This window comes from Scyliorhinus canicula, chromosome 7 (assembly GCF_902713615.1).
Source record: "Scyliorhinus canicula chromosome 7, sScyCan1.1, whole genome shotgun sequence".
Lineage (NCBI taxonomy): Eukaryota > Metazoa > Chordata > Chondrichthyes > Carcharhiniformes > Scyliorhinidae > Scyliorhinus > Scyliorhinus canicula.
The window spans coordinates 32,904,210-33,192,567 of record NC_052152.1 but is presented as its reverse complement, the minus strand read 5'-3'; the positions used below and the strand labels follow the sequence as shown (position 1 = coordinate 33,192,567).

General features: G+C 48.3%; 1 protein-coding gene across 1 annotated transcript; it reads left to right on the top strand.

The window, feature by feature from the left end:
- The first annotated feature begins 61,202 nt into the window (after positions 1-61,202).
- Positions 61,203-208,252, top strand: htr1fa (5-hydroxytryptamine (serotonin) receptor 1Fa). Its single transcript, XM_038801712.1, has 3 exons — positions 61,203-61,283; positions 183,502-183,666; positions 206,203-208,252. The coding sequence occupies exon 3, from the start codon at positions 206,245-206,247 to the stop codon at positions 207,355-207,357; it is 1,113 nt and encodes a 370-aa protein (XP_038657640.1). The 5' UTR covers positions 61,203-61,283; positions 183,502-183,666; positions 206,203-206,244; the 3' UTR covers positions 207,358-208,252.
- Positions 208,253-288,358: the final 80,106 nt, after the last annotated feature.

Sequence of the window (288,358 nt, the reverse complement as noted above, 5' to 3'; positions counted from 1 at the left end):
ATGCAGGAAGTCGGAAGGTAGCAAAACAGGGACAGAAACAAAAGGCAGTAAGGGGGAAAGTGAAAGGCAGTGGAGCCATAGTCAAAAATCAAAAAAGGTGACAGTACAAGGTACAGTGACTGAAGGAAACTCAGTGAATAGGCCCAGTAATACTAAAAGGAATAAAACGAGAAGTAAAACATAAATGGTAAGCGACACGGCAGGTTGTTCCATGAAGATATGGGTTCAACGACAAAGAAAATTACGAGAAAAGTTAAGAGGAAATATAACTTAGGAGAGGTTACTGATCGAGGTGTTAAGATTCAAAACAGAGGTATAAAAGCCAACATAAGTGTACTTTACCTGAATGCTCGTAGTATTCAGAATAAGGTAAATGAGTTGATGGCGCAAATCATTGTGAATGACTATGATTTAGTGGCCATTACTGAAACATAGTTAAAGGATGGTCACGACTGGTAGTTAAATATCCAAGGGAATCAAACTATTCGGAAGGACAGAGTGGATGGTAAGGGAGGTGGTGTAGCTCTGTTATTTAAGGATGACATCCGGGCAATAGTAAGGGATTACATCGGTGCTATGGAGGATAAGGTTGAATCCATTTGGGTGGAAATCAGGAATAGTAAGGTGAAAAAGTCACTGATAGGAGTAGTCTATAGGCCACCAAATAGTAACATTATGGTGGGGCAGGCAATAAACAAAGAAATAACTGATGCATGTAGAAATGGTACAGCAGTTATCATGGGGGATTTTAATCTACATGTCGATTTGTTTGACCAGGTCGGTCAAGGCAGCCTTGAGGAGGAGTTTATAGCATGTATCCGCAATAGTTTCTGAGAACAGTTTGTAATGGAACCAACGAGGGAACAAGCGGTCCTAGATCTGGTCCTGTGTAATGAAACAGGATTGATTAATGATCTCATAGTTAGGGATCCTCTCGGAAGGAGCGATCACAATATGGTGGAATTTATACAGATGGAGGGTGAGAAGGTAAAATCAAACACTAGTGTTTTGTGCTTAAACAAAGGAGATTACAATGGGATGAGTGAAGAGTGAGCAAAGGTAGACTGGGAGCAAAGACTTTATGGTGAAACAGTTGAGGAACAGTGGAGAACCTTCCAAGCGATTTTTCAACAGTGCTCAGCAAAGGTATATACCCACAAAAAGGAAGGACGGTAGAAAGAGGGAAAATCGACCGTGGATATCTAAGGAAATAAGGGAGAATATAAAATTGAAGGAAAAAGCATACAAAGTGGCAAAGGTTAGTGGGAGACGAGAGGACTGGGAAATCTTTAGGGGGCAACAGAAAGCTACTAAAAAAGCTATAAAGAAGAGTAAAATAGATTATGAGAGTAAACTTGCTCAGAATATAAAAACAGATAGTAAATGTTTCTACAAATATATAAAACAAAAAAGAGTGGCTAAGGTAAATACTGGTCCTTTAGAGGATGGGAAGGGAGATTTAATAATGGGAGATGAGGAAATGGCTGAACTGAACAAGTTTTTTGGGTCGGTCTTCACAGTGGAAGACACAAATAACATGGCAGTGACTGATAGAAATTAGGCTATGATAAGTGAGGACCTTGAGATGATTGTTATCACTAAGGAGGTAGGGATGGGCAAGCTAATGGGTCTAAAAGTAGACAAGTCTCCTGGCCCTGATGGAATGCATCCCAGAGTGCTAAAAGAGATGGCCAGGGAAATTGCAAATGCACTAGTGATAATTTACCAAAATTCACTAGACTCTGGGGTGGTCCCGGCGGATTGGAAATTAGCAAATGTGACACCACTGTTTAAAAAAGGAGGTAGGCAGAAAGCGGGTAATTATAGGCCAGTGAGCTTAACTTCGGTAGTAGGGAAGATGCTGGAATCTATCATCAAAGACGAAATAGCGAGGCATCTGGATGGAAATTGTCCCATTGGGCAGACGCAGCATGGGTTCATAAAGGGCAGGTCGTGCCTAACTAATTTAGTGGAATGTTTTGAGGACATTACCAGAGCGGTAGATAATGGGGAACCAATGGATGTGGTATATCTGGATTTCCAGAAAGCTTTTGACAAGGTACCACACAAAAGGTTGCTGCATAAGATAAAGATGCATGGCATTAAGGGTAAAGTAGTAGCATGGATAGAGGATTGGTTAATTAATAGAAAGTAAAGAGTGGGGATTAATGTGTGTTTCTCTGGTTGGCAATCAGTAGCTAGTGGTGTCCCTCAGGGATCAGTGTTGGGCTCAAAATTGTTCACAATTTACATAGATGATTTGGAGTTGGGGACCAAGGGCAATGTGTCCAAGTTTGCAGACAACACTAAGATGAGTGGTAAAGCAAAATGTGCAGAGGACACCGGAAGTCTGCAGAGGGATTTGGATAGGTTAAGTGAATGGGCTCGGATCTGGCAGATGGAATACAATGTTGACAAATGTGAGGTTATCCATTTTGGTAGGAATAACAGCAAAAGGGATTATTATTTAAATGATAAAATATTAAAACCTGCTGCTGTGCAGAGAGACCTGGGTGCGCTTGTGCATGAGTCGCAAAAAGTTGGTTTACAGGTGCAACAGGTGATTAAGAAAGCGAATGGAATTTTGTCCTTCATTGCTAGAGGGATGGAGTTTAAGACTAGCGAGGTAATGCTGCAATTGTATAAGGTGTCAGTGAGGCCACACCTGGAGTATTGTGTTCAGTTTTGGTCTCCTTCCCTGAAAAAGGACGTACTGGCACTGGAGGGTGTGCAGAGGATATTCACTAGGTTAATCCCAGATCTGAAGGGGTTGGATTACGAGGAGAGGTTGAGTAGACTGGGATTGTACTCATTGGAATTGAGACAGATGAGGGGGGATCTTATAGAAACATATAAAATTATGAAGGGAATAGGTAGGATAGATGCGGGCAGGTTGTTTCCACTGGCGAGTGAAAGCAGAACTAGGGGGCATAACCTCAAAATAAGGGGAAGTAGATTTAGGACTGAGTTTAGGAGGAACTTCTTCACCCAAAGGGTTGTGAATCTATGGAATTCCTTGCCCAGTGAAGCAGTTGAGGCTCCTTCATTACATGTTTTTAAGATAAGGATAGATAGTTTTTTGAAGAATAAAGGGATTAAGAGTTATGGTGTTCGGGCCGGAAAGTGGAGCTGAGTCCACAAAAGATCAGCCATGATCTCATTGAATGGCGGAGCAGGCTCGAGGGGCCAGGTGGCCTACTCCTGCTCCTAGTTCTTATGTTCTTATGTTCTTAAGACTAATTTCAAAATAAAATTCAACTGTTGACAATGCACAGATGGGAAGTTGCGTTAAACATGGTGCCTGTCACTTGTGCAAGAACCAGCAGGCAAGATAACTTCAAGTTTGAATATTGTGATTTGCCCTGGGGTTGCCATTATATAAAAGGAAAATAAACTTTGACAGCTGTTATCAGGATAAGTAGACAATAACATAAGTGAAAGGAAAAGCAGCAAGAAATTCTGCTTCCTCCAATCACACTTCAGGGAATATCATGTTGGGTTTATTACGTGACAATTCACAAATACATAAAGCCTGATGCTTACATAACCTCATAAATGAAATGAAACAGAATATCATCAACTGTACATAAAGTTCAGGCTAGCCCAGAGGATGTGCACATGAAGATAACAGAAATGGATGGCAGGAAATGAAGGGCTATCGCTTCAATGGTGTTGGTGTTGGGGGTGGATTTTTTAATACTCAATGGCCCCATGCCATGTGGAAATGTGTTGCCGGCAGTATGCAGCCCTTCTGCTGTCTGTTGATCAGCACAATTGCAGCGTACAGCCCAGTGCTAAATGTACTGCTGGCTGGCTGCTAACCCAGCAAGGGGCTTAGGTGCATGCATGGCTCGCCTGCACGGTAGCATTGTGGTTAGCACAATTGCTTCACAGCTTCAGGGTCCCAGGTTCGATTCCCGGCTTGGGTCACTGTCTGTGCGGAGTCTGCACGTTCTCCCCGTGTGTGCGTGGGTTTCCTCCGGGTGCTCTGGTTTCTTCCCACAGTCCAAAGATGTGCAAGTTAGGTGGATTGGCCATGCTAAATTGTCCTTAGTGTCCAAAATTGCCCTTAGTGTTGGGTGGGGTTCCTGGGTAATTGGGATGGGGTGGAGGTGTGGGCTTGGGTAGGGTGTTCTTTCCAAGAGCCAGTGCAGACTCGATGGGCCGAATGGCCTCCTTCTGCACTGTAAATTCTATGAAAATTCTATGATTCTTAAAAGCCTGAACCTTTTAAACAGGAGATGCTTCTGTCGACAGCTGCTGGTCGATCTCTCTCATAAAGTGTTTCAGAGAAGAATAAGAGTACTAGTGGAGCAGGAGACTAGACAAAGGACTTCCAGGTTCTCTGATGCAGAGCTGGAGATCTAAAGTCCATCATGTGCAAAGGAGGAAAGAGGTCACGTCTCTGCAGGCGACCGGGAGTCCTCTAGATAAGCACTGCAAAGGGAATGGAGCTCGATCCATAGTGGATCATACGAACAGTGTGGCATCGAGCACATGGTTGCACGAAAAGTTCACCCACTCCACAAATGTGGCCAAGGTCAGTGAATGCAGTTTTGGCCCACTACACGGCTAACCTCGCACACTGCTCAATTCACCACATCCCCATTACTCATCTCTCAGCAAGCTCTTGCAATCAGAATTCATGCCTAACATTGAAATGCTCCTCAATGCACTCCAACAATTGTCTGCAAGCCTGACACCCACATCCCAAAGCTTCCTTATGCTTCCAGCTGTTCAGGTATGACAGGCACATCACCCAAGCACATTGCTAACACACTCATGGACATACCCCTCCCTCTCTTGCAGGCTAAGGTTGCACATAACAGGAGAGAGCAGTAGAGAACCAAAGGGTGACAGGCACACCCATATTGCTTGAGCCCCTTAGAGTAAACATGGCTCAAATTGTTAGGCAGGCAGTAACTGAGGCCATTGAAAATGGTGTTGCTAAGATCATCTGGAATGATGGTATGTACCTATCTTGTGTCCTTTTTCAAATCCCCCCTTTACACTCATCTCGCTATCTGCCATTGTGTGCAAGCTTCAGATAGTATGACGTGTCCCTCTTGTTTTCCACCAAATCCCCCACTCTCCTCACCAGGTGCTCCCCTTCATATTTAGAGGGGGTGCTTCTGCCAGGCCTCGGGAGTCAGCGGGGGATGACGGAGGGTGACCAGGGGGTGAGCCATCAGGTCAGGGTGACCCCCCCTCACACGGAACTAGGTTGTCCAGGCACAGACCACCATTGGTGCAGCCAGCAAGTCGGCCAACTAGCTGCGCACCCCACTGACCGCCTACTGTGTCTCCTGGTTCTGCAGAGTGCCACTGGCCATATGGGTATCCCCATTCCCACCACCCCCGCACCCCATCCCCCACATCCAACCGCACCAATCCCCCTCCCAACCCCCCAACTGGCTGCCTCCCCAAGCGCAGCCCCTGCAGGAGAGCCCGGATGGGGCCGCTAAGTCTACCACTGCCATGGGTAGCGCCAGCCACTGGTACAGGGATGGGCGCCAGGGCCAGAGGCCCCCAAAATGCCAGGTACTGATGGGGCTAGGGACGTGGTGGGCAGGGTGCCGGGGTAATGTTGGGGATGGGTGTGGGGATGGGGGAGGTCTATGGGGAAATGCGGGGGCAGGGACCCCAGTGCAGACTGGGGCCACTGTGTAGCCCGGTGGACCAGGTTGGAGGCGGAGGTACACACCATGTGAACATGTCTGACCTGCATCTCCTGCAAACAATGGACTTTGGAATTTACCCAGGAATGGTGGCCTTCATCCTAGTTGCCACAGTCCTGCAGGGTGCACTGAGGCTGTACGAGCTGGAGCTGCCGAGGGGGACCCTTCAGCAATGGTGCCCATCCCAGAGGAACAGGAGCCAGCCAGTGAGGATGCAGAGCCAAACATCCGACAGTCTGAGGAGGAGGAGGTGGGAAGAAGGCAGTGCATGAGGCCTCAAACGTACCGGCAGTGTCTGTCATTTGAGGTCCTACTGTACCGGGCATGCCGTGTTTAGCACAGGGCTAAATCGCTGGCTTTGAAAGCAGACTAAAGCAGGCCAGCAGCACAGTTCAATTCCCGTAACAGCCTCCCTGAACAGGCGCCGGAATGTGGCGACTAGGGGCTTTTCACAGTAACTTCATTTGAAGCCTACTTGTGACAAGAAGTGATTTTCATTTCATTTACTTTCGTTTCGAAGACTCTGGCTGAGCAGGGGGACAGTGCGACATATCTGCCAGATCATGGTGCACTTGGGCACAGCGGGGAATGCGGAAGGTGACAATCGCCTGAAAATTTACGCCACCATCTCCTTCCAGGCGTCGACTGGGGACCTGTCTGGAATCTCACAGAACTCAGTGCATCCGGACCGCAGACCGCATCCGGTCTGTCACGGAGACCCTATATGCCTGATCGCCACAATACATCAAATTCACTGATGACAAAGCCCACCAGGATGCCCGGGCAGTGGCGTTGGCCACCATCATTGAGATGTCCAAGGTCCAGGAGGTGATCGACGGTATGCATGTCGCCCGACGAGCACCAGCCCATGACAGACCAGTCTTCACAAACTGAAAGGGATTTCACTCGATGAACCTGCAGCTGGTGCGTGACCATGTGATGTGCATCATGTACGTCTGAGCCTGATACCCGAGCAGTGTGCACGTCACCTTCATCCTGGCACACTTGACTGTTCCTGACGTCTTTGAAGGGGTTGGCTCCTGGGCGACAGGGGTTATCCACTGCGGCTGTGGCTGATGACCACCTAGAGGCCACAGACCAACACAGAGACCCACTACAACAACGCCCATGCCATGACAGAGGTGTGATCAAGTGGTGCTTCGGCGTCCTGAAGTTGCAGTGCCAGGACTACTCCGGAGGGGCCTTCCAGCATAGTGCTGGGAGGGTCTCCCACATGGTGGTGACCTGCTGTGTCTTCCACAACATCGCACAGGAGAGGGGTAACATGCTGGAGGAGGGTGAACTCCATTCCTCGTCCAACAAGGAGGTTGCGGGAGAGGGTGAAGATGGGCATGACATGGGGCCTGGGCAGGACCGGGAGGCGCGTGCAGAATGCTCTAATCACTTCCAGGTTCACCGAATGGAGGGAGGATGGGGGCACTGGCCAGGGGACAGACATTCCATCCCAAACCCCCCCCCCCCCCCCCCCCCCCCCCCCGCCAACCCCCTTCGTGATTCCTACCTGCCTCACCATGTGGTGCGTGCCCGGAATTGACAGTAATAGTGCGTCTGGTCCATGGGATGGCAGATGATGACAACCCACTCTGGGATGAGCTCTGGTGCTCCGCATCATTCTACAATGTCTGACTCCTGCCCACGGTAGCACTTCTTACCATCCATCTGCATGATCCCTGCATGCAAGCTGGCCATTTCATCACACGCCCCGTCAAATCCTTGGGGTGGTGGAAGTGGGGGTGGCGGGGCTGGAGGTGGGGGAGGGAGATTTGGGTGGGACACTGGAGCGGAGAGCTGTGAGTGCGGGCTGAACTGGAGTCCCTGCGCCAAGTCCACCTCCAACATCTGCGGCCAGCCCAGACCATCCCATCTCACTCCTCCCCAGGTGTGAACAGGTGTTTAATGTGAATAAGTGAACATAAATATACAGCTTTGTTCCCTGGCCCCTATCGCTATACTGTGTCCTGCACCCATTCCAACTTAACTTGTGTCTACCTTTTTGGGCTTACGGGCCCTAATGCTACACCTAGGTGGACTCCAGGCGGTTCACCGGGAGTGGAGGCGGCCTGCTGTGATTACAACCCTGTGACCTGGGCCCTCATTGGTGGCTGTCTTCAGCGGTGACTGGGCCTGGATGGACCCAGCTGCTGCTCGGGCGTCCCAGGTGGCGTGATTCCACCTTGTTCTGCTTGCTGCCCACCAGATTAGCAAGGGACAGGAGTGGGGACGGGGGTGGGGAAGTCCGCGACGCTGTGCTCTTCTGGCACCTCCCCTCCGGGAGTCACCGGCATGGGCCCCATCCCCTCTTCCCTTGGGGTGCGAGCGGAGCTATACCCTGAGGCTGCCCTGCTACCTGGCTAGCAAGCCCTGGAGTCCCACTCCTGCCCTGATCAGGGTCTTGATGCTCGCAGCCATGGAGCACAGGGAGTGGACCACCTTCCTCTGGGACTGTGGCATATCACGCTGCAGCTGTGCCACCACCTTCTCGGTCTGTGCCTCATCAGCCAGTGACTGCTCTACCTCCCTCTGGGTCTGTGCCACGTCGGCCAGTGCCCGGGCAATGCCGCTGATGCCCTAAGCCATGACCCACTGTGACCGGGCCACATTCTGGAACGCAGCTGCAATATCCAGGTGACACTGGTACATAGCTACCTGTGACAGCGCAGCCCTGTTCTGGGCCTCGCCAACGCCCGCACAGAGTGCCCAGGCCTTGGACATCCTGACCCATGGCTGAAACCTTCGCCCCAAAGTCTCCACCACGAACGTCACTGGTGCGGTGTTGGTCTTGGTGGCACACATGGTCGGCACCACCTCCTGCTGCTGCACGTGGTGGAACTCCTACAACTTCACCTACAGGGCCTGGGTGGTTGCCAACACCCCCTCATGCAGTCCCTGGTGTGGTGAACCACTGTACACCTGTATTAAGGGATGTAAGGTAGGACCTGTATTACAGGTTCGCCGGTAGCCCCTGCCTGCTGGCTCCGCCCAGTAGGAGGAGTATAAATATGCATGTCCTCCATTGATCTGCCATTTCGCCAGCTGCAACAGTAGGCCACGCATCTGACTGCAATAAAGCCACAGTTGTACCCAATCTTAGTCTTTGTGCAATTGATCGTGCATCACCTGGTTCCGTGATTGCACCTCCACTATCGATAGGAACGCCCTTTACAGAAGCCCGAAACCCAGCAGACGACAGGCCCCTGGGGTCGTGCCAGCCTCCTACCATCCGCCCACTCAGAGGCTCTTACCTCCACTTGATGTACATGATACATGTGTGGTCCGCACCAGATAGTGCCCCAGGAGCCTCTTCACTAAATTGCCCAACCGCAGTGAGTGTCTCTGGGCTGGTGAAGGGTGTTGGAGAGAGCTGTATCGGTACGTCAGTGTTGTCCCTGGACTGGTGCTCCGTGGTGTCTCGGACTGCAGGTCGAGGGCTCCCGTCGGTGTCCATTTTGTCCTCCTCCGCCTCACTCATCTCCTCCTGGGATTGTGGTTGTGGTTGGGGGCGGGGTCACCAGAAGGGCCCGCCTCATTGCCAGGTGATCCTGCAAGACACAAGACACGATGCACGATTGGGCCATGGATCGGGGTGGCGGGTGGTGGCGGAGGAGGCAGTATGCAGGGATTTTGGGGGGATATGGAGATGATAGGGTGGTGCTGGTGGAGGAGGAATGTGTGAGGTGTTTGTAGATGGTGTGGGTGGTGGAGGGGGCAGTGTGAGGGTGGTGGAGGGGTGGTGATGGGTGATGGGGGTGGTGACACATATGCCATGAGGAACCGCAACTCAGCGGGGTCACACTTGCTCGCCCGATGCTGACCTCTGCCTCGGTGACCACACTTTCCCGGGGCCCACCAATCAGATCCAGTGCCCACTGCTCAGCTGCAGGCCCGCCGGTCCCCCTCCAGTTCTCTCCCTCTCTTGGCGGCTGTGCCCGATGTCTCCTGGGTTGGGGAGACAGAAAACGCAGAATGTGTCAGACATTCGGACGCATGCAGCACAGGGGTTGGGTAACTGGTGGCCTTCATGATAAGGGCACCCAGCCATGGCGGTCGGTGTGAGTGCTGGCAGGTGGTGCAGGGTGGCAGTTTTGTCACCACCCCCCCCCCCCCGGTTGGGGGAGGGAGGGGTGGGATGGCGAGTGTGTGGGTCGAGGGTTAGTGCCAGGGGCACAGTGCTGCCTACTCACCCTGGCCACCCTGAGGAAGTTGTGCATGAGGTTGCCCATGGCGCTCATGACCTTTCCCACCTCCGCCCAGGCCCGCTGCACAGTGGAGGGTGGCAAACTCCTCCCCACCCCTCCTCCTCCATGGCGTCCAACACGATCTTGAGTTCAGTGTCTGTGAACCGCGGTGCCACTCTCCTTGCTGCCATTTTGTTGGCTGGGATGGTGTGTGTGGTGGATGGCGTGCTTATATGTGGCTGCAGCTTGCCAGCCCCTCAAGCACCAATCCAGACTTCGCCGAATCAGCCACCAATTTTCATTAGAATTAGTCGTGTTCCACATGGAGCCGGTGCTAGCCCATTAACGGTTGGTGAATTGCTCTGGGAACGGCGCTAATTTTGCTGTCATAGAACACCACCAATTCACTCCCGGTGTCAATACTTAGGGGCTGGATTCTTCTGGCCCGCCCTCTGCAAGAACACCATGGGCGAGATGCAGGCAATGGAGAAGTCCATTGATCTTGGGCAGGATTCTCCATTTGCCGGGCGAATGCGGGTGGAGAATTCCACCCTGAGTTTCTGAAACTGAGAATTCCGCCATTTGTATTACCATGTCCATAGAGACCAATAATTTCAAAAAGAAAAAAAATTCAAAATACAGTTGATGACTGAAAGGATTTCACATTTAAAAATTTTAGTGACACAATCTCAAACCTGTTTACTAAACAATATTTTTGTCGGCAACTTAGACTTTAAACTACAGAGGTAGAGCTATCCCTCTTTACTTTAAAGGAACCAGAAAAACCCACTTCACAATATACACGTTTATACAGTGTCCCTGAGATAGTCATTCAATTTGTCCGGGCACAGTCCAAAGTGATTTCTAGATTCCAAGGGTTAACGTCTGGCCTTTTCCTTCCCAAGTCTGGTAACTTTTTAAGCCCAGAACTCTCTCATGGTGAGGGTTTTTCCTGAACATTCTTCTGCCAGAACAAGCGAGGCAAATCTTTCAGCCCTGTTTCAAATCCTCATGAATTTGGTCTTTCCAATTCAAATGGGAGCTCTCACCCACATTCTTATGCAGTGAACCATAAAGACATATTTATGCCTCTAGCTGATCAATCTGTCCCAGATACTCGCAGATTACATCTGTCTGTTCATTTTCAGGAACATCTGAGAAAACCTACCCCCTTCCCTTTTCAAAATCCATCTCCATGGAAACATGAAGCACATGGGCCTTGTAAACAGATAGAAATGCTGATTTGCTATCCTTCAAACCTCAACTCTCTTTTATCATGGAAGTAAGTGAACAGTTTGAAGTATAACTGTTTGCAACTTATTTTCTCAACACCTTCCAAGGAGGACTTTGGTGGCGAGTAATCTAACCACTATAAACATCAACTCTGCTCCCATTGTTTCCAGGTGTGAATATAGCAGAAAGGCAGTAACAGCACATGGTGAGTCACTGGGTATGAGTGGGCTCCAACCAGCCCAGGGTGAAAGAATAACTTGTGGTTCAGCTCCCAAGGGGTGAGGTTGCAGAGGGTTGTGCTGCCGAGGACTCAGATGAGGACTTTGATGGAATACAGGAAAAGGCTATTGGCATACATTCAACAATGATTGGCGCATTGGCAAACCCGCCACAAAACCTGTTGGCACTGTCAAGGAGCATCTTGCTGTTTGGCTCCAATTTGGCACAGGGACCTTGAACAGAGCTTGTAGCTCATCCTTTCCAGCGTGCAACTGGTGGCCAACTCCACAATAGCACTTGCAGTGGCAGCTCAGATGCAGCATGTGTTGGCCATGTCTCACCTTCCAGCACTGGCAGAGGCCACTCAAGTCTCAGTGCCATGGTGGAAGCTCAGACTTAGTCATGCGATCTCAACCAATTGCCATGCAAGCTTAAACTGCAGCTCATGACTGTAGTTGGCAGTGTTCAAAGGGCCTTGCTGCCACTCACAGCAGCCCAGCATACTGTGCACTCGGTTTGCTGAGGCATCACGCCAGGACAGTGGCAATGGCACTGACGAGCTCAAACCTGTCTTCATCTTTTGCTGTGGCAGCTTATGTACTCCCACCATTGGTCATTCCCCCAGTGCCCCTGTTGAGGCCCATCAGCCAGGCCAGACTGCTGCTACCCATGCTCAGCTGGTGCAGTCTGAAGATGGAACTTTGAAGTGCAAAGCTGCTCAAGGGCATCCTGCGAGGCCATCTGCAGTATCCCCTAGTGAAAGTCAACAGCTTTCTACCAGTAATGCTGCAATCACTGAGGTAGTACTGTGTAGGAGCACTAGGCAAAGGCACTGCAAGACAGGCACTAAGGAAATGCATTTGGGTACTTAGTTCAGTTTTGTATACATTATTGGAAGGATTCTTTCATTAAATTTTCATAGAATTGTTTTTCTGGTATATTTGATTTCAGGATTTTGGTGAAGAGAATATTGGGATGATAAGTAGCAATGGGATGCATGGACAGGGGAACATCTAAGTGAACAGAGGCCATTTGATGATAATGTTGCCAATAGAAACTGGCTGGGAACAATTCAGGGTGAGAATAATTTCTTTTGGCGAGGGCAAACTTCAATGGGGCGAGAATGGATCTGGTCCAGATAAATTGGAATCAAAGATTAAAAGACAAAACTGGTAACTAAACAATGGGTTGCCTTTAAAGAGGAGGTAGTTCGAATATAGTCACGGTACATTCTCATGAGGGAGAAAAGTCGCAAAATGTTGGTTTTACAGGTGCAACGGGCGATTAAGAAGGCAAATGGAGTTTTGTCCTTCATTGCTAGAGGGATGGAGTTTAAGACTAGGAAGGTTATGCTGCAACTGTATAAGGTGTTAGTGAGGCCAAACCTGGAGTATTGTGTTCAGTTTTGGTCTCCTTACCTGAGAAAGGATGTACTGGCGCTGGAGGGTGTGCAGAGGAGATTCACTAAATTAATCCTAGAGTTGAGGGGGTTGGATTATGAGGAGAGGTTGAGTAGACTGGGACTGTACTCATTGGAATTGAGAAGGATGCGGCAGGGGGATCTTATATAAATATATAAAATTATGATGGGAACAGATAGGATAGATGCGGGCAGGTTGTTTCCACTGGCGGGTGAAAGCAGAACTAGGGGGCATAGCCTCAAAATAAGGGGAAGTAGATTTAGGACTGAGCTTAGGAGGAACTTCTTCACCCAAAGGGTTGTGAATCTATGGAATTCCCTGCCCAGTGAAGCAGTTGAGGCGCCTTCATTGAATGTTGTCAAGATAATGATAGTTTTTTGAAGAATAAAGGGATTAAGGGTTATGATGTTTGGGCGGGAAAGTGGAGCTGAGTCCACAAAAGATCAGCCATGATCTCATTGAATGGCAAAGCAGGCTCGAAGGGCCAGGTGGCCTACTCCTGCTCCTAGTTCTTATGTTCTTATCTTATGCTCTTATTTTGGTTGGAAGAATATGGAGAGGTAATATAAAATAAAGAGTACAATTCTACAGTGGGTGCAAGAGCTGAGGGACTTGGTAGATCTAGATGCAAACTCATTGAAAGTTGCAGGGCAGGTTGAGACAGTGGTTAATGATGCATTCAGGATTCTGGAACATAGAGTAAGTACAGGAGCAAGGAAGTTATGTTAAAAACTTGGATAAAACACTGGTTCAGTCCATCCATCCATTTATGGTTACCACATTTTAGGCAGGATGTGAAACATTATTGAGGGTGCAGGAGGTATTCACAAGAATGGTTCCACAGGGATGAGGAGCTGACGTTATGAAGGTAGATTGGGGAAGCTGGAGAGAACAGAAGGTTGAGATGAGATTTGACAGATAGTCAAAATCATGAGGCAGCTGAAAACAATAGATAAGGAGAAACTGTTCCCACTGGCGGAAGGATCTAGAACCAGAGGACACTGATTTAAGGGAGTTGGCAAAAGAATATGAATAACATTTTTTTTTTCTCAACGGGTGCTTAGGGTCTGGAATGCGCTGTGCAAGGTTATGGCAGAGGCAAATTCAATCATGGCTTTCAAAAGAGAGCTGGATAATTATCTGAGGACGAGAGATCTGCAGGGTTACAGGGAAAAGGCAGGCAAGTAACATGAGGTGAGTTGCTCCAGACATTATAGGTTGAATAGCCTTCTTTTGGACGAATTTCTCCTCTCTGAGGGTAGTGAATCTGTGGAATTATTTACTGCAGAGGGCTGTAAGGATGGGTCATTAAGTATGTTCAAGACTGAGATAGACAGATGTTTAATCAGTAAGTGAATCGAGGGTTATGGGAATAATGCTGGAAAGTGGAGTTGAGCATTAATACATCAGATCATAGAATCATAGAATTTACAGTGCAGAAGGAGGCCATTTGGTCCATCGAGTCTGCACCGGCTGTTACAAAGAGCACCCTACGCAAGCCCACGTATCTACTCTATCCCCGTAACCCAGTAACCCCACTAATTTAGCATGGCCAATCCACTTAAACCGCACAACTTTGGACTGTGGGAGGAAACCGGAGCACCCGGAGGAAACCCACACAGACACGTGGAGAACGTGCAGACTCCGTACAGACAGTGACCCAGCCGGGAATCAAACCTGGGACCCTGGAGCTGTGAAGCAATTGTGCTAATCACTATGCTACCGTGCTGCCCAACAGCACGGTAGCATAGTGGTTAGACCAGTAATGGTCTAATTGAATGCCGGAGCAGCCAACTTCTGCTTTTGCATATTACAGTTTTATAGTCTTTTGTGCTGGAGTCATTCTAGGTGGGAAATTGTGGAATAGTGGTGATGTGGGATGATTTTAGAGGAATTGAAGTCTGAATAGGTGCTCATGAACAGTCTATCAGGAGGGTCGGGATCCCAGAAGCCTTGGCCCTTCCTCTCCGTCCTCCTCTTTCTCTTCCTCCACCTGAGATCTTCATCAATATCCTGGCATGGGCTGCACCCGTGTGAGAATCAGACTGTGCAGCACTCAGCAGAGCTGACACGGTAATCCTTGTTAGCAAGCAGCCAGTCTTTGGTTAATGATGGCTCAGATATGGTGGGAAAGGCTGAATGACACAGAATAAAACCATGCTGGCTCCCCCCAGGAGATTATGCATTCACCGACATAATACTTGGTGTGGTCGTGGGGGCCGGTTTAGTTCAGGTGACTGGACAGTTGGTTCATGAAGCAAAGCATGGGTTCATTTCCTGTACCAGCTGGAGATGTTCATGGAGGCCCCCCTTTCTCTTTTTAAACGTTTTTCCAATTAAGGGGTAATTTAGCGTGGTCAATCCACCTACCCTGCACTTCTTTGGGTTGTGAAGGTGAGACCCATGCAGACACGGGGAGAATGTGCAAACTCCACACAGAGTGACCCAGGGCTGGGATCGAACCTGGTTCCTCAGCGCCATTAGGCAGCAGTGCTAACCACGGTGCCACCGTGCCTTCCTTGCTCCGCTTTCTCAATCTTGCCCTTCACCTGATGTGTGGTGATCCTCAGGTTAAATCACCACCAATCAGCTCTCCCCCTCAATGGGGAAAGCAGCCTATGCTCATCTGACTTTGCTTGTTAATTGTAGCTGCCTCAGACACTGCTCATGACTGAGACAGAATCGGAGAATTACTCTCTGAATAGCCTTCTGTTTATAGACTTCCTCCTCCACCTTCTGTTCTCCATCTCTGTGTAGAGTTGCAGCCTGAAAGGGATGTTAACTATAGTTCCCATGAGAGTAGGCTTTCTGCTGACAGACTTTCAACATCCACTGAACTCCATGGAAAAGTCTAGTGCCACTCTTTCCTGCCTCCAACAACTTGAATTCCTCCAACAGCCCACACTTTAATTCTGATGTGGCAATAGAAAGTAAAAAGCAGCACCTCTGAAAGTCCTTAAACAACGCTAGCATGCATCATACACGCAGCCGAGTGTATGTTCATCCGAGAGTTGTTCAGCTGCTTAAGAGAAAGCGTGAACATGACCTGCAAGCTCCAAAATGGAAGCTCGGGGCTAAGTCAGCATTAGATGGCATCATGATCCGCCCACATTATGGGCATGATTCTCCCAATGGGAGACTAAGTGCCGACGGCTGAGTGAAAACCGGAAGGTTTCACTCCGGCGTCGGAGGCCGCTCCTTGACCCCTATTCCCCCACCCCCAGGGGGCTACGAGTGGCGCCGCATCAATTTTGCACGCCGGGCCTTGGCGCCCGCATCAAAGCGGCGCCGCATAAATGACGCGGCCGGCGGCGCTTAAATGACAACACCCGCTCATGCGCAGATTGGCCGGCGCCAACCCGTGCATGCGCTGTTGCCGTCCTCCCCGCGGAGGAGTGATCTTATGGGGCGGCGGAGGAAAAAGAGTGCGTCCTTTAGAGATGCCGGCCCGCCATCAGCGGGCACCGATCGCGGGCCAGACCCCTCCTGAGCACCCCCCTGGTGCTCGATTCTCCCTCCCCCCCCCCCCCCCCCCACAGGCCGCACATGCAGAGTTCGCGCGCTATTCACGCCGGCAGCGACCAGGTGTGGATGGCGCCGGCGTGAACCGGTCGGATTGGGCAGGCCGCTCTGCCCATCCGGGCCGGAGAATTGACACTCGACCGTTAGAAACGGCGAGCGGCGATTCTCCTAGCAGCCTGTCGTAAAACTCGGCACGCCGTTTTGGGGGGGGGGGTGGGAGAATCGCGTGCGGGTGCCAGGGCGGCATGGCGGGAATCGACCGGAACTCCCGCGATTCTCCCACCCGGCGTGGGGGTCAGAGAATCGCGCCCTGTATTCTTCCAGTGCCTGCATAGCATGTCCATGCTATCACCCTTCTAATCATGATGTGGCATCTAGGCTGCAAAGGGAGTGGGTTGGCTGCCTGTTTTGGTCTCTGGGCTCCCATAGTACTGACACCAGTAGTGCTACGGAGCACAATTATGTGGCTCTTCGAGAGGTTTTACCGTTTATTTTAGCGTGGCGTAATTCTGTGGTCTGAGATGCTGCCGCAGGTTCAACTTTAACAGGAACTCTTCTGGCCCTTGTGATTCATCACTATTTGCTTCCACAGAGATATCAATTATGTCAATAAGAAGTCGATCAGGTACTTCAGTGCTTACAGATCCAAATACCTGTGCTGTGGTGAATGTGATTCACACCGGATTATAATCTGTATATACATGTGTCTATATTGTAAGTACAGTTGCACTACCTGTACTCCAGGGGGAGTAGCTCTGAGAATGCTCGAGTTTTATGGGGCTTCTCCCTTGGCTCTGCCCAGGACTCCTCCCCCGGAAGCTGCTGTATAAAGATCAGTGCCACATGGTCAGCCGGCCAGTTCACCGAAAGTTCAATGGCTCATAGGCTGGCTCTGTTGTGAGTATATTAAAACAGCTATTCTAATCCTACAAGCACGTGTCCGTAGAATTGTTGGTTCCAACGTGTACTAATCAGCTTTGAGCATAAACAGATTGCAAAGAACCAGCCAAAGTCCAGATTTATCATACGAATAATCATCTGAATTTTAAGATGAAGAAAATCAATCTATTGAACAAACAGTCCCATTATGTCCCATGTGAGTCTTGAAAACAGAGGCCTCACATCAACACCACGATTAGTATCACAGCTGAGCAGTAGAATATGTTACTACTGCTCTGTATTGTCAAATATTTTCAGGTCACATTCCGCCTCCTGAATCTGACAGAACATGATAGAACATCAAACAAAGTCAGATGCATTTAATTAAACAACCTATTGAATCCAAAACTGTTATTGTGAACACTTAATAGCTTAGTAGATAAATTGGCACTGTAGTCTGATTCATCACTATTTGCTTCCACAGAGACATCAGTTATGTCAATAAGAAGTCGATCAGGTACTTCGGTGCTTACAGATCCAAATACCTTTTGTGATGGCAACACTGACTGCCGAAGGTCTCTCTATCCCTCAAGTAATCCACATGTTCCCGAACAATCTGTTCCTCCATGTTTACTGGGTACGGCAGTAGTCCAGTCTCAGAGACAATAATTCCAGGGAACTAACTTGATCCGCTACCAAAGTTTCATATTATGACACCATGCCATATTATGTACTTAGCATGGGTTTTTTCATTGTTACAGTGATGATGGCTCATTGATAAGATCTTGAAGCTTGTGAGTCCAAACATAAACACTTTAATTGATCAGCTTTAACCATGTATGGTTCCAAATATAGTCTTGCATGGAGCACTTCCATACAGCTATCTCCGGGGACAAAAGAGAAAGATTTAAGCAATCGGTACCAGGGCAGACTCCCCGGCGCCAGTGGAGACTAAAACAAAGGCAGGCCAATGGTCACCTAGGGCCTGCCCAGTGATCAAGCAGCGACCCCTTTATTGGAGAGCATCAATACAAATGATTGGGACATGGTCCAATTAATTGGGGCCAAGTTCAAGGCCCTCCCAGAAGTGCGCGAAACCCTTTGGAGTATAAAGAGGAATCCCCAAAGACAGATCGCTCTCTTCTTCTTAACCTTCATCTTGGCCTTGGCTCTCAGGGATGAGAGGCCCGCCAAGCACCAGCCAAGTAAGTCTAAGGTCAACGCACGCTATGAGATAGGCGCTCCTAGCTACTGTTCTATACCAGTTCGAAGCCAGCAGTCTCAGAAACGGACAACGGCCATTGTTCCTCTGACTGAGTGGGCACCCAAAGCTAAGTATAGGCTTTTAGTAGTAGTTGTAGTTTAGTGAGTAGAGTTTGTGCATGAGTAATAATTGACTGTGTGTGTAAATAAATGTGCATTGATTTCAAACTTACTAACTGGTGTATCGAGTCTTTGATCAGTATTCAGCTTTGAACCTTGTGGTGGTATCAGAAAGATACCTGGCGACTCTTGAGCAAAGGTAATTAAAACAGAGCAAATTAAGGAAAGCATAACGAGCAACAAGTTCCTAGTTTCATTTGATGTCTTTAATTTCTGCATTTCTTCTGCAGGACATACATATTTCACAAATGGTACCTTCATTTCTACTTGTCTTAACTCCAACTGTACCGTTTTGGCTTCACTGTTGGTCAAGTCTTTCTCTGACAAATTATTGACTTGCATCAATTCTGCAATTCTCTCATTGCCCTTCTTTTGATCATTTATTATCTTTCATTGCCTTCCTTCTGGGGTCTTTGGTTGCACTCCTTTTGGGATCTTTCCTTGCTTTCCTTCTGGGGTCTTTCATTGGCCTCCTTTTGGGCTCATTCATTGCTATCTTTCTGGGATCTGTCATTGCCTCCTCTGAGGTCTTCTGGTTGCATCTTCCTTGAGGTCTTTGTTGTTTATGGACCTTTTATGTTGCAAGTTTCCCTCTGTCTGGAGTTTTCTCCAATTTTCTTGTCCATTGCTGTTAGTTTCTGCTTGTGATTGCCACATTAAATTCATTGCCACGTTAATGCATTACTACTGTAAAAGTGTCATTTTTTTTAGCTGCTGCGGGTTTTCTCACTGTAGTTTTCCCCAGGCTTTCGGAGCCTTGGCGCAGACCTGGCTGCTGCTTTCTTCGTGAACTTTATTTTTTACTTTTAAAACCTGTCTTCCATTAGTGGAAAGCTCTTCTGGCAATCTCTGCAGCTTATTTGCCCCTCCTGGCCATTTGGAGGACACATTTCCCTCCTGCTTTTGATGCGCCTGTTTCTTCTCTTGATTTCACTGCAAGATCCCACACTCTCGAAGTCCTAGGAGCTATTTCTAAAACCCTTTAACTTCTTTGTTTTAAACAGGTTAGGGGCTTCTCTTCTCTGTTTAGTGCAGCCATTGCTGTTCAGACCCCCGCCCCTCCAACACCCGGCAATCTCTTCACATTACTGCACTTCTGGATGTGGTATTGTGTGAAGCAAATAATGGCATTTCTTCTTCAGTCACTTAAATAACTGGGGCGGGATTCTCTAATAATGAAGAAAGTCCAGAGTGATTCTCCTGCCTGAAGGGGGCGACCCGGAGTAGTCCTCGCAGCTCCGGCTATCCATACAAGGCCCTGCACTTCCAGTTGGGAGCCCGTGCATGCGCACGGCGGCGGCCTGCGTTGGCCGCTCCACACGATATGGCGGACCCACATCGCGGACCGGCACCAAAAAGATAGGCCCCCCTGAGATTGTGTGCACCCGCGGATCAGCGGTGGCCCCCAATCGATAGCCTGGCCATCCGTGAGGTGCCCCCGGTGAAGGACCCCCCACCCGCCTCCCACATGGCGACATCAGACTGACTCCGCAGCCGTCACTGGCCGTTCCTGACAGGCAAAACGTGGTTAGAACCACGCCGTTAGGAACTCGGCCAGTTGGAGAATTGCTCTGTCAATGCCCCCCGACCCGCACCGCGTAGATTGCGCACGCACGATTTGCAGCGAGTCTCCGGGGACCGGAGAATCACGGGAGCGCCGTCGGTTGGATCTCGGGTTTAACGCCCATTCTCCTCCCCTGCGCCGATCACGATTTCAGCACGGAGGCTCGGAGAATCCCATCCCTGCTCGCTTCGCTCTCCTCTGGGGCGGGATTCTGCCATAATCGGCAGGGCGGGCAACTCCGGCGGGAAGGAGTGCCGTGAATCACTCCAGCGTCGGCCACCCCAAAGGTGCGGAATCCTCCGCACCTTCAGGGGCTAAGCCGGTGCCGGAGTGGTTTGCGCCCTGCCGGCCAGCAGGGAAGGGCCTTGGCGCCACACCAATCGGCGCCGAAGGGCCTCCGCCGGCCGGCGAGAGTTGCCACTTGTGCTGGTGGCATCCCAGCACATGTGCAGGGGGGAGGGGGTCATCTCCGTGTCAGCCATGGCGGAGGAATAGCAGCCGAGGTGGAGGAATATAGTGCCTCCACGGCGCAGGCCCGCCCGCGAATCGATTGTGGGCCAGGGCACCGTGGGGTCACCTCCCAGGGCCAGACCCCCACCCGCGGATCCCAGAGGCCGCCCGCGCCACCAGGTCCCGCCGGTAAGGACCTACTCTAATTTACACCGGCAGGTCCAGCAAAAAAAACGGGCAGCCACTCGGCCCATCACTAGCTGAAGAATCGCCGGAGGGGGCTGCTGCCAGTGGCCGCCGACTGCCGCGATTCCTGCATCCGCCAAATCTCCGGCGCCGGAGAATTTGGCAGCTGGCGGAGGTGGAATTCATGCCATTTCCCCCCCCCCCGGCGATTCTCCGACCCGGCATAGGGGTCGGTGAATTCTGCCCCAGGTCTTTCCTTCAATAAAAATACTCTGCAGCTACTCCTTGCCTCTTTTTAACTTAAGTTCCACTTTCCCCGAACTCAAAATCACAACTCTTACTTCTGAGGGTTATTTTCTTTGCCTATTTTTTAATATATTTTTCCAACCCTCTGACTGCATCGGCCAATCGAGGCCCACTCCTCGTCCACCCCCCAGGACCTGGAAACATCTCAGCATCTCAAGTGGGCCCATTTATTTCTTCAGACACTGATTAAATGGGGCGGCACGGGCACAGGGTTAGCCCTGCTGTCTCACAGCCACCAGGAACCCAGGTTCGATTCTGACCTTGCCTTGGCCGACTGTCTGTATGGAGCTTACATGTCCTCCCCGTGTCTGTGCGGGTTTCTTCCAACTACTCCGGTTTCCTCCCACCGACTGCCCTCGTGGAGCCCACCAGCCACCCCAGTTCCCTGCATCACTTTTTCTTCGATGATCACTCACTAATGAGTTTGATTGTCCACCTAAGAAACTCAGTGTTGCTGGTCACATCGGTTTCCTCTCGGTAGACACCTGGCAGAGGACATCTTTGAATGTGGGTATGCCGTTGCACATCCGCAGACACATGGGGCGGAATTCTCTGTCCTGCCAGCCTCATTTTCTGGAGCAGCACACCCCTGGCAGCCGCGGGATCCTCCTTTCTGGCTTGCCCCCTCTCCCCCGCCCTCACAAGGGCTACCACCCACTCTCAGTTCCAATTGGTCCCTCAACACAGTTGACACTCTTCTGCTGTGTTGCCCTTAAAGAGACAATCACCACAGAAACTATACTAAATCACTGTCTTCAGGTGAAAATAGTTCAAATAGTGTGGATGAAACAGAAACCTCTTATTACAATTTTTTGTTAAAAAAATGTGTCAAACAGGTATGTCATTTAAAAGGCGTTATGTGGACTATTCTGTTGCAGAGTGGCAATTCTGTCAAGTGTGATACTATAAGTGGAGACATATCATTTAGAGAAAATTTTATACATTCCATGGGCTGGATTCTCCGATTTGAAGACTAAGTGCTGACGCCGGCGTGGGAACAGTGGTGGTTTACGGCAGAAAAAATGGCGCAAAAGCTGCACCGATCCTCCGTCTGGTGGGGGGCTAGCAGGCACGCAGCGTAAAGCCCCCGGTTTTATCTGCGGATGCAGCCAGAGAATTACCGTGTTCGTGGCCGTACATGCGCATGGCGGCGGCCTGCAGCAACCACGCCGCGCAACATGTCACTGGCCGCGTGCGGACCTGGCCTGCCACATACTGTATCCTAGTAACACCCCTCGCCACCGCCCACCTGTGCCCCCAGCCCCCACCAAAGCTCCCCCCGTCTGTGGCGCTGCTGGACTCAGTCCGCAACCGCCATGCCAGGTTCACAAAAACAATGTAGGGTGAGTGACCCACGCCGTCGGGAACTTGGCACATTGGAGCACTCAGGTGACATCCTGAGGCCGTCCATATGGCGTGCGATCTGCTCCCCGAGTACGCCATTTTCGAGGGAGCAGAGCATCACAAAAACACTGCCGCCCCCGATTCCGCCGCACACGGGGATTCTCCTGCCGATCGCCGAACGTGATTTTGGCGTCGGCGACCAGAGAATCCCGCCCCATTTGTCTGTACCCAAATTTATTTTTCATGGCAAGTTTGAGGTGCATGATACAGAATGCATCAATGTTGAATCCATAGAATCCCTACAGTACAGAAGGTAGCCATTCAGCCCATCAAGTCTGCACCGACTCTCCAAAACAGCACTCGACCTCGGCCCATTCCCCCCCTATCCCCGTAATCCCCGCGCATTGATCGTGGCCAATCCACCTAACTTACACATCTTTGGACACTGGGAGGAACACGGAGTACCTGGAGGAAACCCATATGGAGAATGTGCAAACTCCACACTGACAGTCACCCAAGGCTGGCATTGAACCTGGGTCCTTGGCATTGTGAGGCAGCAATGTTAACCACCCTGCCACTGAGCTGCCCTTATGATTAGAATGAGTAGAGGAGATGCCTGAAGGCAGCAGGATAACTAGTTAAGGTGGTTAAGAAGGCATACAATAATCTTTATTGTCACAAGTAGGCTTACATTAACACTGCAATGAAGTTACTCTGAAAAGCCCCAAGTCGCCACGTTCCGGCGCCTGTTCTAGTACACAAGGAAAATTCAGGATATCCAAATTACCCAACAGCACGTCTTTCAGCACTTGTGGGAGGAAACCGGAGCACCCGGAGGAAACCCCCACAGACACAGGGAGAATGTACAGACTCTGCACATACCCAAGCCGGAAATCGAACCTGGGACCCCGGCGCTGTGAAGCAACAGTGCTAACCACTGTGCTGCCGTGCCGCCCATGTGATACTTGCCCTTATTAGCTGAGGCATAGAATATAGGAGCAGGGAGGTTCTGATGGCGCTGTTACAACACTTTTAGGCCCCAGCTGGAGTAATTTGTGCAGTTCTGGTGGCCAAACTAGAGAGGGTGCAGAGGAGATTCACCAGGATGTTGCTTAGGCTGGAGTGTTTTAACTATGAGGAGAGACTAGATAGGCTGAGCTTGCTTTCCTTAGAGCAGAGAAAGCTGAGAATGGACATGATCGAGGTGCACAAAGTTATGAGGGACACAGATAGGATAGGCAGGAAGTAACTTTTCTCCTTAGTAGCAAGTTCAATAACCAGGGGCCATATATTTAAGGTAAGGAGCAGGAGATTTAGAGGGGATGTGAGGAAAAGCTTTTTCACCCAGAGAGTGGAGGGAATCTGGAACTCACTGCCTCAAAGGGTGCTAAAGGCGGGAACCCTCACAACATTTCAGAAGCATTTAGATGAGCATTTCATAATATACAAAGCTATGGATTAAGTGCTGAAAAATGGAATTAGAATAGACTGACGCTTGATGGCCAGTGCCAATATGATGGGCCGAAGAACGTCTTTTTTTGTGTGCAATAAACCTCTATGACTCGATGATAAGGAAAATTAAAAAGTAATGGTTAAATCATACCAAGTTTCAGTTTTCAAATATTGGAGCAGGGAATAAAATACAAGGAAAAGTTTCAATATTCAGAAATAGGATAGACAGATAGTTGACGAGGGAGATAATTTGACATGGAAAGGAATTTAGCGGTCCTGGGAAAGAATGTCAGATTTGAAGAATTACATGGAAATTTCAACACCAAACTAGTCCATTTTGTTGTTTCTCCAGCACATGAGCAATAGTTCTAATGCCACCTATCTGTGTCCCCTTACCTCCCTATCCTTCAAACACCACCCTTCCTGTTCCTAAATGTTGACATGGCCTCCACTTCATTCCAAAGCCGCAGAACACAATGTCTAAAAATGTTGCTCCAATTCCCTGTTTGACATGTCTTACATTTAAGATCCGTGACCTGCAGTTTAGATAATACAGCCAATGGAAACGGCCTGTTTCTATCTACTTTATACTTCCTAATCATATCAATCAAGTCACCTACATGTTAAATCTTGTTTTCAGCACAAGCTCACTTGCAATCTTCATTGAGAGAGAAGGCAATAATACCCCCGCAGAACGATGGTTCATTATTGCTGACATTTAACAAGTTAGCAAAGGTGATGATGTTCTTTTCAAATGCAATTGATTGCTCGTAGAGGCTGCTTTGAATACCACAAAAACAAACATTTGCTTATTGCTTCATTTTTACATAGGAGCACAATGGATAAACATGAACAAGGAAGGTTGGATAATCATGAGTATAATTTGTCTTCAGGTGAAACAACTAGAGATTAAGTCACAAAGTAATGAGTCAGTTCCGTAGGTTGTGGGAATTCACTGGCGCGGACTTTATGGCCTGATATTACTGGGGGAGGGGGGGTGGGTTGCGGGCGAGGCTGAAGTTGGCAAGGTCGGGGATGTAGAAGTCCCACTGACCTTAATGTCGACATATTGCGGCATCACCTCCTGCTAGGTAGCTTGTCAGTAAACAGCACGGCTGGCTGGTTGGAAGCAATTATAAAAGCAGGAGGCCAAAAAACTAACCTGGCATTGAAGAAGGGTGCTCCAGTCAGTAATATTAAAGCTGGGAGGTTGTGTGTCGGGGTGGGGGGAGGGGGGCGGGGTTTGAAGACATCAAATGGAAGTCAAAAGAATTCAACATTAGAATGCTTGGGGAAAATACAGGAACAGGAGCTGTCCAATCAGCTCCTCAATCCTGCCATTTAATGAGATCAAGGCAGCTATCAATCCATTATTCATGGTTTGGTATTATTTATTTAGCCGGTACCTACTGCTTACTCATCGGTGTGAGTTCTTTACCTCTGCCACGTTTTCATGAAGAAGTGATCACTAAATTCCCTCCTGAATGGTCTGGCTCTATTGGCAAGATTTTTTTTCCTGTTATTCCTGCATGGGTGTTGGGTATCACTGGCAACTGCAACATTTGTCACTCTTGAACTGAGTGACTTGCTGGGCCAATAGAACAGTTAAGATTCAGCCACATTGGTTGATCACAACCACATGTAAACCAGACTGGGGAAAGAAAACAAGTTTTCTCTCACAAAATGGGATGGCAGCGAGAGCCATTTCTTTTGCAACATTTGATAGTTCCGCAGTCACCGTTAGAGAGACCGGATTTATAGTCCGGGTTTTTATAAATTGAATTCAAATTCCACCAGCTGCTGTCGAATCTGTGTCCCCAGAGACCTCTGGAATGCCAGTCCAGTGAGGTTGCCACTCTGCCACTATGCCACCATCTCCTTCTTTTAGATTCCTCTCCCAACGTCTCTATCTATCAATTTATTTCGAAACCCTATAAACCACAATCAAATCACATCTTCACTTATGTATTTGAGGGAGCACGCCTAGTTTATGTAATCTCTCTTCGCAGTCTACCTATGAGTTCCAGTAACTATCCTGGTGAATCTGTGTTGCTCTCCTCCCAAGGTTAATTTATTCTTTCTGAGGTGTGGCGCCCGGAACTGTATGCGGTACACCTATAGCGGGATTCTCCAGCAGCATCCGCCCAGCGACAGGAGAATCCCGCTCGAGGTCAATGGAGTTCTCCATTCTACGCAGCTCACCTGTGGTGTTCTTGTGGTGGGCGGGGTGGAGAATCCAGCCCCTAGGCTTTGTATACATGTAACAAGACATCAGCTTCATTTTACTCAAGTCCTCTAGTTACGAAGGCTAACACCCCATTTACCCTTTTTGTTTGAATCAAGAGAGTTTTGGAAAGTCATGGCTGAAGCATCTGCAATTTAAAAGCTGAGGTGTAATTAGGTTGTACTGTTCTCTTGGGGCCTCTGCTGGTATGCAGAGGTGGAAACAATCAGACCCTTTGGATTTATTGGTCTTCAATGCCATTATTATTTTTAAACGCTGTTTCCTGCCAATGTCAACTTTACTTAGTTGCAGTTCTTGAACTGTCAGGTGCAGTATCTTCTAATTCGACTGTGAGGACTGGCACAAAGTAATTACTCAACAGATCTGTCAAGTCCTTATTTCCGTGTGCAATGTTATCCTCACCTATTTTGAAAAGGCCCACATTTCCCTTAACTACCCTTTCTTCTTATATAATCACAAGAGTTGTTGTGTTCGATTGTTCTGTGTTTGGCTATGTCTGGTAACTGTTCTATCTCTCTGTACTTGATTGGTTAAGCCTGGGTGATGACTCACAGCTAAAGTAAAGAAATGCTTTGAAGGTGTTCAAGCTGAGAGAAGCATGATGCAGACCTTTTGTGACTGCAGAGAAATTTTAAAACTGATGCGCTCTCAATTGCACTTAAAGACTCAAATCGATACAAGAGAGGCTTTATTACAGTGACATGTTTATCCTTCAACTGCAGCTGGTAGAATGGCAGCTCAGGATATCTCATACATATTTATACGGCTCCCTGTGGGCGGAGCTAGCCGGCAGGGGCTACCGGCAAACCTGTAATACAGATACTGCTGTACATCCCCTAATATAGGCACACACACAATTACACAGTGGTGGATCACCACATTCAACCCCTGTTAAAAATGAGTCTGGCGGAGGTGACAGGGAACTACATACGTAATCCGTGAATTATTTACAGAGGGGAGGGGAAAAGAAAATTAAGTGTCCATCTTGCAACCCGGTGCCCATCAGAGGTTAAGTCTGACCGGTGGTCTGACGGTTCGTTGAGAGCAACGCAGCAGTGGTGGCAATGTCTGTACAGGCGGTGTCGGTGTCGACAGCGTCGGTGCTGGCGGTGTTGGTGCTGGCCAGTGGCTGGATGACTCCGGGAGCTTGCCGAAATCTTCCATGTCCTCAAGTGTGGGCAGGGGAAAGAGGGATGGACCTGGTGGGGCTGATGCTGGGAGCGCCGGGGGAGGGGAGGGTGGCGCATGGGTGGGGAGGTGTGTGGGAGTGGGATCGGCACCCGAGGGAGCCAGGTCCCTGAGCGAGACCGTATCCTGGCGGCCGTCGGGGAACTCCACGTAGGCATACTGGGGTTTGGGTGGAGCAGGCGTACCCTGTCCACGAAAGGGTCCGCATTGTGGAGTCTGACATGCCACGCAGTAGGACCGGCCCTGGAGCTGCGAGCCAAGTCGGGAGGGACACCCCGGATGTAGACTTCCTAGAGAAGGTAAAAACACGTTCATGTGGCGTGTTAGTCGTGGCAGTGCACAGTAGAGACCGGATGGAGTTCAATGCATCCAGGAGGACCTGTTGCCAGCGAGCGGCTGGGAGGTTTCTGGACCGTAGGGCCAGCTGGACGGCCCTCCAAACCGTCCCGTTCTCCCTCTCTACCTGCCCGTTTCCCCGGGGGTTGTAGCTGGTCGTCCTGCTGGAGGCAATACCCCTGCTGAGCAGGAACTGACGCAGCTCATCGCTCATGAATGAGGATCCCCTGACACTGTGGATATAGTCGGGGAAACCGAACAGAGCGAATATGGAATCGAGGGCCTTGATGACGGTGGCAGACGTCATATCCGGGCATGGGATGGCGAAGGGGAACCTAGAGAATTCATCGGCCATACTAAGGATATACGTGTTGCGGTCGGTGGAGGGGAGGGGCCATTTGAAATCCACGCTGAGGCATTCAAAGGGTCGGGACACTTTCACCAGGCGCGCGCGGTCTGGCCGGTAGAAGTGCGGCTTGCACTCCGCACAGACCTGGCAGTCTCTGGTACTCAATCTGTCCGTACTTCTTCGACGGAGTAGGGCAGATTGCGGGATTTGACTAGGTGGTACAACCGAGTGACCCCCGGATGGCAAAGGCTCTCATGCAAGGCACGGAGTTGGTCCACTTGTGCGCTGGCACATGTACCACACGAGAGGGCGTCTGGGGGCTCGTTGAGCTTGTCGAGGTGATACAAGATCTCGTAATTATGGATGGAGAGCTCGATTCTCCACCGCAAGATTTTATTGTTTTTGATCTTGCCCCACTGCGTGTTGTTAAACATGAAGGCTACCTACCGTTGGTCAGTGAGAAGAGTGAATCTCCTGCCGGCCAGGTATGCCTCCAGTGCCGCACCGCTTCAACAATTGCCTGGGCCTCCTTTTCAACAGACGAATGACGAATTACGGAGGGTGCGGGAAAAGAATGCCACGGGTCTGCCTGCCTGGTTTAGAGTAGCGGCAAGGGCGACATCTGAAGCGTCGCTCTCTACTTGAAAAGGCAGTGTCTCGTCTATTGCGTGCATCCCGGCCTTGGCTATGTCTGAGCGAATACGGGCGAAGACCTGTTGTGCCTCGGCCGTGAGGGGAAATTGAGTGGACAGTATCAGTGGGCGGGCCTTGTCCACGTATTGAGGGACCCACTGGGCGTAGTAGGAGAAGAACCCCAGGCAGCGTTTGACAGCCTTGGGGCAGTGGGGAAGGGGGAGCTCCATGAGGGGGCGCATGCGGTCGGGATCGGGACCCAGGAGTCCATTTTGGACTACGTAGCCGAGGATGGCTAAGCGGTTTGTGCTGAATACGCACTTCATCTTGTTATGTGAGGTTGAGGAGAGAAATTTGGCAATTTTGGCGTCATAGTCCTGCTGGTCATGGCCGCAGATGGTGACATTGTCTAAGTACGGAAACGTGGCCCGCAGTCCGTACCGGTCAACCATTCGGTCCATTTCTCTTTGAAATACCGAGACCCCGTTAGTGACGCCAAAGGGAACCCTTAGAAATTGATAGAGGTGACCGTCCGCCTCGAAGGCAGTGTATGGACGGTCCGATTTATGGATGGGGAGCTGGTGGTACGCGGATTTCGGGTCAATCGTTGAGAAGACCCGGTACTATGCAATCTGATTGACCATATCAGATATGCGAGGGAGGGGGTACGCATCGAGCTGCGTGTACCGATTGATGGTCTGGCTGTAGTCCACAACCACCCCCACTTGGGCTCTCCAGGGACTGTTGCTGGCCTCGATAATAACCTCCCGAAGCAGCCGCTGGACTTCGGACCTGAAATAGGTCTTGTCCTGGGCGCTGTACCGTCTGCTCCTGGTGGCGACGGGCTTGCAATCTGCAGTCAGATTGGCAAAGAGGGAGGGAGGGTCAGCCAAGAGGGTCGTGAGGCCGCAAACGGTGAGTGGGGGTAGGGGCCCGCCGAATTTGAGGGTGAGGCTCTGGAGGTTACATTGGAAATCCAGGCCCAGTAATAGTGTAGCACAGAGGTTGGGGAGAACGTACAGGCGGAAACCGCTGAATTCAACGCCTTGCACGGTGAGGTTGACCAGACAGAAACCCCGCATCAGGACAGAGTGGGATCTGGAAGCCAGGGAGATCCGCTGGTTGGCGGGATGGACCGCGAGGGAGCACCGCCTTACCGTGACCGGATGGATGAAGCTATTGGTTCCCCCGGAGTCTAGGAGGCTAGGAGGCAGTCGGTCGCGTGGCCGTTGATGAGCACCGTCGTCGAAGCGGTAGCCAGGTTGTGAGGACGGGACTGGTCGAGCGTCATGGAGGCGAGCAGCGGGCGATCGTCCGAGGAGTCTGACGAGGAGCGGCAGCGATCCGGGTCCTGCGGTCCAGTCTGAAGGGGAGACAAAATGCCGGCGTCCGAACTACCTGTGGGGGAGAAGATGGCGGCGCCCATGCAGCGCACGTTGCGGGCGCGGGGCAAGATGGCGACGCACATGGTGCGCACGTTGTGGGGGCAGGGCAAGATGGTGGTGCCCACTGGCCGCACATGGACCTGGGGGGAGGATGGCGGCGCCCATGGCGTGCACGTTGTGGGGACGGTACAAGATGGCGGCGCCCATGGGCCGCACATGGACCTGGGGGGGAAGATGGCGGCGCTCACTGGTCGCACGTGGCCCCGGGAGCAGAGGATGGCGGCGTCCATTGCACGATCAGCTGAGGGAAGGGAGAGTGGTCGGGCGCGATAGCGGCAACGGCGCGGGCCTGACACACCGCTGCAAAATGGCCTTTCTTGCCGCAGGATTTACAGGTCGCGGCGCGGGCCGGGCAGCGCTGGCAGGGGTGCTTCTGTTGGCCACAGAAGTAGCAGCGGGGACCCCCAGAGTGCACGGTGTGGCGAGCAGTGCAGGCATATTACGCGGAAGCGGCCCAGTCGGGGGGATCGGATGCGGGGACCACGAGGGGTAGGATGGGTGGGCAGCACGGTGAGTGGGGTAGGACTGTACATTATGAGAAGCGACCGTCATGGAGAACACTAAGGCTTTGTCGCCGTTAGGTCGAGCGCGGCCCCTTCCAGCAGTTGTTGCCGGATGTGGTCCGATGCAATCCCCGTCACAAATGCATCACGCAAGAGGAGATTGGAATGTTCCGTGGCCATGACAGCCTGACAGTCACAGTCCCGTACTAGAGGGATAAGGACCCACCAGAAGTCTTCAATCGACTCACCAGGTAGTTGTACGCGAGTGGCGAGTACATGCCTCGCAAACAGAGTGTTTGTCTTCTGGACGTAATTTTCTTTAATGAGTTCCATGGCACGTGCGTAATTCGGCACGTCCTGTATCAGCATAAACACGCTGGATCTCAACCTTGAGTAGAGGAGTTGAATTTTCTGAGCTTCCGACGGTGCGGGATCCGCTGAGGTGATGTAGGCCTCGAAGCAAGCCAGCCAGTGATTAAAGTCTTTTCTGGCGTTTGGCAAGCGATCGCTGCAAGCGATCGGGTTTTATCCTGATGTCCATGATGCGGAAAATCTCACGGTAATAAATTGATGAGCTATCAATTGCACTTAAAGACTCGAATCGGTACAAGAGAGGCTTTATTACAGTGAGATGTTTATCCTTTGACTGCAGTAGGTAGAATGGCAGCTCAGGAGATCTCATACATATTTATACAGCTCCCTGTGGGCAGAGGTAGCCGGCAGGGGCTACCGGCAAACCTGTAATACAGGTACTGCTGTACATCCCCTAATACAGGCACAAACATATTTACACAGTGGTGGATCACCACAAAAACACTATAAGTTGACCTGTTGCTCATGAATCTGGGATCTTCTCTGCATTCCTTTGAGATGTAAAATATACTACCAAGAGGCAAATATACACTAAAAACATTTTGTCTGAAATCTTTATAATCCTGCAATTGTCTCTTGTATTCCTTTTTTATGCCCATTTTTGTCTTCCTTTGCTGTGGAGAGGCAGGCAATTGGAGGGCTGGGAATACATTTAAGATGGAACTAGTTGTAGGGAGGAGGTAGGAGAATTGGGGGAGGTTGAACACTTCCTTGAATGGTTTGGGGGGTAGGATTGGGGTTGGTGGGGAGGCGGGGGGGGGGGGGGGGGGGGGGCATTCCTGTTCGTCCTGATGCACAAGGAGTGCTGGAAGAGTTATTCCTCCTGGGGTGTCAGTAACGGTGGCTTTGATTTATGTGTCAGCCTTGACATTTCCCATTTCCCTCTCACGAAACATTAAATTTCGGTCGGGGCCAAATGATGTAATCAGGTTGTGACTTTATGTTATTTAGGATTGCTGGCATTTTTCAGGAGCCTTATCTCTGGCCTGAATAAACCGAATAAGATCGGATTGCTCAATTTTGTATATTCAACTGCTCGGAGGAGGGAAATACTGGACCAGTAGTTAACATTGGGACATTAGTGTCGAAATGAAGAACACATTTGTCCCAAGTTCTTCCCTCTGCTAATGCACTTGATTTTCGATAGCACCTGGAATTCTGAAGGGATTTTTTCTTGGCATACTATGTGACGCTGGTGGACGAGCAGAGGCTCTAAGAAAACAGTACAACCCAATTACTCCTGTTCTGCATTACCTTGGGATCAGTGTAGTGGGTGGTTCCACCAAGATTTCCCGAACCCGACTGTCCATTTCTGGAAAATGCTAATTTGGTCGCTGTACTGATCAACAGACCTAAAAAGACAAGTAATTTTTTTTTCAAAAACAACATTTAGCACATTTATATTGGCGGAGGAGTCAGCTGTTATTACGAGAGCAAATGATTTTTAAAATAAACACCAAGAGCTGGAATAATTTCTAATACTGAAACATCATAAACTTCAATCATCATAAATTCGCTGTCGCTTCTTGACACTTACTTCACACAAGAGTTGCGCATTTAAATTCTTATTATCGGCAAGTGGCAACGATGATGAGACAAAAATCAATGGGTTTAAAATGCTCTGTCAATCTCGCAGCTTCCTGTTTACTGTACTTGATTTTTTTTTGCACTTGAAGCAGTCTGCGCTGGAAGATCATTAAGAGTCTTATGAGTTATTGAGTTATTTTATTCCCATTAAAACCACATGTCAGCTGACTGGCAATTTTTTTTTAAAAGTCTGATGCATTTGTGATAACAATTCCCATTATGAAGCAACAAATACCCCCGTTGTTCAAAATTGAAAAAAAAATGGCTAATATTGCAAATAAAGAGAGAAATGTGTTCTTCAAAATTGGTACAAATGCATGTTTTCTCCTTTGGAACAACAAGGGGTCAAGGTATTTCTCTGGTTAGTAACAATTTTAGATCAATAGATGTGAACAAAAAGGACTGTAAAATTGGGAGGAAATCATAGAATCCCTTCAGTTCAGAAGGAGGCCATTCGGCATCTCGGGTCTGCACCAACCTTTCGAAAGACCACCCAATTCCCAATTCCCCTCCCTATTCCCAATCCCCCGCCCTAGTCCTGCAACTCCACCCTAAGTGGCAATTTATCATGGCCATTCCACCTAACCTGCACACCTTTGGACTGTGGGAGGAAACTGGAGCGCCCGGATGAAACCCGCGCAGTCACGGGGAGAAAACGCAAACTCCACAGTCACCCAAGGCAGGAATTGAACCCGGGTCCCTGGTGCTGTGAGGCAGCAGTGCTAACCACTGTGCCACCATTTCCCCGCCACCCCCCCCACCCCCCTCCCCCCCCAGCTGACAGTCTGTATGTAGTGTGCCATTGCATTCCAACTCCTCCAAAAAATAACAAAAACAGATATTGCAGATGTGCTGGGTTCCCAAAAACTGACACCCAAGGAGTGTAAAAAATAATGGCTTTATTCACTCGCTGAGCAGGTACTCCATTCTTGCACTCCGCCTGCGCTCTGGGCAGAATTCCCCCGGTCCTGTCACATGACCTCCTATGTAACCAGGTCATCATGTGACCACAGGTCTATATATTCTCCGCTTATGTTGGAGTGGCCGGTGGTACTGAGATGTAACAGTGTGCGCGAACATTAATTGTTTACAAGCCATTATGTTACATACAGACTGACCAGGTTAACAAGACATAACTATTTCCGTAAGGTGAGACCTGAATTGAGCTGTTGCAGCTGGCACATAGTCCATCACGTCCCCTTCCCCCCGCCCCACCCTACCCTACTCCCGATTTGTTGTGTGAAGAATAAAGACGAAGGCTAGTTGTGGACCAATTATTTACATAGTCTTGGAACCCTGGGCGGAATCGCAAAATGCAATTGGGCGGAGAAAGACGTGTGAGCTGAAAATCGTGGCCAGCGCCAGGCAGCCAACGGAATGCCATGCTTCGGTGCCTCAACAGTGGCAATAATCCATTCTGCTCCGCACGTACAGTAAACGCCATTGGCATATCATTAATGGACCGGGCCCAGTATTCTCCTGGGCCTCTATGATGCTTCGCCTCTGCCCACTGTGGTTCTTGTTATATTGAGTAACACGAGTGCACCCACCCCACCAACCCCGTACCCCATCCACCCCTCCAACTGACCAACCACAGCTACCCCCACCCTATATCTGGATGCCACCCTGTTTGCAGGGCAGCCCACCCACACAGTAGCCCTGACAGGAGGATGCTGGACAGAGGCTGCAGAGTGTATTGCTGGTATGGGTAGGGCGAGCCACTGGTCCCCCTTTGGTGCCAGACACCGATGGGGGCCAGGGGTGCGGTGGGGAGGGCAGAGTGCCAGGGGTGGATCAGGGATGGGCAAGGAGGACATGCGGGGTCAGGAGCTGCAGTGCAGGCTGCGGCCAACCTGTAGTCCATTGGATCTGGTTGGACATGGGGTATGCACTGTGCTAACGTGTCTGCCTTTCATCCCGTGCAGACAATGAACTTCGGAACCCAACCAGGAGTGGTGGCCTGCTGTCTGGCCACCACAGCCCTGGGGGCGCACTGAGGTTGTACAGGCAGCAGCTGCTCAGGAAGGGCCCTGCAGCAGCGGAGCTTGCACCAGAGGAGCAGGAGCCAACTGATGAGGATGGAGAGCTGGCCACCGAACAGGCCAAGGAGGAGGTGGGAAGGAGGCACCACATTAGGTCTTGTGCGTACTGGCGGCGCCTTTCATTTAAGGACCTGCCAGACCGGACGTGTCGTCGAAGACACCGGCTGAGCAGGGGACCGTATGCCATATCAGTAGTATCAGGGCACACATGGAACTGCAGGGTTCTGGTGAAGGACACCCACTCCGGGGCCCTTAACATTTACGCCAGGGGGTCCTTCCGGGCGCCGAGTGCGGACCTGTCTTGGATATCGCAGACCTCAGTGCACATCTGTGCTGTCATGGAAGCCCTATACATCTCATAGGCAAAATATATCAAATTCAATGTGGACCAGGCCCACCAGGATGGCCAGTCAGGGGAGTTCGCTGCCATCGCTGGGATACCCCAGGTCCAGGGGGTGATCAATTGGATGCATGTCCCCCTAGGAGCACCATGACGGGCCGGTCTTCACAAACCAAAACAGGTCACACTCGATGACTGTGCAGCTGTTGTGTAACCATCAGCTGCGCATCATACACGTCTGTACCTGATAACCGGGCAGGGAGCACTTCATCCTGGTACACTCGACAGTATGACACCTTCGAGGTGCACCCCGGGGTGAGGGGTTGGTTCCTGCGTGACAGGGTTTATTCGCTACGGTCGTGGCTGATGATATATATCCGGAGGCCACAGGCCAATGTGGAGACCTGCTACAATGACGTCCATGCTATGACCAGGAACAGTACATCGGCATACTGAAGAAGCAGTTCAGGTGCCTGGACACTCTGGAGGGGACCTCCATGGCAGCGCTAGGAGAGTCTCCCGCAGTGTGGGGGCCTGTTGCGTCCTCCTCAAAATTGCGCAGCAGAGGGGGGGATGTGCTGTAGGAGGGGGATGAACGCCAGGCTTCAACCAATGAGGAGAATGCGACAGAGGGCCAGCATGGGCAGGGTATGGATCCGAGGCAGGCACGGGAGGCCGCACAACATTTGCGCCAGGGCTGCTGAGCATGGGACTCTCTAATCACCTCCAGGTCCATCGACTAGGGTCCTAGCCGGCGGCACGAACATCCCATCCCATCCACACAGACCCTTCCATCAACTGGGCACCCCTCCATGACCACCTTTCCTGCACCCGCCTCACCGCAAACCGTGATTCCTACCTATGGGGTGCAGGCCCTGGGTTGGCAGTAACAGCGGACTTGGTCCATCGGATGGAGGATGATGCTCCTCATCGTTCGACAACGTCTAACTCCTGCCCACGATAGCACTTTCTACTTTCCACCTGGGTGAGCCCTGCATGCGAGCTGGCCATTCCATTGCACAGTCCCATCGAACCTTTGGGATGGCGGAGGTGGGGGAATGGGGGGGAGGGGCGCAGTACCGGGGCGATATGCGCTGTCCAACCTGGCGGCCCACCCCGTGCCCACTTCCAACATCTGTGCATCTCCCACCCCAGTGCGCATCCCCCCACACCCTTCTGAAAGAACACCGAAGCAGACTGGAAATTATATGCATGGGTGTTTATTTTGAAAATAACAGGTGAACATCTCTTTAAGGGTGTGTGCCCTTGCCCCTGTGTGTTGCACCCGTGCCAAATTTCTGGTCTTATGAGCCCGAATGCTATGTCTAGATAGATCCCCAGGTACTACACCAGGGGTCAAGGTGGCTTGCTGCGATTTCCACCCTGTGACATGGGTCGCATTTCTGACAAATGTGACATTTGGCAGCCATCCTCTGGATTGACTGGCCTGGACGAACCCAGTAATCGGTCAGGTGTCCCAGGTGGCGTGGTGCCACCCTGTTCTGCCCACTCACCATCGGATGCACCAATGACAGGAGGAGATAGTCCGAGGCGCTCTGGTATTCCAGCACCTAACCTGTGGGAGTCACCGGCATGGGACCCATCACCTCCTCCTTCCTCGGGGTGCCCGGTGGCCCCCGGCTACTCCTTGGGATGGAGATGCAACCGTGAACACCTGGGGCTCCCCCACCACCTGGCACTGCCAGTCCTGGATGCCAGCTCCCGTCCCAAACAGGGTCTCAATGCTTTTGGCCATGGAGGACAGGGAGTGGACCACCTCCCTCTGAGACTGTGCTACATCACAGAGTGACTCTGCTACCTGCCTCTGCGATTGGGCCACCTCCCTCTGTGACTGGCTCAGGTCAGCCAGCGCCCGGGCATTGTCGTCGACGCCCTCAGCCATAATCCGTTGTGACTGGGCCAAGCTTGGGAGCGTCGCTGCAATGTCCAAGAGGCTCTGCGACAGGGCAGCCTTGTCACATGCCTCAGCCACAGGCCACACAGATTTTCCAGGCCTTGGACATCCTGACCCACAGCCGACACCTTCACCCCCAAGGACTCCACCACTGATTCCACATGTGCTGTGTTAGCCTCGTTGGCATGCATGTTCAGCATTGCCTCCTGCCCCTATAGGTATTTGTAGCTGCAGATGCTGGATGGTTGCTGACAACCCCTCATGTTGTCCCGAGTTCTGTGTGTGCAATTTCATTATCCATGGGACTGCGCTTTCCAGAAGCCCGAACCCCAACTGGATGGCAGCTAGTCTCTGCGGTCGGGCTGCCCTCCAACTGTCCAGGCCCTCGGGTATTCCTACCTCCACCTGATGTACCACTGCACATGATTGGTGCACACCAGCTGGTGCCCCTGGAGCCTCTTCACTAAAGAGCCCAACCATGGTGAATGTCTCTGGGATTGTGGAGAATGTTGGAGATAGCTATGACGGGAATACTATCATCCCCGGACTTCAGCTCTGTGGTGTGTCAGGTGTGCCTGGAGTTTGGGGCAGGGGAAATCAGAAGGGCGCCTCATCGCCAGATGAAACTGCAAGACATGACGCAAGATTGGATCGCGGGTTGGGGTAGTATGGGGGAGGTGGGGTATTGTGGGGGTGGTGGGGTGGTGTGGGGAGGTGTGGTGGTGTGGCGGAGGTTGGGTGGTGTGGGGGTAGTGGGTGGTGTGGCGGAGGTGGGGTAGTGTGGGGGAGGTGGGGGAGGTGGCGTAGTGTGGGGGAGGTGGGTGGTGTGGGGGAGGTGGGGTGGTGTGGGGGAGGTGGGATGGTGTGGGGGAGGTGGGCTGGTGTGGGGGAGGTGGGGTGGTGTGGGGGAGGTGGGGTAGTGTGGGGAAGGTGGGGTGGTGTGGGGGAGGTGGGGGTGGTGTGGGTGGGATGATGGGGTGGTGTGAGGGAGGTGGGTAGAGTGAGGGAGGTGGGGTGGTGTGGGGGAGGTGGGTGATGTGGGGGAGGTGGGGTAGTGTGGGGGTGGTGGGTCGTGTGGGGGATGTGGGGTGGTGTGGGGGAGGTGGGGTGGTTTGGGGGAGGTGGGGTGGTGTGGGGGAGATGGGGTGGTGTGGGGGGAGGTGGGTGGTGTGGGGGAGGTGGTGTGGTGTGGGGGAGGTGGGGGTGGTGTGGGGGAGATGGGGTAGTGTGGGGAGGTGGGGTGGTGAGGGGGAGGTGGGCTGGTGTAGGGGAGGTGGGGTTTAGTGGGGTAGGAGGGGGGGTGTAGGGGAGGTGGAGTGGTGTGGGGGAGGTGGGGTTTAGTGGGGGAGGTGGGGTGGTGTGGGGGAGGTGGGGTTTAGTGGGGGAGGTGGGGTGGTGTGGGGGAGACAGGGCGTTGTGGGGGAAGTGGGTGGTGTAGGGGAGATGGGGTGGTGTAGGGGAGGTGGGGTGGTGTGCGGGAGGTGGGGTGGTGTGGGGGAAGTGGGGTGGTGTGGGGGACGTGGGGTGATGTGGGGGAGGTGGGGTGATGTGGGGGAGATGCTGTGGGGTGGGGGAGGTGGGGTGGTGTGGGGGAGGTGGTGTGGGGGAGGTGGTGTGGTGTGGGGGAGGTGGGGTGGTGTGGGGGAAGTGGGGGGTGTGGGGGAGGTGGGGTGGTGTGGGGGAGGTGGGGTGATGTGGGGGAGGTGGGGTGGTGTGGGGGAGGTGGGGTGGTGTGGGGGAGGTGGGGTGATGTGGGAGAGACGGGATGGGGTGGGGGAGGTGGTGTGGTGTGGGGGAGGTGGGGTGGTGTGGGCAAGGTGGGGTGTTGTGGGGGAGGTGGTGTGGTGTGGGGAGGAGGGGTGGTGTGGAAGAGGTGGGGTGTGGGGTGGTGTGGGGGAGATGGGGTGGTGTGGGGGAGATGGGATGGTGTGGGGGAGGTGGGTGGTGTGGGGGAGGTGGTGGAGGTGGGGTGGTGTGGTGGAGGTGGGGTGGTGTGGTGGAGGTGGGTGGTGTGGGGGAGGGGGGTGGTGTGGGGGAGGTGGTGTGGTTTCGGGGAGGTGGGGTGGTGTGAGGGAGGTGGGGTGGTGTGGGGAGATGGGGTGGTGTGGGGGAGGTGGGTGGTGTTGGGGAGGTGGTGGAGGTGGGGTGGTGTGGTGGAGGTGGGTGGTGTGGGGGAGGGGGGTGGTGTGGGGGAGGTGGTGTGGTGTGGGGGAGGTGGGGTGGTGTGGGGGAGGTGGGGTGGTGTGGGGGAGATGGGGTGGTGTGGGGGAGGTGGGTGGTGTGGGGGAGGTGGTGGAGGTGGGGTGGTGTGGGGGAGGGGGGGTGGTGTGGGGGAGGTGGTGCGGTGTGGGGGAGGTGGGGTGGTGTGAGGGAGGTGGGGTGGTGTGGGGGAGATGGGGTGGTGTGGGGGAGGTGGGGTGGTGTGGGGGAGGGGGGTGGTGTGGGGGAGGTGGGGTGGTGTGGGGGAGGTGGGGTGGTGTGGGGGAGATGGGGTGGTGTGGGGGAGGTGGGTGGTGTGGGGGAGGTGGTGGAGGTGGGGTGGTGTGGTTGAGGTTGGGTGGTGTGGTGGAGGTGGGTGGTGTGGGGGAGGGGGGTGGTGTGGGGGAGGTGGTGTGGTGTGGGGGAGGTGGGGTGGTATGAGGGAGGTGGGGTGGTGTGGGGGAGATGGGGTGGTGTGGGGGAGGTGGGTGGTGTGGGGGAGGTGGGGGAGGTGGGGTGGTTAGGTGGAGGTGGGTGGTGTGGGGGAGATGGGGTGGTGTGGGGGAGGTCGGTGGTGTGGGGGAGGTGGTGGAGGTGGGGTGGTGTGGTGGAGGTGGGTGGTGTGGGGGAGGGGGGTGGTGTGGGGGAGGTGGTGTGGTGTTTGGGATGTGGTGTGGAGTGGGGAGGTGGGGTGGTCTGCGGGAGGTGAGGTGGTATGAGGGAGGTGGGGTGGTGTGGGGGAGGTGGGGTGGTGTGGGGGAGGTGGGGTGGTGTGGGGGAGGTGGTATGGTGTGGGGGAGGTGGGGTGGGGTGGGGTAGGTGGGCTGGTGTGGGGGAGGTGGGGTGGTGTGGTGTGGAGTAGTGGAGGTGGGTGGTGTGGGGTAGTGTGGGGGAGTTGGGGTGGAGTGGTGTGGTATGGGAGATGTGGGGTTTAGTGGGGGAGGTGGGGTGGTGTAGGGGAGGTGGGGTGTTGTGTGGCAGGTGTGGGGGAGGTAGGGTGGTGTGGGGGAGTTGGGGTGGTGTGGTGTGAGGGAGGTGGGGTGGTGTGGGGTGGGGGAGGTGGGGTGGTGTGGGGGAGGTTGGGCGGTGTGCCGGAGGAGGGCTGGTGTGGGGGAGGTGGGGTTTAGTGGGAAGGTGGGGTGATGTAGGGGAGGTGGGGTGGTCTGGGGGAGGTGGTGTGGTGTTGGGGACGTGGGGTGGTCTGCGGGAGGTGGGTGGTGTGAGGGAGGTTGGGTGGTCTGGGGGAGGTGGGGTGGTGTGAGGGAGGTGGGGTGGTCTGGAGGATGTGGGGTGGTGTGTGGGAGGTGGATGTTGTGGGGGAGGTGGGTGGTGTGGGGGAGGTGGGGTGGTGTGGTGGAGGTGGGTGGTGTGGGGGAGGTGGGGTGGTGTGGGGAGGTGGGGTGGTGTGGGGGAGGTGGGGTGGTGTGCTGTGGTGTGGGGGAGGTGGGGTGGTGTGGGGGAGGTGGGGTGGTGTGGTGTGGTGTGAAGGAGGTGGGGTGGAGTGGTGTGGGGGAGTTGCGGTGGTGTAGCGGAGGTGGGCTGGTGTGGGGGAGGTGGGGTGGTGTGGGGGAGGTGGGGTGGTATGGCGGAGGTGGGCTGGTGTGGGGGAGGTGGGGTGGTGTGGGGGAGGTGGGGTTTAGTGGGGGAGGTGGGGTGGTGTAGGGGAGGTGGGGTAGTCTGGGCGAGGTGGGGTGGTGTGGGGGAGGTGGGGTGGTCTGCGGGAGGTGTGGTGGTGTGAGGGAGGTGGGGTGGTGTGGGGGAGGTGGGGTTGTCTGGGGAGGTGGGGTGGTGTGAGGGAGGTGGGGTGGTGTGGGGGAGGTGGGGTGGTGTGGGGGAGGTGGGGTGGTGTGTGGGAGGTGGGGTGGTGTGTGGGAGGTGGGGTGGTGTGGGGGAGGTGGGGTGGCGTGGGGGAGGTGGGGTGGCGTGGGGGAGGTGGGCTCATGTGGGGGAGGTGGGGTGGGGTGGGGGAGGTGGGGTGGCGTGGGGGAGGTGGGGGGTGGGGGGAGGTGGAGTTTAGTGGGGGAGGTGGTATTGTGTGGGGGAGGAGGGGTTGTGTGGTGTGGTGTGGGGGAGGTGGGGTGGTGTGGGGGAGGTGATATGGTGTGGGAGAGGTGGGGTTGTATGGTGTGCCGTGGGGGAGGTGGGGTGGTGTGGGGGAGGTGGGGTGGCGTGGGGGAGGTGGAGAGTGGTGTGGGGGAGGTGGGATGGTGTTGGGTTGGTCTGCAAAGAGTTGCTCCATGAATTGTTGGAAGACCTTGCTGCCGGTGGAGATCCCATTGCGCATCCAAATAAAACAATATCTGCATACTGGAGACATGAATGTACTGAGTCTTGAGGATTCTTCATCCAGCGGGATCTGCCAGAACCCACATTTCACATCCAGGATGCTGGGGACATTGGTACTGGGCATGTCAGCTATCAGCTGTTCCACTGTCTCCATAGGGTGATGAAGTCTGAGCAGTGCCATGTTTAAGTGGACTGGGTCAATGCAAATCCTGACCGGACCATCTTTCTTTACTGCAGACACCATTGCTGAAACCCTTTCTGTGACCTTGTCTATGGGAGTTATGACGTCCAGTGTTGTCATCCGACGCAGCTCATTAACTACTTTCTGCTTCATAGCTAAGACCACCCACTCTTGGAGCATAGACTCTTGGTGGTAGCGAGTCATTTAGTCTCATGTGGGCCATTACAGGTAGCTTACCAGTGACATCGCAGTTGAACATATCATTATACTCTGTCATTTCTGGGGCTTGGTGTTCCAGAGCATGCACCTCTGGACCAAGGTGGATGAGCCTCAGTGTGATACTGTCCTGAAGACCCGACAGTGGCCTTACATTTTGGTCGGCTATGTGAAACTTGAAGCTGTCCTGCGTGCAAGGGAGTCACACCTTCTCTTCCGATGGTTTGCCACAGGGTTTACCAGTGTATTAGAGACTGGTGCTGCATATGGGTCATGTTCCTGTAGCAGTAAAAGGTAAAGCCGCCACAGTCCCAGGTGACCATAGGCTGCTTTCCCGTTTGAGGGGGAGAGCTGACTGGTGGTGATTTAACCTTAGGGTCACCCACACCTCAGACAAGGGGCAAGGTTGAGAAGGCGAGTATTTAATCAATAACGATGGATAACGACTGGGCAATACATTCCGCTTTGTTCCAATATCTATATTTACCTTCAGCTTTGTGTTGTTGCAAATCGCGTTCAGGGTGGCGAAGATCTCAAACTTTTCTGTGACGGTGTCGGCACTCTCACAGTCGTGTGTTGCTGTGGCTCAGTTCCGATTCATTCACTTTGCCGAAGTTCCTAACCTTGGAGGGATGAACGGCTGCAGTCACAGGAAAACTGCTGTGATTTCCATCTGCAGCATTTTGGGAAGTGATTTCACTTTCCATATTAGTTGCAGCATTTAGCACATGCCAAACATGCTGCTCTGTTCTGGGGGTGATGCCCACAGTAACTGGGGCAGAACATTCATTGTACCGCTAAAACTTTAGTTTCCCGTCTAAACACCTTGCTGCTTTTTCCAGACAGTTCATTCCGCATGCAGCACGTTTGTTGTGTTAAATCTTTCTTCACCGCTGCTGCTTGTCGACCAGGTCACTGTGGACCCCACAGATTATTTGATCACTGACTAGGGCACCAAATGCACATTTCTTCGCTGGAAATTTCTATTTTTAAAATGTTTTTATTCAAGTCTTTCAATTTTCCCAAATATTACACAAACAATTTTAATTTTTACAAAACCACCAATGCAACACAAAAGAAAAAAACACTAAATAGAACACAAACCCACCCACCCCAAACCCAAAACGAGACCCAATAGCTCACAAGTTTGGGACAGGACCAGAACATGTGCCCCCGGAATACCGCTGACACTTATCATCCATCTCCAGGAAAAGAATGCTCATCTTCACCTTGGTCATATGTGCCCTAACTTTAAGCTGTATCAAGGCCAACCTCGCACACAAGGATGTGGAGGTCACCGAAAGGCCTCAGTCCACACCTCCTGATCTACTATGGATCCCAGCTCTCCGTCCCACCTCGCTTTCACCCCATTCACCGGGCCTACTTCCTCTGACAGGATCCCCTCATAGAAGCCAGGTGTGCAACCCTCCTCCAACCCCACAAGTGAAAATATCCTTTCCATAAAAGACATCGGTAACGCCACAGGGAATGTCAAAAAGCCTTCCATAAAAAATTACAAACCTGGTGGTCCCTAAACGAATTTGGTCCTAAGAGCCCGTAGTTCACTGTCAATTCCTTTAAGCTGGCAAATTGCTCCTCCAAAAGCATTTTCCCAATCTCTCCAGTCCCTTCCTTCCCCACTCTCCAACACAGCGCCAGCCTCACCAGTTCGAGCTGGTGGTTGGTACAAATCGGGACCAACTTCGACAAAGACCCGAGCATAAAATGTTGCCTGAACTGTCTCCATATTCTCAAAGTGGATACAACCAGCTTCAAGAAGACTACCATCATTCCGGTGCCAAAGAAGAACCAGGGAACATGTCTTAATGACTATCGTCCGGTGGCCTTGACATCGATCATTATGAAGTGCTTCGAGAGGTTCGTCATGAGACACACCAGCTCCATACTTCCAGAATTCCTTGATGCACTGCAATTTGCATATCACACAACCGGTCCACAGCAGATGCTATCTCCCTGGCCCAACACTCATCCTGGGAGCATTCCGACAACAAGGACTCCTAGGTCAGACCCCTATTCATTGACTATAGCTCCGCCTTCAGTGCCATAATCCCAGCCAAGCTCATATCAAAATTCCAAAACCTAGGACTTGGCTCCTCCCTCTGCAACTGGATCCTCGACTTCCTGACCCATAGACCACAATCATTTTGGAAATGCCTCGCTGAGCAACATGAAGGTCTTTCAAAACTAAAGGTTGGTCTGTCGCAGGTACGACGATTTTTGTGCCACAAAGGAAGACCCGTCTTCGATGGGCAGTCCCGACACTTTGATCGAAAAAGCCTTCAACTCCATTGGAGGCTGTCGCCATGGTCCATCAGATAAAACCAAATATCCCATCTTAGCTAACACCGGGATCATGCTGTGTCCAATTGTGGATGCAAATAGCCATCATTGGCAAGACGTTGATGAACTTGAGGACTGCCATGATCTTGTGGGCTGTGGGCGTAACCACTGAGACAACAGGCAACGGGAGTCTACTTAACCCGTCGGCATTCGCAATCGACGCGCCTGGACGATGTTCAAATGAGCATTGTTATGCAGCTAATTGTAGAGCCCAACTCTGGAAGCAGGCTGACACAATTGGCGGAACACCTTATCCTCGCCAAAGAGGCCAAGCAGCAGTTTACGATCCGATATGATGAAAAAATGATGGCTCTATACGTATTGGTGGAAGCATTTAACTCCGTAGACCAGATCTTCTTTTTCTTTTTCAATATGGACACAATGGCATTCAGCATCCATTAACATCCTGGAGGCAAAAGCTATTGGGCGGTCCTGGTCGTCACCCTTGCTGTGGGAAAGGACAATGCTAATTCCATATGGCGATGCGTCACACATCAAATAAAGTGGTTTCATGGCATCAAAATGAGTGAGGACTTTGGATGAAACCAATGTCCAATTTTCCAAATGAAATGTAATCCCTTGGTCAGCACCCCAAACCAAGGGTCGGTTCTTCTGCAGAAGAAATGGAAGGGGGGCCAGGATTGTTGCCCAAGAACAATGTGGGCGGGATTCTCTGACCCCCCCCTGCCGGGTCGGAGAATCGCCGGGGGGTGCAGTGTGAATCCCGCCCCCGTCGGCCGCTGAATTCTCCGGCACCGGAGGTTCGGCGGGGCCTGGAATCGCGCCACGCCGGTCGGCGGCCGCACGCAGCAGCCCCCCCTCCAGCGATTCTCCAGCCCACGATGGGCCCAAGTCCCGCGGTTCTTTGCCAGTCCTGTCAGCGTAAATTAGATGAGGTCCCTTACCGGCGGGACCTGGCGGCACAGGTGGGCTCCGGGGTCCTGGAGGGGGGCGCGGGGCGATCTGGCCCCGGGGGGAGCCCTCATGGTGGCCTGGCCAGTGATCGGGGCCCATCGATCCACGGACGGGCCTGGATTCTTTGCCAGTCCCACCAGCGTAAATTAGACAAGGTCCCTTACCAGCGGGACCTGGCGGCGTGGGCCGGCTCCGGGGTCCTGGGGGGGCGCGGGGCGATCTGACCCGGGATTGCCCCCCACAGTGGCCTGGCCCACGATCAGGGCCCACCAATCCATGGGCTGGCCTGTGCCGTAGGGACACTCTTTTCCTATGCATCGGCCGTGTCAGCCTCCGTGATGGCCGACGCGTAGCTGAACCCCACCCCTGCGCATGTGGGGGATGAAGTCAGCAGCCGCTGACACTCCCGCGCCGGCCAGCGCAGTCCCTGGGCAGGATTCTCTGATCCCCCCGGCGAGATTCGGCGGGGACGGGAATCGTGCTGCGCAGGTCGGCTGCTGCTCGCAGCGGCACCCCACAGCAATTCTCCGACCTGCGTTGGGCCGAAGTCCCGCTGGTTCTTTGCCAGTCCTGTCAGCGTAAATTAGATGAGGTCCCTTACCGGCAGGACCTGGCGGCACGGGTGGGCTCCGGGGTCCTGGAGGGAGACGCGGGGCGATCTGGCCCCGGGGGGAGCCCTCATGGTGGCCTGGCCAGTGATCAGGGCCCATCGATCCGAGGGCGGGCCTGTGCCGTGGGGGTACTCTTTTCTTACTCGCCGGCCATGTGGTCCTCCGCGATGGCCGACGCGTAGGTGAACCCCCCCCGCGCATGCGCGGGGATGACTTCAGCAGCCGCTGACGCTCCTGCGCATGCGCCGACTCGCGCCGGCCGGCGGAATCCGTTCAGCCCCGGCTGGCGTGGCGCCAAAGGCCTTCCACGCCAGCCGGCGGGGTGCAAACCACTCCTAGCCCCTGAAGGTGCGGTGTGCATTTTCAGTTATGTTGCAATCCATGAAAAAGTATCACAAAACTTCTGACAAATTGGTTCTACAACTCAACTGTAGGGTCAAAACCTTCCAGTTGACCAAACAAAGGCACAGTAAAGCTGTACCTTCGTATCAGGTGATGCAATAGCACGGAGAGATGGCGTGGGTGGAAGAGTAGAATGTCGACAGTTTCAGTTTATCTTTGTCATCAGTTTAATAAAGGCAAACGGAGTCAGAGTGTTGGTAACAAGATATTTATTTTAAACGTACTATGTACAAAAGAAGCCCGGTCACACCATATTAGGACTTTGTCTCTGTCAGCCGGTTCCTAGCTGGCTGATCTTATATACACATGGTATTAGCCCAGTAGTTAGCGGCGGACTTTATACTCCTCAAGCCACACGGGGAAAACAATCAAGCCAGCCCCACATGCTCCATGCAGGTTATTATGCTACCCTAGAGTAAACGTTATAAACTGGGGAAAAAAAACAAGAATTCCTTTTCCTCCAGATACATGAACCACCACGGATCTGCCCTCTCCATACATCTCCTCCATAAAGGTTAATAACGCCTTCGCCATCCCCAAAGGAGCCAACGACTTTGGTTTTGAGTGGGACAACTTGGGTTCCAGCACACAGTATAAATCACCCCCATGATCAGCTGGGTTGTGCCCAAATTCGGAATGGAGGCCAACTTCCTTATAAATGCAACATCAGGGCAGCACGGTGGCCTAGTGGTTAGCACAACCGCCTCACGGCGCTGAGGTCCCAGGTTCGATCCCGGCTCTGGGTCACTGTCCGTGTGGAGTTTGCACGTTCTCCCCGTGTCTGCGTGGGTTTCGCCCCCCACAACCCAAAAATGTGCAGAGTAGGTGGATTGGCCACGTTAAATTGCCCCTTAATTGGAAAAAATAATTGGCTAATCTAAATTTTAAAAAATAAATAAATAAATAAATGCAACATCATCCCAATTTGGGGCATATACATTTACCAGTACAAGCAACTTACCTGCCAATCACCCAGTAACAATCACATACCTGCCCCCCAGGTCTGCCATGGCCTTGCCTGCCAAAAAGCAAACCCGCTTGTCAACCAGAATCACCACCCTGGGCTCTACTGTCAAAACCTGAATGAAATACCTGGCTCACCCACCCCTTCCAGAGTCTGGCCTGGTCCCTCACCCATAAATGAGTCTCTTGCAAAAACACCACATCGGCCCTCAAATTCTTCAAGTAAGGTTAAACTCTCAATCTTTTCACTGGGGCCGCCAGCTCCCACACGTGCCATGTGACCAACCTGACTGGGGGTTTCTCACCCCTTCCCCTCAACCCGGAGTCAGTCATTTCCACCATGAAGGATTATCCCACACCTACGCCAAATACATACGTCCAAGACCCACCCGAGATGGCTGCCAAACCCACACAAATGATGAGACAAAGAAAAAACCTTAGTCACCATCAGAGCGCCATTCCTCTACCGTGCACCCCCCTCCCTCAACCACTCTCCCCCCATGAATCTGCTGATCGTCTCCCAGAAAACAATGCTCCCTCCTCGCCAACCCCATCCCCCCACCAAACAAACATTTGCGAAGATTTTCAACGTTTCCATGTGTGATTGTTTCGATTCATCAAATCTTTGATGACTTCATGAAAGGCACTTATAAAATGCAATTCTTTATTTTCAGCAGGAAAGTAAAGGCTGACTCGGTGCAGACTTTGACCTTCAATCTGATTTTTAGCCAGATATCAGTAAATAATGTGCAAACGAAACAATTACACTGCTACTTCACAAACTGTGAGCATGAGTTGCTAAAAGAGAGTGATGTTACCAGACTAATTATCCTTAATATAATAACTGGTAATTACCATGTGTGACAGCTAACAGATTCCAATGACTTCCCTGTGGTACCTTTCTAATCACAGTGATAAAAGTAAGAATATCAAGTGTTTCATTTATTTGTATGTTTACATTTATTTTCCTGGGTTGATCTGACAAATTATTAACTGTATTAATTCATATGCAAAGCAAGAATCATACTGTTGCTGAATGGAGGCATAAATAATCATCCAACTTCATTAGGACGCCCTTTTAACCCTTTCACCATTGGGAACAGAGCAGAGGATTGTGTAAAAGTGAATGGCTCCACTTCCCACTCTTGTTGATCTGCAATTTTACCACCACTCGTTTTTGGGGAAGATCAGGCTGCCATCAAGCTCCGGTGAGAACATCATTACTGTTTGCTAATTGAGCTCACAGGGGAACCTGATAGAATTTTGGCCAACTCCTGAGTGAGGTGGCCACCTTGGCAGGTGGAAGCCTGCAAGGGATGTTGGGATGGCCAAGGGTTTTAGAGGGAATGGTTTCAAGAGAGCAGGAGGTGGACCCGGTGGACACAATGAGCACTGAGGGGGGGTATGGGGGATACCAGAGAAATGCGAGAAAGATGAAAAAAAAAAATTAAATCCCAGCTTCGGCTTGTCAAGTACCTGGTCGTTGCTTTAAATACTTATTTCCAAGCTCTGATTTTCTCACCAAATGAATGATATTCTCCATTTCTCCCTGTTTCAAAATCTGAATTTGCTGCCCTCGGCTAGTAACACACACATATTTCTTGAGGGTGGTTGTAATCTCAGTTGGCTTGTATTCAAATCCTACTCAGCCATCTGCAGATGTCATTTTTCTTCACTATAATTGTTTGCAGAACTTGCCCTGTGCCCTCCCAGTTTACCTTGCTGCCAGTGGATCTAGGCAGCCAGGTTCTCATCCTCCCCTGCTGGCAAGCTACAGCTTTTTGTCAGGAGTATCTGAACAGCCAACAGGACCTGCCAGGCTTCAGATTCACATTCCTGCGTGGGATTGCCACCCACTCCTGCCGGCTTCCTGACAGCAACTAAAATCGTCCCTATTATTTCTGCTAATCATTTACAGACATATTTGCTTCTGGCTGTTCATGCAGCCTCTTATTTTGAGGATTTATTATCTCTAGCAACAAGTGTTAGGAGCCTGTGTGCGTTTTTGTTGCTAAGATTAAGACTATCCATTTAATTCCCTGCCGCAGCCCTTTCTTTCCTTTGCATTTCAAGCTAAACTTCCCCAAAGTAATCCTCTATTTTAGCCTCATTTTCCTCTAGTTTTTAAAAAAATGATATCACCTCTTGCCTCTCCAAGCTCATTTTGTCCTTGCGGCCCACCTCCTGCTCTCTCTACCCTTTCTCACTGACCTGCTGAGCACCTAAATTTCCTTCCTTCCCCCATGCTATTGTATATATTGTCCCTCATAAATCTGCCCATCATCGCCACTTTCTCTGAAAAATAACCCTTGACCCCTCGAGCCTTGCAAACTCCTGCCCTATCCACAATCTCCTTTTGCTCTCCAAAGCCCCTGGATGGATCATTGCCTCACAAATCTGAGCGCCCCCTCCTTTCCCACAACTCCACGTTCCAACCTATCCAGTAAGGTTCCTGCCCCTTCCACAGTTCTGAAATGGCACTAATCCAGATCCTAAATGACAATGATTATGATGCACTATCTCCCGATATCCTTCTCAACATTCTGCAGCCTTTGGCAGGGTTGACTGCACCATTTTCCTCCATTGCTTTTCCTCTGTTGATGAGTAGGGTGGCACTGCCCTCACCTGGTTCCACTTTTACCTAGCCAGTTGTAGGCAAAGCATTTCGAGCAAAGGCTTCCCAGGCCCTCATATTTTTGAAAAACCTAACCCAATTGCTATTGAAACTCACATGTGAATGGAAAGCATATCCTGTCCAATAAGGACAGACAGAGACACGCAGGAGAAGTTTTCTAATTACACCGACTTCTAAGCTTAAAATTGTCTTATTCAATCAGTAAGGCAAATGCGACCTTTGACACAGCAATATGAAAGGTTTGGCTTTCATGTTGGACTCCTTTCTCAGAGCTGCTTCTGCTCTGTAATCATAACTTCGTCAGAAGTGCAATTTAAGTCCCATTTATGCACAAGAAATAGAAGCAGGTGTAAACCATATGACCCAACAAACCTCCTCCGCCATTCAGCACGACTGATTTGGGGCTGCAACTCTATATTCCCGCTTGTTTCCCACTTCCCTTAATTCCCTGAGAGAACAAAAATCTGTTAATCTGTTTATCCTGGCCTTTAATGTATTCAATGGTGGAGCATCCATAACCTTCTGGAATAGACAATGCCAAGATTCACAACCCATTCAGTAAAGTCATTTCTCCTTGTCGCAGTCTTTATCCTGTGCATGTGCCCTCATGTTTTAGATTCCTGACCAGCAGAAACAATGGGGGAGATTTTCCACCCATTTTCGGTAGGTGGGAAGGTTGGTGACGGCGGAAATCCAACGGATGTCCATTGGTACTGTCCCCACCCCCTGCCAGTGATGTTGTGGGATTCCGGCCACGAAAGGTCAGGAACCCCATTCCCATACATTTAAATATCATTAGCAAGCATTTCCGTTGTACCAAACCCCTACGTAAGGGGTTCCACCCTCCCCCCTCTCAAACTGCTGGCACGTTGCTGCATTGGCAGAGTTTGCAACAAATCTGAACAAATGGGGACTTGACAAATGCCCCCCGCAAGGGGCACACGAATAGGTAACGCCCCCAGTGGGGGAGAAGGACTGCCCAAGCAGTACTCACGCTGCCCCCAGGGGCATCTCTTTGGGATGTTCCCGAGGGGGTTTCCTTGTGTGTGTGTGTGTGGGGGGGGGGGGTACCTATGTACGTGTCTCTATCTCAGTGTCTACCCGCAAAAAAACCTGTTAGAATTTTGCAGGTCTCAATGAGATTGCCTCTTATTCTTCTAAACTCCAGAGAATATATGAACGGGTGGAAACATGTAAACAGGTTTCCTGCTGTACCTCCAGTGAAGTTATGGCAGCAAAATGGGAGCAACTCTGAGGAAATCCTTGACCTGGTCAATCCAATTCATAGAATAGAATTTATAGAATCCCTACAGTGCAGAAGGAGGCCCATTGAGTCTGCACCGACCCTCTGAAAGATCACCCATCTCGGCCCACTCCCCCACTTTATTGCCGTGATCCTGCAACCTCAATTAACCTTTGGACAATAAGGAGCAATTTAACATGGCCAATCCACCTAACTTGCACATCTTTAGACTGTGGGAGGAAACCGGAGCACCGGAAGAAACCCATGCAGACACGGGGAGAAATTTCAAACTCCACACAGACGGTTGCCCAAGGACGGAATTGAACCCTGGTCCCTGGTGCTGCGAGACAAGCAGTTCTAACCACTGAGCCACTGTGCTACCCATTCAATCATAGCCGAAGAAACCACCCCAGCTTGATCCAAATCATTCAAATGCAGTGCATCAATAAGAAAGCTAAACATGAGGGGATGCTTTACTGGTGAAGTACCAGATCAAAGGTCAGGATTCACCAAATAATCTTTGATTAGTCAATTTATTACTCAGAAGGAAGAAATATGGACACAGAATTAAGAATTGGGATTTTGCTTGAAGAGTTGAACCTAATTTTCTGATCACCAAACCTATGATGGCTGAGTGCTGTGGTAATGGAAGGAAATATGACTTTATCATATAGCCGTGCTACTGTTGGCAATCTGTGCATAATCACATGCCATCTAACAGGTCACATTGATATTTTTGATGATAGTGATGACCACAAACAAATCCACATGAATTAATATCCAAACTTTGCAGTTCAAAAAGTCACCCAACGAATTCAATTTTCTTTTTTACAAAGCAAAACATGCTAATAGGCTGGGACACAAAAGAAGCTGTTTCTCACATACATAACCGGGCAACACAAAGGGCATTTATTCCCGCAGCTGGGAGGAAAAAACATCTCCCCCATTGTTAAATCATTTTAAGGAATTCATAGAGGCATGGGAATGAGGTGCAACAACCACTCATATCAATAATATAACTGAAAGTATATACTCGTTAAGAAAGGCTGAACAGGCTGAGACTCTCTTTGAAACATAGAACATAGAAATACAGTGCAGAAAGAGGCTATTTGGCCCATAGAGTCTGCACCAACCCACTTAAGCCCTCTCTTCCACCCTATCCCCGTAACCCAATAATCCCTCATAATCTTTTTTTTTGGTCACTAAGGGCAATTTATCATGGCCAATCCATCTAACCTGCACGTCCTTGGACTGTGGGAGGAAACCAGAGCACTGGAGCAAACCCATGCAGACACGGGGAGAAAGTGCAGACTCCGCACAGACAGTGACCCTGGGAACCTGGGACCCTGGCGCTGTGAAGTCACAGTGCTATCCACTTGTGCTACCATGCACTGAGAAGATTGAAGAGTGACCTGATAGAGCTTTATTAAATTATGAAGGGAATTTGTAAGGAGCGATAGAGAAATGTTTCCTCTTAAGGGGGAGACCAAACGTAGAAGCCAAAACCATACAATATCGACCATCTCGTCTTAAGAGGAGTCAATTAATGTGGTGCTTAAATATTTGTTATGGAGGCCATGTGGATGCATAAGGTTTGGGAGGTGGGGGAGGGAATTTCTGATCTCTGGCCTCACTTAGGACTGACTTTTTTTTAAAAATGAATTCTGCAACTGCAGATTCTGAACTTGGAATTGTAAAACCTCTCCTGCAGCCTTCTTCATCCATCAAGTTAAGCTAAGAGGCCTGTAATTTCCGGATTCAAGTCTCATTGCTTTTTGAATATCAGATTTGCATTATCTATCTCCAGCCCTCAGGCACAGCCCATGTACTTTGAAACGTTACATGTATTAACCAGAATTCTTGTTATTTCCATTCATTTCCTTGAGGACCCTGGGGTGCATTGTTTCTGCAACTTATCCACACTGATCATTCACGAAGATTGAAGCGAAGATTTATTTTAGTATTTCCAATTGGCCCATACTATTTAGTCTAGTTTTGCATCAAATGATCAAGTTGATCTTTTGAATTTTGCATGTGATCTGCGCAGGCTTGGAGGGCCAAAGGGCCTGTTCTTGTGCTGTATTGTTCTTTGTTCTTAGGTTGCAAATCAACCACAATCTCACTGAATAACAGAACGAGACCAAGGGACAGAACGGCCTGCACTGGTTTCTTCGTTTCTTACCTTCCTATATCAGTGCCTTACTAAACTAAAATGTACTTGAATCCTATTAAGAATTATACTATTGAGCCATTGATCAACAAGGATCCCAGTAGTTCAGCAAGGATAGGGGCGATAGAGGGGTGGAACTTGGTGCAAGCAAAGACACAAGCAGTCGAGTTTTGAATGACCTCAAATAGGATACATTGTGGGAAGCCACCCAAGAGTGCATTATAAATACAAGTCTACAGGTAACAAGGGATGAAGGTTTCTGCAGCAAATGAGCTGAGACAGGGGCAGAGTTGGCCATGTTGCAGAGGTCGAAGTAGGTGGTCTCAATGATGGAGCTTAGATATGCAGTTGGGAGCTCATATCAGCATCAAATATGACTCTACATTTGCAAGCAGTATGGTTCAGCCTCAGAGAGTTACCAGGGTGCAGGATGGAGTCAGTAACGAGGGAACAGACAGTCTGACCAAAGATAATGGGCCCAATTTTAACCTAGGCAAAAAATATCCATATTTAATCAGAGGACGTTCCTGCTAATGCAATACTGAATGTCAAACAAGCAATCTGATCATTACTGAGAGTAGAGGAGTTGAGAGAGTTAATGTGAGGTAGAGCTGGATGTCATCAGTGCATGTGTGAAAATTGATGCTGTGTTTTTGGATGATTTTGCTGAGGGGATGCATGTAATTAATAAATAGGTGAAGTCATAGAAACATAGGAAACAGGAGCAGGAGGAGTCCATTTGGCCCCTTAAGCCCGCTCTCTCATTCATTATAGTCATGGCTGATCATCCAACTCAATAGCCTCTTCCCGCCTTCCGGGTTCCCATATCTTTTGATCCCTTTAATGCCAAGAGCTATATCTGACTCGTTCTTGAAAACATACAATGTTATGGCCTCAACTGAGGGGCTGTTTAGCACACTGGGCTAAATCGCTGGCTTTGAAAGCAGACCAAGCAGGCTAACAGCACGGTTTGATTCCCGTAACAGCCTCCCTGAACAGGCGCCGGAATGTGGCGACTAGGGGCTTTTCACAGTAACTTCATTTGAAGCCTACTCGTGACAATAAGCGGTTTTCTTTTCATTTTCAACTACTTCCTGTGTTAGCGAATTCCACAGCCCTAAGGAATTTCTCCTCATCTCAGCCCTGATTTGTCCACCCTGTATCCTCAGACTGTGACCCCTGGTTCTGGATACCCCCACCAGTTCTGTTAAAATTTTATAGGTTTCTATGAGATCCCTCCTCATTCTTCTGTACTCCAGCAATATAATTTGAACCGACTCAATCTCTCCTCGTATGTCAGTCCTGCCATCCCAGGGATCAGTCTGGTAAACCTTTGCTGCACTCCCTCTATTGCAAGAACATCCTTCCTCAGATAAGGAGACCAGAACTGCACACAATGTTCCAGGTGTGGTCTCATCAGGGCCCAGTATAACTGCAGCAAGACATCTCTGCTCCTGTACTCGAATCCTCTTGCTATGAAGGCCAACATACCATTTGCCTTCTTTACTGCCTGCTGCATCTGCATGCTTACCTTCAATGACTGGTGTACAAGGACTTGCAAGGCTTGTTGCACATTCCTCTCTCTTAATTTAGAGCCATTCAGATAATAATCTACCTTCCTGATTTTGCTGCCACAGTGGATAACCTCACATTTACCCACAATATACTCACCTAACTTGTTCAAATCACACTTGAAGTTAAAACTCACCACTATTCTTAGAATTCCCCCTATACCAAAAAAGGGTCGATATTCTAAATGGTGAACCGGGATTCTCACTCCCTGACTCCGATGCAGGCTTCAGTGGGTGCTATTCAGGTCAAACTATGTTTTCAAGTTATCCCCGATATAACCCATACCTTCACCGAAGAATTTTACCTACTTACCCCTTAGTAGCATCGATGTCCTGGGTCCTGCATTGCAAAGTAAGTAAAGTAGGCTAATAACCACTGTTTCAGGTTAAAACGTTTAAGTTATTTTATTTTTATTTTTTTTTAAAAGCTGCAAACACTTTCTTTACAGAAAGGTAAAAAGGTCTTGCTTCTGGATCCTTCTGGTTGGTTGAAGGGACCTTCAGGCCCAACTTGAAAATCAATCTTCTTTTTAAAATCTGGTCTTCTTTAGATGTATATGATGGTGAACTCGGTTGCTGTGTCCTATCCTTCCCATCTACCGAGCTGTGAGAGCTGGCTCTGCTGGCTGTCCCCTTTCTTCGGGTTTATATTCTCTTTCGAACAGTTATTAAGTTTTAACTACTTTATTGTAAATTAGCTTATTTCACTTTGATTGCAAAAGTATCTTTGATCTAAACATTCTAATACAACTAAGTATTCATTTTGGGCATAACCTCACCTCTCAGATCTGATTACATTGTCCTTTGTGATGTTCAAAGTTACTTTGTGATATTTTAAAAATGCTTTGGTTTCAATAGGTGTTACTTTTAATTCCTGTCTATCAATAGTTTAATTTTTCAATTGTCCCCAGCTCATAACTTTGCCTTTGATTTTGACTTTAAATTATGTTTCTCATAGACAGGTTGTCTCCAATTTTCTTTCATTTACTTGATGTTACAGTAGTAGAATTTCACACTTAGAATTGACACCAAATTCAACTGAATATCATCCATCCTTTCCAGCTGTTTACTAAGTGAGTTAATTTCAATGAAGGTGTGAAACCTTTGCTTTTAACTTTATGCTAAAATTTCACTTGGTTATGACTTGAAAGACCTGCCTGTTTTAAACATTTGTCACTTAATTCAATTGAAACCTTCATCCATGCGTTTCCAGATGCTTTCTAAGATAGTTACATTCAATGAATGTGTGAGCCATTGTTTTAGCTTAATACGTGAATCCTGTGTGTTTGCTAAGCCTGCTTGTAAGAAAGAATCTGCATTTTATAATCTTCCTCTTTGCAGCTGCTAGTAACCTTTTGTGGGATCTTTCCCTGTATCCTCTCATGTTTCTCTCAGACCAGATATTGCCAGACTTCCATGTTTCAAATGACACATTTTTCCGTATTTTCAATTGCACACTGAAGGATCTCTACATACTCCTCACAGCTCACCCTCCCAGCCAGCTTTGAGTCAACTGCAAATTTGGAGATATTACATTTAGTTCCCTCATCTAAATTATTAATATATATTGTGAATAGCTAGGGTCCCAACACTGACTCCTGTGGTACCCCACTAGTCACTGCCTGCGATTCCATAAAGGACCTGGGGCAGGACTCACCATTCCCCGACACTGATTTCATAATCGACGATTAGGCAGAGAATTCCTTTTGATGCCCAAATCGAGGGCGGCACCGGTTTGACGCTGGTTTTGTATCCTCTGCCCACTCCAAAATGGCGTTATCGTGTTGCACACCGCACGCCATTAGAACGATGACGGAGCATCACCTGAAGGCCCGCCCCCGATGCTCCGGCCCTGATGGGCCGAGTTTCTGACTGCATGGTTCACTTGTGGTCTTAGCAGTCGGGAAACCGGCATAGCGGCTGCAGACTGTGTCAGTCAGTGTTCGACAGTCTGATTCATGCAGCCCAAGGGGTAGATAGCTGGTAGCCTCAGTGGCCAGAACATCCGACCGTGGTAGCCGGTATGGGTACCAGCATGTGGTGCAGGGTGGCGATTCGCCTGAGGAGGTTGTGCAGTTTTTTGCGGCTCTGCTGGCCGGGCCAGATGGTGTTGCCCACCGCCCTGACCGTCACTGTCACCTGCACCCAGGCACGGCTTTCGGTGGCAGCTGGCAGCCTCCTGCCCGAGCTCGGGTACAGGGTCATCCTCTTCTCCTCCACTGCATCCAGGAGGGTCTCCAGCTCGGCATCCACGAACTTTGGTGCCGCTCTCTTCGATGCCATCTGTTTGGCTGGGATGGTGTGTATGGGGAGTGAAGTGTGAATATGTGGCTGTAGCTGGTCAGCCTCCTGAGTGTCAATCATGAAACTGGCGAATCCAGCACGGTTTCTCATTGGAATCGATTGTGTTCCACATGGCGCCGGTGCTAGCCCCTCAACAGTAGCGGTCCAAGTGCAGTGCCAGCTTTGCTGTCGTGAAAGTCCATGAATTCTGCATTGGCGTCAACACTTAGGGCTAGATTCTGCAATTTTGAGGCTATGTTCGGAGCATGTGTCTAGTCGTACGACCAAAAAGGTCAGCGCCTCTCCCACATCGATGCTCCGCCCAGTGGGGGACTAGCAGCCACTCCACGTAAAGCCCCCCATTTTACTTGCATATACGGATGGAGAATTGTGGGTCCATGGCCGCACATGCGGACGGCGGCAGCCTGCAGCAGTCACACCATACAACATGGCGCCGGCAGCGTGCGGATCCGGCCTGCCAAGTAGTGCACCCCTGTAACTCCCCTCACCACTCCCGGACCACACCCCACCAGTCCCCCCAGCCCCCACCGAAGCATCCCTGCCAGCGGAACGACTCCCCCCCCCCTCCCAATTGTGGCTGTGCTGGACACAGTCCGCAGCCGCCAGGCGGGGTCCCCAGAAACTGTGAGAACATGCGCACACCACGCTGCCAGGAAGTTGGCCCATTGGGGCGGAGCATTGGGGAGGGACTTAGATGACTTTCTGAGGCCATCCCAATGGTGTGCCGTGTACTCAGCCATTTTTGAGGGGGAGGAGCATCCGAAAAACGCGCTGCCTCCAATTGAGGTGTAAAAATGGATTCTCCGGCCAATCGACAAGAGCGATTCCGGTGTTGGCAATCGGAGAATCCAGCTCTTATTTTTAGAAACGGAGAATCCAGTTCCCGCTGTCTCTCCACGTCACATAACGTCACTATAAAATAATTGCTGCTGCTTTTATGTCTATTTCTTCCCATCTACTTAATTCTTTCTGGAACATTTTGTTGGCTTCATAATTTACTTTTAGTCATTTTAGAGCCTAATGTTTGAACATTGAACTGTAGATAATGATTCGAATCAAAGTGTTCACCCACTTCCAGATCCCTCACCATTTTTCTGCTTGTTGGGCAGTCACATAGGGGCTGGTTTAGCTCACGCGGCTAAATCGCTGGCTTTTAAAGCAGACCAAGCAGGCCAGCAGCACGGTTCAATTCCCGTACCAGCCTCCGCGGACAGGCGCCGGAATGTGGCGACTAGGGGCATTTCACAGTAACTTCATTGAAGCCTACTCGTGACAATAAGCGATTTTCATTTCATTTTTCATTTCACATAAACTGTCCAATGCAACATTGGCTCTTGCGTTATGTTGTGTTAAAACCGAAACAGAAAATGCTGGAAAATCTCAGCGGGTCTGGCAGCATCTCCGGAGAGAGAAGAACATAAGAACATAAGAACTAGGAGCAGGAGTAGGCCATCTGGCCCCTCGAGCCTGCTCCGCCATTCAATTAGATCATGGCTGATCTTTTGTGGACTCAGCTCCAGTTTCCGGCCCGAACACCATAACCCTTAATTCCTTTATTCTTCAAAAAACTATCCATCTTTACCTTAAAAACATGTAATGAAGGAGCCTCAACTGCTTCACTGGGCAAGGAATTCCATAGATTCACAACCCTTTGGGTGAAGAAGTTCCTCCTAAACTCAGTCCTAAATCTACTTCCCCTTATTTTGAGGCTATGCCCCCTAGTTCTGCTGTCACCCGCCAGTGGAAACAACCTGCCCGCATCTATCCTATCTATTCCCTTCATAATTTTAAATGTTTCTATAAGATCCCCCCTCATCCTTCTAAATTCCAACGAGTACAGTCCCAGTCTACTCAACCTCTCCTCATAATCCAACCCCTTCAGCTCTGGGATTAACCTAGTGCACCTCTGCACACCCTCCAGCGCCAGTACGTCCTTTCTCAAGTAAGGAGACCAAAACTGAACACAATACTCCAGGTGTGGCCGCACTAACACCTTATACAATTGCAACATAACCTCCCTAGTCTTAAACTCCACCCCTCTAGCAATGAAGGACAAAATTCCATTTGCCTTCTTAATCACCTGTTGCACTTGTAAACCAACCTTCTGTGACTCATGCACGAGCACACCCAAGTCTCTCTGAACAGCGGCATGCTTTAATATTTTATCGTTTAAATAATAATCCCGTTTGCTGTTATTCCTACCAAAATGGATAACCTCACATTTGTCAACATTGTATTCCATCTGCCAGACCCTAGCCCATTCACTTAACCTATCCAAATCCCTCTGCAGACTTCCAGTATCCTCTGCACTTTTCGCTTTACCACTCATCTTAGTGTCATCCGCAGAGTCTGGCATCTGCACCTAGCTCTGGCGAAGAGTCATATTGGACTCGAAATGTTGTCGCCCTTCTCTCTCCACAGATGCTTTTGAGATTGTCCAGGATTTTGTTTCAGATTCCAGCATCCACAGCCATTTGTTTTTATGTTGTGTTAAAAGAAGGGAAGGTTCTGGCACTTTCACCTCTTTCTGCTTTGGTTACCTGTATTTTACCCATTTTGTCTGTGGAGTATTGAAACCTTCCACTATGTTTCATTGGGGCTCACTCTTGTTACCATCCGTGCACCTTGAACTGACAGTTGCCATTTGCTTTCCTGTCGCCCCCTTCTCTGAACTGTTGGCTTGTCCGTCCACCCCCCCCCCCCCCCCATTCCTGTGCAATGAAATGTGCCGTTGACAGCCGGCAGTCACCCACCAATATTGTTATCCGTCCCCACTCAAAGCGACACGTTTTTATTTGCAAGACACGCTTTGCCTTCATGGTACCGTCTGCTTTCAGCGTCGTTTCCAATGTCGTGGGATTATGCTGCGTTGTCTGATCTGGCAAACGATTAAAATCTCAATTTCAGCAGAGGTGTTAACCCTCAAGGCTGTAACCCCATCGGGTAAAATCCACAGATAAAGAACGTGGCACCATTTCAGGAGCCTCACTGCACTCAATGCAAGAGTCCCACTGTTTCCAGTGTAACATTGGACCCCGAAAATCACTCTCGTGTCCAGTGCTGAACGCATCGCTATCGAATTGGCCTGTCATCTTCGCCGTCTGCATAATGGATATAGGAAGTTGATGCCTTGCATTAAGCTTGTGTATCCTATAATGCAATATTATTTTCAGAGTTTGAAACTACCTTCGATCCCTTTCTACGTCTTAATTGCATTTGTATCCATTACTTTTCCTCTGACCACTGATAGGGATCAGCTCATGTCTATTCCCATCCTCCAGTACATTTCCAAAGCAGTTTACTATTTCCACACCTCGTGCATTGCAAAAGGGGCCATTCGTCCCAACTAGCCTATTCGATGCTAATGCTCCAAAGAACCGTCCTTTGCTCAATCGTCTCCAGAATCATTTCCACTTGTAAATAGACAGACTGGAAATAATCGTTTAACACGGAAGTTAGAGCAGATTTCAGAGGGCGATCGTTGTGAGCATTGTTTCATATCTCTCAGATAACCCAAACAAAGCCCAACTCAGTATTGAGCTTAGCTCTCTCTCCTGCTTGTAAATCACTGACCTTTAAGGTATTTTTCCCCTTATTCATTTATGCCGAATAATCCTCTAACAACCACTTATAGGAGGAGAATGTTGTCTCTCAGAGGTCGTAGTGATATTTCAAGTACATTATTACTGATAACACGAGCACGGGGTTGGCACAAGGAAATATTTGAACATGTTTTCATTTTAACCAGCTACATTTTCATGAAATGTCCAAAGCTGCGTTCTGTCGCTGCCATGGAAACTGTACAGAGCAGGACTGCTTACAAATAAAGGGAGAAGAGAAGGGGGGTTAACATGGCACAAAGTATAACTCAAGAGGGAATGAGACGACGATAGTGAGTGGCGCGCGCGATTGACTTTTGGGAAGCGCGCAGTGTGACCCACTGAACAGGAAGAATTTCGGTGGATCAAGTCAGTAAATACAATTTGCGTTGGAAATGATTTAAAGTTTGGTCAGAGGGACCCTGAAATATCTTTCCACGTGAAAAATCACCTCACAAAAAATGTGTGCGTCTGTAAAGTGGAGGGACTAATTTAAGAGATTGCAGCTAATAAAGATAAGCAGCCCACACTGTATGTGTGTGTGTGTGTGTGTGTGAATGTCTCTCAATCCCGTCAACCGTGAAAGAAAAACGCACCTCGTCACATTTGGCGCGCCGACTTCTCGGTCTCGTGTCAGTACAAATGGGTGATAATGCAATAGCTCCGACGGTGACTTGTCAGTCAAGTCGGTATTGTGCTTGGTGGCTTTGCGCCTGCTCCCGGCGCCAGGGGCGTACAGCGGCAGTCAGCAGTCAGCAGCACTGTCACACAGACCAGGTTTGCACCCTCTCCGTTTGATGCAGCAACTCAAGGACGGCCAATCTCCTCACAGTGAACAAGTATGATCATTTCAGCCTCTGCTTCCATATGTGTGTTTATACATATTCAGTGGAGTTTAATATTTATATTGAAAGAGAGTGTGTGTGTGTTTGTGTGTGTGAGAAGATGGTCTTTCCAGCAGATGGGATTTTTGAATGTCTAAAATAATTAAGTGGAAAGGTCTGAGATTCTTCTTTTTCCTGATGATGTGAAGCAGGTACACCTGTCGGCGTCTGTGTCTGTATTCAATGGATGGCTGTGTCTCCCTCGCCGTCCGGTAGTTTCTTTGATCACTGCAAAAGTTCTCTCAGTATGTCAGCGTCATTTGGCTGCATTTGTGCAAACAGCAATAATTTTGTATCATTTGCGGGGTCGTGCTCGCTTGCGTGAAACATTCGGGAAAAGAAAGCGACCTACAAAGGTGAGGCTTTGCAAGGCGCAGTTGGGTTTCCAATTCATCCAATTCCAATTTTATCAAGTCTGCATTTGAGAAAGGGACAGAGATTATGCTGAGCGTTCGTGCGCGCGAGGACCAGGCACTGATCACCAGAGCACTTCCACTTTCGCACTGTCTCTGCTCCAAGTTCCTCCTTGTTTTACAAACCATGCAATGTCAATGCGGCTTTAGTCTACTTTTCACTCACAGATCTTATTTTATTCAATAGTCGATTATCCCGTCTGCCACGAGAGGATACTTGTAGGTGACAGAATCAGCCTACTTTTGAAATATAAGTCATGTAAACGCTGTTTGGTTGGTCATTGTTGAAAAGGGAAATGGCTGATCGTATTAATGGTGTTAAGCTAGGAGCATTTTTCTTATTTTGCATGGTCTTTATCCATCAAATATTTGACTCGATTCTTCCTTGAAAAGTCCTTCCTTCTTAATGTACCTTTTGAAATTGACAATGCTATCGAGGGTGAACTATAACCCCAGAGGAAACAAGCAGCAACTCATAATGGGGGCTTCATCTTTTAATATAGACAGGGGAACCAATTTATCAATCACCTTTTTGATCTTCCCTGATTTAACCTGTCAGGCTTTCTTTTTACTTTGCGAATTTAGCTATGCATTTCTTCCCGTTAACGTGTCTTCCTAGGATTCTTCTAGCACTGCCGAGGCAAAGGAATGTTTAACCCAGTTACCACTAGGTCACAGTAAACTCGGCGTGGTTTGACGCTGTGATGTTTGGAGTATTAAAAAGTAGGCTTGTTGCAATATTGTTAGCGGGACAGGCGATTGCTCAGAAACTACTTTTATTTTCAATTGCGCCCGGTGCTGTTTATACCACATTGTAGAGCCGGGCGAGCATATTGTAGAGTAGATGCAGAAATTCTCCAACTAATGGAACTGGAAAAAGCAATTTCACACTCTGTCTGCAGAGGAGCACTGAGTGGACCTTGTGAATATATATTACGGATAAAGGTGCCATTCCACAATCTTAACTCGACAGGACGATGAGCTCAATCATTGTCTCCTGAGATGCATCTCAGAACCATGCTTAATCTGTGGATTAAAACAATGAATTTCACTTTGAGCAAGTGATCTTGTAGGGTCAGTCAATTCTCTCAAACGGACATGTCCCCCTGTCCCCCAGGCAGCACCTGTCTGATGAAAGTGGATACTGAGGGGGGAGAGACAGTGGGAGATATTCAGGGTTTATTTGGCTCCAACTCCAATACAAAGGAAGAATAAGCAATTTGATCATTTTGGTGATTTTTGCTCAAACAAAGCAGCAACATGACATTGTTTCCAAATTTGTAGCTCTAATAAACAGTATGCTTTTAACCAAGCTGTGCATCATGATACAGGGGTTGGTTCTTCACCAAAGTATCTCACCAGAGGCTATATGTTACTGGTGTAAAATAAACTCTCACAAGCAATTCTGAGAGCCATCCCCATCAATGAATAGGTTCACGGGTGAAATTGAGAATCCTGTGGAGTTGGTATGTGTGGGAATTTCACTATGGGTTTATGAGTGATGTGACTACTTGTGACAAATCCTACCATTTTATACACTTGCCACATGTTTTCTCTGTCTGAACACCAGAGATAGCAATTTCTGAGCGAATCTCGTGGTGACAAGTACTTTACATAGAATTACATACAGCACATCATAGACCAGTCAGCTTGTCTAGTCTGTGCTGGTGTTTGTACATCCTCCAATTCCGTCTGTCTCCACCCTGCCTGGTTAACGTTGTTCCAATGAGTTTAGATACTGCAATGTCTCTTGGGGTTGTATTATTGTTAAAGGTTATTTTTTATTCATAAATTTGTGGTCTGCTGGATGGAACACAGTTCATTGTCGTGGGGTAAAATGAATGCACTCAAACCTTTCTGATGTGCTTTAGTGCTTAAAAGGCTGCATCAGGATAACAGGGCCATGCGATTTTCTGTACCTTTCACTTCCATTTATTCTTCATTAGATGTGAGAATGAACCCTTGTGGTTACCATGGATGATTATCACTTCGGTATTCTTCGTTGGAACATTATTTTACTGGATAAATAAATTATGAGAAACACAAATTCTGCATGAACCTGTCCGTTCTCAATCATTGAGCTGATAGTGATAATTGATTATTTGGCTGATGGGGAATGGTTTCCTGTTTAGTCATACATAATAATTAATAAAAATACACTCAGTGAAAATAAACCCACTCTGCTGGGAATATAGAAACACACACACACAAAGAATTCAATTGCATTTAGTTGTCACATATCAAATTAGTTTCGTTGGGGTGATAGTCAATGTTGGTGGGGGGAGGGGGGGAGCGAGATATTATTTCTTTGTAAACTCAAACTTCTTTCAAACTGATGAAATAAAAGCAAAATACTGTGGATGCTGGAAATCAGAAATAAAAACAGAGAATGCTGGTAAATCTCAGCAGGTCTGGCAGCATCTGTGAAGAGAGACAGAGAGCTAATATTTCAAGCCCGGCATGACTCTTCGTCAGACTCTAAACATTAACAGTCTTGTAGCCAGGTATTTCCTTTCATACACTGAACAATCTGAGGGCAGCACAGTAGCATAGTGGTTAGCACAGTTGCCTCACAGCTCTAGGGTCCCAGGTTCAATTTCCGACTTGGGTCACTGTCTGTGCGGAGTCTGCGCATTCTCCCCGTGTGTGTGTGGGTTTCCTCCGGGTGCTCCGGTTTCCTCCCACAGTCCAAAGATGTGCAGGTTCGGTGGATTGGCCATGCTAAATTGCCCTTGGTGTTCAAAAAAGGAGGTTGGATGGGGTTACTGGGTTATGGAGAGGGTGAAGGTGTGGACTTGGATAGGGTGTTCTTTCCAAGGACCGGTGCAGACTCAATGGGCCGAATGGCCCCCTAACGCACTGTAAAATCTATGAATCTATGAACCTAGCAGGTGTCCTATAGCATTGCTCATAATAGGTCAGATGATGTGCTGTTTATATTGGTGTGTTTGCTACTATATTGTATTAAGGGGAAGCTGCGTTTGAAGTGTCCTCTCCATTTAAGGCCAATAGGTCTAATGATTGTAGACTCAGGATGTTAATTATTATCGCTGAGGCAGGTTTGCACATTCTTTTAAATTTCTAGCAGTTGGTCAGAAGAAATCATAACATTTCTGCCTTCTCTTGCCGATCTAATATTGCACTTTGAAATGTGTGTTTCAGAAGTATGTTGCGTGCATACTGGAATAAGCAGAAACATGTATCCATGCTTCAGAAGGTCAAATAAAAAATACCTTTTGTGTGTGTAGCGTGACTTTGTCCTGTCCTCTGACCCATACAGTGGGTGGAATTTTGACATGATAATTCCAGCCAAACAACAGAATTCATAGTGGATTGAGACCCATTGGAATCTGTAGCAGGCTTTGCCATGGCTCAGTTAGGTCAGTATTGCTGAACTGAACATAGATTCCTGAAGGTACAGCCAAGTATAAAACGGAGAGGAGGCCTGGGAAGGTTGCTTCCTTGGTCTATCACTCTCAACTGAAGGTTCTTGTGTGACCGCTGAAGGATTATTTTCTTTCCCAAGAGGGAGGAAGAGGTCAGCATCTAAACCCAAGCAAGTTACCAAAGAAGTCAGCAGCTGGAGCTTCCTGGCTCCAACTGAGAGGCAGTGCCCCAAGAGGTTACTGGACATCAGGAGAGCAGGAAAAGCGATTGGTGTTCCACATAATGACTATCCCAGAACTCTCCTGGGCAGCCGAACTCAGAACTGTCTGCTCTGTGACTCTGTGTGGTGTCTGTACGTTCTCCCCTTGTCTGCGTGGGTTTCCTCCGGGTGCTCCGGTTTCCACCCACAGTTTAAACATGTGTAGGTTAGGTGCATTGGCTATGCTAAATTGTCCCTTAGTGTCCAAAGATGTGCAGATTAGGTGGGGTTGTGGATATAGGGTGGGAAGTGGAATGAAGTAGGGTGCTCATTCAGAATGCAGACTCAATGGGCCAAATGGCCTCCTTCTGCACTGTCAGGATTCTATGAAACTCTATTAAACTCACCATTCAGCTCCACACATTCCTCTCTTTCCAGGCACCTCCGTGTCTACTTTCATGCTATGAGAGCCTGAACTTTCTGAGGCACTGCTACTCACATACGTTGAGAGTGCTGATCCTCTCTGCCTGCAATAAACTACCTCCTCTGAGCTGGATCTCCATGTCCATCCCCTGCCCTGTGAATCAAAATGGAAATGAGGAGAAAGCAGCTAGAGTTGCTGCTGCCATAACTTCTGTTGCTCCGCATCAGAGATCCATACATGCAGAAGTCATTGCCGTGGTCCCAAGGGACTTGGGAGTCCTTGTACATAATTCTCTTAAGGTTAACGTGCAGTTTCAGTCGGCAGTTAGGAAGGCAAATGCAATGTTAGCATTCATGTCGAGAGGGTTAGAATACAAGAGTAGTGATGTACTTCTGGGGCTGTATAAGGCTCTGGTCAGACCCCATTTGGAATATTGCGAGCAGTTTTGGGCCCCGTATCTGAGGAAGGATGTGCTGGCCTTGGAAAGGGTCCAGAAGAGGTTCACAAGAATGATCCCGGGACTGAAGAGATTGTCAGATGCGGAAAGGTTGAGGACTCTGGGTCTGCACTTGTTGGAGTTTAGAAGGACGAGAGGGATCTTATTGAAACTTACAGGATACTGCGAGGCCTGGATAGAGTGGACGTGGAGAGGATGTTTCCACTTGTAGGAAAAACTAGAACCAGAGGAAACAATCTCAGACTAAAGGGACGATTCTTTAAAACAGAGATGAGGAGGAATTTGTTCAGCCAGAGGGTGGTGAATCTGTGGAACTCTTTGCCACAGAAGACTGTGGAGGCCAATTCACTGAGTGTCTTTAAGACAGAGATAGATAGGTTCTTGATTAATAAGAGGATCAGGGGTTATGGGAAGAAGGCAGGAGAATGGGGATGAGAAAAATATCAGCCATGATTGAATGGCGGAGCAAATGCGATGGGCCGAGTGGCCTAATTCTTATGCTATGCCTTATGATCTTATAGTCCTATGCTGGGCTGGTTTAGCACAGTTGGCTGGACAGCTGGTTTGTGATGCAGAGTGAGGCCAACATCGCGGGCTCAATTCCCGTTACTGGCTGAGGTTATCCATGAAGGCTCTGACTTCTCACTCTTTCTCCTTGCCTGAGGTGTGGTGATCCTCAGGTTAAATTCTCACCAGTCAGCTCTCCCCCTCAAAGGGAACAGCAGCCTGTGGTCATCTGGGATTATGTTGATTTTACTTTACTTTGTTGTCATGCTGTGTTTAGGGCTGACTGCAGTGAAATGCAGCTGCAAGTGGGTGAAGTGCAAGGCAGGTGAACAGGCACCTAACATGGTAACCAAGCAGTGACAGCACTTTCTGAGAAGGAGTTCTATGTGCAACAGCCTGGGCAGGGCCACAGCTCTTCAGTTTCACTGAATAGGCACGCACCACTGTACACGCACCTTTGTTGACTTGGGTGAGTTGCTGACACCTCAGGAAATAGGTGCACTGGCTGCAAAAGTCAGAATGCATGGTTAAAACACCAGGATATCCTCTGGACCGAGGTTCCCCGTCCCCTTGCAAACCTGCTCGGATGAAACCAGGAAGTGGCCGGTACGATGTTGAGTTCCCGAACTGGTATCACATTTTGGGAATCCAACATCGTGCACACACCTGAACTGGCTCCCCTTCACAGTTACGATACTGCCCAGTGTCTCAGAATAGTCAGCGTCATCTCAGGAGTGCATTGGTAATGCCAACGCCCACCTTTGCGTCTCTCAGGGGATTACATAATTAGTATGAATGGGTTAATGGTATGAAAATCGCTTATTGTCACGAGTAGGCTTCAAATGAAGTTACTGTGAAAAGCCCCTAGTCGCCACATTCCGGCGCCTGTCCGGGGAGGCTGGTACGGGAATCGAACCGTGCTGCTGGCCTGCTTGGTCTGCTTTAAAAGCCAGCGATTTAGCCGAGTGAGCTAAACCAGTCGTGCAGGGCTGGCCTGATGGACCAGATCATCTTTTCTCATCCTTTATTTGCATTTATGCATGTTCAGTCAATCTTGATTACAAGTGACCTCCAGAGATTGTTCACATAGATTGAAGCAGAGCAATGAGGCACCGAGAAAATACTCCAGTTTTCATGATTTTGCTTTCTCGTCACGTTGATGTTGCATTGTTCAGTTTGAGAGTCAGAAGGTCTGTATTTTAGCAAAACCTGCACTTGGGCTGTCTGGTCTCAGTTTTTAATCTGTTGCTGCTGAATTATTCCAAGTACAGATGTTTTGCCGAGCCCTGGCTCCTGTTTGGTGTTAGGCAAAAGCTGGAAATCCGAACTGGGACCTACATATACAAATAATGTGCTTAGTGTATAACAGAAGAAAGTTAAGTCCACTTCCACTTTAGAAATGTAGCTCCTTATATGTAACCAATTGGCTCTTTTCAATAGCCTATATAGGATTGCTTAAGTTCTAAACATGTATTATGAACCCATCGGTAGCTGATGCATGTGCAGACTATTGTTAATATTATTCTTCAGTACAACTTATAACAACAGCTGTTATCTCCTGCTGCTACTCCTGCCAGGAAATCTGCTGTCAAGGTATGTCATGCTGGTTTGCCTTGCGCCATCCTCACACATTCAGTGTAGTTCATCTACAACCACTCTGTGACATCCATCATCCAGCAAGCCTAGGCCTCTTCCTGATGTGCTCCACCTTGGCCTCCAGTGGAGATCACCAAAGCTTTTCAGCTCTACTCAATTGGCCGAAATACTGACATTTTCATTTCTGGATGTCACTCTTTAGAGTTCTTTTTTGTTCTTGTAATTTCAAGCCCCTCTTTGTATGTCTAATGGTCTGTATATGGAATTTTAAGCACACACCTTAGCATCCACATTTCAAAAATCTCGATTCTCTTCCACAGATCTTTATTTATTGTCCAGGCTTCTGAGGCATACAGGAAGCTGGATAGAATGTAGCATCTAAGCTTTTTCTTCTCCTTATTACAAGCTTGAGTTTTCTTGTTGTTGACACATTCTTCATCTTTATGAAATTACTTCTGGCTAGCCCTATCTTTCTTCTAACTTCTGCTTCACAAGGGCGGCACAGTGGCATAGTGGTTAGCACTGCTGCCTCACAGTGCGAGGGACCCAGATTCAATTCCGGCATCGGGTGACTGTCTGTGTGGAGTTTGTATGTTCTCCCCGTGTCTGCGTGGGTTTCCTCCGGGTGCTCCGGTTTCCTCCCACAGTCCAAAGATGTGCAGGTTCGGTGGATTGGCCCATGATAAATTGCCCCTTATAGTTTGCTGCTGCCTTTTTCTGCTTCTACAGCCTGGAGTGAGGCAAAGAACATAAGAACTAGGAGCAGGAGTAGGCCATCTGGCCCCTCGAGCCTGCTCCGCCATTCAATGAGATCATGGCTGATCTTTTGTGGGCTCAGCTCCACTTTCCGGCCCTTAATCCCTTTATTCTTCAAAAAACTACCTATCTTAATCTTAAAAACATTTAATGAAGGAGCCTCTACTACTTCACTGGGCAAGGAATTCCATAGATTCACAACCCTTTGGGTGAAGATGCTCCTCCTAAACTCAGTCCTAAATCTACTTCCCCATATTTTGAGGCTATGCCCTCTAGTTCTGCTTTCACCTGCCAGTGGAAACAACCTGCCCGCATCTATCGTATCTTCATAATTTTATATGTTTCTATAAGATCCCCCCTCATCCTTCTAAATTCCAATGAGTACAGTCCCAGTCTACTCAACCTCTCCTCGTAATCCAACCCCTTCAACTCTGGGATTAACCTAGTGAATCTCCTCTGCACACCCTCCAGTGCCAGTGTGTTCCTTCTCAAGTAAGGAGACCAAAACTGAACACAATACTCTAGGTGTGGCCTCACTAACACCTTATACAATTGCAGCATAACCTCCCTAGTCTTAAACTCCATCCCTCTAGCAATGAAGGAGAAAATTCCATTTGCCTTCTTAATCACCTGTTGCTCCTGAAAACCCATTTTGTGACTCATGCACTCTGCACAGCAGCATGTTTTAATATTTTATCATTTAAATAATAATCCCGTTTGCTGTTATTCCTACCAAAATGGATAACCTCACATTTGTCAACATTGTATTCCATCTGCCAGACCCTAGCCCATTCACTTAACCTATCCAAATCCCTCTGCAGACTTCCAGTATCCTCTGCACTTTTCACTTTACCACTCATCTTAGTGTCATCTGCAAACATGGACACATTGCCCTTGGTCCCCAACTCCAAATTATCTATGTAAATTGTGAACAATTGTGGGCCCAACACGGATCCCTGAGGGACACCACTAGCTACTGATTGCCAACCAGAGAAACTCCCATTAATCCCCACTCTTTGCTTTCTATTAATTAACCAATCCTCTATCCATGCTACTACTTTACCCTTAATGCCATGCATCTTTATCTTATGCAGCAACCTTTTGTGTGGCACCTTGTCAAAGGCTTTCTGGAAATCCAGATATACCACATCCATTGGCTTCCCGTTATCTACTGCACTGGTAATGTCCTCAAAAATTCCACTAAATTAGTTAGGCACGACCTGCCCTTTATGAATCCATGCTGCGTCTGCCCAATGGGACAATTTCTATCCAGATGCCTCGCTATTTCTGCCTTGATGATAGATTCCAGCATCTTCCCGACTACCGAAGTTAAGCTCACTGGCCTATAATTACCCGTGTTCTGCCTACCTCCTTTTTAAAACAGTGGTGTCACAATTGCTAATTTCCAATCCGCCGGGACCACCCCAGAGTCTACTGAATTTTGGTAAATTATCAGTGCAAACAGGCCCGCTGCTGGTCTGCAGAAAGTGGAGTGGTGTCTCCCCATCCCTCTGTTCAGTGTGGCTTTTCAAGACTGTTTCTGTTGAAGGAACCTGCTGCTGGAACCTGCCAGAGGGAGAGAGGGGGGGATGCCGGGCTACCATTGTTGACATTCGGCCGCTGTGCCTAATTGCTGCCACCTCTTTGCTACTGTTGCCTGAAGTGTGGGAGGAAGGAAGGGAAGCAGTGGCTGTTTTAACTAAGTGACTTACTGCAAATCAAGGACTGGGGAGTGAAGATGACCGGATGTCGGGACTGCAGGAGGAGGAGGGTAGCAGCTCACTTGGTCTGGACACCTTGGAGATCGTATTGGGATGCCTTGCGAACTGTTGGTGACTTTTTGTGTTCAAGGTTACATGCTGCTCCTGATTTGAGATCAGCATGAACTGTTTTTACATCAGCATGAATTGCAGAGACCGTTCCCTCAAAGGTAATCCCGTCCACTCCTACACCATACCCAGTACATCCCCCATCACCCATGGCACCTTCCCATGCAATTGCAGAAGGTGTAACACTTGCCCTTTTACCTCTTCCATGCTAACATCCCAGGCACAAAACACTCATTCCAGGTTGAGCAGCGTTTCACTCGCATCTCTTCCAATTTGGTCGATTGCATTTGCTGCTCCCAACGTGCTCTCCGCTATATCGGAGAGACCAAACGCAGACTGGGTGATCGTTTTGCTGAGCACCTTCAATCTGTGTGCATTCAGGACCCTGACCTTCCCGTTGCTTGCCATTTTAACACAAGACCCTGCTCCCATGCCCACATGTGTCCTTGGCCTGTTGCAATGTTTCAGAGAAGCTCAACGCAAACTGGAGGAACAACATCTCATCTTCCAGTTAGGCACGCTACAGCCTTCCAGTCTCAACATCGAATTCAACAACTTCAGATAATTAGCTCTCCACCACCTCGACCCATTTGTTTTCATCCCATTTCATTTTAACTGTATTTTACCATTTTTTTCTCTCCTGCCTTTCTTCATATATATTTACCCCCTATCTTATCCATGTCTCCTTACCCTTTTTCCCCTTTCCTGCCCCCTTCCCCTCCCCCCACATCTACATCTGTCACAGTTTACCCTCGCATGTTAGTTTCTCTGCAGTTTAGCCTTTCACAACTTTTGTTCTATCTGGGAGCTGCCATTAGCACTCTTTCCCCTTGCTTTCTGTTGCTATTAGCACCCTGTTTCCCTGGGTTTCTGTGGCTATGATTCATCTTTCATTCTCACTCCATAGTATAAATGTTTCCCACTCCCTCTGTCTTTTGCTTTGACAAAGAATCATCGGACTCGAAACATTGGCTCTTTTCTCTCCCTACAGCTGCTGACAGACCTCCTGAGATTTCCAGCATTTTCTATTTGGTTTCAGATTCTAGCATCCGCAGTAATTTTCTTTTATGAACTGTTGGTGTTGGTTTGGGTTGTTATTTGCTGTATTTTATGCTCAGTGGTTGTATGGGCGGTGAGTATGAGGGATTGGTGCGGGGACCCTGATGCGAGGGCATTCTAAGTGTAAAGCATACAGAGTGCGAGGGCATTCCGAGTGCGAGGGCATTCCGAGTGCGAGGGCATTCCGAGTGTGAGGCATACCGAGTGCGAGGGCATTCCGAGTGTGAGCCATACTGAGTGTGAGGCATACCGAGTGTGAGGCATACCGAGTGTGAGGACACACCGAGTGTGAGGCATACCGAGTGTGAGGCATACCGAGTGTGAGGCATACCGAGTGCGAGGACACACCGAGTGTGAGGCATACCGAGTGTGAGGGCACACCGAGTGTGAGGACATACCGAGTGTGAGGCACACCGAGTGTGAGGACACACCGAGTGTGAGGCACATCGAGTGCGAGGGCATACCGAGTGTGAGGACATACCGAGTGTGAGGCATACCGAGTGTGAGGCAAACCGAGTGTGAGGGCACACCGAGTGTGAGGCATACCGAGTGTGAGGCACACCGAGTGCGAGGGCATACCGAGTGTGAGGCATACCGAGTGTGAGGCACACCGAGTGTGAGGCATACCGAGTGTGAGGCATACCGAGTTGAGGCATACCGAGTGCGAGGGCACACCGAGTGTGAGGGCATACCGAGTATGAGGCAAACCGAGTGTGAGGCACACCGAGTGCGAGGGCATACCGAGTGTGAGGGCACACCGAGTATGAGGCAAACCGAGTGCGAGGACACACCGAGTGGGAGGGCATACCGAGTGCGAGGGCATACCGAGTGTGAGGACACACCGAGTGGGAGGGCATTCCGAGTGTGAGGGCATTCTGAGTGTGAGGGCATACCGAGTGCAAGGACATACCGAGTGTGAGGACACACCGAGTGCGAGGGCATACCGAGTGTGAGGGCACACCGAGTGTGAGGCATACCGAGTGTGAGGCATACCGAGTGTGAGGGCATACCGAGTGCGAGGGCATACCGAGTGTGAGGGCACACCGAGTGTGAGGCATACCGAGTGTGAGGCATACCGAGTGCGAGGGCATACCGAGTGTGAGGCATACCGAGTGTGAGGCATACCGAGTGCGAGGGCATACCGAGTGTGAGGGCATACAGAGTGTGAGGCATACCGAGTGTGAGGCATACCGAGTGCCAGGACATACCGAGTGCGAGGACACACCGAGTGTGAGGCATACCGAGTGTGAGGGCACACCGAGTGTGAGGCAAACCGAGTGTGAGGACACACCGAGTGCGAGGGCATTCCGAGTGCAAGGGCATTCCGAGTGCGAGGGCATTCCGAGTGCGAGGGCATTCCGAGTGTGAGGCATACCGAGTGCGAGGGCATTCCGAGTGTGAGGCATACTGAGTGTGAGGCATACCGAGTGTGAGGCATACCGAGTGTGAGGACACACCGAGTGTGAGGCATACCGAGTGTGAGGCATACCGAGTGTGAGGCATACCGAGTGCGAGGACACACCGAGTGTGAGGCATACCGAGTGTGAGGGCACACCGAGTGTGAGGACATACCGAGTGTGAGGCACACCGAGTGTGAGGACACACCGAGTGTGAGGCACATCGAGTGCGAGGGCATTCCGAGTGCAAGGGCATTCCGAGTGCGAGGGCATTCCGAGTGCGAGGGCATTCCGAGTGTGAGGCATACCGAGTGCGAGGGCATTCCGAGTGTGAGGCATACTGAGTGTGAGGCATACCGAGTGTGAGGCATACCGAGTGTGAGGACACACCGAGTGTGAGGCATACCGAGTGTGAGGCATACCGAGTGTGAGGCATACCGAGTGCGAGGACACACCGAGTGTGAGGCATACCGAGTGTGAGGGCACACCGAGTGTGAGGACATACCGAGTGTGAGGCACACCGAGTGTGAGGACACACCGAGTGTGAGGCACATCGAGTGCGAGGGCATACCGAGTGTGAGGACATACCGAGTGTGAGGCATACCGAGTGTGAGGCAAACCGAGTGTGAGGGCACACCGAGTGTGAGGCATACCGAGTGTGAGGCACACCGAGTGCGAGGGCATACCGAGTGTGAGGCATACCGAGTGTGAGGCACACCGAGTGTGAGGCATACCGAGTGTGAGGCATACCGAGTTGAGGCATACCGAGTGCGAGGGCACACCGAGTGTGAGGGCATACCGAGTATGAGGCAAACCGAGTGTGAGGCACACCGAGTGCGAGGGCATACCGAGTGTGAGGGCACACCGAGTATGAGGCAAACCGAGTGCGAGGACACACCGAGTGGGAGGGCATACCGAGTGCGAGGGCATACCGAGTGTGAGGACACACCGAGTGGGAGGGCATTCCGAGTGTGAGGGCATTCTGAGTGTGAGGGCATACCGAGTGCAAGGACATACCGAGTGTGAGGACACACCGAGTGCGAGGGCATACCGAGTGCGAGGACACACCGAGTGTGAGGCATACCGAGTGTGAGGGCACACCGAGTGTGAGGCAAACCGAGTGTGAGGACACACCGAGTGCGAGGGCATACCGAGTGCGAGGGCATACCGAGTGTGAGGGCACACCGAGTGTGAGGGCATACCGAGTGTGAGGGCATACCGAGTGTGAGGCATACCGAGTGTGAGGCATACCGAGTGCGAGGACACACCGAGTGTGAGGCATACCGAGTGTGAGGGCACACCGAGTGTGAGGACATACCGAGTGTGTGGCACACCAAGTGTGAGGACACACCGAGTGTGAGGCACATCGAGTGCGAGGGCATACCGAGTGTGAGGACATACCGAGTGTGAGGCATACCGAGTGTGAGGAAAACCGAGTGTGAGGGCACACCGAGTGTGAGGCATACCGAGTGTGAGGCACACCGAGTGCGAGGGCATACCGAGTGTGAGGCATACCGAGTGTGAGGCACACCGAGTGTGAGGCACACCGAGTGTGAGGCATACCGAGTTGAGGCATACCGAGTGCGAGGGCACACCGAGTGTGAGGGCATACCGAGTATGAGGCAAACCGAGTGTGAGGCACACCGAGTGCGAGGGCATACCGAGTGTGAGGGCACACCGAGTATGAGGCAAACCGAGTGTGAGGCACACCGAGTGCGAGGGCATACCGAGTGCGAGGGCATACCGAGTGTGAGGACACACCGAGTGGGAGGGCATACCGAGTGCGAGGGCATACCGAGTGTGAGGACATACCGAGTGGGAGGGCATTCCGAGTGTGAGGGCACTCTGAGTGTGAGGGCATACCGAGTGCAAGGACATACCGAGTGTGAGGACACACCGAGTGCGAGGGCATACCGAGTGTGAGGGCACACCGAGTGTGAGGCATACCGAGTGCAAGGACATACCGAGTGTGAGGACACACCGAGTGTGAGGACACACCGAGTGCGAGGGCATACCGAGTGTGAGGCATACCGAGTGTGAGGCATACCGAGTGTGAGGGCATACCGAGTGCGAGGGCACACCGAGTGTGAGGGCACACCGAGTGTGAGGCATACCGAGTGTGAGGCATACCGAGTGCGAGGGCATACCGAGTGTGAGGGCATACCGAGTGTGAGGCATACCGAGTGTGAGGCATACCGAGTGCCAGGACATACCGAGTGTGAGGACACACCGAGTGTGAGGCATACCGAGTGTGAGGGCACACCGAGTGTGAGGCAAACCGAGTGTGAGGACACACCGAGTGCGAGGGCATACCGAGTGCGAGGGCATACCGAGTGTGAGGGCACACCGAGTGTGAGGGCATACCGAGTGTGAGGGCATACCGAGTGTGAGGCATACCGAGTGTGAGGCATACCGAGTGTGAGGCATACCGAGTGCCAGGACATACCGAGTGTGAGGGCACACCGAGTGTGAGGCATACCGAGTGTGAGGCATACCGAGTGTGAGGCATACCGAGTGTGAGGGCATACCGAGTGTGAGGGCATACCGAGTGTGAGGCATACCGAGTGTGAGGACACACCGAGTGTTAGACATACCGAGTGTGAGTGATACCGAGTGCGAGGGCATACCGAGTGTGAGGCAAACCGAGTGTGAGGCAAACCGAGTGTGAGGCAAACCGAGTGTGAGGACACACCGAGTGGGAGGGCATACCGAGTGTGAGATATACCGAGTGTGAGGCATACCGAGTGTGAGGCAAACCGAGTGTGAGGCAAACCGAGTGTGAGGACACACCGAGTGGGAGGGCATACCGAGTGTGAGATATACCGAGTGTGAGGCATACCGAGTGTTAGACATACCGAGTGTAAGGCATACCGAGTGTGAGGGCACACCGAGTGCGAGGGCACACTGAGTGTGAGGCATACCGAGTGTGAGGCATACCGAGTGTGAGGGCACACCGAGTGTGAGGCATACCGAGTGTGAGGGCACACCGAGTGTGAGGCATACCGAGTGTGAGGCATACCGAGTGTGAGGCATACCGAGTGCGAGGGCATACCGAGTGCGAGGGCACACCGAGTGTGAGGCATACCGAGTGTGAGGCATACCGAGTGTCAGGGCATACCGAGTGTGAGGGCACACCGAGTGTGAGGCAAACCGAGTGTGAGGCATACCGAGTGTAAGGCAAACCGAGTGTGAGGCACACCGAGTGTGAGGTAAACCGAGTGTGAGGTAAACCGAGTGTGAGGCAAACCGAGTGTGAGGCACACCGAGTGTGAGGCATACCGAGTGCGAGGGCACACCGAGTGTGAGGGCACACTGAGTGTGAGGCATACCGAGTGTGAGGCATACCGAGTGCCAGGACATACCGAGTGTGAGGGCACACTGAGTGTGAGGGCACACTGAGTGTGAGGCATACCGAGTGTGAGATATACCGAGTGCAAAAGCATACCGAGTGTGAGGGCACACCGAGTGTGAGGCATACCGAGTGTGAGGGCACACCGAGTGTGAGGCATACCGAGTGTGAGGGGACACCGAGTGTGAGGCATACCGAGTGTGAGGCACACCGAGTGCGAGGCATACCGAGTGCGAGGGCATACCGAGTGTGAGGGCACACCGAGTGTGAGGGGACACCGAGTGTGAGGCATACCGAGTGTGAGGCACACCGAGTGCGAGGCATACCGAGTGCGAGGGCATACCGAGTGCGAGGGCACACCGAGTGTGAGGGCACACCGAGTTTGAGGCATACCGAGTGTGAGGGCATACCGAGTGTGAGGCACACCGAGTGTGAGGGCATACCGAGTGTGAGGGCACACCGAGTGTGAGTCATACCGAGTGCAAGGTGCGACATCATGCCAAGTGTGAGGGCAGACCAAGGGCGAGATGAGCATCCTGCCCAGTGCAAGGACTTACCCAGTGCGAGGGCCCTGTTTACTGAGTACATGTGTATTATGTCTATATTTTCTTCGTGTAAATACAATGTTGTGGTTTTCCATTTCTCCGGATCTTTTGTAGTATATCAGTGCCAGTGTGGACAGCATGGCACCATTTTCATGTGCTTTTATGATTCTCGTAGTACGAGGACTGTTCATGAACCAGCTTTCGTCTGTTTCCTGGTAAGGGTGAAATGCTTGTGATGTTCGCTGTATTTTTTCTTCTTACGGTTTTCTGTTGTTTTGTATTTTGTCTCTTTTATACTCAGGGATTGTTAATAAACTAAAATATTTCCAATGGAGTAACCAATTGTCTCTTCTCATTAGGATCTGTGCAGGTTACAATGTTAGCACAACTGGTGTACTTGCTTAGATGTGCAGACCTGTGGAGAGATTTTCTTTCAAGAGCAGATTCAATACATTTCTGCTCAATCTAACAGCATTTGGCAAAACTTCTGTTCAGTTTAAAATCTTTCTGTTGTCATCTGAGACTACCTTTAAGAAATGAGTGTTTGGGCAGCACGGTGGCACAGTGGTTAGCATTGCTGCCTACAGCGCTGAGGACCCGGGTTCGAATCTTGGCCCTGGGTCACTGTCTGTGTGGAATTTGCACGTTCTCCCCGTGTCTGCGTGGGTTTCGCCCCCACAACCCAAAGATCTGCAGGATAGGTGGATTGGCCACTCTAAATTGCCCCTTAATTGGAAAAAATAATTGGGTACTCTAAATTTAAAAGAAAGAAATGGGTGTTTAAGAAATGTACCTTTAAGAAATAGGTGTTTATCAGTGATTTCAGAGAGTGGGTGGAGCTGGGCTGTCTGTCAGAGCTGAAGCCAGACCAAGCAGGTGTACTGCTGTTCTCTCTGCCATCAAAAGACTATCTCTTGATCATTTGGTGAATTCTGAATTATAAATGTTCTCAGTCGTGAATGTAAGCCTAATGTGCTTCTGATGAAAGGTATTTCTTCTGTCTTCTGGATGTCGTTTGGGAAGCTTAAATGATTACTTAGTGTTGTATTCTTTGGGGGTTGTATTTGAATTAATGGTTGCTAAAATGTTCACTGTATGTTTTAAAAAGGGTAACTTGAGCTCATAGAATAAACATTGTTTTGCTTTAAAATATACTTTTCCATTTCTGCTGTACAACACCTGCAGAGTGGGCCGTGTGCTCCCCATACCACAATCTATTAAAAGTTGTCGGTCAGGTGAACTCCATGATACACTTTGGGGTTCTTTAAACCCTGTCCCATAACACTGTCATGGCAAACTGAAGTCCTATGGCAAATGACTAAACTACAGACAGACCTGGCTCCTCCCATTAATTACACCATCTGTATCCCACTACGATATCACATGACCTGATTAGCTCGGACAAAAGATAACCTTTCATAACTGATCGATTCTCCAGGGAATCTGCAACGATCATAACAATATTTCATTAGCTTTTTATCTGTGAGTAAGTGTCCGGAATGAATCATGATCTCATCTTTTACAAATTCTTATTTACAACTTTAGCAGACACTCAATCTGGATACCTTAACCTGGATTATTTAATAATTTAATATAAAATATAGCATATAAAATATAATATTAGTAAGTTTGCGGACAACACAATTGCGGATAACGATGAGAACTGTCAGAGGATACAGCAGGATTTAGATCATTTACACTTGGGCGGAGAGATGGCAGATGGAGTTTAATCCAGACAAATGTGAGGTAATGCATTTTGAAAGGTCTAATACAGGTAGGGAATATACAGTGAATGGTAGAACCCGCAAGAGTATTGTCAGTCAGAGAGACCTTGGTGTACAGGTCCACAGGTCACTGAAAGGGGAAACACAGGTGGAGAAGATAGTCAAGAAGGCATACGGCATGCTTGCCTTCATTGGCTGGGGCATTGAGTATAAAAATTGGAAAGTCATGTAGCAGCTGTATAGAACCTTAGTTTGGCCACACTTGGAGTAGTGTTCAGTTCTGGTTGCCACACTACCAGAAGAATATGGAGGCTTTAGAGAGGGTGAAGAAGAGATTTACCAGGATGTTGCCTGGTATGGAGGGCATTACCTATGAGGAGAGGTTGAATAAACTTGGTTTGTTTTCACTGGAACGAAGGAGGTTGAGGGGCGACCTGATAGAAGTCTACAAAATTATGAGGGGCATAGACAGAGTGGATAGTCAGAGACTTTGTCCCAGGGTAGAGGGGTCAATTACTAGGGGGCATAGGTTTAAGGTGCAAGGGACAAGATTTAGAGGAGATGTACGAGGCAAGTTTTTTACACAGTGGGTAGTGAGTGCCTGGAACTCGCTGCCGGAGGAGGTGGTGGAAGCAGGGACGATAGTGACGTTTAAGAGGCATCTTGACAAATACATAAAAGGATGGGAATAGAGGGATACGGACTCCGGAAGTGTAGAAGATTTTAGTTTAGACGGGCAGCATGGTCAGCACAGGCTTGGAGGGCCGAAGGGCCTGTTCCTGTGCTGTACTTTTCTTTGTTCTTTGTTCTTTATAACAGTTTCTACATATATGAGAACGACAAATTTCAATGGGAATGAAATTGTTCCCATTGTAAATTTGCATTAGTACCTCTATCCTGATGAATGCAAGATGAAAAGCTTTGACAGCATGTCTCTATTTTGCAACAATACTCAAGTTCTGTACTACCAAGTGACCTCCTCTGATTGTCCAGCTTCTAGCCTGATGCTCATTATTTAGCCCTAATATAGGCTCTGGGTCAATTTCTCATCTGCACTGTCAATATCAAATTTCAGCAACACATTGATTAGCTTTGAGTGATAAACATAAATTAAACACTTGTTTCCTGGTCTATGAAGCGAGCCTAAATGCTACTTCTAGATACTTATCAAAGATTGTTTTTGGGTTAAATATTCCCTCTCTTGTTCTTACTTCAGGCCTAAATCTAGATCGCGTTTCACCAATTTCTGCTTCCAATTGTTTATTATTTCCCTCTATTGTGAGTTTCAAGACCACTTTAATTAGATGACTCATTAAGCTTCTAGTTTTAAAATGATTGCACTTCATTGCTTTGATCAGATCACATTCGTTAGCAAACCACAATAATATGGAATATAGAGCTAACCAGCATTCTCTAAACTGTTCTGCATGTTCGATCATCTGCTCTTTCATGTATAGACAGTTAGATGTGGTACAATAATGCCCAATTAGTAAAATGTGACTTATCTGTGCCAGTTTATCAACAGATACATTAATAGGAACTTGGAAATGAGGTGTCAACGTTCAAGGCGTCACTGGAGTGTTGCTGATGAATTAACCTATTTGTGCATAATTAGACTGCTGACACCAGAAGGAGGCAACTTGTCCAGTGATGTATTTACTGCTCTCCTCGGAGGTTGAGCTTGGCGACACTGTCATGCCAGTCTCGAAGCTTCAATCAAATGAATGCAACCTGCAGTGCTGGTCGTCAGCTAAACAGAGGGCACTTTTTTAAATGGATGTGCAACCTCCCAAATGGGCAATGGCACTCCAGAGCCAGAAGAAGATGAGAAATGACAGTGTTTTGCAGCTAATTTTTAAGGAAAGAATTGTGAGGAATACTCCTTATTACAAATAATAATGTAAATAAAACAAAGAGCAAGAAGAGAACTCAAATAGTGAAAGTTGGAATTATTCTTTTTTATTTACTGTGTGTATTAATAACGCGGTGAAAAGGGTACTCAATATATTTTCAAAGAACATTAGGATGTTCATTAGGATTTATTTCAGGGTCTGTTTAAAACAATAGTTGGCCCAGGGATTGCAATTCACTGGAGTTATTGGCAGTTAGGATACTGGCGGACAATTAATAGCTGATTTTAAGTGTGTTTCAATATAATTTACCTTCATAAAATTTCTACTTGATAAGTTCTCCTCTATTTCTGAGCGTTATAGGATTTTTATGGTCATCATTGAAAGTGCAGGGAGAAGCAAAAGTAAAAATGGAATACGAGTCAAAAAGCAAACGGCTATGTTCCCAATAGTGGACAATTACAATGGAATCCTCATAGAAATAGAGAGCATGTTGTCTGCTTAGAATCTTGTTTTAGGAACCATGTATTCTGAGGATATCAAAAAGCTGGAAATTAAATATAAACACAAATAGAAGAAAGCAGCACAGTGGCACAGTGGTTAGCACTGCTGTCTCATGGTGCCAGAGTCCTGGGTTCGATTCCCACCTTGGGTGACTGTTTGGAGTTTGCATGTTCTCCCCATGTCTGCATGGATTTCCTCCAGGTGCTCCAGTTCCCTCTCACAGTCCAGAGGTGTGCAGGATAGGTGAACTGTCTACGATCAATTGCCCCTTAGTATCTAAAGGTTAGGTGGGGATATGAGGTTGCCAGAGGATGAGCCTGGATGGAGTGCTCTTTCAGAGGATCGGTGCAGATTCAATGGGCCAAATGGCCTCCGTGTGCACTGTAGGGATTCTATGAAAGTAAAAATATTGTGAATGACAGACCATGGGCGGGATTCTCTGACCGGGTCGGAGAATTGCCGGGGGGGGGGGGGGGGGGGGGGGGGGGGTGGCGTGAATCTCGCCCCGCTGCTCCGACGCCGGCTGCAGAATTCTCCAGCGCCGGTTTTTGGGCTGGGGTGGGGATCATGCCGTGCCAATCGGGGGCCATTGGCAGCGTTCCCCCGGCAATTCTCCAGGCCCCGATGCGCCGAGCAGCTGCCCATTTTCGGCTTGTAGGCCTGCTAGATGAGTCCTCGGGGGGGCACAGGGGGATCGGGCCTTGGGGGGGGCCCCCATAGTGGCCTGGCCCACGATCAGGACACACCGATCTGCGGGCGGGCCTGTGCCATGGGGCACTCGTTCCTTCCATACTGGCCTCTGTAGGGCTCCGCTATGACTGGCGTGGAGAAGAACCCCCCTGCGCATGCGCAGGAACATGCCGGCCAATCTGCGCATGCGTGGAACCACGGCGGCAGTTCTGCGCATGCGCCAACTCGCGCTGGCCCTTTGGCACCGGTTGGCGTGGCGCCAACCTCTCCGGCACTGGCCTAGCCCCCGGAAGTGCGGAGTTGTTCATGCTGCTTTTGACGCCGGTGTCGGGCCATCCGGCCAGTTGCAGGGGAAAATCCCGCCCCACATTATGAAGTAAGAATCTTGGAATGCTTTAGAATGATATTATATTCTAATGGTGTTATATTGTTTAATACATTTATTGTATTACTATAAAAACTAAATTCACTTCCTTATTAAAATACATGTTGGCAAATACATGCCCAACAATGAAACTTGTCAAGGCATGGTTTCATACAGTAAAGGAAGATATCATCCCTGACTCACTGTCATTTCTGAGTTCAAATTCTGCTCCAGTATCTTGAACATATGATCTAGGCTGTCATTCCAATGTAGTACTGAGGGATTATCACACTAGCAGAGGTAGTATCTTTTGGATGAGAGACAAAACGGAGGGTCTGAGTGGATGATAAAGAACCCACGGTGCTTCAAAGAAGAGCTGGATCTTCTCCCCATGACCTGGCCAGCATTCATCCTTCAATTTACACGATCGGCAGGGATTATCTGGTTGTATCTCTCCTTGTTGTTTGTGGCAACATTCTCAGTGAACTTTAGCTGGTGCACTCAGTGGCATCATTTACCTTGCTGGGGTCAGCTCAGTTTGGGGACTGGATTTACTTGGGGGTTCTGGTCCCTTCCAGAAGGATGCATGGTCCCTTCACCAATGATGGAGAAGATCCAAACACACTTATTGCATAGAAATATATAATTATTTCTTGTGACTTTGCCAGGACTGGAAGATCCCATCATTTGGAGGGCCAAGTCCGAATTTATCCCGCAATATTCTGGACATCCACTGATTTGCTCTTTCCTAATCCCATTTCACTATTCCGCTCCAGTCTGCTGCACCAAAATCAGAAACTGTGCAAAAGAGCCCCTGGCAATTCTGATCTTGTTGCTATTATCCTTCCAAAAAAGCCAATTACTCCTTTCTTTAAACCAATGTGTTTGAACTCTGACACATTCTGCCACTGCCAGCAATATCCTCAAGTTTTCCAGCATCTTTGCTCTCATCACAAGCGCACGGCCCCAGATAATCACTGGTGCATTAGATAATTGGCACATGCTTCTGAGATCTTCATGATGCCTCCCATGACCCTGCTCTTTCTCAATAGTAGCCAACAATCATAAATAATAGCTGACTAATCTTAACATTTGACACATGGTATATTTATATCTGTTTCATCAAAAGAAATTTGATGATGAATTTCAAAAGATTTAAAATAAATACTTAGCAGTACAATCTTCTTGCTATCTGGTTTGGGATGGATGTGAGAAAGTGGTGTACATATTGTATTATATGTATCTGGTGCAGTAATGGTTTAAAAGCCTGAGCTAGGGTGTGAATATATATATTCTGCAGTAATACTTTTACAATCCTGATTTAAAGACAGACAGACTTTGTGTCTGCAAAAGGTGCAATTAAGGTAAAAGTGACATTATAAATTTTCAGGCTATGTTTATGTTTACATCCCATTATGTATAATGGGATTTTGTTATGATTTCTGGGAATTCCCTGAGCAACCTAAGTAGGTAGGGCATGGGATTTGAGTGGAATAAAGATGATGCAAGCAATGCGAAGAGCCAAATCTGTAGCAAGAAGGGTTTTCGTTCAGTTTCCTGGAAGTTATGAGCCGGAAAACAGCTTTTGGAGAAGGCGTCAGATTCAGCATTAATGTAACAGAAAGATTTTGCGGGTTGTTTATGAAAATTATCTCTTTCTCTCTCCAATCAGTCTTTGAAAAAGCTCTATCCAGAGATTGGCAAGTAGTCCTGTGTTTTCGAACTTTATTTAAAAGTGGTTTTTAACCTGTGATGGGATTTCCTTGATTGGAGATCGAGAAAGTAGAAGTTAAAGTGTTTCCTTTTATTGTTAAGCATTGTTTACCTGGTAATTGAAAGCTATATTTCTGGTAGTTTAATACTGTATTCATAATTAAGTTTGTTTTAATACATCATCGGCGGGATGCTCCGCCCCACTGCGCCACATTTCTGCCTCACCCCGCCAGCGCAATGTTCCATTACGCCAGCGGGTCAATAGGGTTTCCCATTGTGGGGCAGCCGGAAAAGCGGAGCATCCCGCCGGCCGAGAATCCCGCCCAACATCCTTATCTTGTGTGTGGAATCACTCCTGGAGCAAAGTATCCTTTCCTCACAGCCTTGAGCAGCACGGTAGCATAGTGGTTAGCACTATGACTTCAAAGCGCCAGGGTCCCAAGTTCGATTCCCGGCTGCGTGGGTTTCCTCCGGGTGCTCCGGTTTCTTCCCACAAGTCCCGAAAGACGTGTTTGTTAGGTAACTTGGACGTTCTGAATTCTCCCTCTGTGTACCTGAACAGGTGCCGGAATGTGGCAACTAGGGCTTTTTCACAGTAACGTCATTGCAGTGTTAATGTAAGCCTACATGTGACAATAAAGATTATTATATTTTACAAATGAAAAGAATAATGTGGTAGGTGTTCCTCTCCAGTATCCTAACCATTGTTGGGGTCTGGTCTGGGATCATAATAAGTTAGACCCCAACATGAGCACTGCATTTAATTCTGGCCACTGTAATTCAGGAAGGATTTGATCCCTCTATGGAAGATGCAGAAGAGATTTACGAGGATATTCAGTAACTGAACTGGACCAGCCATATAATAATGAGGGTCCATGAGCTCAGAGGCTGGGAATTCTGCAATGAGTAACTGACGTCCTGATTCTACAAAGCTTGACCACAATCCACAGGACAGACGTCAGGGGCGCGATTCTCCGCAAATCCAGCTCCATCCCGGGATCCGATTCTCCCCCCGGGCGGGGCTAGTATCGGGGCCGGGGGAATCACGGCGATGCGGAGTTAGCGAACGTCGCTAACTCCGCCCGCCAAGATCATGGCGGCTGACACGCATGATGACGTCATCACGCAGACGCGTCAAACCCGCACATGCGCGGGCCGTCATGCCCCTCAGCCGCCCCGCGGACTGATCCTGCGGGGCTGCGGAAGAACAAATAGTGCGCAGATATCGGACCAGCTGCCCGCGATCGGTGGCCACCGATCACAGGCCCATGCCACCCTTGGCACGGCCATGCAGCCAATCGGTGCCATGGTTGTCCGGGACGGGCACTTTGCGGCTGTTTTCACGAACGCTGAAAGCAGGTGTGATCGCGGCCGTGAAAACGGCCGTAAACTCCGCGGTATTCGGCCCACCGGCCTGCAGAGAATCGTTGTTCGGCGTAAAAAACGGCGAGCATCGATTCGTGTCGGAGGGCGGCCGGGGGGGGGGGGGAGAATAGTAGCGGGAGGCCGTGAAAATTGTCGGGATGGCCCTCCCGCTATTCTCCGACCCGTCGTGGGCAGCGGAGAATCGCGCCCCAGGAGTGTGATGGTATATTCTCCACTTGCCTGGATGAGTGCAGCTCCAACAACACTCAGGAAGCTTGACACTGTGCAGGACAAAGCAGCCGGCTTCATTGGCACTCCCTCCACCATGCCCCAAAGTGGCAGCAGTGTGTACGATCTACAAGATACACTGCAGGAGAGGCAGCACGATGGCACAGTGGGTCTGCTGCCTCATGATGCCGATCCCGACCCCTTGTCACTGTCTGTGTGGAGTTTGCACATTCTCCCCGTGTCTGCGTGGATCTCACCCCCATAACTCAAAAAGATATACAGGGTAGGTGGATTAGCCACGCTAAATTGCCCTTAATTGGAAAAAAAAGGAATTGGTACTCTGAAGTTATTTTTTTTAAAAGACACACTGCAGGAACTCACCAAGGCTCCAGAGACACCACCTTCCATGGCCTCTCCTACTATAAGGACAAGGGTAGCAGATACATGGGAACACCATGACCTGCAAGTTCCTCTCCAAATCACACACCACCCTGACTTGGAACTACATCACTGTTCCTTCACTGTAACTGGGTCCAAATCCTGGAACTCCCTCCCTTACAGCATGGTGGGTGCACCTAAACCACATAGACTACAGTGATTCAAGAAGGCAGCTCACCACCACCTTCTGAAGGGCAATTAGGATTGAACAATAAAAACGGTGGCCTGGCCAGTGCCCCCCATACCCCATGAAGGAATTTTAAAAATATTGCCAGGAATATAACATTTTAGCTGTGAGGTAACATTGCACAGGCTGGGTTTGTTTTCCTTCGAACAACAGAGAATGACAGCGAGATGTAATTGACCTTTATACAATTATGAGAGGCTTAGGCAGAGTAGGTAAAAGATCTATTTCCAGAGAGGTCAATAACTGGGGAACATAGATTTCAAATAATTGATGGAAGAGTTGGAGGTGCATTGAGGAGGAATATTTTCACCCAGAGGGTGGTGCGGGAGTGGAACTCACTGTCTAAAAGATTGGTAGAGGCAGAAACACTCATTACATTTGCAGCAACGCCCAGATATGCTCTTAAGATGCTGTAACCCACAGGGCTCGGGCCAACAGCTGGAAAGTGGGGTTAAACCGGATAACTCATTATTGCCCAGCACAGCACAATGTGCCAAATGGCATGCTTGTGTGTTGTAAATCTTTTTATGTTTCTAGTTGTAATTCTAACTCGTTTTGAAGATCTTGTAATATGTTGGGATTTGTTGGGAGCAGTGAAGCTCACAGAGATAAAAGCAAAAGTAATAAACACAATTGCCTGTCTAATTCATTTGTGTTATGCACTTCACTCATGTTGAAGCTATTCTATTAAATCATGGCTTTGTGGGTAATACCTTTCATTTGAGTTGGAAGATTGTGGCTCAAGTCCCACTTTCTGAATTTATAGGAACATAGGAATTAGGAGCAGATGTAGGCAAGTCAGCCCTTCAAACCTACTCCGCCATTCAATCAGATCATTGCTGATCTCTTCCTGGTCTCAAATCTAACCCCCTACTTGTTCCCCATATCCCTTTAACCCATTTTTAAAATCATAATATATCTATCTCCTTCTTGAAACCATTTAATAACTCATTCCACCGCACTATAGGGCAGCATGTTCCACACATTCACTACCCTCTGCGAGAAGTAGTTCCTCCTCATCTCAGTTCTTAATCTACCGCCTCTCAACCTATATCTGTGACCTTCCATTCTAGATTGTCCTACAACGGGGAACATTTGGTCTGCGTTTACTTTATCAATCCCTTTTATATACCTCGACCCTCTCATCCTTCTAAACTCCAGTGAGTATAATCCCACACTGTTTAATCTCTTTAATGAATTTATGCACAATATCTAGGCTGATTCTCCAATGCAGTATTGAGGGACTGGTGCATTGTCAACTGAGCTGCCTTTTGGGAAAGATGTAAAATTGAGACAGAGATCCCATGGCAGGACACAGAGAAGAGCAAGTGAACTGTCCCAGAAATCCTAAACAAATTTTACCTTCTAAACAACAGCTGAAAGGTGGCAAAGGCTCGCTGGAAATGGGCCAGAAAACTGAGGGCAACCCCACATCACCCATTTGTGGGGTCCGTGTCTGCATTTTGGGCCCATCCTGTATCGGGCTGCATCCTGTACCTTTAAAAGATAGGGCTCCAATTTCACAAGCTGCCAGCCAATTGGAGAGAAGGCAGTGATCATTGCTGGAAGTGCACAGAGATGTGAGGACTCACCGATGGACATGGTTGCCCACAAAGATGGCGAATGGACTCTGGAATGCCAGGACCAGTCAGGTCAGCCATCGTGATGGGGGGTGGTGTTAGGGGGGAGTGTTGGTGAAAGCAGAAGCATGTTGCCACAGGCTGGGGAGCCCTCAATGGACCACTGAGTTTTCAGGTACCCCACCCGCCCCTTCTACCTGCAGTGAGTTCGCAAAAAATCCACCAGAGTTCACCAGGCAGGTTCCCTATGTGGTGGAGGGCCCAATCTTCGCTGTTAAAATGTCACCAGAGGCCTGAAGAGACTTTTAATTGATCACTTAAGTGGCACAATTGATATCTGGCCAGGATCGGCTGTCTTCCATGTTCCTTGCTGCTGGCAAAACAGGAAGGCAGTGGGAATTCCATTCCCTGCCTTCCCTCCTGATTTTATAGGCACCCCCACCATGCTTACTAGCCCACTCTTGGAGGGATGGTAAAATCCTGCACACTGAGTGATTGTTGGCTATAGTTTCAAAGGTACAATCCTTCAAAACCAATTAATTAGCTGCTTTGCGACATCCGAAGGTCTCTCACTGGAAACAAAAGATTCAACTAGTTGTGGGGAATTCACCAGGTCCTTCCAATGATTGGCCATAAGGAATTTCGCAACTTTCCCTTGATGATGAATTAACAAAATCCCACCCGCTGCGGGTTTGGTGATGAGCAGGCGCAGAGAATCTGGCAAGAGCCAAAAATTCAGAAACCCACTGATTAAAGTCACGTTGTAATTCTCCCAATGGCGAATTAATGGCGGGTTGGTCTTCCTGCTGGCAGGTGGCACAGATGCCATTTGCATTTCATGAATGCTCATTAAAACAGCCACCCACTGGTTTTGCGTCAGGCCTTCCAATCTTGCATCAGGCCAGGAAGTCATATCGGTTCCGGCCCTCCATTTCCATGCCAAGCTGGTTCTCATGGACAGCGCCATGCTGCTGGACACATGGACCCTCCTGTGTCACCGTCTCGGTTCTGTACTGCGATTGGGGTTGGGGAGTACAGAGCTCTCCTTCTCACCTGCTGCCACACACCAGTGTCTATCTGGACAGCACTGCGCTGTGGGACTCATGCAGCCACTGCAGTAAAGATCTGAAGATCGACTGGGGGTGAAGTGTGAGGTGAGAGGGGCTGGCGATGGTGGCCTTTTGAAGACAAGGGGGGGAAATATGGAAGGAGGGCTGTGCAAAGAGAGGGGGTTAAGGTGAGAGTTTATGATGGCCAGCAGAGGGGCAAGGATGTGGACAAAAAAAGTACAATGGAAGGCAGAGGGAAGATCGAGGGGAGGGACAATTGACCCCGATAAGGCTGTATGAAGAGCTTACAAATGAAGGATAATAACATTTTCCAAAAACTGCAGTTAATGCAGAGGAGCTTGGTGCAATAACCATCACTGGGGAGACAGTATTGAATAAACTAATGGGATTAAAGGCAGATAAGTCTCCGGGACCGAATGGCCTGCACCCGAGGGTATTAAAGCAGGTGGCAGCAGAGATAGTAGATACATTGGTTATGATATTTCAAAATTCCCGGGATTCTCGAAAGGTCCCGATAGATTGGAAATACACTCATGTGATGTCCCTATTCAAAAAGGGAGACAGGCAAGAAGTAGGAAACTATGCACCAATGAGTTTGACCTCTGTTTTGGGGAAGTTGCTGGAATCAATAACTAAGGAGGAGATGACTGAATATTTGAAAAGACAAAACTCAATCCATCATTGTCAGCATGGTTTTATGAAGGGTAAGTCATGCTTGACAAACTTGCTCAAGTTCTTTGAGGATGTACCCAGCAAGGTGGATAATGGGGAACCTGTGGATGTGATATATCTAAACTTCCAGAAGGCGATTGACAAAGTGCTGCATTAAAGACTGATCCAGAAGATGAGATCGCAGGAGATTGGGGGCAGAGTACTAGGTTGGATTGATGATTGGCTGACTGATATTAAGCAGAAGGTCAGGATAAATGAGTCCTTCTCTGGCTGGTGAACTGTAACTAGCGGGGTGCCAGGCGTCAGTCCCCGGACCTCTACTGTTCACAATCTATATAAATGATCTGCAAGTAGGGACAGAATGTGACATAGCAAAATTTACAGACAATACTAAAATAGGTGGGAAAGCAGCCAGTGAAGAGGAGACAAAGAGTTTACAGACAGATATAGATAGGCTAGGAGAATGGGCCAAAATGTGGCAGATGGAGTTCAATACGCATAAATGTGAGGTTATCAATTTTGACCGAAAAAATAGAAAGGCAAATGATATGTAAATGGAAAGTAGATTCACAATGCATCTGGGCAGAGGGATCTGGCTACCTTTGTTCATGAATCACAGAAAGTCAGTATACAGTTACACCACGTAATAAAAAAGGCAAATGGAATTTTAGCGTTTATTGCAAAAGAACTGGGGCGGAATTCTCCTCTCCCCACGCGGCCTTGGATAATCGCGGGAGGGCCTCCCAACATTTTTTACGCTCCCCCCTGGCACCCTCCCTCTCGGAAAAGTCGGCGCTCGCCGGTTTTCACGGCGAACGGCGATTCTCCGAGCCCGATGGGCCGAGCGGCCGGCCCTTCACGCCCGTTTCACCACGGCAGCAACCACACCTGGTCGCTGTATTTGTGAAACGGGCGGCAGATGCCCGTTTGGGGCATCTAGGGGCCCGATTTGGACGGGAGCACAGTGACTGTGCTCCGGAGGGGACAGGCCCGCAATCAGTGCCCACCGATCGTCGGGCCAGCGTCCAAAACGGACGCACTCTTTCCCCTCCGCTGCCCAGCAAGATCAAGCCGCCACATCTTGCCGGGCGGCGGTGGAGAAAGACGGCACTGTGCACGCGTGGGTTCGTGCCGTCTGCGCGGTGATGTCATCCGCGCATGCACGGGTTGGAACCGGCAACCCGCGCATGCGCGGATGACATCATGAAAAGCGCCGTTCGTGCGTCATATCTGGCGGCCGAGGTCGCGACCGGGAACGACGGGGGCCCGCTCCTAGCCCCCCGTGTGGGGGTGAATTAGGTGCGGGGAGCGGGCCCCAAGGCCGTCGTGAACCATGGCGGCCTCCGCGATTTTTGGCCTTTGTGGAGAATACCGCCCATGGAGTATAAAAGTAGAGAAGTGTTGTTGCAAATGTATAGGGTGTTGGTCACACTACATCCGGAGTATTGTGCCTAGCCTTGGTCTCCTTATTTGAGAAAGAATGTGATGGTATTGGAGGCAGTTCAATGGAGGTCCACCAGATAGATTTCGGGGATGAAAGGGTGGATGTATGAGGAGAGATTGAACAGTTTGGGCTTATTGTCGCTAAAGTTTAGAAAGATGAGAGGGGATCTGATTGAGGTAGATGAAAATGAAAAAATGAAAATCGCTTATTGTCACGAGTAGGCTTCAAATGAAGTTACTGTGAAAAGCCCACAATTTGGCACCTGTTCGGGGAGGCTGTAACAGGAATCGAACCGTGCTGCTGGCCTGCTTGATCTGCTTTCAAAGCCAGCGATTTAGCCCTGTGCTAAACAGCCCCTATATATATAAAATACTAAAAGGGATTGATGAAGTAAATGTACACCAAATGTTCCCTTGTGTGGGGCAATCCAGAATGAGAAGTCACAGATACGGGTTGAGAGGCAGTAGATTTAGAACTGAGATGAGGGGGAACTACTTCTTGCAGAGGATGGCGAATGTGTGGAACTCACTGCTCCATAGTGCAGTAGATTCTTAATCATTAAATGGTTTCAAGAAAGAGATAGCTATAAGTCTGATTTTAAAAACGGATTAAAGGGATATGGGGAACAGGCAGGGAGGTGGATTTGAGACCAGGAAGAGTTCAGGGCAGCATGGTAGCACATGTGGCTAGCACTGTGGCTTCACAGCACTGAGGTCCCAGGTTCGATTCCCCGCTGGATCACTGTCTGTGCGGAGTCCGCACGTTCTTCCCGTGTCTGCGTGGGTTTCCTCTGGGTGCTCCGGTTTCCCCTCATAGTCCAAAGACGTGCAGGTTAGGTGGATTGGCCATGCTAAATTGCCCTTAATGTTCAAAAATGTTAGGAGGGGGGTTATTGGGTTATGGGGATAGGGTAGAACTGAGGGCTTAAGTGGGTCGGTGCAGACTCGATGGGCCGAATGGCCTCCTTCTGCACTGTATGTTCTGTGTATCAGCCTTGGTCTGATTGAATGGTAGAGCAGGCTCGAAGAGCTGAATTGCCTACTTCTGCTCCTAATTTCTATGATCCTCCAGTGTTTAACTGGATGGACTGGTATAGGGCGCCGGGACTTTCAAACCTGTTAGCTGAGGCCGAGCAGATGAATTAGCTGCCAACCTGTGGATAAGCAATGAGGTTCCAAGCATTGAATGTGGCTCGGCATCCTGCCATTCCGGTCGGCAGGACAGGCAGTACTGCAGCTGCTCAGCACCACACAATCTCAAAATAGGGGAATTCTGCCCAGAAGAGACCAATATGCGTGCAGGAATGGGGGCAGGTGGATGTGGTCAGCATGGGTCTGACAGCAAGAATGTTTTGAATGTTCTACTGCCCTGTCACTGGTGATGGGAGCATTTCCAAAACTAGTTGAGAAGCTTAGCCAGAGTCAACTCATGGCCAGGACCACATGGACAGACTAGACTTCCCATTATTGATTGATTTGTTTGCAGAGCACTTCCTGTTTCAGTCACTGAGCAACCTCTTCTCAGATTAAATTTCAATACTTACTTTACAGCTCTAACATTTACAGTCCTTATCTTAAAATGCAAACCATTTTTATTGCTTTTGTGCTCAAACATTTTGCAAACCCAGAATGTTGAAATGAAAGACATTTTTCTCTATCAGTTTTCAGCACCCTTGCCTGGTATAATTCAAGCAATCCAGTCACTTCTGGGCAGAAAGCAAAGCACAGACAGCTCCCAGTTCAACATTGGCTGGCTGTTTGACACTAATTCATCAACATCGCTCTCAAGAGGCGACAATGATGTCTGATGTGAGATGTAGAAATGTCACACTTTACAGCAGACAGTTCGCTTCCGAGGTTGAGAATTAAGCTCACTGCTGAAGGTACTAAAAATTCATGTTTTGTTTAACGACATTTTAAAAAAAAAGATAAAAAATCAGAACCAACGTCAGAAGGTGCCGGAAATATCACAAAAGACTCACCAGCATTGGGAAGTTAGAAAAATAAGGTTAATCTTTCTGCCAAAGACCAATCACCAGCAATGTAAACTGGAGGAGAGACAAGTCTCTTTGTAGCACAGGAGACAGCAAAGAGTGATGGGGAGTCAGGCATTGTGACTTCTATCAAAAGGAATAGATAATGGATTTAATAGCTTATGAACTGATTTCCAGCACTTTTTCACCTCAGTCCACTTTTTTTTTCAAAAAGCTGTTCACAGGCTATTAAACTCATTAATGGTGTATTTGTGAGAATAATTAACACACCTGGCTCTTGACTTTCACCTGCTATTCTCTTTTCTCTATTATTTTCCTCAACCCTCGAAAGTATAATTTTTCTCTGTTGACAAAGGTTGTGCTCCCAAAATGTTAATTTTAATTCTTTGATTTGAAGCAGACCGACTACATTGTGGGTGCAATCTATCCGAATGCCAGTCCTGTAGCATGCAAGATTAGGCAGGTATTCCCCGGCACTCGGAATGCCAAGAAACACCCCGCTATCTAAAGCCCATCCGGGTAGATCGCGGCTTCAGCAGAGAACTCCCCGACGAGGCCACACTTAGCCCCGTTTTCTGCACGCGGAGCTCTGCTCATCGGAACTCCTCAGTGCAGAGAAAGATTGGGACGCTGTGGAGCCCCCAAAGTGACTGCTGAATCCCCCCCCCCCCCCCCAATCCCCAACTCACTATAAGAAGGTCCCTGGACCCACTGCCCCCCCCCCCCCCCCCCCCAAAATTACAGGGCACCCCAGGCCTGATCACAATCATGCAGAAAATGGCAGCTTTGCTTAGCAGTGCCCCTCCAGCTTGCAGCGCCACCTGGGCACCTTGGCAGTGTGCCCAGGTAGCACCAGCAGTGCCAGGATACCACCCTGCCCAGAGGGCACACATCTGGGGCCTTCAGTCCCCTGGGAGACCCCCACAAGTTCCTTTCTGTCTTGTCCCTACTTGTGGAGACCAGCAATGAACAGCGCTCACTCAATATCTCCAAAGTGAGGGAGTTGAATCCAAAGCCTTGGTTTGATCTCAGGAACACACATTTGTGTGAGACTGGCTGTCTCACTCTTATATACAGATTTGCCAGAAATTGACCCCGCTGACTGGTAGATCCCGGCCTGTATCTCTGAACACATTGGCGGTAGTGGGGAGCTCAACCTTCAGCAAAAGGCAGGTTTGGGTTGGGTGGAATGTAAATATCACGTCCACAGAGGAATCCGCACAAGAGGTTTAAAGAAACTGATTATTTATTGAACAAGAACCATTTATGCATTGTACACAGCTCCCAGTCAGGACTCCTCTCCTCGGTTCTCACTTAGGCTGAGCTTTTATACGCAGGGGCCCCGCCCTCAGCGGGGAAGTTTGTACTCCACGAGACTCATGGGGTGACTAATTAGTCCGACCCCTTAGGTCTGGTGTGGGTTGTAACATCACTCCTCCCCAAAGTCCGAAGACTCCTCCGATGAAGACGGAGTAGGAGGATGCATGCTCTTTTTCGCCTGCAGCTGCACCTCTTGCGTACGTGGAGCTGAATCAGACGGTGTGTATGTAGACGGCGAATGCCATTTCATCGCTGACTATCGTGGTTGGGTGACCACTGGTGGCTGCACGTCGGTCTGTTCACCATCAGAAACTCCCGATGCCTGGCTCCCCATATCAGAATCGGAATCCTCAACCTCCTTTATTTCTCCAACGTTTACCTTGGGGTAACTTCCCCGAAGGTGCTGGTGCTGGGGCGGTCTGAGCCCAAGCAGGTCCCTCTGGATTACTGCTGCCTATCGCTGGCCTCCTGGTGTGGTGATGATCCAGGTGCCTCTTCATTTCTCGGTGCTATTCCCGAATCTGGTAGATATCGGTCCTGTGTGTCGAACTACCATGCCTGGAATCCACTTGGCGGTGTCACTGAAGTTCCTAATGTAAACTGCGTCACCAGATACAATATGTCTGGTCTGTTTATGCTTGTCTGGGCAACACCCTTGTTGGCTTGACCGTGGCATATTCTGCCAATATCTGGAAAAGCAATGCTCAGAGGTCTGCGCCTGCGAAGAGGCACAATATATTGTGAAGGGCCAAAAATGCAATATAATAAATTTCCCTGAGAAATTATCCTCACCCCCCACCAATGATGTATTGCCACTCATGTGAATACATTATAATATCACTAACGGACCTCCCTGCACCGATCCTTCTCCAACACTGGAAAGTCCAACACCTTTGAGGGAAGTTCGGAGGTGAGTATGCAGTTCATCACAGGCCACCAATGACGGCCAGGGGTGAGAGAGCACATGAAAGGTCAGGGAAGGGTGGGTTACAGTTCTCTGGGATTGCACCAGGGGGATTTGAGGCATGGAAAGCTATGTTGCTTGATGCTGGGATGAGGTGGGGAGGGAGGGCAGGCTGAGGAGGCTGTGCTGCATGTGGCACCAGGTGGGTGGTTGAAGGGAGAGGCTGCCGAGGGCCAGAACGGGCAAAGGGTCTCAGTGCATAGGGGCTAAACCAGTGGATAGGCATCCAGGCAAAGGGTCTCTGCCTGATCTGAATCGATGGGCAGGGGTGGGGGCGGTTAGGAAGCTTCAGATGGCAAGCCTGAAGAGCCAGTTGGAGGGGGGGGGGGGGGGAGGTAGAAGCATGGGGTGGGTGAGATGGGCAATGGCCTCTTCGAGAAAAGGGATATGGTTTGGCCCTTGAAGGGGTGGAGGGGAGACGACTCATCACCAAGAGGGAAAGGAAGCCGCTTTTAAAGCTGACCCGTCCCCAATCTGACATCTTCGGCTGATGGGCCTCTGCCTCCTTAAAGGTTCCTGACACTGGGAATGGAAGCCTGGGCTAGTGGATTGGGTAGGTATCACGTGGACAAAGCATGAAAGATCCACTAATATTGTGAGGGGTTGCCTGTGAGTTCTTAACTGAGCATATTAGCTCTAATACAGGGGCATGACATCATTAACCATACCTTTACCTACCAGACCATTGAGAAACTAGTAACATTCCTTTACTTTGACAGCTGAGCCAATTATGCCCTCTGACTCACCACTGATGTGTGTGAGAGCCACTGATTACCGATCTACAGTTAACCCTTTGCACACTCATTTCCCCATTCTGTGTGCCATAGTATCTTGCACTATTTGTTGAGAGGGTAAGCACATATACCCTCCCCGATAAGGGCACAGGCTAAAAGGCTGAGTGGAGCATCCTGCTGAGCACAGTCATCAGTGACCATCGAGACGTTGCATCTCAGTGTGGGTGGACAAACAGTTAATCCAAGGCGTCATTCCTCAATGTTCACTCTCTCTCTCTCTCGCCCCTTGCAGTGAGTAGTACGAGTGAGAGATGGAGCCAGTGGAACTGATTATCATTCTTCTAGTGAATTGAGAGAAGAGGAGACATCAATGGAGGTGTCTGGCTCTCTGGAGGCATGAGCAGAAATCTGAGGAGGAAGGGGGTCTCAGGGCCTGCTCCGCAGCCTCAGGAGGGACCCCAGAGAGCGGCCACTCGGAGGCACTTTCTGTGGCCCAGGGTCTACAGACGGCGCCTGATCTTCCTCGAGATAAGCAAGAACCGGGGGGAAGCTCGTACTCAACAAGACTCACGGGGAGACTAATTGGTCCGACCTCGCAGGTCTCGTGTGGGTTCTAACAGTAAAAATGTTAAGAATTTGATTTCCTTCAACCCAATCAACCCTCTCCAATTTTGATAGCAGGGTCAGGGATGGGGTGGTAGGCAATCAACCCAGTCCCAGGAGGATAGCCATTTAAAAAAGTTATAATAAGGCTGTGTGCTTCATATGTAGTGGCCATTTAGAAATTTAACCCTAGCCAGCTGCAGTTTCTGGGCCTTAGGAAGCCTGATAGATAAAGGGAGGCAAGGACTATGGGATAGAGGAGGAAAGCACATTTCCATTTACCTGCTGGAACCAACTCACCTGCTTCACCACCCCCCCTCCCCTCCCCCAGCTCCCATTACACCTAAACCTTCTGATCTGCCTCTTGGCTTCTGCTCTAGCTACAGATCTTCCCCTCTCTCCATTGCCCACTTCCAACCCCTACCTCCTTTATCTGGTCTTTCTGCTCCCTTTCCCCATCCTCTCCCCATCTGCTTTCCCCAGCTGTGGCCTGAAGAGCACTTTCGGCCTACTCGCCTGACAGCCTCGCCATTTGGCTGGCTGAAGCACAGAACCGAGACAATCCATGATAATTAGGCCTTGCCATTAAATTCAACAGGAGCTAAAGGGATCGGCACTTCCGGGTTTCCCAACTCTAACATTGCCCATGCCACAACTCCGCAGTGAGTTTGTTTTTGTTGTTAATTTGATGCTAAATCGGATCGGTATGGCTAAAAATAAAATGTGTTGCACTGAGTAGTTGAAATACTCCAATATGATAAATTAAATTGGAAACACACTTTTTTTCTCAGGTTTTAGCATAGTTATCATTTTTTTTAAACTTAAGTCCGATCATATTACAAAAATACAATATCAATGGGCAGGAAGTGACCATCCACCCTATCCAACATAATCTCAGCATCTGGGCAACATGAATAGGCAGCTAGATCCACCCTTTCGCAGATCACCTGCCTACCATTAGTTATGGAAGAGGCAAAGTCATCAGGAATTCTTCCAATGCCAATCAGGAAAAGATATTATTGGAAATTCATTTCCAACACCCCTTAGGTGATCAATACTAGCCATGGAGACCAAGCAGACCATGCAGATATCACCTGGTAGTTTACCTGGTTTTTTTTAATAGGATTTGAGTTTAGTAGGATGTCTTGCTGCAGTTATACGGAGCCTTGGTGAGGCCACACCTTGAGTATTGTGTGTAGTTTTGGTCTCCCAGTTTGAGGAAGAACATTCTTGCTATTGAGGGTGTCCAGCCATGGCTCACCAGACTAATTCCCGGCAAGACTGACATTTGAAGAAAGATTGAATTGCCTGGGCTTGTGATAACTGGAGTTTAGAAAAATGAGAGGGGATCTCACAGAAACATCTAAAACCCTGATGGGATTGGACAGACTATATGTGGGAAGAATGTTCCTGATGTTAGGGATGTCCAGAATTAGGGGTCACAGCCGAAGAATAAGAAGTAAATGATTCTGCACTGAGATGAGGAAGAACCTCTTCTGTCAGAGAGTTGTGAACTTGTAGAATTCTCTATCACAGAAGCCGCTAGGGCCAGTTTGTTGGATCTATTCAAGAGCAAGCTGAACTTGCCCTTGCAGCTAAAGGGATCAAGGGGTACGGAGAGAAAGCAGGAGTGGGATATTGATTTGCATGATCAGTATTGATCATATTAAATGGTGGTGCAGGCTCAAAGGGCTGAATTGCCTACTCCTGCACCTATTTTCTATGTAATTTTCTTTCTACCTGGTCCAGTGCTCCCTTGAGAGTAAACAGAGAGACTGCAGTCAATCCGTAAGTCAGCAACTTGTTCTGTCGTCTGCTATTCTCTAGGAATTGGAAGAACCATATAACATCTGACCTAATTCTATTCTTGCATGGATTTATGAACTCATCTTTCCAAACACCCAGTTCCAGGGGCATGCAGTCCCTTTAACAATTTTGTTTACCTCTATTTGCTACTAGAGGCAGCCTCAAGAAACTCAGCACTAGGGAAATCATGAATATAAAGCACAGGTCTTGGACAGCACCAGAAATAATAAATTCTACTTTTCCCCAATTTCTCCTTCACTAAGGCTTGACTAGTAAAAGTTCTAGGGCATTGTTGATTGTTCTGGGGTCTGGGGTGCAGATTTTGATGCTTACTGCAAACCTGTACCTTTGGTTCACTAGACTATAGGACTTGTGCTGCTTGACAAGATGGTAAATTAAATTGGCTTTGTGTCGTGTGTGAGTGAGATGTCACGGATCAGAATAAAGTTGAACCTGTTGTTAAATTGGATGTCAGTGAGAATTGAATGGGTGGAGGCCAATGTGATAAAGGAGAATCCAGACGTATCTGTGCTAATAACCGCTTCCAGCAGGTTTCTGCCCCTGCCACAGTACCAAGATAGCTTTTAGTAAAGTCACAAATGGCATCCTATCTGACTGTGACAAAGGGAAACAATTCCTCCTCAACTTTCTTGACCTTCCTGTATCCTTTTTGACCACACCACCCTCCTCTAATACCTCTCTGTCCAGGCAGGCAGTTCCAATCTTATCTATCTAATCGCATCCAGAGCATCGCTTGCAAATGTTTCTCTTCTTGCTCCCTTACCATTACCTCTAGTGTTCCCCAAGGGCCTATCTGTGACCTTTTCCTATTACTCATCTAATGAAGACACCCAGCTCTACCTGAGCACCACCACTTTTGAATCCTTCACTTTTGCTGAATTGTTTGGCTGTTTAACAGACATCCAATACTGGATAAGTAGAGATTTTCTCCAAGTATTCATTGACAAGCAAGAAACTATGTTTTTCAATTCCTGCTCCAAATTACACCCCACTCCCTGACAACTGTATCAAACTAAACCGCACTGTTTTCAGCCTTCGTGTAATATTTAACCCCGAGATGAGATTCCAACTACATATTTGCACCATCATTAAGATTACCTCTTTCCAGACCAATAACATGGTGCCACTTTGCTGCTGATGATATCTTCATTCAAGTCTTAATTACCTCTGGACTTGACTTTTCGAATACACTCTTGGGCCTAGGGGCATGGCGGCACAGTGGTTAGCAAAGCTGTCTTGCAAAACCAGGGACCAGGGTTCAATTCCAGCCTTGGGTGATTGTCTGTGCGGAGTCTGCACATTCTCCCCGTGTCTGCGTGGATTTCCTCCGGGTGCTCCGGTTTCCTCCTACAGTCCAAAGACGTGCGGGTTAGGTGGATTGGCCATTCTAAATTGCACCTTAGTATCCAGGGATGTGCAGGTTAGTTTACGGCGATAGGGCAGGCGGAGTGGACCTGGGTAGAGTGTATCTTCGGACAGTCGGTGCTTACCCGGTGGGCCGAACGGCCTTCTTCAGCACTGTAGGGATTCTATCATTTTCATGGAGTCATGGAGATTCCAGGTGTATCCAAAATAGTGTCAGGAACCCGTGTCTGTAAATCCAGCTCCCATTTCTGACAGACCCCATCTTCACCAGGAGGGGAACTGGGACAGGATGTGATTCACATGGTGGAAACCTGAGCGCGGCAGGACCGTTTGAACTCATTGCCCAGTTCAACATACCCTATTTTCATTGGGGCACGGGCCTTATCGTGCAATGTTACAAGTTTTTAGAGCAGACGTGAATGCCCATAAAGGGCAGATAAAGTCCATGGAACCGTCAAGCTGTTAAGTTAACAGCCCCTCAGATTTTGGGGTAAAAAACTTGCCTGTGTCTGGGAGTTGGAAAATATCTGTGCTTGCTGTTTCAACAGATGTTTTTTGGCATAACTCTAACTGCTATCATCATATCATTCTTACCGCTTGACTGCTTCCACAACATGTCATTATCACAGTGGAGGCTGTAAATTCTCAGCTTGACCGACAGCTCCAAAATGTTATTACAGGATTAACTACCTTTGATGTGGGGTTATAAATACTAATGTACATTTTATTCAGGATTAAGTACTTGAGGACATTTAATTGTATTGCATCGGCTTTCATGAATGAGAATATTTTTATATAATGAAGTCTATAATAAATACTTAGAAATTTATTTTATTTCATCTCAGCATGAATCTCTGCCCATGGTGCATACTAGGTAATGTAAAGTCATTTTAACCCCAGATGACCATAGGCTGCTTTTCCCTATTTAGTGGGAGAGCTAACTGCCTGTGATTTAACCTGAGGATCACCACACCGGAGGTGAGGGGCAAGGTTAAGAAAGTGGGCTTTGATGAATAACCTCAGCCAGCATATGAATAGAACCTGTGCTGCTGGCCTTGCTCCGCATCAAGAGCCAGCCATCTAGCCAAGTTAGCTAAACCGGCCACCCCAAAAAAATTAAAGTCGCCATTGTCCCAGATGACCATACGCTGCTTTCCCCTTTGAGGGGGAGAGCTGACTAGTGGTCGTTTAACATGATGAGGATCACCACACTCCGGCGATGGCAAGGTTGAGAAGTAACCTTCATGAGTTGCATACTAGGTGAGTTGGCCTGGAGGATGTAAAGGCGAAGGGGAGGTGGGAAATCATGGGTTGGCACTAAGTTGGCATGGAGGGTATGAAGGGCCATTGGGGGTGGATGGAGGGGCATGTGTTGCCATGGCTGGGCACAGAGTACGTAAGCGGTGAGGGATGTGAGGGGTGAGAACAAGATGGTTAATATTGAACAACACCACTGGGAAGAAGATCCAGAGAATTGAGGCAAGCTTTTTAACCAACCCATCTTGACAATCAGCAACCCCAGTGGCCGACCCTGATCTACATCCCGGGTTGGCAGGCCCGAAACCAACATGCACATGCCCACTACCCTGGAATGAGGATACCGCCATTCAGCCTAGTTGCAGCATGAGAGGAAACCGTGAGAAAGCGTAGGCACCTGACATAAGAACTCTCTTCCCCCTCTTCCATTCCCCTTCTCCGGAATGCTAATGCATAATGCCCTGTGCATTTTTGGCCCCTTTAAGATTATCCTCTTTGACTAAATGTTTGGTCATGTGTCCCAACATTTCTTTACACAGCTCACAGTCAAATCTTCTTTGATAACGCTCCTGTGAAGCACCTCGGGATGTTTTATTACAGTAAATGTGCTATATAAATGCAAATTGTTATTGTTGTTTTCTAAAATTGGCATTTTGCCAGCGGCCACCAGATGTGTGATGACTATATTCGGTGAGAATGTGCAGTCATTAAATATTTGGGTTGAAATGCTAGCAATACTAACCAGCATGCAATATCACAGAGAACGAAACAAGGGGCTGGATTCTCCGCACCCCTATGCTGAAATCGTGTTCGGTGACGGGGCGGAGAATCCGGTTCCCCGCACGAAATCGCGATTCTCCGCCCCCCCCCCCGAAAAGCAGAGAACTCGGGGAGGATGCCGCGCCGATCATCGACCGCCTTAGGCCATTGTCTGAGGCCCGCCGCACTATTCTCCGTCCCCGACTGGCTGAATTCCCAACGGCGTGGACCACTCATGGTCACACCGTCCGTGATACCTGCGTGGCGGCTGCGGACTCAGTCCAGAGCCGCCACAGTCGGAGGAGGGCCGATCGGAGGGCAGGGGGCATCGCATTCGGGACTGAGGTTTTTTTTGTGCGGGCTGTCCGGGTCAGGCGAGGGGGCGATGCGGCACTATTTCGGTGTTCCAGGTGCGCGGACTGAGTCCGCCATGGAGCACGGCACGGCTGCTGGAGGCCTCCACTGTGCACATGCAAGGCGTCTGACCCAAAGTGCGGGGGGGGGGGGGGGGGGGGCTGTATCAGCAGCTGGAGCTGCAAGCCCCACGACAGCTGCCTGCTAGCCCCCGGCAATGGGGGTGAATCTGTGGCCCTTTGATGCCAGATTTCCTGGCGTACAAGACTACAGTTTTCACAACGGCATAGGTACATAGTCCCAATCATGGAGAATTCAGCCCAAGGTGTCCCATTCAGCAGAGAGAGGAAGTGACATATGCTTGGTGGAATTTCCCCAAAAATGGAATTGAAAATGCCATGCCAAATGGTGGATCATATCATATTGACAGGGAAATAGTTGAAAAAGGTTGAGGGGGCGGGTTCCATAACATCACACTGACTTGGGGTTCTGGTTCAGCAACTTGACCTTTTAAAGGTCAAGGCACCCTTTTTAAAAATTAAAAATAGAACTCTGACGCCCCAAACACCCTCCGCTCCCCACAGAAGACTCCCCCAAGCGCACCCCCCCCCCCCTCCCTCCCACAGAACACCCTGCCTAGCACTGCCCACTCGCAGTAGCCCCTGGCTCTGCCCGGCACTGCTGCTGGCACTGCCCTAGCACTTTCAGAGAGCAGTGCCGGGGCAGTGTCTGGGCAGTACTAGGGACAGTGTCTGGTCACTACCAGTAGAAGTGCAGACACAATGCTAGTGGGCAGTGCCTGGGAGCAGTGTCCAGGGAAGACTGGGGAATTGCCAGACGACAGTGCCAGGGTGCAGTGCCTGAGCAGTGGTCCTCTGCTGGTGAGTTCTCCCAGTGAGCCAGCGAAGACACAGCCAGAGTGAGGCACAGCAAAGAGTGCGTTTGGGAATTTGAAGCTAGGTGGGAATTGAATCAGTAAGACTTTTCCTTTTTAAATTTCAGGAATTTAAATTAATCCAGAATTGTGCAGTGAAGGTTAAAAAGAGGGTGTCCCACCCTGTATATAACTGGCTGGCAGTTAAGTGTCAGTCACCTGAAGCTACTTTGACCTAAAAGCAGGTGGGCGGGGGAGCCAACTGAGGCCAATTTAAAAGAGCAACTTTAACTTTCTCCCAGTGAGCCAGAGAAGACACAACTAGGCACAGTGAAGAGTGAGTTTGGGATTGTGAAGCTAGGTGGGGAGGAGGTGCTGTACTGTTTTAGTTCTAGTTCTAGTTCTAGGTGCTTTTTATCCCTGGTAAGTAGTTTTTCTTTTCATTTCTTTATTTATTTCGTTTTTTGGAATTGTAGTTGTATAAGTTAACCTAAGGTTTAAGACATGGCGGGAGATCCCAGACTCGAGTTATGCTTGTCGTGTGTGATGTGGGAACTCAGGGACAGGTCCACTGACCCTGGCTCCTTCATGTGCAAGAAGTATGTCCAGCTGTAGCTCCTGTTTAACCGCTTCACGGTTCTGGAGCTGCGGATGGACTCACTTTGGAGCATCCGCAATGCTGAAGACGTTGTGGATAGCATGTTTAGCGAGTTGGTCACACTGCAGGTGAAAATTACTGAGGGAGATAAAAAATGGGTGACCAAAAGACAGAGCAAGAGTAGGAAGGCAGTGCAGGAGTCCCCTGTGGTCATGTGCCTGCAAAACAGGTATACTGCTTTGGGTACTGTTGAGTACTGCACCAGGGGAAGGCAGCAGCAGCCAGGTTCATGGCACTGTGGCTGGCTCTGCTGCGCAGAAAGGCAGGAAGAAGAATGGCAGGGCTATAGTGATAGGGGACTAGATCGTAAGGGGAATAGACAGGCGGTTCTGCGGATGCAATCGAGACTCCAGGATGGTATGTTGCCTCCCTGGTGCAGGGGTCAAGGATGTCTTGGAGCAGCTACAGGACATTCTAGGTGGCGAGGGTGAACAGCCAGCTGTCGTGGTGCACGTAGGCACCAACTATATAAGTTTAAAAAATGGGATGAGGTCCTACAAGCTGAATTCAGGGAGCTAGGAATTAAACTAAAAAGTAGGACCTCAAAGGTAGTAATCTCAGGATTGCTACCAGTGCCATGAGCTAGAGTATGAATGTCAGGATAGATATGATGAATGCGTGGCTTGAGGGATTCAAATTCCTGGGGCATTGGAACCGGTTCTGGGGAGTTGGGACCAGTAAAAATCGGACGGTCTGCACCTGGGCAGGATGTCCTGGGTGCGTGTTTGCTGGTGCTGTTGGGAAGGGTTTAAACTAATGTGGTAGGGGGATGGGAAACCAATGCAGAAAGTCGGAGGGAAGTAACATGGGGCCAGAAACAAAAAACAGTAAGGGGGAAAGTGTAAGGCAGAGAAGTCATAGTCAAAAATCAAAAAGGGCCACAGTACAGGGTACAGTGGCTGAGGAGAGTTTGAAAAGGGAGGTGGCCAATGCAAGATTGAGGGTGTTGTACCTAAATGTGCGCAGTTTATGGAACAAGGTAAATGAGCTTGTTACACACATTGAAATTGGCCGGTATGATTTTGTGGGCATCACAAAATCATGGCTGCAAGGGGATCAGGGCTGGGGGATCAGGGCTGGGATCTATATATCCAAGGATATATGTCCTGTCGAAAGGACAGGCAGATGGGCAAAGGGGGTGGGGTTGCATTGTTAGATAGAGATAGAGAAATACAGCACAGAACAGGCCCTTCGGCCCACGATGTTGCGCCGAACTTTTGTCCTAGGTTAATCATAGAATTTTGGACAATTTGTCATGGCCAATCCACCCAACCTGCACATCTTTGGACTGTGCGAGGAAACCGGAGCACCCGGAGGAAACCCACGCAGTCACGGGGAGGATGTGCAGACTCCACACAGACAGTGACCCAAGTCGAAATCGAACTTGGGACCCTGGAGCTGTGAAGCAATTGTGCTATCCACAATGCTACCGTGCTGCCCTTAAGAAGTTAACCTACACTCCCTTATTCTACCCTAATCCAAGTACCTATCCAATAGCCGCTTGAAGGTCCATAAATTTTCCGACTCAACTACTACCACAGGCAGTGCATTCCATGCCCCCACTACTCTCTGGGTAAAGAACCTACCTCTGACATCCCCTCTATATCTTCCACCATTTATCTTAAATTTATGTCCCCTTGTAATGGTGTGTTCCACCCGGGGAAAAAGTCTCTGACTGTCTACTCTATCTATTCCCCTGATCATCTTATAAACCTCTATCAAGTTAGTAAGGAATGAAGTTAAATCGATGGCGAAGAGCGATATAGGATCAGAAGGCATCGAATCCCTGTGGGTAGAGTTGAGGAATTGCAAAGGTAAAAAGACCCTGAAGCGGATTATGTACAGGCACCCTAGCAGTAATCAGGATGTGGGGCAGAAAATAAATTAGGAGATAGAAAAGGCATGTAAAAAAGGCAACATTACAATAATCATGGGGCGAGATTCTCCGCAAATGCGGAGAATCGTAAAGGCTGCCGTGGGACAGGCCGTGACCCACGGCAGCCTTCACGCCCACTTCCGGGGCCGATTCTCCCCCCGGGTGGGGCTAGGAGCGCAGCCCCGTGCGTCACACCGTCAAGGCCGCACGCCAAGCATCACGCCGGCTGATGCGGCCAATGACGTAAGCTGCGCATGCGCAGGTTGGACAACGCCAACCCGCGCATGCGCAGTTGGGCACCGATCGCGGGCCTATGCCCCCCTTGGCACGGCCGTGGTACAGCCATGCCAATCGGGCCCCCAGATGCCCCAAACGGGCATCTGGCGCCTGTTTCACGATGGCAGCAAGCAGGTGTGTTTGCTGCCGTGTTGAAACAGGCGTGAAGGCCCGGCCGCTCGGCGCATCGGCCTCGGAGAATCGCCGCTCGCCGTAAAAAATGGCGAGCGGCGATTCGTAGCGTAGGTCGGGCGTGGGGGGGGGGGAGAATAGTGGAAGGGCGTGAAAAATGTCGGGAGGCCCTCCCGCTATTCTCCCACCCAGCGTGGGGGGGCGGAGAATCGTACCCATGGTGTCTTCAATATGAGGGTGGACTGGGAAAATCAGGTTAGTAGTAGATCCCAAGAAAGGGAATTTGTGGAATGTCAAAGAGATGGCTTTTTGGACCAGCTTGTGACAGAGCCTACTAGGGAACAGGCAATTATGGATTTGGTGATGTGTAATGAGACAGACTTGATTAGGGAACTTAAGGTGAAGGAACCCTTAGGGAGCAGTGACCACAATATGATAGAATTTACCCTGCAGTTTGAGAGGGTGAAGCTGCAATCAGATGTAACGGTATTACAACTAAAGAGTAACCACAAAGACCTGAGGGAGGAGCTGGCCAGAGTTGATTGGAATAGGAGCCCAGCAGGGAAGACAGTGGAACAGCAATGGCAGGAGTTTTAGGGGGTTATTAGGGAGGCACAACAGAAATTCATCCCAAGGAGGAGGAAACATGCTAAGGGGAGGACAAGGCATCCATTGCTGATGAGGGATGTCAAGGACAGCATAAAAGCTAAAGAAGAAGAATACAAGGTGGCGAGAATTAGTGGGAAGCTAGAGGATTGGGAAACCTTTAAGAGCGAGCAGAGGACAACTTAAAAAGCAATAAGGGGGAGAAGATGAAGTATGAGTGCAAGCTAGCTAGTAATATAAAGGAAGATAGGAAGAGTTTTTTTCAATATATAAAAGGTAAGAGAGAGGCAAAAATAGATTTGGACCACTGGAAAATGTAGCTGGAGAAGTAATAATAGGAATGGCAGATGAACTGAATAGTTACTTTGCATCAGTCTTCAAGGTGGATGACACCAGTGGGATGCCAGAGCTCCAGGAGAACCGGGGGGCAGAGGTGAGTGAGTACTAAGGAGAAGGTTCTGGGGAAACTGAAAGGTCTGAAGGTGGATAGATCACCTGGACTGGATGGACTACAACCCAGGGCCCTAAAAGGGATAGCTGAGGAAATTGTGGAGGCATTAGTGATGATCTTTCAGGAATCACTGGAGGCAGGAAGGGTCCCAGAAGACTGGAAAGTAGCTAATGTAACACCCCTGTTTAAGAAGGGAGGGAGGCTGAAGACAGGAAATTATAGGCCGGTTAGCCTGACTTCGGTCATTGGTAAGATTTTAGAGTCTGTTATTAAAGATGAGATTGCAAAGTACTTGGAAGTGCATGATAATATAGGACTGAGTCAGCACGGCTTTGTCAAAGGGAGGTCATGTCTGACAAATCTGTTAGAGTTCTTTGAGGAGGTAACAAGGAAGTTAGACAAAGGAGAACCAGTGGACATGATTTATTTAGATTTTCAGAAGATCTTTGACAAGGTGCCACATAGGAGACTATTAAATAAGTTAAAAGCCCATGGTGTTGAGGTAAGATCCTGGCATGGATAGAAGATTGGCTGACTAGCAGAGGCAGAGAGTGGGGATATAGGAGTCTTTTTCAGGATGGCAGCCGGTGACTAGTGGTGTGCCTCAGGGGTCTGTGCTGGGACCACAACTTTTCACAATATACATAAATGATCTGGAATAAGGAACTGAAGGTACTGCTGCTAAGTTTGCCGACGATACAAAGATCTGTAGCGGGACAGGTAGTATTGAGGAAGCAAGTGGGGCTGCAGAAGGATTTGGACAAGCTAGAAGAGTGGGCAATGAAGTGGCAAATAAAGTACAATGTGGAAAAGTGTGAGGTTATGCACTTGGAAGGAAGAATTTAGGCATAGACTATTTTCTAAATGGGGAAATGCTTAGAAAATCAGAAGCACAGTGGGACTTGGGAGTCCTTGTTCATGATTCTCTTAAGGCTAATGTGCAGGTTCAGTCGGCAGTTAAGAAGGCAAATTAAATGTCTGCATTCATGTCAAGAGGGTAGAATACAGGACCAGGGATGTACTTCTGAGGCTGTATAAGGCTCTGGTCAGACCTCATTTGGAGTATTGTGAGCAATTTTGGACCCCGTATCTAAGGAAGGACGTGCTGGCCTTGAAAAGGGTCTAGAGGAGGTTCATAAGAATAATCCCTGGAATGAAGAACATGTCATACGAGGAACGGTTGAGAACTCTGGGTCTGTACTCGTTGGAGTTTTGAGGGATCTTATTGAAACTTGCAGGATACTGCGAGGCCTGGATAGAGTGGACGTGGAGAGGATGTTGCCACTTGTAGGAAAAACCAGAACCAGAGGACACCATCTCAAACTAAAGAGACGATCCTTTAAAACAGAGATGTGGAGAAATTTCTTCAGCCAGAGGGTGGTGAATCTGTGGAACTCGTTGCTGCAGAAGACTGTGGAAGCCAAAACACTGAGTATCTTTAAGACAGAGTTAGATGGGTTCTTGATTAATAAGGGGATCAGTGGTTTGGGGAGAAGGCAGGAGAATGGGGATGAGAAAATACCAGCTATGATTGAATGGTGAAGTAGACTTGGTGGGCCGTGTGGCCTAACACTGATACTATGTCTTGTGGTCTTGTGCTAGTGGGCATTGACGAGGTCAGTGGCCAAGCAGTGCTGAGGGGCAATGCCAAAGGGTAGTGTTCAGGCAGTGTCGGGGAAGTGCCCACCCAGTAGCTGGGCCCTGTTGGAGGCAGCGCTTGGGTCAGTTTCTGGGTATTACCAGTGGAAGTGCACAGGCAATGCTCGTGGGCATCACCACGGGGCAGTGTCCAGGCAATGCTGGGGAACTGCCAGGGGACAATGCCGAGGAGCAGTGCCTGAGCAGTGCTCTTGGGCAGTGCCAGGGGGCAGTACCATGGAGTAGTCACTGGGCGGTCAGTTAATAAATTACAACATTACCATACTATCGCTACATCCCCTTTCCTTTGAATGAATAAATTAATACATATATGAACAGCAAGCATAGTATGTACAAATAGTTCAAATCTACAAATCTTATTCTGATGGTCGATCTTCTCAAAGTTTGACCTTACTGCTCAGAACTAGTAGATTCAATGTTCTCCATGACATTCTCATGCTCAGGAACTTTTAAACTATCTGGCACTGCAGCTGACGTTGATTCTGACGTAGATTCCTCATCCATCACATTGTTGTGAAAGTCTTCTCGGGTTTTCAAGAGTGGGCATGATGATTTCTTCTTCAAGCCAACCAATCCTCTGTCTGTACATTCTGGGAACGAGGTGCTACTTCTTCCAAGTACAATGGCTTTTCTCAACCAATTGCCCGAATCTTCTACTCTCTCAATGTCATCACTACTCGGAGGTGGTAAAGTTCTTGACACTTTATCATATAACTGCTTTTGTTTCACTTTAATGTTTTGCATTTCCTGCAGTACCACTGCATTCTCCTCCTTCTTTGTCAAGTATGGAAGTGTGGTACGCAACCCTCTATTCATGAGTAACTGCTAGCAATCTACCATGTGACAATGGTGACCCTCTGTAACTCAATAGTGTGAGATATGGATCAGATTGGCTGTCCACTGCTTTCTTCAACAATTGCTCAACAATATGTACACCTTTTTCGGCTTTTCCGTTGGCTTGAGGGTACAATGGACTTGACATGACCTGAATGAAATCATACATGACTGCGAAGTGTTGCTGCTCTTTACGGATAAAACGAGGGCTGTTGTCACTCACGACGACTTGCGGAATACTGCGTCTATCAAATATTGACTTGGTATGCAGGATTACAGTGCTGTGTAATATCCTGGTTTATACCTGGCCAGTAAACAGAGTCACGAGCTCTGTTTACATTTTTCAATCTCAAGATGTAATTTGTGTATCTTGTTTAGAGTTCAAATGATGTACCAATCCATTAATGATGCTGAGTTCAGATCTTTTATTGTAGAACTCCATACATTGACCTCTGGGCCAGTGTGAGTTGGTGTTCCACATCAACTCTCAAAGAGTTTGATCCTTACTGGTCTCTTTTTGGAACTCAGGTAGTTTTGCATCCGATACTGGTAGTAGTGTGAAAATAATATTGACATGCAGATCTACATCCTCAGTAATCTCACCTTTGCATCGAAGCTCTCGATAATGCATCTGCTAAGAACAAATATTTGCCTGGCGTGTAGACGAGATGGAAATTGTAGTGTAGTAATTTCATCACCAACCTCTGAATGTATGGAGATATCTGGTTGACTTTTGTTTTGGTGATGTTAACCAAAGGATGGTCTATCTCGCCTATGAAAGTTGGAAGCCCATAGATGGAGTTGTGGTATTTCTCCAAACCTACAACTAAACCCAGACATTCTTTTTCAATTTGAGCGTACCTCTGCTCTGTTGTTGTCATGGATCCCTTTGACTTCCTCTCGCCAGTCTGAGGGGTCAGCTGACTTTAACATTCACTTATATACTAGTGAGACTCCTAGCAGTCAGTCGGTGAATTACAACACAACCATGATATCACGACAGGCTGGGGACAGTGTCCGGAAATTACCAGGGAAAGTGTCCAGGCTGTGCTACTGGGCATTGCCAGGAGGCAGTGTCCAGACAATCTGGGGAATTGCCAGGGGACAGTGCCAGGGAGCAGTGCTAGTGGGCATTGCCGAGGTCAGTGCCGGGGGCAATGCCAAATGGTAGTGTCCAGGCAGTGTCAGAGGGAAGTGCCACGCAGTAGCTGGGTCCTGCCAGAAGCAGAGCTTGGGACAGTGTCTGGGCATTACCAGGGGAAGTTTCCAGGTAGTGCCAGGGGACAGTGCCGTGAAGAAGTGCAAGGGAGAAATGTCAGGGCCAGGTGGCAGTGCTAAGGGTATTTATATGGAACAGTGTCATGGGGCATTTCCGATGGGGAAACACCATGGGATATTGTCCAGGAAGTGCTGGGCAGTACCCTGGCAGTGCCAGAGGACAGTGCCCAGGCATGACCCTCTCCCCCCTGAGCACTCCCTTGAATCCACTGTTAGGTTCTGCTCTCCAGCACGCGATTGGAGACCTGTTGTAATTCACATTGGCCTGTCCTGACGCTGATATGAATGGATTACATAATATGGGCAGGGTGGGGATTATCAGGCGCAGAGGCCTGATAATCAGATGTGAATGTATTCTAATGGGGATCCCGACATTGAATGTTGCGATTCAAATGACGTAGTTGGCAGAGAGTGTGGTCGAGCCCAGAGGTTCCTCAGTGACCGTGTCCTGAAAAATTTATTACAGGACCGATCATGACTGCAATCGAAAAATTGAGCCATCAACAAACTCCAGTTTAATGAAAGATCAAGAGAGTTGCTTATTTATTTCTGCTGCTGGATATTTGAAAGTTTACCAGCTCTTTTTCCCCTTGCTGAGATGCCGTTAGCTTGTATTAATGCAGGTGGCAGTGCAGAGATTATGTGGTCAAGACAATAAGATTGAGGGAATAGTGGTGATTGTTATCTCTTCACTCTTCAGCAATGTTGTTTTCATGTAGCAATATATATGTTAATTTGTCCATTTGCACTGAAGAATGTCCCCTAACATTTTAAAACTATATTAATGCTTCGACTGCTGGCATGTTCAGGCAAACTCCCTGTCACTCTGAGCCAATTAATTTTGTTTGATTTCAGTTTATGCACTCTGATACTGAAATTATTATAAATATTTCATGAGCAAAGTCAATCAAGTATATTCGTCACTGAAATATTGACCCGATTGTGAGGCGAATGGATGAGTGCCGCATCGCCAAAGGAGTGACCTATGGTGGGATTGCTATCGGCAGGAGGCCAAAAGTCACATACATCTGCGGTTCAAGGATGCCTGCAAACAAGTTTTCACGTTGGCAAGGATAGGAGTCAATGCATGGGAAAACCTCGCTACTGACCTGAGTGCCTGGAGACAAGAAGCCAAGGAAGGGTGTGGGGAAAAAAGCAAAGGACAAAAGACATGATTGAATGGTGGAAAATAGCCGCTCAGAAGGGGGGAAACAAAACATTAGTTGCCCTCAGGCCAACGATATTTATCTCTGCCAGCAGTGGAAGGGACTGAATTCACAAATCAGCTACGACAGCCACAAATAAACAATCATAGATCATAGGATTTATAGTGCAGTAGGAGGCCATTCGGCCCATTGGGTCTGCACCTGCCTTGGAAAGAGCACCCAAGCCTCCATCCTATCCCAGTAACCCCACCTAACCTTTTTGGACACAAAGGGCAATTTAGCATGGCCAATCCACCAAACCTGCACATCTTTGGACTGGGAGGAAACCGGAGGAAACCCATGCAGACACGGACATGCAGACTCCCCACAGACAGCAAGCCAAGCCAGGAGTCGAACCTGGGGCCCTGGAGCTGTAAAACAACAGAGTTAACCACTGGGCTACCGTGCCGATGAACGATGTTCAAAACGCAACATTCACCCTGGACGTACCATTTCCCGAGGTGGACGAATGCCACTTGACCCTATGGGACCAATTTAATTGTTCAAAACATAATTTTACATCGAATTTGCAATCCTAACTTGTGCTCGTCGTTTTGTTTCTTTCTGACCCTTGTCTTCACCCTATTATCAGTTTTGTTTCAATATGCCTTTCCAGTCGCCCAGATGAGAGAAATTCTCCTGTAAAAAGAACTTTCTTGGCAGAAATGGATTTCAAAGCTCACCCTCTGGCGTTTAACTTGTTGTATCAAGGTAATCCTTACAAAGTACTTAGCATTAAGTGATTCTGATGAAGAGCAAATCTATCCACAATTCCCACGGTGCGGAAGGGCACAGACTGGTATATCTAACCAAAACACTTGAAGGACTAAATGTTGTTACAAAATCTTACATGGGAAATGTTCTTTTTAATGGTGACATCAGAAACGCATACTTTTGATAGGAGTTAAAGTGTGGGAATAAGTGAATGGAGAGAAATTATATGGCATGGTGATTCAGGGATGTAATAAATAATGATTAGCACTGACGCCAAAAGGAAGGGTTATGCTTGAACCTTATTGAATTATTTGCAGAAGTAACAAAGGGTAGATAAGGGCAATATAGCAGATGTAATGGGCGCGATTCTCCGCCCCCACGACGGGTCGGAGAATAGCGGGAGAGCCTTCCCGACATTTTTCCCGATCGCCCGCTATTCTCCCCTCCCGCCACCCCCACGCCCGCCCCTCGACACGAATCGCTGCTCGCCGTTTTTTTACAGCGAGCAGCGATTCTCCCCTAGCCGATGGGCCAATTTCCCAGGCCTTTACGGCCATTTTCATGAACGGCAACACACCTGCTCTCACCGTTCGTGAAAACGGCTGCACAAGTGCCGTTCTGGGGAACCATGGCACCGATTGGTACGGCCGCACCACGGCCGTGCCAAGGGTGCCATGGGCCCTTGATCAGTGGGCACCAATCACGGGCAGCGAGTCCGAACCCCGCGCACTCTTTGTTCCTCCGCCGCCCCACTGGGTCAGTCCGCGGGGCGGCTGAGGGGCATACCGGCCCACGCATGCGCGGGTTTCACGCATATGCGCGGATGACGTCATCCGCGCATGCGCGGGTTGGAGCCGTCCAATCCGTGCATGCGCGGCTGACGTCATCGTGCGTGTCAGCCGCCGTTAACTTTGGCGCGGGCTTAGCGAATTTCGCTAAGCCTGCGATGCCGAGCTTCACGGGGCCCCGCTGCTAGCCCCGACCGGGGAGCAGAATCAGGTCCCGGGAGGGGGCGCGGAGGCTGCCGTGAAACACGGCCGGTTTCACGGCTGCCTTCACGACTCTCCGCATTTGCGGAGAATCGCGCCCAATATATTTGGATTTCCAAACGAACTTCAATAAGGTACTGCATAGTGAATCCGGGTCAAGTAGCAGAATGGTTAAACAGAAAACAGTGAATAGTGATTAGAGTTAATGTTTCAGTTCTGTTACCTTTCATCAACAGAGAAGATCAAAGTTCATTGACCTGTTACTCTCTCTCTCCCATGTGCTGTCAGACTTGGAGTATTTCCAGCATTTTTCGTTTTTATATCATTGTTTGGCTTTTGTATTCATGATTAAAGGGGATTACTCAAGTTGGGAAAAGGTGAGAAGTAGTATTTAACAATGTGCTGGAATCACTGTTGTTCACAAACATATGTAAACAAACACATTGGGCGGGATACTCCGTTGGTGACGCCAAAATCGGGAAACGCGGTCGGGCAGAGAGTCGGTTTAGACGCCGAAATCACGGCAGGCTCCGATTTGACGCCAGATCTCAATTCTCCATCACCTTGACAGTGGCTTCAATGTAGTTCACAACACACATACAGTAAACATCTCTTGCATGTCATTAGCGGGCCTGACCCGGTATCCTCCATGGCGTCTGCGATTCTTCACATTCGATGGGCTGAGTCCCCAACGGCGCAGTTCATTGCTTTTTAAAAATCATGACACCGGAATCATGGCTGCTGAGGTAGAGAGAGGTGTAGGACATGAAGAGGCAGGGCCGGCTCAAGGCACCGGCAACTCGGGCAGTCGCCCGGGGCGCCATGTGCTAGGGGGCGCCAGAGACTCGGGTCCCGCGCATGCGCAGTTGGGCCGATGCCAACCAGCGCATGCGCGGTGGCCGCACTCCCCCAGGGCGCCCCGCCCCCCCCCCTCGGGTCCGCCCCCTCGGCCCCGCCCCCCCCCTGCTCGGCCCCGCCCCCCCTCTCGCCCCCCCCCCCCCCCCAAGGGCGCCGAAGTTCAGCTTGCCCGGGGCGCCAGCAACCCTAAGGCCGGCGCTGTGAAGAGGCGTGACTGTGGGCTGCCAAGCAGGACTGGCTCGGGTGGGGGAGGGCCTTGCCAGAGCCGGGGGCGGGGGGGGTGATGGGGGAAAGGGCTGTGGGGCCGGGGTAATCCCCCGGCAGGACTGGGGCGGTGTTCAGTCCTAGACCGCCGTGGCGGTCTGCAAGACAGCCATGTTGCTGCACACCCCACTGATCACCCACCTTGGCCCCTGATTCTGCAGGGTGATACCGGCCGTATTGGTGCCTCCACCTCCGCACTCCACCATACACCCACCCGGCCACCACCCACCAGCGGGGCATCAGGCGGCACACCCAGGGCAACAATGACAGCCCCTACGGGGCAGCGGGTGGGGGACATGGAGCATGCTGCTGGCAAGGGCACCACCAGCTGACTCCTGGCATCATGGATGGGCACCAGGGCCAGAGTCCCCCATGGTGCAACAAAGGGGTCAGGGATGCCGAGATGGGGGAGGGGGGAAAGGGGTGGCAGAGCACGCAGTGCCAACCGGGTCGCCATGTAACCCATTGGACCTGGTTGGGCACGGGGGTATGCACCATGCTAACATATCGGATTTCACCCTCTGCAGACAATGGATAATGGAATTCAACCAGCAATGGAGGCCTTCCTTTTTTCATAAATTTAGAGAACCCAATTAATTTCTTCCAATTAGGGGCAATTTAGTGTGGCCAGTCCACCTGTTCTGCACATCTTTGGGTTGTGGGAGCGAAACCCTCGCAAACACGGGAAGAATGTGCAAACTCCACACGGACAGTGACCCAGAGCTGGGATCGAATTTGACTCGGGTCCAGGGGATGATCAATGGGATGCATGTCTCCCAACGAGATGCAGATGATTGGCGACTCTACACAAACCGAAAGGGGTTCCACCCGATGTGCAGCTGATAGGTAACCATCAGCTGCACGTCTGCGCCCGATATCCCAGCAGTACACATGACGCCTTCATTCGCCAATTCCTGACCTATTTGAGACGCCGCATCCCCACCCCACCCCTCGCACTGTTCTGATAGAATGCCGAGGCAGGCTGTAACAGTGTCAACAGGTTTAATGTGACAATGTATATACATATTTGTGCCCTAGCCCCTATCACTAAACTGTGCCCTGCACCAGTGCTAACTTAATTGGTATCTAACGTTCTGGCCTAGCGGACCCTAACTTGGTGGAGCCCTGGACAGTACATCAGGAGTGGAGGCAGCCTACTGTGATTCCCGCTCTGCAGCCTAGGTCTTCTGTGGCAACCGGGTCTGGATGGGCTGCCGATGAGGTGCCATTGTGCCGCCTTGCCCTGGTGGGGGGGGAAGAGTCTGAGGTGCTGCGGTGATCCGGCACTTCCCGGTGCAGGCTCAGACACCACCTCCCTCAGGTGTCCGGTGTCCCCGGGCTACTCCATGGGACAGGATTGCGAGCGGAGCTATCTCCTGAGGCGCCCCGCCACCTCCTGCTGCCAGTCATGGAAGCCCGCTCTGATCTCGATCTGCGTTCTCGTGGCCAAGGAGCACGGAGTGGACCATCTTCATCTGGGACTGTGCCACATCACGCTGCGACTGTGCCACCACCTACTGGGTCTGTGTCACATCAACCAGTGACCGCACCATCTCCTTCTGGGACTGGGCCACCACCCTCTGTCTACATTATGATGGCCATCACCTGGGCAATGCCGGTGACGTTTCCAGCTATGGCCCGCTGGGACTGGGCCACGCTCAGAAGCACCGCTGCAATGTCAAGGTGGCTCTGGCACATGGCTGCACCCCTGTCCTGGGCCTCGGCCAGCACCTAAGCAGAATGCTCCAGGCCTTGGGACATGTTGATTCACAGCCACGGCCGTCACCCCATGCTTCCATTGCGACCGCCACCTGTGCGGTGTTGGCCTGGGTGGCAAGCATTGTTGGCACCTAGGAACCGCAACTCAACGGGGTCTCGCTTCCTTGCCCTTGGCTGACCTCCACCCCGGTGACCTCCTTTGCCTCCAGGCCGCTGATCACATCCAGGACCTCTGCTCTGCCACGGTCAAGGGCCGCAGGTCCGGCGGTGCCCCTTCAGTGTTCGCCCACTCCCCAGCGGTTAGGAGTGGCCTTCATTTGAGGAATAGTGGGGAGAAGGGGAAACAGAAAATGACAGTGTTAGACAGTCCAATGCATGGAGCGCAGGGTAGCTGGTGGCCTCAGTGGCCATGGCACCCTTCCATGGCGTCCCGTATGAGTGCCGGCATGTGGTGCAGGGTGTGGGTTCAGCTGCCCTCCAGGCTGGGGGTGGAGGGTTATGGGTGTGTGGGACAGGGTTAGTGCCAGGGACACGGTGCTGCACACGCGCCCTGAGGAGATTGTGCAGATTTTGTGGCACTACAGGCTGGTCTGGACAGTGTTGCTGACGGAGCTCACTGCCACCTGCACCCAGGCATGGCAAACTGCGGCGGCTGGCCGTCTCCTTCCCCGGCTGGGCTACAGGATTAGTTGCCTCTCCTCCACCGTGTCCAGGAGGTTCTCCAGTTCGGTGTGGGTGAATCTTGGGGCTGCTCTCCTCACTGCCATCTTGTCGGCTGGGATGGTGCGTGTGATGAATGGTATTCGGTAACTGCTGTAACTGTACCTTGCCTTTAATACATTGGCCCTTTAAGACCGGGCTTGGAACCCTGGGGTCTCCGCCTCTGGCTCCGCCCCCAGGAAATGGTATAAAAGGTGATGCTCACTGGGCAGCATGCTGTGACCACACTTCTCGGCAGCTGCCCGGATCTCTGGTAATTAAAGCCTTTGAATTACCAATCTTCTCTCCTGTGTCGTAATTGAGGGTCTCTGTGTGTGTGGGGAGTGACGTGTGTATATGTGGCTGCAGCTTGTCAGCCTCCTGAGTGACAATCTCGGACCCGGTGAATCCGGCACCATTTCTTATTGGAATAAGTAGTGTCCCATGTGGGGCCGGTGCTAGCCCCTGCACAGTTGCTGAATCGGTCCAGGTGTGGCGCTAATTTTGCTGTTGTGGAAGTCCACGAATCTTGCGCTGGCGTCAACACTTAGTTTCAGAAAAGGAGAATCTAGCCAATTGGATTTTGCAATGGGAAGTACAATTTCAAAATTTGCAGATGACATCAAATTGGCAAGTTTTTTTGTTACAATGGAGTTACTACAACAAAATACAACAATACATTAATAAACCTGCAGAACTGGTATCTGATTGGCAATGTCGTTTGGTGTGAAGAGGTAAATGTTAGTAGGAAGAATATGGAGGTCACAACTCCTTGGGGGAGAAGTCTAAATGAGGCAGAGGAACAGAGGGATTTAGAGGGAGAGATACACACATGAATAAAAATAGCAGCACATGTTGGCAAGCACACCAATAAAGCAAACAAAGCACTAACATTGATTCCTGGAGGACAGAACTTGAAAAGCAAAGCACTTATGTTTAATTTATATCCAGCATTGATTAGACCACAGTTGGATCACTGTGAACAATTCTGATCTCCATATTGGAAAATGTATGTAGAGGCACTGGAGAAGATGCACAAAAGGATTAGTGGAGCTTGCCATTTATAACAGAGGAAAAAGAACATCTTTAGTGACTGTTTGTTTGTGTGAAGTTTGCGCGTTCTCTCTCTCTGATTGCATAGGTTTCCTTCCACTGTCCAAAGATGTGCAAGTTGGATGAATTGGCCATGTGAAAACCGCCCTTAACCTGCACATCCCTGGACATTATGTGGGGTTACGGATAGGGCGGGGTAGTGGACCTAGGTAGGGTGCTCTTTTGAAGGGTGGTGCAGACTTGATAGGCTGAATGGCCTCCTGCTACACTGCAGGGATTCTATGACTTCTGGGTCACTGTCTGTGCGGAGTCTGCACGTCCTCCCCGTGTGTGCATGGGTTTCCTCCGGGTGCTCCGGTTTCCTCCCACAGTCCAAAGATGTGCGGGTTAGGTGGATTGGCCATGCTAAATTGCCCGTAGTGTAAAAAGTAAGGTTAAGAGAGGGGGAGGGGGGTTGGGTTACGGGTATAGGGTGGATACGTGGGTTTGAGTAGGGTGATCATTGCTCGGCACAACATTGAGGGCCGAAGGGCCTGTTCTGTGCTGTACTGTTCTATCTATCTAAAGAGTAATTGGGGCAAGCGGAAAGGTGTATTTAAGGGGAGGCTGGATAAACTTGTAGAAGAAAGGAATAGAAAGATTTATTGATGGAATTAGGTAAAGAAGTGGGTGATGAGGCTTTCATGCAGCTTAAACACAGGGATGGATCTATTGGGGGAGTGGGCAGTTTGTGGAATCTAAATATTGCTGTAACCAAGTAAGGAAGCTGTTTTTGGGTGCCAAGATTGAATTTAAACTGAGAGAATTAAAACCTATTATCCCCATTGGTAGCAAGGACCAGAAGTGCAATAAGGTTTAATTAACGTTGTCCCTGGTAGGCATAAAGTGTGAAGTTGCCAATAATTCTGCCCTAACTTGCATTTCATTGCCAGTCTTACTTAAAGGCAACAAGAAGTGGCTGGTGTTGGAAATGAAGTGTCAAAACCAATACAGTAGGAGGGGGGGGGGTCTCCGAGCAGAACACGACAAGCTTCACACTGCTTGAGACTTATGCTTTGCCTAACCTTAAGGCTATTGGAAGGCGACATGTATGGTTTAAGTGGGGACATATTTTGGGCGTGATTCTCCGGAAAGTGTTCCAAGTGTGGCAGCGAGCGGGACCTGCGGCGAACTTCTCGGACTCAGCCGGCAACGCTATTCAACGTTAATTGGTTCACTTAACGAGGCCCCAGGGGCTTCTCGCCGCAAATGAAGACTCTGCAGCTGATTCGCCGGGACCGTGCTCAGCAGGCTCGGTCTTCCAAAGGGAGATGGACCGAATGGTTGACCAATACGATTTATGAGTCACCTTCCCGTATCTTGACAATGTCACCATCTGCGGCCATGACCAGCAGGACCACGCCACCAACCTCCGTAAATTCCTCCGAACCGCAAAGCTCCTTAACCTCACATATAATAAGGATAGGTGCGTGTTTAGCACTGACAGTCTAGCCATCCTCAGCTATGTAGTGCGTAACGGAGTGATAGACCCCGAATGCATGCGCCCCCTTATGGAACTCCCCCTTCCCAACGCCCTCAAATGCTGTCTGGGCTTTTTTTCTTATTATGCCCAGTGGGTCCCTAACTACACCGACAAAGCCCACCCCCTCATCCAATCCACCACGTTCCCCTTGGCGATGGAGGCCCACCAGGCCTTTAGCCGCATCAAAACTGACATTGCAAGGCCACGATGCACGCTGTCGACGAGTCCCTCCCATTCCAGGTCGAAGCGACGCGTCCGATGTAGCTCTGGCGGCCACCCTCAACCAAGCGGACAGACCCGTGGCCTTTTTCTCCCGGACCCTCCACGCTTCCGAAATCCGCCATTCCTCGCTGGAAAAGGAGGCACAGGCCATTGTCGAAGCTGTGTGACATTGGAGGCACTATCTGGCCGGCAGGAGGTTTACCCTCCTCACAGACCAACGGTCAGTAGCCTTCATGTTTGATAATGCACAGAGGGGCAAGATCAAGAACAACAAGATCTTGCGGCGGCGGATCGAGTTGTCCACGTACAACTACAATATATTGTATCGTCATGGGAAGCTCAACGAGCCTTCTGATGCCCTGTCCTGCGGTACCTGCACCAACGCACAGATAGACCGCCTCCGCACCCTCCACGTGGACCTCTGCCATCCAGGGGTAACCCGCTTCTTTCATTTCATTAAGACCCGCAACCTGCCCTACTCCATCGAGGAGGTCAGGACCGTGACCAGGGATTGCCACATTTGCGCAGAGTGCAAACCGCACTTTTACCGCCCCGAGCATGCACATCTGGTAAAGGCTTCCCGCCCCTTTGAACGTCTCAGCATGGACTTCAAGGGTCCCCTCCCCTCCAACAACCGCAACATATACTTTTTAAGTGTGATTCACGAGTGCTCCTGCTTCCCTTTTGCCATCCCCTGCCCTGACATGACCACTTCAACTGTCATCAAACCCCCCACTCCATTTTCTCCCTGTTCGGTTACCCCGCTTACATCCACAACAACCGGGGGGTCCTCCTTTATGAGTGATGAACTGCGTCAATTCCTGCTCAGCAGGGGCATCGCCTCTAGCAGGACGACCAGTTATAACCCCCGGGGTAACGGTCAGGTCGAGCAGGAGAACGGTACGGTCTGGAAGACCGTCCTGCTGGCCCTGCGGTCCAGGTGTCTCCCAGACGCCCTCCACTCTATTCAGTCCCTCCTCTGTACCGCCACAAATCAAACACCTCATGAAGGTCTTCTTGTTTTCCCCAGGAAGTCTTCCTCTGGGACCCCACTCCCAACCTGGCTGGCCACCCCCAGGCCCATCCTGCTCCGGAAGCATGTGCAGGTGCACAAGTCCGACCCGTTGGTTGACAGAGTCCAGTTACTCCACGCGAACCTGCAGTACGCGTACGTGGAGTATCCCGACGGACGACAGGACACGGTCTCCCTTCAGGACCGGCAGAATGCCGGAATGCGGCCACACCCCCCAACACCAACACCCTCCCCCCAGTTCCGACCACCCCCAGCGCCCCGCAACCCAGCGCACAGGAACCCCTTCCCCCGGCCCGGCTACCACCAACTCCGACCAGGTGAACGGACGCAGGACCACGACCACAGCTTCCGGAGTCACGGACGGCCACTGATCCAATGTCACCGGCGCCACTGCGCAGGTCCGGCAGGATACCGAAAGCACCCATCCGGCTGATCGAGTCAATTTGATTGACCTTATGGACTTTCATGTTCTGCACATGTTCCTTGCCAATGTTTTTTTATTATTATCACTATGGTTATTGTTGTTTTTTTTTTCTCTCTTGTACACAGTATATAGCATGGTTTTCTTGCACGTTCGTCATGGGCCAGTGGGCAGCCATAGTTAACTCAGTACTACCTGAGAAGGTCTCTAGTCATACTACCAGTTTTATGGGCCATACACCGCCCCCCCCCCCCGTTTCTTGTCTCTCCCGCCACTCCTTCCCACCCCACCCCCCCCCCTCCCCCGCTTCTTTCTCCACAAGGGGTGAATGTGGTAGTATGGCTAGAGAGGTTATATTACCGGAGAACTAGGCTGCCATTGGTACAGCAGCCTCGCTGCCTATTGGCCCAGGCAAGTCATGTGCCTCTCTGCCAATTGGTTGCGGCTGGTCATGTGACTCCCCGCCGATTGACTGAGAGGTTGGTAGCTCCGCCTACAAGGCGGGGTATAAGAGCTCTTGTTGGCTGGCAGTCGGCCTTTCTCTGTACGACCACTGCCGGGCTCACATCTAGCGTATTAAAGCCTGTTGTTTGGAACTTCACTACAACTCGAGTCCAATTGATGGTGCATCAGGAAGCCTGGTGCATGATGTCAGCACCATTAGTGGAGGTGTCCAAGGCATGGCACAGTCAGTGAGGATCATGGCTGAGGGCCTCGGCAGAATGATTGACTTGCTTGGGGGAAGTGATGAAATACAAGGCTGACCTTGATGAGGTCCTGCAAGACATACCCGCTCTCAGATGGGCATGGCCGAGGTGCTGCAGAGCTTGTCCCACTCGTAGGTGGGCATTGCCAAGACGTTGCAGAGCATGCCCCATTCATTGGGGAGCAGCGTGGAGAGCGTCGACACGATGGTGCAGGCATTGGGGAGTTGCCAGGGCTGAGTACAGCTCTTGTGTGACCACCACATGAAGATCATACACGTGTTAAATAGGGCTTAAGTGGTGAGAAACCAATGCTACAGAGGGATTCTGATTACGCGGAAAGGGAGGCGGGCCGGTTGCATCGCAAACTGTTGGCCGCCTGGCGCGGGTCTCGATTTCGGCCTCTCTCTTCCACTATTCACCGACCTCGTTTCGCTTGAGTGAGAGTGTAATGAGGCCGGAGAATCACGCCCTCTATTTCCACAACTGGTATCCTCCAACGTAACAAAGTCAACTTTTACCACCAAAAATAAGGATTCAAAATATAAAAATTTGATCAAAAAATGAGGGCTGTACTTCATAAATACTCTCCAAAAACCCTCCTTATTTTAAAAGTAAGAGAAGGATCCACATTTGTATGGCTGTCTCTCAGAAAAATCTGAATGTGCTTCTCAATAAAATGATTACATACCTCATTATGTGGCAGAAATAGCTTCATCAAATGATGATTGATTGGGGAATATTTCCCAATAATGTCATCAACAATTTGAGAAATGTGATAATCAGGGATAGGAGAAAGGTAAAAAAGGGAAAATTATCTTTCTGTCTGTCTGGAATCTTGCATCTAGAATCAATAAATCAGCACAAAATCATAAGTGTTGGCGAGGCTAACATCAATGCCACTTGCTGGGTTGGACTAGTAGATGTGCAGCAAGACCTGTAGTACTGCCATAAAATTTGGACTAGATTTTTCTGAGCTGCAGTACATAAAAATGTCAGAACAGGGAGTAGAGATAAGTAACATGAGCAAAAAATCCCTGTGCCTTTTAATCATAAAAATGAAATACAGCCTGTAAAATGCAAATTGCACATTTAACAAAAAAGCACTGTACATCTTATTTATGCTTCCTCTGTTTCGAGCAGAGCCCTTTATACTGCAAATGGCCAAATGTAGAAAGAAAAGACAAAACAAAAGGCAGCTACTTCTGAATCAATATTAGGTGCAACCGATGTGAAGTTAACAATTCTAATCTGAAATTGTGCCTCAGCAGTAGTCATTAATCTCCAACCAACTTTGGGGTTCACACCACTTTGAAAAAAGCTTTCAAGGGACAGGCCTCAAAACTCTGCCTTAGCAGCAGAATAGTGCACTTTGCATTACGTAATACACAAATCCCGTCACAAAATTATATAACCTCCAACTTGCCATGAGCCAAACCACAGAAGTTAAATAAAACTGCTTGGGACAAAAAAAAAAGCATTAAGAGCATTTAATGATTGATTTGCAAGCATCAGTCTCAAGTATTGTATTCAGGAGTGAGTCATATTACCCGTGGGAATATGGAGATCCTTGTCTCCGTTCAAGGACCAATAGTCAGATTATATTGGGTATTACAACAGCCACTGCTTTCACAGAAATAAATAAAAAAGAACACAAAACTGGAACTTTGAAATTAAAACAGAAAATGCCGCAAGTGCAGTGTCACGATATGCAGACATGTACATAATGAGATACAGACAGGCAGCTAATGAACACAGAGAACAGGACATAACCAATCAGCAGGCAGAACACTTGGTACGAGGCACTCACACTCTGCCTCTTTCCACTTGGGACATCTACAGAGTGAATCTGGTGTATATAATCACCTAACGCATATACCATGTGGCTAAGAGCTAGTCTGGTTCAGTCAGACAGATGGATCACACTTAGGTTAGCAGAGAGTCGAACTGACCGAGAACTGTGCTAACTGTGTGACAGGTTCAATAAATCAAATTGAACTAACTTCAAGGTCTGGAGTCTATTTCCGTTATAGCTGCATCCAGTTGCAGCCCGTGTTATCTCAGTGTGCTTAACACGACATGGTACCAGTAGACTGCTATCCTTAGGTGGTTTCCCTCAGTCTATTCCGTGACAACCAGCAAATGCATCCCGGCACCATGGGGAAGATCCTGCCTCCTCAACTGCTGCAGACCTCAGGCAATCTCAGTGCCAACTGGTGGACTTTCAAGCAAAGGTTTCTACTGCACATCGCACTTCAGACCTCGAGGGTGCTTCTGATACAAGAAAGATTGCGCTTCTCCTCTCAACTGCGGGGGATCAAGCCATCCAAAAGACAAAGTTTCAGACCATCCTGGACAAGTTTGATAGTCATTGTGAAGTGGACACCAATGAAATCTTCAAGCACTATATATTTACACAACGCCTACAAGGTAAAGATGAATCTTTCAACTCCTTCAGAACTAATCTCCGCCTACTAGCGCCATCCTGCAACCGGCTCCATGATCAGGGACCAAATAGTTTTTGGAGTTCACTCTGATCCTCTGAGAGAGCAGCTTTTAGAAATCAAGCATATGACCTTGCCAGTCGCGATTGAAACATGTACAGTGCTGTGCATGCCAAAAATCGGTATTCCCAATACAAATCAGCTGAAACTGAGAAAATTGCCTCCCACGAGGCAGAGTGTGTGCAGGCCATTGCCCGGATGCAGTACCTCAGACTTGATGAAAGCGGCCATTTTGCGCGCTCTTCCCGGAGCCCCACGCATGTGCGATGCGAATGGGATAACTAAGCGGCCGATCACACTGCGCAGATGTGAACGTCTGCCGACCGCACTGCGCATGTGCGATGATGCACAGAGCGTAATGATGTCATGACGTTCCCGAACTGTGGCACCGCCCACTTCGAGAAACACTGCCCTGCAAGAGGCAGGCTCTGTTTAATTTGCGGGAAGCCTTGGCAGTATGCAGCCTTAGGGCCAGCGTTCCCAACTCCAACAGGCGCATTCAGAGTGTCCAGCAAGGTTTACAGGATTCTGATCCTGGCAGCATTACGGATCCAGAGGACGATTGCCTGGAGTGCCCCGACCATGTGGGCATCATCACATGTGAACATGCCTCACCGACATCATGACGGAGCCTGCCCATCCTCGCTGTGGATTCTGCAGACGAATGGCGGGTGATGATGCAAGTAAATCAATGCTCTATCCAGTTCAAGCTGGACACAGGTGATTCTGCCAATCTCCTTTCACGGGCAGATTTCAACCGCATAAAGAAGCCTCCCAAGCTCCTTCCAGCAGCTTGCCAGCTCCTGGACTATAACGGCAATGCTATCAGAGCACTGGGATCCTGCCATCTGCTTTTCTCCAACAGGAGCATTCCCACAAGGCTAAGGTTTAAAATCGTCAAGCCAGACAGTCCTACTCGCCGCACAGGCATGCAAGCAGCTAAACCTTGTGCAGCGGGTCTACACAATGACCTCCCCCAACGGGGATCTTCAAGCCAGCATTGACGAATTCCTCGTTCATATCCGGATGTGTTTGACGGGATGGGCACTCTGCCATATCGGTACAAGACCCTGCTGCGTCCTGATGCCACGCCTGTGGCCTATGCACCACGCCGGTCCCGGCTCCACTGAAGAAGTGCCTGAAAGTGCAGTTGAAGGATCTTCAGGACCAGGACATCTCCAAAGTCACAGAAGCGACTGACTGGATCAGCTAGATGGTCTGTGTATTTTTTTTTTTAAAAGCCTTTGGGGGAGCTGCGCATCTGTATTGATCCCAAGGATCTCAACCAGAATATAATGCGGGAACACTACCCCATCCCGAAGTGGAGGAACTAACCTGCACACCTGACGAGGAGCTTATTATTGCGGATGCCTTGTCCTGCTCCATAACCTTGCCTGCCGACCCGCTGGCATTCATCCAACTGATTGAATCACGGTGCTGCTGTGGGCCAGCAACCTCCTAGCGTCGGATGAAAAGGTGATCCGCATTCGCGACGAGACCGCCAAAGACCCGCTTCTGCAGCGTATCATGCACCACCTCACCAATGGCTGGCAAAAAGGGCAGTGCCTTCCATTCTTCGATGTGAAGGACGACCTGATGGTGGTTGATGGTATCCTCCTCAAGCTGGATCGCAATGTCATTCCACATAGTCTCCAGAGCTTGGTGCTCCGGCAAATCCATGAGGGGCATCTGGGTGTCGAAGAGCAGGCGCAGAGCCAGGCAGGCTGACTACTGGCCTGGGATTAGTCAGGACATCTCAAACATGGTCCTCAACTGTCCGACCTGTCAACACTTCCAACCAGCACAGAGCAAGGAGATGCTTCAGCAGCACAAAATCGTGACCTCCCCATGGTCCAAGGTGGGCATCAACCTCTTTCATGCCAATGGCTGTGATTATGTGCTCATCATCGACTATTTTTCCAACTATCCAGAGGTTGTGAAGCTCTCAGACCTCCCATCCAAGACGATCATCAAGGCCTGTAAGGAGACCTGGCGAAACATTCTCCAGGCATGGTATTCTACTCACTGTCATGAGTGACAACGGTCCTTGATTCCGCAGCCAAGAGTGGTCAAGATTTGCCCAGCTATATCAGTTTCATCACATCACTTCCAGCCCACATTACCCGCAGTCCAACGGGAAGGTTGAGAAAGGGGTGCACATAGTGAAGCAGCTCATCTGCAAGGCTGCAGATTCTGCTTCTGATGTCAACCTTGCACTGCTTGCATACAGGGCAACCCCTCTGTCTACCGGCATGTCACTGGCTCAACTCCTGATGAACAGAGACCTTCTGACGACTCTTCCAGCCATACACTTGCCTGTTCTGGATCACCTCCTTGTGCTGCAGATGGTTCAGAAACACAGGGACCTGTAAAAGCAGGGCTATGATGCTCATGCCACCGATTTGCCTATGCTATCCCCAGCGGATGCTGCTCGCATCAAGCTACCTGATGGTGGCTGGTCAGCTCCAACCGTCGTTGTCCGACAGGCTGCTCCTACGTTGTGCGTATGGCTGATGGCTCAGTTGTGCGGCGAAACAGACAGGCACTGCGCACAGTTGCACACCCACAACCACATTCTTTGTTTCCATCTGTTATTGTGCCACCTCCTGATACCTCGAACCACGAGGCCACCAGTCTGGCTGCAATCCCGCCCATAAAGACGTCGTTGTCCCCACCACCACCTCTCCGGGTGTCGACCAGGATCAGACGCAAGCCCCAGAGACTGGACTTATGAACATTTGTTTTGTTTGCTATGTTCTGTTTTCACACATTAGACACCTGTTTTCAAATGCACATATGTTCCCATCTGCCATCTCATGTAAATCCGTTAGTTTTTCAGCCTACAATGTAAATACTTTCACATAGGCTGCAGAAAAACATTCCAAAAGGGGCAATGTCATGATATGCAGACATGCACATAATGAGATACAGACAGCTAATGAACACATAACAGGACATAACCAATCAGCAGGCAGAACACTTGGGCGTGGTTTCCCACTATAAAAGGCACTAGGCACTCACACTCCGCCTCTTTCCGCTATGGACATCTACAGAGTGAGTCCGGTGTATACATCACGTAATGCATACAGCACGTGGCTCCGGTGTATACATCACGTAATGCATACAGCACGTGGCTAAGAGCTAGTCTGGTTCAGTCAGACAGAGAGATCACACTTAGGTTAGCAGAGAGTCGAACTGACAGAGAACTGTGCTAACTGTGTGACAGGTTGAATAAATCAAATTGAACTAATTTCAAGGTCTGGAGTCTATTTCAGTTATAGCTGCATCCAGTTGCAGCCTGTGGTTATCTCAGTGTGCAATTATATAAATCCTACAGAACATTGATTTTAGCTCCATTAGCCGAAACCAAAAAAGGCATCCTCAAATGTTGCCCTATCAATGAGATGGAACATTGGGTCATGTGAACATGTCCATTTTTTGGAACCTTCATTGTACCTCTGTTTCTTTTTCATGACGCAAAGATAGAAACAAATTCATTATTCAGTATTTAAAGGCAGCAGGTTAACAGTCCAGATCAATTATCAAGTAATAATTAGCAAATGCGCTCTTGCAGAAAGAACAACCGTCATGCCTGTAATGTTATTTTTTTAATTAACTTGCTGAATGATTCAATTGCTAAATTCTAGCCATTGTAAATACGCTGTTTAATGACCAATTTTAAGCAGGTTTCAATTCAAACTCATATTTTATGACTTTATTTCCGAGTCATGGACTTTCCAATGGCTGGGAAAATGGCCGCACCATTCAGAGATTATAAACATTATAGCTGGACAAGCTCTGCTTCCATTGTGTGCAAAATGGAGGCTTGCGCTTGCAATAAAAAGCTTTAACGTTTTGTATCGCTGATGTAGCATATGTACAACGAAGGATATCATGCACTCTATCTAAATAGTGTATGAATGTACAAACTGCATGACACAAGAATTCAGGAAACATGTCTATTTGCAGCAGATTATGTACTTTACTCAAAACCCTAATTGCTTCAATAATAACTTCAAACTGTTTACATGGAAACATGGTGAGGAAAGGGTAAGAAGTATTAACATTAAAAGCCTGCAGAATTGGATCAATTCTTTGCATCCAAAGCGCCTTGGAAATTTAAAACTCAGCAATTAAAATGGTAATGGTTTCCAACATCTGCAGTATTTTGCTTTTGTAGTATAGTGAAAATAATAATATCCATTCAATTCAGTGGCGTTTAGGCTGTTATTTGAACATGAACTATGCGCTGGGTTACAGGGAGAAGGTAGGAAAGTGGCACTTAGTGAATTACTTGGAGAACCTGTGCAGATTTAATGGGCTGAATGGCCTTCTTTTGCACTGTAACAGTTCTGTGATCTATAAAAAGCTGCTCAAAGTGATTTGGAACCTTATTGCAGAATGAAAACTAAATTGGACTTATTTTCTTTGCTGCATTTATTAATTTATCTTTCTTGGCACGCATTTGAACAATGAAATGAAATGAAAATCACTTATTGTCACAAGTAGGCTTCAAATGAAGTTACTGTGAAAAGCCCTGAGTCGCCACATTCCGGCACCTGTTCGGGGAGGCCGGTACGGGAATTGAACCCGTGTTGCTGGCCTGCCTTGGTCTGCTTTAAAAGCCAGCTGTTTAGCCCTGTGCTAAACCAGCCCCCAACATTTTATCCATGTTTAGATAAAGATATCCGGACTGAGCTCTCTCTACTTCAGGCTTCTCCATTAGGGTCAGGATATAATTCGATCTTGGGTCATGCCGACTATATCCTAACAATTTCCCCTGGCCTGTGCCATCAGAGGAGTACCCCAATGTTCCATCTCTCAACCTTCCAGAGTGGTTACCAATTATTGCTGAATAAAGGGTAGTTTTGTGCTCTGATCCTATTCTCCCTGGACATCACATTGAGACTGCCTGAACCTATTTCCCGCTGACGGCTTACAACCAAATGAAAGAGAGCAGTCCCATACCGCATTTGAGGCTCGATTCATACTCGAGGTCAGGAAGGAATCCAATGTGCTCACGAACTTACTTACCTCATCAAGTCTCCTGCTTTATCAGACACAGCTATCTTCAGAGAAAAGCTCCAGGTATTCATCAAGATCAGGAACCATTATAAATATAGCAAGTTGCTGACATCTAATTAATTGGATAATTACAGTGATGCATTGTTAAGTAAATCTTCACAAACAGAAATATAAATCACTTTTTAATTTCCTACCACACGGAATACATCTTTAATTGAATATAATGATTTGGAAAGGAAAAATAGTTGTAAACACAACTAGGCTTGATAATAATAGGAAATAATGCTAGAGAATCTGGTCCAGGATTACAAAGTAAAATAAGGTTTGATAATGTGGAAGAGATATTACTAATTCCATCGTCACACAACAAGAAGTTAGATTGAACTCTCATTTTCAAAGGTAATGCAAAGCGAATCGTGAGTAGAAAGGAAAACACAAAATGCTGTTGATCTGGAGAAGGCTCAACATTAGCTGAAAAGACTCTGGTGATTCATCTTTTAGGAGCAAGCTCTTCTCCTGAAATTCCCTTCAGGTTTCGGCATGAAACTCCTGTAATCTGACCAGGGCAGGATTTTGGAGCAGGAACCAATGTTCTGAAGTACCTGCCCTTTCTGGCCCCAAAGCAAAATTCTTTCACCCAGCTCTCCTCACCCTTGATGACCACACAGATGGAGACTTGACATCAGGATAAGACTCCATCAAGAGTAAGTTAGAGTATGAGAGTAAACTTGCTCAGAATATAAAAACACAGTAAAAGTTTTTACAAATATATAAAACAAAAAAGAGTGGCTAAGGTAAATATTGGTCCTTTAGAGCAGTGCATCTCAAACTATCTGATGTGGCGTACCGGCAGTTTTTTTTTTAATGTGCCAGGGACCGGTGAGCGAAACAAGCCAATCCAGGATTACTGTCTCTTTCTTTTCTGGAAACACTCCAAGTACCAGCAGACGATGGCTCGCGTACCGGCACCGCTACACGTACCACACTTTGAGAAGCACTGCTTTAGAGGATGAGAGGGAGTTTTAATAATGGGAGATGAGGAAATGGCTGAGGAACTGAACAGGTTTGTTGGGTCGGTCTTCACAGTGGAAGACACAAATAACATGCCAGCGACTGATAGAAATGAGGCTATGACAGGTGAGGACCTTGAGAGGATTGTTATCACTAAGGAGGAAGTGATGGGCAAGCTAATGGGGCTAAAGGTAGACAAGTCCCCTGGCCCTGATGGAATGCATCCCAGAGTGCAAAAAGAGATGGCTAGGGAAATTGCAGATGCACTAATAGAATATAGAAGATAGAACAGTACAGCACAGAACAGGCCCTTCGGCCCTCGATGTTGTGCCGAGCAATGATCACCCTACTCAAACCCACGTATCCACCCGATACCCGTAACCCAACAACCCCCCCCCCTTAACCTTACTTTTTAGGACACTACGGGCAATTTAGCATGGCCAATCCACCTAACCCGCACATCTTTGGACTGTGGGAGGAAACCGGAGCATCCGGAGGAAACCCACGCACACACGGGGAGGACGTGCAGACTCCGCACAGACAGTGACCCAGCCGGGAACTGAACCTGGGACCCTGGAGCTGTGAAGCATTTATGCTAACCACCATGCTACCGTGCTGCCCACCAACTACCGTGCTGCCCACTAATGATGATTTACCAAAATTCACTAGACTCTGGGGTGGTCCTGGTGGATTGGAAATTAGCAAACGTGACACCACTGTTTAAAAAAGGAGGTAGGCAGAGAGCAGGAAATTATAGGCCAGTGAGCTTAACTTCGGTAGTAGGGAAGATGCTGGAATCTATCATCAAGGAAGAAATAGCGAGGCATCTGGATAGAAATTGTCCCATTGGGCAGACGCAGCATGGGTTCATTAAGGGCAGGTCGTGGCTAACTAATTTAGTGGAATTTTTTGAGGACATTATCAGTGCAGTAGATAACGGGGAGCCAATGGATGCGGTATATCTGGATTTCCAGAAAGCCTTTGACAAGGTGCCACACAAAAGGTTGCTGCATAAGATAAAGATGCATGGCGTTAAGGGTAAAGTAGTAGCATGGATAGAGGATTGGTTAATTAATAGAAAGCAAAAAGTGGGGATTAATGGGTGTTTCTCTGGTTGGCAATCAGTAGCTAGTGGTGTCCCTCAGGGATCCGTGTTGTGTTCACAATTTACATAGATGATTTGGAGTTGGGGACCAAGGGCAATGTGTCCAAGTTTGCAGAGGACATTAAGATGAATGGTAAAGCAAAAAGTGCAGAGGATAGTGGAAGTCTGCAGAGGGATTTGGATAGGTTAAGTGAATGGGCTCGGGTCTGGCAGATGGAATACAATGTTGACAAATGTGAGGTTATCCATTTTGGTAGGAATAACAGCAAACGGGATTATTATTTAAACAATAAAATATTAAAGCATGCCGCTGTGCAGAGAGACCTGGGTGTGCTAGTGCATGAGTCACAGAAAGTTGGTTTACAGGTGCAACAGGTGATTAAGAAGGCAAATGGAATTCTGTCCTTCATTGCTAGAGGGATGGAGTTTAAGACTAGGGAGGTTATGTTGCAATTGTATAAGGTGTTAGTGAGGCCACACCTGGAGTATTGTGTTCAGTTTTGGTCTCCTTACTTGAGAAAGAACATACTGGCACTGGAGGGTGTGCAGAGGAGATTCACTAGGTTAATCCCAGAGCTGAAGGGGTTGGATTATGAGGAGAGGTTGAGTAGACTGGGACTGTTACGTTGGAATTTAGAAGGATGAGGGGGGATCTTATAGAAACATTTAAAATTATGAAGGGAATAGATAGGATAGATGCGGGCAGGTTGTTTCCACTGGCGGGTGAAAGCAGAACTAGGGGGCATAGCCTCAAAATAAGGGGAAGTAGATTTAGGACTGAGTTTAGGAGGAACTTCTTCACCCAAAGGGTTGTGAATCTATGGAATTCCTTGCCTAGTGAAGCAGTTGAGGCTCCTTCATTAAATGTTTTTAAGGTAAAGATAGATAGTTTTTTGAAGAATAAAGGGATTAAGGGTTATGGTGTTCGGGCCGGAAAGTGGAGCTGAGTCCACAAAAGATCTGCCATGATCTCATTGAATGGCGGAGCAGGCTCGAGGGGCCAGATGGCCTACTCCTGCTCCTAGTTCTTATGACCAATGTATGTACCCCAACCTACTGTCCAACAATTATAAATGGAGCCCATACTGTCGATTCTTTTTTCCAAGTTGTTGTTATTAAAGTTTTAACAGTTTATACAAGATGACAAAAATATAAACAATAACCCTTGACTAGACACAAACAACCAGAACCCCCAAAACAACCCATCACGCCAGGTACAAGATCCAAGTAAAGTCCGTCTCCAGGCCATCAGGGAGGCAAAGGCCAGGACATCAGCCTTTCTCGCCCTCCCTGGACTCCCAGGTCTTCCGACACTCCAAATATCGCCATTTCTGGACTTGGGACCACCTTCACCCTCAACACCTCGGACATTACGTCCGCCAACCTTTGAAGGAACCCCTTCAGTTTCAGACAAGTCCTGATCATGTGCACATTGTTTGCGGGCCTCCCCACGCACCGCCCACACCAATCCTCTAACCCCTCGAAAAACCTACTCATCCTGGCCACGGTCATGTGTGCCTTATGAACTACCTTGAACTGGATAAGGCTGAGCCTCGCACACTACGAAGACACATTCACCCTCCTCAAGGCCTCCCCCATCATCCCAGTCTCCATTTTCCCCCCAGTTCTTCCTCCCATTTCCATTTGACTTCCCCTATCTGGTCTCCCTCCCAGTCCGTCAGCTCCTTATAATTGTTGGACACCTTATCCTCACCGCTCCTTCCCTCGAGAGCGCCTTATCCTGTAATCCCAGGGGCGTCAAACCAGGAAAGGATGGCCCCTGCTTCCTCACAAACAACCAAAACTAAAAGTATCTAAATTCATTTGCGCTGGGCAGCTCTATTCCTCCTCCAGGTCCTCTAATTTTGCAAAGCTGCCTCCCACAAATAAGTCCCCAAATTGCTCGATCCCTGCCTGCCGCCATGCCCGAAACCTCACGTCCAGCCCCCCTGGTGCAAACCTGTGATTGTCGCAAATTGGTGCCCACACCGAGGCACCTTCCAACCTCTGATGCTGCCGCCACTGTCCTCACACCCTCAGTGCCACCACAACTGAGCTCGTTGAATACATGGGCAGCGAGAATGGCAGAGGCCCGATCAACAGTGCTCCGAAACCCATTCACCTACAAAAGGCCGCCTCCAAAGCCAACTTCCTAACCATGGCTTTATTAGCTGCCCGTTAAATTTTATTATATTTGGCAACGCCGCCAGCCGTGCAAATCCCGAGATCAAAGCGTTGACTTTCTTAAATGATTTTAGAATGAAGATCGGGAGGTGCTAAAGATAAATAGGAGCCCTGCCAGCGATAGAGGCAACACATCCCACCTCTTAAAATTTCCCTTCATCTGCTCCACCAATTGGGCCAAATTCATCTTCTGCAGCAGCGCCCATCGTCATGCCACCTGGATGCCCAAGTACCTGAAGCTCGTCCCCACCACCTCGAACGGCAGCTCTCCCAGTCTCCTCTCCTGCCCCCTGGCCTTGATCGGGATCACCTCATTCTTCCCCATATTAAGTTTGTATTCGGAAAACCAGTCATTCTCCTCTGGGATATTCATGATTCCCCCCAATAACCCCCCCCCCAATGGGTCTGACATATACAGCAACAGGTCGTTCGCATACAGCAAGACCCTGTGCTCTACACACACACACACACCCCCCCCCCCCCCCCCCCCCCCCACCCCCGCACAATCCGTCTCCCATCTCCTCAATGCTCAAAGCACCATTGCCAGTGGCTCTATTGCCAAGGCAAAAAGCACCAGGGGGAGTGGGCACCCCTGCCTTGTTCCACGGTGTTGCCCGAAGTACCCTGAGCTCAACCGATTTGTCCACACGTTTGCTACCGGTGCCTTTTACAACAGCTGAACCCATCCACAAACCGCTGCCCGAATCAAAACCCTCCGAACACTTCCCACACATACTCCCACTCCACCCGAACAAAAGACTTCTCTGCATCCATTGACATTGCCACCTCCACATCCTGTCCCCCCAGGGACATCATTATCATATTTCTTTAAAAAAAAAATTTAGAGTACCCAATTAATTTTTTCCAATTAAGGGGCAATTTAGCATGGCCAATCCACCTAGCCTGCCCATCTTTGGGTTATGGGGGTGAAACCCACACAAACACGGGAAGAATGGGCAAACTCCACACAGACAGTGACCCAGAGCCGGGTTTCGAACCTGGGACCTCGACGCTGCGAGGCAACAGGGCTAACCCACTCATTATCATATTTCACAGTCTCCTAACATTTGCCGACAATTGCCTCCCCTTTAAAAACCCCATCTGGTCTTCCCCATCACCCCCAGCACACAGTCCTCGATACGCAAGATCAGGATTTCTGCCAGCAACTTAGCGTCCGCATCTAATAACAATATCGGGCGATATGACCCACAGTGCTCCGAATCTTTATCTTTCTTCAATATTAGGGATATGGATGCCTGCGATAATGTAAGGGGAAGCTCCCCCTTTTCCCTCGCCTCATTATATGCCCTCACCAGCAGAGGCCTCAGACCGCCTCAATCCCCTACAAAATTCCACAGGGAACCTATCCAGGCCTGAGGCCTTCCTTGCCTGCATTGTCCCCAAGCTCTCCATCACCTCTGCCAGCCCAATCGGGGCCCCAATCCTTCCACCTTGGGGAACTCTTCCTCCTTCCACCCCTCCCCCAGCCCAGCCAGGGGCTCTGATTCATAAAGCCTCCTGTAAAACTCCTTAAATTTGCCATTCACCCCCACCGGGACAGTACCTCTCTTCCCCTCCCATCCTTCACCCTTCCAATCACCCTCACCGCCTCCTGCTAACTAAATTGGCGGGCCAGGATCCTACTAGCCTTCTCCCCGTACTCAACACTGCCCTACTGCCTTCCCCGTGGACACCAGCCCTAACTCCATCTGAAGCTTCTGCCTCTCCATCAACAACCCTACCTCCAGGTCCTCTATCCACCCGCAGAATCTCTCTCCATCTCTCTGCTTGTTCCTCCTTCTCCTTATGTGCCTGGATCGAGACGAACTTCGCCCTTACCACTGCATTAAGCGCGTCGCATAGCATGGCGGCCGAGACCTCCCCTGTGTCATTCAGTTCCACAAACCCCTGGATGGCGGCCCTCACCCACTCGTAGACCTCCTCATCTGGCAGTAGCCCCACATCAACCTCCATTGTGTCCCCCCCGTCCACTCCCAATTCTACCCAGTGCAGTGCATGGTCTGAAACCATGTTTGCCGAGTACCCCGAGTCGATGATCCCTGCCAGCAGCATCTTGACCACCACAAAAAAAATCAATCCTAGATTATACCCGGCTCACATGCGAGAAGTACGAAAACTCCTTCGCCTTCGGCCTCATAAACCTCCAAGCAGGAAAAAGGTCTGAAAAAGCCACCTCGAGCGGGAGCTGCCAAATGTGCGACCGCTCACTCCATGGCCACCACCAGAAGGCCTCGCTCCCTCACTTTAACAAATAACAGTGACCAACTCTCTGAAATACAATACAAACTGCCACCATCTCTGGCAGAACGCTTCAATCGACCTCCTCGCGGTATATTTGACCTTCTCGAGCTGCATAGATTCCATTAAGTCCCATAACCACAGTGAAGCACTTGGCAGCATTGTTAGCCTCCAGCCCAACATGATCCGCCTCTGTGCCACCAACGAGGCGAAGGCAAGGACATCAGCCCCCGCACCAATCCGCAGACCGGCACATCTGAAACTCCAAAAATAGCCACCAAAGGACAGGGCTCCAGCTCAATACTTAAGATCACCGACATGGTGGTAAAAGATTACCGACAAAAATTTAGAACAGGACTAGAATATGTGTGCGTGTGGCGCGTGAGCCCTCTCGAACAGCGCCAACACCCACTCAACAAACCCACCCACCTTTGCCTTAGTGAGCTGCGTGCAAAACACTACCTTTCGCTGTATCGGGTTCAATATCACACAGGATGTTGTGGCATTCACCCTCTGCAACGCCTTACTCCACACCACCTCCTCCAGTATTGATCTCCAATCCTCCACCCATTTACCCCAGCCACCGACCTCAACTCTTCCCCTGCAATGCATTCGTACATGCTGCCCTGCTCTGACCCCAAACAGGAGAGAATCCTCTCCAATAAGAATGATGGCGGCATCACAGAAAAATCTAAACATGTCCGAACCTGCCAATCCAATTTTCCCCTCAATTCCTCCAGGCTGGTAAAACGCCCTTCCAGGAATAAATCACTCATTCTCTCCAGCCCTCTCTCTTTCCACACACCAAATGTGGCATCCAGCCTTGCCGGCGCAAATAGATGGCTAGCACAAATGGGAGCCAGCCTTCAGGCTGCGGCCAACTTAAAATCCTGCCGGAGTTGCCTCCGTATCTTTTCGTAGACACCATCACTGAGTTCGGATAGTGCCTTGCCAATGCCAACAGAGGTGGCGGCATTACCAATGTCCCCAACCTTCCCCATCTACGTGACTCAGACTCCATCTGAACCCAGAGAGCCCCCAGGTGTCCAGATTACCCCAAAACCATCTCCGTGTTGGCTCCCCAGTAATAATATAGTAAGTTTGGTAGTGCCAGATCCCCTAACTGTCTGTCCCCCTGAGGGACCCCCCCCCTCCGAAACTTCAGGACCTGACCGGCCCAAATAAAGCTGGAAATAAGCCACCTGACTCTTCGGAAAAATGACTTGAGCAGGAAGACACTGAAATAAAACCAAAAACCTCGGCAAGGTGTTCATTTCAACCGATTGGAAGCGGCCTGCCAAAGACCGTGGGAGACTATCCCACCTCTGTAAGTCCTCCTCAACACTACTCACTGGAGTTCAACCTCCGGAGCCATGCCCAACCCGCAGCCACTTGGATTGGATTGGATTGGATTTGTTTATTGTCACTTGTACCGAGGTACAGTGAAAAGTATTTTTCTGCAAGCAGCTCAACAGTACCTGGAAGAAAAGGGAATTAAACAAAATTCAAGAAAAGACAAGAAAATACATGAGAATACATAATAGGGCAACACAAGATATACAATGTAACTACATAAGCATTGGCATCGGTTGAAGCATACAGGGTGTAGTGTTAATGAGGTCAGTCAATAAGAGGGTCATTTAGGAGTCTGGTGACAGTGCGGAAGAAGCTGTTTTTGAGTCTGTTCGTGCGTGTTCTCAGACTTCTGAATCTCCTGCCCGATGGAAGAAGTTGGAAAAGTGAGTAAGCCGGGTGGGAGGGATCCTTGATTATGCTGCCCGCTTTCCCCCGGCAGCGGACCCCTAACTGTTGAAAACATGTCTCCGCTAAGCGAAACGGCAACCCACCCCCCCCCCCCACCCCCTGAATCTGGCTCCCTTTCCCGTCCGCAAAATATTTGCTCTTCGTTATGTTCAACATGTAACTGGAGAAGGCCACGAAGCTCCACAAAACATCTATAATATTCACCCTAGACGACCTCGGGTCCCTCACATAGAGCAGCAAATCAACTGCAAAACAACACCCTATGCTACACCCTCCTTAACAATCCCACTCTATGTATTCAAGACCCTCAAAGCAACGGACAATGGCTCAATTGCCAGTGCAAACAACACGGGAGACATCAGACACCCTTGCCTCATCACCCGATGCAACCGGAACGAACCCGGGCTCAAGGTGTTGGCACAAATGCTAGCCGAAGAGTTGCTACCACTCCACCCGGTCCCTTCTCCACCCCTTCTCCGTGTCCAATGACACAGTTGCCTCTGGTTCCAGCCCGGCTGAAGGGGAAAGCACCACAGTCAATGACTGCTGATAAATGCGCATCATGTGCCCATCCCAGTCAATGTGCCAATTCTTTTTCACCCACTCCAGGACTCGCTCGTTCCTCTGAAAACTTAAAGCGGATGACCACCACCCAACTCTGGAGAGGAGAACAATTCCTCTCCGCAAAGGCCTCTTTCATGCCCTTCAGCGTCTCCCCTTACTCCTTCACAACTTTGGCAGTCTTGCCCAGCTGCTCTCATATTGGAACCAATGCCTTCTCGATGGCGACCTTTAATGACTCTTTCATCTCTTTTTCTTGCCGCTCAAATTGCCCACCCATCCGCATTTCCAAATTTCTTCAACTCCTGTGCCATCACCACACCAGTGTCTCTAACACGATGGGTACGGCCACTTTTGCCCTTTAACCCCCCCCCCCTTTGTTGACCATCCTTTCTCCACACCAACCTGCTAGGTTGGAACACAAAATCACCTGAGAAACCATGCAAAAAGGATCAAAATACAAGGACCCGCGCAGGAGCTACATTTCTTTCAACTTGCTCTCACGTGTCGTCAACTGAAGTGCCATACTGCCAATCCTGAAGCGACCATTAGAAAATTGGGCAATTATTAAATTAATTAAAAGACAAAAAAGAAAAGGGGTAACAGCACTAAGCACACCTCAGCAAAAAAAAAAGTCCAAAGGGCAGAAGGGCAAGTTCTGAGGCCGGGTGGGGGGAGCATAAAATTAAGTGGATGGGATTCCCCACCCGGAAACCTGCCTGCCCAAATAAATAGCACTGTCCTCTCCCTTCCATAATAGTTTCCCTATTTTTGGAATTTGGGATGGGGTTAGAACCAAACCAAAGCAAGTTGGTTACCAGTAGAAAGCATTTCTGAGAGTTCAGCGACCCCAATCACCTCTCTGTCAGAACTCAGCAAATGAAGACTTTCACCTGGAAAGACAACGCATTTTCCCCTTTTCAAATGAAAACTGCTATATCTTTAATGCATTTCCTGTTTTTGTTACAGATCTGTTATTTTTTCCACTTTACTTCGCTGTTATTGGTCTTTATTCCTCTTCAATTCCTCTGGCATGAATAGATCCAGGTGTCCCAATCAATTGAAATATGTCCTTAACATTCCTTTCGTCTTTGACTGGTTTTGAGCTTTTCGTTTCACTTCTCCAGCATTTCAAATCTATAATTTCCCCTGACCCTCCAATGAATCACGCAATAAAGAAAAAAAGCCGGGGAACTTTTTTCTCTATTGTGTGATTTGTTGGAGGGTGGGGAGTGTGCTTCTTTATAATTCTCTATTTTAAATAGTCTCCATTTAAAGCAAAAGATTTGTATAAAATATATAAAATATGGTTCTCTAAACTCATTGACTCTGAGGCACCTGCACAGTTAGCTATCAAGTAATCATGAGGAAAAGTAAATTATAAGCAAAAGGAAGCCGTTGACAAATTTCACTGAAAACAGCACTTTGACAGCTGCCGATGAGGACAGTGAGAAATAGCCTTTAATTCAAAGACTCTGCTGAGGGAAATGAAAAGGAAATCACAAATAAAGCAGTTGAGACTCAAGTCTATTTCTATGGTAATCTTTGTGGGCTGGAGATACAGTACCAGATATCCCCCGCCCCAAGGAGTTGTTTAACTGCAGCAAATATATGACCACCTGTGTCCCACCCACATTGAATACTAATAGATTGGACAGCCCGACAGAATAATAATTATTAGGGTAGATTTTACCAGCAGGGCTGTAATCTGGTGCAGCAAATCTCCAGCCTTTTCTATCAACTATCTGATTTTTATTTCATTGAAATGAATGGGAGATATTGCAAGGGCTGATCAAAAACTCAAGTCAGAGGTGAATGTCATTAAGGAGGGTCTTAAAGGATGAGAGAGAAGATTTAGAGATGGAATATAAAACATCGGACCGAGATGGTAGCAGGCAGTGCGCTAAAGGCAAGGGCAAAGTGAGGGTAAGATGCACAAAAGGCCAGAGTCAAAGGTTCGATTCCCGCTTGGGTCACTGTCAGTGCGGAGTCTGCACATTCTCCCCCAGTCTGCGTGGGTTTCCTCCGGGTGCTCCAGTTTCCTCCCACAGTCCAAAGATGTGCAGGTTAGGTGGATTGGCCCTTCTAAATTGCCCTTAGTGTCCAAAAAAGGTTAGGTGGGGTTATTGGGTTACGGGGATAGGGGGTGGTGTGGGATTAGTTGGGGTTCTCTTTCCAAGGACCAGTGCAGACTCGATGGGCCAAAGGGTCTCCTTCTGCACTATAAATTCTATGATTCTATGATTCTATGAACAGAGTTTGAGGGCAAGTTGTGGGTTTGGAGGAATCTCCAAAGGCAAAGTCATACAGGATGAAAGCAAGTACTGGGCATGAACAGCTGGAAGGACAAGGAAACCGCACTAATAATCCATTCCAACACTTGAAGTTATGTTTCAAAATAGAAATCAATGTGATGTCCAAACATGGATTTTACCACTTTGGTCACCAGTGGTGGAGCATTAAAATTGTTCATGAGGCCAGATTTGGAGGAGAATAGATATCCTGGAGCATTGTGAGGCTGGACATGATAATAGAGATAGGGAGGGCTAAGGCCTTGCAGGTTCTTGAAAACAAAGTAGAGAATTTTAAAATCAGTGGGGCAGTCAGTATAGGTCAACGAGCCCAGGGGCATTCGTGATCGGAACATGGTGCGAGTTAGGTCACGGGCAGCAGAGCTTTGGCTTATTTCAACTTGGGGGGTCATACACGGCACCGAAGCTGGGAGCAATCAAGTTCAGCCTCGAACAATTACCCGCGAGTGGGATGGAATGGTGGCGACAGCAGAGTTTACAGCAAGGAATGAAGACAATGGCTACGGTCTTCCCAATACCTCTTGGAGGAAACCTCTGCTCATCCAGTCCTGGATTACAGACAAGCTGCAGGACAATTTACAGACAGAAGGGCTGAGGTAATGTTGAGGTAAAGCTGGCTGTCATCATTATACATGTGGAAACTGAAACCGTGTTTTCAGGCATGAAAATTAAAAATGAAATGAAAATCGCTGGTCACTACATGTTCAGGAAGGCTGGTATGGGAATTGAACCGTGCTGCTGGCCTGCCTTGGTCAGCTTTAAAAGCCAGCTATTTAGCCCTGTGCTAAATCAGCCCCTTGCATGTTACTGCATGTTATTGCATGTTACTGTAGATGAAAATATTCACGAATAGACCTTTGAGTGAGTAAAGAAGCAATTTACTAATTTTCAGAGCTCTGGGAGAAAAGGCCTTTGACCCCATGGTCTGTGCAGCACCTTTTCTCGCCTGAGCTCAGGTCGTACTGGGTTAAAATACAGGAGGAAAGAGGAATTAGTTTGCATTTGCATTTTCGTACACCCAATCAATTCTGTGTGCGTCACAATTCATAACATGCATCTTCAATGCCATAAATGGCTACAAGTTAGCTCCTATAGCCTCTAATTGGCAGTTTGCCTTACCCGATCAATTCATTACATAGATAACGGTTACATAAATTCATGGGGCCAATAGACCACCAACGTTGAAACATGCCCTTCCTCATTCCTTGCTAGTTCCTTAATTTGGGGACCTTTTGTCAGTTACAAATAGCTAAGAATACAGACATTGGGCATAGGTTGCCAACAGCCCATTGTCTCTCTGGATGCATCTGGTTGTGGATCACTTGTTTTGCAAAAAGCTTTACTACTTCAGCAGAAGACACTGATAATAACATTGGGTCAAGAACATTAACAGAGTCCATTTTATATCAGGCGGCATCCATTTTGTATCTTCTGTAGTCTGTTCGGAATTCTACCTCTTCATTACTGTTACTGCATGACATGTTACTGCAGGATAGCATGTAGATGACATTGGGGGGAGGGGAGCTGAGGATTGATCTGTGGGGTAAACCAAGATAACAGTGCAAGACCTGGACGAGAAACCTTGCAGCTGTGTTTCTGGCTGTGACTTGTTCAATAAGAATGGAAGCGGGTGAATGCAGCCTCACCCAGCTGGAGGACTGTAGAAATGTTTTGGATGAGGAGGGGTGTGATCAAATGTCCCAAAACCTGCAAGCAGGCCAAGAAGAATGTGCAGGGATAGTTTACCTTTGCCACATTTATACAGGATGCTATTTGTGACTTTGCTAAGTGCTGTTCCGACACTATGACCAGGGGGAATCCCAATTTGGAGGAATTTAAACATGGATTTCCAGGAAAGATGAGCATAGCTCCTGGAGGTGTCAACACACTCAAGGACTTGGGGGTGGAAAGGGTAGTTGGACACAGGATGGCAGTTTTCAGGGATAGAGGGGTGAAGGGTTGTTTATTTTTAAGGGGAGGGTCGATGACAGCAATTTTGAAGGAGAGAATGAGACATCACCTGAGGAGGGAGAAGCATTAACATCGACTAACATGGTGAACAGAAGGGGAAACTGGGTGGTCAGCAGTTTAGAAGAAATAGGCCTGAGGAAGAGGGAGAAGGGGGTGAGTCTCATGCACAAGCTGCGCTTGGAGAGAGCAGGAGGGGAGATAGGAGAGAAACTAGAGAATGATGTGAGCTCAGAATTAGGGCAAGGGGAAGCTGTTGTGGAAGCTTTAACCAGTGAACTAGGATATGGGAAGGCAGAGGCAACGCATGGAATAGGCTCAACCTTAGGGAGAAAAAAGCTGTCTTTCTCCTAGAATCACAGAACCATAGAACGCCTACAGTGTGGAAGTAGGCCATTAGCCCATCGGGTCTGTGCTGACCCACTGAAAGAGCACATCTCACACACCCTGGGCCGAATTCTCCAAGCCTCCGCGCCGTAATCGCGCTCAGCGCGGGGTCGGAGATCGGGTCCGACGCCGCTCCCGTGATTCCCGTCGGGGGCCAGTGAAAGAGGCCCCTGCGGCATTTCTCCGCCAACAACAGGCTGAGTTCCCACCGGCGTTCCCACAGTCCGCTGCCGGCCCGGTGGGAGGGGGGGGGGTGGGGATCCTTCGCCGGGGGCCCTCCAGGACAGCCAGGGTTCCGATCGGGAGCCACCAATCCGCGGGTCTATGTTATTGGTGCCAGCCCGCGGTGTGGGTCGGCCATGTCGCAAGGCGCGGTCGACCGAGGCTGCCGCCATGCGCATGCGCGGACCCCCAACTGGAAGTGCAGGGCCCCATATCAGCAGCCGGAACTGCGAGGAGCACTCCGGGGCCCTGCTAGCCCCCTGCATTTGGAGAATCACCCTGGACTTTCTCCAGTGATTCGCGCACGTTTTTCGCAGGCGTGGCTGCATAGCCCCATTATCGGAGAATCCCACCCCCCATACCCATAACCCCACCTAAGCTTTGGACACTAGCATGACCAATCCACCTAAACTGAACATCTTTGGACTGTGGGAGGAAACTGGAACACCCGCAGACAAGGAGAGAAAGTGCAAACTCCATACGGAAAGTCACCCAAGGCCGGAATTGAACCCGGGTCCCTGGCGCTGTGAGGCAGCTGTGCTTGGTGTGGTTTGGCAGTAAATGGCTAAATTTGTTATCTGCCACATCTGTTGGAGTTAAGGCTGGGGACCATCCTGGGGGTGCTGGTGGGGTGTGCGGAGACAGAACAGCCAGGTGAAAGAGAGAGGAGAGCTTTTTTGGGGACAATGACATCAAAAGTGGAGGTAAGGATGTGGTTTTACTTAGGAACTGTATAAATATTGTGGCAAATAGAGTGACAGAGCCCAGGACAACTGGGATTTTGAAAACACACTTGCAAGTGAATTAGGGGAAAAGGACTGAATTCTTGTTGGCAAAGTTATCAAAATGAATTAATTACCCGAGATGAGATTTTCAGCAGCTCAAGGAAAGATAATTTTTGGCAGCTTGCTCTTGAACTTCATTGTTTGATCTTTAGAATGCTCAGGTGTATGATTCACTCCTGTATGAAATCATTCAATGACCGCTTTTGAAGATTGATATTTATTTGCGGTAAATTTTATGTTTGAGTGGTGGGAACTTATTTCGTTGAGTTCATTTCCCACCTTATAGTGACAGCAAAAGGCTTTTAACCCAAGGGTGATTTTTGTATTCATTTAAATGTTCCGGTCTATTTCCCATCAGGAATGTGAAGGAAGAGCGACCAAAATAGCTGCTGGCTGCTGAAGACTTTTTTTGTATTCATTCAAGGGATTCGCTGGCTAGAATAAACATAGTAAGAAGTCTTACAACACAAGGTTAAAGTCCTGGTTTGTTTGTATCAAACACTAGCTTTCGGAGCACTGCTCCTTCCTCAGGTGATTCACCTGAGTACACATGACTCATGCATTTTGATTCACCTGCAGGTGCAGGTGATATTTGAGGGACACGGCACTTAGATAGTTGGTTCCTCAGTGATAAGAGTTACCCCCAGGAGACATAGTTAATGACACCAACTTGTCATCCACAGACTTCTTCTGAGGAGGGATACAATGCTGCATGTTCAGCCACAAGGTCCTTAATAGAGCAGGGTAATGGTCTCTTAATCACGTGTTTCCAATATTTGGACTGGTGAGGTAGGGATTTCCAATACCCACTGCATAGAGTGTCCCACATCATTATTGTTTGCTGCATGCTGCACACCCTTGCACAAAGAAGGGTGTTGTCAGAGGGAGACATGGAGGAGTTGCACATCTTATTGGATGAGGAGAACTTAGAAGGGGATGATTATGAAGATGGCGAGGACTCTGACGAGATTTCAGGAGGAACAAAGCGAAGACAAGTTTTCACAATCAATGTTCTCTCCAGTATTTGATGCAGGGGACACAATCAAACCTTCAGTCACTGTGTTAGCACATCACAAAAGGTCATCAATCTCACAATGATCAGTGAAGCAGCATAAATCACTTGTTGCCCCTCACAATGGGGTCATTGTTGAAAGGTGCTGGAACCCAGGGAACATGTGGCCACTGTGGAATCTGATTATCACTCCATTGGCACCTCCTTGAGCCACACCACATTGTTAACAGTAAGAAGTCTTCCAACACCAGGTTAAAGTCCAACAGGTTTGTTTCAAATCATTAGCTTTTGGAGCACTTCTTCCTCAGGTGGATCTGCTCAGGAGCAGTGCTCCGAAAGCTAGTGATTTGAAACAAACCTGTTGGACTTTAACCTGGTGTTGTAAGACTACTTTCTGTGCTCACCCCAGTCCAACGCCGGCATCTCCACACCACATTGTTGAGTCCTTTCAATCATGGTGTCAACAAGACAGTGAGAATGGCAAGTTCCAAGCGATTCAAACACCATTGCACACAAGTATACACTCATGTCAGTATGACACCAGCTTAGCATGACAGTGCTAAAAGACAAAATATTTGTCAGTTGTTCTCCTTGACTGTCTCAAGAGGGAGCAACATCCAGACAGCACCGTCTCTCCAAATATGGATGAATAATACAGAGGTCTCATCTTGTTACTTACTGAGTCCTAATATGCCTTTGGACATCAGGATGTAGTGACCTGTTACTCTACAAAAAGCACCCAAAGCTGAGCGTTATGTTCACATTGACCGCATAAAGAGTGGCTCAGCAGGACCATAATGTGATTATTTACAAACACTCATGACCCTGGATTCATCGGAAGCCTGCCCACTCTACACCCTACATTTGCCTGTGGAAGGGATGTCGCCCAGTCGGTATTGACACAGCAATCAATGACAACTTCTTCCCTTCATAGACCTACTGATCACTCAGGAGATGTGCCAAATCATTGTTCTCATTGCGTTACAGTCCTCGACATTGTCCATCTCACAAAGACCAATCCTTTTTTTCTATCCCCATTCAATGAGTGCAGAGCATGCATGAATTCTACATTGATATGCGTACTATGTCTTTACAGAGGGTTTGCATAAAACATCGCTAAGCGGCCATTCAGGAGCAAAGTAAGATCCTCACAGGTAAGGAGTTGAGGAGAAATTTCTTCACCCAGAGAGTGGTTTGCCTGTGGAACTCTCTACCATAGAAAGAGAGCCAAAACATTGATGTTTTCAAGAACGAGCTAGATATAACTCCTTTGGGTCTATTGGGATCAAAGGATATGAGGGAGAAAGTGGGAAAAGGTTACTGAGTTGAATGATCAGCCATGATCATAATTAATGGCAGAGCAGGCTCAAGGGGCTGAATGGCCTCCTGCTGCTCCTATTTTTCTATGTATCTCCATTTCTAAGTAGACAGCTTCATCGGATGACCACACGCCTCTGACATCACACACCTGTTCTCCCTCTAACAGAAACTTCCAATGTCACCAAGTGGAACCTATTTCAATTGTTCAGCGTCATGCATGGGGTGAGTTGAAACGAAGAAAGGAACAACATTCAGCCTTAAACACAAAGATGAAAATCCACTGCATGGAGGCATGATATGGCATGGTGCTCAATGATCATAGATCATGGAATTTACAGCATAGAAGGAGGCCATTTGGCCCATCGAGTCGGCTGCGGCATTTGGAAAGAGCACCCTACTTAACCCCATGCTGCCACCTTATCTCCATAATCCAGTAACACCACCTAACCTTTTGAACATTGAGGGACAATATAGCATGGCCAATCTACCTAACCTACACATCTTTGGACACTGGGAGGAAACCAGAGCACCCGAAGGAACCCACGCAGACACGGGGAGAAAATCCAAACTCCGTGCAGACAGTCACCCGAGGCCAGAATTGAAACTGGGACCCCGGAGCTGTGAGACAGAAGTGCTAGCCACTGTGCCACCATGCCGCACAAAGTATTTCTCCTTTTCCCAAAATCTCAGTCACAAAATGAATGCCATTGCAAAATGAACTTGGAGAAAAGATTCTCACATTGGTCGCAACAAATACTCGTCACATCCACAAACTACATACTTAAGTGTGACAGCATCAGGATAATCACTAACCTTGATGAGCACACCTCCTGAGGCTAAACAATGTCAGTTGATATCCTAGGAGATTGTGCGTACTGTCCAGCCTTCATTCTCACATATGAGGCACCTTTGTTCATGCCACTGACGTGAAACTAAAGGCAAATCGCTGTGATGAGATTGAATAAGACATTGTGCAACTGAGGATGCGGATGGGAGTTAACTGAAGGGGTGGTTCATTTTGGATCCTTGAATGACTTTGCGTCACGTAAATTAGCCACTCAATACTGAGACTTAGAGAGGGATAAATGCAAAATATATTTATAATAGTGTAGATTATGTACAGTGAAGGAATACCTCTGCTACCATCGTGGATTGAAAAAAAATCGTAATTTTTCTTACCATTACACTATATCAAAGTGCAGCCCTTATACCTGCTGACTGCTATGCCTTGTCTGCCTGATGCTACTATGAGAATATGGGATTGAAGTGAGGAGAAGCTTCACTTCTGAACCATGGAGGTGAGGGTTTTGTTCTTTTGGGTGATATTTGAGAAGCAGACAACACAATAGACCTGGCCTGCAGTGAGTGAATGTCTTGTTTGTGCCATTTAAATGTGGATCATCAGTCCCATGAGGTCATTGCGGGGCAGATTAATCTATTATAACCTGCCAGGATCCTATTGTCTGGGGACAATTGGTTACCCCATGTTCCTGGGGGAATATGAGCTCCCCAATGAGTTGGTACAATCATTAGCAGTGCAGCTGAATATATAGAGCTGGCTAGTGTGATACCGGCTAGAGAAGGAACCAGTAGTGAACTGCGGGTACTGTGTACATATTGTTGCCAATAAAATTACTTTCTGTTTGACTCGACAAACACACGCTGGATTCTTCGTGACCCTCACAAAAGAATCACTGCCCGCATGCTATGAGATTCGAAGATCTCTTCATTAAATGGATAATTAATGAGCTGGAAAGCGGAAACTCACATGCATTAATCTGATCTGCTGCCAAGCGGGAATCACCAACTTTCCCAAACTGACACTACACTTAGCCTCCAGAATGGAAAATTCCAGTCGTGTTTTTTGCTGTGTCCAGTACTCTCAGTAATTTCCATTGCATGTGATGGTCAGGATCTCAGGAAGAGCTGGAGTAGGTTCACCCAGTTGGTACTTCTGGTTGTTACTGGAGCTGAAAATAAAGGTTTTTAACTTGTGAAGAATGACTAAGGTATGACTTTTCCTCTGGTTGGAAAGTCGGTATAAGACATCAAGAAAATTAAATTGGACAGCCCCAAATTTGGGAGTGGAGTTTGTGATGCACATAAACGTTGTGCTGGCTGCTCATTTTATTGATATGTGGCCTATAACCCAGTTCTCTGTGTTACTCAGTGGCTACATTCCTCAGCAGGGGACCCCCAAGTTCAGGCAAGACTTCATACCACTTAAAGCAATCTTGCATTATTTAAAACCAGACCGTGCCTCTTAGAGCCTGCAGCAGGGGGCTAAAACTGCTTGGGCAACATTCAAAGACATACAGGAGGAGCTTCAGACTCTTCAATAGGCAAGAGGGCATGAGCCCGGATTTTTGGATGGTTCTTAGCCAGAGGAGAGAGGTTCTCTTACCGCAAGCCAGGAGGACATTCAAACAACTGCTCAGAAATCAATGGAAACAGGTCAGGTAGACGGGTTGGGGGGGGGGGGGGGGGGGGGGGGGTTCATTGCTCTCAGTTGAGCCCTGAGGATATGAATGTAGTGCTGCAAGAAATTCAGTGACCTCACTTAAGTGGTCATGGTCAGCGAATCCTTATCAATGCCATAATCCCAGCCAAGCTCATATCAAAACTCCAAAACCTAGGTCTTGGCTCCTCACTCTGCAACTGGACCCTCGACTTCATGACCCATTGACCACATTCAGGAAGGATAAACAACACCAACATCTCCTCCACGATAGTCCTTATTACCAGGACCCCACAAGACTGCGTACTTAGCCCCATACTATATTCCCTGTACACAGAACTGTGTGGCAAATTTCGGCTCCAACTCTATCTACAAGTTTGCTGATGACATGGCCGTAGTGGGTTAGATCTCAAGCAACAATGAGTCAGAGTACAGGTGGGAGATAGAGGACCTGGTGGCATGGTGCAACAACAGCAATCTCTCCCTCAATATCAGCAAAACTAAGGAGCTGGCCATTGACTTCAGGAAGCAAAGTGTCATACACACCCCTGTCTGCATCAATGGTGCTGAGGTGGAGATGGTTGACAGCTTTAAATTCCTAGGTGTACACATCACCAACAATCTGTACTGGTCCACCCACGTCGATGCTATGACCAAAAAGCACAACAGCACTTATACTTCCTCAGGAAACTACGGCAATTCGGCATGTCCACACTGACTCTTACCAATTTCTACAGATGCATCATAGAAAGCATCCTACCTGGCTGCATCACAGCCTGGTATGGCAACTGCTCGGCCCAAGACTACTGTGAGTTGTGAACACAGCCAGTCCATCACGCAAACCCACCTCCCATCCATTGACTCTGTTTACACATCCTGCTGCCTTGCAGAAGTGGGCAGCATAATTGTGAAGGAGCAGAGAACAGACTGTCTGTGGATACCAGCGCACAACGGGACTTGTAGGCTCTCAATGCAGTCCAGCAATTCCTTCAGGGGAACTGAATTCTTATCACACACTCATGGACAACCTGTTTGTACCGTGGATGTGCCGTTTGCGTCCTCATCTTTCTCCTCTTCTGCCGAGGTGAACGCTGCAGCCATGGTGGGAATGGCTGTGCCCTCGTGAGTGCCAGGTTATGGAGGATGCAGCAGACCGCCACGGATGGGGGCACCCGCCCGAGTACTAGAGAGCTCCCCTCCTGAGCAATCCAGGTAGGGAACAGTTTCTTCAGCACGTCAATGTTCTGCTTGACGATGCACCTCATGACAGCATGGCTCTCATTGTAATGAGCACTGTCCAGATATGGTGAGGTTATGGAATTAGCCAAGTGTGCAGGCCCTTATTTAGTGTGGTGACTCAAAATTGGCTGAAACCGCTCCTTAGATAGTGTGCATTCACACACATGATGTTCCAGGCATGCTCACAAACCAACTGCATCTTAATGAGAATTTTAAAAAATAAAAAAATTTAGGGGCCTCACGGTAGCATGGTGGTTAGCATCAATGCTTCACAGCTCCATGATCCCAGGTTCGATTCCCGGCTGGGTCACTGTCTGTGTGGAGTCTGCACGTCCTCCCTGTGTGTGCGTGGGTTTTCTCCGGGTGCTCCGGTTTCCTCCCACAGTCCAAAGATGTGCGGGTTAGGTGGATTGGCCATGCTAAATTGCCCGTAGTGTAAGGTTAATGGGGGGATTGTTGGGTTACGGGTATACGCGTTACGTGGGTTTAAGTAGGGTGATCATTGCTCGGCACAACATCGAGGGCCGAAGGGCCTGTTCTGTGCTGTACTGTTCTATGTTCTAAGTACCCAATTCATTTTTTCCAATTAAGGGGCAATTTAGAGTGGCCAATCCACCTACCCTGCACATCTTTGGGTTGTGGGGGTGAGACCCACGCAAACAAGGGGAGAATGTGCAAACTCCACACGCACAGTGATCCAGAGCCGGGATCGAACCTGGGACCTTGTGGCTGTGAGGCAGCAGGGCTAATCCACTGTGCCACCATGCTGCCCTCCAACTGCATCTTGAGTGAGTGGTGGCCCTTGCAGTCGATAGCTCCCTGCACCATGGGAATACCCACTACCCTGGCAAAGCCAAGTGTCTCCCCCACCTCCTTCCCTCTGTTTTGAGGGGAAAAAACTGAAGTCCTCGCTCTTGGCCTACAGAGCCTTGGTGACATGTAAGCAAACTGCAATACATTGGCAATGTCACCTATTCCTTTAGTGTAAATATACAGGCCCATGGTCATCTTGAATGTAACTAATGCTGCCATTCTCACCCTGATGTAAATTATAGAATGTTTACTACACAGGTGGAGGCCATTTGGTCCAGTGGTGAGTCCAGAGGTGCACTTACCATGAAACACACAGCGCTGCAGTGCGGGGCCCTGCCAATGGGGGGGGAGGGGGGCCTTACTGAGAGATGGGGGGGGGGGGGGGGGGGGGGCCTTACTGAGAGATAGCTGTGGTGTGGGAGCAGGAGCACCAATCGGTGTGAGTCAGCCTCCATTGTCGCTCCCTTCAGATCACGACAGAGTGACTCTTAAACTAAGCAGTTGACCACAGATTATAAATAAAGCCCATTTAAAACCAAAGATATATGGTTATTGAAACATACCTTTCAAGTAGGCTCTTGAGCTTTGAAATTAATCATTGCTTTACTGAGTACCCTCTCTGTGCAATTAAAGTCAAAAGTTATAAATTACAGGTGCACCTAATGATGTTTGCTTGGGGATTCAAATCCTTTGCGAGATTGAGGTCAAGGAAAATAATATGAACAGACTGGAACAGCTTGTGTTTTCCGCATTGATCCAGAGGATTAACACAGGAGAAAACAAGAGCTGCAACCACCAACAGCCACCCAGAGCAGGAGCTGAGTGCCAAACATGTATTTATTTACACAATATTTATATTTTAAGAAAATAGAAACATGGCGGGTTCAGCTGCAAATAAGGGCAAAGCATCTTGCTGAATGCCAGCAAGTTTATATGATGGGCTGGATTCTCCGCCACCCACTGCTGGGAGCAGAGTTCCCAATGCGGCAAAGAATCCAGCATAGTGGAAAAAACGGGTTCGGCGCTGGACGGCGGACCATTTCTGATGCTCTGGGCCTCCGCTGGTGGCAGCATCAAGGATTGTGCCCCGTGCTAGCGGGAGGATGAATATGGGTGAAAATACTTATTTACATCCCATGAGCAGGCTGGGCACTGGATTCGCCATGCTGCCATGATCTCTGGCCCTGTGGCTGGAATTCACATGGACGTGTATTGGTACAGGTTTTTACCAGCGTCGCTCTGAAATGGCGGACCTCGCGGTGGGATAAGGAAGTACGTATTTAAGGTCGATGCCCCCCAAGTCCATCAGAGGGACCCAAACCCCACCAGACACCCCAACAGAGACCACCCCATATCAGAGAATCGCCCCCCTCTGGGTCACTGTCCGTGTGGAGTTTGCACATTCTCCCCGTGTTTGCATGGGTTTCGCCCCCACAACCCAACGATGTGCAGGTTAGGTGGATTGGCCATACTAAATTGCCCCTTAATTGGAAAATATTGATTGGGTACTCTAAATTTATTTTTAAAAAATTGTCCTTTAATTTTTTTTGTTGGAGTGTGGCTATTTATTTATTTATTTTACCCACGCTTGGCGAGCCATGGCTGGATGGAGGTAGCCTTCCGTGGCAGTAACAGAAAAATAAATAAATCTCCCAGATGGCATTTATCAAACAAGAGTGACTTAAAATGTTCCTTTTTTAAGTTCTTACCAGTTCATAACGCTGAGGTGTGTCTGTGTGTGTGTGTGTGTGTGGTGGGGGCGGGAAGAGAGGGAGGGGGGAGATTCCACTTTTTGTGTGTATGTGTGAGGAGACCACAGGAAGTCCTGTGAAGTGAAAGCCCAGCCTCCTCGTGTCTTTCTCTTTGGCCATGGTGGTTGAGTGGCCAGTGCTTGTGCTGACAGTTTGAATTCGGGGGGTGGCGTTCCATTCGGTTGGAAGTTTTGAAATGTTTAATTTTAAAACCCCCAGCTCGACCGGGCTCCTCAACAATAGGGGAGGGGTGAGGAGGTGTTTCTGTGGAGTTGTAAATGCCAATTTTTATTCCCCCCCCACCCCCTCCCTTCTATCTTTTTGTTGTCTTATTGTTGTGTGATTTCTGTTGCTGTCCATTCATGTATATAATGAGATGCAGACAGGCAGTGATTGACACACAGGATGACCAATGAACACACAACACAGAACAACCAATCACCAGACAGGACACCATCACTATAAAGCCCACAGGGCATTAAGACTTCCGCTCTTTTCGGGACCCAAATACTGAGACAGTCAGAGCGCACAAGTTAGTGGGCACTATTGCCATTTGGTAGCTAGTAAGTCTGGTCGAGCCAGTAAGAGGTCATCAGTAGGATTAGTAGAATGTCGACCCACAGCTGAACATGTATAGCAGTCCATAGTTAAATAAAACAGTGCTGGATCATCTCCGGTGTCAGACGTTTGTTTCTAGCTTCCCTGCATCCAGTTGCAGTCGACGTCGAACCAACCTGCCCCGCACATCAGTCAGGTTGGACCAGGTTGTAATTAGTAAATGAGAATTGGTCGAAAGTTGACTGGGTGGGTGGGATCAACAGGATATTGATATCATTGGGTGTGGGGCTTAACATCATTGGGGCAGGGCTTGATGGTATTTCGGGAAGGGTTTGATGGCATTTGGGGGCATGGCTTGACGTCATTTGGGGTGGGCTACCATGTCACCAGAGGGCAGGGCATAACATGACAGCTACAGAGAGAGAGAGCGGGTGGAGCCTCAAAAAGTGTAAATCAACCTCCAATTTAATCTGTCCCAGCTGCAGGTCCATGAAGCTGCAGATCCAATTCAAGGAGGTGGCACAGCTCTATGACCACCTCCTTGGTGAAGTACAGCTGCAGAACAGTAGTAATGGAATTTGACCCTGAAAGGTGAGGTCATGCATTTTGGGAGGAATAACAAGGCAAGGGAATATGCAATGAATGGTAGGACTCTAGGAAGCACAGCGAATCAGAGGGACCTTGGTGTGCATGTCCATAGATCCCTGAAGACAGCAGAACAGGTAGATAAGACGGTTAAGAAGACATATTGAATACTTGCCTTTAACAGCCAAGGCATAGAATATAAGAGCAGGGAAGTTTGATGCAGCTGCACAAAACACTGGTTAGGCCACAGCTGGAATAATGTGTACAGTTCTGGTCATCTCACTATAGGAAGGAAGTGATTGCCTTGGAGAGAGTGCACAGGAGATTCATCAGGATGTTACCTGAGCATTTCAGTTATGAAGAGAGCTGGGGTAGGCTGGGGTTGTTTTCCTTGAAACAGAGATGGTCGAGGAGGGACCTGATTGAGGTGTATAAAATTATGAGGGGCATAGATAGAGTGGATACAAATGAGCCTTCCCCCTTATTGGAGGGGTCAAAAACCAGGGGGCATGATTGAAAGTAAGGGGCAGGGGATTTAGAGGGGATTTGAGGAAATAATGTTCACCCGGAGGGTGGTGGGAGTCTGGAATTCACTGCCTGAATGGGTGGTAGAGGTGGGAACCCTCACAATATTTTAAAAGTATTTAGATGAACACTTTAAGCATACAAAGCTACGGACCAAGTGTTGGAAAATGGGATTAGAGTAGAGTCATAGATGTTTACAGCATTGAAACAGGCCCTTTGGCCCAGCTTGGTCATGCCACCCAGTTTCTATCACTAAGCTAGTCCCACTAGCCCGCAGTTGGCCCATATCCCTCTATACCCACTCTGACCATGTAACTGTCCAACTGTTTTTAAAAGGAAAAAATTGTACCCGCCTCTACCACTGCCTCTGGTAGCCCGCTCCAGATGCTCACCACCCTCTGTGTGAAGAACTTTCCCCTCTGGTCTCTTTTGTATCTATCCCTCCTCACCTTAAACCTATGCCCTCTAGTTCTAGATTCCTCTATCTTTGGTAAAATAACTTGACCATCTACCTTATCTATGCCCCTCATTATTATATAAACCTCTATAAGATCACCCCTAAGCCTCCTACGCTCCAGGGGAAAAGGTCCCAGCCTATCCAGCCTCTCCTTGTAGCTCAGACCCTTAAGTCCTGATAGCATCCCTGCAAATCCCTTCTGCACTCTTTCTAGTTTAACAATATCCTTCCGATAATAGGGTGACCAGAACTGAACACAGTATTCCATGTGTGGTCTGACTAAGGTCTTGTACAACTTAAACAAGACGTCCCAACTCCTATATTCAATATTCTAACCAATAAAACCTAGCATGCTGAATGCCTTCTTCACCAACCTGTCCACCTGCGACTCCCCCTTCAAGGAGCTATGAACTGTACCCCTAAATCTCTTTGTTCGGTATATCTCCCCAACCCCCTATCATTAAGCGATTCCCTGATTTGATCTACCAAAATGCATCACCTCACACTTATCCAAATTGAACTCCATCTGTCATTCATCGGCCCACTGGTCCAATTGGTCAAGATCCTGTAGCAATCTTAAATAACCTTTTTCACTATCCACTATGCCACCAATCCTGCTGGCATCTGCAAACTTACTTACCCATGCCTCCTACATTCTCATCCAAATCATTTATATATATATACATATAACAAATAACAGTGGACCCAGCACCGATCACTGAGGCACACCACTAGTCACAGGCCTCCAGTTTGAAAAACAACCCTCCACAACCACCCTTTGGCTTCGGTCGCCAAGCCAATTTTGTATCCAATTGGCTACCTCACCCTGGATTCCGTGAGATTTAAGTAGATCTGTGCTTGATGACTGACGACAACAAGATGGGCTGAAGCTTCTCTTTCCATATTGTAAAAAACTCTTAAGTTGCTCCTGTATTAAGTGCAGGTCGGAGTAGTGATCTCTGGAGACCCTTACAAGGCCTCTGTTCAGGATCCTTCCTCCTCCCTCTGCAAGTAGTTTGTCTTCTCTGCTGCCTCTGCTTTTTCTCCCTCGGTGCTGCTCACTAAACCAACTTTTCACATCGACAACAATTTTTTCCACAAACTCTGCAACAGCAAGCTGACAGACAAACAAAACTGACCTGCAAGTTAGGTGGCGATGCATGTAAATAGTGCTGGTTGGTGGGAGGGTGGGTCCCTCATGCAAATATATTTAAGGGAAGGAATTAACAGGGACGACTATCCACTGTGAACAGACCTCATGAGTCATGTAATAACAATGCCATGTAATAACAATGTCATGTAATACCAATGGGAAGCATTTTAAATGGACTTTAAAAAAATTGAACCTCTTTAGACTCATAAAAATGTCAATCAGACACACACCTTTCAGACTCGAATATAAAAAACTCAATTTCTACTGAAAAAAATCATAAATCCTCTTTAGTGGTCATAAAATGTAAAAATAAACATCGGTCCCAAAACCACAAAGATTGACAACTTCTCAACAGCAGCCTTACCTTCCAGCAGGTTTCCTGCCTACATCATAGACTGGTCTACTGAGCAGCCCATTTCTCCTCTGCTTGGCAACTAACCTCTTTCTTGCTATCATCTCTTTCCCTGCTAAGCGATTGAGCGACTCTGAGATCATCCCTTTTGTATGAGGTGGATTAGTGTCAATATTTGTTCTTTCTTTTTGACTTTTGGCATGACACACTCTCATTTTCCACGTTTCTTTTATCTGTCCACACTGAATTCAATCAACTGATGAAACTGTTTTCCCCTACTCAGACTGTTAATTAAACACCAATCCCAATGTTCTTTGATCTGTTTTAATAAAAATGTTTTTAAGAATATGCATTCTTGCTTATTATTGCTGGTTTATTGTGGTTTTATGAGGGGCTATTTATGGCTGAACGCATTTGTCTGCAAGTAAGCTAAGTGCATCGCTGCAAACTAAAAATAATACGATGGCAACGGTTTCCACAGACACAGCAGAGATGAAGGACCCTTCCAGTTTCATAACAGACTGTCTGCCTGTTTTTTGAGTGGGCTATCAAAACAGAAACTAGCTAGATATCTCTGATCTTTTCCTATCAATGATTTTTTTTTTGTCATTTACTTCTGTGCCTTACGATAGAGTTTCGTAGGGGTTTCATAATCACCAAAGCCAACCTCAGAACCTTCTGTTTGTCTTATCTCTCTCAGTTGGATCTGGAGTTGGCAAAATTTGTTACTTTTGCCAAAATATGTTGGGTCCCCCTCCCCCACCTCCCCTCCTTTGCAATGCTTCATCCTTCCACCGGGAGGTCAGGGCAGTCTTGAGCTGCAAATGTTTTCATTTATTAAAATCAATCTCAGTCCAGTGCAACTGATCGGTGTGTGGTGATTGTCACTTTTCCTATTGTTTGCCCCCGTGGAAATATCCAATGGCTCATCCGGCAACTAAGGAAACTCGAATAAAGGCAGAAAAGGGCTGGATATGCTCAGCAGGTCTGGCAACATCTGTCAAGTAAGCAGTCTTACAACACCAGGTTAAAATTCAAAAGGCTTGTTTCGAATCACTAGTTTTCGGAGCATTGCTACTTCCTCATTCACCTGAGGAAGGAGCAGTGCTCCGAAAGCTAGCGATTCAAAAAAAACGAGTTGGAATTTAACCTGGTGTTGTAGGACTTCTTACTGTGCCCACCCCAGTCCAACGCTGCCTATTCTTGATTGGGCAGCTCCTGATCATGGGGAACAAGGGTCGGAATTCTCCGACCTCCGCAGGGTCGGGGAATCGCCCGGGGCTGGCGTAAATCCCGCACCCGCCGTGGCCGGAATTCTCCGCCACCCGTGAATCGGCGGGAGCGGGAATCACGCCCCGCCGATCGGCGTGCCCACCGCGGCGTTTCTCCGGCCCGCAATAGGCCGAAGTCCCGCCGCTGTCAGGCCTCTCCCGCCGACGTGGTTTAAACTACCTCTGTGCCGGTGGGATCGGCAGCGTGAGCGGGCCCCCAGGTTCCTGGGGGGGGCGCGGGGCGATCGGACCCCGGGGGGTGCCCCCACGGTGGCCTGGCCTGTGATCGGGGCCCACCGATCGGCGGGCGGGCCAGTGCCATGGGGGCACTCTTTTTCTTCCGCCACCGCCACGGCCTCCACAATGGCGGAGGCGGAAGAGACCCCCTTCATGCGCATGTGGCGGTGGTGACGTCAGCGGCTGCTGAAGCTCCGGCGCATGCGCGGACCGGCGAAGGCCATTCGGCCAGGACCAACGCCGATCGGCGTAGCGCCAAAGGCTGTTGGCGCCAGTTTTGACGCCAGTCGGCGGAGCGGGAGCCACCCCGGCGCGAGCCTAGCCCCAAAAGGTGCAGAGAGTTCCGCACCTTTGGGGAGGCCCGACGCCGGAGTGGTTGGCGTCACTCCCCTACGCCGGGACCCCCTGCCTCGCCAGGTAGGGGAGAATTTTGCCTAAGATCCACTCAAGCTGATGAATGAGGAAATGGTTCTGAAGAATGTTGAGCTGTAATAATTAGCGGCAGCACGTTATTATCGGTAAACAAAACCAGTTTTTAAAAAGGTTAGGAGACCAGAGGATGTCCAGAAGAGAGGGAACAGTTTGAAGTGTGAAAAATTAAGCATTAGTTAGTAGAAACCTAGCAAGGAGAGAATGGAAAGCTTTGAAAAAGTTCTTCAATATTTTTAGTTCATATTGAACTGAACAAGGATTTGCTAGGAATCGCTAACCATAACTATAAGTAAAGTCACCATAGTCCTAGATGACTGAAGGCTGCTTTCCCCTTTGAGGGGGAGAGCTGACTGGTGGTGGTTTAACCTGATCATCATCACACTTCAAGCGAGGAGCAAGGTTGAGAATGCAGGGCCTCAATGATTAATCTTAGCTGGTAAGGGCATTGAATCAGCGCTGCTCGTCTCACTCTCCATCATAAACCAGCTGTCCAGCCAACTGAACTAAACCTGTCCTTGGTTAACATGCCTATATACTGTCACCTATCTACAAAGCTGAGCGTCAGTGCTTTCTGAAATCTTTGATGTGGGAAAGAAAGCTATCAAGAACTTCTAAGCCCAAGAAATATATAATGTACATAAAAGCTTGCATCAATGTTTAGTGTTTTGTGGTGAATTAGAAACAGTCCTTTGTTAAAATTGCATCTGTATCACAGACCATTGATGACACAACTGTATTAGTGGTTGATGAATTTCTTGTTTGAAGAGGAGTACAATGTCAATAGTGCTGTGCAAAAGGTTAAAAATAATGGCAGAAGAAATGACAGAAGCAATTTGGGCAGAAATTAGCAATAATATATGGACAACTAAGTAGTAATTGGCCGCTCCGATCCACAGTCAACTGTGGGTGAAGAGGTAGATTTCAACTGTTCCAACAAAGGAGAGAGCCTGCAGGGAATCATAATGTGATAATCATGGATGATTTCAATATTCTAGAGTTAAAGTGGACAGAACAGAGGCAATTGAAAGGAAAGGGTGATAGAATAAGCAATTTTATGGAGGTAATAAGCAATTTGTTCGCAACATGTGAAGCAAGACAGTGATACAGTGGCAATATTAGCAGTGGTTGAGAAACGATTAATAATATGGAAGTGGGTGGACCCTTGAGTTTCGGTGATCGCTGTGCAGTTGATTGAATACCTCAAGACTAACATCAAAAATATCATTACTATTGTGAGGGAATATCCATTTGGGAAATGAAAATGAATTCAAGGATCAACTAGGAAGTAGAACTAGAAAATACTAGAAAAATGTAAAGGGATGTGTAAAAGAAATTGAGGGCAATTGTTTTAAGGTGACAAACTGTAACACAATGATTACCATGCCTAATATTACTAGGCAGGAGACCCATGCAATTGTGTACAGCACCGGTTTTGCTCCCCATCCAACTACTCTCTGTTAACTGCAATAAAGAGTAAAATCAGGTGGGAGCAACTGATGCACGATCAATTGCATGAAAGACTCAGATTGGTACAACTGTGGCTTTATTACAGTCAGATGCATGGCCTCCTGCTGCAGCTGGCGAAATGGGAGGAGGAGGTCATGCATATTTATACGGCTCTTTGTGGGCGGAGCTAGCTGGCAGGGGCTACCGGCGAACCTGTAGTGCAGGTCCTACCTTACATCCCGTAATACAGGGGCACACAGTGGATCATCACATTCACCCCCTGTTAAAAATGAGTCCGGCGGGGGTGGCGTGGAACTATATACAGATTTACAAATAATTTACAGAGGGGAGGGGAAAACAATATGTCCATCTTGTAGTCTGGTGCCCGTCAGAGTTTAAGTCTGTCCGGTGGTTTGACGGTTCGCTGGGAGCGACGTAGCGGTGGTGGCGATGTCGGTGCTGGCGGCACTGGCGTCGACAGCGTCGGTGTTGGTTATGGCCAGTAGTTGGATGACTCCGGGAGCGTGCCAAAATCTTCCTCATCCTCTACCGTGGGCAGGGGAAGGACGGATGGACCTGGTGGGGCTAATTCTGGGAGCGCCGGGGGAAGGGAGGGTAGCACATGGGTGGGGAAGTGTGTGGGAGTGTAACCCGAGGGAGCCAGGTCCCTGAGTGAGACCGTATCCTGGCGGCCATCGGGGAACTCCACATTGGCATACTGGGGGCTGGCGTGGAGCAAGTGTACTCTGTCCACCAAGGGGTCAGCCTTGTGGAGTCGGACATGCCTACGTAGAAGAACCAGTCCTAGAGCTGCGAGCCAAGTCGGGAGCGACACCCCGGATGTGGACTTCCTGGGGAAGGTACAAACACGTTCATGGGGTGTGTTATTTGTGGCGGTGCACAATAGAGACCATATGGAGTGCAGTGCATCCAGGAGGACCTGCTGCCAGCGAGAAGCTGGGAGGTTTCTGGACCGTAAGGCCAGCTGGACGGCCCTCCAAACCGTCCTGTTCTCCCTCTCTACCTGCCCGTTTCCCCAGGTATTATAGCTGGTCATCCTGCTGCCGGCGATACCCCTGCTGAACAGGAACTGACGCAGCTCATCGCTCATGAATGAGCTGTGGATGTCGCCGGGGAAACCGAACAGAGCGAAGGTGTAGTTGAGAGCCTTGATGATGGTGGCAGACGTCATATCGGGGCATGGGATGGCGAAGGGGAAGCTGGAGAATTCATCGACTACACTGAGGATATATGTGTTGCAGTCGGTGGAGGGGAGGGGCATTTCGAAATCCACGCTGAGGCGTTCAAAGGGGCGGGACGCTTTCACCAGGCGCGCACGGTCCGGCCGGTAGAAGTGTGGCTTGCACTCCGCACAGACCTGGCAGTCTCTGGTGACTGTCCGTACTTCCTTGTCTGGAGTAGGGCAGATTGCGGGATTTGACTAGGTGGTACAACCGAGTGACCCCTGGATGGCAAAGGCTGTCGTGCAGGGCACGGAGCTGGTCCACTTGTGCGCTGGCACATGTACCTCGGGAGAGGGCGTCTGGGGGCTCGTTGAGCTTGCCGGGGTGATACAAAATCTCGTAATTGTAGGTGGAGAGCTCGATTCTCCACCTCAAGATTTTATCATTTTTGATCTTGCCCCGCTGAGTGTTATTGAACATGAAAGCTACCGACCGTTGGTCAGTGAGGAGAGTGAATCTCCTGCCAGCCAAGTAATGCCTCCAGTGCCGCACCGCTTCAACGATTGCCTGGGCCTCCTTTTCAACAGACGAATGTCGAATTTCGGAGGCATGGAGGGTGCGGGTAAAGAATGCCACGGGTCTGCCTGCATGGTTTAGGGTGGTGGCAAGGGCGATATCTGAAGCGTCGTTCTCTACTTGAAAAGGCAGTGTCTCGTCTACTGCGTGCATCCCGGCCTTGGTTATGTCTGAGCGAATACGGGCCAAGGCCTGTTGTGCCTCGGCCATGATGGGAAATTGAGTGGACTGTATCAGTGGCCGGGCCTTGTCCACGTATTGTGGGACCCACTGGGAGTTAGTAGGAGAAGAACCACAGTCAGCGGTTGAGAGCCTTGGGGCAGTAGGGAAGGGGGAGCTCCATGAGGTCGGGATCGGGGCCCAGGAGTCCGTTTTGGACTTCGTAGCCGAGGATGGCTAAGTGGTTTGTGCTGAATACGCACTTCTCCTTGTTATAAGTGAGGTTGAGGAGAGATGCGGTGTGGATAAATTTGGCAAGGTTGGCGTCGTGGTCCTGCTGGTCATGGCCGCAGATGGTGACATTGTCTAAGTACGGAAACGTGGCCCGCAGTCCGTACTGGTCAACCATTCGGTCCATTTCTCTTTGAAATACCGAGACCCCGTTAGTGACGCCGAAGGGAACCCTAAGAAATTGATAGAGACGACCGTCCGCCTCGAAGGCAGTGTATGGACGGTCCGATTTATGGATGGGGATCTGGTGGTAGGCGGATTTAAGGTCAATCGTTGAGAAGACCCGGTACTATACAATCTGATTGACCAAATCAGATATGCGTGGGAGGAGGTACGCGTCGAACTGCGGGTACCGATTGATGGTCTGGCTGTAGTCCACGACCATTCTGTGTTTCTCCCCAGTTTTAACCACTACCACTTGGGCTCTCCAGGGGCTATTGCTGGCCTCGATAATACCCTCCCGAAGCAGCCTCTGTACCTCGGACTTGATGAAGGCCTTGTCCTGGGCGCTGTACCGTCTGCTCCTGGTGGCGACGGGCTTGCAATCCGCAGTTAGATTGGCAAAGAGGGAGGGGGGTCAACCTTGAGGGTCGTGAGGCTGCAAACGGTGAGTGGGGGTAGGGGCCCGCTGAATTTGAGGGTGAGGCTCTGAAGATTACACTGAAAATCCAGACCCAGCAGTAGTGCAGCACAGGGGCAGCACGGTGGCCTAGTGGTTAGCACAACCGCCTCACGGCGCTGAGGTCCCAGGTTCGATCCCGGCTCTGGGTCACTGTCCGTGTGGAGTTTGCACATTCTCCCCGTGTCTGCGTGGGTTTCGCCCCCACAACCCAAAAACGTGCAAGCTAGGTGGATTGGCCACGCTAAATTGCCCCTTAATTGGAAAAATGATTGGGTACACTAAATTTATAAAAAAAAAAAAAGTAGTGCAGCACAGAGGTTGGGGAGGACGTAGAGGCAGAAACCGCTGAATTCTACACCCTGGACAGTGAGATTGACCACACAGAAACCTCGGATCAAGACAGAGTGGGATGCGGAGGCCAGGGAGATCTGTTGGTTGGCGGAGTGGACCGCGAGAGAGCAGCGCCTTACCGTGTCCGGGTGGATGAAGCTATCGGTGCTTCCGGAGTCCAATAGGCAAGAGGTCGCATGGCCGTTGATTTCCACTGTCGTCGAAGCGGTGGCCAGGTTGTGAGGACGGGACTGGTCCAGTGTCATCGAGGCGAGCTGCGGGTGGTCGTCCGAGGATTCAGATGGGGAGCGTCGGCGACCCGGATCCAGCGTTCCAGTCCCGTGGGGGAGACAAAATAGCGCTCATGGCGGCGTCCGGAGGACCTGTTGAGGAGAAGATGGCGGCATCCATGCAGTGCACGTTGTAGGGGCGAGGCAAGATGGCGGCGTCCGTGGAGCGCACGTTGTGGGATGGGGCAAGATGGTGGCGCCCATGGTGCGCACGTTGTGGGGGCAGGGCAGGATAGCGGCTCCCACGGGCCGCAAGTGGACCTGGGGGAGAAGATGGCGGCGCCCACTGGTCGCATGTGGCCCCGGGAGCAGAAGATGGCAGCGCCCATTGTGCGGTCGGCTGGGGGAAGGGGGCGATGGCGGGCATGATAGCGGCGACTGCGCGGGCCTGGCACACCGCCGCAAAGTGGCCGTTCTTACCGCAGGATTTGCAAATGGTGGCGCGGGCTGGGCAGCGCTGGTGGGGGTGCTTCTGCAGACCGCAGAAGTAGCAGCGGGGACCCCCAGAGTGCGTGCATGGTGGGCCGTGCAGGCATATTGAGTAGGAGAGGCCCCAGCCGGGGGGGGGGGGTCGTTTGCGGGGTCCAGGAAGAGTAGGAGAGGTGGGCCGTGCGGCGAGCGGGATAGGATTGGATGTTGAGAGATGCGACCGTCATGGAAAGCGCTAAAGCTTTCATCTCCGCTAGGTCGAGCATGTCCACTTCCAGCAGTCGTTGTCGGATGGGGTCCAACGCAATCCCCGTCACGAATGCATCACGCATGAGGAGATTGGAATGTTCAGGGGCCGTGACGGCCTGACAGTCACAGTCCCGTGCGAGTGGGATAAGAGCCCGCCAGAAGTCTTTGATCGACTCACCAGGTAGTTGTACGCGAGTGGCGAGTACGTGCCTTGCGAAGAATGTATTTGTCTTCTGAACGTAGTTCTCTTTTAGGAGTGCCATCGCTTCCGCGTAACTCGGGGCGTCCTGGATCAACGGGAACACGCTGGAGCTCAACCTGGAGTATAGAACTTGGATCTTCTGAGCTTCCGTCGGCGTGGGGGTCGCAGTGTTCATGTAGGCCTCAAAACAAGCCAGCCAGTGATTAAAGTCCTTTCTGGTGTCTGGCGAGTGCGGATCCAGCTGCAGGCGATCTGGTTTGATCCAGATGTCCATAATGTAGAAAAATCTGACTGTAATAAATTGATGCACGATCAATTGCACAAAAGACTCAGATTGGTACAACTGTGGCTTTATTGCAGTCAGAATCGTGGCTCCTACTGCAGCTGGCGAAATGGCTGATCAGGAGGATGTCACGCATATTTATAAGGCTCCTTGTGGGCGGAGCTAGCCGGCAGGGGCTACCAGCGAACCTGTAGTGCAGGTCCTACCTTACATCCCCTAATACAGGTGCACACAGTGGATCACCACAGCAACAATACCATTGCACTCAATTTCCTGGCGGATAAATAAGGTTAAACCTGCCCTTTGGTAAATTACACTGGGGGGGGGGGGGGGAAATGAAAGTTCTCCTTCCATCCTGCCCACCCAAACCCACCCTTCTCAGTAAGGCTGGATATAAGAGACTATCTCTTCATCTGGTGTTAAGATCATATTGTTAAAAATATGATGGAAGGTGTATTTCCCTAATTGGCACCCTCTGAATCTTATTTGGGAACATGCATTGTGCATGGCAAGGCATACAGGAACTGGAATGAAGCAGAAAGAGATGGGAACACAGCACTTCTTTGGCACAAAACTTTGGCGGAGGGACAGGAAGAAATTCCAGGCCATGTTAAGAAAACATTAGGACCAATTTTAATGGTCAGTGATGAATGGTCAGAAAAATCACTTGACTGCTGGTACATTTCACTTGTTCCTCTTGCTGCTGTCCCTCTATTCGGTAATGTGCAATTTAACAGTAATCCACAAGAACCAAAGCAAAAATTATGAACTTAACTTTGTGTGAAAACATAGCTCGTTTTTTTTCAAATGTGAATTGAACGGACTTACATTTTAATGATGACATTCCGTATGATTGAGACATTCGCTGGGTTATTTTCGCATTGAGACATTCGCTGGGTTATTTTCTGTAACTGTGGCTGTTTAGGCCTGGCTTAAACATGATGATGAAGGCACCGTCTTGTGTGTTTTATTTTTAAAAATCACAGTTAGCTAATGCATGGCAGTGAGAAATCCTGCCTATGGTGAATATTGCACATCGACTGGAGAGGGAAGAAAATACAGAATTAGTCTATCAGAACTTGGCAGAATCAGCAGCCTAATTGGAAAGCGATGATTTCAGTGCTAAAGGTTGAGGATGTAAGTGGAGGTGGATTTTAATGCATTGCTAAATTGATCCAAAATGAATAACGACAATTTTAAGGATGGCCGCACTTGTAGTGATGTGTGGGTGGAACGATGGCAGTTTAATTCAAGGTGCTCTTTTAAAACCTTCAATAAAATAATCTTTAATTTGTTGTTTTCAATAGTAGATTAAGAACACTTTGTTATTAAGATGTTGGCAATCTTTGAAAAGCTGTCGTATTGGAAGATAAGTTAATCAATTGTATCTGGGTAGTTTTGAGTTGTGTAATCCTTCCCCATTTGTTTCATTTCCATCTCTGGATAAATGAAAATGAATTTGCACAATATTTGAGGACCAATTGTAACATTTTCAGACCCCTATTTAAATAATTGTTTCTGAAAAATCAATACAATGGCCATGATAGGATGATGATTGATTTATTTGGATATGGCCTATTAAGGGGGAAGCGGTGGTGTAGTGGTATTATCACTGGACTAGTAATCCAAAAACCCAGGGCAATAGCCCAGGACGTGGGTTCATATCCCACAACAGCAGATGGTGAAATTTGGATTCAATAAACGTCTGGAATTGAAAATCTAATGGTGACCGTGAAACAATTTTTAAAAAATGTCTCATTCATTCATGTCCTTGAGGGAAGGAAATCTGTAAAATAGAATGTTGGCCCACATCCAATTAATTTAAAAAATATATTTACACTGACATATATGTGTTTAAATTGTTTAAAGAGATTAAAATCTAGCTCTCGGCCTTGTTGGAGTCTGGCTAGGTAGGCATGTTTCTGCACTCTTCAGTTCAAATATGTTTTGTTGGAACTTACTGTAGTGGGGCAGCTGGATCATCTGCAAACAGCGAAGCAATGCTGTATCTCCTTAATCCACAAGATTTAAGGATGGAGAAAGAAACGAATGTCTGAGAAGGAGGGTAAACTAGAGTCAATAACATTAAGTACAGAAAGAAACAAAAGGCAACGTAAGAAAGACTGGATTAAGAGAGAGAGAAAAGGAAGAGTGAAAAAGTAAGCAAATAGCATTTTTTTTAAATTAGAGTAGCCGATTCTTTTTTTCCAATTAAGGGGCAATTTAGTGTGGCCAATCCATCTACCCTGCACATCTTTGGGTTGTGGGGTGATACCCATGCAGACACAGGGAGAATGTGCAAACTCCACACACACAGTGACCCGGGGCTGGGATCGAACACGGGTCCTCAGCGCCATGAGGCTAAGAACTGCACCATGTGCCACACTGAAGCAAATAGAATTTAAATTTAAAATGCGGCACATATATATCTTTCAAAACAATTTACCACTTGAAGGGATAAGAATCCACAGTTTAAATTGTCCAGTTTTTTTGATCATCATAAAATTTACAATGCAGAAGGAGGCCATTCGGCCCATCGCGTCTGCACTGGCCCTTGGAAAGAGCACCCGACTTAAGCCCATACCTCCACCCTATCCCTGTAACCCAGTAACCCGACCTAACCTTTTTGGATACTACAGGGCAATTTAGAATGGCCAATCCACCTAACCTGCACATCTTTGGACTGTGGGAGGAAACCGGAGCACCTGGAGGAAACCCACGCAGATACGGGGAGAACGTGCAGACTCCACGCAGACAGTGACCCAGCGGGGAATTGAGCCTGGGACCTTGCAGCTGTGAGGCAGCAGTGCTAACCACTGTGCCACCTTGCCGCCCCGATGTCGGTTAATTGGCACCACATTGACAATGATCAGTGTTTAAAGGTACTTGTGTGGTTAACGACAAGACCTATCTTTACGGGGAAAGTTTAATGGGCAGTTAATGTGTAAATTCCCCAAGCTCTTAATAATAATGGGGAGATCCAGGGTGAGATGACATTTATGCAAAGTAAGTGCATTGAAGGAAATTGGAGAGTTCTCAACTCTTACTGTACCTTTTATCCCAGTTTATTTAATTAATATGCTTTTATTTTCCAACAGGCCACAGCACAGCATTTCTGTTGATTAGATTTTTAAAAACAAGCCTGATGTGATTTCACATTTTATCATAATTTATTGTGCAATAAAACTGTTGAGTAAACAGCAATCGTGAATTTAAAAAGTAGTTAAACCAATGGATAATTCAATGAATTGCTTGCAAAACATTTTTTCTCAACCTAGTCCCTGGAACTTCGCACTCTTGCCACTCTAGTGCAACAACCTCAATTTTATGTAATCATGTCAGTTTTTAAATCAATTTTAAATCAGGTAAAATGTGATTTATTTGAGGTGAACGCACACCTGACCTTTAGTGCGTTGGCCCCACGAGCACTTCTGCCATCAGCCAGAACATAATGCAGGAAAATGACGGGCTGTGAAATTTACATGTGAGCCTACCTGCAGGGCTGAGGCAGAGGAGGGGCACTGGCTACAGCCCACACGATTTTGAGCCAACTGGAGGGGCACACAAAAGGGGTGCAACTGAGTATGCAAGGTTCAAAGATGGGATTGTGACATCACTCACATCATAGGCTAATGCAGCGCACAAATACTAAAATCAGCTGGCAAAAGTGTAGACAATGCCTTCCTTATTCCCTCCTAAAACAACAAATGTTAGGAAATAACCTGGGCCCTGTTCTGGAGATACTTTTGACTTGCTCGTGCTCAGGCAAGGTTGGTGAATGCACTGTGGTGAGTTACTGGAGGAGGTTGAAGGTTCCCGTTGACCACAAAAAAGCAGGAAATTACATTGCCCTGCATCCGTGTGGGGCAATAGCCACTGTGCCACTTGCTCTGCAACATGAGCAAGACATGGACAGGAGGAGGCAAAGAGGAGGATGGTGTAGATGGCTCATCGAAGAGGGTCTTCTAGGAGCCCCAGACGTAGGTTGGGATGAGCCAAGAACATGTCACAAGGAAATAATGGCGGAGTTGCCTTGCTTCCTTCAGGATGAATTTGAGCTTCAAACCAGAATGAAGATGGCCATCCTTGTGTCAGTGAAGATCACCACTACCCGTTCCTTCTTCACATCTGGTTCCTTCAGGCAGCAGTTGACGACATTAAGAATGTGTCAAGATTTGCTATTCCCAGAAGCATCTGGTAGGTGACACAGGCATTCTACAGAAGGAAAGGCAACTTTGTCCTCTTCTGCCTGAGGGAAGACCAGGAATGAAGGACATATGGGTTCACCAGGACAGCAGGCTTTCCAGTGGTGCAGGAAACCAATGTGTACAAGTGGCTCCACTGGCCTCCCTCGTCTATGACTGTTAGTACAACTACAAGAGCTACCACTCTGTCAATATGCAGTGCGCTACCCCACCAAGAACTTCATCTTGAATACCCACTATCCTGTTCGCTCACATTATGCTTTTATCCTGTGATGATCTGCAATATCCACTGCTTTTGAGCTCCAAAGACAGACAACAGGATGGCTACGTGGAGACATGAAACCATAGGTAGCCTTGTTCTGTTATTTCACTGTTTCACAGAGATTTCGCTGCTTAGATGTTTCAGGGTGGACAGGGAGGGGAATATTCCCTCTAAGAAGTTTTCAAATGAGCTGACATATCCCCTGGCCTGGCTGCAGCCTGCTCTTGTCCAATGACTCACCATCTACAGACTCTGACAGGCTCTAGTTTTCATTATCTGAGCTGGTGGCTGTGAGTGCTGGGCTGAATGATGGTATTTGTTCCTCATAGCTCTGTTCACCCTCTTGCATTTCCATATGCTGGAGGGGCTGAGTGGCAGGCAGCTCGTGCTTATTAGAAAAGATGCATTATGCGGGATGGCCTCAGCAGCAACGTTTGCCAATGCAGCAATGACTCTGATGTCCATAACCTGAGGGCTGCCTACTCGAGGGAGATGAAGGGATGGATTCTTGGTTATCCTGCAGCTGCTCATCTACCTCTCTTCCCCTGTCGTAGGTGGCTTTCCTCTGCGGAACAGGCTTTCTAAGTGGTTCATGACTCCTCTGAGGTGCCATGAAACGTATCTCCTAACAAAATGCACTCAATTCCGTGGAAATAGCGGGAGGTCTAAAGTGCCCATACCACAATGTGGTACCACAGTAGGCAAGAGCCGGATTTCTGCATGCAGGCTCACTGCCCATTGCCTTATCCTGGAGGTATAAAAAATACAGCATGATGGGACTGGTGATGGGCCCAGCTCACTCTTTTCAAATCCCCACATTTCCATTCAAACACAGACGGAGATTTATCCTTGCATCTCTTTTCAGAAAGCCCAGGGTTGCATATGTCTTTTTAACCACTTTCACGATCTGCTCTGCCCCCTTCAATGATTTGTGCACACATACACCCTAGTCCCTCTGCCCCTGAACTCTCCTGTATCGTTTCTTTTATATTGTCTTTCATCTGTCTTCTTATGAAAATATATCACTCCACATTTCTCTTGATTAAATTTAACCTGCTACATGTCCGCCCATTCTATTGGCCTGTCTATGTCCTTATTTTCGGTCCACCACTATCATAGAATCATAGAATCCTTACAGTGCATAAGGAGGCCATTCAGCTCATCGAGTCTATTCCAACCCTCTGAAAGAGCTACCTGCCTAGGCCCAATCCCCTGCCAACCACCTAATCCCACCTAACAGTTTTGGACACCAAGGGACAATATAGCATGGCCAATCCACCTAATCTGCACATCTTTGGACTGTGGGAGGAAACTGGAACACCGGGAGACACGCAGACACGGGGAGAAAGTGCGAACTCCACACAATCACCCGATGCAGGAAATGCAGGTTGCCACAGTTTGCAAGATTTCAAAGTTCTGGTTCATGAGCAATTTTGAAACCCAAGATCAAAATAAGCAGTGTTCCTAAATATTGATCCCTGAGTAACCCTACGACAGTGTTTTTCAAACATTTTTGCCCACGAACCATTTTTGCCAACCGGCCATCCTTCAGGTCCCACGCCGGCCAACTTTAACAACCCACGGCTATCGACATTTGTGACCTACACTGATCGACCTTCGCGACCCACGCCGGCCGACCTTCGTGACCCACACTGGCCGAACTTCGCAACCCACCATTTTCACTTACTTTTAATATGACAGGTGAGCCTGCTTGGTCCTCACGATCTAACTTGCTTTGTTATTCAATGTTACATTTCTGTTAATGAGTTCAGCTGATAATTTAAGATCTCACTTCACCCCTTGGAAAAAAATGAAGAGACTTGTCCTTGAACTCGCCATGCTTAGTCTTCAAATGTCTTTGAAGTTTTGAGGGTTTTAAACTTCCATTTGTCAATACTTCCCTGCATATAATGCACATGGACTTTGAATCCTGATTTGCAGTTGCACAATTAATAACCCATTCCTCAAGAAATCATCTTTATAGTGCTTTGTTCCTGATTTCAGCTTTTGCTTCATGGGTTGCTCACTAGAGGCCCTGGAGTTCACATCAGCACTGTTGGCAGCTGCAAAATGTTTGAATCCCTCTCGTGCCCAGAATACGTGACGTCAGCATGACCTGCTCTCTGCCACCGCTCCAGGCAGGATGACTCCAGCAATTTAAAAATAAAATCTGCTCCTGGGTCAACGCATTGACATTAGGAGGAGGTGTTCTGCCCCGCTGGTCTCTGGGTCTGCTCACTGCTGAGGGGTCATGCATGGGCGGAACGACCGACATTCTAAAAGCCGGTCGCGGGCACTTCTTCCCGCAAATCGGGAACGCCTATGCATGACCCCGTGATCGGGAAAGCTGCAACGCATGGCCCCACAACCCTCCTGACATCCACTCGTGGGTCGCGACCTTGGATTTTGAAATGACTGCCCTACGATATACCTTCCTCCAGTCTGAAAAATAACAGTTCACCCCCAAACTATGATTTAGTGGCCATTACTGAAACATGGTTAAAGGATGGTGATGACTGGGAGTTAAATATCTGGAAAGTCAGAGTGGATGGTAAGGGAAGTAGTGTAGCTCTGATATTTAAGGTTGACATCCGGGCAGTAGTGAGGGATGACATTGGTGCTATGGAGGATAAGGTTGAATCCATTTGGGTGGAAATCAGGAATAGTAAGGCGAAAAAATCACTGATAGGAGTAGTCAATAGGCCACCAAATATTATGGTGGGGTGAGCAATAAACAAAGAAATAACTGATGCATGTAGAAATGGTACAGCAGTTATCATGGGGGATTTTAATCTACATGTCGATTGGTTTAACCAGGTCGGTCAAGGCAGCCTTGAGGAGGAGTTTATAGAATGTATCCGGGATAGTTTCCCAGAACAGTAGGTAATGGAACCTACGAGGGAATAAGCGATGCTGTGTAATGAGACAGGATTGATTATTGATTTCATAGTTAGGGATCCTCTCGTAAGGAACAATATGGTGGAATTTAAAATACAGATGGAGGGTGAGAAGGTAAAATCAAATACTAGTGTTTTGTGCTTAAACAAAGGAGATTACAATGGGATGAGAGAAGAGCTGGCTAAGGTAGGCTGGGAGCAAAGACTTTATGGTGAAACAGTTGAGGAATAGTGGAGAATGTTCCAAGTGATTTTTCACAGTGCTCAGCAAAAGTTTATACCAACAAAAAGGAAGGACGGTAGAAAGAGGGAAAATCGACCGTGGATATCTAAGGAAATAAGGGAGAATTTCAAATTGAAGGAAAAAGCATACAAAGTGGCAAAGATTAGTGGGAGACTAGAGAATTGGGAAATCTTTAGGGGGCAACAGAAAGCTACTAAAAAAGCTATAAAGAAGAGTAAGATAGATTATGAGAGTAAACTTGTTCAGTATATAAAAACAGATAGTAAAAGTTTCTACAACTATATAAAACAAAAAAGAGTGGCTAAGGTAAATATTGGTCCTTTAGAGGATGAGAAGGGAGATTTAATAATGGGAGATGAGGAAATGGCTGAGGAACTGAACAGGTTTTTTTGGGTCGGTCTTCACAGTGGAAGACACAAATAACATGCCAGTGACTGATGGAAATGAAGCTATGACAGGTGAGGACCTTGAGACAATTGTTATCTCTGAGGAGGTAGTGATGGGCAAGCAAATGGGGCTAAAAGTAGACAAGTCTCCTGGCCCTGATGCAAAGCATCCCAGGGTACTAAAAGAGATGGCTCGGGAAATTGCACGTGCACTCGTCATAATTTACCAAAATTCACTAGACTCTGGGGTGGTCTGGGAGGATTGGAAATTAGTAAACGTGACACCACTGTTTAAAAAAGGAGGTAGGCAGAAAGCAGGTAATTATAGGCCAGTTAGTTTAACTTCGGTAGTAGGGAAGATGCTAGAATCTATCATCAAGGAAGAAATAGTGAAGCATCTGGATGGAAATTGTCTCATTGGGCAGACACAGCACGGGTTCATAAAGGGCAGGTCGTGCCTAACTAATTTAGTGGAATTTTTTGAGGACATTACCAGTGTGGTAGATAACGGGGAGCCAATGGATGTGGTATATCTGGATTTCCAGAAAGCCTTTGACAAGGTGCCACATAAAAGGTTGCTGCATAAGATAAAGATACATGGCGTTAAGGGTAAAGTAGTAGCATGGATAAGGGATTGGTTAATTAATAGAAAGCAAAGAGTGGGGATTAATGGGTGTTTCTCTGGTTGGCAATCAGTAGCTAGTGGTGTCCCTCAGGGATCAGTGTTGGGCTCAAAATTGTTCACAATTTACATAGATGATTTGGAGTTGGGGACTAAGTGCAATGTGTCCAAGTTTGCAGATGACACTAAGATGAGTGGTAGAAAAATGTATTTACATATTGTTACAAAATATATTCCATATTGCAATAACCCAAATGTCAAGTGTAAAACTGGCAGCTAAATCAGTATTGCCAAAATTGCACTATTGCGCAAAGTCAAAATGGTCCCAATAAACATGCCCAGGGTTGAAATCAGTGTCTGAAATCTTTGCTAAAATTGCCATTTATTTCATGGTGCTTTCTTTAGATACCTTTATCCTAATTTTCAAGCAGCAGCTTTAACTAAGGAGACATGTGGGAAATATTCACTTCATCAACAGGTGGTAACTGTTCTGGCAATCTGACTCATTCTCCTGACATTGTGCTGGATTATACCAATGAGAAAGAAAATCAAGCATGTTGGAAAAAGAGCCTTCAATTTACTATTGCTACATTTTGCCTGCTGCCATTTATCAATTCCCTAAACTCCTCACTAAATAATTTAATTTTAAAAAAAATAGACAAAGTATTGCACTGGCTACGATTGTCTCTTTACTGGTCGCTAACATGAGGATAGATGAGTTGGTTAAAGGTTCTGCTGCTGCAAAATTTTATACAGTCAAATGAAAGGAGTGTGATTGCTCATTAAGTACAAGAGAGCTTTCTGTTTATTAACAGTTAACTGGTGATGAAAATGTTTAGGTTTTCTCAGTACGACATTTGTTGACCTGAAGCCTAGAGGTTTTTCAAACACAGTTAATAATTGTTTTCAGAAAGTGGAAAACATTCATTCTGGAATTTTGCCTTTGCAGTATGTGGTTGTCACCACTGTTTGTATATATCACACAAATGAGATGTAATACGGTAAAGCTCCTGTACTACAGGTACGGGGGTAGATCCCTGCCTGCTGGCTCCGCCCAGTAGGCGGAGTATAAATGTGTGTGCTCACCGAGCTGCAGCCATTTCGGCAGCAGCTGTAGGAGGCAACAGATCTCGGCGTAATAAAGCCTCGATTACTCTCTACTCTAGTCTCATCGTAATTGATAGTGCATCATAGTGTTGATTTTACAAATTGATCAATGGAATGAACTAAAATAAGAGTATGCTTGTTTGGACTGGAAAACTCAGCCGAGGCTTTGTTCTTCAAATTAATTCAGAGGCCTGGATCCTCACCTCTGGGTCGGGAGTGCTCAGTTGGGACATTTTCCCGGCTCCGTAAACCCACCAAGGGAAGAGTGCACCGGAAGTTGAGATTTTCGTTCCGAGGTGGCGGTGTTCTTTGCGAGTTGGACCCACTGTCCCTGGAATGACTGTGGAGGCCATCGGATGCGACGGTGGGCAGAAGGCCTGTGTCTGTGAGATTTTTATAAATTAAACAAAATACAGCCCTCTAGCCTGGAGATCAAGAGATTGCTTGTGTCACACTTCCCAGCACAGTCAGAAGGAAGGGGTGTAGACCCTCTGAGCTAGGATCCAAAAATGACAGGAAAAATGGGCACCATGGATGCATTTGATGAGGATTATAAAACATAGAATTGAAATGAAGAAAAGTTCCAGTTGTTTTTAATAGGTAATCAGACAGTGGAGGATCTATAGGTCGCAACATTTCTCAGCTCAGCCGGCCATAAAACATTTATCTTGCTACAGAATTTTGTGCACCCAGCAAAATCAGGGGACATGCTGATCTGATGGAAATTGTAGAAGGATATTTTTCTCCTAAACCGTTACTGATTGCAGAAAGGTTCCTATTGCACGACGGTTGTCAGAAACAAGATGAAACCATTTTATAGCTTCTTTAAGAAGATTAGTTAGATATTGTGAATTTGGTACAACACTTGATACTTTTCGAGACAAGCTGGGCGCGATTCTCTGAAATGGAGACAGAGTGTGAGCGCCGTCACGTTTCAGAACGGCGCGAAACGGGCGCAGGGACTACCGTTTCTGGCCCCCACAGGGAGACGACAAATTTGCTTCTTCACGTTGTCCGTTGACACTTTACTGTTAAGATTAGATTTAACTGGGTAATCTTTCACAGGTATATCTGCAGATGAATTTGGCTGCTGAATCATAGCCACTACTCACCATAGTGACGCACAAAGGTCTGTTTTGTTATAGAAGACTTCCTTTTGGAAAAACATCTGCATCAACTCTTTTTTAAAGATCCATGGGTCAAATTCTGTGGATTGAATGGAGTGCAATGTTGTTTAGATGACATACTCAGCATCGATTCTAGTGAACAGGAACACTTGGCAAATTTAAAAGCTACCCTGAACCACAACCTGAGAGTTAAAAAGGAAAATTGTGACGTTTTCAAGTCATCTGTAAATTACCTTGGTAATATTATCAACAAAGATGGTTCACACAATGAATGAAAGAAAATGTCAGAAATTTTAGAAGCACCACATCCTCAAAATGTGACACAATGAAGGTGGTTTTAGGTTTAATCAATTGTTAATTTATTAATTCATCTCGCGAGATGTTGCGATGTAAGTCCACCCATTGTGGGTGTTATCACTTTCTGGCAGATCTCCTGAGGCACCCTTTCTAACGTGAGTGCCATTTTATCGCTTTATTTCTCGGTGCTATGAGCGCTCGGTATAGGACTTTGTTCCCATTTAGCTAAATTGTGCCCTTAATCTCAAATTTAAAGATTTCCAAAAACTGGTCCAGTGATATGGCAGGTGATGGACTTGGTCCAAAAAGGAACACTGTCAGATATTCATAGAAAAAAATCCAGATCTCAAGCCCCACATCAATGAAGACTTAAATGACAGAACAAAATCCGTGGGATTATTCCTCCTAACAGTAGACTCCTTGACCATGAGGGATATCCTGGTGCGGTAATGATGAGGGAATTAGTGCTCAGTTATTTTGGTGGCTGGGATTAGGCGCTCAAATTGAACAGGGAGTTGGGCAATGGCAAAATTGTACAGAACTAAGGAGCACTCCACCATTGCAAGCATTACATCCATGGAATGACCGACTCAATAAAGGCAGGGAATGGACATCGATTATGTTGGTCCATTGGAGGGTCACATTGGTGATGGTGGACTTGCACTAGAAATGTCCAGAAGTCAATAATTAAGTCAACGATGACTGAGCAGACCATTGAGAAACTAGACAAAGTATTCACAAGATTTGGAACACCGGAGCAGATTGTCAGTGATAATGGTATTATTTGAAAGGGAACATTATACACTACATCAAGGCAGCTCCATAGCATGGTGACACAGTGGTGGGCAGCACGATAAACACAGTGGTTATCACTGCTGCCTCACAGCCCCAGGGACCCGGATTCAATTCTGGCCTTGGGTGATGATGTGTTGGGTGCTCTGGATCCATGGAACACATACAGGTTACCAATACTTAAAATAGTACAACACTATTTTATTAAGCTAGAAACTGTTGAACATACTTTCACTGTGGCTTAACACGATGTTAGATTAAACTAAAGACCTATGCCTACCCTAACCAGTCTATGCACTCAACACATGGTGAGGATCTGTGCTGTAAGCTCTGTCCTTCTGAAAGGCTGCATCCTGAGTGAGCGGGAAAACTGATGCCCTCTGTCTTTATAGTGAGTGTGCTCTAACTGGTGATTGGCTGTGGTGTTGTGCGTATTGATTGGACCTACTGTGTGTCCATCAGTGTTACTGTGTGTCCATCAGTGTGTGTGTCTGCACCATGATATACCGGTGTATATTATGACAGGTGACTGTGTGGAGTTTGCATTTTCTCCCCGTGTCTGCGTGGGTTTCCTCTGGGTACTCCAGTTTCCTCTCACAATCCAAAAATGTGCAGATTAGGTGGATTGGCCATTCTAAATTGCCCCTTAGTGTCCAAAAGGTTCAGTGGGGTTTCTGAATAACGGGGATAGGATGGAGGCTTGGGCTTAAGTAGGGTACACTTTCCAAGGGCCGTGCAGACCTGATGGCCAAATGGCTTCCTTCTGCCCTGAAAATTCTATGATCCAGCAACGGATGGATTGGCCAAACGTTTTGTGCAATCATTAAAACATTTTATCAAAGCATTGAAGGACCAGGGGACATTATCAAGAAGCCTAAACAAATTTCTAATATCTTACCGGAACACTGTACACACTACCACTCAAAGTTCACTGGTAATACCGTTGCTCAAGAGAGGATTACAAACACAGTTTGATTTGTTAATGCCACCTGATACTCCAGACATTGTCAAGCAACAAAAATAAGCACAAACTGCTGGGAGGGTGAAAATCTCTAAAAGAAAAATATTTAACCATAGAAAGAGAGAGTGCTAGCTAGGAACTACACCACCAATAAGAAATGGGTACCAGCTATGATCCTAGAAAGACAGGTCCAATATCATACACTGTACAGACGGACGATCAAAGAGTTTGGTGTCATCATACAGATCAGTTTGCGAGTTTGCAGAAACTTCTCAAAGGGTTCTACCTTTATAATATCTGGAGAGCTATACTTTGGAACAGAGACCAGAGACAGTGACAAGTTCAGATTTATTTTTCTGAGGATTTCTCAATACCTATAGTGACAGATCCCGAAATGACTATTCAATTAGTAGTACCACCTACAGAAAGAAATGAGGACATTTCTGAGGTGCAAGTGATTGAGTTCAAGAACGTTGAATTCTGCCAAAAAGGTATAGATGTCTCCACTACAGAGACTGTCTTATTGAATTGTATACCCCTACAACCCATTGTAAAAAATATACATTAGAATTCAGTTCCACTCAAACAGTTAATAACCACTAGGGGCTGTCGTTAAAACAGTGAATTGAAAGGCACTCTACTGTGATAATGGAAGGTTGTGAAACCAGTCATGCAGCACTAATTCACTAATGGTAACTCAAACTTATGTCAACGGGTGGAATGAAATATTAAGCAAAGTTGTTTTTTAAAAAACCTCACAGTCATTTTTGCAAAGATTTAAAGAGCTGGGGCGGGATTCTCCGACCCCCCGCCGGGCCGGAGAATCACCGGTGGTCGGCGTGAATCCTGCCCCCGCCGTCCTCCAAATTCTCCGGGCCCCCAAAAATCGGCCGCTCGCCTCGGAGAATGGCGGGGTCTGGCGTGACTCAATGGGCCTTGGGGCTGCCTGAATTCCCCGGCCCGCGATGGGCCGGATTCCCGCCCGTCTTTTGCCGGCCCCGCCAGCGTAAATTGGAGTACGTCCCTTACCGGCGGGATCTGGCGGCATGGGCGGCCTCCGGGTTTCTTGGGGTGGGGGGCGTGGGGGATCTGGCCCTGGGAGGTGCCCCACAGTGGCCTGGCCCATGATCGGGGCCCACCGATCCGCGGGCGGGCCTGTGCCATGGGGGCACTCTATCCTTCCGCACCGGAGGCTGTACCGGTCCGCCATTCCTAGTGCAGAAACGAAGCCCTCTGCGCATGTGCAGGGTTGACGCCAGCACGCGCTGACGCTCCCGCAGATGCGCCGGCTGACGGAGGCCCTTCGGCGCCAGTTGGCGTGGCACCAAGCCCTTTCCCGCCGGCCAGCGGGGCGCAAACCACTCCAGGGCAGGCCTAACCCCCGAAGGTGCGGAGGATTCCGCATCTTTGGGGCGGCCCAACGCCAGAGTGATTCATGCCACTCCATCCCGCCGAGACCCCCCGCCCCGCCGGGTAAGGGAGAATCCCGCCCAAGGTGTCTTCAATTGCTTGATCGCCTTTGAAAATTAATTATAATACCTTTGGCAGTTGCTTCTGAAAGTTGATTTTGACACTTTAACAGTTAGAACATAGAACATAGAACGATACAGCGCAGTACAGGCCCTTCGGCCCTCGATGTTGCACCGACATGGAAAAAAACTAAAGGCCATCTAACCTACACTATGCCCTTATCATCCATATGCTTATCCAATAAACTTTTAAATGCCCTCAATGTTGGCGAGTTCACTACTGTTGCAGGTAGGGCATTCCACGGCTTCACCACTCTTTGCGTAAAAAACCCACCTCTGACCTCTGTCCTATATCTATTACCCCTCAATTTAAGGCTATGTCCCCTCGTGCTAGCCACCTCCATCCGCGGGAGAAGGCTCTCGCTGTCCACCCTATCTAACCCTCTTATCATTTTGTATGCCTCTATTAAGTCACCTCTTAACCTTCTTCTCTCTAACGAAAACAACCTCAAGTCCATCAGCCTTTCCTCATAAGATTTTCCCTCCATACCAGGCAACATCCTGGTAAATCTCCTCTGCACCCGTTCCAAGGCTTCCACGTCCTTCCTATAATGAGGCGACCAGAACTGTACGCAATACTCCAAATGCGGCCGTACTAGAGTTTTGTACAACTGCAACATGACCTCATGGCTCCGGAACTCAATCCCTCTACCAATAAAGGCCAACACACCATAGGCCTTCTTCACAACCCTATCAACCTGGGTGGCAACTTTCAGGGATCTATGTACATGGACACCGAGATCCCTCTGCAATGAATTTGATAGTTAATTAATTTATGCACTTTTTATCCATATGCATGCCTAGTTTTAATAATCTCTAGGGGCACCGGATCTCTCCCAAGAGATACCTGACCTCACCCAAAGGGTACCTGACCTTCCCCAAAGGTGTCCTGGGACCACATCTAAAGTGGTACCATATCTCCCCAAATTGGTACCCAACCTTTCCAAAGAATTCCACAAAGTTCAGGGTTGCTCCTGCCAGGTCTAACATCTTGCTTCCCATTCCTGGATAATGAACATTAGACATTACTGGAGACAGTTGCTGATTTATATGGGCATCCATGAAACGCACATGCCAACTTGAGCCCATTCCCATTCCTACGAAAATGATAGATGTAGTATACGTCCTTATCCTTTTGCAGTTTAATATATAGTAACTAGATCTGTTATCTACATGCTTATTCCAGCACAGAAAGAGTATTTACTGCATAAGTATTGCAGGGCAAGAGACTCAAGCATTAATAAAAACATGTCATTCATGTTATCTGTCATCGCAAAAATCTAGACCAGAAAGTCCAGATGTGTATGATGTGAATGGGACTGGATCTGTTGCAATGCCAATGATCAAACAGGAGTCTCAATAAACTCAGAATAATGCTTACTCTCACCTTTTGAAGGGCATATTTGAGGATTGCCCACCGAATATTGAACGGATTCAAATTATATTCTTCTGAAATCAATGAAATAAATATTTGATGGATTCTAATGAGCTGGCAGATTGCTACATCTAAACAGTAACAGTGAAAATAACCTTCACCGTTAAGGTTTGATATAAGTATCATGGGCAAAGTTTATGGAGGGTGATTGAAATCCATGGAGCTAACTCCAGTACAAAGTAAAGTGGAATAAAGGAATAACTGGTGGGGAGGTTCGGCTGAGGAAAGAGGGGGGTAGGAGGAAAGGAAAGACTATTTTCTAAAATATAAATATATATTTGGGGTATTATAAAAAGCCGAAAACAATCTTCTCTTTCAGCATGATATATATTAATTATTAGCCATATGCCTATTACACTACAGGAAGAGTATTTACTGTATAGAGATTGCAGGGCATTAGACACAAGTCTTAATTTAAAAAATGTAACTGGTGTTATCTGAGAGCAGAAGAAATACATATTTAATTAACTGATCATGTTCATGTTACAGGACAGCACAGTGATGCTGTGGTTACCACTGCTGCCTCACGGCTCTGAGGACCCGGGTCCGATCCCGGCCCCAGGTCACTGTCCGTGTGGAGTTTGCACATTCTCCCCGTATCTGCGTGGGTCTCACCCCGACAACCCAAAGATGTGCAGGATAGGTGGATTGGCCACGCTAAATTGCTCCTTAATTGGAAATTATTAAAAAATATATTTGTGTTGCAAATGGTAACTGCGCATCTTACATTATTGGATTAAACAATTTTATCTAACTATTTAATGCAAAACTGCTGATATGACACAAAGAGTTAAATTATATAATTCTATCTGTCTCTGCCGGAACTAAGATTTCAAAATCCATGTCAATATTTCTGGAAAACCTCTTTAAGAACACCCATTGAACAAAACCCCAATTGTAATCACGTCTATCTGTCGAGCAAGAACCGCGGCGAACACCAACCATTGCATTTTCCATGTGCTTGTCTCCGGTCACCATATTAATCTCATCAATTTGAAGTCCATGCCCAATGATGTGAATCCAGCCCCAAAGTGCATTTACTCAAGGATTGCAGTGCAATAACCTGCAATGCTATGGACAGGCTGCTGGAAGGTGGGATTAGAATGGACAGCTACTTTTTTTATTTTTCAGCTTGTGCTGACACGATGGGCAGAATGGCCTCTTTCTGTGCCCTGACTTTTCTATCACTCTATGGATGCACTCAAGCCTAGAGCAACCAAAAAAAAACTTGATGGTCATTAAGATAAGTGCTAGAAAAAACAAAGGAATGTTTCATTTTGGATTTTTTTCTAGATTTCTTTGTAGGTTAGGAGGAACACTACTTTGTCCTCCTATACCCAGGGCTTCCCCCTTCCTGCCCACCCCACCCCAGCTTGCCAAAAACAAGAATTTCATGGCCCCGTCACAGAAGGGATAGGCTGGAAAATGTGACGAGCCATTCAAAAGTCCACTGACTTTGGCAGAGCGGAAAATCTCACTGCAGAAGAATTTCCCCCAATGGCTGGAATTTTCCATGCAACCCACCATGTGTTTCACGGCGGCGAAGGCGGCTCACCATTGTCTGGTGGTGGGATCTTCTGGTCCTATTGTTGTCAATGGGGGTTCCTGTTGAAAGCACCCCTCACCCCCTGAAACCCATGACTGGGTTGCGCTGTCAGTGGGACCGGAAGATCCCGCCAGTATGAACGGCCGGAAAGTTCCAGCCAATGTTTCAAGTCAATGACTCTTCATCAAAACTCAGATAGTCTCTACTTGGCTTGCCTGATTGCTGGGAGCTGTTTACTCGCATTCCTCCCAGCTCTAGCTGTGCTTTTCAGTCTCAAATCTCATGTCACTTATCCAATCGCACAAATCACAAATTTACACACATCCCCGCACTTTGGTCTCGTCATCATTCAAGCTGGCTTTGGGTGGAATCAACTTTGCTAAATATAAATGAAGATGGTGGTTAAAAGGTCCCAGGTCTCATGCTGACACAATCATTTCCCAAGCACACAAACCTGGATACCACTGTGTCTCTCAAGGTTAAAGCTGAACAGAAGTTTCTGCTTGGTGCTTTGAGAAATAACAAGCAATGTGGATGAAGGGGAATCTTTAGATGTAGTGCATTTGGAACTTCAAAGGGATTTTGGTAAAATGCCAGTTCAAGGGCTAATACACAAAACAAAAGTTCATGATATAGGGGCTAACATATTAGCAAGGATAACGGATTATTTAGCTGACAGGAAGCAGAGTAGGAATAAATGGGTCATTTTCAGGTTAGCAAGCTGTTACATGCAATCATACAGTGCAGAAGGAGGCCATTCGGCCCATTGTGTCTGCACAACCCCTGGAAAGCGCACCCCACCCAAACCCACACCACCACCCCATCCCCACATCCCATCAACCCCACCCAACCTCTTTTGGACACCAAGGGCAATTTAGCATGGCCAATCCACCTAACCTGCACATCTTTGAACTGTGGGAGGAAACTGGAGCACCCGGAGGAAACCCACGCAGACACGGGGAGAATGTACAGTCTCCGCACAGACAATGACCCAAGCCGGGAATCGAACCTGAGACCCTGGAGCTGTGAAGCAACAATGCTAACCACTGTGCTACCATGCCGCCCAATCAGATCAGCCATAACTCTATGAAATGGCTGCATTAACTTGAGAGGCCAAATAGCCTAATCCTGCTTTTAATTCCTCTGCACCTGCACTCAGTTATGTTTTAAATGTGTAGGGATATGAAGTATCTTTTCTGCATAAAAACAAATCACTTTATTTGAGGGTACAGTACCAGTGCACGGATCAGCTCAACCTGTTCATTTGCTCAGTGGAGCGAAAGAGCCCAGTTTCCTTTTCAAAGCAATAGGAATGAGGTATAGGTTTTGTGTGCGTATGAGTCATACGTCTCTTATTCTTGATCAATAAAATCTGATGGTTCCAAATATTTACCCTCCTGCATCTTGTGGCAGGAACATTATTTTGGCAAAATAAAAACCAAGCAGTTTATTCAAGACAATTTTCTCCTCTTTAAATTACAGATGGAATCATTTGTGAAGAGCAAACGAGAATGCTGGTAACTAAAATTGTCCCTGCTCTGGAGGTGTTTCATTTTAACAGATACTAATGACTTGCAAGATGTACATGTGGTAACAGACTGGAATACAAATGCAACATCTGCACAATAACATTTCAACCAGTAAAAGGTGAGTCTTTAAGCATCTCAATATTTAATTAGAAATTCTTTTTCAATGAACGGTTACCCAAGATTTGATAGATGGCAGTTGTGGGTCATACATTAATCTGTTGGGCATCATTTTTTTATTGTTATCCCCAGTACAACTTCTCCCAGTCTCTCTAAAGTCCCAGCAATATTTTGAGACAGCTGTTCAACATCACATTTATCTTTGGTTGCAGGTTTATTAATGAGCTTTGCTGCTGTCTGCCATACGTCTGAGCCTCTATGTCACCGAATATCGAGGTGAAGCTGGAGTTTCACATGCCTTCGCTGAACGTTTTTATAGTTCCAGTTGTTACGCTTCTTATTTGTCTCTGGAAAGTGGAAAATAAATCTGCTTCACCGAATTGCAGTTAACACGCTTATCGCGCATATGCAAAAAATACATATCAGTGCAGACATTTGTCTTGTACAGTGGCACAAGGTGGGCAGTATTGAATCAGCCACCCATTATTTCACATACTGGATAACTTCAATTGAAATGAATATCAATGTGCATTTAACAAGCAGCCTGTTCTACATTCATTTAGTGTCAAAGACAGAGGGCAGGATTCTCCGTTTGCCAATGCCGAAATCATGAAACGTGAGAATAGGTTCTGACGCCAAAATCGCGGTGGGCGCCGATTTGACGTCAAATCTGCTCCGTCACCTCAACAGCAGTGTCAATGGTACTGGACTGCACGTACAGTAAAACATATCGTTAGCAGACCTAACCCGGTATTCTCTGGGGCCTCCGCAATTCTCCTCTTCCGATGGGCAGAGTTCCCGAAGGCGCGGTTCACTTGTCCTTTTAAAAATCGCGAAACCAGCTGCTGAAGGAGAGAGGGGGGGTATGGAAAGCGTCCAACATCACCACAGTTTGCGCACAGTTGTGGGGGAGCTTCTGCCAGGGCCGGGGGTAGTAGTACAGGGGTGGCCAGGAGGTGGGCTGTTGGGTTGGAATGAATGGGCACGGAACACCATTGCCACAGCGGAACAGAGGCCGGAATTGAACCTGGGTCCCTGGCGCTGTGAGGCAGCAGTGCTAGCCACCGTACCGCCCTTTAAATGGGGGCATCATTGATTGTAGTTTTTATGGTCATCATTACACATTTAATTCCAGATTTTTGTTGGATTCAGATTATTTTCACCATCTGCTGTGGTGGAATTCATATTTGGGACCCCAGAGGATTAGACTGGGTCTTTGAATTACTAGTGTAATGACAATACCAGTACACCACAAGTCCCCTGAATACCCCTTAATGTTTTATTTGCTCTCAGAACTTCCTCAACTGTCGCATATTTCACTATAGTACTTTGTTCCAATACGTGGTGACTGGCATTAGTGCCAGTAACTTAATGCACAACCAGTTCAACTGTCCAATCAAACTCTTTAATTGGTAGTTCATTTCTTGGATGAAATATATTGGGATGCGATTGATATTTTCTGAGTAGGATTGTTGCTTCAAGGTCACTCCTGACTTTTTAAAAATAAATTTAGAGTATCCAATTTTTTTTTCCAATTAAGGGGCAATTAGCATGGATGCAATGTATTTTAGCAGGATGGACCTAACTGAGAAATTACACCATTGATGCATCATTCAACTCATAAACGCACTTCTTTAATTTTCACAATTTCCCTTCAATATCACTAGCTTCTTCAGGTGGTTTGAATAATACATCTCTTGAAATTTTTCACCCATCAAAAATGCAGACTTCATATCAATCGATTTATATTCTCAGGAATATGTTGCGAAAAGGGCAAAGAAAATCTTCAAGCTTCACTCTTCCTGCAGTGAGGAAGTCCATTCGGACATCTTGATCGCCAAGTCTTTATTCTAAGCCCTGAGCCACTCGTCTAGCTTTAGCTTTGTATGTGCATCAGGAAATACGTTTTCTGGGCAGATTCACCTGTGCGATAAGGCTGGCTGCTCAGTCTGGTATTTCAGTACATACACCAATTTATTTCCAAATTTCTAACTCATTTGCTTTGCATCTTTTATCAACTTATCTTCTAGTTTGGTAGTAGTCACTAAAAATTCTTGATCCTAAGAGCTTCTACTTCCAGTGGCATTCCCACCCTGCCACCCTTGTTCTTGTCAAACTAAAACCTCTACTTGTTTTTCTCGACTACTGCTACATGATCGCTTTCTTTCGTAAATCCGTGAACTTTTCTTTGGACCGTGATCATTCCCTGGTCCACTTTCAGAATGCATACTGCATTTTCTGCCCTTCCACATCTTTACCTCATTTTTCTAATCCGTGGTTCTTACCTTCTGTACCTCATCTTGCACATTCAGGCAATGTTTGTATTTGCCGGTGGTTTTTCCTGCTCGCCCCCTCTGATGGTGGGATCCCTCCATTCACTGGCCCCTACTGCTATATATGCTACTCTCGTGCCAAATTTGGGTAGTTGTTCTTTGGGATAAATGGTCTTATCCTGGGCTTCAGTGTCATTTTGTTCATATTCAGTCAACCATTAAGCTGCCGAAATCTGTTCAAGCATCCGAATAAGTATTGTTGATAGATATTAAATAACTGGTAGTTTAAGGTAATAAGGTTGACAGATGTTGGGTATTGATTGGTTAATTATGCTCAGATGCGTTAATAAAGAGGAGTCAGCTATCACTGAGGGAGATGGTATTAGAGTGGAAAAGTCAACTCTGCAATTAACAGTCTCCACCAAAGGCATCCTCACCTTAGTGTCCTCTTCACAACCAGGCTTGGGAGTTTATATACGGTTGATAACAGAGAATGGTTTCCTTAAAGTGAAGATTGGAGACTGACATTTACTTCCAGACAGACGGTTAGAATTGGAGCTATTTTTTCTTGCAATTGGGGGCTTTTTGAAAAAAGATGACTAAAATCAAGGTATATCAGGTATATGGGGCTGGATTCTCCGTTTTTGGGACAATGTCCCCACGCCGTCATGAAAACTGTGGTCTTTAATGCCAGGATAACTGGCGTCAAACCCACAGATTCATAGCCTTGCCAGGGGCTAGCAGGCAGCTGTCATGGAGCTCACAGCTCTAGCTGCCAATATGGCCCCACGCACATCCGGATCAGAGGTCGCGCATGGCGGAGGCCTCCAGCGACTGCGCCGTGCTCCATGGCGGACTCAACCCGCGGACCAGAACCGCCAAAATAGTGCCCCCAATCGGCTGCTTGCCCTCCCCGGACAGCCCGCACACATATCCCACAGTCCCAAATGAGGCCCCCCCCCTAACCTCCGATCAGCCCGCCCCGACTGTTGCGACCGCGGACTGAGTCTGCAGCCGCCTGGCAAGTTTCCTGAATGGCAGGAACGCATTAGAAACACACCATCGGGAATTCGGTCGGTCGGGGACGGAGAATAGCGGGGCGTGCCTCAGGCAATGGCCGCAGGTGATGGATACTCAGCACGGCATACTTCCTGAGTATACCGCTTTTTGGGGGCCGGAGATTCGCGGAACCGCCACCGTCCCGATTTCGTGCGGGAAAACGGATTCTTCGCCCTGTCGCCGAACGTGATTTTGGCGGCGGGGTGCGGAGAATCCAGCGCATGATTTTCCACCACTGCTTTGCTGCACGGAACCTTACAATCAACAGAAATATGAAATTGAGTCATGGACAGAGGCTATGTCTCTGCTGATCCAACACTCTATACTCAATTTTGAGAAAATTGTACCCTTGGGACAAGATTCTCCGGTCCCCAACCGCGTGGTTTCTCGCGGCATGCTGTTTGCTAGCAGTGGGATTCTCACTTCCCGCCAGTTGTCAATGACATTTCCCATTGTCGCCACTCCACACCGCAGGGAAACCCACAGTCGGGGTTGTGCTGCCAGCTGGAAAAGAAAATCCCAGCCTCCAGAGAATTCCAACCTTGGTTTTAAAAAAAGTTCGAAGAGAGAAACCCTTGTGGACTAAATGTCCAAAACCTTAAAAAGATTTCTGAAAAAGCTTTAATTTCCGGCTGCTTCATTGGCGCACATGCGCTCTTCTGCAGTGACACCAAACAGAGAGAATACAATGCCAGCAGCATTTTGAGACCATTCGAATATTGGGCCCAAACATCTGTGCAAAAGAAGAATTACAAACAAAGAACACAGGGAGTTGCACCATTATGGATTGAGGATGAAGCCCAGGAATAACCAAGGGGTGGTCAACAAGAGCTTCAAATGTGACCCGAAGCATCGTCATGTGTTGAATTGTCCAACAATGAAAAACAGGAACAACACATGACAGGCCATGTATGGAAGGCAAGGAGGATGAAACTAACCATGAGAAGAAATTGTCTTGGTCACCTGGCCTTCAGTCCTGTAATGAGTTTCCTAGTTGCAGTTTTGTTCAATTGCGCAGTTCCAGATAGTGAGTGTTTGCCCACAGTATGTGGAGTGGACTGGCTAAAATGCTACATGGATATCATGTCAAGAAGACTGAAGTAAAGTCAAAGAATACGGCCATTCCACTTGCTTCAGGTTCGGTGATGGTAACAAGTTGAAATTACTAAGAAGAATAGTAATTCTGTGCAAAATAGCTGGGGTGAATCACCATCAGTACTAATGTGGTGCTGAATGAAATACCTTTCCTGTTAAGTAAACTTTCAATGGAAATAAAATTCAAATGAAGTTGGACATGGAGCATTGGACATGGGAAATCTGTAGATTTTCAATTTACACAGTTGGGACATTATTGTACTCCTTTCAGATCTCTCGACAGAACGTTAAAGAATGGCAGCTGGGGGTAGGGATTCATGGAGAAAAACAAAAAAAACAGCAGCAACAACTTGTACATCCCTTTGGTTGAAGATTCCATGACCATGATATTAGTAAAAAATGTGATATTTTGTAAAATGTACGAGAGAAAATTATTTCAACCAGTAGTAAGTCTTCCATTGACCAGAGACTTCAACGAAACCATAATAATGGGATAAAAAAAACTTTCTCCTCCATTTTGTCGATATCTGTCAGAGGTCATTTTTAGTAAAATCAGAAAAGTAATTATTTTGAACGGCTCGGCGGAGCTTAGAGAAAGAGATAAATCCTTTCTGGGAACAAAGAGAGAAATTTTAAAGTTTAAATATTCTTTTCTTTTCTTTTGTTTTAATAAAGTTTTGTTTATAAAATAACAAAGCCCAATTTCTTATATTATCACTCCTGGGAATCTATCCTTTTTGCAGTCTTAAATGTTTTACAAACATTACACGTCTGGTTCAGTATCTTAGCCAGGCAACCGTAACCATGGTAAGGATGGCAGCCATGATGGATCGATGGTGGCATCCTCAGAGCTCTCTTCCAAGACACTCTCTTGGAAGGTGCGAGGAGGGGGGGGGGGGGGGGGGGGGGGGGGGGGGGGGTTCATCCCCACATTCGCCAGGGAGTGTTCCTCAGAGGGGGTGAGGATGCTGATGTCTGCCCACCTGGGCCCTTTCCCACCTGGTGTGTGCCAACTTCTCTTGCGGGGACAAAGAGAGCAGTGTGAGCCGCACACTTGGTGCATTGTGGGGGGGACCAATGGTGGGTGACAGATGTGAGCACCGCTGCTGAGCATGGGTGAGCTGTACTGGCAGGTGCCAGTGTGTGCCAGGGCACAGGTGCAGTGTTCTGCTAGTTGTGGGGAGGGGGATTACGGGGCCAGCTGTCAATATGTTGGTGGGGTGTGGGGGGGGGGGGGGGGGGGGGGGGGGGGTGTGTGGTTTGGGGAATGACAAATGGGACCGATGTTCGGGGGTTAATGGCCCGGTGGAGGTCATTGAGCTTCTTCCTGCATCGGACTTTGGTCCTCCTCCTGACGCTGCCCAAACTGATGGCCGCTGCCACTGCCTCCCAGGCAGCACTGGGGGACCAGGGTGTTCATTTTGACTCCACGGCATCCAGCAGCCTGGCCAGGTCGGCATTTCTGAAACGTGAAGCAGGTCGCCATGGTGCCATGGCTATGTGCTGTTTGGAATGTGTTTGGAGGGAGCGGGGCAGCTGCTGGGTGCGGTCCAGACGAATCAGCTGGCGGAATTACCATTTCTGCCATGAAGCCCGTGGGGATCATTTCGGGCCCTAATTGATCTTAGATATCGGTTGCTGTCTTGCCAGGTTGGCCGTCGGGAAGCCCCCGGCAAGTCTCACTCGGTACCGCACTCAATGCCTGTCCCATTAGATTGCGCCCCTAGATTTCGTCACAACCAGGCTTGGGAGTTCATCTAACAATTTGCTGCTCATCATTGTCCAACATATGTGTATGTGAAGTGCGTGCTGCCACTTCACTTTCTATTCCCTGTTCAGATTCTGTAAATGTATAATCAATGCAAATTAGCATCGAAGCACGTACACTAACAGTTTGATTGCTATGTTGTAAAATTACTGTTTTTCCATCATTGCCTATAACCTTACCTGTGTTTTTCCATTCTTTATGCCCGTCCCTTTTGAAATACACCACGTCCCCAGGATTAAAATGTATTTCTGATGGCTTTATATGATGATGTAAGGCTCATCAGTCTTGATAAATATCTTTTTCCCTGCATGCAGGGCATTCAAGTGCTCAAAAAAAATGGATTAATCAAAGTTCTTCACAGGCTGGAAGATGATCCCACATCACCAAAAATATTTTTGGGTTTCTCCTGTAAACTATTTGGTCAGGATTATAGCCGATTGAAATTAATTTTTCACATCCACTGGCCATGCCAGGGCAGATTCATAGAATCATAGACTTTACAGTGCAGAAAGAGGCCATTCGGCCCATCGAGTCTGCACCAGCCCTTGGAAAGAACACCCTACTTATACCCTATCCCCGTAACCCAGTCACCCGACCTAAACGTTTTTGGACACAAAGAGGCAATTTATCATGGCCAAGCCACCTAAACTGGACATATTTGAACACGTGGGAGGAAACCTGAGCACCCATAGGAAACCCACGCAGACATGAGGAGAACGTGTAGACTCCACACAGACAGTGACCCAAGCCAGGAATCGAACCTGGGACCCTGGAGCTGTGAAGCAACTGTGCTAACCACTGTGCTACCCTGCTAGTTTACAGGTGTTAGTCTACAGCTCAGTTGATCAGCTAAAATTTTGTGAAGCACCTAATCACTTTGTGATTTTTTTCACAAATCCCATTACTGAAGTGACTTTCTGTTGTGGTGTTCATTACTGTAATGTTCGCATTATCACAATTACCTTTCTGTCTTTATTACTATTGACATATAGTTACCATGGGTGTGATTTAACGGAATAATTTCTAAGTGTCATTATGGATGCGATTGGCAGGGTGTTTCCCGACGGCTGCATTGGCGAGATCACAGCCCGTATTTAATGGCACCTAGTGCCAGAGGTGAACCCCCACAGCTTCTCGCCATTTCTGGTTGTCTCGCTGTCTGATTCGCCGCTAACAAGGGGGAGCTGCTTTTAAACCACTCACTCCCAGTCAACACACAAGAATGGCAGCACGCAGACCTTCTCCTCGCTTTGGGGATGCTACACCTGGCCAGACTTCTCGATACTGCAATGCAAAATGGGACACCCTGTTCCCCTGAGGGGGTCGGAAAACCAGCAGTAGCGTCAGCACTGAGAGGCAGAGACAGCGGCTGTCAGTACGGGCGGAATGACAAGGCGGACTACTGTCCAATGTAAGAAGACCAACGACTTCCACCAAGCTGTACCACCTCACTCCTGGCATCAGTTCCACCTGTCATCCCTCGAATTCCCAACCCCCCCCCCCCCCCCCCCCCCACTACCCCCCCCCCCCCCCCCCCCCCCCGAAAAAATTAATGGCTGACACCGTGTAACCTCCTCACATTCAGTCTTCATGCTTGCTCCTCAGAACCCACTGGTACCCACCAGCACAACCCCCTCATGTCCTGGTGTGCTGTCCACACATGGTGGCACAGTGGTTAGCACTGTTGTCTCACAGTGCCACTGACCCAATTCTGACCTTGGGACACTGTCTGTACGGAGTCTGCACGTTCTCCCCATGTTAGTGTGGGTTTCCTACGGGTGCTCCGATTTCCTCCCAAAGTCCAAAGGTGTGCAGGTTAGGTGGATGGACATGCTAAATTGCCCTTAGGTGGGGTTATGGGACTACGGGGATAGGGCAGAGGAGTGGTCCCAGGTGGAATGCTCTTTCGGGGGGTCGGTTCAGCCTCTGCACTGTAGCAATTCTATGGTTCTATGCCACCTGCTGTAGAACCCCTGACCCACCAAGTGTGCGGTTGACAATGCCATCTCTTTGTCATCGCAGGAGAAGATAGCCCATAATAAGCGGGAAAAGACCAAGGTGAGGGCGGGGTACCAGAGATTCGAGTCCTCCTCCCCCTATGAGGAACTGGCCTGCCGATCACGGCATTGTTCAAGAGAGCAGTCACCGACAGCAAAGTTGGCCGGCCCCACAAAGGTGCAGATACACTGTCCATTCACCCAGATGACTTATCTCAAGTTGTTCATGTCAGACAATATGATCCTTCCCTCTCACTGACCACAAATCCATTCTCTCGCAGGATTTACATCTGATGGGGGCAGGCCATCCAGGTTGGTGTCCCCCCCCCCCCCCCCCCCCCACCCCCCCCCCCCCCCCCCCCTCCGGCCACTCAAGAGACCACTTCGGAGGAGAGCTCCAAGGAGATCACCATCGATGTGTCACAACTTTCCCCTCCACCTTCCACCAATGCAGAGACACACACCTCGGTGGGTGACATGAGTGAACAGGCTTCTGGGGCACAAGTTGCTGATGCACATGAATATCCAAGAGAGGCAGCATTCGGAGGTCTGCTGGATCCGAGGACTCAGTTGGGTCACAGTCAGCCACTAAGCCTCTGGATAAGGTTCTCCCAAAGCTGATGCAACCAATAGAACACAGCCATGACATTCAGGAGGAGATGAGTGACATTTGGTGATTGCACAGCCAAATGGAGGAGTCCCAAAGACTAGGGGCACTGGAGAAGATGCCAAAAATGCGTGGCATCGAGACCAACACTGCAAGGATGGCAACTGCAGTGGAAATCCTGGAGCAGCTCTACATCTTGAGTGGTGTTGCCCAAGGCATGGCTCAATCTGTGACAACCATGGCTGAGAGCTTCACCATGTCAAAGTCGCTGAGGAACCCAGACACAGGTGGACATTGCCAAGGCACTGCAGAACACAGCCCAGTCATTGAGGACCATTGCTGAGGGCGTCAACGCCATGGTGCTGACATTGGAGAGCTGCCAGGACTGGCAGAGCCAGATGACTCAGAAGCCTCTCGAGTTGGCTACAGCTGCCCCTCTGTTCCATGGAGACCCCAAGGGCCGTACGGGCACCATCAGGAAGTAGATAGGGGCTGGAGGCCAATCCGAGGTCTGTCACCAAGTAGAGGATGGCGGTCTCTAGTTCTTCTGAATCCTCACCTCCTTCCTGACACCACATCTCAAGGACAGCAGGCAGAACAGGGTGGCACGGCGATGCCTGTGACACCGGTAAACCAGCCGGGGCCCTCCAGCTCCATGCCCTCCATAGGATGCCTGCCAAGGGCATCAAAGGCCACAGGGCATGGAAAGCAGCTGGCTGCCTCCACTTCTGATGTCTATCCCGGGGGCACAGCTAGATGGAGCAGTAGACTACGAAAGATCAAGAAGGTAGAGGTTCACTGAGTGAGCATTGGGAGCGGGGGAGGGGGGGGGTGGTGGCAGGGAGGCAGATCTGTAGCTAGGGGGAATAGAAATGTCAAATGTTCACTATTAAAACATGTTCTACTGATACATGTGAAGACTCTGTCACATTAATCTTCACAGCCAGCCAACCTGCACCCCCACCAACCGTTGCCCTCCGCTCACCCTGCCCCATCCCTGTCCACAGGCACAGTGGTCCAGGATCAAACGTTCCCAATGCAGACCCTGTTCAGAAGGTGGGTGTGAGTGCTCTGTCAGTAGAAAGACAGGAGCCAGACTTTGGCATAAACTGAGGAGCACCAGAGCTCCTATCCTAAAACTATGACTACTCATTCTAGATTACCCGACAAGAGGAAGCATCCACTCTACGTCTACTTTGTCAATACCTTTATCATCTTGTATCATCTCTTCTCATTCTTCTAAGCCCGAGAGAGTATCGGCCTAAACTACTCTCTTCATAAGACAAAGTCCTTGGTCTGGATTCTCTGTCCGTGGGATCCTCCGTTTCGCTTGCAGTGCACTCACGCCCACGGATTTCCCAACGCCGTGGGGTTGCCCACAATGGGAAACCCCATTGGCTGGCTGCTGGGACAGAAAACCCCACTGCTGGCGGGGGCGCTCCACACCAGAAAATGAGAGCAACGGGACGGAGAATCCCCCCCGCCCCCCCATCTCTGGAATCAATCTAGTAAACCTCCTCTGACCTGCTTCTAATGCAATATTAGTTATTATTATCATCAAAATTTATCAATAAACAATATTTCTTTATTTAATTAGTATCATCATCTACCCCTCCCAATCCTTGTTATGTATGATTTCAAAAACCCTGTGATGCCGTTTTGAACAATTCACTGCATCACGATATTTGGAGTCACATCAGAAATACTTGATACCATCCTTTGGTCAATCCTGGGGTTCATTCTCCTGGCTTAGTCACCAAATTCCTGTGGTCTATTAGAGCTGCCAACAGATTCTCTATTCTCATTCAGTTTTTTTTTTGCAGTTTTCCTTTCCAAATGGTCTTGAAATGCTGCCAACGTTGAATCCTCCACCTTTTGTTTTCTGGCTCAATGTTTTCTTTGGTGCCATGAAAATGGCAGGAAATGAATGTTTCTCCCAATTTTTTTAAAGCTTCAGATATCTTATCCAGAAGGGAATCTCTTGCCAACAGTCTAAGTCCTATCAAAATGAGGAGCCTACCCATGTTCGATACTTTAGCGCAATCCAACCATCTGAGAAACGGCATTGAATTAGGAATCTCCAAATAGAATTTCTGCAATCTGTTAGATAGCCTGTTAGATTCCATGATATATTCTTCCATGGAATGGCTGTACATCCTTCCAAATTTATCAAAATCTGACCACACCTCATATGCATTTAACAGATCATCTTTCATATACATTTTGTGAAATTGTCCAAACGTTTCTCAAAGTCCAATTGATGAGCTGCAAAAATACTTTGCTCCTGATCCTATTTCTGTTCGAGGAATGGTACCAAAGCCATACCTTGCTTTTTCTTTGCTAAGGTCATAACCAATGTCCATATATCCATTCATCCATTGGTTCGAGGGTTCAATTTCACTGAGCAATCCTGGAAAATGTTGATACTTTACACTTGGTTTCAGCCATTCTTCTCCAAAATAACTTCCATCAGAAAATGTATCTTAGTTTACAATTCTCACTTTTAGGCCAACCATTCTCTGCTACCAATTTTTTAAAACTGGGTTCAAGCCAGTCTAAACTAAACACTGAGCCTTTTCCTGCTGAGAGAGAGTGTGTTGTCTTTGGCCAGGGTCAACACTCATCATCCATTCCCGGTGCCCCAACCATCCCCTATTTATATGTTCAAATACCTATCACCCATTTCTCTTAACAATGTTGATTCCAGGGTCTTCAGCGGTTCAAGAAGGCAACTCGCCACCACCTTCTGAAGGCAACTAGGGATGGGCAATAAATGCTGGCCGAAACAGTGACGCCCACATCCCGTCAATGAATATTTTAAAATTAACAAACCTTAACAACATAATTGATAAGACATTGGCAGATGACCTTCTTTAAATTAATACTTTAGAAAACACAAGTACAAAACAATGTAATTGATATTGGCATGACATCCCAACCCACCATCCTACTCCATTTTCCTGCCATCCCACTCTTGGGTGAGGCAGAGAAAAATTGAGGTCCAGATTAAATCGGAGCTAAATCTCCTCCCCTTTTAGAATACTCACTAAATTATGATTTTACTAAATCTGTTTCTTCAAGGTTGAGCATGTTGCAATTAACACACAGCTGAGCAATGAATCAGTATGCAAAGCTGTAGAATCACTTGTTGGCAGCCAAATGGCATGCATTCAATTTATTTTTTGTTTAAATGATGTGTGGGTCACTGTAACAATTCACTGTATAAACTTCAGTATTCACAGGCAAATAGGGTTGATAGTGAATAACTGACGAGGCCCTACAGATTATTGTGGATAGTGTGTGAGCACAATTAAACATCCTCTTTGGGTTGAAAGCAGTGAGCTAAATTCATTTAAATTAGGTGGCTAGAGAGCCTGAGCAGCACTCTGCCTGCACTTTGCCTGTTTTGAATTGGTGCGGAAGAAGCAGCTGCATTGTAAAACAAATGCCTAAATGTTGCTGACAATGTCCGGCCTTGCAATCCTGTTTTCGTCAATGCCTACACAGTACTTGATGTGCCAATGCCATATGTCTCCTCCTTCCCCTCCTCCACACCCACCCAAAACTAGAAAATCACCCATCCGACACCCATTCCCTGCGTGCCAGCCCAGCCAATGCTGAGGCTGCAGCTCCAGGGAGAGGGTGCCTCACTAGCTGGGCACTCAAAGACAAGTAAGTTGGAATTGGGGACACCAGCGCCGAGCTGACAGGCCTAAGAGACTGGGAAATTATTTGAGTACTGGCAGCACCATTGCCATGAGGCGGGCAGTGCGACCAGAAGTCCCCTCCATGGGCCATGAAGCACCTACAAAGAAAGGCCGCTACTTGGCACTCACTGGGAAGCCACCAGGCTTTGCCCAGCAGTCTTCACATGGGGCAGCAGCCTCTCCCCATGCTGGCAAAATGCCAGTGGATGTGGGAACTGGTCTTTAATTGGGCAGTTAAGTAGCTTAATTGCCCTCCAGGCAGGTATCTGAGCCGCCAACTTTCTCACTGCCGACAAAAGGACATGATGGTCGGGTGGCAGGAAGACATTGGGCTCTGCTCCCAAAAGTCTTCCCCCCAACATTTTACCACATCTCCCAACTTCCAGCCCATCCCCGAAAGACCTGGAAGATTCACCTTAATATTTCAGGTCGATGACCTTTACTCTGAACTGAAAGGTCATCACCCTCAATATTCCCACCCCGATGTGCTGTATTGTTCTTTGTTCTTTAGGATTTTGGCCAAGGGTGGTATGACCGGTACAGGCTTGAAGGGCCGAAGGGCCTGTTGCTGTGCTGTATTGTTATCTGTCCTTTGATGCATCATGTGTATCATTAACATTCTTTTTGGAATACAGGAAAGATATATTAATGAGCTGACCACATTTTTTCAAGTGAATTGAATGAATCTGTGCACATAGTTCCTGTTGTGAGCCTTCAACGCTGCATGCTTAGAATGCTTTTTTGTGAATTTATATTACAGAATGCACTTCTCTTTTTCCCTCAGTGTGGTTTCAATGTTAAAACCACTCTGAATATGAATAGCATTTTGTTTGGATATTGACGTCTGCTTTTGTGTCGCATATCCTGATATATATATATAAAGGGAAGAGGTAAGGGTGAGGCTCAGCTATTGGTCAGGGTAAGCTCTTACTGAATTAAACAGCAAGTTCCCATTCTCATTTTTTATGTTCTGCTACCTGGCTGGCAGCTCACCAAATTGTGAATCTGGTTGGCAGTCGAGAGAAAAAGAGGCTGCAACTGAGATCAGTCCCTAGAAATTGAGCAGCAGAAGATTGGTAACTGGGGCTGCAAGGAAAGAGAAACCCATAAAACTGCAGAGAGAGAACGATTGGGCTTCAGAGTGAGAGAAAGGGGGAGAGAGGGAGAGAGGCCCTCACATTTGCAAGGAGAAAGTGAGGCCTGCAGAGCTGCAGGGGAAGAAAGAAAGAGAGGTTATCAGGGCATCAAAGAGAGAAAGACTATGATTCTGCATTGGGCAGCCCTAAGACTGCCTTGAAAGGCCAGTGAGTACCCTGCTCCTCCTGAGCTTCAAGGAATGCTGAAAAAGGAACATGCCTCCTACCTCCCTTTCATTGTTGGATTGTTGGGTTTGCCAACCCTTGGGAAACCCAGACAGCAACAATTAATTTTAAATTTTACCTGTGCAATGAAACACTCGAATGCCATGATGTCCATCCATTTGAGAACAGGTTGTAGGCACATACTCACCGTGCTTGGGATGTGTTCTTCATATTTAAGCCATGAACCCCTATCTCCGACTCACCCCTACCTGTTTTGTGTGTGTATGTGTGTGTGTGTGTGTATGGGGGGGGAGGGGGGGGAGGGGCTGGGATGGAGCACTGTGGGCGCACCTATAACACACAGACAATAACGGTTCAAGAAGGAGCTCATCACCACCTTCTCAAGGACAATTGGGGTAAATAAATGCTGTCCATGTCCATATTATGTGAATTATTATTTTTAAATTCCCTTGGACTCTAGCAGCTGCTTGAGATTGACAGGGCGCAATCCAATGGCCACGCTGCACCTATAAAGCAGCTCGCTGCAGCGCAGCATGACTGATAAAAGCTGGGCGTTCACGGTCTCAGCATCTCACCCGGCTCACTAAGCCTCGCAAGATCCAATGCATTTTTTGAACATCGATACTGCTACTTTATTTTACTGCAGTATTTCCAAGGGTCCCCCTATTTCACTCACTATCCAAAGCGCACTCAAATTGACTTCAGACAAGCAATTACCTCTCACCATGGGTTATCACAATAATGAGCTGTCATGTGTCATCTCGGTGCAGAACATCCTCTTTCATAGAACAGCTGTATTCCTCCATGTGGGCATGACCCCTTAGCAGCATAGATATAGCAAAACCAAGTAAGGGATTTCTACAGGATGGCTGGATTCCCCAGGGTACAGGATGCCACAATGGCACAAACTTGGCACTAAGGGCATCAAGTGAACAGTCCCTGACAAATATAGAGGAAGGTGTCCCATTCCCAGGAGTTACGACTCATCTATGGTGTAAACCAGGCTATGCCCTCACACAGCGACTGCAATTGGTATTATCGAGAGGTATCCCAGGAGTGCATTAGAAAGCCAAGCCTAGAAGGCAGATCTGTTCAACTCTCTTCATCAACTGATGAAATACAAAGGCAGCACTTTATTCTTCATTGACCTTGCACCCTACCAGACGTCACCAAAGCACTTTGATCCAGCAAGATCTTTCCTGAAATCCTCACCTGTGTAAGGAACTCTGAACCGACTGATTGGTCTATTTCCTGACTCAGTGTAAGGTTCATTTTAAAAAAAATCACATGACCAATACCCAGACTATTTCAATACAAACAATTCATTTATCACAAATGAAGGGAGTGGAAACTTGTGTCGGACCTAAGACGTGCGTGGCAATTGTAATGAGAATGCCAAAATTAGTGATTTAGCGGGTGTTAGAGTGGCAGAAGGCATTTTGGTTAAAGAAGGTGGTTGCTATTTGTTGGGGGAGTTTTGGGCATTCTTTTCCACATGTATTGTGACATGTTAGTTGTGTGAGCGTTGCGGGTGAAGCATGTGACAGAGCCCAGAGCAAAGGGAGAGTGTATTGACATGCCTCTTGTCTGCCCTCATGAAATATTTTCACTTTTTTCTGCCTGGATGGTGGATTCTACACACGAGGGATTTAGGAGTTAGCACTAATGCCAGCTCTGTCAACTGGCACAACTGATGTTGCTATCCAACTTAATGATAAAAGATTGATAAGTGTGAGACTCTTAACGTCTTTACTGAATTATGCTTCTCCTGCCTGTTAGTCTGAATTCCATAAGTGAATATAACAGTATGATTATGGGCGAGAGATGCTTTTAAGATTATTTGGTGCAACCTGCCACTAAAACCACTTGTTGGTCATTCACCTTCCTTTCAGACAGTGCCTTGCTCATACCAAGCAGCTGCCGAATACCTTTAAAGAATGATGGGCGCGATTCTCCCGACTTACAAAAAATCGGGAAATCGGCGGGAAAAACGGGGGCGTTTCACGACGGTCGGGAAGGGTCCATTTCCCGACGTATTCACTTCCGGGAAATGGGCTAGTAACGCGGCCGCGTCAATTACGTGCGCCATTATGAAGCAACGCGGCGACGACATGAACACACCCACGTGACGCCGCCCGACGCCGTAAAAAGGCGCGGGCGAGCACAGAATCTGTCGGCCATGATGTCGCAGCCCAGGAGAGCTGCCCCTCGGTTTGTAGAGGCTGATGTTGACGCGCTGCTCGATGCCGTCGAGCAGAGGAGGGGCATCATCTGCCTGCGTAGAGGGCATCGCCAACCTGCCAGCGCGGTACGCCAGGCCTGGTGTGAGGTGGCTGCTGCCGTTAGTGCTGTGGGGCAGACCCCTCGCTCTGCAGAGCAATGCAGGAAAAAGCTGCACGACCTCACCAGGGCTGTCAGGGTAAGTGCCAAGAGGGTGCCCCCTGGTCACAACCATCCCTCCCCCCTTAACTTAATCACCCACCTGCCCCACTGGCACGGGGGGGGGGAGGAGGATTGGTGCAGAATTATTTGAGGGTGGTCCACAAAGTTGTCACAGACCCAGCGCTCTGGCCTCCGTGGAGAGATGCAATGGTCTTATGACAACTTCACCCCCAAACTGTGCCAGTATCTGAACGGACTGCTGATACCTGCCGTATTGTGACGATATACCTATGTCCCCTCCCCCAACAGGCCAAGTCCGCTCACAACACCCGTGAGCGGCACAAGACTGGAGGGGGTTCGCCCAACCTGCACCCCCTCACCACATTTGAGCTGAGGGCACTGGACCTTGTGGAGGGGTCTGGCACCCGGGAAGTCGCGCTATGCGAGGTTGGCGGATCTGCAGCAAGTGAGACAACCCTCCTTGACAAACACCCACCCCTCCCCCATCCTCTGTCCCTTCACACACCCTGCCCACTTGGACACCTCCCCCATCCTCTGTCCCTTCACACACCCTGCCCACTTGGACACCTCCCCCATCCTCTGTCCCTTCACACACCCTGCCCACTGGGATACCTCCCCCATCCTCTGTCCCTTCACACACCCTGCCCATTGGGATACCTCCCCCATCCTCTGTCCCTTCACACACCCTGCCCACTGGGATACCTCCCCCATCTTCTGACCCTTCACACGCTGCCCACTGGGACCGTCCAGCGGCCTGCCGAGCAAATCTAAATAACCCATCTCATTCTCTTCCCTAGGACGTGATGCCGAACGACCAGGGTCGTCTGGCTGCAGACGGACACAGGCATCTGCCCCCACCTCACCCAGGGCCGCACGACAGAGGGTGCCCGATCAGCGGGGAGTCCCATCCTCCCCAACCCAATCTGCGGAGCAGGACGCCCAGAGGGTGGCGATACCACAAGCCACAGAAATGGCCAGCGATAACCCTCCGGACTCTGAGCGGCCGCACACCATAGAGGAGGCGCTAAATTGCGACAACCTCGGGCTTGCGGCACTGCTATCTCCCACACCATCCATCATCCCACAGACAGTCACCCCGGTGGGCCTATTTAGTGATGAGTCTCCTGGGTCACAGTCTGGTTCGCACATCACAGCTGAGCAGGTACAGCAGGTGGAGGTCGGAGCAACCGAGGGCCCGGATTCGCGGAGGCCAGACCAGGCCCAGCATCCAGCTGGCTCCCAGACGTTTTCGGAGTTCCTGGAGTTTCTCAACCCACCCGCACAGCCGATGCCTCAAGAAACCCAGGGAAACAATGACGGGATGAGGGCTTCCTTCCAGACTCTGCAGACGCTGTTCGAGGAGTCGAACCGCGTCCACGAGCAGGGAGTGGTGCCACTCATGGCAGAGACCCAGGCCGACACCGCACGGGTGGCATCCGCGGTGGAGGCAATGGGTGAAACGGTTTCTGCGATGGGTCAGGTTATGCAAGGCATTGAGGTTAATGTGCACGCGTCATCCTCAGCCCTGGACAGGGTTGCCCTCTCACAGGCAGCAATGTGCCAGAGGCAAAACGACACTGCCGGCGCCCTGCAGGCCTTGGCCCAGTCTCACCAGGTCATTGGCCAGTCGCAGCAGTCAGTCGCTGAGAGCATCAACCGCCTGACACATGTGCTGGATGGCGTCGTGCACTCACAGGTTGAGGTCGCACAGTCCCTGGCGGGAATGTCTAACTCCCTGGACTCCGTCTCTGCAAACCTTCGGATCCTGGTCGATACCGTTGCAGGCCTCCAGGACTGGCATCGCCAGGTGTCGGGGGCACGACGGGGCACTTCCCCGCTCGCACCTCTGTCCCAAAGTGAGGCCCGGGGGCCACCGAGCTCCCCGAGGGAGGAGGGGTTTTCGGGGCCCGTCCCATTAACTCCATCACGGGACGTCCCGGAATTCTCGGCCTCCCCCCGTCCCATCCCTGGTGCATCGGGTGGGCAGCAGGCAGAGCAGGGTGGCACAATGTCACCCGAGACGCCCGCAGAGCAGCCTGGCCCATCAAGGCCGGGTCGCCCCAGGAAACGCTTGGCCAAGGAGAAACGAGTCGAAGGGGGCGATTCGCAGCAGTCCTCCTCCACTCCTGCTGTATCATCTGGGGAATCACTTAGACATAGTGGTAGGGCCCGTAAGGCAACTAAGATAGACACTGAGTAAGTTGGCACGGGTGAAGGGCACAGTTTAGTTGTAGGGGCTAGGGCACCTGTAAATTATTGTTAACATTAAACGCACTGTTCCACCTTACTTGTAATACCGTGTGATTGTTCCACAGCCACAGGGATCGTGATGGTGACCGAGTGTCGCTGGGGTTGACGAGCGGTGAAACTTCGGTGCCGGGTGTGCAGTCCCTGCCCCTCCCCCCACCCCCTCCCACAGCTAGCCCACGCGGGCACGTGATGGAGTGTCCATGACGAACTCAGCGGCCACCAAGGTGGATGGTTCAGCTATTGCCATGGGTCAGACTCTCTCTAACGATTCTGAGCTCACAGCTCACCGCAGAGCGGGCTGCCATCATTTCACATGGCACTGATCACATCCGCTGACACAGCCATCAATGTTGTGCCATACCGTCTGGACCCAGTGGTAAGGGTGATATCGAAGTGGAGCACTGTACACTGAGAGGGGGTGGGGGGGGGGGCTGTGGTGGTGGCAGTTGTGTGTTGACCCTCTGCACGACTAACGATGCAGGTGGTGGTTTGGTGTTCAGTGGGGACGTCACATGCGACGCGTGAACCGTGCTGCCACCAAGGCATCGCGTGCCCGCCGTCCTCGCCGGGTCTGTTGTGCCGCCTCCTGGGCATCACCAGCACCTGGGTCGTGTCTGCGTGCTGCGCCCACCACTCCGCCAGCCTCCTCCTCCCTCTCCTCCTCCTCCTCCTCCTCCTCCTCCCTCTCCTCCTCCTCCTCCTCCTCTGTGCTGGCACCACTGCCACTGGCTTCTCCCTCCGCCTCCTGCAGCAGGTCATCTCCCCTCTGCATCAGTATATTGTGCAGCGCACAGCAGACCACAACAATGCGAGCGACCTTGTTGGGCTGGTACTGCAGGGCCCCTCCGGAGCGGTCCAGGTACCTGAATCTCATCTTCAGGAGGCCAAGGCAGCGCTCCACCACACCCCTGGTTGCTGCATGGGCCTCGTTGTATCGTGTTTCCGCATTGGTCTGAGGCCTCCGTATAGGCGTCATCAGCCAAGACCTCAGCGGATAACCCCTGTCACCTAGCAACCAGCCCCTCAGCCGGGGGTGTCGTCCCTCAAACATCGCAGGGATGAACGACTGCGCCAGTATGTAGGAGTCATGCACACTCCCTGGGAACCTTGCACAGACGTTCATGAACGTCATGTGGGGGTCGCATACCACCTGGATATTCATGGAGTATGTCCCCCTCCTGTTTGTGAACACGTCCCTGTCCCCTGCAGGCGGGCGCATGGGGACGTGAACACAATCGATTGCCCCCTGCACCCTCGGTATCCCGGCCACGCTGGCAAATCCACGAGCATGTGAGTCTTGACTTGCTTGGTCCTCGGGAAAGCTGATGTAGATGTCAGCGATGGCATAGAGGGCGTCGGTCACATCCCGGATGCACCTGTGCACCGATGACTGGGAGATCCCGGAGAGGTCCAGGCTCGGAGACTGGAAGGAGCCGGTAGCATAGAAGTTAAGAGCGACCGTCACCTTGATGGCAACCGGGATCGCGTGTCCTCCCCCCGTTCCACGTGGGGCGAGGTGTGCCCCGAGGTGACAGATATGTATCACCGTCCGCCTACGCAGCCGGAGTCTCCTCCTGCAGGTGATGTCTGTCATTGTTAGGAAAGAGACCCGGACACGGTACACCCTCGGCTTTGGTCGTCGCCTCTGGCGCCGTGGCTGCACCCTCACTCTCTCCTCTTCCTCCTCCTCCTCCTCCTCCCCCCCATGCTGCTCAACGACTGGCAAATCCTCGGCCCGTCCCTCTGCTGCTGCAGCTGGCCCTGCATCCACTGCGGGTTGTGGGTGTGGATGCTGCTGCATCGCCAAATGCAGTGCAGCGGCCCCAACCACCGCGCTGAACATAGCCGTTCTGTTCGCAGACATTGTGCTAACCTACAGAAGGGTGGTGAGGGCAGAGAAACGGGACATGTTAGATGGAGGTTAGTCGACAACTCGGCAGCCGCCAGCCACGGGATACCTGTGTGTCCCAGTGGCCTGGTCGCGCTGCTGACACGCGGGCAGCCTAACCCCTGGTCACTTTCTGCATCCAATGGGCAGTTAACTACGTCCTCTTCACCGGTGCGTCAGTGGCCTGTGGCCGTAAGCCACAGGGCAACCAGCGGCCGTGTCCTCGTGACCGGCACGCCATGGCATGGTGGCAGACATTTTGTAACCGGGGTTGGACGGGTCACTCGCTCACTCTCTCCCTACCCCCCACTCCCACTCCCCCCCTCAGTTTCCCCCACTCCCCCCTCAGCTCCCCCACTCCCCCCTCCATCTCCCCCCCTCCCCCCTCAGTCTCCCCCACTCCCCCCTCCATCTCCCCCACTCCCCCCTCAGTCTGCCCCACTCCCCCTCCATCTCCCCCACTCCCCCCTCAGTCTCCCCCCGCCCCCCTCCATCTCCCCCACTCCCCCTCAGTCTGCCCCACTCCCCCTCCATCTCCCCCACTCCCCCCTCAGTCTCACACACTCCCCCCTCAGTCTCCCCCATTCCCCCTCCATCTCCCCCACTCCCCCCTCAGTCTCCCCCACTCCCCCCTCAGTCTCCCCCACTCCCCCCTCAGTCTCCCCCATTCCCCCTCCATCCCCCCACTCCCCCCCTCAGTCTCCCCCACTCCCCCTCCATCTCCCCCATCCCCCCTCCATCGCCCCCTCCCCCCGCATCTCCCCCACTCCCCCCTCCATCTCCCCACTCCCCCCTCCATCTCCCACTCAGATCTCCCCCACTCCCCCCTCCATCTCCCCCACTCCCCCCCTCAATCTCCCCCACTCCCCCCTCCATCTCCCCCACTCCCCCCCTCAATCTCCCCCACTCCCCCCTCCATCCCCCCCCCCCCCACTCCCCCCCGCTCTGGACCCCCCCTCCCGTTCTCAGGGATGCCTTCCCCGTTGTGGCCAGACTCGAGCGGTGCGCTGAGCGGTGCGCTGAGCGGTGCGCTAACCTCCTGGAAGCAGTCGTCAGCCAGCACGACTGGTTGACGAACTTAAAAAGCAGGTGTGTTTCACGCCGTGTAAACAGTGCGCGATTAAGTCGGGAGTTCGGCCCATCCAGGCCGGTGAATAGCGGGGGTGGGGGGGTCAATTCTGGTAGCGATTCTGGTCGTGTCGGGGGCGTAATAGAGGCGTTTGGCGGGAATGGCGACTCGGAGTTTGTGCGGGGTTCGGAGAATAGCGGAAGGGCGTCGGACCAGCATCACCGTAAAAATTTGCGCCGCCCGCTATTCTCCGCCCCGTCGTGAGTGCGGAGAATCGCGCCCGATGATTTTGTTGCAGAGGGGTTTTTGTATCTCAGTGTTTCAATAATCATGATGCCAGACCTTGAATGCTTTAAAAATTCAACTGGTTTACCTCATGAAATGTGGATGTAGCATAATAGCAAAAGAAAGAGGAACAGGAGAAGGTCATGTTGCCCTTCAAGCCTTATCCACTGTACATTAAGATTCATGGCCAATCCATCTCAACTCCACTTTACCCCGGAGCTCATATCCCTGTATCCCATTTCTGCTGAACTTTTGTATAATTTTTGGGCACAACATTGTTGTTAAATCATCATAATTGATATCAAAAACATCACAATTGATATCAAAGAAATTCAGAATTATTGTCTATATAGTTATCTTCTTATGTTTTCAATATGTCAGTCTTCTCAAAATTATTTTAACGATCAGAACATGGCTTACATACTTCTCTATTGATAGTGACTGTTAACAGAAAGGCAAAGAAACCAATCGTATCAATATCATAAATTTTATACATTAATAATTTTATACATTAATAATTCGTTTATTAATAATTAATAAACATGTTGAGGATACGATTAAAGAATTTAGTTTGCAAGGTGCAGAACTCCTCTGGATGGAATAACGGGCCAGGGTCATAACCAAACTCCCCAGGGCCTGGTTTCCCAATGCATTGAGATTTTGTTCTGGGACTGGGGCATTGCAAAATTATGCTTTATATGTTAGTTGCAAATATTTAGGAGCTTGAGGTTTTCTGACAGTTTTTACTTTCAACCCTGATTCCATGGAATTAAAGGCATTTCCCATCTTAACTTCTATTGTCCTTCATTTGCAGATTGTATGAATTCCACAAGAACTTCTCATTCAAGTGAACAAAATGGATTTGGAAAATGAGACTTACTCCAATTTTACAATAGAAGAACTGGTGAAGGGAAAAACTTCCAAAGTGCTGATATCACTTTCACTCTCTGTCTTGACTATTATGACCACAATTATTAATTCCCTGGTGATAAGTGCAATTATTGTAACAAGAAAGCTCCACCACCCAGCAAACTATCTGATATGTTCCCTTGCTGTTACCGACTTACTTGTTGCTGTTCTCGTGATGCCCTTTAACATTATTTACACTGTAAAGGAGACATGGGTGATGGGTCAAGTTGTCTGTAACATCTGGTTAAGTGTTGACATTACTTGTTGCACGTGTTCCATTCTTCACCTGGCCGCAATTGCCCTGGACAGATACAGAGCTATAACTGATGCTGTGGACTACGCACAGAAAAGGACACCTAAACGTGCTGGAATAATGATCACAATTGTGTGGGTCATATCCATCTTTATATCAATGCCTCCTTTGTTTTGGAGACACCAAGGAACGAATAAGGAGGACGAGTGTCTCATTAAGCATGAGCATCTTGTCTACACAATTTATTCTACATTTGGGGCGTTTTATATCCCCTTGGCTCTGATTCTCATCCTGTACTATAAAATATATCGAGCAGCTAAAACACTTTACCACAAGAGGAGTGCAAGCAGGCACATCAACGAGGAAACAAACGGCAAGATGTCCAGCATTATGGTCAAAAGCCCCAGGGTGCCTTCAACAGTGTGCACATCTGAAAAGTCCATTTCAGACCCTTCAACGATTGAAGATGGGGAAAAAATCCACATCACTGCCAGAAGTCTCAACCCCAGTGGTTGCCAGCAAGACAAAATGTGGAAGAGATATAAAATCTCAAGTACAAGAGAGAGAAAAGCAGCAACCACCTTGGGCTTGATTTTGGGGGCATTTGTAATATGCTGGTTACCATTCTTCCTGAAAGAACTCATTGTGAACCTCTGCGAATCCTGTTATATCTCTCCAGAGATGACCGACTTTCTGACATGGTTAGGTTACCTCAATTCTTTAATCAATCCCCTTATATACACAATCTTCAATGAAGACTTTAAGAAAGCATTTCAGAAACTAGTACAGTGCAGACAGTTTCAGTAAATGCTATGGCAGTATTCTCAAAGCAATTATCTTTGTAATTAGAATGGTTAGGCCTATTACAGAAGCTTTCAGCTTTGAAAGAAAGATCAGTATTTCTTTTTGCTGGTGGCTTACACTGGCTTTGTATCTGAGATAATGAACAAAATATTACATAAAGTCTGTCACAGATATTAAAACTGTTGGGTACAGAACTGAACCTATTTGGTATTTTTCTATTCTGTAACTGCCAGTATATTTTAAAGAGGCTATAGCATGTAAGCAGAAAGAGTGTAAATTTTACATTTGAAGCACTGAGGGGAATTTTGTAAAGGTAAGTAAAATGTAATTGCTCTACAGGGAAAGCGCTGCATAATTTTCTCTTATTCTTACTATTGGTTTAAATTGTCTTTCCAGCCTGAAATGGTGGCATTGAGAGTAATTTAAAAGGGGAATGCTTGATAAGGGCTTGTTTAGAATGAGAATGGCTTGTGAAAGCCTGTGCAGGTATAACTGTTCCTTTTTGGATCCGTTAAAGAAATTGGGGATGCTTACTCCTGTTCCAAATGGAAGTAGGTTGTGAGGAAGAAGAACAAGAGTCAAATGTCACAAAGCCACAACAGAATAGCACAAGTATTTTTCTTCACTCAATTGGTGGAACAGCGAATGATGAACCTGTCCTGGTACAGCAGCAACTATAGTTAGGGAGCTCGATTCTCCGAGCCTCCATGGCAAAATTGCGTTCGGCGCAGGGGTGGAGAATGGCCGTTTCAACCCGCGGCCGCCCTGTGGGGGGGGGGGGATCGATCGCCGGGATGGGTCCTCATGGACGACCAGGGGAGCGATCAGGCATCACAGACCCGCGATCTAGAGGGGGCCTACATTTTAGATGCCGCTTCGCGGTCCAAACCCGCCATGTCCCAAGGGGCGGCCGCTGCAGGTCGCCGTGCGCATGCACGGACTCCACACTGGAAGTCCGGGGCCCCGTATCCGCAGCCAGAGTGCGAGGAGCACTCCGGGGCCCTGCTAGCTCCCTGCAGGTAGGTGAATCACTCAGGACTTTCTTCAGGAAAGTCCAGTGAGTGAAACACCACGGGCGCGATTCTCCGCAGATGCGGAGAGTCGTAAAGGCTGCTGTGAAACTGGCCGTGTTTCACGGCAGCCTCCGCGCCCTCTCCCGGGACCCGATTCTCCTCCCCGGTCGGGGCTAGCATCGGGGCCCCGTGAACCACGGCATCGCAGGCTTAGCATCCGTCGCTAAGCCCGCGCGCCAACGGTCACAGCGGCTGACGCGCACGATGACGTCAGGCGAGCATGCGCGGATTGGACGGCTCCAACCCGCGCATGCGTGGATGACGTCATCACGTATATGCGTCAAACCCGCGCATGCGCGGGCCGTCATGCCCCTCAGCCGCCCTGCGGGGTGGCGGAGGAACAAAGAGTGCGCGGGTTTCGGACCCGCTGCCCGTGATCGGTGCCCACCGATCGTGGGCCCATGCCACCCTTGGCACGGCCGTGGTGCGGCCGTGCCAATCGGTGCCATGGTTGTCGGGAACGGAACTTTGAGGCCGTTTTCACGAACGGTGAGAGCAGGTGTGTTTGAGTTCGTGAAAACGGCCGTAATGGCCTGGGAACTCGGCCCATCGGATAGGGGAGAATCGCTGTTCGCCGTAAAAAAACGGCGAGCAGCGATTCGTGTCGTGGGGCGGCCGTGGGGGGGGGGAGAATAGCGGGAGGTCGGGAAAAATGTCGGGAAGGCCCTCCCGCTATTCTCCGACCTGTTGTGGGTGGCGGAGAATCGCGCCCCACGTTTTCACACTGGCGTGGGGACATAGCCCCATTATTGGAGAATCCAGCCCGGGATTTCTTGGAATCAGAGGTATAGTATTTGCTGATCAATTTATTCCAGGGAGAAAATGCAGAACAGCAAAGTTAGCTCCCCAAAAATGACAGAAGACAAGTTCCATGGGGCGGCTCAGAGCCTGCAGGGAAGCTGTGACTGACTTGACCTTCCTTGACAAATGTTGTAAGAATAATCAACTAATACTTTTATGGTACAGGTAACCTCTAGATATTCACAAAGAAACATTACAGGAGTCAGCCACAGTGTCATCCATTGCCTCAGTTTGTTTCACTTCACACTCCAAACACTTAAGTGTTCAACAGCAGCAGACCAGCAATCAGGCAAAGAGACAGATACATGAGGGATGCTCTTGCCAGGTCCTTCTCCCAGTCCAAGTGAGCCCACAGTTACACACTTTTTATTGAATATGTTTTCCATTACAGAATTTCCAGTTGCTTATTCTGCTCATTTGTTTTATATTACTTAACAAAATATATATTTTCTTTTGCTTTCATTTAGTAGATCTGTTATTTGCACAATAAACGAATGACAGGCTGTAGCACATAAAGTAACTGAACATTATTGCCTTGTAAGTCTTGCATTACTGCAATATATGTGGTGCAAGTACATGTGCTGTTTGTGTATAGGTGTGCTGAGAACTTAATGTTTCCTGCACTTCCCACTTCCAACAATGTGACCCAGTTTTTGCTTCCATAGACGACAGTGTCAAAATGTACGCACTCTGGCCTGGTCAGAATTATGAGAAATAATCGTGCCTCAGTAGGTAGTATTCTTGCCTCTGAGTAACAATGTTCTGGGTTAAATTTGCATTCCAGGCCTTTTGCACAAAAAAAAATCAAGGCTGACATTCCAGCACAGTACTGAGGGGGTGCTGCAATGTTGGAGGTGCCATCTTTCTGGTGAGATGTTTAATTAAGGTCCCAACTGGCTGCTCAGTGGGATGTAAAAGATCCCTTCACACTACATCGAAGGTGAGCAGTGGAGTTATCCCTGGTACCCCGGCCCAATATTTATCCATCAGTCAACATCACAAAAGCACAGATTATCTGACCATTGTCACTTTGTTGTCTATGGGAGCTTGCTGTGCACAAATTAGCTGCCGCATTTGCTACATTACTATAGTGACCAGACTTCATTGTACTTCATTGGCTACAAAACGCTTTGAGGCATCCGGTCATCGGGAAATGTGCTCTATAAATACAAGTCTTTCTTTCTTTAGCTAGTAAGAAGTCTTACAACACCAGGTTAAAGTCCAACGTGTTTGTTTCAAACACTAGCTTTCGGAGCACTGCTCCTTCCTCAGGTGAATGAAGACATACGTTCGAGAAACGTATGTTTCTGGAACAAAACTCTTCATTCACCTGAGGAAGGAGCAGTGCTCCAAAAGCTCGTGTTTGAAACAAACATGTTGGACCTTAACCTGATGTTGTAAGACTTCTTACTGTGCTCACCCCAGTCCAACTCCGCCATCTCCACATCATTTCTTTAGCTAAGCAGACATAAGGTCCATGAAATTCCACTGGAATTTCTGCTGATATCCAGCTGGAAACATATTGGGAAATCTGGAGAAGCCGGTGCTGAATTTCAGGGCCAAAACTTTCATCCGTAACATCTTTTGATGTATTAACATTGCTGTCAGGAGACTGCTTGCTTGCTTTGTTGCGGGATCAATGTTTTTGGATATTCTTGCTGCAATCACTTGTGTGGGCTGTCTTGGCACTGCCACGGGCCATAAATTTGTTATTTTTTTCACTGCATGCATGCTACTTTTGGAATGCATGGCTTCCTGAGGCTTTACAGTTTCTATGAGGGTACAATGATGAGCAGCTGTGAATTCTCTTAATCCAACCCTCACCTTTGTAAATTATCCATAATCACTTTCACTACCTTAAATATTAATGACATGGTGACTGACATATATATCACAACATCTTTATGAATGCAGGTCCCAGAATGCTTCTATCTTGAGACAACTGCTGAGGACCAGATGTCAATTGGTTCCTATCATGTAGCTAGTTGTCCTATATCAACTATTGTCATTCGTATCGCTTCATCACAGGCAACCAGTATATTAAGCAGTACTTTCTAAACCACATCACCATCTCAATATTATGAAGTACTTGAAACTGAGCAAGTGCATGACGTGAATGTGGGTATTGTCAGTAGATGTGGTGTTAAATGCTTCAGACCGCTGGATGCTGCAGACCACTTTTGTTCTACTCTGTGATGGGAACAAATACCAGTCAATAAACCTTCTTACCGATCCAGACTTTAGCTTGCCGTTCATCCCTACGAGCAGGTACCTCAGATTAGATCCTGTTCACCTATCACCCCAGCGCTCACTGACCTACATTGGCTGCCATTTAAGCAATACCTTGATTTTGTTTTATTAAATTTAAAGTACCCAATTCTTTCTGTTCCAATAAAGGGGCAATTTAGCGTGTCCAATCCACCTATCCTGCACATCTTTGGGTTGTGGGGATGAGGCCCACGTAGACACGGGGAGAATGTGCAAACTCCTCACGGACAGTGATCTGGGGCCAGATCGAACCCGGCTCCTCAGCGCTGTGAGGCAGCAGTGCTAACCACTGCACCAACGTGCAACCCCAACACCTTGATTTTAAAACCCTCATCTTTGTTTTCCAATCCATCCATAGTTTTGCTCCTGCCTATCTCTGTAATCCCCTCCAGTCCCACGACACCTTGAGATATCTGTGCTCCTCTAATTCTGGCCTTTTGAGCATCCCTGATTTTACTTGCTCCACCATTCATGACCGTGCCTTCAATTCACTCGGCCCTAGGTTCTGGAGTTCTAATATCTCTCTCTCTCTGCCTCTCCATATTTTGTTACTCCTTTAAGGCAAGCATTAAAACCTACTTGATCTGCTCTTATCTCCTTCTTTGTGGCTCAATGCGATATTTTGTTTTACAAGACTCCTCGGGATATTTTATTACACAAAATGTGCTACATAAATAATGGTTGTTGTTGTCTCAAAAGCTTAAGGGTTTGAGCCCCTTTGCAGAAAGCCTCAAAGATTGGAAACTAAAATGTGATCTCTCAAAATTGACGCCATCCACTGAAGGTGTGAAGTGTACTGGCTGGCACAAAATGGAAGCTTTCAAGCAGTCCGAGGGAGAGGGTGTGCAGGTTCTTGGAAATGATCCTGGGGTGTCTGCTGGAGGAGATCCAGAAAAGGAGGGATCTCCCCTAACATGAGGGAGGAAGGAGGTCATATTGTCCTCCTGTCCATTTTGTCCTTCATTCCTGTAGCAGTCTATGTGACCTTCTGTCCTCCTTGAATTCCCTCTGCAGACCGAAGGGGATTCTTGGAAAGAATTCCATGATCTAGCACTCCCTTCTTCCTGGTGATTTCACATCCAGAAATATCTATATTTAGATGAGGTCATATGACAACTTTAATTCTTCCAGACTCTTAAAAACTAGTAATCTTTGCAAATGGAGTGGGTCGTGTCATTTCAAATACGTTGTTCATGTCATGAAACGTTCCCTGTACCTCATTTAGATTCGTCACCGTTCAACATGAGTTCCAGCAGGACCCATAGTTTGAGATCCTGTGCTCATTCGGTTCTGCACCGATTTCTAGATCTACTGCCATGCATCATATCATCCCTTCAGAACCAAAATGGTTGTTCCTGCTTTGCACTAACAGATTGTTGTCACGAGTAACGGAATATGGTCCTGCCTCTGATATATCACACAGCTAGCCAAATAAAATTGTCACTATTTTTAAGGATTGGCTGACTTTATTTCAGGTGAGTCACGATTGGATAGTTTTGTCACTTTGATTCATGTATTAATGTACTGGAGTAAAAAAAAAATCATGCAAATAAATTGATCGTTGGCGACTTCCCATTTACCCTATTCTCTGTCTGTTGGTCCAGCTTTAGTAGAAAGTTTTGTATTGTTGATAGAACAGTGTTCTTACCAGATAAATGTTTGTCTTTTTAGTGAGGTGAGAAATTAAGAAAGGAGTTTGTTATCTTTGAAAAGTGTACATCTCATAATACCTAGAGTTTTTGACATGTCATTGCTTTGTGCTTTCCTGTAATAAATGGTACCTTGCACTGTATTTGTTGACTCAATTTAATGCAGGTGACACACACCTCTGTGCACGTAGTTTCTATCTCTTCATTTTTGTATAATCCTATTTTATGTGCTCGACTATCTAAATCTCCAAATCTCAGTGCTTTTCTATAATAGGAGTGCTGATCTTGGTGGGATAACTGCTTCCCTGATGTTGCTGTTTCTTTGGAGAAATTATACCATCAAACCCTTTTCACTTTATTGATATGTTTAATGCCACATTTTCCCAATCTCTGGAGTGATAGCATCAGGCATAAGAATAGAGGTTACACCTATGAAGCCTGGACTGAGATGGCAGAAGGGACACAAAAGGCATAAATACATGAGTTCATGTTGAATTATTTTGCTCAAAGTGACTAAGCAAGCAGCCAGTCGAAATCATAACCTCTACCTAAGAGCTCCAAATTAAATCTTCCAAATTCACAAATCTATCAGTGATGATTTAGTAACAAAGGGCAGAGTAAACCATTTGGCCATTCTGTTCACATTGGCAATGGTTATATTTTATTCCTAATTTTTACCTTTTTTTAACATCCCTCAAGTAATTGTCTTATCTTCTTTTAAGCTATGGCCTCTTGGGACAGCACTTTACTATTCTCAGATCCCTTTGTCTGATTCTAATTAAGCCAATCTATAGATCATCAAGCTTATGTTGCAGCCGTTGAAGTAACAGTGGTGTATGCTGTCAAACAACAGGGAGTGATATCGCCTTCTCAACTCCTCAACAATTAACTAAAATCATGTAGATTAAAATATGGTTAAATTCAATGGGCGGAATTCTCCGCTCCTGCGATAAATCGGGAAGGCCGTCGTGAACTCGGCCGAGTTTCACGACGGCCTCGGAGGCCGCTCCTTGCACCTTATTCACCCCCACGCGGGGGGCTAGAAGCGGCGCTCCGTAACTCTCGGCCGCCGGGCCTTGACGCTTACGTTAAGGCGGCGCGCTGAGATTGACGCGACGGTGGCGCCTAAGTGAAGTCAGCCGCGCATGCGCAGGTTGGCCGGCTCCAACCCGCCCAATGCGCGGTTGCCGTCTTCCCCTCCGCTGCCCCGCAAGACGTGGCGGCTTGATCTTGCAGGGCGGCGGAGGGGAAAGAGTGCGTCGCTTGGAGACGCCGGCCCAACGATCGGTGGGCACCGATCACGGGCCAGTCCCCTTCCGAGCACAGCCGTGGTGCTCACTCCCCTCTCCGCCCCCTACAAGCTTCAAATGGGCATTTGGCGCCCATGTTCGCGACGGCAGCGACCAGGTGTGGACAGCGACCGCCATCGTGAACCGGTCGGGAATGGCAGGCCGCTCGGCCCATCCAGGCCGGAGAATCGGCGGTTGCCGTGAAAAACGGCGAGCGGCGATTCTTCCGAGCGGGGGGTGGGAGAATCGCAGGGGGCGCCAGTGGGGCGTGTCGTGCGTCACCCGGCCCTCCCGCGATTCTCCAACCCGGCGTGGGGAGCGGAGAATCGCGCCCAATGTTCTGCTCACTTTAACATTGGAAAAATCTGACTACTTCGTCAACTCTTATCGAACATTAAAAATATAAGCACTGAATTTTAAAGGTAATTTAACAGGTGTCACCGAACTGAACTTTGTGAGACTTCTTCTTGGTCATCTCCCGACTACTGGAAATGTAAATTGTTTTAGTTTTAGTTGAACCTTGCTTCTTGCAGGTTTTGAAACAGGAAAATTTACATCACATAAATTCAAACTAGGCAATGTAACCAGACTATAAATCATGGGGCTGGAATTCACATCAATCTTCGAATAGTGTACTTCAGGGGAAAAATAACAAATGTTTGCCAAAATGAATTGTATGATAATTATGAAGGAGGAAGGCAATTTAACTCATCATAATTCATCAATCTGGTATCGGTGGTGAGTCAGCTGGTAGCTTCTGAATCAGAAGGTTGTGGGTTTAGGGCCTACCTCCAGACTTTTGCATTAAAAAATAACATGGGAGTGCAGTACTGAGAGTGTGCTGCCCAGGTGGGGGGCGCTGTTGTTTGGATGAGATGCTAAAACTCAGGCCCTTGCAGGTAGACATAAAAGAACCCATACCACATATAGGAGGACGAATGTTGATCACTCAACCAACATGCATCACAAAAAGAGATTATCTGATCATTATCACATTGGTCTTTGTGGAGTTTGTTACAAAGATGTTGGAAGCTGCATTTCCTACAGAACAGCAGTGAATACACTTCAAAAATACTTTATCGGCCGTAAAGCACTTTGGGATGTTTGGTGGGTCTTGAAAGGTGTGTATAAATGCAAGCCTTTATTTTATGTTTTTCTGGAGAGATACTAATTGACCTCCATTGTTGAATCCAATTGTTTCTTCAATGATTTTAGGATTTTCGTTTCTACCACTCTATCTGGTAGTTCATTCCACTCGTTGATAACTCTTCCCATGAAAATAACTTCATGATTTTAAGTCCCCAAATTATCGTTAACAGGTGAAATCTAATGGCCGCATCACCCCCTCCCCTCTCACGAGATTTGCCCATCTCGTCACGCTTCGTGAGATCTGATCTTGTGAGACGTTGCAATCTAGATCCCACCCACAATGAGCGGGACCCAGATCTGGCTAATCTCCATATTAAAGCACTGCTTACTATATGCACTCACAAGGCACGGAATCTAACCCCTGCGTTTCGGAGACCCCGTGCTACCGCCGGTTTGTACTGGTCTCCACAAATGGGGACCAGGTATACTGGCACATGGTGGGGGGGTGGTGGTCTCCCAGGGGGTCAGGGGCCCCTGTGTGGCTGGGCTCTGTGGTACTCTGGCACCCCAATGCCACCCAGGCACCCTGGTACAGCCAGCCTGGTGCCCTGGTAGTGCTACCTTGACAGTGCCAGGGTGCCCACTTGACACTCCCAGGCTGGCAGGGGCACTGCGAGGATGTCAGGCTAGCAATGCCAAGGTGCCCAGGTAGCATTTTGTCCGTGCTGGGGATCGGGCTTGGAGGGTACCCTACCCTTATGAGGTGAGGTTTTGAGAGCTTGATGACCCTCTTATAGGTGGGTTGGGGCATTGGGGGGTCCCTGGATTGTGTTACGGGGGTTTGAGATAAGGGCAGCATTTTAAAATGGTGCCCGGCTCTCTTCCTGTACTGGCAAGCGGAGCTCCTCAGAGCAGGAAATGAGACTAAGTGCGGCCTCGGCGGGGTGTTCCCCACTGAGGCCCCGAAATGAACCAGAGTCCCGTTAGATAGTGAGGTCTTTCCTGGTGCTGCGAATACCGGGAAACACTCAGATAAACACTCTTGACACGGGACTCTGTTTCAGTTCCATTAAATCACACCCAACTACTTTGAACTTGTGTCGCTTAGCTCCAAATCAACAGCTTAATTCAAAATAATATTCCAGGTTAAACGTTTCTATTACGTTCACAATTTACTTATTTCTGTAAGATAAAAGCCGAAATTCTCTGGCCATTGGGGTTCTCTTTTCCCATCGGCAGCGCACCTCTGCCCTGTGGTTTATCGGCGGCATGGGGTGACCTCAATGGGTAATCCCATTGGCAAGTGGCAGGAGTAGAGAATCCCACCACCAGCAAACGGCACGCCGTCTAGAAACACATGGCTGGGGGACTGGAGAATCCTGCTTAATATCTCTGACACCTTGAGAGTTGGTGACATGGATACCTCGAGTCTGCTTTAGACAGGGTTATTACAGACACAGCATAGCTTAAGGTATCACTTTATTTGTCAGTTGCTTTGTAGAACAGAACTTGAATATTGCTGGAAAGAGAGACAGGTTGCCGAAGCTTTTCATCTTTTCATCAGGATGAACGTAACAAATTTTGAATAAGCACAATCATTTATACTACAGGAGGAAACATGTTGATAGGGTGAAAAGTTGACTCTGATTGGCTGAGACACTGCCATGGAGAAAGCAACGGAGAAAGCTCCCAGATCATTTCAAAAATGCACAAGGTTTGAATATTTACCTTTCAGAGAATAGGCCCCTTCGAATGAATGTATGCCACTTCTAGCAAGTGTAAGTGAGCCACAATACAAGTGTTGCAGTCATAGATCAACGAGAATACTACAATGCAATTCCATTACTATTAAAATATCACATATTCAGAGGACACCACGGCTGGGTCATTGATGGCATTCTGTTCTCCCAAGGTGCCAACCAACTTGCCTTATTCAGTTTATTCATATGATTTGCTTATGGACCAGAACGGTGTTCCTGTTGGGTGATCAGGTTTACCTGACCTTCTGCAATGGGATTCTGGTTATACAGACTGCTCACAGCTTTATCTTTTATCGCAAGTTTCAGCCATGGGTTCTATTGGTTACTAACTATAGAAACAGCCAAAATCCTATCAACTCTACTCATGAGAAAAGGAACCTCTTGTGTGCAAAATTTGACAATGTTCATGGATTATTTATCAACGGGGTCATTTTAACTTAACCCACCCCAGGGATAAACTGGCAGGGTTGGCATGAGCTGTCCACTGTACACCCCACACAATGTTACTTCAAATCAATTTTGTGTTTATATTCGTATTTTGGAATTCATGATTATACAACGGCAAAATACTGTTGATACTGGATATCTGAAATAAAGGTAAAACATGTTGGAAACACAGCAGGTCAGGCAGCATCTTTGGAAAGAGAAATGGAGTGGATTGCCCTGATGTTGGCTCGGGGGGACAGGGAGGAAGCAATCCTACTGGGCCAAAAGCAGTGCTGGAAAAGCACTAATCTCTCCCACATAATAAGACCATGCCTGCCTCCCTTTAGCTGGGTTGGCTTCCCAGGGCTCAGGAAGTCAGGCTGACAGTGGTCAAATCTAAAAGACTGATTCAATCTAATGAGCAACACGCCCCCCTGAGAGCGGATTTCTCACCTGCTACCTCTGCATCCACCCCCACCCCCCTTCCCTCCCCACCAGCACCTTCTTCCATTACAGAAACAGGGTGCTATGTCTTTTCGTCCAACGTCATTTCGTCCAACGACACTTCGTCCACGTCTTTTGGTCCAACGTCTTTTTGTCCGCCCGTCTTTTGGTCCAACGTCACTTCGTCCAATTATCCAATTACAAATAGTTTAATTTAGTTTTTCAATGTTACTGCTCAAGGATCCTCTCCACCTTTTTCGCCTCTTGAAGTTGAGTTCTGCATTTGTGCTGCTTGATCTCCAGACATTATTAAGATAAGCTGCAGGATATTCACCCATGTATGCTCCAGCGTGATGAGAGCCATTGTATCTGATGGAATATTTGATCATTTCAGACCTGTAATGTCAGAACCCACTGTCAACCAGAGGTTTTAATCACTCGACGAAAATCGAGTTTAAACCTGCTTCTTTCAGAACTGCACTCATTGTCTAAATCCAATTAGACTCCCACTTATATCTGTGTCTGTCGGAATTGTAGAATATCAAATCATCTTGTCCTCTCCCCATTATTCTCTCTCGGGTACAGTTCTGGAAATCTAACTTTTAGGGAATTTCGGGAATTTACAATTTACATCAATTTTAAGTAATTTCGGGAATTTTAAGTAATTAGTAAACTTTTAGATTTTATAACTGCATTTTTAGATTTTTTAACTTTTTAACTGCATTTTTCAACTTGCATTTTACTTGCATTTTATCAATTACTTGCATTTTAGCAATTAAATTCACTTGCTGTATTGTACTTGCATTTTATCAATTAAATGGTTTTATACGGAGTTAATTTGTAATTGGATAATTGGACGAAGTGACGTTGGACCAAAAGACGGGCGGACAAAAAGACGTTGGACCAAAAGACGTGGACGAAGTGTCGTTGGACGAAGTGACGTCGGACGAAAAGACGCGACACGCAGAAACAGATATGGGAAGGTTGGAGCTGAGTCGGGGTGGGGTTTGAGAATTTAAACATTTTTGCACCCATCCAACCCAAACCCACCTGCTTTTAGAGGTTAGAATTCCCCATAACAATGGTAACTTTTGTTTGTCTCCCACAGATGCTTCATTTATACATATATATAACATATATCTTGTGGATTTTTTGTTTTCCGAACACAGCAATTTTTAATTCGAGAAGAGAGCTCTGCCCATTTGTACCTGGATATGTATACAGCTCTCTCCAAGAGAGTTCCAATTTCTGCCAATTAGAAACGTGAACATGGTTCTGCGTGTCGGAACACAAACTGCAGCACAGACAGCAGTAGCTGCGTCACAAGACTAGTCCCTGGCACTGACATTATATATTGTCGAATAGAAAGGCTTTCAATCAGATGAATATTAAGGCCTTTGTTTGCATTGCAATAGCAAAGATAGCCAGCAGCAGAATTAATGTGCTACCTCCGCTCTTCACTGCCGGCGCATTTGAATAATTATGTTGAGCTGCCCATGTAGCTTTGGCCTGTTGCTTGTTCTGGTGAGTGTGCTTTACACTCAATTGGCTCTGTTTTATTCCTTAGCTCTAGAGTTGCCAGGTATCTTTATGATACCGCCACGAGGTTCAAGTTCAAGTTCAGATCAATGACACAATACACCAGTTAGTAAGGTTCAATCAAACACATTTATTATTACACGGTAAATCGATACTCATGCAACTAATACTAACGGACTAAACTATTCCTACCACTATAAGCCAATACTTATCTTCGATAAGGGAGCACACTGGATCAGGGAACAATGGCCTCTTGTTCTGTCCTGAGACTGCAGGCTTCCCAGTTGGTACGGGCTAAAGGGTCAGGAGTATCTACTCTCGTAGCGAGCGTTGGTTGGACACTTACTTGTCGGTGTAGCTGTTGGCCAGGCCTCTCCTTCTCACGTTCAAGTTCTTGGAGAGTTTCTGCAAAGGTGTTCTGCTGGGAGGGCCGGCTAAGAGAGAGAGCTAAACTTTGGATCTGTCCTTTATAGTTCACAGGGGCTTTGCGTCCATCTGGGCGGACCCTATACCTGCTTGAAATCGATTGGACCTCATACCAATCGATTGGTTTGAATTCCCTAATACTGGGGCTGTTTCCCGATCGCTGGGCGGTTCTTGGGGCTGTTTGTAACTTATTGTCCGGGACTCCTGCTGGCGCCTAAGAGTCTGGCTTGACCTTTGTTATTTTCGATTGTGTCCATTGTGCCCGGGAATCACCAGGAATCGCTCAATTAATATGCGCAACTGTTAGTTTCAGTGCTGTCTGGTTTCTTTGCAGACATAATACACAGGGAGATTCTGCAGCCTGCCTGTTTTCCTTACATTGTGCTGTTTTCCCTGCATGCATTTCAATTCTCCATTTTGTGTCGGGCAGTGGCCAACTTCGGTGGCTACAGGCCTTGCGAAGGCAGCAAGTCTAATGAAAGAAAAAGAAAATCTGGCTTGCAGGTTTAAGTTAAAGGAAAGTTTGCTTTTAAAGGTAAGTCACTGCAGAAGGGGGACAAATATCGTTTAAGGTTTTGTATAACTTCAAAGTTAATTTTGTGTATTTGAGGGTGAGGTGTCAGGAGTGTGGGCAGCAGGAGAATTTTCATGGATAAAGATAGTGAAAGAATAGGCAATGGGGAGGCACTAAACAGACTCTGTAACCAACAGAATCCCTACAGTGCAGAAGGAGGCCATTTGGCCTGTCAAGTCTGCATCAACTCTCAAGCACTCTACCCATGTGACCCCCCCTCCCCCTCCCCCTCCCCCTCCCCCTCCCCCTCCCCCCCCCCCCCCCCCCCCCCCCCCACTTCCACTCCAGCCTACACCTCTTTGGACACTAAAGGCAATTTTAGCAAGGCCGATCCACCTAACCTGCACATCTTTGGACCTTGGGAGGAAACCGGAGCACCCGGAGGAAACCCATACAGACACGGGGAGAAAGTGCAAACTCCGCACAGTTACCCAAGGCTGGAATCGAACCGGGGTCCCTGGCGCTGTGAGGCAGCAGTGATAACCATTGTACCACCTTGCCGTGGTTCTATGCTGCCCCAAGTGACAAATGACAGAGTAGTACAACGCTCGACCCCTGAATGCTGGTCCATGAGGTGGGTGTGAAAACAGACCACAGTCAGTCGATTTGGTATTTTGGGGCACCGTCTACACGGGAGGGACAGTGGCACATCCTGAGAAACATGCCAGTGCTGCATGAACGAGCTGCTGGATCTGGAAAGAGATGGCACCACTTCAGGAAGCTCATACAGAAACTATCTATTAATAACGTTATATGTTATAGATAATTCAAGGTTACATGTTACGAAGCTTTGCATGTTTACTTGTTTCAGTAGTTCTCATCCATGCCATCCTTAAGACAGCGCATAATTGAATACATTGGCACACTCATATTTTTGAAGATATTCAGTTTTGCACACTCCCAGTCACTTTGATAACAAGTCGGGATCTGCCACCCACATGATTTAAATGAAAATGTTGAGGGCCCGTGCCAAGCATGTGAAACATGTGTAAATACACGGCCAGGAGCTAGTTTTCATGAAGGTCCTGCCATCACGTGACAGTTCAACAGCTCTGTGAGGGCAATAAAAGAGTTGCTTTGTCAAGCAGGAAGGCTAATGCATCCCTGCAGATTCTCCATCAGGATATAAGGAATGGTGGGTGGTGCCCATTCTGGAAGATGGCAATAGGAGACCCCCCTGCCTGACAAAGGTCACCAAGAGGAAGAATACAGAGGAGGCTAGCAAACCACGTCCATCCAAGATCACAGATGCGGTGCTAAAAAAGGAGCAATTCATTCCTTTGATCTGCCCACGTGCGTGTCACAGTGGCATGGCACTGTCTATAATGTGGGCATCACATGACGTGAGTGTGTTTCTATTCAACGCAGGTGAATGCTTGATCGGTCTCCGAACTGCATGACATTTGTGTGTAACACTTTAGCTTGAACGAGCTAATATATCACTGGGCCAGTATTTGTTTTTTTATTATTACTCAATTATTTTTTTTTCCAATTAAGGGGCAATTTAGCGTGGCCAATCCACCTACCCTGCACACCTTTTTGGGTTGTTGGGATGAGATCCAAGTAGATACGGGGAGAATGTGCAAACTCCACACGAACAGTGTTCCGGGGCTGGGATTGAACTGGGGTCCTCAGTGGCGTGATGTAGCAGTGCTAACCACTGCACCACTGTGTTGCCCTGCTGGACCACTATTTATGATGGGGAAGTGTGCAGACACAGGGGTCAGTTGGTATTTGTGAAGTCACTAAATTTCCACTTTATCCTGCAGGACAAGCAGACACATAATCAAAAGGAAAGGGCCTGACCTCAAGATCCTTATTCTTGCTGAAGAAGAGTATTCTGTCACAATCCTGACTTACGCCTTTTAGAACATAGAACATAGAACATAGAACAGTACAGCACAGAACAGGCCCTTCGGCCCTCAATGTTGTGCCGAGCCATGATCACCCTACTCAAACCCACGTATCCACCCTATACCCGTAACCCAACAACCCCCCCCTAACCTTACTTTTATTAGGACACTACGGGCAATTTAGCATGGCCAATCCACCTAACCCGCACATCTTTGGACTGTGGGAGGAAACCGGAGCACCCGGAGGAAACCCACGCACACATGGGGAGGATGTGCAGACTCCACACAGACAGTGACCCAGCCGGGAATCGAACCTGGGACCCTGGAGCTGTGAAGCATTTATGCTAACCACCATGCTACCCTGCTGCCATTTTAGATGGTGAATAAACTTTGGGGAGTCAGTGAATGAGTTAGTCACCTCAGAATTCCCAGTATCTAACTTGTTCTTGTAGCCACAGTATTATGGGACTAAACCAGCTCACTTTCTGGTTAATGGTAAGCCCCAGCATGTTGATAGGGGATTCTGTGATGATAATAACATTGAATGCCTAGGAAATATGGTTAGATTATCTCTTATTGGAGATAATCATTTCTTGGTACTTGTGTGGCATGAAGGTTACTTGCCTCCTTCCAACCCAAGCTTGAATGTTGTGCAGGTCTATATGAACACAGACGGCTTCAATATCTGAAAAGTTGCAGATAGTATTGAACATCATACAATCATCAGCGAACATCCTCTTCCTGGTCCTACGATAGAAGGAAGGTCAGTGAAAAGGCAGCTGAAGGTGGTTGCGCTTCGGATACTACTTTGGGGAACTCCTGGAGTGTGATCATCGGCCTTCAATAACCATTTTTCTCTGCCCTTGGAATGGCTCCATGCAGTGGAGAGATTTCCCTCTAATTTCCATTGACTTCAAGGGCCGAATTGATGCCAAACTCAGTCAAATTCTGCTTTAATGTCAAGTGCAATCATTCTCACCTTACCTCTGGAGTTCAGCTCTCTTGTCCAATTTTGGACAAAGGCTGTAATGAGGTCAGGAGCCGAGTGGTCCTGGAGGAACATAAACTGAACATCTGCGAGCAGGTTATTGCTTTGCAAGTGCCTCTTGAAAGCACTGTCAATGACATCTTCCATTAATTTGTAGGTTATCAAGAGTAGACTGATGGGAAAGTATATGGCCAGGTTGAACTTGTTCTGATTTTTTGTGAACAGGACATTCTGGGTAATTTTCCTCATTGTTGGGTAGATGCCAGTGCTGTAGCTCTGTACTGGAACAACGTGGCCAGGGGCATGGCTAGTTCTGGGACACATCTTCACTAATACTGTCAGGGTGCTGTCAGGAACAATAGCCTTTGCTCTATCCAGTGCCTTCAGCCATTTATTTATATCATGTGAAATTAATTGAACTGGCTGAAAAATGGCATCTCTGATGCTGAGCATCTCAAGAGGAGGCTAAGATGGATCATTCACTCAACATTTCTGATTCATGATGGTTGTTAATGCTTTAGCCTTGTATTTGTGCTAGATATCACTCCAGCTGGTGGAGAATTTTCCCTGATTCCTATTGTTGGCAGTTTGCTGAGGCGCTTTTCTGCCACATTCAGTCAAATGTTACTTTGATATCAAGGGCATTCCTCATCACCTTACCTCTGATTTGGTCTTTAAATAGACCCTGAGATCAATGCTGTAATGAGGATGGGCACTGAGTAACCCTGGTTCAACCCAAATGCAGTATCGATGAGCGAGTATTTGGTGAGGACCTGCTACTTGGTAGCATCGGTGGCGACACCTTTCATCAGTTTGGAGGTGATAATTGAGAATAGACTGGATTTATCAAGCTAGGAGCAGAAGTAGGCCATTTAGCTCCTCGAACCTTGTCTGCAGTTCACTGAGATCATGTAAATCTGTCGCCTAACTCCATACATCCTTCTTTGCCCCATACCTCTCAATCACTTCAGTTTCCAAAGATCTATTAGTCTATCTTCTCGTTTTGAAAATTAAGGATCAATCTACCATCCGTTGTCATTGCTGCAGAAATTTCCAAATTTCTACCACCATTTATTCTGATTTCACTCCTGAATATTGCAACACGGTAGCACAGTGGTTAGCACAATTGCTTCACAGCTTCAGGGATCCAGGTTCGATTCCCAGCTTCCTCCAGGTGCTCCGGTTTCCTCCCACGGTCCAAAGATGTGCGGGTTAGGTGGATTGGCCATGCTAAATCGCCCTTGGTGTCCTAATAAAAAGTAAGGTTAAGGAGGGGGGGTTGTTGGGTTACGGGTATAGGGTGGATACGCGGGTTTGAGTAGGGTGATCATGGTGAAGAAGGTTGGGTGGGGTTACGGGGATAGGGTGTGGGCTTGGGTAGAGTGCTCTTTCCAAGGGCTGGTGCAGACTCAATGGGCCAAATGACCTCCTTCTGCAGTGTAAGATCTATGGAATCTTTAGCTCTAATTTTTAGAATATGACCCCAAATCCTAGCCTCTCCAATCAGGGGAACTTTGTGGAAAGGATATAACTGGTCAGTTTTGCACTTTGTGGCGTATACGGCAGTCTTTTAGCTGCACTGGAACAACTTGGCTAGATTCGAAACATGAGACTTCAGTTGTGCAATCGGGACACATAGGGCTGAATTCTCTGTTTCTGAGGCTAAGTGCGGAGGATCTTTTTACGTGGAAAAAACCGACGGCGTCGCCTCACCGATCCTGGAACTGGTGAGGGGCTGGCAGCCATGTCGCGTAAAACTCCTGGCCTCCACAAAATAAACAACCAGAGAATGGCCTGATCAATGGCCGCATATGCGCACGGCGATGACCTGCAGCAGTCGAACCGTAAAACATGGCGCGGCCATGCATGGGCACAACCAGCCCTTTAGTGTCCCCCTGGCTACCCCATGGCTACACCCTGGCTACAAGTTCCCTCGGCTCTCATAGAAGCCCCCCCCCCCCCATTGGCCCGCAGCATGGTTTCCGCTCGACTGTGGGGGTGCTAGACACAGTCCGCAGCTGCCGCACCTGGTTCCCGCATGGCTGAGACCACACATCAGCCACGGGGTCAGGAACCCAGCCCATCAGAGGCAGGCCTTCAGGTTAGGCGCTGAGGAGTAGCTACAGCAGGATTAACAGGAGAGTCGAATCCATGTAGTAGAATTGTTAACAGTTTAATAAATGTGTTAAAGCTATCTCCAAGTCTGAACCTTCCTTCATCAGAGTGCACATCAAGGACGCAGCTTATGCAGCTGAAATCTTCCAGGCCTTCAAATACTCAGAGGCAAAACAAGAGTGATTTCCAGGCAATCCTGGATTTCAGCTGCTTCTGGACCCGCGTTGGGAAGTAAAAGCTTTATTTTCTCTGCATCCGCCACACCATCTAGGTCGGACGCTACCAGGTAGATCTCAAATCTCTGCCTGAACCAACGCCAGTTTTCACTGACATTGCCTTGGTACCTGAGCTGCTGTGGAACTGGAATCCCGAACATCATCTTGCCTGGCTGCTGTTGCTGGTTGTCACTGTTTGCTGAGTTGTAACTATATGGATTTAAACAGTCACCCCTGGGTACCATGTTTTGTTATGCTCTTGACGTAGCATAAGCTGCTTCCTTGATGTGCACTCTGACAAAGGAAGGTTCAGACTTGGAGATAGCTTTAACACATTTATTAAACTGTTACAATTCTCCTACTTGGATTTGACTCTCCTGTTAATCCTGCTATAGCTACTCAGACTGACAAACCAGTCTGCTACAATCCACGTAGTGGGTGTGATGTGTTTCAAATCAACCCTGTGTACTCATTGAGAGTCTCCACTGGAAAGAGGAAGATCATGTGTGCTGTGTCCTTTTATATGGGTTGGTGTAATGCCCCCCTGTGGTAGTGTCACCTCTGTGTGTGTGTCGTGAATGCCCATTGGTCATGTCCTATCTTACTGACCTATTGGTTGACTGTCTGTGTGTTATGTCTCTGGTGCTCCCTCTAGTGTCTATCTAGTCTACGTTTATTTACATTAACCCCTTGTGTATTTACAGTGATGCATATCACCACAGTGTCAACCTGATAAAGCTAGAACACAGGACTATTTGCGTGCCAAACAGCATAAGCAGCAAGTAATAGACAGAGCTATGCGATTTCACAACAACTGCATCAGATCTAAGCTTTGCAGTCCTGCCACATCCAGCCGTGGGTGGTGGACAATTAAACAATTCATTGGAGGAGGAGGCTGCACATATATCCCCATCCTCAATGATGGAAGAGCCCAGCACATATGTGCAAAAGACAAGGCTGAGGCATTCGTAACAATCTTCAACCAAAAGTGCCGAGTGGATGATCCATCTCCGTCTCCTCCAGAAGTCCCCAGCAAGACAGATGTCAGTCTTCAGCCAATACGATTCACTCCATGTGATATTAAGAAACGGTTGAAGGCATTGGATACTGCAAAGGCTTTGGACCCTAACAACATTCTGACAATATTGCAGCAATAGTACTGGACTTGTGCTCCAGAACATGCCGCACCCCCAGCCAAGCTGTTGCAGTACAGATTCAATACTGGCATCTACCCGGCAATGTGGAAAATTGCCCAGGTGTCCTGGACACAAGAAAGAGGACAAACCAACCCAGCCAATTACTGCCCGATCAGTCCCCATCAGCACGCACCACCCTGGCTTGGAAATATATCGCCGTTCTTTAACTGGTGTTGGGTCAAAATCCTGGAACTCTCACCCTCGCAGCACTTTGAGTGTATTTACACCTGAAGGACTGCAGCGATTCAAGATGGCAACTCACCACCACCTTCTGAAGGGCAACTAGGGATGGGCAATAAATGCTGGCCTAGCCAGCAACGCCCACATCCAGTAAATGATTTTTTTTTTTTTAATCCCATCCCCCCCCCACTCTTTACCCACTGGCAACAAATAGATCCGGAAATAGAGACAAAAACTGCTTCCATCTCATCCCGAATTCCTCATCTGAGCTACGAAGGGCAACCTTAATCGTCTCAAGTTTAAGGAATTCTACAAGATCCCCTAACCATGTTGATATTTTTGGCTGATCTTCTGACTTCCATTCTGATAAAATTGACCTCCGGGCAACCAATGTGACAAAGGGCACCCACCACATTGGTTCTTTTCTCTTCTATTAATCCTAGTATTTCTGACACTTCAAGAATTGTCTCAAGAGGTCCCGGTACTATTTCCACCTCCACAATTTTTGACAATGTTTTAAATAACGAGGTCCGTGGACATGACCAGAACATGTGGACGTGGTTAGCTGGTCTTCCTTTACACCTGTCACATTTATCTTCTACCTCTGTGAAGAACCTGCTCTTTCTTTCCTTTGTCATACAGGTTCTATATGCTATCTTGAATTGTATTAAGCTTATTCTAGCACATGAAGATGTAATATTGACCCTGTGCATTTCACTCCACAGTTCCCATGCCAATTCCAATCTTTCCTCCCACTTTTGTGACTGGGCCAGGATGTATAAATGTAATCTGACAGTCCTGATGGAGGGGGTCAAAGAAGATTTTAAAAGGTGGAATAACCTTCCACTTTCATTAGCTGGGTGGGTACAAACGATAAAAATAAACATCCTTCCAAAATTTTTATTTGTGCTTCGATCCCTTAGGCTATTTTGACCGAAGATTTTTTTTTCTATAAAATGGCTAAGATAATTTTGGCTTTTATATGGGTTAATAAAATTCCACAAAATCAACAGATATTTTTACAAAGGAATCGTCGGGTGGGAGGATTGGCGCTACCTAATCTTCTGTATTATCATTTGGTGGCTAATAGAGAAAAGATTCAGCAATGGTGGATGGTGGAAGAAGTGGAATGGATGCATGTGGAGGAAGCATCATGTAAGGGGACCAGCGTGAAGGCTTTAGTTGCTGCCCCACTCCTATTTATCCTGGGGAAGTTTACAGAAAGCCCGATGGTGGCATCGTCCTTAAAAATCTGGAGCCAATTGAGAAGACATTTTGGGTTTGGGAAACATGTCGCTGGTTGTCCCTATTTATGGAAACCACTGATTCACCATAACAAGATTGGATACAACATTCACACAGTGGCAGAAAGATGGATTGAGAAAAGGAAAATACTTATTCTTAGAAGGTAGATTTACGAACTTTGAAGAATTGAGGGAAAAATGCAAAATGCAGAAGGAGGAAAAGTCTAAATATCTTCAATTACAAAATTTGATGAAAAAGGAGTTGTCCTCTTTCTCTCGATTAGATAACAATCTCCTTGATAAATTGCTCTTACCGGGTGATTTGAGGGATGAGAAAATTACTAACATTTATAGATGGCTGATGGACAAAAAGACAACACCGAATGAAGAAATAAAACTGCGGCGATCTGTCCTAATACTGCCTTATGTGGCTCAATGCCAAATTTTGATTTATAACACACTTATGAAGTACCTTAGGATGTTTTATTGGGTGAAAGGCACTATATTAATACAATTATTGCTGTCGTTGTTGATGGCGAATATCTTAGCTACTGAAAACTCTCTGATCTCGGCGGTCTCTGCTTGTTGGCCTGCGAACCAGGCTATAGGTTGTCTCAGCAATTCAGCAATTTGTTCTCCACTAGATTAGTAGGGTTACTGAGGCAGTGGCAGTGGGAGTGGCAGTGGCTCCTTGGATCACAAACCTGCTGTCCTCTCTCAGGATGATGGCATTTGTGCTCACAGCATTGCCGCTCAGCCATTGTCCTTGGTGTTGCCTGTCAGCCCAGACAGTTGCCATTCATGCTCAAGCACTGCAGCCCAAAGTTGGGCCTCAAGGCCCAGAACTGCTTGTGGCCATCGAGCAAAGTCATCCATAGTCACCATCATTGAAATTCAGCAGCCTTTCCACCAGCTATGCTGTAGCCACTGGGTTAGCATTACGTAAGAGGACTAGGTCAGGGAAAGGTAGTAAGGGAAAGCACACACGGGTGAATAATTGAGTATTGTATGGCGTATTGGAAGTGTTGAGGTATAAAGTTGTCATAGAATGGTTTTTGTTTGTTGCGTCTTTTATTTCAGGGTTTGGCCAAGAGAATGCGGTAATAGCCCATCGTGGTATCAAGGAAAGGTGGACAATTGTGGAGCAAAGATGATCTGGAGATTTTTTAGGAGGAACTGGAATCTGACGAGATGCTGACAAGCAGTCCACCAATGTGATTACTCCCGGAAATCTCCTCCTTTCGTCCTCTTCATGAAGGTGTTGCAAAGTCCTGGTGGTAAGAGCAACTCCTTAAAATAGAACTAAAATTCCTACAGTGCAAAAGGAGGCCATTCAGCCCATCAAGTCTGCACCAACCCCCTGTAAGAGCACCTTAATCTAGGCACATTATCCGGCCCTATCCCCGTAGCACCATAACCCCATTTTACCGGCATACCAAGGGGAAATTTAGCATGGCCAATACACCTAACCTGCACATCTTTGAATTGTGGGCCGAAACTGGAGCACCCGGAGGAAACCCACTCAGACACGGGAGAAAGTGCAAACTCCGCACAGACGGTCACCCAAGGCCAGAATTGAAACCGGGTCTCTGTGCTGGGAGGCAACAGTGCTAACCACTGTACCGCCGGGACACCCCTTCATGGTTGCCAGGTTGTGGAGGATGTACCAGATTACCATGAATTGTGGGACATGTCCAGGTGAGTATTGGAGGGCTCCTCATGTTGAATGTGTTCTAATTGTGCTTAATTTTATGCAGGTGGTGGGCATTAACTCTGTATTTCACTTGTACTCCTATGAATAGACACATACTTAAAGTGTGATTGTTGGGTTAGAAGGTATATATTTGAATCTGTAACTCTACAAATAAATGATTATTAAAGTTTGGGAAGATGGATGCTGATGGTCTGCTCCAAAAAGTTGGAGCATGGTTGTCATTGTAGGAGTGCGGTCCATGTGTAGTAATAATAATAATCTTTACTGTCACATGTCGGCTTATATTAACACTACAATCAAGTTACTGTGAATAGCCCCTAGTCACCACATTCCGGCGCCTGTTCGGGTACACAGAGCGAGAATTCAGAAGATAGATAGATAGAGAAGATAGAGAAATACAGCACAGAACAGGCCCTTCGGCCCACGATGTTGTGCCGAACTTTTGTCCTAGGTTAATCATAGAATTTTGGACACTAAGGGCAATTTTTCATGGCCAATCCACCCAACCTGCACATCTTTGGATTGTGGGAGGAAACCGGAGTACCCGGAGGAAACCCACGCACACACGGGGAGGATGTGCAGACTCCGCACAGACAGTGACCCAAGTCGAAATCGAACTTGGGACCCTGGAGCTGTGAAGCAATTGTGCTATCCACAATGCTACCGTGCTGCCCTTAAAGGGCAAATGGGCAAATTACCTAACAACGCGTCTTCCGGGACCTGTGGGAGGAAAGCGGAGCACCCAGAGGTAACCCATGCAGACACGGGTAGAAAGTGCAGACTCCGCACAGACAATGAACCATGTCGGGAATTGAACCTGGGACACTGGCGCTATGAAGCAACAGTGCTAACTACTGTGCTACCATGCAGAGAGGACACACGCATTATGTCTACAGCAAGTGGCCCTTGTCGCTGAGCAAATGTCCTCTGTGTGTTGTTCCTCGTGTCTTAATAAAGCTCGTAGTCTCAAAGTTGGAGAGGATGCTTTATTGTGAATTAATTCTCTCTTCAGAGCTTAACTTACGGCTACCTCAAATGCTGCCTGCCTGTGTGTCTGTGTCCTGCTACGAGTTCTGCCTTCTGTGACGTGAGTCGTCACTTCCTGTCCCTGTGTATATATAGCTCTCCCGTGCTCCCTCTAGTGCTTGCTCAGTTGTATTGCATCTAGTCAGATCTACAATCACCACACTCTGGTTCAAAATGGCGGCTTGAAGATGATGTAAGCAAACGAGCAGAGGATGAAAACATGGTGACTGCTGTCAGGATATCAGCATATCAGGATCTCACCATCAGGATGGTCTGTACATGGTTGCACATCAACTGTGCATTTTATTGCAGTGAACCTATTGTGATTTTGATGTGCCTCCCCGCTTGTGGTATCGATTTATTATGTCATCCGCCTTGAAAGCTGGTGTGCTTGCTTGTTCTGGAGCAGATGTGAGTTTGTGCGATTCGTTGTCATCCCATGGCCTGTTTGTAGTCTTGTCATTGTTTTGCAGTGTGCTATGGCATTGTCCTTCATGTGCAGAGTTGTACCATTTTGTACAAGTCATTGTTTCATTGCTGTTGTTTCTGTCGTTCCTGTCTTTGTTGTTTTCGTTGACGTTCTTGTTGCTGTTTTTGTCGTTTCTGTCTTTGTTGTTGTCGCTATCTTTGTTATGCTTCTTGTTGGTTTTGTTGTTCTTCTTGTAGTTTTTGTCGTGCTTGTAGTTTTTGTTGGTACTGTTGTTGTTCTTGTTTCTGCAGTGCTTCTTGTGATTTTTGTTGTTCTTGTCACGCTTCATGTTGCTTTTGTTCTTGCTGTTGTTGTTCTCGTTTCTGCTGTGCTTCTTTTGGCTTTTGTTTTTCTTGTTATGCTCAATGAGTGTCCTGTGTGGATAATTTGAGTCATTGAACGTTTCACCTCGAGAATGGTGAGAATGATCTGATGTTGCATTGATGCTGGTGACATCAGTCATTTGTGGTGGATTTGATTCCTCGTCTTTGCTTTCTTGGTGCTGCTCTTCTGGAGTCAAATTCTTCACGATTTCATTTGACGGGGTCTCTCTGGACTCTTGGTACTCCTCTTCCGGAGTCAAAATCTGCATGATTTCATTTGACGCGGTCTCTCTGGACTCTTGGTACTCCTCTTCCGGAGTCAAAATCTGCATGATTTCACTTGACGTGGTCTCTCTGGACTCTTGGCACTCCTCTTCTGGAGTCAAAATCTGCATGGTTTCTATTGGCGTGGTCTCTCTGGACTCTTGGATGGCCCTACTCTGTGCTTCTGTGCAGACAAGCTGAGAACTGTCAGTCTCGCTGTGATCCTGTATCTCCTGTCTGTCGAGTGTGATCACCTTGTCACTGTTTTCGCATGCAGTGGGTAGATGTACATTGTCTACTTCTTGTTTATGTGAGCTTGGTAGACTTTCATAGTCTGCTTGCGGTTGCTCAGATACGGCGGGTTAACCTTCATGGTCTTGTTCATGCATGGTGTTCGCCAGGGAGTGTTTGCTTGCTTCCCTTTTGGAGTCTTTCATCACTCTCACTGTAGAGCCAGTCATCGCTCTCTCTGTAGAGTCGTTCTGTGCTCTCTGTGTGGCGTCGTCTTCGTCTTGGGTATTGCTGTCATCCAATGTATCGACGATCTGCCATGGTGCCATGGTGTTGGATTCATCTACCACGAGTAGATTCATGTTGAGCTTTGCGACCGTGTCGCTGATACTGTGATCAGCATATCCGAATAACTCAGCCATGTCTGAGTAGTAGTCTTCGAAAACCAAATCATCTTGGTTGGATTCATCTACCACGAGTAGATTTGTGTTGAGCTTTGCGACCGTGTCGCTGATGCTGTGATCAGCATATCTGAATAACTCAGCCATGTCTGAGTAGTATTCTTCGAAAACCAAATCATCTTTTTTTGTTTCGGATTTCTTTTTGTTCTCTTCACTTTGGGTGGTGCAGACTGCTTTTTCCAAGGTGTTGTGCGAGTTGTTTTCAACTGCTGGTTTACGTTCAGGTGTTTTTTTGTCTTCTGAGGCAAGTTTAAGTATCTTGTTTTCAATTATCGGGCATTTCCCTTTTAAGTAGGCGTGGTCCGGATGCTCAGACGTCATGACGCTCGTGACGTCATGCGTAGGAAGCAATTGCGCATGCGCACATCGGCCTTCCTTTACTGTGCGGTTTTGTGTCCACTGCGCATGCGCAGCTTGCGCATGCGCATAACGATCCGCGACCAAAACGTTTTGAGACTGTGCATGTGCGGCTTGCACATGAGCATAACGATCAGCAACACAAACTTTGTTAAACTGCGCATGCGCAGAACGATAAACGGGTGATTGTAACTGCGCATGCGCGGCTTCTGTTTCCTGCGCATGCGCAGACGCAGATTTTAGTTCTTTGTCTGCCCGAGACTGTAAAATGTGGCCGGACGCCATTTTATTGCGGATTTCAGCATTTTTTCTTTATGAAAGTTGTAAGTTACCTTTTCCTTTCGATCTGAACTGGACCTCAGCGTTTTGGCTTTGTGAAAAATTCAGGTTATTTCTTCTTTTTGATTTGTACTTTTCACTCGCAATTTCTTGACTGAAGCCTTTCTGTTTGTAGAGTTTTGCATCACTCAGTCTCTGTGCAGTTTGGCCTCTGAGCATACCGTGCTGTTCAAATTCCTTACAGTACTCTTCAAATTTGTTTAGTATTGTTTGTAAGTTGTTGCTGTCTTCATCTTTTGAGTATTTAAATCCATTATATACTTTCCTAGCTTCATGTCCTGCGATGAGCATTGCTATTTTAACTCCGTCTGAGGCTGCTGCTACATCATTAGCTATGATATATAAATCGAACATTTGTTTAAACATTTTCCAGACATTTCTTACATTGCCGGTCATGTCCAGCTGAGGTGGGGTTCCAAGCCACATCCTTGAATAAGCGATGTCTTCCCAAGTCCAATGTCCAGTAGGAGATTTCCATGCCATTTTGTTCTTTCTGTATCTGCAGCTGAGTTGTCGTGTAGTAAGCGTCTGAAGCCACTCTTGGTACCATGTTTTGCTCCTCGTGTCTTAATAAAGCTCGTAGTCTCAAAGTTGGGGAAGATGCTTTATTGTGAATTTGTTCTCTCTTCAGAGCTTAACTTACGGCTATCTCAAATGCTGCCTGCCTGTGTGTCTGTGTCCTGCTACGAGTTCTGCCTTCCGTGACGTGAGTCGTCACTTCCTGTCCCTGTGTATATATAGCTCTCCCGTGCTCCCTCTAGTGCTTGCTCAGTTGTATTGCATCTAGTCAGATCAACAATCACCACACTCTGGTTCAAAATGGCGGCTTGAAGATGATGTAAGCAAACGAGCAGAGGATGAAAACATGGTGACTGCTGTCAGGATATCAGCATATCAGGATCTCACCATCAGGATGGTCTGTACATGGTTGCACATCAACTGTGCATTTTATTGCAGTGAACCTATTGTGATTTTGATGTGCCTCCCCACTTCGATGTGGCTTCTCTCTTCACACCACTCCTTCCAAGGAATAGTCACCACTACCTTCTGTCAATAACATCTGTCAACTCTCCCAACACCACAGCAGTTGCACTACCTCTACAGCATCTTACAGCTGATAGCTCCCTGCAGCACAGAGTCTCTTGCTATCTTGGCAAAGCCACACGTCTAATCTTCCTGCTTCCCTCTGCTTAGAATGAAAGCAATGAAGTCCCCACTCCTGGCCCATAGAGCCTCTGTGACCTCCCAATGCTGTCATAGGTGGTGGATTGGCCATGCTAAATTTGCCCGTAGTGTCCTAAAAAGTAAGGTTAAGGGGGGGAGGGTTGTTGGGTTACGGGTATAGGGTGGATACGTGGGTTTGAGTAGGGTGATCATTTCTCGGCACAACATCGAGGGCCGAAGGGCCTGTTCTGTGCTGTACTGTTCTATAACTGACACAAATGGAGGCTTTGATGACGTTGGCTACTTAACAAGATAAGAGGCCATAGTATTGGTAGTATATTAGAATGGATAGAGGATTGGCTAACTAATTGGAGACAGAGTGTTACAATAGGAGGGGCATTTTCAGGATGGCAACCTGTAACAAGTGGAGTGCCGTAGGAATCAGTGCTGGGGCCACAATTATTCACAATATATGTTAATGACTTGGACGAGAGAAGTGAATGTACTATTGCTAAGTTTGCGGATAACACAATAATAGGTGAGAATGCAAGTGGTGAGAATGACAAAGAATCTACAGAGAGATATAGACAGGTTGGGTGGGATTCTCCGTCCCGCCACACCAGTTTTCTGGTACGGCGCTCCCCCACTGGCAGCGGGATTCTCCATCCCACCAGCCGACAAATGGGGTTTCCCATTGTGGCCAGCCCCACGCCGTCGGAAAATCCCTGGGGGTGGGACACTGCCAGCTCAATGGAGAATCCAGCCCGTTAAGTGAAAAACATGTGGCATGTGGAATATATTATAGGAAAATGTGAAGTTATGTACATTTGTAGAAAGAATGAGGCGGCTGGATATTACGTAAATGGAGAAAGACTGCAGAAAGCTGCAGCACAACGGGATTCATATATAAATGAAAAAGCTTGCATGCAAATTCAGCAGGTAATTGGGAAGGCAAATGGAATATTATTCTCTATTTCTAAAGGAATGGAGTATAAAAATGAGGAAGTTTTGATAAAACTATACAGGGCACTGGTTGGACCATAACTGGAATAATGTGAACAGTTTTGGTCCCGTTATCTAAGGATCCTGGCATTGGAGGTAGTCCAGAGAAGGTTCACTAGGTTTACCGGCTTTGGAAGGATTTTCTTGTGAGGACAGGTTGAGTAGGTTGGTCCTGTACTCATTAGAGTTTAGAAGAATGAGAAGCTACCTTATTGAGACATATAGGATTCTCAGGGGGCTTGACATGGTAGATGCTGAAAGATTGTTTGCCTTTGTGGGACAGTCTCAGACCAGAGGGCATAATCTCAGAGCAAGGTATTGCCCATTTAAGACAGAGATGAGGAGGCATTTCTTCTTTCAAAGGATAGTGAATCCATGGAATTCTTTACTGCAGAGGGCTGTAGGTGCTGGGTTGTTAGGTGTGTTCAAGGCGGACATAGACACATTTTTAATCAGTAAGCAATTAAGGGTTATGGGAATAAAGCGGGAAAGTGGAGTTGAGGATTATCATATCTGATCAGTCATGATCTCATTGAAGGGGGGAGCAGACTCAATGGGCTGATTGACCTATTTCTGCTCCCACATCTTATGGTCTTATGTCAGCTCCAATCTGCTGTGGAAAGTGACAGCCATGGTGGCCTTGATAACCACTGGCATTGCCATTCTCACCCTGCTCTGTGGCTGCTGATCAGATGTGAAGTGGTGGCACAATTCTGTGACCACCTACTTGGTGAAGTGCAGTGGGTCGGGCATTGGTCCTGGCTGATGTGCAAGGAGGTGGAGTGTTCCCTAAAGTGGGTAAGGTCTCTAGGTGGGGTAAAGCCTCCTGCTGAGAGCCATCCTCATCCTCCTTCTGCAAGAGGAGCCAAAGTTCTGATCCCATAACTGGGAACAATTATTGTGCTCTGAGGTCTGAAAAAGTCACATTACTCCTTCCAAGGAATAATCACCACTACCTTCTGTCAATAACATCTGTTAACTCTCCCAACAGCACAGCAATTGCACTACCTCTACAGCAGCAAAACTTAGTTACAATCAAGGGACCTGACAGTTGACTCTTGAAGTAGAACTGGTTGAGTGGGGGTGGGGGGGGTCTGACTTGCAACAAACACGTGTCCAGCTGTATGCGTTTCAGAGAAGGCATTAACTATGACTCGGTCCAAAATGGCAGGATGTGCACCAAATCAGCATTAGACACTGACTGTTTGCCAAGACATGTTCACTCTGCAAGTTTCCAGCACTTTATCCATCCAAAAGTTGACGATCGCCGCGGGCAGCATTGAGATGGCATTGGAAATAATTTACCTATCCATTTTATGCCGCCCGGCTCCCATACCACCAAAACTAACTATGCCACGGAGAACGTGATGTGGCTGTGCTGTTTTCGCAAAGTGTATTTGATGTTAAAGAGGTCAGTCTCGCCATCAGTACCCAGTTAAAAAATCAAGACCAACGCACAACTAATATTTTTGCTTAATAATCAAGTTGTAAACTGTGGATCCTGATGGTATCACCATGGAAACGTGTCTGGTGGAGCTACCTAAACTGCTGCAGGCTGAAGCGGATCTCTTACATTCTTCAGCTCACCAACCACCCCCCCCCCCCCAAACACACACACGCACAGACTGCCCATCAATGTCACCTACATTAGCATGATTCATTGAGGTAACTATGATTTGTTTCTTTTTTCTACAATTTGCAACAATTATTAGACTGTCCTCAACTGCAGACACTGGGTCAATTCCTCCCTTTTCTCTGAATAGGTTTGATGCATATTGACGTGCTCAAGCACATTAGCAACAATTGAAGTATTTGGGGACATTAGCAAAAATAATACGCTGAGGGACATTGGAACAATTCAGATACTCTGTGACATCGAGTAAAAAGCCAGAAAGTTAGGCTCAACTAGGTCCACCTCAAATAAAATGTCCCCACTTTAGGAAGAATGAAAAGGCCGGAGAAAGAAATGTTTCTAGAAAAGTTCCAGAGATGAGGGATGATAGTTACACGGATGGACTGGAGAATTGAGTTGTCCTCCTCAGGCTAGAAAAGGAGAAGAAGAGTTTGATGAAGGCAATGAATATAAACTGTTTTCAGTAGCTAAAGGGTTGATAATCAGAGAGGACAGATTTAAGGCGATTGACAAAAGAACCAGAGAAAACATTAGGAAAATCCTTTTTAATGCGAAGAGTAGTTAATATTTGGAGTTCACTGGCAGATAGGGGGCAGTAACAGATTCAATAGTCGCCTTCAAAAGGACATTTGTCAAACTCTTGAAGAAGAAGAAATTGCAGGGATATGGGTAAAGCACGGACTAACTGGATTGTTCTTTGAGGGAACCACATCAGACTTGATAGGCCATATGGCCTCCTTTTGTGCTATGCTATTTAATGTTTCTATGATCCTATTAATGGCTGGTAAAAGAATAAGCTTTTCAACAATAGTGATCACTGTACACTCTACCACCTTCTCATTTGCGATTGGGCATAAAAATGTAACTGTGGATTCAATGATGTGACAACCTGTTGATCTGAGTTGCAGTCAGTGTTGTGAATAATTTTCTCACTGACTTATGTTAGGGTATAATTTCTGGCACTCTGGTATCTCACCAGAAAATCTTCAAAACTTTAAAGCAGAAAATTATGGGAGGGGTCTATATTTTCCCCTTAAAGAAAAATGGAAAAATTACTACATTAAAGGTTATTTATAATTCATGAGAAAAATCATGACAATCTCTCCCTCAATGCCAGCAAAACTAAAGAACTGGTCATCGACTTCAGGAAGCAAAGTACTATACACACCCCTGTCAGCATCAACGGAGCCGAGGTAGAGATGGTGAGCAGTTTCAAATTCCTAGGGGAGCACATCACCAAAAATCTATCCTGGTCCACTCACGTCGACGCTATCACCAAGAAAGCACAACAGCGCCTATACTTCCTCAGGAAACTAAGGAAATTCGGCATGTCCACATTAACCCTTACCAACTTTTACAGATGCACTATAGAGAGCATCCTATCTGGCTGCATCACAGCCTGGTATGGCAACTGCTCGGCCCAGGACCGCAAGGAACTTCAGAGAGTCGTGAATACCGCCCAGTCCATCACATGAACCTGCCTCCCATCCATTGATTCCATCTACACCTCCCGCTGCCGGGGGAAAGCAGGCAGCATAATCAAGGATCCCTCCCACCCGGCTTACTCACTTTTCCAACTTCTTCCATCGGGCAGGAGATTCAGAAGTCTGAGAACACGCACGAATAGACTCAAAAACAGCTTCTTCCCCACTGTCACCAGACTCCTAAATGACTCTTATGGACTGACCTCATTAACACTACACCCATGTATGCTTCCTCTGATGCCAATGCTTATGTAGTTACATTGTATATATTGTGTTGCCCTATTATGTATTCTCATGTATTTTCTTGTATTTTCTTGAATTCTGTTTAATTCCCTTTTCTTCCCATGTACTGAATGATCTGTTGAGCTGCCCGCAGAAAAACACTTTTCACTGTACCTCGGTACACGTGACAATAAACAAATCCAATCTAATCCAATCAGCATCAATAAGTGGGTTACAAATGTTTGTACGCTGAGAGTATGATTTAATTAGCAAAAACGTAAGAAAGAGTTAATGATTGTCATGACATATTTACTAAGCAGTTACTAAGCAAATTGAAATGCTGGAACTTTTGATGTCAGCATTGGCTCACATGGTAGCACTCTCACCTCTGTGCCAGACGGTCCTAGGCCAAATCCTAATGCAGACTGTTGAACACTTAATCGTAGCTGAATCAATCCAGTGCTGAAAGGCTGCTACACGTAGGTAGTGCCATTGCAGGATGACATGTTAAAGAAATGCCCAATATTCTCTTTTGGCTGGGCACAAAACATCTCCAACACAAGCCAGCAGTAGAGTTCTTCCAATGTCTGTGCCAATGTTTATTCCTCAACATCATTCTAACAGCTTGGTCATTTATCCCATCACTGTTTGTAGGACTTTGCAACAGGCTGTTCTGTTTGTGGGATTTTGCAGTGGACATTCAGTCGTGTTGACTATAAAACATCAAAAGCATTTCCTTGTCTACAGAGCACTTCAGAAGTTACAAAAGTTGCTGAAAAACACAAAGGTCTTTCCTTTTTTTTTATAAATGTTTTTGGATTTGTGAACAAAGTATATTTGCCGTTATGTACACAGGATAGATATATATATATATATATATAGTAGGCATCTGTTTGTGCCGGAGAGACAATTCCGGAGGGCAATCCTCGAATGGGTCTGGTGCCGGTGTTGCCCCTTGCTTCTCCCGGACTGATTTCGCCGCCGTTGTCTTCTCGTGCACACTACCGCTTCAGCCGACCCTCCCGTCTTCCGCCTATTTCTCCTTTTTCTCTGTTCCTGTGGATGTCAAGTTAGTTAACATTCGTTTCCGTGCCTACCCCCCACCCCCACCTGCCTCCCTGCCTCTCCTCTATTGTTCCCTGTCTTCTTCCCTCTCCACCCCCCCCCCCCACCCCCCGGGGAACGGGGGAAAGGTGGTTCACCTTTCCTTCCTCTTAGATTGAACTGTTCCCCCGCACCCCCCCCCCCCCCCCCCCCCCTCCCAGTCCATCTCTCCCTCGCACGCCCCTGACTACTTTCCCCTTATTCTTGGCTACCTGGCTGTTCTTCTGCTTGTTCGTTGGCCACAAACAGGTCCCGGAACAATTGGGTGAATGGCTCCCACGTTTTGTGAAAGCCGTCGTCTGACCCTCGGATGGCAAATTTGATTTTCTCCATTTGGAGAGATTCTGAGAGGTCGGACAGCCAGTCTGCAACTTTGGGTGGTGCTGCTGACCGCCAGCCAAACAGGATTCTACAGCGGGCGATCAGGGAGGCAAAGGCAAGGGTGTCTGCCCTCCTCCCCAGAAATAGATCTGGCTGGTCTGAAAACCCAAAGACCACCACTTTTGGGCATGGCTCCACCCTCACCCCCACCACTTTGGACATTGCCTCAAAGAAGGCAGTCCAGTACTCCACAAGTCTGGGGCAAGACCAGTTGGCCAGGCCTCCTTGGCACCGTTCACATCTATCCTCAACCTCCGGGAAGAACCTACTCATATGGGTTCTTGTTAAGTGGGCTCTATGTACCACTTTTAGTTGCATCAGGCTGAGCCTTTGCACACGTGGAGGTGGAATTGACCCTATGCAGTGCTTCGCTCCAGAGTCCCCACCCTATCTCAATCCCCAGGTCCTCCTCCCATTTCATTCTTGTTGCGTCCAGTACGGTGTCGGCCCCTTCTACCAGTCGGCCATACATGTTGCTACTGTTTCCTTTCTCTAATATGCTTGCGTCCAGTAACTCTTCCAGTAATGTCTGTCGTGGCAGTTGTGGGTAAGTCCTTGTCTCCTTACGTAGGAAGTTTTTGAGTTGCAGGTACCTTAGCTCATTCCCCCCAGCTAGCTGGACTTCCTATGTCAGTTTGTCTAGTGTTGCGATCCTGCCGTCCCTATATAGGTCCCTGACTGACTGTGTCCCTCCATCCTGTCACCACTTTTTAAAGGTGGCGTCAGCCAGCGCTGGTGTGAACCTATGGTTGTTGCAGATGAGAGCTTTGTCTGACATTTTGGTCAGGCCAAATTGCTGCCGTAGTTGGTTCCAGGGCTGGAGGGTGGCTATCACCACCGGGCTGGAGTGCTTTTTGGTTGGGGATGGGAGTGCTGCCGTGGCGAGGGCCCGGAGGGAGGCCCCCTTACAGGAGGCCTCTTCCGCGTGCACCCACTCGGCTTCTGGCTCCTTGATGCATCCCCTTATTCGCTGGACTGTCCCCGCCCAGTGGTAGAATTGTAGGTTTGGGAGGGCTAGCCCTCCCCTTGATTTTGTTTTTTGTAAGACCTTCTTTGGGATCTTAGTATTCCTCCCCCCCCCCCCCCCCCCAACCCATACGAATGACATGATTAGTTTGTCCAAGGCTTTGAAAAAAGCCTTGGGGATGTAGATTGGGATGGATCTGAATAGGAAGAGGTACCTGGGCAGTACGTTCATTTTGATCGTCTGGACTCTCCCCGCAAGGGAGAGTGGGAGTGTGTTACATCTTTGCAGGTCCTTTTTCACTTCCTCGGTCACATTGGTGAGGTTCCATTTGTGGATCTCTTTCCAGTCATGGGCTATTTGGATCCCCAGGTAGCGGAATTTGTGTCGGGCTTGTTTAAACGGCAGTCCCGTTAGTGCTGCCCCCCCTACTTGTGGGTCTACCGGGAAGATCTTCCTACCGGGAAGTAGGGCAGCATGGTAGCATTGTGGATAGCACAATCGCTTCACAGCTCCAGGGTCCCAGGTTCGATTCCAGCTTGGTTCACTGTCTGTCTATCTCTCTCTGTCTATCCCTCTCTCCCTCTGCACATCCTCCCAGTGTCTGCGTGGGTTTCCTCCGGGTGCTCCGATTTCCTCCCACAGTCCAAAGATGTGCAGGTTAGGTGGATTGGCCATGATAAATTGCCCTTAGTGTCCAAAATTGCCCTTAGTGTTGGGTGGGGTTACTGGGTTATGGGGATAGGGTGGAGGTGTTGACCTTGGTAGGGGTAGGGTGCTCTGTCCAAGAGCCGGTGCAGACTCGATGGGCCGAATGGCCTCCTTCTGCACTGTAAATTCTATGTAATCTATGTAATCTCGCTTTTGCTCATGTTGAGTTTGTAGCCCGAGAAGGTGCCAAACTCTTTCAGGAGCGCGATGATTCCGTCCATTCTGCTTTGTGGGTCCGAAATGTAGAGGAGCAGGTCATCTGCATAGAGTGAGACTCTGTGCTCTCTGCCGCCCCTTTGGATCCCCCTCCAGCTTTTTGCCGCTCTGAGCGTAATTGTTAGTGGCTCGATCGCTAAGGCGAACAGCAGTGGGGACAGTGGGCATCCTTGTCTGGTGCTCCTGTGCAGTTGGAAGTATCTGGAGTTGGTGTTGTTTGTCTGTACGCTCGCCATGGGACCGTTGTATCGGTGTTTTACCCAGGAGATGAATCCTGTTCCAATCCTGAACCGCGAGTTACTATCTCGCTTCTCCCCTGCCCAGCCTCTGCGTTTTTCTGCCCGCTCTTCCCCGTCCTACCCTGCACTCCCCCCGTTTGCTCTCCCTTTTCCGCTACTCTCGTACCCTCATGCTGGGGCCTGGGGGGGGGGGGGGGGGGGGGGGGGGGTCTCTCTCTCTTTGTTGCTCACTCTGCTCCTGAGGGCTCAGGTCTCAGACATTGCTCCGTTTCAGAGTCTGGGTCGTTCCTCTTCTTCCGCACTCTCTTGCTGTGCGGGGCCCAGTCGGACAGGTTTGCGCACTTAGGCGTGGGGAACGGGATGCAACTGTGTTCCCCCCCTCAGCAGCTGTTCTACCGACGACCGCTCTCTTCCCCCGCCCGAAGCCGATTCCCAGGTCTTTTTTTTTTAAAACATTTTTGATTCAGGTGCAGAGTATGCAATATTCAGTCAAAATGCTTCAGCCACAATTCCAAATGCTGCATTTGTTGTCCAAGAACTGGAGGGGTTGTTTTAATCAGAAACACAAACAATTTTACGGTAGGGAAGTACAATCTTCTGATGCTTCACAGCGCCAGGGTCACAGGTTCGATTCCCGGCTTGGGTCACTGTCTGTGCACAGTCTCCTCGTGTCTGCGTGGGTTTCCTCCGGGTGCTCCGGTTTCCTCCCACAAGTCCCGAAACACGTGCTGTTAGGTAATTTGGACATTCTGAATTCTCCCTCTGAGTACCCAAACAGGCGCCGGAATGTGGTGACTAGGGGATTTTCACAGTAACTTCATTGCAGTGTTAATGTAAGCATACTTGTGACAATAAAGATTATTATTATATTATAATTACGCAAATGGAACAGCAAGCTATTGGTATTATCATCCTTCCATATAGGTAACAAGATGGGCATGCAGAATTGGGGGTGGTAACTTCAAATGGTGCATTTTTGTTGTTGGTGGCTGCAGAGACCAATTCATGAGAGGCAGGTTGTGCCGTAAGTGCATATATGAAGTGGTTTATTTAGGATCCAGCAAGGGTTTGTAGACTCAAACAGAAAGTAACTTTAGTTACAACAATATATACACAGCAGTAATAGTTCACCACTGCTCTCTTCTCTAGCCGACGCCACTCTGGCCAGCTCTATTTATATACCTACAACTACTAATGATCTCCTTGCCCCCCCTCATTGAGGGAGCTCATACTATCCAAGATACATGGGATAACCAATAGTCCCCAGCCAATAGGATTTTGGCAGGTTATGACAGTTAACAATGTTGTTGGTGCTTGTTGGCAAGTCACTGTAGCTATTGATTGTCATCTTGGTGCTTACCAATCTGCCACCAGCTACAGTTTCTCTAGTGTTAAAATAATGTTTAGGGCTTTCAGGCTCTGCTTGCAAACATGCTGGAAATGGGACTTTGAGTGCAGACTGGTCTCCCGGCTCTGGCTACCTCACCATACAGGAAAACCTTGGATATATATCCGCCTTCCGTACATTGTAGCCACCTGGGTTGGCCACTTCCTCACACAAAATGGAAGAACGCAAAGATTGCAGGGTAAAATGGACATTGGCAAAGAAACCAGCAGTCTGCAGAATCCCCTGTATTCTAGCTGCCACAGAAACCCAACAGAATTGTAACTAACGAGCTGCGCATATTAATGAAGCGATTTACGGTGATTCCCAGGCACAATGGACACAACAGTTAAACATTCTATGGAAGGCCAGACATTCCGGCGCCAGTAGAGTCTAAGACAAAGGGCACCAATAAGGTGTAAGGAACCGCCCGGTGATCGAGGGACAGCCCCGTTATTGAGGCAATTCAAATCAATCGATTGGGAAGAGACCCAATCGATTGCAGGTTTATAGAGGGTCCGCCCAGAAGGAAGCGAAGCCCCTGGGACCTATAAAAGTCAGGATCCAGGACTCATTCGCTCTCTCAGCCAGCCTCTCCTTGACCAGCTTTCTTGATCAGCCGGCCCTCCCAGCAGAACACCTTTGCAGTAGAAGAACCTTGAGAAGCAGAGGCCTGGTCAGCAGCCACCATCAAGTAAGTGTCATACAACGCACGCTACGAGAGTAGACACTCCTGACCCCTTTAGTCCACACCGACTGGAAGCCTGCGGATCCAGGACAAAGCAAGAGGCCATTGTTCCCTGATCCGGCAGTTCCCTTATTCCAGATAAGTATTGGCCTGTTCGTGGTAGGATTAGCCTAGTCTTGTAGTTTTATATGCATAATTAGTTTATAACTGTATTATAATAAATATGTCTTGCTTGAACTTACTAACTGGTGTATTGAGTTATTGGTCTGAACTTGAACTTGAAACTTGTGGCGGTATCTTAACAATACCTGGCGACCCTAGAGCTAAGGAACGAAACAGAGCCAAATTGAGTGTACAGCACACTCACCCAGAACGAGCAACAACATGAACCAGCGAAGTAACCTTGATAAATACCACCATATTTCAGAGATTTCTCTTTCAGAGGACGGCCTCAAAAGGACATGATTTTGTCCTTTCATGGGATGCCCTGAATGCACCACACACAGTGAGGATGAAAGCTGTTGAGCTTCCTTTCTAGATAGCTGTAGTTCATCCATGTTTCACAGCTATTAAACAAGGTGCTGCATGGGCCTCACAAACCAGTATTTGGTCTTAAGAATTAGCGTAATGTTATTCCATGCATGTTTCGTGAATCAGCCAAAGGTGGTATCTGCTTGCCCTGTGCATGTATCAAGCACTGCATCCGGAGACATATTACTGAGGATCCAAGGCAGCAGAATGTGCTAACCACTTCCAGCAGGGTATTATTTAAAGTGATCAAAGGCAGAGATGTGAAACACTGCCCCGTAGCCATAACTTTCTTTATGCTTATACTGATGGAAATCAAGTTACCGACGTGGGAGAGCATGGCCTTAAATGCCCAAAGGTGCACATGTTAGATGGAGAAATTCTATGATCAGCGAACTGAGCAGACAATGCAGAATAAGTTGCATGACTGAAACAAGAGATGCTATTGTGAAGTAAAATTATTACTGGAATGACTGATTATCTTTGCAGACTTTCATGGCCCAGGTTCGATAATTCAATCACAGTGGCCCTGTTGAACCTGTGTCTCCTGATCCATTACTTCTCTATGATGGACAGATACCTGACTCTGGGATGTCTGCTGCTTTCGATAGTATTCTCTTAGAGTAATTTGCTTCCTTTCCTCTCTCCGTTCCACTGCGATATCTATGTCAATGGTCACTATTCCTTTGCGGAAAACTCTTGTGGTTTTTTTTCATTATTGATGGGGATAATTGTAAATCTTCCTCTTTATTAGATCCATGTATCCAGGGGCTATTGTTGGAGTAAATTACTCACTTCTTGCTTTGATTGTGCTTCCTCATCAATCACTGCAACAAGCAAAACCCTGCTCTTTTGTTGCTAATATTCAGCATTCCATTTGCAGAATGATAAGCGGAACACAATGAGAAAAATGTATGAACACTTTAATTCATTTAATAGTTCAGATAGTCACATATACATCCAGTTAAATAAACAACTTGAAGATAACGCAGATCTATCTTAAAACTAAGCTCAACCTATCAATGGTTTCCAACTTTATATTGGCTCAGCCAGCTTCTTTAGCTCATTGAACTCATTGAATATGGAGCAGGCAGTGTCTGCCTAATTAGCCTCAAATTAGCCAAAAACCTTTCCTCCTATAGGAAATGGTAAATTGCTTCCTTCGAACAGTCTCCTAGATACAGTGGGGACCTTCATCAGCCTCTTGTCCTTATTACAGTTTCCAGACTTTCAGGTTATTTAGCATTTCTCATAACGTTTTATTCATATTCACACATCAAAATAATGCCCGAAGGAAGCAGGATTTCATGACTTGGTTGCTGTTCAGATGGTTTAATTATGAATCTACTCATTAAAAATGTATGGGATTTTAAAACAATTCTGAGAATTAATTTCAGTCATATTACAGTAATCATTATTAACCGCATCCTACAAAGGAAGACAAAAAAAATGAATATGTGGGTGTGTTCAGCAGACTGCAGCTTTAATGTTCCTCCACCCACACCAGTCTGATCGTGATGGGCAGACTATCCCATGATTACTGGCAGGCATCAGTTTATCCTCCAACATCAGCAATGTTGTGATTTTAATCTTTCCAATTTGTTGATGTTTTAATTTAAGTTGCTATTATCAGTCATTTAATCCATCAGGATTGACTGCAACCAATATGGTGAGTATGTTGAGTTTAATAAGAGGTTAATATGGGTTATAACACACTAGTTATACATTAGGGATGTTTTCTGATGATTACGCAGTGTTCATTATTACTTGCAACCCCTTGAATACTGAAGCATTCTGTGCCCGCTTCCCAGACCTGGAGAACATTCAAGCATGTACAGATTAGCGGAAAGAAGCACTTGTGTCACACAAGCGCCAGGCAAAAACCATCTCCAACAAGAGAGAAAGAACCCCTCCTTGACAGAAACAGCATGACCATTGCTGGATACCCCACTATCCTGGAAGTCACAATCCACAGAGTTTATATAGTCAACCTCTCCACTACTGGTCCAAACAGACAAGATGCACTGCAGGAAGGTTCTTCAACAGCACCTATCTAATCCATCCAGAAGAGCAAGATACATGATGACACCTTAAGAACATAAGAAGATAAGAACTAGGAGCAGGAGTAGGCCATCTGGCCCCTCAAGCCTGCTCCACCATTCAACGAGATCATGGCTGATCTTTTGTGGACTCGGCTCCACTTTCCGGCCCGAACACCATAACCCTTAATCCCTTTATTCTTCAAAAAATGATCTATCCTTACCTTTACCTTAAAAACATTTAATAAAGGAGCCTCAACTGCTTCACTGGGCAAGGAATTCCATAAATTCGCAACCCTTTGGGTGAAGAAGTTCCTCCTAAACTCAGTCCTAAATCTACTTCCCCTTATTTTGAGGCTATGCCCCCTAGTTCTGCTTTCACCAGTGGAATTTTATCATTTAAATAATAATCCCATTTGCTGTTATTCCTACCAAAATGGATAACCTCACATTTGTCAACACTGTATTCCATCTGCCAGACCCTAGCCCATTCACTTAACCTATCCAAATCCCTCTGCAGACTTCCAATATCCTCTGCACTTTTCACTTTACCACTCACCTTAGTGTCATCTGCAAACTTGGACACATTGCCCTTGGTCCCCAACTCCAAATCATCTATGTAAATTGTGAACAATTGTGGGCCCAACACGGATCCCTGAGGGACACCACTAGCTACTGATTGCCAACCAGAGAAACACCTATTAATCCCCACTCTTTGCTTTCTATTAATTAACCAATCCTCTATATATGCTACTACTTTACCCTTAATGCCATGCATCTTTATCTTATGCAGCAACCTTTTGTGTGGCATCATGTCAAAGGCTTTCTGGAAATTCAGATATACCACATCCATTGGCTCCCCGTTATCTACTGCACTGGTAATGTCCACAAAAAATTCCACTAAATTAGTTAGGCACGACCTGCCCTTTATGTACCCATGCTGCTTCTGCCCAATGGGACAATTTTTATCCAGATGCCTCGCTATTTCTTCCTTGATGATAGATTCCAGCAACTTCCCTACTACCAAAGTTAAGCTCACTGGCCTATAATTTTTTTTTTTTTAAATTTAGATTACCCAATTATTTTTTCTATTAAGGGGCAATTTAGCGTGGCCAATCCACCTACTCTGCACATTTTTGGGTTGTGGGGGCGAAACCCACACAGACACGGGGAGAATGTGCTAACTCCACACGGACAGTGACCCAGAGCCGGGATCGAACCTGGGACCTCAGCGCCATGAGGCGGTTGTGCTAACCACTAGGCCACCGTGCTGCCTTGCACTGGCCTATAATTACCCGCTCTCTGCCTACCTCCTTTTTTAAACAGTGGTGTCATGTTTGCTCATTTCCAATCCGCTGGGACCACCCCAGAGTCTAGTGAATTTTGGTAAATTATCACTAGTGCATCTGCAATTTCCCTAGCCATCTCTTTTAGCACTCTGAGATGCATTCCAACAGGGCCAGGAGACTTGTCTACCTTTTGACCCATTAGCTTTCCCATCACTACCTCCTTAGGGATAACAATCCTATCAAGGTCCTCACCTGTCATAGCCTCATTTCTATCAGTCACTGGCATGTTATTTGTGACTTCCACTGTGAAGACCGACCCAAAAAACCTGTTCAGTTCCTCAGCCATTTCCTCATCTCCCATTATTAAAACTCCCTTCTCATCCTCTAAAGGACCAATATTTACCTTAGCCACTCTTTTTTGTTTTATATATTTGTAGAAACCTTTACTGTCTGTTTTTATATTCTGAGCAAGTTTACTCTCATACTCTATCTTACTCTTCTTTATAGCTTTTTTAGTAGCTTTCTGTTGTCCCCTAAAGATTTTCCAGTCCTCTAGTCTCCCACCAATCTTTGCCACTTCATATGCTTTTTCCTTCAATTTGATACTCTCCCTTATTTCCTTAGATATCTACGGTCGATTTTCCCTCTTTCTACCGTCCTTCCTTTTTGTTGGTATAAACCTTTGCTGAGCACTGCGAAAAATCGCTTGGAAGGTTCTCCACTGTTCCTCAACTGTTCCACCATAAAGTCTTTGCTCCCAGTCTACCGTAGCTAGTTCTTCTCTCATCCCATTGTAATCTCCTTTGTTTAAGCACAAAACACTAGAACATAGAACATAGAACAGTACAGCACAGAACAGGCCCTTCGGCCCTCAATGTTGTGCCGAGCCATGATCACCCTACTCAAACCCACGTATCCACCCTATACCCGTAACACAACAACATCCCCCTTAACCTTACTTGCAGTAGGACATTACGGGCAATTTAGCATGGCCAATCCACCTAACCCGCACATCTTTGGACTGTGGGAGGAAACCGGAGCACCCGGAGGAAACCCACACACACAGGGGGAGGACGTGCAGACTCCACACAGACAGTGACCCAGCCGGGAATCGAACCTGGGACCCTGGAGCTGTGAAGCATTTATGCTAACCACCATGCTACCCTGCTGCCCCTCTCACCCTCCATCTGTATTTTAAATTCCACCATATTGTGATCGCTCATTCCGAGAGGATCCCTAACTATGAGATCATGAATCAATCCTGTCTCATTACACAGGACAAGATCTAGGACCGCTTGTTCCCTCGTAGATTCCATTACATACTGTTCTAGGAAACTATCGCGGATACATTCTATAAACTCCTCCTCAAGGTTGCCTTGACCTAACCAATCGATATGTAGATTAAAATCCCCCATGATAACTGCTGTACCATTTCTACATGCATCAGTTATTTCTTTATTTATTGCCTGCCCCACCATAACGTTACTATTTGGTGGCCGATAGACTACTCCTATCAGTGACTTTTTCGCCTTGCTATTCCTGATTTCCACCCAAATGGATTCAACCTTATCCTCCATAGCACCGATGTCATCCCTTACTATTGCCCGGATGTCATCCTTAAATAACAGAGCTACACCACCTACCTCCCTTACCATCCACTCTGTCCTTCCGAATAGTTTGATACCCTCGGATATTTAACTCCCAGTCGTGACCGTCCTTTAACCATGTTTCAATAATGGCCACTAAATCATAGTAATTCACGATGATTTGCGCCATCAACTCATTTACTTTATTTGCCTTCATCTCCAAATTCCTCTGTAAGTCACATACTGTTTGTCATGGAATTATGTCATCATTCTTTCACTGTTGTTGGGTCAAAATCCTAGAACTCCATCCCTACCAACATGGTACCTACAACACATGGACTGCAACAGTTCAAAAAGGCAGCTCACCACTGATGTGTTATCTGAGTTGGTCGAACATCGACTGCAACTGGATGCAGTGAGACTCGAATCAGGCTTACGACTCAGGAGATGGTCCAACACTGTTTTATTTGTTGCTTGTTGCTGTTAATAATCTGCTGTGGGTTGACACTCCAACCTCAGACTGGCTTGACCAGACTAGCTCTCTGTCACATGGAGAAGGTGCTCATGGCCTTGTGCATTCTAACTATCTCTGTAGCTGTATCCAGTAAGAAGAGGCAGAGTCTTAATGCCTCATGTGCTTTATAGTGGTAGTGTCCTGTATGGTGATTGGTTGTTCTGTGTCGTGTGTTTTCATTGGTTATCCTGTGTGTCAATCACTGCCTGTCTACATCTCATTATATCCATGAGTGGATATTATGACATCTCCCCTTTTTGAAATATATTTTGGAATGTGGCTGTATATACATGTGTGACTATGTACAAGTGGTGAGTGAATGAACATATTTACATGGGAAGGTGTCTATCGTATATACAGAGCAAACTGAACAGAATTTACAGGATTCAAGTCTATAGATTCAGTCTTTGTGGTGGGTGACGAATTCTTGTCGATTGCCGCAGAGGTGGAGGGGGGGACGCCGGCACCTGGACAGGCGGGATTGCTGCCAAATCGGTGGCCTCGTGGACAGGCGGGACTGCTGCCAGATCGGTGGCCACGTGGTGCGAGATGTCCTGAGGCGGCATGTTGACATGCGGAGAAGTGCGGTCAGGTGGTGGGCAGGCAACTTTGCGCAGCCCCCTCCTGTTGCGCCGAAGAATGGAGCCGTCAGCCATTTGAACAACAAAAGACCTGGGGACAGCCTGTCTCATGACAACAGCTGGGGCTGACCAGCCTCCCTCAGGTAACTGGACGCGAACAATATCTTCTGGAGCCAACGCAGGCAGATCAGTGGCATGAGCATCATACGTGATCTTCTGCTGGTCCCTGGATCGCTGCACTTTCTGCAGCACTGTGAGGTGGGCATGGTCTTGAACATGGATGGCTGGAACAGTCGTCCGCAGGTTGCGGTTCATGAGCAGCTGCGCCGGAGACAAACCAGTCGACAGAGGGGTTGCCTGTATGCCAACAGCGCCAGGTTAAAATCAGAGGCTGAGTCTGCAGCCTTGCAAAGCAGCCGCTTGACAATATTGACCCCTTTCTCGGCCTTCCTGTTTGATTGCGGGTAATGGGGACTGGATGTGATATGCCTGAAGTGGTAGGATCATGCAAAGCCGGACCACTCTTGGCTGTAGAAACATGGACCATTGTCACTCATTACTGTGAGTGGGATACCGTGTCTGGCAAACATCGCTTTGCAGGCTTTGATGACGGACTTGGGCGTGACGTCCGACAGTTTCGCCACTTCCGGGTAGCTGGAGAAGTAGTCAATTAAAAGCACGTAATCACGGCCATTTGCGTGAAAGAGGTCTATCCCCACCTTGGACCACAGAGAAGTCATGATCTCGTGCTGTTGCAGCGTTTCCTTGGAAAATAAATGAAATGAAAATCGCTTATTGTCACGAGTAGGATTCAAATGAAGTTACTGTGAAAAGCCCCTAGTCGCCACATTCCGGCGCCTGCTCGTGGAGGCTATTATGGGAATTGAACCGTGTTGCTGGCTTGCTTGGTCTGCTTTCAAAGCCAGCAATTTAGCCCTGTGCTAAACAGTCCCAGTTGGGCTGCGATGGTTGGAATTTCTGGCATGTTGTGCAGTTGAGGACCATGTTGGCAATGTCCTGGCTGATGCCAGGCCAGTAAACTGCCTGCCGAGCTCTGCGTCGGCATTTCTCGACCCCAAGGTGACCCTCATGGATCTGTCTGAGCACCATGGTTTGCATGTTTTGGGGAATGATGATTCTATCCAGTTTCAGAAGGATCCCTTCAACAACCGTTAACTCGTCCTTAACGTTGAAGAACTGGGGGCACTACCAGCCATGGGCGAGGTGTTGCATCACACACTGCAGCAGAGAATCTTCCCCAGTTTCTTTGCGTATTTCGATAACTCGTTCATCAGTGGCTGGGAGGCACACAACTGTACCTGTGCCTCAATGTGGTGAATGAAGTCGCCCTGTTCATACGGTGTGCTGATGGATCGGGATAGGGCATCCACAATGATCAGCTCCTTATCCAGTGTGTAGACGAGTTCGAAGTCATATCGGCGGAAACGAAGAAGAATTCACTGCAACCGAGGTGTCATATCATTTAAATTCTTCTGGATTATGTGGACTAAAGGCATGTGGTCTGTTTCCACCGTGAACTTTGGCAGGCCGTATACGCAGTCATGAAACTTGACTATTCCTGTCAGGAGACCCAAGCATTCTTTTTCAATCTGGGCATACCGTTGTTCGGTCGGAGTCATGACCCTGGATGCTTATGCCACTGGAGCCCAAGACGAGAAGTCGTCTCTCTGGAGGAGCACCGCCCCAATGCCATCCTGGCTTGCGTCTGTGGATATCTTGGTGTCCTTGGTTGGGTCAAAGAACGACAGTACTGGGGCTGTGGTGAGCTTCGCCTTCAGTTCAAGCCACTCCGCTTGATGTGCGGGAAGCCACTGGAACACTGTAGACTTTTTTACGAGATGCCGGAGGGCTGTGTTGTGAGATGCCATGTTAGGAATTAATTGTCCGAGAACATTTACCATCCCAAGGAAACGTAGGGCCGCCTTTTTGTCCTCTAGGGGCTTCATGATATTGATTACCAGCACCTTGTCAGCGTCAGGTTGCACGCCCTGCTGGGAAATGTGGTCACCCAGAAACTTGATAGCGGACCGACCAAATGAGCATTTGGCCCTGTTGAGCTGGAGGCCATTTTCGTGGATCCTCTGGAAAACCTGTCTGAGGCGAGCGGTGTGATCCTCGGGCGTCGTGGACCAGATGATCACGTCGTCCACATAGACTGGCACCCCCTCAATGCCCTCCATCATTTGCTCCATTATTCGATGAAAGACTTCGGAAGCTGAAATGATGCCAAAAGGCATGCAGTTGTAGCAATACCTGCTGAACGGAGTGTTAAACATGCACAGCTTCCTACTGGACTCATCCAGCTGTATCTGCCAGAAAACCCGTGACGCGTCCAGTTTGGTGAAGAATTTGGCATGAGCATCTCACAGGTTAACTCTTCACGCTTTGGGATCGGGTAGTGCTCGCGCATGATGTTGCGATTCAGGTCTTTGGGATCAATGCAAATGCAGAGTTCAGCAGAGGGTTTCTTGACGCAGACCATGGAGCTGACCCAGTCTGTTGGTTCTGTGACCTTTGAAATGATGCCCTGGTCTTGGAGCTCTCGTAGCTGCGTTTTCAGATGATCCTTGAGAGGAGCCAGCACCCGGCGTGGTGCATGGATGACTGGGGTGGCATTTGGCTTGAGTAGTATCTTGTAGCGATATGGGAGCGTGCCCATCCCATCAAACACATTGTCGTATTGCGTGAGAATGTCGTCTATCTCAGCCTGTAGGTTCGCATTGGGCGAGGCAGTCGCAGGTGTGTAGGACATGGCATGGACTCTCTGGACCAGATTTAGGAGTTTGCATGCACGAGCACTGAGCAGGGATGCCTTTTCAGGCCGGATGTCCTTGAATCTTAACGTCGCCTAGATTGCCTTGTGAGATACAGCGAGCTGGCATGATCCACTGGCAGCTATGGCATTGCCATTGTAGTCAAGGAGCTGGCAGGCTGCTGGAAGAATGCTAGGTTGCTCTCGGATGCTGTCGAGGTCTGACTGTGATATGAGATTCACAGACGCACCAGTGTCCAATTTGAATCGAATGCGACACTGGTTGACCGTGATGACAGCACACCACTCGTCGTCAGGATCCACACTCAGGATTGAAAGGCGGTTTGCAGGCTCGGTGGAGACCAGCTCGCGTGTGGTGATGATGCCCACCTGATATGGAGACTCGAGGCAGTCAACATCGGGATCTGTTAGGCTTTCGGGATCAGAATGCTGCATGCCTTGTTGTATGCAGCGGACATGTCTGCGCTGCAGCTGGGATGGCTGGCTGTTGCTCAGTGGAGTGGACCTGCAGAAAGCCGCATAATGCCCAGGCTTTCCACACTGTAGACATCGCCTGCCTTTAGCTGGACACTACCGCTTTAAATGGGCAGAGCCACAATTCGGACGCGTCATGACGCTGATGTCAGTGCGTTCGGTGCGCCATCGCGCATGCACAGTGTGGTCGGCCGATGTTTCGCACATGCGCAGTAGGGTCATCCCGGTCGTGGCGCGTATGCGTAGGGACCCGGGAAAAATGCGTGAATTGGCCACTCTCCTTGATGCTCAGGCCTGCGCCCTTTGTGTCTCGTGCGAGGCCAGTTTTGCAGTTTCTGCCGCCCTGATGCGAGAGTAACGATTTCTGGCATGCTCATGGACAACGCACGTTTCAATGGCGACAGAGAGGGTCAACTGTTTGATTTTGAGTAGCTGCTCCCGCAGGGAGTCAGACTGGACTCCGAAAACGATCTGATCCCGGATCACGGAATCAGCCGTTGAGTCATAATTACATGACTGTGCTAGGATGCGGAGATGGGTCAAGAAGGACAGAAAAGATTCATCCTTACCCTGAAGCCTCTGTTGGAAGATGTATCGTTCAAAGCGCTCATTCACCTCGACTTCGCAGTGGCTGTCGAATTTCAGCAGAACTGTCTTGAACTTCTCTTCGCCATCGGCAAACGTGAGCGAGTTAAAGATGTGGATGGCGTGATCCCCCGCAGTCGACAGGAACAGCGTGAACTTCCTGGCATCCAATGCTGCCTCGAGGTCGGAGGCCTCAATATACAGGAGGATCTTCTGTTTGAAGACCTTCCAGTTGGCGCCGAGGTTGCCGGAGATCCAGAGTTGCGGAAGGGGCTGGATCTTTTCCATGCCGCTGGATGTTTGCTTGCTGGTCATTGCAAAGCCACTCAAGGTAGGTTCGTTAGAGTTTTTTTTTTTTTTATAAATGTTTTTATTCAGTTTTCATATTTTATATTGAACAAATTACAAATTGTTAGGAGAAAAAAAAAACAACAAACAAACACGCAAAAATTAACATACATATTTACAGGTAAGCATCTTCGTAGTAGTAACTGCGCCCGCCCCCCCCCCCCCCCCCCCCCCCCCCCCCCCCCCCCCCCCCCCCCCCACCCCCAACATGTTTATTTAGTTTGGTTTTGGGCCTTAGCTAGCCATCGAACCCCCGTACCGAACCTGTAGCCCCTCCCGCTACCTTCCCCCGACTATTCTTCCTCTTGTACATTGGCCACAAATAGGTCCCGGAACAGTTGCATGAATGGCTCCCACGTTCTGTGGAAGCCGTCGTCCGACCCTCGGATGGCAAATTTGATTTTCTCCATTTGGAGAGATTCCGAGAGGTCGGACAGCCAATCCGCAGCTCTGGGCGGTGCTGCTGACCGCCAGCCAAACAGGATTCTACGGCGGGCGATCAGGGAGGCAAAGGCAAGGGCGTCCGCCCTCCTCCCCAGGAATAGATCTGGCTGTTCTGAAACCCCGAAGACCGCCACTATCGGGCATGGCTCCACCCTCACTCCCACCACTTTGGACATAACCTCGAAGAAGGCTGTCCAGTACTCCACGAGTCTGGGGCAAGACCAGAACATGTGGGCGTGGTTGGCCGGGCCTCTTTGGCACCGTTCACATCTGTCTTCCACCTCCGGGAAGAACCTACTCATACGGGTTCTTGTTAAGTGGGCTCTATGTACCACTTTTAGTTGCGTCAGGCTGAGCCTTGCGCACGTGGAGGTGGAGTTGACCCTATGCAGTGCTTCGCTCCAGAGTCCCCACCCTATCTCCATCCCCAGGTCGTCCTCCCATTTCCTTCTTGTTGCGTCCAGTACGGTGTCGTCCCTATCTACCAGTCGGTCATACATGTCACTACAGTTCCCTTTCTCTAGGATACTTGCGTCCAGTAGGTCTTCCAGTAGTGTCTGTCGTGGCGGTTGTGGGTACGTCCTTGTCTCCTTTCGTAGGAAGTTTTTGAGCTGCAGGTACCGTAGCTCGTTCCCCCCAGCTAGCTGAAACTTCTCTGTCAGTTCGTCCAGTGTTGCGATCCTGTCGTCCGTGTATAGGTCCCTGACTGTCAGTGTCCCCCCGTCCTGCCTCCACCTTTTGAAGGTGGCGTCAGTCAGTGCTGGTGTGAACCTATGGTTGTTGCAGATGGGAGCCCTGTTCGACATTTTGGTCAGGCCATGTTGCTGCCGCAGTTGGTTCCAGGATTGGAGGGTGGCTGTCACCACTGGGCTGCTGGAGTGTTTTTTGGGTGGGGATGGGAGTGCTGCCGTGGCGAGGGCCCGGAGGGAGGTTCCCATGCAGGAGGCCTCCTCCGCACGCACCCACTCAGCCTCTGGCTCCTGGATCCATCCCCTTACTCGCTCGGCTGTTGCTGCCCAGTGGTAGAATTGTAGATTCGGGAGGGCTAGCCCTCCCCTGGTTTTTGTTTTTTGTAAGACCTTCTTTGGGATCCTAGCATTTTTACCCCCCCATACGAACGCCATGATGAGTTTGTCCAGCGCTTTGAAAAAGGCCTTGGGGATGTAGATCGGAATGGATCTAAACAGGAAGAGGAACCTGGGCAGTACGTTCATTTTGATCGTCTGAACTCTCCCCGCGAGGGAGAGCGGGAGTGTGTTCCATCTTTGCAGGTCCTTTTTAACTTCCTCCGTCAGGCTGGTGAGGTTCCATTTGTGGATCCCTTTCCAGTCATGGGCTATTTGGATCCCCAGGTAGCGGAATTTATGTCGGGCTTGATTGAACGGCAGCCCCTTTAGTGCTGCCCCCCCCCCCCCCTTGCGGGTGTACTGGGAAGATCTCACTTTTGCTCATGTTGAGTTTGTAGCCCGAGAAGGCTCCAAACTCTTTCAGGAGCGCGATGATTCCGTCCATGCTGCTTTGTGGGTCCGAGATATAGAGGAGCAGATCATCCGCATAGAGTGAGACTCTGTGCTCTCTACCTCCCCTTCGGATCCCCCTCCAATTTTTTGCTGCCCTGAGCGCGATTGCTAGCGGTTCAATTGCTAGTGCGAACAGCAGCGGGGACAGTGGGCATCCTTGTCTGGTGCCCCTGTGCAGCTGGAAGTATTGGGAGTTGGTATTGTTGGTCTGTACACTCGCCATGGGTGCGTTGTACAGGAGCTTTACCCAAGCGGTGAACCCTGTTCCAAGCCCGAACCGCTCCAGTACCTCTATGAGGTATTTCCACTCGACTCTGTCGAAGGCCTTTTCTGCGTCCAGGGAGACGATCACCTCTTGTGTTCTCTCCCCGGAGGGGGTCATTATCACGTTCAGCAGGCGCCTGATGTTCGCGGTAAGCTGTCTACCTTTGACAAAGCCCGTCTGGTCCTCTGTGACCACCTCAGGTACACAGTCTTCTAGCCTCTTGGCTAGGATTTTGGCCAGTATTTTGGCGTCTGCATTCAGCAGAGATATGGGTCTGTATGACCCACATTCCGTTGGGTCTTTGTCTTTCTTAGGTATCAGCGAGATTGAGGCCTGTGCTAACGTGGGTGGCAATGTGCCCCTAGCTAGCGAGTCTGTGAACATCTCCCGCAGGTGCGGGGGGTTCGTTAGAGTTAATAGCTTCCTGGTACCATGATGTGTTATCTGAGTTGGTCTCACATCGACTGAAACAGGATGCAGTGAAACTCGAATCAGGCTTCCGACACAAGAGATGGTCCAACACTGTTTTATTGAACTTGCTTATTGCTGTACATAATCTGCTATGGACTAACACTCTATTAATCTAAACTGGTAACCTCAGACTGGCTTGAACAGACTAGCTCTCTGTCACATGGAGAACGTGCTCATGGCCTTGTGCACTCTATCTCTGTAGCTGTATCCAGTGAGGAGAGGCAGAGTCTTAATGCCCCGTGTGTTTTATAGTGGTAGTGTCCTGACTGGTGATTGGTTGTTCTGTGTCGTGTGTGTTCATTGGTTATCCTGTGTGTCAATTACTGCCTGTCTGCATCTCATTGTATCCATCAGTGGATATTATGACAACCACCACGTTCTGAAGAGTAATTAGGGATGGATACTATAACAGATCCTGCTATTAATAGGAGGGTATTAAAGAGCCTGATAAGGCTAGAAATTGATTAAATTTGGCAGGATTTCATTATTATATTCTTCATCCTATTCCCACTCAGCAGCCAGACAAATTGACTGCCTGGTCTGTAGTCAGCAAGGCATCAGAAGGCAGGAAGCCCACAAAAGGGAATTTTTGGAAATGGTCCTGTTATAACCTGCCTGCTTACCATTGGCTGGGGACTAATGACAATCCCACAATTTTATGGGAGTATGAGCTTCCCCAATGAGGGGGGGTGGGGGGTGGGGGGCAGATAAATCATTAGCAGACTCCCTGCATAAATAGAGCTGGCCAGTTTGGAACCAGCAGAGAGAGGAGTGAGCAGCAAGGGAAGTTGCTGCTGCTGCTGCTGCTGCTGCTGCTGCTGCTGCTGCTGCTGTTGTTGCTGCTGCTGCTGCTGCTGCTGCGGCTGCTGCTGCTGCTGCTGCTGCTGCTGCTGCTGCTGCTGCTGCTGCTGCTGCTGCTGCAGCATATATATGTTATTGTAAATAAATGTTATTTCTTTGTATCCTGAAACCTCGTGCTGGATTCTTCGTGGCCCTCACAAAACTGGCGACGAGGGTTAAAGTGAATAGCTGTCTACACTGCTGAAGCCACCTCCCTGGATTTTTGTTGGATACAGGTTGGAAGTTGTTTTCTATTGCACCATGCCTCTGTATGGACGTTTGGATGTTTTTGATGCTGCCCTGGAAAGCTGGAACCAGTACGCACAAAGGATGCGTTACTATTTCTGGGCAAACAACATCACCGAAAATAAGCGCCAGGTGGTCATATTGCTCACCGCCTGCGGCCCGCATGCATTTGGGGTGATTAGGAGCCTTGCGTACCGAGCTGCACCGGACACCAAAACGTTTGACGAACTTGTGAACTTAGTGGGGCAAGATTTTAACCCAACCCCATCCACGATAGTCCAGCGTTACCAGTTTAATACCGCTGAGAGGACCCCAGGAAAATCCCTTGCCGACTTTCTATCTAGGCTACGCAGGATTGCGGAGTACTGTGACTATGGTGAGACCGTGTCAGAAATGTTACGCGACCGTTTGGTTTGCGGTATTAACAATGCGGCCACTCAGAAAAAGTTGTTAGCCGAGCCAACATTGACTTTTCAACAGGCCATTCAAATAATATTGTCCCGGGAGAGCACAGAACGGGGAGTGCAGGAGCTACAGGGAATGGAGGTGCATGCCTTGGGACGCAACCCCTTCCATCCGAAAGCGTCCCCCTGCACCACCTTGGGCGAGGCGACGTCCGGATCGACACCAGTGGCCGTCGGACATTCCTCCCCAAAGGGAGCCTTCTCCAGAACCAATGGATGAGGAGCCATGTCCATGTCAGACTTGTAGGCGCCGACCCTGTTGCGGACGCCGGTCCTGGGGGCGCCAGAGGCGCCGTCGTTCCGACCGAAACTGGGGCCAGCCCAGGGACCGTACCTTTCATTTGGATGAACCTGCGGCGACTACTCCAAGGACGTGGAGACAGAGGACGACTGCCTGCAGCTGCATTGTGTGGCAGCTCCCCGTGTGGCCCCCCATTAAAGCGACAGTACGGGTCAATGGTCACCTGCTTGAGATGGAGTTGGACACTGGTCGCTGTGATCGCCCAGAGGACATTCAACCGCATCAAGCAGGTTATACAGACCCTTGCATTAACCGACACACAGGCCAGGTTGGCCACCTACACGGGGGAACCATTGGACATTGCAGGAACTACGATGACCCCTGTTGTTTATGGACGCCAAGGGGGCGTTTCCCACTTACTGTGGTGCGCTGCCACGGGCCCAGCCTGTTGGGTCGGGACTGGTTGCGCCATTTGCGGCTGCAGTGGCAGCACATCCTCCAAACAGTTTCTGGAGGGTTGACTGAGGTGCTAGGACGATACCCAGATGTATTCCAGCCAAGTTTGGGGAAAATAAAAGGGGCTGTAGCCCATATTGAAGTCGAACCAGGAGCCACGCTGCGCTATTTCCGGGCGCGCCCGGTGCCTTACACTTTGCTCGAGAAGGTAGAAGGGGAGCTCACTTGTTTGGAGACTTTGGGTATCATCAGGCCCATTCATTTCGCTGACTGGGCAGCACCAATTGTATGTGTAATGAAGCCAGATGTCACAGTTCGCTTGTGCGGCGACTATAAACTTACAGTGAATACGGCTTCCTGTCTCGACCGATACCCAATGCCTCGCATAGAGGATCTCTACGCGAAGCTAGCAAGCGGACTCTCATTCACAAAATTAGATATGAGTCACGCCTACCTGCAGTTGGAGTTGGACCCTGCCTCCCGGCCATATGTGACGATTAATACACACCGGGACCTGTATGAATATACACGTTTGCCCTTTGGAGTATACTCTGCCTGCGCTATTTTTCAACGTGTTATGGAGGGCATTTTGAGAGGTTTACTGCGTGTTACTGTCTACTTAGATGACGCTTTGATCACAGGGACGTCGGAGCAGGAACATTTGGAAAATTTGGAGGCTGTCCTTAGACGTTTTTCGGAGGCTGAAGTCTGTTTACGTTGCACAAAGTGCGTCTTTCAGGCGAAGGAAGTAGTCTACCTGGGTTATCGGGTGGACCGCGAATGTTTGCACCCCGTCGCAGAGAAGGTGCACGCGATTCAACAGGCCCCCGTCCCAACTGACACTTCACATCTTTGTTCGTTTCTCTGGCTCGTAAACTATTATGGAATGTTCCACCCCAAACTGGCAACTACGCTGGCCCCGTTGCACCTTCTGCTAAAGAAGAATCACACCTGGGTTTCGGGTCAGCACAAGAAACCGCTTTCAGGCTGATAAAACAACAATTGTCGTTGTCTGGGTTACTAACCCACTATGATCCTGGAAAGCCTTTGCTCGTCACACGTGATGCATCCCCGTATGGTATTGGGGAACATCCTGTCCCACAAGATGGAGAACGGGGCCGAGCGGCCGTTAGCCTTCGCCTTCCGCACATTGACTGCAGCGGAAAAAAAGTACATGCAGATCGAGAAGGAGGGCCTGGCGGTGGTCTTTGCGGTGAAACGTTTCCACCAGTACGTATATGGCCGTCACTTCACTATCGTGACTGATCATAAGCCTCTGCTGGGACTTTTCCGAGAGGATAAGGCAATATCGCCCATTGCTTCCGCACAGATCCAGCGCTGGGCTTTGTTGCTCGCTGCATACGAGTATTCTCTGGAGTACAAACCAGGAACCCAGATAGCGAATGCCGACGCACTGAGCCGATAGCCTTTATTCACCGGCCCCATGTCGGCCCCACGACCGGTGAGGTGGTTGCAACCCTAACTTTTATGGACACCTTGCATGTCACGGCATCACAGATCCGTGAGCGGACCCAGAAGGAGCCAGTCCTGTCAAAGGTTCGGCACATAGTCCTGTATGGTGGGCAGCATAGACAGCTCCCAGGTGAGTTGCGGGCATTTTCCTCCAAGCTGTCCGAATTCAGCGTGGAAGACGGCATCCTTTTGTGGGGAACGCGTGTGATTGTCCCGGAAAAAGGACAGGAGCTGATACTGAGAGACTTGCACAATGGGCATCCAGGTGTGACCAAAATGAGAATGTTGGCCCGGAGTTATGTCTGGTGGCTAGGCCTCGACACCGACATTGAGAAGGTGGCCCAAAACTGCTCCATTTGCCAGGAGCATCAGAAGCTTCCTCCGGCCGCGGCCTACATCACTGGGAATGGCCAAGGTGGCCTTGGGCGCGCTTGCATGCAGATTTTGCCGGCCCTTTTCAAGGATCCATGGGCGAAATTCTCCGCCCCCCACGACGGGTGGGAGAATAGCGGGAGGGCCTTCCCGACATTTTTGCCGCCCTCCCGCTATTCTCCCCCCCCCCGCCGAAGTCCCGACCCGAATCGCTGCCGCCGTTTTTTTACGGCCGGCAGCGATTCTCAGCTGTTAGATGGGCCAAAGTCCCAGCCCTTTACGCCGTTTTTACGAACGGCAAACACACCTGGTCTTGCCGTTCGTAAAAACGGCGTGACTAACTCGCTATTAATAACCATGGCACCGATTGGCACGGCCGTACCACGGCCGTGCCAAGGGTGCCATGGGCCCGCGATCGGTGGGCACCGATCGCGGGCAGCGGGCCCGATGCCCGCGCACTACTTGTCCTTCCGCCGCCCCGCAGTATCCATTCGCGGGGCGGCTGAGGGGCAACCCGGCCCGCGCATGCGCGGGTTTCGCACAAAAAACGCGATGACGTCACCCGCGCATGCGCGGGTTGGAGTCTTCCAAACTGCGCATGCGCGGCTGACGTCATATGACGCGTCAGCCGGCGCTAACTCCAGCAAGCGGGCTTAACGATTTTCGTTAAGCCCGTCTTGCCGGAGCCTACGGCGTCGGGCTGCTAGCCCCGACCGGGGACCAGAATCGGTCCCCGGTCGGGAAGGGGCGCGCTGCCGTAAAACCCGCCCGGGTTTTACGGCAGCTTTACGATTTCTCCCGTTTTGGGAGAATCGCGCCCCATGTTCCTTCTATTAATCGACGCCCAGTCTAAATGGCTAGAGGTGCATAAGATGGGAGGCACAACGTCCTGCGCAACAATCGAGAAGATGCATTTGTCTTTCAGTACTCATGGCCTCCCCGAGGTGCTGGTCACGGGCAACGGCACTCCGTTCACAAGTGAGGAGTTTGCGAGGTTCATGAAGATGAACGGCATACGCCATATCCGCACCGCCCCTTACCACCCGGCTTCAAATGGGTTGGCGGAGTGCGCAGTGCAAACGAGGCCTAAAGAAACAGTCTTCCGGGTCGATGGACACGAGACGGGCTCATTGTTTGTTTTCATATAGGACCACCCCACATGCAGTGGCTGAGGTAGCTCCCGCAGAACTCCTAATAGGCCGGAGACTTTGCACCCGCGAAGGAGGGCAGAAAAATTGTTTCCCCGGACATTGGCGCAAAAGTACGCCGCACACAAGAATGGCAGGGACATGGTTTTTCTCGGCGTCGGCCGATTCGGCAGTTTATGCCCAGTGACCCAGTGTTCGTTCAGAATTTTGCTGGTGGTGCCTAGTGGGTCCCTGGCGGAATCTTTCGCCAAACGGGCCCTATCTCTTACCAGGTGCAAGCCCAGGGTCGTCTCCAGCGCAAACATGAAGACCATGTTAGGTCCAGAAGACTATCCCTTCCAAAGATTCCCCGCCCCAGGAGCTCATTTCTACAGCCGTAGAAACCAGACACAATGGAAAGTATTCCTCACAATCTTCCTCTGGTGCCTCACTCAAAGCCTGCGCAGGTCGTGACAGAACCGAGTGGAGATAAAGACGCCAAGATGACGGAGGCAGCAGACTCTGACTCCGAGATGGAGACACAAGACACTTCAGAGGGGGAATCCTCGGGCCCATGGGCCGCGGATGTACAACCGTTACACCGTTCATCATGGAAGCGCTGGTCTCCATCTCGTTACACGCCGCCCGATCCAGCACCTCGTGCACATGGTGTCCGGCCTGCGGCAAAACGAGTCCGACGTCCTCCTTCGCCAGGATCTTCGGTGGATTCCTTGGACTTGGGGGGGGGGGGGGTGGGGGGATGTTATAACCTGCCTGCTTACCACTGGCTGGGGACTAATGACAATCCCACAATCTTATGGAAGTATGAGCTTCCCCAATGAGGGGGGCGGAGAAATCATTAGCAGACTCCCTGCATAAATAAATCTGGCCAGTTTGGAACCAGCAGAGAGAGAGGAGTGAGCAGCAAGGGAAGTTGCTGCTGCTGTTGTGTGTGTATGTATATATATATATATATGTTATTGTAAATAAATGTTATTTCTTTGTATCCTGAAAACCCGTGCTGGATTCTTCGTGGCCCTCACAAAAGGTCCCTTGTAATCCGGGAGGATGAAGGCTTGTGATTGGAGCTAGAGCGAAGTGAGAACGGTGCATAATGTGGGAGAGATCGACCACAGTGACAGAATTAGTGTTCGGCACTCAAGAGATAGAAGTTGAGAGAACCAATATAGCTGGAGGGCAAGAAGATTGACGATCGTGACATTAGAGAGAGGGAGGCTGCAATTACCTGTAGGTTTCTGACCCTAAAGGGCAGCTAGACAAAGCACTTAACATGTGGAGGTGGCATCCGGGCAGCTCCCACCTAATTTCACTGCCGAGTTTCCCAACGCCTGGGAATCCCATGCAATAAATTTTAATTTGGTTCCCAATTACACTGAGGGAGATGGACTTAAAATTTAAAGGATCAGCCTCTACATGATGACATAATTTACTCAGATGTCAAAGTATCGGCCAGTATATTGACAAAATTGGCAAGTCATGTTGCAGCTGTATAGAACCTGAGTTAGGCCACACTTGGAGTATAGTGTTCAATTCTGGCCGCCACACTACCAGAAGGATGTAGAGGCTTTAGAGAGGGCGCAGAAGAGATTTACCAGGATGTTGTGGTATGGAGGGCATTAGCTATGAGGAGAGGTTGAATAAACTCAGTTTGTTCTCACTGGAACGACGGAGGTTGAGGGGTGTGGTGAATGTATAATATGTATAATTCACACTGTGTATCACTGTGTCCCTGTGGGCTCCATCTGTGAGCCATTGCGCGGCTCTGCCCACAGGGGGAGATGAGGAGCATGTACAGGGCTCCACACTTGGCTCCGCCTATGGCTCCGCCCATGGCTCCTCCCACAACCGGAAGTATAAAGTGCTGTGGTCTTGCGAGCCTGCCCTCAGTTCATCTGGTCGCAGGCAGGCTCAGTTGTAAGTCGATTAAAGCCACAGTTTACTTCTACTCATGTCTTGAGTGAATTGATGGTCGCATCAAGGGGTGACCTGATAGAGGTCTACAAAATTATGAGGGGCATAGACAGAGTGGATAGTCAGAGGCTTTTTCCCAGGGTAGAGGGGCCAATTACTAGGGGTAATAGGTTTAAGGTGTGAGGGGCAAGGTTTGGAGGAGATGTACGAGGCAAGTATTTTTACACAGCGGGTAGTGGGTGCCTGGAACTTGCTGCCGGAGAAGGTGGTGGAAGCAGGGACGATAGTGACGTTTAAGGGGCATCTTGACAAATACATGAATAAGATGGGAATAAAGGGTTACGGACCCTGAAAGTGTGGCAGATTTTAGTTTGGACGGGCAGCATGGTCGGCGCGGGCTTGGAGGGCCGAAAAGCCTGTTCCTGTGCTGTACTTTTCTTTGTTATAACGAAATCAGTAAATTCCAATCCAGTGAGGTCAGCTCACCAGCAGGAAATCTCTCTGAGTGTGGCCTCGGTAGGGAGAAACTGCACGAGGCCAAAAGAAATGGCAAAGTGCTGTTGAACAATGGGGTGATCCCTCGGCGCTGCAGCCGTCGGGAAATGCCGCTCCAAACCCGCCCAAAAGTGGACATTAGCTTTAGTCCGCTAAATCACGCCCCTTGTATCAGTACAAAACTCCAGGAACTATGGAAAGTCATTTCGTACAAAAAACATACAGGAGAGAATGAACACTACGTGAAGCTTATCAGCTCATTCCATCTCAGTGTACTATATAGGTACTGAAATAATCAACTCGCTAATTTATTTCCAAATCGGTTAGTTGAAATCACAACTCTGATAAAAGCAAAGCACTGCGGATGCGGGAATCTGAAACAAAAACAGACAATGCTGGCCAATCTCAGTATGTCTGACAGCATCTGTGGAGAGAGAAGTGTGCGAATGTTTCGAGACTGGCTGGCAATACTTTGAGAAAGAATCACCCAGACTCGAAACGTCAGCTCCCTTCTTTCTCCACAACTCGGATAGGTCAGTGGCAGCCTTGTGACAGGCCAAACGTGTTAAGTTTGAAGAGAGTTTCATTGCCATGTGCGGCGAATTGCCAATGACTTTTTTTTTTGTAAGTGTACAGATTGGCTTTCCTCCAGTGCAAGATAATGAACACAAAGCTACAAAATCATTTAAAAATGACTAATATTACTATAAGATTCCAATTAGAGCCAAATTAAGGGCAATTTTTTGTGCTGCTGATTTGTGAATATTAGGAACTGAATCAAGAGCATCCAAATCCATTTCATTTGCAATCCGAATGGAGGAAATCACTTCAGTCTATTCTTGGCTCAGCCCAGGGTTGCGGAAATAAAACGACAGTGCTTGAAAACAAGTTACATAAAAATTAATATAAATTCAAATTTTAAAGCATTGACCTTTGATGGTGATGCAATTTTCTGTGATGACATTTGCCTTCATAATCAGTATTTAATAATATTACTAATATCAAAATAGATAGACATATAATCTTGGATAGATTAGGAAAATTCAAAATGATAAGACTCTAGGGCCTGAATTTTCTGGATGGCAAGTAGTCGTCGGCACCTGCTATCAGGAGAGTCGGCAGGGGTAGGCCCGTTGCCATTTTATACTCAATTGAGTGTTGATTCGCAACAGGCAGGACTTCCGTCTACCCGTCGATGGAAATCCCACCTTGGAGAGTTGTTGAACAATCAGCTTGGCCGACGGCTCTCCAGCTTCTCCAAGCACACCACTGCAGTGGCCAGAAGAGTTACTGCAGCTGTTAGGAAAGCAAAGTTAGTTGTAAGGGATTTATATTTATATTGGTAAACATCATAAATATGGTATAGTTTAAAGTAGGTTTAATTAACATTCCTGTGACTGGAAGGTATTTGTTAATACCTTAGTTAATATAGTTACCCTATAGTTAATGTGTGGGTTGGTTTCAATTCCAACTGTGACTCTATTGTGCTTAGAGAAGGCTACGGCGTGTAGAGTAAATAAATTAGCAGTGGTTGCTTAGCTACTGAGGCCTTGTAAGGTAGAAAAACTTTTAAGTTTTAGTTTAGCTAATTTGATTGCAGATAGAGATAGGTAGTGAGAGACAAAGCAGCTCTCCCAGCTGTGTTCGGAGCAGTTGGTTTTAAAAGGCTAAAGAGGGAACATCTCTCTCAGCCTTGCTGGCAGAAAAGCCATACTATGGAGTAATGGTTAAGAAAACAGATGCTGGAATCCTAAAGTGCAGCTAGTTAAGGAAACTAGAGAACTGAAGAGAAGTTTCGAAGAAATCAGAATTAACAGAAGAGGAAACTGGGAGGACCAGAACAGAATACTGTTTAGTAAAGTTAGAGTTGAAAAGGCATTGGATTATGAGGGGTCAGAAAGATATCTGCAGTAGTGCTAAAGTTTTTGAGATATTACTTCAGTTTGGGAGACATTATTTGAAATAATTGTGAAAATCTGTCGCTGGACTTCGGAGTTTGTCTAAATGCATTTAAGACGAAGGAAACCTGAAGGGAGAGAGGTAAAACCTGAAAGTGAAACCTTGGTGGAAGTAGCAGAGAGAAAGCATAATTTAAAAGAAGATTTAAAAGCGTGACTTTTGAAAGCGGAATTTGAAATCACTGTTCCGGACCACTTTGATGCCGCTGTTGAGGTGACGGAGAATTGCTATTTGCCGTCAAATCGGCGCCTACTGTGATTTTGGCATCGGAACCTATTCTCCCCCTAAACGCATTTCTTAGTTTTGATGTCAGCAAACAGAGAATACCGCCCATGGTCTTTTGAGCCAAGGTTTCATTCTGGGATCTTCCCATCCAGTTATCATAGAATTTACAGTGCAGAAAGAGGCCATTCAGCCCACTGAGTCTGCATCTAAGTCCATGCCTCCACCACATCCCCGTAACCCAGTCATCCCACTTACCTTTTGGACACTAAGGGGCAATTTAGCATGGCCAATCTACCTAATCTGCACATCTTTGAACTGCGGGAGGAAAACAAAGCACCCGCAATAAGCCCACGCAGACACAGGAGAACGTGCAAACTCCACACAGTCATCCGAGGTTGGAATTGATCCTGGGTTCCTGGAGCTGTGAGGCAGCAGAGCTAACCCCTGTGCCACCTATAATATCAACTGGGATCGTAACAAAGTGCCGTGCCTGAGCCTAGATCCCGGGACCGCACTTCAGGTAAGTGCCAGGGGTCCTGGGGGTGGGAGGGTAGGAGATTCCCTGGGGGACCAAGTGGAGTTGATCCCAGTGTCCAGGAGTAGGCCGGGCTAGTGAGAGGGAGGGCCTCGGAACCTGCCTGGGGGAAGGTGGGGGAAGGGATGTTAAAATCTGGATAATAACCATGCAAGGATTATCAAAGTAATATGTGTGTGGGTCTTTTTCAGCTCCTTTCATAGAACATAGAACGATACAGCGCAGTACAGGCCCTTCGGCCCTCGATGTTGCACCGACATGGAAAAAATCTAAAGGCCATCTAACCTACACTATGCCCTTACCATCCATATGCTTATCCAATAAACTTTTAAATGCCCCCAATGTTGGCGAGTTCACTACTGTTGCAGGTAGGGCATTCCACGGCCTCACCACTCTTTGCGTAAAAAACCCACCTCTGACCTCTGTCCTATATCTATTACCCCTCAATTTAAGGCTATGTCCCCTCGTGCTAGCCACCTCCATCCGCGGGAGACGTCTCTCGCTGTCCACCCTATCTAACCCTCTGATCATTTTGTATGCCTCTATTAAGTCACCTCTTAACCTTCTTCTCTCTAACGAAAACAACCTCAAGTCCATCAGCCTTTCCTCATAAGATTTTCCCTCCATACCAGGCAACATCCTGGTAAATCTCCTCTGCACCCGTTCCAAAGCTTCCACGTCCTTCCTATAATGAGGCGACCAGAACTGTACGCAATACTCCAAATGCGGCCGTACTAGAGTTTTGTACAACTGCAACATGACCTCATGGCTCCGGAACTCAATCCCTCTACCAATAAAGGCCAACACACCATAGGCCTTCTTCACAACCCTATCAACCTGGGTGGCAACTTTCAGGGATCTATGTACATGGACACCGAGATCCCTCTGCTCATCCACACTACCAAGAATTTTACCATTAGCCAAATATTCCACATTTCTGTTATTCTTTCCAAAGTGAATCACCTCACACTTCTCCACATTAAACTCCATTTGCCACCTCTCAGCCCAGCTCTGCAGCTTATCTATGTCCCTCTGTAACCTGCAACATCCTTCCGCACTGTCTACAACTCCACCGACTTTAGTGTCATCAGCAAATTTACTCACCCATCCTTCCGCGCCCTCCTCTAGGTCATTTATAAAAATGACAAACAGCAACGGCCCCAGAACAGATCCTTGTGGTACGCCACTCGTAACTGAACTCCATTCTGAACATTTCCCATCAACTACCACTCTCTGTCTTCTTTCATGTATCCCTTAAACTTCATAACTTTGTGCTTTATTGTTGTCCATGATCAAAGTGTTTTAATGTATGAGGTTGATTTGTGTTCTTACACTTAGAAATAATTTAAATTGGGACAAACCATGCTATCAGCAAGGTTTTGTGAATTTAAAAATAAAGATTATTTATTTACACACTTGCTCGGGAGGTTTAAAATCCAACATCTCACACTCATGATCACACACACACAAAGGTTAGATGCATATGAAGAAAAAATCAATACAATTACAATATGGAATTATTTCAGTCTTTTTCAAAGCAGAACTGTAGTTTCTTGGATGAATTGATGCTTTAGCTAGAGGGGAGCCCTTGTAAAAATAGAGGGTTCTCAGTAAGCTACGAGACTGCCATCCATGGAGTTTTGTTGTCTCTATTATCCTTGGTAAAACATGGAGGTGAGTTGTCTGTAAACCCTTTTGCCTGCAGTCGTTGGTTCATTCTTAAACAATGAGATGTGCGAATCTCACAAGCGGCTGGGAGAGTCCTTTACTCAAATCCATTTTTAATTTGATACTTACTGCAGACTCAATTGTCAAGCAGTTCAAATGCCAAAGAAGTCACATGGCATGCTGTGGCCATCTTAAACATTTGTGTCCACATTTAAAAATATATAGCTTTAAAACGTTAGCACGTTAGCTCAAGTAGCTCCTACTTTGATAAAAATGGGACAGATCAGAGCAAGGGAGATACTTCATGCTAAGGCCAGGATTTTAAGATGGCAGATTTAGAGTTGACCAAGAATCCATTGCCATCGATATGTCTGCCCTGAAGTCAATTAATGCTCCAAGAAGTGTTAGTTGCATAGATAAGTATTCCTGCCCTTGCCCTAATCCGATTAGCCTGCAGCCAATTAGTCCCATAAACTGCAGGAACAGGACTGGGACTGCAAGCAGTTGCAGAATCTAATTCTGGGCGTCCAGGACCAGGTAAGTGTGAATGTCCCAGGGCAGGGAGGGGTGGTAAGGTCCGGGGGGGGAGGGGGGGGAGGGGGGGGATTGGGCAGAGGTGTTGGCAGAGAGGCCAGCGAGGGTGAGGAGGGTGGAGGGGGGTAACTGATGCTGAAAGAAGGCCATTTCTGCCCAAGGGTTGAGCATGGTCACTTTTCGGGCTTCCTCCTTTGTCACTTGAAATTTAAGGCTGGACAGGAAATATCCCTTAAGTGGTCATTAATTGGCCAGTTAAGGGCCTCAAATAGGGTAACGGCGGTCAGGCTGGTCACCCCACTGCAACATTTCAGAAAGTTCAGGGCAGACAGAGAGCCCAGTGAGAAGGTTGTCATAGGAATTTTGGAGCTCTCCCCACCTCTCTGCAAACTTGCCAGTAAAATTCTGCCGCAGGTTACATCACAAGATAGAATCATATGGTATCAGTAAAAAAATTGAAATGTTGTTTTTGAAATTGTCTTCTATTTCACAGCCAAAAGATTTGAGTAAAGTGCAACTGTGGTTCAGCTTGTACCACATGTGAATCTGCATGTCTTCAAGACAGAGTCTTTGACCTGGCTATTAGTTTCATTACAGGAGAGCTAAGTGCCGCTACAGGTAACAGTTAGTCCAAGTGGTTTCCTAGACTGGTTTCAATCCACTGAAGGGGTTGGACAGGAACTTTTCTTTTTCATTGGCCCTTGATTTTTTTTTCCCCTTTCACTTTGCATTTTCTAGGTTGCAGGGATGGGTGTGATATCAGGTGGGGGTGGGTGAAAGGTATGGGAGAAGAAGGAAGTGAATTTTCATAATGGCCCAGCCAACACAGCATGGGACTGGCTTGGTGGAGCACCTAGGGCGGGGTTCTCTGCCGGCGAGATTTTCCGTTATGCCGGCGTCCGGGGGTTTCCCGATAGCGTGGGGCTGCCCCACAATGGGAAACCTCATTGACCGGCTGCCGTAATGGAGAATCCCGCCAGCCGGTTCGGGGCAGAAATGTGGTGCGGCGGGGTGGAGAATCCTGCCCATACATGTCCTTTCCAGTCCGCCAATGTTGCATGTTTGCAAGTTCAGTTGAGCATTTGCGTGTTAGTATTGTTTTGAATTATACAGGCAGAGAAAGCTGTGATTCTACTGTGCAGCATCATAGCTGATGTGAGAGGGATTAATCAGGGCTTTAGGCTTCATTTCAAATTTAAGCTGATTGGTTTCATTATCCTTTCCTAGCACGGCTGGAGATGGATTAAAAATAGCCGCAGGGGAGGAAAAAAAACTGCAGATTGTCTGAAGCCGAAATTTCCACAAGAATAACAGCATGTGATAAAAAATGGCATTTGCCAAATCAAATCCATTCCTGCTCTTGATGGTTTTGTTCTTCATTGGATAGAATATTACCATCTGTGTGGATGCTGCTTTGGTGCGGATGTTGGGGTGGGGGGAAGAAATTTGAAAATGACTCAGTGGTTCAGCCACCCGAACTTTGCCAGAGGCACATGAGCAACAAAGGCAGCTACCCACCCAGCAGTGATGGAAAGCCATTTTGGTGCCAATTAACTCACCACTTTGGGCCAGGTTGGGGAACTAATCAGCTTCACAGCCCCAGGGTCCCAGGTTCGATTCCCAGTTTGGGTCACTGTCTGTGCGGAGTCTGCATGTTCTCCCCGTGTCTGCGTGGGTTTCCTCCAGGTGCTATGGTTTCCTCCTACAAGTCCCAAATTATGTGCTTGTTAGTTGAATTGGACATTCTGAATTCTCCCTCTGTGTACCCGAACAGGTGCCGGAGTGTTACGACTAGGGAATTTTCATAGTAACTTCATTGCAGTATTAATGTAAGCCTACTTGTGACACTAATAAAGATTATTATTATAACCAGGGATAAACAGGCCCCATGATGCGCGAGAAACTCAGCATGTCCCCAGAGGTGGCTTACTGGCAGCCTCTTTTATATTACTCATCTCCTCCAGGGCCATCGCTGCCCCATTATCAATTAGGAGTGCAGTTGGAAATCAAAGACTGGGTCCTGTAACACCCCGTCGAACCAACCTGTGGCCTCATTCTTGGTTTCAAATTGGGGCAGGTGGAGCTGAGACATCATTTTTGAAATAAAGGAAGACAGAGAAATCCTGGCAAAAGTACTGGTGAGCAACGTGACGGTGCTGGACAAATGCCTTTTCAGTTCGACACCAACCATTACAACCCTTTTCAGATGAAATGAAAATGAAAATGAAAATCACTTATTGTCACGAGTAGGCTTCAATTAAGTTACTGTGAAAAGCCCCTAATCGCCACATTCCGCCGCCTGTTCGGGGAGGCGGTTACGGGAATCGAACCGTGCTGCTGGCCTGCCTTGGTCAGCTTTCAAAGCCAGCGATTTAGCCCAGTGTGCTAAACAGCCCCTGAAACAGTTCAACATGAAGATTGAGTTTGTCAGAGGCAAGATGGTGGTGTAGGTCTTAATGATATTAGGCTACCAATCCAGAGGTCCAGGCTAATGCTCTAGGCCATGGTTTCGAACCACATCACGGGCGGCTGATGGGATATAAATTCAATAAATTAATAAATCCGGAATTCTGTGTCTGCATGGGTCTCACCCCACAACCCAAAGATGTGCAGGGTAGGTTGATTGGCCACGCTAACTTATCCCTTAATTGGAAAAAGTTAATAAATAAATAAATCCAGAATTGAAAACTAGGGTGGAATTTAATGGCCCTGCCCATACTTCAGCTAGTCTCTGCATTATTCCCAGTACCATGGGCTAAATCAGTATAGAAATTGGAGGATAGAGCAGATAATGTTTGGCTGAAGAGTTGGTGCAAGAAGAAGGGCTTTAGATATTGGGACCAGTACAGGCTGAATGGATTACACTTGAACAGAGTTGTGACCAATGTTCTTGCAGGGGGATTTGTTCATGCTATTGGGGGGGGGGGGGGGGGGGGGTTAAATTAACTTGGGCACAGTGGAGGGAACCAGGAGGTAATATTCGGGAGAGAAACAATAGGTACACAAAACATTGGGAGAGACAGCTAGCACTAGAATAAAAAATTGTAAGTTATTAGGTGGGGTCAGAATAAGAGAACATGCCATATGATTTAATTTAGGATTACAGTGCATATATGTGAATACATAGTGTGAAAAATAAGGTTGTGGAGCTGAAAGTGCAGATAGCCACTTGGGAATATGGTGCTTTGGAGATAATGCAGATCTGTCTCACAATGGACAAGACTGGGTACTAAATTTTCCTGGACACAAGATATTCAGGAAAAATAGGGAACAAAAGAAAGGAGAGGGGTAACAGTACAGATTAAGAAAAACATTACAATGCTATACAGAGAGGATATCCTAGAGGGCTTTAGGACAGAATCAATTTGGTTAGAGCTAAGAAATAATAGAGGTATCATTACACTTACTGGGAGCATTCTATAAGACCAACCAGTGGGAGAAATATAAAGAAATAAAACTGCAAGAAAATGATAGAAATGCAGAAACTATAAAGCAGTCATAACAAGGGTGTTTAATTATCTTCATTTAGCCTGGCATTGCAATAGTATAAAGGGCAGAGAAGAGCAAGAGTTTGTTCAGCAGAATGTCTAGAATAGTATGTCTCCAGTCCAATAAGGAGGGGACATTACTGGATCTGTTTCTGGCAATGAAAGGTCAAGTGCCCATATGGTTGTGGTGATATGAGTGGGAGCACTGCCATTGGTGCAGAGCATTGGTTTCCCATTGGCTCTGGCTGGTCATGTGCCTCTCGTCTGATTGGCTGGGACTAGTCATGTGACTGCTCACCAATTGATCGAGAGGCAAGTAGACCTCGCCTCCGAGGCGGGGTATAAATGTGAATGCGTCTCTAATTCACTTGTCTCTCAGTCCGGAAGAAACGGTCTCGAACACGTCCGTACTTCAGAATATTCTTTATTGCGATCGGGGCAGCCCTCTAGGTATTCCAAAGAACCACCTCGGAGAGTGCCAAAGTATTGCTCAAAACATCCTTCTTTTATTATTAGGGGGGCTGTCCCTTACACTCACTTGAGCTTTCCCCCATTACAAAGCATAAATTTGTTATTGCAATAGTTCCAGTACGTGATTTTACAGACTTTGAGGTTATCTATTGGCACATGAGTATGTAGCAGTCTTAGCTTAATTAGCAGGTATTAGCTATAGTTGCAAGCGGCTCCCACATTTCATATCCTGTCATCCGGCCATGCTCCTTGTTTCTCAAGGCTGTTCGGCTTATAGTCATGAGTCGGCTCACGACTTCAAATATCAACTCCCTTATCTGAGCAAGTTCATTCTCCTTCAATGGCTTCAATAACACATTCCTCTACTTGTGATTTTCCACTAATGTATCCCCGTCATTCTGGCTCTTTTTAGCTATTAACCCTTGCTTCACATCCTCATTCCTCCCTTTGATCATTCCATGATCACACAGCCCTCAGGGACTTATCCTTGAGAGTCTGAGGAATTCCTCCAGGAAATCATCCTTTGGTCCAACATCCTCATACACATTTTCGGCACCTACTGAGTCCTGCTTGTCTAACTGGGAAAGCCACTGCAGCATCTGTGGCATCACAGAGGTGCCTAAACGATTACAAAAGCATTTAACACAGGTGACAATGATACATAGCAAAATGCAAATAACGATAAAGATAATACATCCATGAAACAAATAGGTGGTCCAGGAACTAGACCACAGCCATCCCCACCAGTCGTCTGAGGAGGACTGGCAGAGTCTCTTTACCCAATCCCTAATGTGGTCCACTAGGTGAGTAATGTTCTCCGAGCTATCGGGGATATAAGTACAGCACCCAGAACCCACTACAGCACACGTACCTCCCTCATTGGCGAGGAGGTAGTCTAGAGCCATGCGGTTCTGTAAGCCAACCGTCCGAACAGCTACTAACTCTGCGCTGAGCTCACTGAGCCCTTCCGCGGTATCATTAGCCACCTGCTTCAATATATCCTGGAGCTTGGTGACTTTTTGGAGAGATCTAATACTGCCGAACTGCGGCTAAAGTTTAGTAGCTATCACCTCCCAAGGCACAAGGGACCTAGTGGTTCGGGCATGGGGATGTTTGGATAGGTCTGTATAATGAGTGATGCCAGGGACTACAAAGCTCATATAGCAAGAACCCGACCAATTTTCCGGTAACCAGGGATATGCTTTATGTCCGCATACAAAATAGGTATCATTGTACGAGGACAAGTTCCCCTTGGCATCCGTCATCATGATTCTAGTCAGCTCCCCCCTCTAGGGGCCGCCACTAGTATGGTTTTCTATTGCTGACCAATTAAAGGTGAACAAGCCTTTTTGTGTAAGATTAGTTATGGGTGGTTGCCAAATCAAGGTCTGGTTACATTGGCTGGTACCTACCGGGTGGGTCCCATTGGCATGATCCTTTTTAAAACAAATACTGCCTTTTGGAAATTTAGCATACTTGGGGAGGATCAGGTAGGGCGGCTGATGGGTTACATTAAACTTCGGCCACCACCATCCTTGAAACCTGTTCATATCGAACCCGGCCGATCGCCAATCTATCATATCTTGTGTATCATTATCAGGATCGGTGCGATTACGTCGCAGAGCCCATTCTGCGACCTCCTCGATCAAATAGGAAAGAGGGACCAAGGGAATACCCCCATGGGCATGGCTGGGAACATACGTACATACCCAACAAGAGGAGACATTCAATTTCTTTGCATAAGTATAAGACATAAACAGGAATGAATTCACAGTCACATGGTGCGTTGCCCGCTTCCTCCTGGTAGGCGGGTGAGTATGGATAGTCTTACATTCAGGAACTCGAGGCCTGCCTTTCCTCGTACACCGGTAGTCCCACCGGCAAGCGTAGCGATCGCAGGTCAGGGATCCACGGGTAGTCAGGAACCGAGGCTTCTGCTCGTCTTGATGAATGATGGTGGTGCAGGTATCTACTGGGGTCGCCGTCCACAAGGTCTCACCTGTGGTGCTGTTGGCACAGCTAAAGGTGTCCTCACGACAAAGATGCAGAATTCGTCCGCCGGGTCTACATCGCCGGTCGCTAGTGAATGTAAACTGGATGGCGCTGGCAAGGATCACTAGTAAAAAGAGCAGCTTCATCGTGGGGTCCTGCTCCTAGTCCGAGTAAGGTCGTACCTAAAACTTAAAACGAGAGTTAATAATCACGAAAACTTCACTAGCTTACAGTGGTGGGTGTGAATCCACGCATTGCGTCCTTCAACTTTGACTGCTGTGGGGGTGGTTAGGAGAACTTGAAATGGTCCCTCCCAACGCAGTTCCAATCCCTTCCGTGTCCAATTGCGGATCATCACATGATCTCCTGGTTGCACAATATCGGAGCTGGCTAAGGGTGGCACTTCCTCTTGCGTGGCACGTACTCGCAAGTGGAGACTCTTTAAGACTTTAGTGAGGGCTATTATATAATTAGCCATTTCTGTAGTCATGTGGTAGAACTGAGTGTCTCGAGATGTATGACAGTCCCAGGGGGTGCGAAGGGGTCTTCCGTACAAGATTTCAGCGGGGCTCAATCGAGTCTTTCCTGCTGGGGTGGCTCTTATTTGAAAGAGTGCAGTAGGTAATAGTTTGAGCCAGGTTGCTCCGGTCTCTGCTTGTAGCTTAGCAAGTTTGGTTTTCAGAGTCTGGTTAGCTCTTTCCACTATCCCAGCTGCCTGGGGTCTGTAGGCGTAGTGTAACTGCTGTTTAATTCCCAGTTGAGTGCAGAATTCTTTATTAATCTGTCCCACAAAGTGAGGTCCATTATCAGAGCTTAAACGATAGGGAATTCCAAATCTTGGTACAATTTCACGCATAAGAACTTTTACTACAGTTGAAGCTTTATTATCTACCGTAGGATAGGCCTCTATCCATTTACTAAACACATCAACAATCACTAATACATGCTTATAACACTGGCATCTTTCCAACTCAATGTAGTCCAGTTGCAGGGTCTCAAAGGGCCCCCTGGCAATGGTGTTTTCCCCTGCTCGCAGGGGACAGCCTTCCCAGGATTATACTGCTGACATATCAAGCAGTGATTGCTAATTCGTTGGGCTATCTCCTGCAGTCTGGGATGCCACCAGGTTTTTAACAAGATATCACCTGTAGCGCGAGCACCACAGTGAGTTGCAAAGTGTACACATTCAGTCATCCAGGCTGCCAAAGCATCGGGCATACATGTCTGCCCTGCTGGGGTGACCCACAGCTTACTTTCTTTATCATATGTACATCCCAATTCTTCCCATAACTTTTTATCGCTACCAGGAGCGTCCTCCTGTAGCTGGATTACGTCAGTAATGGTCGGCATAGGTTTTTCAGAGGGAGACTTGGCTTTTGAGCTTTTAGTCTGGCTCATCATTTTGGGCACTACCATGGTTTTTGACTTTGAGGCTTCTTTTGCTTGGTGGTCGGCCTGCCTATTTCCTTTATCTACTGGAGTTTTTCCTTTTGTATGAGCAGTACACTTTATCACTGCTACCTTTTCTGGGAGCATAAGAGCTTGGAGTAACTGGGTCATCAGCTGCTGATGGGAAATTGGGGTGCCAGCGGATGTTAAGAATCCTCTGTTCTTCCATAATTGTCCAAAATCATGTACGACTCCAAAGGCATACCTGGAGTCTGTATAAATATTTACTTTTTTGCCTGCTCCTAGTGCGCATGCGCGTATTAGTGCGAACAATTCTGCTTGTTGGGCCGAGAATGGAATTTCAAATGCTGCTGATTCTACTGTCTCCCCACCCTGGTTGACTATAGCATATCCTGATAACCGCTCCCCCCTTTCACCGATGGAAGCACTTCCATCTGTGAACATGGTCAGGTCTGGGTCGTTAAGAGGGTGAAAATTCAAAACTTAAGATTTGTAAGTTCCAATTAAAATGCATCTTCAGCTGTGTGGACTGTTCATTACTTTATCAGAATTAAAAGGGCCAAAGCTCGCAGGAAAACCCAGCATGGGAGTGTCAAGACATCTTCTGGATTACACACAAAAGCTTGGTGAAAGGGTTAATTTTCTTGCAGAGACAAAAAGGGGCGTATAGTGGGTGGATAAATTGGAATGATGCCATTCGCATCTCTAAACTTTTTTTTATATTTTTCACTCAAATGGACTGGGAGTAAAAGTTGGAGTGCTGCCAAATTCCCGTTATCAAGTCTTTCAGCAAACACAATATGTTATTGAATCTGGACATATTTCATTCACCCATCCGTTGTTTATACTTAATTCTGCAATCTCATAATTAAAACATCTGCGTTGTGAGACAGGTTAGTTTCACCCTACTGATGATTATTTGTGTCAGGGAAGTTTTACCCCTGAACTAATGAAACACCGGCTTGATCATATTTGTCATATGTATTTCAACTATCCTAACCTCCACTGAACACCATAAAACTAATATTCTCTTATTCTTACATACGTGATTTTGCACCCTGATTAAAATTCCTTGTGTATCAAAATTACCCTGGAAATGCCAATGATAACCTTTGAAAAGAAAAAATTGTTAACTGTACTCAAACTATAATCTTTAAAGGCAATGCATAGACAATTTGAAGCTTTCAAATAATCACAGCTTGTAACAAAACTTTTAAAAGTCAAGGTCTGAAGTCAAAGTCTGAATACAGAGACAGTGAATAGTTCAGAACAAAGTTTAGATGCCTAAAACTCCCTCTTTATAGATGCCTAAAACTCCTTCTCTCTCTCTCTCTCGCTCTGTCTATCTCTCTACGTAACTCTGTCTGTCTCTGGAACTCTTGTAGCTCTATCTCTTTCTCTAACTACCCCTCCCCATCTCTGTCTCTCCCTGACTCGCTCTCTTTTGCTCTCTCAACTTTCGCTGTCTCTATCAGTCCCTCTCTTTGTCTCTGGCTCTCTCTCTCTCTCTAACCCTCTCACTCTTTCTCTAAAATGGAGCTCAATTAAAATACTGAACAAAATGTTTCATTCTCCTTTGAAAACTTTATCTGTGTCATTCCAATTAAGTCAATTTCCACTGATCAATTTTAGAGGAATTAGCTATTCTTAGAGACGTATATGTCTTTGTGCAGATGACCTGCTTGCTGAAATGGTTAAATTTTTGTACAGAATCGAAAGTGGTGGAGAACTTGGCATGATGCCATCTCCATTCGCTACGTGACCTCAGACATTATCCATCCTTTCTTTCAATTTTCAATGTTCGTTATTTAACCGGTTTTTGGAAAGAGACATTACTGGATGTTTATTTTTCTTTTATTTCAAATGAGTTGAATTACTGCTGAATTTATCTGGACGGCTTGAAACGATCTGAAGTTATTTTCGACATGTATTCATTCTTAAGTTTCTAACCGTAATCTTGAATTGATTTTCCTCCCCATTTTTTCGTTTTGGGAGGGGGGATTAGTCATCCTCAGATATTCCTGAACAAAACTAATTGAGTGTTTTAGCCCCTTTCTGATCTTTTGGACTTCACTTAATTTGATTTTTTTTCTCTCCTTGAGACATTCCGGGACAGTCGTTAGCCGTAATTGTTGGCAGTTTTGTGATGTCTTTTGCTAGTTTGCAGAATCTGTACTGCCGTATCTTTACTCGCTTTATTGCTATGCTTAAAGGAGTTAGAGCTCAATTCCTTTAAACCAGCCTGTCTTCCAAATGGTGTGAAGGTTTAATTTATGTCACTTGTGCTTCTAACTTTATTTGTCTTATCTTTACTTCTGTGTATCTCACCATTTTTCTCTGTTCCACAGAAATCACACCCATCTTTGATCATTGTTTTTTTTGTCAGAGTATTTTGCTCTTCAAATACCAAAAAAAAATTTTGAACTGACTTTTTTACTCATTTGGCCTTGATACCAGATTTATTGGATGTTACCTCACCGACTGTCCGCCTTGCCGAGTGACTCTAATTTTTGGCGGTCAAAGGTTTGACTACTCGTCTTGCCCACCAGCTCGAGCGGCGTCCAGCACAGCAAATCCTTCCAGACTTACACTAAATGTTAGGGGTGAAAATATTCACACGAAGGCCTGAGTATCAGTAACAAAGCAGTTTATTATGTCAGAATTCTGGGAGATAAGATTTGTGGACTCCGCAGTCCCTGACAGCACCTTATCCCACTTAAGCTTAAACTCACATGGATTAATATACAGATTCAAGGCGGATAGCCTAATGACTTGGTTATTTTCCCATGTGCGCATTCCCTTTTTTTTTTAAGACCTTGGCTGTTTTAACTATTCCTTTCTCTGTCAATTTTATACCCAATTTTAATGCATTAGTTTTCCCCCCAGTGGCCATTTTTCTTCTCCTAAATTTTTATGCAATTCTCCTGACAATTGTCTCAGTTGCTTGGAATATTCCGTATATTGTTCACACAAGGTTTGAAGCGCGCTTCCACTATCAGAGGTTGTATCTAACGTATTACCCATCTCTAACACTATTGGCAGTTAATGATCCTTGCGATTATTGTTTATTTGGCAAAATGGTCCTGGACCACTTTATTCAATCATGAATTTAAACAGAGTTATCCTGCTCCGTTGCCCAATTCAGGCAGACTCATCCGTGCCTGCAAGCCTATCTAACTACAAGGTTATAACGTCCTTGTTATGTTATTGCCTCAGGGTTGATTACGCACCCTTCTAAAGCCTCTTATCGTGGGGGCACTTTTAGACAAAAGCAAGGATCATGATGATGCCGAAACCTCGGCAGGCCGGCTGCGCAGAGCGGCCCACAATCGGCGCCGCGCTAATGACGCGATTCTCCATGTGCCGGCATCGGGGCAGCGTGGCGTGATTCGCGCCGGTCGCAGGAATTCCCCGGCCCGTCCCCGGGCTGAGAGAATCCCGCCCTTTGTTCTTGCTCTTGATCAGAGATTAGAAAGGATGGCTGTACTTTAAGCTGTTATGTCACCAGGACTAAATCAGGTGCATCTGAGGATACAGAGGGAATTGTAGAGGCATTGGCCATAATCTTTGAATACTCCTTCGATAGAGGCACAGTGCCAGAAGACTTGAGAATTACAAATATATTTCTATGTTGTTGCAAAGTGCAAGGTGGGTAAATGTACCCCAACTAACCTTGACCAGTTTGTAGTCATCCTTTTCAACTCAGGTGCATTACGCGGTGAGATAGACAAAGGGAGTAAGAGTCAGGCAAAGGTCCACACAACTTTGTTGAACACTTTATCAAGGAAAAACAATATTCATCAGACACTGTTATTGTAATTTAATTAAACTCTATCAATCTCTTCACAGGATTCTTCAGTAAACAGTCTTAAGTTTCTGAGTAAAAAGTCTCAAATCTACACTAGCTATATACTTCAGATGTGCACTTGAGGATTCGCTACACCCTATCCACAGGTCCCTTTCACTGTATTTGAACTGTTTGTCTGAAAAGACTGGTAATACCCATTCAGTAAAGCTGAGACAGGCTGTTCCTCAGTCTTTCGGGGTTGGCTGATGTTTCAGGATCTGCAGTTGTTGATTTGGGCTTCCCTTCCCGTCTAAGGCTGGTTCCGATCTTTGGGTCATCTTACCAGGGTCTGGGTCTGGTCAGTCTGATGATGTTCGGCACAAGGTTCAAGAAGCTGGAGATGCTGTGCGGATCGACTGCCAGTCAAAGTTGCTCTCTGCAGATGCCGTTGAAGAGGGTGCAAAGAACAGAGCGCGCTGGGGCTTCAGGTTGCCCTCTGATCCCCATCTTCACTCCCTTTTCGAAGATTCTGTGGCCTGTGTCCAATACTAGCATCGGACGGGCCAGGAAGATCGAAAGCGGTGACTATTTTCCATTTTTGAAAGTTGCAGAACATAGTTTTGAACCTTCAACTGCTGTCCTTGTCATGCTATGCTTCTGACCCCTACTGAGCTGGGTGCCAGCAAGTCTGTGTAACATTCTTCTAACAAGGTAGATTCACTGAAGGTGTAAACAACAGTTCATTCGGAAACAATGTGGCTGTTAGCACCTGACCATGCAGTTCCAGGCCTGTCTGGTTTCGGTGGGAAATTGATTAACCAAGGCTTGACTGCATGAATGTTGGCTGTTCCGTCTCCGCAGTTTGCAAATTGCAGAGTCTGGTTATGTTTAAACTAGGCTTCCACATTTTGAGTTTTTATCCATGCTCATGAAAAAATATCAGTATTTCTGTAACAATCCTGGAGGTCATGTACAACCACAATATATATCAAATAGGACATTAAGGATAAACCCAACAACCACAGGCCAGTCAGTTTAGCCTTGGTGACAGGAAAGCTTTTAGAAATGATAATGAAAGTCAAAATTGTTAGTCATAATTATTTGACAAATGTGGATGAATTGAGGCAAACCAGCTCAGATGTGTTAAGGGCAATTGATGTTTACCTGCATTGATTGAAATTTTTGATGAGGTAACAGAGAGGTTAATGAAGACAATGCGGTTAATGGGGTGTACACATACTTCAAAAGACATTTGATAAAATGCCATATAACAGGCTCGGCACCAATCTAAGACTATGGAATAAAAGGGACAGTGGACATATTGTGTTGGTAGAACGACAGGAAACAGAGTATTGGGGAACAGTTGTTTTTCGGGCCAGTAGATGATCTTTGGGAAGGTCCCCACTGTTTTTCTTGACCTATATTAATGACCTAGGCTTAAGTATACAGAGCACAATTTCAAAATTTACAGTGACCCAAAACTTAGAAGGTTGTGAATTATGAAGAGGATAGTGGTAGACTTCAAGAGGCCATAGGCTAGTGGATTGCCAGAGGTGTGACATGAAATTTAATGCAGTGTTAAGTGATGTGTTTTGGTATGACACGGAAAGAAACTCCACTATATATTTTTTAAAATTTTATCCTTATCATTATTTATTTTTAAAACTGGTCTTTTTTTCTGCTCAACAAAGAAAATTAAGATGACTGCTACAAATCACCTGATTACGGGGTTGACCCTCTGTCTGGGGGCTATCCCCAGGAGTTTCAAAGAAAAAATAATTAATATCTGAGTTCCTGGAATGTCACACCTCATTATGCCCCGAGAGCTACTGGCAAATGTTCAGACCAATTTCAAAGAGAACTACGGAGATGTCATTTGCATTTGTTAAGTCCTTGCCTCCACCTGATGTACTGCAGCATGTGTGTGGTGTTCATAAGAGCCTGATCACGAACATTACCCACTGCGGTGATAGTCTCTGCGATGGTGGATGGTGCAGGTGACAGCAGTGTTGAAACATCAGTGTCTTCCTGAGTGTGCTGGAGGGGGGGTGCAGAGATCCTGGATGGCCCGGCCTTGTCTGATAGTGATCCTGCAAGGCAAAAAAAATGGAGTGAGATCTTGGGAAGGACTGGTCTGTGATAGATGGCTGACTCACTTGGTTATAGGGACATCTGGGGCGGGATTCTCCCCTACCCGGCGTGACGGAGGGTCCTGGCGTAGGGGAGTGGCGCCAACCACTCTGGGGTCGGGCCTCCCCAAAGGTGGGGAACTCTCCCCACCTTTGGGGGCCAGCCCCGCGCCGGAGCGGTTGGCACCAGAAGACTGGCGCAAAAAGACGGCGCCCCCGGCAGCGGGGCTGGCCGAAAGGCTTTTGCCGGTCGGCGCATGCGCCAGCAGTGAAGTCAGCGGCAGCTGGCCGCTGACATCACTGCCGGCGCATGCGCAATGTGGGATTCTCTTCCGCTTCCGCCATGGCGGAGGCCATGGCGACCGCGGAGGAGAAATAGTGCACCCAGGGCACTGGCCCGGAGTCTGAGCCCCCGATCGCGGGCCAAGCCACCGTGGGGGCACCCCCCGGGGTTCGATCGCCCCCTGCCCTCCCCAGGACCCCGGGGCCCGCTCGCGCCGCTGATCCCGCCGTTCCAAAGGTGGTTCAAACCTCGGCGGCGGGAGAGGCCTCCCAGCGGCAGGACTTCGGCCCATCCGGGCCGGAGAATCACCGCAGGGGCCTCTCCGATCGGAGTGGCGAGATTCCCGCCACCACCACTTCCCGGGTGGCGGAGAATCTCTGCCAAGGCGGGGGTGGGATTTTCAGCTGCCCCAGGCGATTCCCCGACCCTGCTGGGGGTCGGAGAATTTCGCCCCTGCATTGCAATGGCCTCTCATTTGTTTGCCGCTAGCCAACCTCCATCATAGCCACTGCCCTCTCCTCTGCCTTACAGGGCCCTCTCCTCCGAGAAGGCCTCGACACGAATGTCAGTGATTTCCCTTCCCGTATTCTGGCGCTCAGGCCTATTAGTATCCCATCTGTAGTGTAAGCCGTTCAGGGCAATATGGCTTTGTGGCACGTAGCAATCTGGATGCAATGGTGTATCAGGTGATATACCAACTGAAGATCCCCAGCATAGCACTGTGCACAGTCCTGATGCTGAACCGCTCACTCAGCAAGCTGCAGTGTGTCTCCGTGTTTATGTTCTGTGTTGGGTAATGTTAGTCCAATGGAAGCCTGAAAGCCTGCAGAAGCTACCATGCCTTATCCTTGGGGACTCAGAAAGGATGTAGTGAGATGCTGGAGATGAGTTCTATGGGGGAGAGGGATGGGGGGGGGGGGGGGGGGGTCTTCAGCTGGTGGCATGTGTGTGCAAGGCTCCTGGCCAAAGAGGGCAATACATGTATTGGGGTTTGGTGGAGGTTGGGTTAGAACCATAGAATGCCTATAGCACAGAAGGAGGCAATTCGAGCCCCTGAAAGAGCACAATACCTAGGCCCAGTCCCCCGCCCTATCAACGTAACCCCATAACCCACAATCTACACATCCAAGGACGCTAAGGGTAATTTAACATGGCAAATCCACCTAACCTGCACATCTTTGGACTGTGGGAGGAAACCGGAGCACCCGGAGAAAACCCATGCAGACACAGGGAGAACGTGCGGGGTTTCGATAGAGTGGGTAGGGAGTCGTTGTCCCCATTTACAAAGGGTTGAAACCAGGGATAACCGATTTAAGGTGATTGAGAAAAGAAACAATGGAGTCATGAGGAAAAACATTTTTATACATCAAGTGATTCGGATCCGGTTTGTGCTTCCTGAATGTGTGATGGAGGCGGTGGCTTTCAAAGGGATTTGGTCAATTATCGGAGTTGAAAAGGTTAACAGGATTATTGGGAAAAGGCAGATGGGTAGGACTACCTAAGTAGCACTTCCAGAGAAATGATCTGACACAACGGGCTGAAGGACCTCCTTCTGTGTTGTAATCATTCTGTAATTTGATGATTCTATCAATGTAGTAGTCACCACTGTTGTATTATATTGTATATATGGGTATTACAGTAAGGCCCCTGTACTACAGGTACGGGGGTAGATCCCTGCCTGCTGGCTCCGCCCAGTAGGTGGTGTATAAATATGTGTGCTCTCCGGACAGCAGCCATTTCGCCAGCTGCTGTAGGAGGCCACGTATCTCTGTGTAATAAAGTCTCGATTACATTCTACTCTTGTCTCGTCGTAATTGATAGTGCATCAATTTATTACACAGAGTTTACAGAGATGGACCTCCGCATCAAGCCGGATTGCCTGCAGCTGCATCCTCAAGCAGACAACGCCAAAAAGGACTTCGCACATTGGCTAGCTTGCTTTGAAGCATACATCGGGTCTGCGCCAGACGCAATCTCAGAAACACAGAAGCTCCAGATTCTGTACACGCGGCTGAGCTCCAACGTTTTTCCCCTCGTCCAGGATGCACCTACCTACGCAGAGGCCATGGTACTACTGAAGGAGAACTACTCTCAGCAGACCAACAAGATCTGCGCCAGGCACATCCTGTCCACACGGCACCAACTTTTCTGGCATGCCCTGCTCGCCCTGGTGAGAGACTGTGACTGCCAGGCCGTTTCGGCCACTGAACATTCGAACCTGCTAATGAGAAACGTGTTTGTTACGAGCATAGGGTCTGACTCCATCCGCCAGGGCGATGGAGTTCTTAGTTTCGCGGCGACCAAGAAACTAGCGCTCTCGCTTACGGTCGCCTCATGCAAGGCACAGGCTTATGCCCCCAACCGCATGGCCCACCCCTCCCCTGTACATTGTGGACCCCGCCAGCGGCCACCCCATTGTGGACCCCATCAGCGACTGCCCCCAGCCAACCCCACTCCTGCGCCGCGTGGCAGCCAACCAACCCTGGGGGACCCAAGTGCTACTTCTGCGGACAGACAAACACCCCCGGCAGCGCTGCCCAGCTGTAAGGCCTGTGGCAAGAAGGGACATTTTGCTGCAGAGTGCCAGGTCCGCTCAATCGCCGCTATTGTCCCTGCACCCTCCACGTGCAGCCCATGGGCGCCGCCATCTTGCTCCACCCACGACACGTGCGGCCCATGGGCGCTGCCATCCTGCTTGCCTCAGAACCAATGGGCGCCGCCATCTTGACTGCCCCAGGACACGTGCGGCCTGAGGACGCCGCCATCTTGCCTGCCCCAGGAAACGTGCGGCCCGTGGGCGCCGCCATCTTGCCCGCCTCAGGACCCATGCCCGCCTCAGGACCCCTGCCAGTCGGGCACCTCATCGAGCTGATGATCGCCTGCAACTGCCAACAACCAGCCGTGTCTCGCCTCAGTCACGATCGACCAGTCTTGACCGCACCACCTCGCGACCGCGTCGTGAAAGGTGAAAGTCGAAGGCACACGATATCCTGTCTTCTGGACTCCGGGGGAACTGAGAGCTTCATCCACCCCGATACGGTAAGGCGCTGCTCCCTTGCGGTACACTCCGCTAACCAAAGAATCTCCCTAGCCTCCGGATCCAACTCCATGGAGATCCGGGGGTACTGCATCGCCACCCTCACCATCCAGAGCGTAGAGTTCAGCGGCTTCCGGCTCTACGTCCTCCCCAACCTCTGCACTGCCTTGCTACTTGGCCTGGACTTCCAGTGCAACCTCCAGAGCCTAACCCTGAAATTTGGCGGGCCCCTACCTCCCCTTACTGTTTGCGGCCTCACGACCCTTAAGGTCGACCTGACTTCCCCGTTTGCAAACCTCAGCCCAGATTGCAAACCCGTCGCCACCAGGAGCAGACGGTGCAGCGCCCAGGACAGGACCTTCATCAGGTTTGAGGTCCAGCGGCTGCTGCGGGAAGGTATTATCGAGGCCAGCAACAGCCCCTGGAGAGCCCAAGTGGTAGTGGTGAAAACCGGGGAGAAAAACAGGATGGTCGTTGACTACAGTCAGACCATCAATCAGTACATGCAGCTCGAGGCGTACCCCTCCCATGCATATCTGATATGGTCAATCAGATTGCACAGTACCGGGTCTTCTCGACAGTGGACCTGAAATCTGCCTACCACCAGCTCCCCATCCGTAGGGCGGACCGTCCGTACACTGCGTTTGAAGGCTTTACCATTTCCTTTGGGTTCCCTTCGGCATCACCAATGTGGTCTCAGTCTTCCAATGGGAGATGGACCGAATGGTTGACCGGTACGGGCCACTTTCCCGTACCTGGACAACGTCACCATCTGTGGCCACGACCAGCAGGACCACGGCGCTAACCTTTCCAAATTTCTCCGCACCGCCACACTCCGCAACCTAATTTACAACAAGGAGAAGTGTGTGTTCAGCACAAACCGATTAGCCATCCTCG

Excerpts from the sequence above, each read along its gene's own strand:
- htr1fa (XM_038801712.1), top strand. The coding sequence starts at position 206,245 with ATGGATTTGGAAAATGAGACTTACTCCAATTTTACAATAGAAGAACTG.